Source organism: Salvelinus alpinus, chromosome 27 (assembly GCF_045679555.1).
Source record: "Salvelinus alpinus chromosome 27, SLU_Salpinus.1, whole genome shotgun sequence".
In the NCBI taxonomy this organism is placed as follows: domain Eukaryota; kingdom Metazoa; phylum Chordata; class Actinopteri; order Salmoniformes; family Salmonidae; genus Salvelinus; species Salvelinus alpinus.
In genome coordinates, this window is record NC_092112.1 from 24,835,001 (window position 1) to 25,123,358 (window position 288,358).

The 288,358-nt window shown below is 42.7% G+C and overlaps 11 protein-coding genes, 1 long non-coding RNA gene and 1 pseudogene across 33 annotated transcripts; 4 read left to right on the plus strand and 9 right to left on the minus strand.

Annotated features, from left to right (window-relative positions):
• The first annotated feature begins 9,617 nt into the window (after positions 1-9,617).
• Positions 9,618-90,078, plus strand: LOC139556218 (TGF-beta-activated kinase 1 and MAP3K7-binding protein 2-like). 6 transcript variants are annotated; one of them, XM_071369859.1, is made up of 8 exons: positions 9,618-9,928; positions 71,913-72,111; positions 72,225-73,956; positions 79,634-79,794; positions 80,698-80,791; positions 81,563-81,643; positions 82,015-82,116; positions 87,884-90,078. In XM_071369859.1, exons 2-8 carry the CDS (start codon positions 72,010-72,012, stop codon positions 88,021-88,023), a joined length of 2,412 nt encoding a protein of 803 aa, XP_071225960.1. In that variant the 5' UTR covers positions 9,618-9,928; positions 71,913-72,009; the 3' UTR covers positions 88,024-90,078. The 6 variants fall into 6 exon arrangements, with proteins under 6 accessions (XP_071225960.1, XP_071225959.1, XP_071225958.1 ...); XM_071369858.1 differs by having other exon boundaries at positions 71,916-72,111; positions 81,563-81,658; XM_071369857.1 differs by having other exon boundaries at positions 9,619-9,928; positions 81,563-81,658.
• Positions 90,079-90,267: 189 nt separating this feature from the next.
• LOC139556219 (endoribonuclease ZC3H12A-like) lies at positions 90,268-99,221 on the minus strand. 2 transcript variants are annotated; one of them, XM_071369863.1, is made up of 7 exons: positions 99,196-99,221; positions 98,323-98,381; positions 96,355-96,916; positions 93,012-93,151; positions 92,549-92,783; positions 92,145-92,251; positions 90,268-91,603 (listed from the first exon to the last, which is right to left on the minus strand). In XM_071369863.1, exons 3-7 carry the CDS (start codon positions 96,684-96,686, stop codon positions 90,591-90,593), a joined length of 1,827 nt encoding a protein of 608 aa, XP_071225964.1. In that variant the 5' UTR covers positions 96,687-96,916; positions 98,323-98,381; positions 99,196-99,221; the 3' UTR covers positions 90,268-90,590. The 2 variants fall into 2 exon arrangements, with proteins under 2 accessions (XP_071225964.1, XP_071225965.1); XM_071369864.1 differs by lacking the exons at positions 96,355-96,916; positions 98,323-98,381; positions 99,196-99,221 and adding an exon at positions 93,259-93,481.
• Positions 99,222-107,001: 7,780 nt separating this feature from the next.
• Positions 107,002-118,583, minus strand: LOC139556225 (peptidyl-prolyl cis-trans isomerase-like 4; annotated as a pseudogene).
• LOC139556226 (uncharacterized) lies at positions 111,589-116,071 on the plus strand. Its single transcript, XR_011671086.1, has 5 exons — positions 111,589-111,891; positions 115,151-115,277; positions 115,362-115,483; positions 115,581-115,654; positions 115,806-116,071. It is a non-coding gene; the product is annotated as an uncharacterized lncRNA (long non-coding RNA).
• Positions 117,361-131,269, plus strand: LOC139556224 (glycoprotein integral membrane protein 1-like). 6 transcript variants are annotated; one of them, XM_071369876.1, is made up of 8 exons: positions 117,361-117,442; positions 119,166-119,237; positions 119,312-119,433; positions 119,525-119,679; positions 119,825-119,984; positions 120,118-120,338; positions 120,540-120,703; positions 120,879-122,311. In XM_071369876.1, the coding sequence occupies exons 2-8, from the start codon at positions 119,203-119,205 to the stop codon at positions 121,015-121,017; spliced, it is 996 nt and encodes a 331-aa protein (XP_071225977.1). In that variant the 5' UTR covers positions 117,361-117,442; positions 119,166-119,202; the 3' UTR covers positions 121,018-122,311. The 6 variants fall into 6 exon arrangements, with proteins under 6 accessions (XP_071225977.1, XP_071225975.1, XP_071225980.1 ...); XM_071369874.1 differs by lacking the exon at positions 117,361-117,442 and adding an exon at positions 117,681-117,906 and having other exon boundaries at positions 119,334-119,433; XM_071369879.1 differs by lacking the exons at positions 117,361-117,442; positions 120,540-120,703; positions 120,879-122,311 and adding exons at positions 118,517-118,654; positions 129,498-129,661; positions 129,837-131,269 and having other exon boundaries at positions 119,334-119,433.
• LOC139556222 (katanin p60 ATPase-containing subunit A1-like) lies at positions 122,353-129,602 on the minus strand. 2 transcript variants are annotated; one of them, XM_071369870.1, is made up of 11 exons: positions 129,464-129,602; positions 128,846-129,008; positions 128,590-128,735; positions 127,144-127,312; positions 126,689-126,810; positions 126,462-126,567; positions 126,195-126,353; positions 125,924-126,050; positions 125,614-125,748; positions 123,474-123,600; positions 122,353-123,251 (listed from the first exon to the last, which is right to left on the minus strand). In XM_071369870.1, exons 2-11 carry the CDS (start codon positions 129,005-129,007, stop codon positions 123,053-123,055), a joined length of 1,452 nt encoding a protein of 483 aa, XP_071225971.1. In that variant the 5' UTR covers position 129,008; positions 129,464-129,602; the 3' UTR covers positions 122,353-123,052. The 2 variants fall into 2 exon arrangements, with proteins under 2 accessions (XP_071225971.1, XP_071225970.1); XM_071369869.1 differs by having other exon boundaries at positions 127,144-127,333.
• Positions 131,270-131,310: 41 nt separating the features above from the next.
• LOC139556221 (katanin p60 ATPase-containing subunit A1-like) lies at positions 131,311-138,567 on the minus strand. 3 transcript variants are annotated; one of them, XM_071369866.1, is made up of 11 exons: positions 138,309-138,567; positions 137,804-137,966; positions 137,548-137,693; positions 136,102-136,270; positions 135,647-135,768; positions 135,420-135,525; positions 135,153-135,311; positions 134,882-135,008; positions 134,572-134,706; positions 132,432-132,558; positions 131,311-132,209 (listed from the first exon to the last, which is right to left on the minus strand). In XM_071369866.1, the coding sequence occupies exons 2-11, from the start codon at positions 137,963-137,965 to the stop codon at positions 132,011-132,013; spliced, it is 1,452 nt and encodes a 483-aa protein (XP_071225967.1). In that variant the 5' UTR covers position 137,966; positions 138,309-138,567; the 3' UTR covers positions 131,311-132,010. The 3 variants fall into 3 exon arrangements, with proteins under 3 accessions (XP_071225967.1, XP_071225966.1, XP_071225968.1); XM_071369865.1 differs by having other exon boundaries at positions 136,102-136,291; XM_071369867.1 differs by having other exon boundaries at positions 136,102-136,326; positions 138,309-138,523.
• A 197-nt stretch (positions 138,568-138,764) lies between these two features.
• On the minus strand, positions 138,765-147,228 carry LOC139556227 (serine/threonine-protein kinase LATS1-like). Of its 4 annotated transcripts, none has more exons than XM_071369882.1 (8): positions 147,030-147,228; positions 145,924-146,271; positions 144,427-144,577; positions 142,644-144,118; positions 141,249-141,831; positions 140,946-141,131; positions 140,677-140,783; positions 138,765-140,580 (listed from the first exon to the last, which is right to left on the minus strand). In XM_071369882.1, the coding sequence occupies exons 2-8, from the start codon at positions 146,239-146,241 to the stop codon at positions 140,047-140,049; spliced, it is 3,354 nt and encodes a 1,117-aa protein (XP_071225983.1). In that variant the 5' UTR covers positions 146,242-146,271; positions 147,030-147,228; the 3' UTR covers positions 138,765-140,046. The 4 variants fall into 4 exon arrangements, 3 of the variants coding, with proteins under 3 accessions (XP_071225983.1, XP_071225981.1, XP_071225982.1); XM_071369880.1 differs by having other exon boundaries at positions 145,924-146,350; XM_071369881.1 differs by having other exon boundaries at positions 145,924-146,407.
• A 190-nt stretch (positions 147,229-147,418) lies between these two features.
• On the minus strand, positions 147,419-150,033 carry LOC139556231 (nucleoporin Nup43-like). Its single transcript, XM_071369888.1, has 8 exons — positions 149,781-150,033; positions 149,382-149,504; positions 149,200-149,277; positions 148,906-149,068; positions 148,566-148,701; positions 148,313-148,464; positions 148,111-148,227; positions 147,419-147,951 (listed from the first exon to the last, which is right to left on the minus strand). Exons 1-8 carry the CDS (start codon positions 149,901-149,903, stop codon positions 147,722-147,724), a joined length of 1,122 nt encoding a protein of 373 aa, XP_071225989.1. The 5' UTR covers positions 149,904-150,033; the 3' UTR covers positions 147,419-147,721.
• A 19-nt stretch (positions 150,034-150,052) lies between these two features.
• On the plus strand, positions 150,053-161,012 carry LOC139556232 (protein-L-isoaspartate(D-aspartate) O-methyltransferase). 2 transcript variants are annotated; one of them, XM_071369890.1, is made up of 8 exons: positions 150,053-150,411; positions 153,501-153,605; positions 153,712-153,743; positions 153,900-154,004; positions 154,160-154,280; positions 155,234-155,319; positions 158,026-158,195; positions 159,530-161,012. In XM_071369890.1, the coding sequence occupies exons 1-8, from the start codon at positions 150,357-150,359 to the stop codon at positions 159,540-159,542; spliced, it is 687 nt and encodes a 228-aa protein (XP_071225991.1). In that variant the 5' UTR covers positions 150,053-150,356; the 3' UTR covers positions 159,543-161,012. The 2 variants fall into 2 exon arrangements, with proteins under 2 accessions (XP_071225991.1, XP_071225992.1); XM_071369891.1 differs by having other exon boundaries at positions 150,258-150,411; positions 158,026-158,251.
• Positions 161,013-161,299: 287 nt separating this feature from the next.
• Positions 161,300-172,367, minus strand: LOC139556229 (low-density lipoprotein receptor-related protein 11-like). Of its 4 annotated transcripts, none has more exons than XM_071369885.1 (8): positions 171,488-172,367; positions 171,059-171,216; positions 168,431-168,572; positions 163,972-164,217; positions 163,168-163,338; positions 162,971-163,030; positions 162,755-162,892; positions 161,300-162,365 (listed from the first exon to the last, which is right to left on the minus strand). In XM_071369885.1, exons 1-8 carry the CDS (start codon positions 172,101-172,103, stop codon positions 162,211-162,213), a joined length of 1,686 nt encoding a protein of 561 aa, XP_071225986.1. In that variant the 5' UTR covers positions 172,104-172,367; the 3' UTR covers positions 161,300-162,210. The 4 variants fall into 4 exon arrangements, with proteins under 4 accessions (XP_071225986.1, XP_071225985.1, XP_071225988.1 ...); XM_071369884.1 differs by having other exon boundaries at positions 163,168-163,341; XM_071369887.1 differs by lacking the exon at positions 162,971-163,030 and having other exon boundaries at positions 171,488-172,366.
• A 153-nt stretch (positions 172,368-172,520) lies between these two features.
• Positions 172,521-231,345, minus strand: LOC139556228 (mitogen-activated protein kinase kinase kinase 5-like). The gene is made up of 30 exons (XM_071369883.1): positions 230,307-231,345; positions 217,057-217,196; positions 212,260-212,283; positions 204,440-204,633; positions 203,234-203,402; positions 202,566-202,672; positions 200,555-200,725; positions 199,799-199,911; positions 198,583-198,742; positions 198,179-198,332; positions 196,339-196,446; positions 196,083-196,135; positions 195,301-195,396; positions 194,873-194,954; positions 194,120-194,253; positions 191,455-191,582; positions 191,044-191,180; positions 190,428-190,533; positions 186,751-186,908; positions 179,030-179,207; positions 178,851-178,871; positions 178,446-178,623; positions 177,902-178,070; positions 177,477-177,668; positions 176,512-176,617; positions 175,973-176,216; positions 175,531-175,643; positions 175,210-175,322; positions 174,828-174,904; positions 172,521-174,709 (listed from the first exon to the last, which is right to left on the minus strand). Exons 1-30 carry the CDS (start codon positions 230,719-230,721, stop codon positions 174,649-174,651), a joined length of 4,101 nt encoding a protein of 1,366 aa, XP_071225984.1. The 5' UTR covers positions 230,722-231,345; the 3' UTR covers positions 172,521-174,648.
• A 7,528-nt stretch (positions 231,346-238,873) lies between these two features.
• LOC139556233 (CCN family member 2-like) lies at positions 238,874-241,758 on the minus strand. The gene is made up of 5 exons (XM_071369892.1): positions 241,441-241,758; positions 240,967-241,183; positions 240,587-240,841; positions 240,256-240,467; positions 238,874-240,129 (listed from the first exon to the last, which is right to left on the minus strand). Exons 1-5 carry the CDS (start codon positions 241,498-241,500, stop codon positions 239,833-239,835), a joined length of 1,041 nt encoding a protein of 346 aa, XP_071225993.1. The 5' UTR covers positions 241,501-241,758; the 3' UTR covers positions 238,874-239,832.
• Positions 241,759-288,358: the final 46,600 nt, after the last annotated feature.

A 288,358-nucleotide genomic window follows, 5' to 3' on the forward strand; every position in this document is an offset into this window, starting at 1 on the left:
GTGGATATAGATACTTTTGCACCTGTTTCCTCCAGCATCTTCACAAGGTCCTTTGCTGTTGTTCTGGGATTGATTTGCACTTTTCGCACCAAAGTACGTTCCTTTCTAGGAGACAGAATGTGTCTCTTTCCTGAGCGGTATGACGGCTGCGTGGTCCCATGGTGTTTATACTTGCATACTATTGTTTGTACAGATGAATGTGGTACCTTCAGGCATTTGGAAATTGCTCCCAAGGATGAACCAGACTTGTGGAGGTCTACAATTGTTTTTCTGAGGTCTTGGCTGATTTCTTTTGATTTTCCCATGATGTCAAGCAAAGAGGAGTTTGAAAGTAGGCCTTGAAATACATCCACAGGTACACCTCCAATTGACTCAAATTATGTCAATATGCCTATCAGAAGCTTCTAAAGCCATGACATAATTTTCTGGAATTCTCCAAGCTGTTTAAAGGCACAGTCAACTTAGTGTATGTAAACTTCTGACCCACTGGAATTGTGATACAGTGAATTATATGTGAAATAATCTGTCTGTAAACAATTCTTGGAAAAATGACTTGTGTCATGCACTAAGTTTCCCTTTGCTGTGTTTTTGCTCAGTGTGATCAGATCTGCCTCCGCTGCTGTTTGGCTTGTTTGTGTTTTCTACATTCAGTCTATAAAGTCCAGTGCACTTTCTCTCACATTTGTACCACCTCATAAGTTTTACAGGACTGAAACAATGCATGTTTTATGTGTGGACAGTGCCTTTTTTAGTCGGAGTGTTTATGTTTAAAGTTGCCATCACATGATGATAGGATTTTCAGGACTATGTTTATTTCTCTTTGTCCTACGCCTTCTTTTATAGTACATTTGAGTTTGTTTCTATATATATTTTTTGTTTTCATATTCATGTAGTGTGTTATTTACTAAATGTGTTATTTCCAAAATTTGGCAGCAAGCAGTTAAATATCAGCTTTGAGTTCAATGTATCCGATCTCGAATTTAATGAATGCAAAAAGTACAGCGTAGAATGATTTAGCATTTTCTCTTCTAATCAATATTGTCCAAACACATTGTTGAAACTGAAACACTGTACATATGAACATATTAATAATTTGTCATTGAATCATATTGATAAGATAATTGTCTTTTAATGCACTGTTATTGCGGAAATATTTTGTGGTAAATGAAAAGTATATATATCTCTTCTTTTTTAGACACTAAAGATATGGCAGGTAATGAAAGTTATAAGCCAGATAAAGCTCTTTTTAGGAGTTCTTACACACAGTATAACTAATACCCATTGTTGCATGTCTTTCTGTCTTTTCCAATCCAGAACTTAAGCACTTATTGTCACCTTCTCAACAGTATGTACAGAAAGACAGACACTCCATTTGCAAAGTGCTCCTGTGATGCATCAAAATGCCTTCCGAGATGTTTGTTTAGGACTCTTGCGCATGTAGAGGCACTCTCTTAGCCTGGTACCAGATCTGTTTGTGCTCTTCCAACTTCATTGTTTAGCATGACAATGAGTGACAATGAGTGACAAAGATAGTACAAACAGACTGGCATTCAGGCTAGTGCTCACTGACCTCCAAGATGAAGCCAATTTACCCATTTAACCAGAGCATTTATGGTATGCGTTTCCTGTTTTGAAAGAAAATATCTGTTTGGCTATACTCTCACCATGCCATTTAAGTCTCACAGAAAGACAAAAGGCAACACAATTGTTTGTACATATTTATGTCACGGAGCGCTCCTCATCTCTCAGTTTTAGTAAGACATGAAGTGTTCCACTCTGTTGTTGTGCTCTCTACACTACATCCCCCGGGCTCCGTGGCATGAAACAACAGTGCTTTGCAGGTGTGGGTGTCTGTCAACTCTAAAGAATTTTCTGTGTATTTTGTGTGTGTATAAATGTGTGTGTGCACACAGAAGACGTTCAAAATAGACACATGGCCTAAATGTATTGTGGTTCCATAGCTTTCATAAGTAAGGTAATGGCACAGAGCAAGAAATAAAAAGAATACATTCCTTAAGCGGCTTTTAGCTACTTTGTCCTAATTTAACTGTACAAATGACTGTTAAATTAGATATAAGTTGTGTATATTTATTTTACATCCTCTATTGTAATAAAATCTCTTTTGCTTCAGATAGCAAGTCTCTGGTTCATTCCAATGTCCTGAGTTTGAGTTTGTGCAACTAGAGTATGAGAGATGTGTCAGTGTCACACTGTCTGATAACTTTGTGTCATTGGATCCTATCCACAGGGTCTGTGGCATAGCAATTTAAATCTAGCGTAGCCTATTGTTTTGAGCCAAATAATGTTAATTTGGATGCTTGTGTCAATTGGAATGCATGGCTCAAATGTGAAGACCCATGGTTTAGATTTCACTGGATTTGTAGTATCTTGATTTCTTGATATTGAAATACTCAACTATGGTCATGCTCACATACAGATACAGTACACCTCGGATGAAGAGAAAACATACGTAAGTTGTGTTCTCTTGTTTGCCCACATGGTGTCATCAGTGGGTATATTTGTATGGCGTGATTTTCCAGCTGCAATCCAGTCCGGTGACATTGAAAACTGTCATTATGGGGTCATTTTTAATAGTCTGACTGGACGGTGTTTTGAGACATCTTATCTTAAGCCGTGCATAAACTAACTATGATCAAAGCAAGTGCAAATGCAATAATATGTTTTTTCTCAAAATTTCACCAGCTTTAATTCCACTTTCTGGAGTCTGCCCACAGTACCTTTTCAAGCAACTGGAAAGATAAAGGGGAAGATATGGTAATTGTGAATGGTTTTAAATACATTTTCTTCATGAAACTTCCTGAGACTTTTTATATAGTTCTGTGTTTAAAAATCAAGCCCTGTCACATTCACTATCAACACTGTGTTATTTATCTGCATGGGATTCCATGAGATGTGTCAAATGGGTGCCACATTTAAGATCATTTTATAGGCTGGAGGCCGCTGGAGACTCGACAGTGGGACCAGTGCAGGCAGGGCAAGTTGAGAACTGACATCAATCATGCAGTGATGGTGAACAGACAGAGGCTGAGTCCCAGATAGCACCCTATTGCATTTATAGTACACCCGAGTGAACTCCCAGGCCCCTTACTTATTACTTGTCCTACCACTTAGAGAAATGTATGAGCTGGAGGGTTCTACGCAGAATGTATTAACACAGATGTGATCCCATTTCCACTCTGTCTTAAGGTGCCCCTCCCACACAAATGGGTTCTTCGGCTGTCTCCATAGTTCGCCTATAATGTGACCCTTTTTGGTTCCCGGTAGAACCAGTGGTGTAAAGTAATTAAGTAAAAATACTTTAGAGTACTACTCAAATAGTTTTTTTGGGGTATCTGTACTTTACTATTTATATTTTTCACAATTTTTACTTCACTACATTCCTAAAGAAAATAATGTACTTTTTACTGCATAAATTTTCCCTGACACCCAAAAGTATTTGCTACATTTTGATTACATAAAAATGGACCAATTCAGGCATGTATCAAAAGAACATCCCTGGTCATCCCTATTACCTCTGATCTGGCGGACTCACTAAACACACACATGCTTAGTTTGTAAATAATGTCTGAGTTTTGGATTGTGCCAGGTATCTTTACTTTTACTCATCTTTACTAATCTTTAATCTTTACTATAACCCTTTTTGGTTTCAGCTAGAACCCTTTTGGGTTCCACGTAGAACCCTCTGTGGAAAGGATTCTACATGGAACCCATAAGGGTTTTACCTGGAACCAAAAAGGGTTCTTCAAAGGGTTCTCCTATGGGGACAGCCAAAGAACCCTTATGGGGACAGCCCCGCCTGCCAAGCGTATTTCCCCCAGATTCTCAATCCAGTGAGACTGAAAATGTCTGAGTAGCACAGCAGTGGTCAACTCGCCATACAGCAGCCTAACACTGATTCCCTGGACACATGAGTCACATTCCTCCCATCCACTGTCTGATGCTTCTTTTATAGAGGCTCAGTGGCCCATATGAGGCAGAGACCAAAAGACAGACAGGCAGTAAAACACCTGTGGTGTCAGCACCAGTGGAGAGGCTACTGCATTTGTGAAGGCCACACTCTTAGAAAAAAGGGTTCCAAAACGGTTTTTCAGCTGTACCCATAAGAGAACCCTTTTTGGTTCCAGGTAGAACCATTTTTGTGTTCCATGTAAAACCTTTTTTGGTTTCAGGTAGAACCTTTATGGATTCCATGTAGAACCCTCTGTGATAGCACCTTTTTTCTAAGAATGTATTATAAGGGAGCCACATGGGCATCAGTTATGGATGTGGAGTCCACTGCTTGAAGTGCCACTGAGGAATAATCTGATGGGCGAGGTCACCTAGAGAGAATAAGTTTCCATCCTCCTTGTTTGGGGGAAGATCATACTAGCCTAATGGGGATTGGCTAGGGGCCTTACCTCGGGGAACATCCCAGGGGAGAGATGATGGTTCCTGGTTGTGTGTGCCCTCTCAAGAAACAGTCTGTGGTAGTTGTGAGTGTGTTTCCTCAGTCCCCTCAGGTTGGGAGGGAGGAATGCTGGGCTGATTTACAGAGGGTCAGGCTGACTTCGTTGGGGGGCGCAGCAGATCTACGTCTGGATCTCAGCCACTCCACTGTTTGCAGAGGCACTGCACTGCTTGGTGGGTATGTTTGACAACAGAAATGTTCTCACACCCATTTAAACTCATGCAAAGTCATGCAATTTATTGGTTTTATTGGTTAAAGCTGGCATATGAACAAAGATTTTAGAAACCAGTTCAAAGCTGTTGAATTAAAACCCAAATTCATTATCATTAATAAACTCTAATATATATTTGGTGATATCTTATTACATTGTTATAACAACATCAGGCACTTACTAAGCATACTGTATTATTGCTTGGTTAGATACTGAAAACTGATATGGAGTGCAAATTCTCCCTATACCTATAAGTACTGTTCGTGCTCTGTAAAACTCTTAAGGGAGAATTCTGAGCAAGCTACAAGGGTGTCAGTTTCTCTGTGCTTAGAATGTTCTGTCCTACACCCCCTCGTGTTGATGATCACTGAAGAGGACCGGGTAACATTCCTGTCCACCTCCCCCTTCGCCTCCCCTTAAGACACACACACACACACACAACCCACAAGCCCTCCGCCCCCTAAGCACCCTCTTCCTCAAGCCTTGTTTCACACTTGTTAGTAGGAGAGCAACTATACCTGCTGCAAGGTCAGTGGACACTGGATTGGCACATTGGATGCCTAAAGTTTGCTTGGAGCGGAACAATGAGTGGAGACCCGCTGCCGCTGCAAGATAAATCTCCACTGTTGACCCGTGACAGGCTGTCCTCAGACCGTGAGAAAAGGACCTCTTTCCATGCCAGGAATGTGGGTGGCCAGCTTTGTTTCCCAAGAAGCGCGACACAGCACATAGCACCACCACACGTAGTGGTGTGGGGGTTTTTTGGGACAGAAACAGTATTTTTTTGGGACAGAAACAGTATTTTTTTGCATGAGCTGCACTTTTCCCCTCCTGCCCCCCTATCAAGTTGTCACTGTGATAATCTGTGTGCTCCAGACCAGTACAGCATGTGCATGAGAAGGGAGTGATTTGGTAACAGTGTAAAGCTCCTTATAACATTCTGTGACACATTCTTCACTGTGACGCGAGGCAGGGCGACAGCCAGGGAGGACAGCCAGGGCCACTCCCTTCCCTCTGGGTCTTTGACTGGGAGTTGCCAATGCAGTGTACAGTGTCCACCTGCATCCCACGCATGGCACTTACAGAATGAGACAAAGTCACTGCTTAAACTGGTAAAGACATTTTAAAACGTTCCCACATTTTTGGAAGTATTTTTTATAATCTTTTGCTGACTCACGGACTTCTCCTCCCCTTTGACATACACATGGGGGGTGAGGACTTAGAGATGTGTGTATCAGCCATTGTTAACAGAAATGAATACTCTGTGAAAGGGCTGAGAGGGAGGATTTTGTCTGTGCTTCGGGGCTTTCAGCTCAGTTGGCTCCACTCGCTCAGACCCCAGAGTCAGGAGGTCATGGTCTGTGCAGATAACAGGGGCCACAGTGTGTGTGTGTGTGTGTGTGTGTGTGTGTGTGTGTGTGTGTGTGTGTGTGTGTGTGTGTGTGTGTGTGTGTGTGTGTGTGTGTGTGTGTGTGTGTGTGTGTGTGTGTGTGTGTGTGTGTGTCTGTGCCGTGTAAGACTGAGTGAGTGTGTGTGAGTCACTGCATTACGCAGACACACGAGACGCCATATGTTTCCACCCAGTCCACTGAAGAACAAATGCGCCGTCCTTTTTCACGAGAGGATTCAGCAAGCGTCTGTTTTCCCACTTACCCCATGTGTGGGTTAATGCAACAGAGCAATAGACTCGGTCCACATCAATTAAGTTGTAAAAAACTTAAATGGGACACCTGTTTATGATGTCCTCACAGACACATTCAACCATCCAATTTAACACTGAGGGCAGACTAAATGACACAGAACAGCACATAGAGCACCCAGAAAGTGGAAACAGGACCTGTCCTGTATAGATGTGTTTACAATCTCCTGGGAGGAGAGGAGGGTGACACAGTCTAGTGACACAGTCTATGATGATTTATAGATGTGACCCCCAGTCCTGTCATACAGATGTAGGATCTTAACAGGAAATGTGAACTATTATGTGGATTATAATTAATGGACATTTTTTGTAGGTGTCATGTTGGTATAAAGGGATTGGGAGGCAAGTGCAGGAATGCGTAATAGGGTTTTTAATTTACCCAAATTACAACATGCCATGTAAAGGCACGGAGACGAAGACCAAACAAACATGTATACAAAACACATAGTTGAAACCCAAACAAAAGAGACAGGAGTACCTCGAATAAATACATCGGGGCGAGACCCGTAACATACACGCACGCACACAATGAATCCACACGGGACGAAACCCGCAATCATCTGCGCAATACAAGTGGCACGAAAGCCAAAACAACACAGCACAGGTACTCACACGACCAAAGGACATTGTAACAATAATCGACAGCCCAATGGTGAACCAAAGGGCACATTTATACAATGTTTATACAATTACAATCAGGGAAATGGGGACCAGGTGTGCGTAATGACACAGTTCCCGGAGAGATCCGTGACAGGTCCCCCCCCCCTCGACCAGCAGCGGGACGACACCTGCGCTGGAGGACGAGTACAGGAACCGCGGGTCAATTAGGACCCGATGCAGCTGCCGAAGTTGTGTCGTCGTCGGACGGGCAAGTTGCAGCTGCTGAAGTTGCGGTGGTGCCGGACGGAGCAGTCACAGCGTCGTCGGACTGCCCATTCCCGCTGTCTCCCTTAATGGTCGATTATTCTGTCACGCTGGTATGAATGATTCGGGAGACAGGCGCAGGGATGTGTAATAGTTTTTTTTATTCCACCCAAATTACGGCGTGCCATGTAAAGGCACGGGGACGAAGACCAAACAAACACTATACAAAACACAGGGTTGAAACCCAAACAAAAGAACGAGGAGTACCTCGAATAAATAACACAAGCACACAATGATTAACACACGGGACGAGACAAGTAATCATCTGCGCAATTCACAATGGCACGAAAGCCAAAACACACAGCACAGGTACTCACGCACCAACGGACATTGAAACAATAATCGAAAAGACCATGGTGAACAAAGGGCACATATATACAAATACAATCAGTGGGAATAGAGGCCAGGTGTGCATAATGAAAGTTCCGGAGAGATCCGTGACAGTAGGGGTTGATGCAAATCAAGTTGGACGTTTTAAAGTGGAAATTGCAAACTTTAGAAGCCTTTTTAAACCTTGAGTACACTACAGATTTGAATTTCCTGCTGTGCAGAAAATGATCAGGAACAAAAGATTGATCAAATAAAGATCCTATATCTGTCACGATCGTCGTCTGGAGAAGGAGAAGAGGACCAAGGTGCAGCGTGGTAAGTGTTCATTATTTTAATTAAAATATGAAACACTTAACAAAACAACAAAAACGATAAACGAACAGTCCTGTAAGGTGAACACACAAAACAGAAAACAACCACCCACAAACACAGGTGGGAACAGGCTACCTAAGTATGATTCTCAATCAGAGACAACGATAGACAGCTGCCTCTGATTGAGAACCATACCAGGCCAAACACATAGAAATACAAAACAAGGACAACATAGAACACCAGACATAGAATGCCCACCCAAACTCACGCCCTGACCAACCAAAAAAGAGACATAAAAAGGATCTCTACGGTCAGGGCGTGACAATATCTGTAGCTGCCCATCCATGTTCTTCTCTGAAGGAGTGAGTGGCTGTGTTCCAGAGCATGAAATCGGTGATGAATCGTGAGTAAATTATGACTGACAGACTGATCTACAAATAATAATGAGTAGTTATTTATGATGCAAAGTGATTTGTAGATCAGTTAGTTGGCAGTCGCTGATTGCAATGCAGTCAGCCCAATGTGTGAATGATGCCCCCTAAACACTTGATTGCCCAAAGTGAACCCAAACAGCCCTATTGACCTCCTCCTCACTCCCATATGTCCTCATTAACCATGACAGGTACCAGGAATGTTAAATCCCCACTTCCACTGCCCAGTTCAATTAGTGGAGAGTTTGGCATGTCATTAAAGTTCTGTTAACATTGAATAGTTTTGTTCCATCTTTGAAGTGTGAATGCTCTCACTACATAAAATCATGTCATGAGGGTAAGTGTGATGAGGAATGGCGGCTGGTGGCTTAGTGATTGGGCCAGTAACCGAAAGGTTATTTGTTTGAATCCCTGAGTATTTGCCGATGTTCACTTGAGCAAGGCACATAACCCTAATTGCCCTTGTAAGTTGCTCTGGATAAGACCATCTGCTAAATTACTAAAATATATATTTTTTTATATAAATGGGGTGGGGATCAATAAGTATAGAAATACCTACAGACTTACAGTAAAGCAAGATGTTTATGTCCATAAGAGTTATTTAGTACTAGATCAATAACCACTGAAGTGAACCCTTCGCAGAACACAGTGCTACATTCGTTTTTTCCCTTGCTCTTTTGTAGCTCTCGCCTCCCCCGGAACTCCTCTCTTTGGGGGGCAAAAACACACAGTGACTACCCACATGACCATTATAACCTCCCACTGGCTCCCAGCTTTAGTATAGCTGTCCTCCGAGGGGAGGACCTGCTTACAGCTGACCACCAGCTGAAACAAGCTGTTTTTTTTTAGAAGGTGTTATTCTGGACATCATTTTTTGTTTACAAAATCACTTACAATCTGTTTTGTCTGTTGGATACCTTGAGATATTATGGGTGTGTATTATTATTATTATGGGTGAGATATCATTGTGGGTGTGTACTTACCAATTTACAGTATTTTTACTCTAGCAGCACATAACTATTGTGACCTAATTTTCTCTGTTGTTCCATGAGACTCAGAGTGACACAGACCTAACCCCCACCTGTATTCCTCCCACACATCTGTTGATAGTTTCCATTCCAATAATATTACCACAAACTGTTAATTCTCTGTCTCTGCTTCTACAGAGGATTTAGCAATCATACTTCCTCTCCCCTAACATAACTTTCCCCTAGGAGGAAAAAGTAAAGTCTCGCGATAGGCGCTCGTTTGTGCAGCCGCCATATTCTGTGACAAGTATTTTGATTCGTATCTGTTGGAAGTAAGAAAAGAGAAATTAAGGGGGAGTAGAGGGGGTAAAGAAGAAGAGCTGTCAAAATAATTCCCGTGTGTCTGAAACAGCGAGGGCTGTAGTAACCCCCCACTCGAGTCAAAACAGAGAGGGCCTGGGTACCGTAGAAACTCCGTCTACGAAGTCCACCTCGCCGCTTTTCTTTCAGCACCACGGCCCTGTGGGAGATTCGGTGGCTGAGTTTCGGGTGTTGAAGGTGGCCCGGGGAGCGGCGGCGGAGACGGTAAGCGAATGCTTCAGAATAGGCCCAGAACCAGAAGTGGTTGAAGTTGTAGTTGAGTTGCTGTAAATGAAAATTCGGTCTAACAACTCCCTACTAACATGTTTGAAATGTATGTGCGAGCACATCCCTCTGGTAAGTAGAAAACGAAGAACAAACTTTCTGTTGTCGGCTTTTCAGGTGTGAAAAAGTTTTTGACTGCATCTGGTGAGCTATTTCGTTTAGCTATGTGCGATTTGTTGTGTTCAGCATGCATATGTTATTACACATTTGTAATCAAATTTAGCTGTAAACCTTGAATTTATAGTCCGCTCATTTTAAAGCTGACGTGCATGTTTTGTAGCTTATACAGGCTACACTATAGTAGCTACATTTTTCCATTGAGAGTTCTTGCAAAACTTCTTCGTCAGCCATGGTGTTCCGAGTGCTACTAAATTGTAACACGGCCGTTATAATGCCAATATGATTATATTAAGTGTTGTGACTTCAAATAAGTTAGATTTATTTTTTGGAAATAGTTTTCAAAAAGTTAGTTAGCTTGGTAACGTAGCTAACATAGTAGCTCGCAAGTAGCGATAGTTCGTCTGGTAATTTACCCGGACGCTTGATGCTTCCTAAATTTAACAAGTTAGCTGCAGTTGTTGCCAGCATCTAAATGTGCAAAACATTGCTTTACAATTATATGATGGCCTGTCTATCCTATCTGCTGCATTGATGGGCCTCCCCAAATATTGCCTAGAGACATATTAGGAGTTCCGAATGGCATAGCACAGGCCCAATTTAATAAGTAGGCTAATCGAAAGTCTCCTGTAGACTACATGTTATGAATTGTATTGCTGCACGAATCGAATTACCTTGAGGTGTCAAACGCAATAACAGTAGCCTGCCCTGTACTTTCTCCTTCCCTTCTATGTAACTTATATGAAATATGTTTGCACATTCTCTCAATTAGGCTATATGTTATTCTTTATCATTTTATAATTGTTTGTTCGCTCACTTATGTGATACAGATATATTTCTTCGTTAAAGTGAATGTAATCACTTAGTTTGATCATCTGAGCAGATTTGACCCATGTATTGAAATGTCCCTTCGGGAGTATTTCAGATGAGAGGTTTGACAGCTTTCATATGGATAGGTGCAGGGGAGCATGTGTGGGTGGTGGGTTTGACACATTACAATAATAATATATTTACTATCTTACCTTAATTATAGTTTGTTATCTACAAATACATAAATGGTTCAGGCCTTGTTTGCAATGGTTTAATGTAGCCTATTTGGCTATTTGTACACACTTTGCTCATAGTGTCTTTCAAAATAATTAATACTTTATCACGTGCCCTGGCCTTTATAGGCTACATGTCAGCCAGTAACTGTTTTAACCACAGATTGTTGTTGCTCACTTGGAATTAAACAATATTCCCCTTGTAAGGCTTTTGTTTATTTAGGGCAAATCAATCATTGGAATATGAAGCTCAGCCTTCAACCACACTAACTTTATGGGTACACAACATGGATACTATCTCCATGCATAGTAGTTGTCACTGCACACAAGGACCATCTTGTTATCTTGCCCTATTTTTGTCCATATAGGCTATTAATTCAGCTCTCTTGATTTAACTCTCTTCCAAATAATTGGGTGGTATTCCTGATATTCCATGTAATTAAAGTAAATGCCTGAATGTTCCTTTGTGGTATTCCTTTTGCTACAAAGTTAAAGTATTTAACAGTGATTTGTCAATAGCCTGGCTGTAAAAGGGTCTAGTGCAGTCCATTTAAATTACTACTAGGCTTTCTAGAATCTCTTCCCTATTGGTCTCCAATGGTTGTGTTGGTGTTGCTGATAGTGGTTTGGGTAGAGTATCATTCATTAGCAGCTTGTGCCTGTCTTGACTTGCAGTCAACATTGAACTTCCTGACCAATAAGCTGCCATGGCCAACTGTTTATAGGTGCAGACCCCTAACTGAAACCATGTGTGCCTGTAGCTGGGCAAATATATGTCGCTCGCTGAGAAAGGCCTGCTGATTTGCCACTCTTTGGGGGTGATAGTTTAACGTTTTACTCTGATAAGCGCTAATCCACAGATAAATCACAAGTTCGAACAAGACGATGACTGGAGTGGATGGATGTTCTGTGTAGGTCTTCATCAGAGATAATAAAGTTGTACATTCAGTTTTTCAATTATTTTGAAAGTGCAGTGAGGGGAGCACAGTATTTCTTCAATGACTTGGTGTTTTGTAAGTGTGAATGAAGGGAGATTAGGCTAAACATTTATATACAGTGTTGAGTTAATGAATAATAATGAAGTTGTTTGATGTTGTTTGCAAGCTCACGGTCAAAATATTGTCTCCCTGCTTAGTTTCCAAATGTGCCATTTGCAAACACACATTGGACAAGGTAGGTAGATGTTAGTCAACCAAAGCTGAAAAACAAAGAAAATGCATTGGTGTGCTTTTTTATTTCATGGACTAATAGTCCGTTCCTGTTGCTGTTGTATCTTTAAGGCTAATGGCATGGTGTTTCAAAATGTTATGGTTCAGTATTGCCAAGACTGGAATCCTCTCTCCTGAAAGACTGGTTTTGAGGTTTATCATTTGCACAACAACCCCTTGCCAGTCAGAGAGGGGCTGTTTTTTTGACTAGGCAGGGGGAGGGATAATTATATGAGTATTCTGGCTTGAGTACAAGTGCTAGTTGTTTGGATCAACAGTACTGAGGAAATTTAACCTAGGAAGTCATGCTGGCTTACCTTCCTATCTGTCAGAAACTGGATTTTGTTGATTTTGCCACCAGAGCGTTTTTCTGTCCTGTTCATAGTTTTATCAGTAATAGCAACACCGTGAAGTAGTTGGAGTGTTCTGGGAAAATGTTGCATCACAGTTACCCTACCAGGTGGACACTAACGTTTTATTGATTGGTTTCATATTGCTTGTTATAGTCATGTTGCCTTATCTCTACGAGAGCAGTACGTAGTAAGTACACTATAAGGATACATCACATTATGCCAAGTGCAGCAGTCTGTCTCAGGAAGAGAGAGACAGAGCCTCTGGCTTTAACCCTCCCCCACCCTGGCCTGTGTGTGGCTGCCTGGCTGTCAGGAAGAGAGACTCAGTTGAACCCCCCTCCCCCTGGTAAAGCAGCTCTCTAACTCCTTAGCTTCAAATGGAATCCTCCCATTTCACATGGTGGACTTTCCAGTTCAGTTGTTAAATTGCATGCATCGACTGAGTATGACACTGCAAAGGTTACGTGGACTGACTCCACCACCATTAGAGCCTAGTTGGAAGAGACACTTTGCATTACTGAATCATTACACTTTGATAAGGTTATTTGACACATTGTTGGAATAGCATCGTGGTAGATTTTGCAGGGTCCGCTGCAAGTAATCGCTCAGTTCAACGGATTCCAACCACTTGAGGCGAAGTGTGGTTAGAGTTAATTTTTTACTTACAAAAAAACAGTAAACACAACATTGTAACATGACATAAACCAAAACAGTAGAACCACCACACTTTTACACATTTTACTTGATAAGAGAAGGACATTGCTAAAGAGTGAATCTTTAAGAAATGGGGTTTATAACTAAGTCGTGAAATTGGGGAGTAACACAAGGTTATGACGGAACAATCCTCACAGTGGCAGAATAAATTTAAAGCAGCTAAACTAGTTAGCTCTCTGATTTTAGCAAAATCAAAACATTCACAGAGCATCATTTTTTTGCTCTCCTTCATTTGCTTGATTTGAAAAAGAAAGGTCTCTGTCATCAGTAGTAATGGGCCAGCTCCTTTTGTGTGACTGAGCACACCCATGACGTCTCCAGGCTGTTCTACCAGAACACACTGACAGGACCACAGTGTCTCTGTCTCTGGATGTGTCCCAATTGGCTCTGGTCAAATGTAGTGCTCTGGTCAAAAGTAGTGCACTATGTAGGGAATATGGTGTTGACAGGAGCACAGGGCCTCTGGCTCTCACTCAATTAAATTTTAATTTAAGGGGCTTTATTTGCATGCGAAACATATGTTTACATTCCAAAAACAAGTGAGATAAATAATAAACAAAAGTGAAATAAACAATTAAAAAAACAGTAAACATTACACTAAAAAAGTTCCAAAACATTTCAAATGTCATCTTATGTCTATATACAGTGTTGTAACTCTCTCTCTCTCTCTCTCTCTCTCTCTCTCTCTCTCTCTCTCTCTCTCTCTCTCTCTCTCTCTCTCTCTCTCTCTCTCTCAATTCAATTCAATTAAATTCAAGGGGCTTTATTGGCATGGGAAACATGTGTTAACATTGCCAAAGCAAGTGAGGTAGATAATATACAAAAGTCAAATAAACAATAAAAATGAACAGTAAACATTACACATACAGAAGTTTCAAAACAATAAAGACATTACAAATGTCATATTATATATATGCAGTGTTGTAACAATGTACAAATGGTTAAAGCACACAAGTTAAAATAAATAAACATAAATATGGGTTGTATTTACAATGGTGTTTGTTCTTCACTGGTTGCCCTTTTCTTGTGGCAACAGGTCACAAATCTTGCTGCTGTGATGGCACACTGTGGAATTTCACCCAGTAGATATGGGAGTTTATCAAAATTGGATTTGTTTTCGAATTCTTTGTGGATCTGTGTAATCTGAGGGAAATATGTCTCTCTAATATGGTCATACATTGGGCAGGAGGTTAGGAAGTGCAGCTCAGTTTCCACCTCATTTTGTGGGCAGTGAGCACATAGCCTGTCTTCTCTTGAGAGCCATGTCTGCCTACGGCGGCCTTTCTCAATAGCAAGGCTATGCTCACTGAGTCTGTACATAGTCAAAGCTTTCCTTAAGTTTGGGTCAGTCACAGTGGTTAGGTATTCTGCCACTGTATACTCTCTGTTTAGGGCCAAATAGCATTCTAGTTTGCTCTGTTTTTTTGTTAATTTCCAATGTGTCAAGTAATTATCTTTTTGTTTTCTCATGATTTGGTTGGGTCTAATTGTGCTGTTGTCCTGGGGCTCTGTGGGGTGTGTTTGTGTTTGTGAACAGAGCCCTAGGACCAGCTTGCTTAGGGGACTCTTCTCCAGGTTCATCTCTCTGTAGGTGATGGCTTTGTTATGGAAGGTTTGGGAATCGCTTCCTTTTAGGTGGTTGTAGAATTTAACGGCTCTTTTCTGGATTTTGATAATTAGTGGGTATCGGCCTAATTCTGCTCTGCATGCATTATTTGGTGTTCTACGTTGTACACGGAGGATATTTTTGCAGAATTCTGCATGCAGAGTCTCAATTTGGTGTTTGTCCCATTTTGTGAAATCTTGGTTGGTGAGCGGACCCCAGACCTCACAACCATAAAGGGCAATGGGCTCTATGACTGATTCAAGTATTTTTAGCCAGATCCTAATTGGTATGTTGAAATTTATGTTCCTTTTGATGGCATAGAATGCCCTTCTTGCCTTGTCTCTCAGATCGTTCACAGCTCTGTGGAAGCTACCTGTGGTGCTGATGTTTAGGCCGAGGTATGTATAGTTTTTTGTGTGCTCTAGGGCAACGGTGTCTAGATGGAATTTGTGGTCCTGGCGACTGGACCTTTTTTGGAACACCATTATTTTGGTCTTACTGAGATTTACTGTCAGGGCCCAGGTCTGACAGAATCTGTGCAGAAGATCTAGGTGCTGCTGTAGGCCCTCCTTGGTTGGTGACAGAAGCACCAGATCATCAGCAAACAGTAGACATTTGACTTCGGATTCTAGTAGGGTGAGACCGGGTGCTGCAGACTGTTCTAGTGCCCGCGCCAATTCGTTGATATATATGTTGAAGAGGGTGGGGCTTAAGCTGCATCCCTGTCTCACCCCACGACCCTGTGTGAAGAAATGTGTGTGTTTTTTGCCAATTTTAACCGCACACTTGTTGTTTGTGTACATGGATTTTATGATGTCGTATGTTTTACCCCCAACACCACTTTCCATCAATTTGTATAGCAGACCCTCATGCCAAATTGAGTCGAAGGCTTTTTTGAAATCAACAAAGCATGAGAAGACTTTGCCTTTGTTTTGGTTTGTTTGGTTGTCAATTAGGGTGTGTAGGGTGAATACATGGTCTGTTGTACGGTAATTTGGTAAAAAGCCAATTTGACATTTGCTCAGTACATCTCTCTCTCTCTCTCTCTCTCTCTCTCTCTCTCTCTCTCTCTCTCTCTCTCTCTCTCTCTCTCTCTGTCTCTGTCTCTCTCTCTTTCTCTCTATCCTGCCAGTTCTAGGATCTGTTTGATGTGAACATCACATATTTATCTCTGACTCAGGCAATGCAATTGTTTATTACCTTTTGGTTTGTTGTCCTCTCTCCGCATTCACATTAATTATTGAATAGGACCAAAAAGTCCTAAGTATTAAAGTGATGATTTGACTTTTAAGGACTAGTTATAGCTTGAGTTGACACTTTAGGTATAGGCCTATGTCTCAAGAATTGTTGATGTGTTTATGTGAGTGAACTTGCTCAACCTCTCTGTGGGTGTCTTTGGTTGCATAAAGGATGGTTATTTGCCTGTTACTGCACATGCTCTAGTCAGCTGTTTTGAAAGAAGTGAGAGGTATTAACTTTTTGCTCACTGACAGGGAGGAAGTAACCTTGGTTGTGGTTTATTGCGTAGATCAGACAACCTCTCAAGCCTAGAAAATGTATAAACTATACCATGATCAGGTGAAAACACAATTAACCATTGTACTGCCACCCCCCCAACCACTTTGCTTTTGTAAATGCTGTGAGAGATTCAGTTACACTTTGTTGGTTCTGTTTTCATGCCTCTGGGTGCTCAACATGCTGTGTGTGCAGTCAAAGGTGTTATTATAGCATAGCTGCCTTTTTAGTATCTGTTGCCTCAGGAAATGGGGAAGTGTGCACCACATCCTATAGCGAGACTGTGTACTCTGCCCCCCTGCTTGACCTTGGGTACTATTTTCCACTACTTAAATCAGTCTGCATTCTCCTCCTTAAATCACGACAATGTGTTTTCCCCTAAAATCAGTCCCATTACTCAAATCAATGCATCTTCTCTTTTTCAAATTAGCCTAGTTTGGTCTCAACTGAAATCAGCACACCCTCCCTTCAGTTTGTATTCAGTCGGCTGAGCCCCTAATGTAACATGTCGTATTCAAACCAGAACTTTCCTATAGTAGGTACTGTATCCACTTGGGAACCATATGTTTTTTATAGATAGTCTAGTTCTGCTGAATGTCTTTGGATGCGTTCCAAATGGCACCCTGTCCCCTATATAGTGCACTATTTTAAAAGTAGTGCACTATATAGGGAATAGGGTGTCATTTAGGAAGCACACTTTGACAAACTTGTAAATAGTTCAGTCAGTGGAACCAATGTTCCTAAAATAGCCCTCCTCAGCAACACAAGCACTTAATCAGCATAGAAAACAGAAGAATAATTAGAGAGCATGCTTTTTCTGCTAATTAAGTGTTTTTCAATGTTCCTTTCCCTTGCTGCATTTACATCCCAAATAGCACCCTATTATCTACATAGTGTACGACTTTTGACCAGAGCCCTATGGGCCCCATATAGGGTATATGGTGTAATTTGGGACACAGCCCAGGAGGAACTCTGCTATGAAATAGGATAGTAGCACAACCATCAATTAAAGAAATATAGGAGAGTGCCTCAGCTGGGTTTCTTTGGATGTAGCATTTAAAGTAATTAAATACAGAGCAGACTCGTGTGTTAAAAAGGGATGTTTGGAAAGACAGGAGTGCAAGTCTCGAGACATGTTTATTTAGCATTGTTAGAGAAATGCTGTATTATTAAAGGGCAATTACACCACTTTTCAACTTCATTTTCATTATCTCCAGCACATACATACTAGAGGTCGACCGATTATGATTTTTCAATGCCGATACCGATACCGATTATTGGAGGACAAAAAAAGCCGATACCGATTAATCGACCGATTTATAAAAAAAATATATATATATATATATATATCATACACACACACATTTTTGTAATAATGACAATTGCAACAATACTGAATGAACAATGAACACTTTTATTTTAACTTAATATAATACATAAATACACACACATGCACACAGCTCTGAAGTGACAATGATACTGAAGAGTCTGCTTAGGAGACAAATACTCTCAACTGTTTGAATAAAAATAGAGTTTAAGTTACCTGTGATGAATGTTGAAAACAAAAACTTTAATTTCTATATGCAGGAAATCCTATTTTAATAATGGGCATGGTAAGAATTGACGACCAAAGTGCGGTCATAATTCACATGACACCTTCTAGCAAAATCTGAAAAGCGGTTCCTTCATTTATTCCATAGGATATTTTTAGATTCACTTAAAATAAGGTCTGTGTTTCGTGTAGGCTTACATCACCGTGCCAATTTTATAACTGTGTAGATATCCATATGACAAGGTAACTCTGATCAATATTGGCTAAATATAAGCGAAGATTAAAACATTTGTAGAGTGGATTTATGAAAATATGTTGACAAACGTTACCTTATCCTAGTGAGATTTACACAGGTATCAAAACGTCGAGGCGGTTTAAGCCTGCACGAAACACAGACCTTATTTGAAGTAGATCAAGACATTCTCTATGGAAGACATGAACGGTAAAATAACGAAGGAACCCCTTTCAAATTCAGCCGCAAGTTATTACAGGAATTATAATGCGTCGACTATTTCTCTCTAAACCATATACCTTTGACTAATCCGGAAACTATCACCTCGAAAACAAAACATTTATTCCGTTCCGTATTTTATCTAACGGGTGGCATCCATGAGTCTAAATATTCCTGTTACATCGCACAACCTTCAATGTTTTCATAATTACGTAAAATTCTGGCAAATTAGTTCGCAAAGAGCCAGGCGGCCCAAACTGTTGCATATACCCTGACTCTGCGTGCAATGAACGCAAGAGAAATGACACAATTTCACCTGGTTAATATCGCCTGCAAACCTGGATTTCTTTTAGCTAAATATGCAGGTTTAAAAATATATACTTGTGTATTGATTTTAAGAAAGGCATTGATGTTTATGGTTAAGTACACATTGGAGCAATGACAGTCATTGATTGATTGTTTTTTATAAGATAAGTTTAATGCTAGCTAGCAACTTATCTTAGCTTACTGCATTCGCTAATAGGCAGGCTCCTCATGGAGTGCAATGTAATCAGGTGTTAGAGCATTGGACTAGTTAACTGTAAGGTTGCAAGATTGAATCCCCCGAGTTGACAAGGTTAAAAATCTGTCGTTCTGCCCCTGAACGAGGCAGAACGTTCCTAGGCAGTCATTGAAAATAAGAATGTATTCTTAACTGACTTGCCTAGTAAAATAAAGATTAAATAAAGGTGTTTAAAAAAAACAAAAAACGGCAAATCGGCGCCCAAAAATACCGATTTCCGATTGTTATGGAAACTTGTAATCGGCCCCGATTAATCGGCCATTCTGATTAATCGGTTGACCTCTAATACAAAAGTATGTGGACACCCGTGGACATCATTCTAAAATCATGGTCATTAATATGGAGTTGGTCCCCCCTTTGCTGCATTAGCAGCCTCCACTCTTCTGGGAAGGCTTTCCTAGATGTCCGGAACATTGCTACGGGGACTTGCTTCCATTCTGCCACAAGAGCATTAGTGAGGTCGGGCACTGATGTTGGGCGATTAGGCCTGGCTCGCAGTCGGCGTTCCAATTCATCCCAAAAGTATTCGATGGGGTTGAGATCAGGGCTCTGTGCAGGCCAGTCAAGTTCTTCCACACCGTTCTCGACAAACCATTTCTGTATGGACCTCGCTTTGTGCACGGGGGCATTGACATGCTGAAACAGGAAAGGGCCTTCCCCAAACTGTTGCCACAAAGCACAGCATGTCATCCTGTAGCATGTCATTGTAGCGTTAAGATTTCCCTTCACTGGAACTAAGGGGCCTAGCCCGATTGGGCGGTATACCGACTTTTGTGATATACCGGTATTGATGCACGGACCGGTTTGGGTTTTTACTTTACACTCTATAATGGTATTTTAATGTTTGGTTTGTTAAATGTGATATGCAGAGTGTAATGTCAATTTTTATAGTTTACTTCGCTACTTGAGTCGTCTCTCTCCGCTTTTTCTATACCGCTTTCCACACAGACCTAGCCACGCCCCCCGTCACTCAAGGAGCGCATTTGATGTTCCTCAACCAAGAGACACTTGCGTTCAGTCTGCATGGTCAATGCAGCATATGCAGCACTGTTGATGACAATGATGCAGTTGTCACTTTGCTTCTTAATATAAATCTACTAGCATTATATAATTACATTATTAGCTTGTGTTTCTTACATCTGCAAACAGCTAGTTTGTCTTTTCTTAGCAAGTTGTTCCTAAATCTTGTTAGCCTCTGATTGTTACCCGCTAATGCTAATCGCTAGCTAGCCAGCTAATACATCTACTGAGTAAGAGCAAGCGTAATTAGCTATACAGCCTGATAATACCAGTGATGGTGTAGACTTAAATCAGCATGTTGTTTGTTCAACAGTGTCTTCTAAATTAAAGAGGTAAACGCAAAGCAAGAATATGTTAGCTACATGAAGTAGCTAAGAGAAAACATTCAATGTAGCCAAAGGTGTTTCCTCGGGGACCCTATAATCTATCAACACATTAGTTCCTACCCTGTCACAATAAGTCCTCCCTGGCATTTTGATTCGTTGTCATGTCAAACAACACTGTATTAAAAGTGCCCACTATTATATTATAACTATATAATTAGAACAGACATTCCTATTCCCATGATTCCAAAAGTGAAGTGTTTTGCTCTAAATCGCAAGTCAAATTGCAACATGTGATTAAAAATATCGTGCAGCCCTACGTTGCAGTGTGGAAATGATCTCAAATGCAGAAATTGATGAAAATGATGACTTATTTTGGGGTTGAAGTTGAATTGAACAGTATAAAACAATCAGAATAGAGAAAGACTCATTGAAATCACTTAGAATGTATGTGTTGCCACCCTAGGATCTCTCACTACTCAGAAATCATTTACCTCTGATAACCTGAATGACCCTAGAACGTTTTGGAAGGCTATTAAGTTTATGTCTGGAAACGGTAATGTTAATGAATTACCTTCATCTGTATTGAAGGACTTTGTTGCTGTAAATTACAAAACTGAAATGCTGAATTGTTTCAATTAGCACTTTGTATCATCTGGTAGGCTGTTTGATTCAGTTTCCTCTGTCTCTGTACAACCCTGTGTGGATGAACCAGTGAGAGCTGGTCAAACTTTTAGCTTTTTGCCATTCTCAGTGCAGGTGGTACGTAAAGCCCTGAAATCCTTAGATCAGAGAAAGCCTGCAGGTCCTGATCTTTTTGTTCCCTGATTTTTAAATCTGGCAGCTGATTTCATAGCTGAACCACTTACATATCTGTTCAATCTAACCCTGGAATGTAATGAAATTCCAAAGATCTGGAAATCAGTATTTCTTCCACCACTTTTAAAAGGGGGAGATCCAACTCTTTTAAATAATTATAGGCCTATCTCAAAGCTGTCACCCCTGGTGAAAATACTTGAAACCCTTGTGAGTGAACAGCTAAAAGAGTTTTTATATACTAACTCTATTTTATCAATGTATCAATCGACAAAAAACAGCACTGTCTCACTTTTTATTGATCTCTCTGAGGCTTTTGATACAGTTGATCATGCTATACTGAGGCAGAGATTGTCAAGTCTAGGTCTTTCGGAGCATGCAGTTGCATGGTTTGCTAACTATCTGTCTGATAGAACTCAGTGCACTCAATTTGATGGGCTCATGTCTGTTAAATTGTCTGTCTGTAATGGTGTGCCCCAGGGTTCGGTACTTGGTTCCCTCTTATTCACTATTTATATAAATAATTTAGACAAACATTTGCTAAATGCGCAACTTCACTTATATGCTGATGATACTGTTATTTATTGTTGTGCCTTGTCTCTCACAAAAGCTTTCCAGAACTTGCAAACTGCTTTTTATACTGTTCAACATACCTTGTGTCAATTGAAGCTTATCCTCAATACTGACAAAACTAAACTAATGGTGTTTTCTAAAGGAAGAATTAGACGTCTGAACTTTTGACCTATTACTATCTGTCAGGGCAATGAGATTGAGACTGTAACCTCATATAAATATTTTGGAATTTTATTGATGATGGCCTCTCTTTTAAATTGCATATTCAACAACTTACAAAAAAATTGAAGCTGAAGTTGAGATTTTATTTTAGGAGTAAGGCCTATTTTTCTTTTGAAGCCAGAAGGAGGATAGTATCAGCTACATTTATGCCTTTACTAGAGATTTATTTTAAACTGCAAAACCCTTACGCACTACTTCACTTTATATACCAGGGTTGGCTCGCCTTCTCTAGTCACTCGTAGGGTCAGTCACTGGTATACTTTTATTTACAAAGCCATTTTGGGTTTACTACCATTTTATTTGGGCATTTTTATTGTTCAGAAATGTGGTGGGTACTCTCTTCGGACTTTATCCTGCTAACTGTTCCAATTGTCCAAACTGAATTTGGTAAAAGGGCTTTTATGTACTCTGCGCCATCGGCTTGGAACGCCTTAAAACATACTGGAAGAACTTGTCCAGATTGGTGTTTTTAAATCACTGATAAAGGATTTTGAGGCTGATTCCCTGACCTGTCAATGTTTTTAATTTGCTGTTTTATGATTTTGTTATACTCTTGTGAATGCTATGGTTTTTACCAGATTACTTGTAGTTTTTCATGTTGTCTGTCTGTAATTGTGCAATGACTTGGTGCTGCCTATCTTGATCAGGAAGCTCTTGAAAAAGAGATTTCAAATCTCAATGAGCCCTACCTGGTTAAATAAAGGTTAAATAAAAAATAATAATAAATAAAATAAAGCAAATTTAGAACTTTTATTTATTCAAAAACATAAAATACCGTCTCTGGTATTACCGGTATGGCAATTAAAATAAAAAAAATACCGTGATATAATATTTGGGCCATATCGCCCAGCCCTAGCCCGAACCATGAAAAACAGTCCCAGACCAGTATTCCTCCTGCACCAAACTTTACAGATGGCACTATGCATTGGGACAGGTAGCATTTTCCTGGCCTCCGCCAAACCCAGATTCGTCCGTCGGACTGCCAGATGGTGAAGGGTGATTGATCACTCCAGAGAACGCGTTTCCACTGCTCCAGAGTCCAATGGCAGCGTGCTTTACACCACTTCAGCCGACGCTTGGCATTGCGCATGGTGATCTTAGGCTTGTGTGCGGCTGCTCGGCCATGGAAACCCATTTCATGAAGCTCCCGACGAACAGTTATTGTACTGATGTTGCTTCCAGAGGCAGTTTGGAACTTGGTAGTGAATGTTGCAATTTAGGACAGACGATTTTTACACGCTACGCGCTTCAGCACTCAGCGGTCCTGTTCTGTGAGCTTGTGTGGCCTACCACTTCGTGGCTGAGCCGTTATTGCTCCTAGATGTTTTCACTTCACAATAACAGCACATACAGTTGACCGTGGCAGCTCTAGCAGGGCAGACATTTGACGAACTGACTTATTAGAAAGGTGGCATCCTATGGCAGTGCCACGTTGAAAGTCATTGAGCTCTTCTACTGCCATTGTTTGTCTATGGAGATTGTATGGCTGTCTGCTCGATTTTATACACCTGTCAGCAACAGGTGTGGCTGAAATAGCCAAATCCACTAATTTGAAGGGGTGTCCAGATACTTTTGTATATATAGTGTATGTGACAAGGGGATATTTCTGCTTTTTGTAGAAAGATGTATAAAGTTAAAAAGTTCTACCCGATTACATCATCAAAATTTAAAAAACTGTGATTTTCAAGCACTGTAAGATTCGTGGTGACATGAGGAGTAAGAAAATACCCTCCCTCTGTCTAAAAACTCATTGCAGGTTTTGAATATCACCTTTTCTTTTTTTTTAACCACAGATCATAGAAATATGCTGTTTTCACATGTGTAGACACTGGTATGGTGCTGGAGAGAATGAATATGAGGTTGAAAGTGGCAGAATTGCCCTTTAAGCAATGACTTTCCAGTTTTAATTTATGAGCAAGCGGTAGGACTTGGAATAGTCCAGTGGGTTTTGGAGAAAAGGGGGGCTATGATATATGCTGTATCTGTAGTCATTCTCTTGTCATCTCCTTTCGGACAGTTTGAATGACAGGTTGCACACACAGGAAGACAGAGCAGCAGTGATCATAACATTGCACACCATGGGATTAAGGAGACTGCAGCCAGACACTGTAGCAGGATATGTGTGTGTGACATACAAACACTTCCTCTTGTCAGGGACAGTTGTGATAACCACCTCAACTCTCACGCTAGCCAACTGGCACCTCATCCTCCCCTTCATATTGATTTACACTGAATAAGACACTCCATTGTCAATACAGAAGGAATGCCAAAGAAATAATAGCAGCATTGACGATGCTAACTGATAGCTTGCTTGTCCTCATAAATTGAAAGATATTTGTTTTTCATGAATTGTGGTGCCAGTTTATCATACTAGCATCAGTCAGTCTGTACAGTTAATTCCATTCCTCCTCCTTGCAGCTCAAGAAGAACCCCCTTCTTTTCCGAGTCTCCTCCCAGGTGTGTAATATTGGGGCAGTCTTGAGTGGGGACTCTCATCCTGCACCAGTAAGGGGTTGTGAGGTGGTGCCTCTACTGTTGTCCCTCCCTCACTACTCTGTGACATGCTCTGCTGTGCTCTCAGGCAGCCCTGCTAAAATGAAGGCCCCACAACGCCATCCGAAGCAACATGGCGGTGGTGGATTCAGTGGAATTAGGGCATTGAGCTTGCATTTATTTAGAGGAGAGGAGGCCAGGAAAGCCTTGAGGGGAATTGAGCCAAATAGTGGTGACCAAGATAGATATGCTGGTGCTGGCGGAGTTGTCTATCTATCTGATGTGACAGTGAATGGTTTAGAGGAATGTAGCTAGCACCTGATCGTGGACACTGGTGATGGCTTCCTCTGCCGGCAGCTGACTGCACACGTTTCTGGGTGGGATCCGCCCCCCTTTGTGTGTACACACACACAATAATTTGCCAGTAACAGATGACATTCATATTCTGACAATCTCTGATTTAGGTAATACATTTGATGATACAGTGGTAGCAATACATGGTTATAACATCTACAGAAAATACAGAAACGCCAATGGTGGAGGTGTTGCTGTTTATATTCAGAACCACATTCCTGTAAAGCTTAGGACCTCATGTTAAATACTGTTGAAGTAATATGGCTACAGGTTCATCTGCCTCACCTAAAGCCAATTCTTGTGGGAAGCTGCTATAGACCACCAAGTGCTAACAGTCAGTCTCTGGAAAACATGTGTGAAATGCTTGATAATGTATGTGATATCAACAGAGAAGTATATTTTCTGGGTGATTTAAATATTGACTGGCTTCCATCAAGCTGCCCACTCAAGAAAAAGTTTCAAACTGTAACCAGTGCCTGCAATCTGGTTCAGGTTACCAGTCAACCTACCAGGGTAGTTACAAACAGCACAGGAATGAAACAGATGCCTCAATTTGCAGCTTCATTAAATAGTACCCGATAAACACCAGTCTCAACATCAACAGTGACTCCGGGATGCTGGCCTTCTAGGCAGAGTTGCCAAGAAAAGGCCATATCTCAGACTGGCCAATAAAAAGAAAAGATTAAGATGGGCAAAAGAACACAGACACTGGACAGAGGAACTCTGCCTAGAACGCCAGCATCCCGGAGTCACTGTTGACGTTGAGACTGGTGTTTATCGGGTACTATTTAATGAAGCTGCCAGTTGAGGACTTGTGAGGCATCTGTTTCTCGAACTAGACACTCTAATGTACTTGTCCTCTTGCTCAGTTGTGCACCTGGGCCTCCCACTCCTCTTTCTATTCTTGTTGGAGCCAGTTTGCGCTGTTCTGTGAAGGGAGTAGTACACAGAGTTGTACGAGATCTTCAGTTTCTTGGCAATTTCTCACATGGAATAGCCTTCATTTCTCAGAACAAGAATAGACTGACAAGTTTCAGAAGAAAGTACTTTGTTTCTGGCCATTTTGAGCTGATGCTCCAGATACTCAACTAGTCTAAAGAAGGCCAGTTTTATTTTTTCTTGAATCAGGACAACAGTTTTCAGCTGTGCTAACATAATGGCAAAATGGTTTTCTAATGATCAATTAGCCTTTTAAAAGGATAAACCTGGATTAGCTAACACAACGTGCCATTGGAACACAGGAGTGATGGTTGCTGATAATGGGCCTCTATACGCCTATGTAGATATTCCATAAAAAATCAGCAATTTGATGTTATTTTAATGGACATTTAAAAAAAAAAAAATCTTTAAAAAAGAAGGACATTTCTAAGTGACCCCAAACTTTTGAACGGTAGTGTGTATATATATATATATATATATTTAAATCCTACCCTCCGTCCCCGCTGGAGGCTTTTTGCCTTTTGGTAGGCCGTCATTGTTAATAAGAATTTGTTCTTAACTGACATGCCTAGTTAAATAAAGGTAATAAACTCCGGTAGGGCAACATCTGAAAAATATCACACTTGGTAGTGTGTACCGGTGCTCGACCAGTCGGCGAAAGCCAACATCACCCATGACAGAGAACGGTTGATTGTCAAGGGCAATGAATTCCATTATCTTGGCATTAATGGATGTTCTTACTCTTTCAAATGACTGCTCGACTTGTTGACTGCTCGATCCACACAGCAGACATTGTGGGCTAGGTTAGAAATGCTGTGTTGCACATGTAGCGCAACATTTTATGCGGCGTCATTACGCCATGTACCTACGTTATATAGGTATGCACGTCAGCTTTGACATCGGTTTTGCACATCGGCGTTAAACTAGACAGCGGGCCGATGTTGGCATTTTTAGCTAATATCGGCCGATTCTGATATCTTCACCGATATATCGTGCATCCCTAATGTGTCGGAGGAAACACCATACACCTAGCGACCGTGTCAGCGTGCACTGCGCCCTAGTGCGCGATGGGAAAAGGACATCCCTGCCGGCCAAACCCCCCCCCCTAACCCGGATGACTCTGGGCCGATTGCGCGCCACCCCATGGGCCTCCCGGTCGCGGCCAGCTGCGACAGAGCCTGGACTCAAACCCAGAATCTCTAGTGGCACAGCTAGCACTGCGATGCAGTGCCTTAGACCACTGCACCACTCGGGAGGCCTGAGGGAACACACTTGATGTGTTGTGAAAAGTGTTATGAAATGTAATGTCATGTAATGTTTTTAATTGTATATAACTGCCTTAATGTTGCTGGACCCCAGGTAGAGTAGCTGCAAATGGGGATCAGCTAATGGGGATTCTTAATAAATACAAGTACAAAATACACACACACACCTTCTCCATGTAGGCCTGCACCACTAGCATCTACTGTTTCTCAGACAGGACATCAGCTGTGATTGAATAATATTTTTCTCTGTTAAATTACTACAGGCGGCGAAACTGAATGCGAAACTGTGGAAACAAGTGAAAATGGAAAGAAAAGGCATTGTTGCAGCAGTTATTTCCCCTTGCACTGCAATTTGACATTGAAATGAGGAGCTGCAATAATACATGACTAAGTACATGTTTTTACCTTCCTGATTCACTATTGAGTTTATAAGAAACATTGTGTTAGAAACAAGTAAGGTAAGTCTACCTATTAAGCCTACCAAAATCTAAGCTTAGACATTTCTAACATATACTGTCCTAATTTATTTAAGAAAAGTCCAGATAAAATGAAATATTAATTTATGATGTGAAGTTTTATGACTTTACTTACATTTGTTTTTTATAAAACATAAAAAGATTTGATAAAAGATTTGAAAAAGTCTGGACTGGGCTTAATTTGGTACCTACTGAATGTACCCTTTAAACCCATGGTTGTTCCAAATAATCCCACCTTTTAAATCATCTATTTAAATACATTTCCAAATGTTCAAAACTTACATATGGACATTTCTTATGTCGAATTATATAATATTAACCTCCCCTAAAGTTATTAAAATAAACGGATCATTACTTTTCATTATGAAAGTAGCACTCATAACAGTGGACTTAGGCTTTTGTTATTGCCTACCAGTACACACCTGATTCAGCTAATGAACTAATCATAGACTTCAATCAAGACATGATTAGTTAAATCAGGTGTGTTATTGCTTGATAAGTAAATAAAATAAAAAAATAACCTTCACCCACGCCGGCCATGCAACAAAGAACATAACACACACAAGTGTCAAGTAATTATATGAAAGCGGATTCACATTTGCTGTACTGCTATTCTTGTTAATTAGTTTGACTTGTCTTCCTAAAGCCAATCTGAAGACTGTTTCAAATCTCCCTCTCTACTGTGTATTACAAAGGTACAGGTGGTGGACCAACAGATGGGATAACCTGGATGAATGAAGGACAACAATATGACAATGCCCTCACCCAAAAGTGCATGAGTAATCGCCCAACAGTCATCTTCATGTCCCTAGCATTTTTGTCCCACCACTTGTAGGTCCTTTATCCCTCAACCCTGGTCTTATTCTTCTGTCTCTGCATCAACGACTACCTGTCCATTCCAAACGTCTTGGAGAGAGTACAGAGGTTTATAATTGTTCCTAATTGTTTTTAATCTTGGGAAAGGCGTATGGCTAGATGTATAATATGCATAACTGTAGTTTTTGTGTGATTTAAACAACTTAAATCTGAACAAAAAAAAACGATTTATGCATGATCATTGAATATTAGGGATATCAACACACTATCCCATGGGTTTCAGTGCAACATTAGCTTAATAGGAGCATACTGAACTTAATTGGAACAACAGTGATTTATGGTGAAAAAGATAGCAAAATCAATATTTGGAAACCGATGGTTTGGGGTATACATATCCACACTGTAGACTACAATATTATGCAAAGTTAGTATTGAACAATATGTATCTATTACCATTTACATTCTGCATAGAGGGAGTTTCCTTTTTTTGCTACTGTACCCACCTGAGATACATGTACAATATACAAAAATGTAATCTATGTATAACAATGCAAGGTTAATTTATCAGTAAAATAAGACTAAATGCATTTGAAAATGTAAGCTGTAAATGCCTGAAATCTATTGTCTTGTTGTAGTTCATCAAGTTATTTTGCTCCTGTGTGACTGTGACATGCAGGCACGACTGCTATCGTGAAAAACCCATATATTCAATTGGCAAGAAGTAGTCATTAATGCCCATGAAATATGCTATTATGTGCATATATCAGTACATTAATATCTGAATTTTACATAAAGTATGATCACTTATCTGAGACAGTACTAAAAATATCAGAAAAATGTGTTTATCTGAGGGTAGCCTTAACACCAATTTTTTTTTGTTTTGCTTTGATATTGACCACTAGTGGGAACTTACACAACGGGCAATAACTTAATAATAAAACATCTGATTCTTAGAATAAAAATTGTTATGATATAACAACCAGATGAATAGGTTAAAACATTAAACAGCTGAAAATGTTTTTATTTTTTGAATTCAAAGATGGAAGTGGACTTAATAGTTATGCTTACCCTATTTTTTGCTTAGTGCTACAATACAAGAGTGACATTTCTGTGTTCACGTAATGAGTCAGCATATTGTGTTGACCTGCCTGTTGCTTGTTTTGAGAGTCTAGATATCACAAGACAGTCAGTTGCCTTATCACCACTCACTTTGCTTATCCTATGGGCAGATTACTGTCCCGTGTCCATGTAGACCTCCCCAGGCTGTAGACAGAGAGACTGTTCTGTTCCAGTTGTGTTATTCTGTGCTGTTTTTTTACTGCCGTGCAGAGACGACTGACTCTGCTCTATCCTTCATCATTGCTCTCACAGTTTGCTGATTGTCTTTCATCTATTGTCTTCTCTCTCAGGTTTTTACTCACTAATGCTGTGAAAGGGCTTTGATCTGGTGTCCTACAGCCCTATCAGCACAGTGTGGGCCTCAGGCTCTCACCCTCCATTGCCCTCTCTCTCTCTCTCTCTCTCTCTTTCTCTGAGTCTCTCTCTTTCTCTCTCTCTCCTCCCCCGGAGCGCTCTCTCTCCCACTCTCAAAACATTTTGTCAGGGTGTGGTGGACAGTGAAGTCCACACAGTTGAAACGCTTTTGTTTGTTGTGGTTTAGTATGGCTTTGCCAAGGGCAACTGGCTGTTGTGTGGGTCTATCTCTCTCTGTAATTCCTGAAATAGTAGCGGTCTATTAAATTACATTTGGCGATGTTTTGCAACTCTTGAATCTTGAATGCAACCTCCTGAGCCCCGGGGAAGAAAACAAGCCATACTTCCCATTGAGCTTGGAGACAATATGTTTTCCAACACACAGATTTCACAACAGCACTGCACACATACACAAAAGTAAAGTTTGTGGATTGTGGAACCTCTGCCCACCCCCTTGGTTTTTGATCAGAATTACTTTTTTTCAATGCTGAGGGAAAAACGTTTCCCGAAGTGCCCACAGAGTTAGTTTAGAGAGGAGCATGCTGAGTGCAGGCTTGTAAAGGTGGAAGCGGGCCACAGTGCTCTTATTACGTGAGAGTGGCCTTTTTCCAAGCTGCCCTGAGCCTCATTTTGTTTTGGTCGTTTCCTTGTTCCTTGTCGCTGATCCATGGAAACTTATCTTGACTTTGAAGCTGGTGACTAGATAGGGGGGCAGCAGACCTGGGGGAAGGGGGTACCTAACCCTACCACCCCCTCTACACCCCCTCACTACATTTTTCTTTGTCCTCTGACCTCACAGGCCTACCCCTCAATACCCTGTCCCTGCTCCAGGTTGAAGATGTCATACCAGCGTGGCTGTGGCTCTGCTTGGTTATGCCTCAGAGGAATGTACTGCCATGGACCCTGGGTCCTGGTCCTGTGTGTAGTTTGGCTGCTGTCTGCGCTGCGGATCAGGCCTGGCCGCCGCTGGCACCCTCTCAGGCACACCTGTCAGTGCCATTCTGGGCAGAGCCGGCACTGTCCCTCCCGTCATCTGTGGGCGCCAGAAGAGCCACTCAGTAGAGCCTCCAGTCCATACCCCTTCACACGCAACACAGCCAGGCCTAGTGGGTGTGGTGGGGAAAGAGGCTGACAAATTCACATTTCATGATTTTAAAAACATCCATGCGGCATCCGTGATCACTGAGGTCCCTTTGGTCAGACTTCATGTACGCAGTGTTATAGTACACCTGGGGGAGCGGAGCCACTTATGGCATAAGTTCATACTGTCAACAGAGATGACTTATTGTTATATAGTTAATCATAGATAAGCATTCCTGTCAGTCATAACTGGCCTGTTTTCAATGTATCAATAGTCATGACATTCTACAGTAGCTAGCTACCAGGTTACATCCCAACTCATTTACAGTGGTGGGGTGAATACAGTCACTCAGTGAGAGAAGTATGGCTAGAATGTTTAGAGAGGGCTGGAATAGAGTGTCTTTCTACCAATGGCATCCTGCGGCGGACGAGTCATGTGACTTGGCTGCCATTTGTCTTTTGGTTGGCCTCAAGGTGGGGAATAATACTCCTAGCAGCTGCGGAAAGCATTTCCGGCGGAGGGTTTTCTCCTTAGCGGAGCACATGGAGGTCTGTCCTGCCTGCCGCGATACACTGTAATATAAACTGGAGAGATCCACAGGCTTCACAGAGGGCTTCTCTCTCAGTGTGAGCGGGCATATTTACACCCCAGTGTGGTAGAGGAAGGTGATAGAATGGACCAAAGCCACAGGGAGAGATGGTACACTAATAAATAACCTGCTGGCTATGTGCTGCTCTAAAGAGCGTGATGACACGCCATAAGTGTATTTCCTAAGGGGCAATTCCACGGTAACGGAATTATACTTTGACTCAGTTTTTTCACTTTAAACTGTTTGCCAAAGAAAAACTATTGATTTAAAATGTTAACAAACCATACAACTCTATGTGCAAGGACTACTTTCAACAATACAAATACAACCATTTACAACAATTTAGTGGAAGAACTGTGCAAATGCATACTTTGGTAACAGAATTATGGTAGAATCTCCCTCTGGGTTTTCCAAAAGCTCTGCAGAAAGAATTGGTTGTCAACTATGACTTGTTACCTTGAGTTTGAAAAATCTATTTTCGTTATTGAACTACAGTACGTGAAGTGGATTTGTACTCGGTAACGGAATTATATCATGGGTCCCTGATCTGTAATACACAAAAATGCATAATTATGGATATGAATGTCATTCTGCTCATGTTTCACAAGTTTTAACATCACAGCAGAGCACAGTGCAGTATAATAGAGTAGAGTAGAGTAGAGTACAGCAGAGTACAGTAGTACAGTAGAGTACAGCAGTACAGTACTCTACTGTACTATACTCTACTTTTCTTTACTGTATTGTACTGTGTTCTACTCACTGTGCTGTATTGTACTGTACTGTGCTATCCAAACATCTATTATAAGTTCAGATTGGATCCAGTCCGGTCCGTCTGTGGACATCAAGGCCAGGGTGGACTGACCAAATTTCAACTACTTTTCAACGTCCATGGATGTCTGGTGTCAGTCAGTGCTCAGTGAGTGAGGATGCTGGTTACAGTAAATGGAAAGAGAGGGGGCTTTTGGATAGGTGTCAGTAAGAGCTGGGAGAGTGAGAGAGAGAGGCAGGGAAAGAGAGAGAGAGAGAGAGGGGTTGTCCAGACTCTGACTGTTTTAACACTCTTGGTTTGACCATCAGACAACAGCAAATCAAAGAAAAATGTTATGAGCTGAACATAACAGTATGCCAGTGGAACGGAGGACAGTAGCAGGTGACCCAACTGTGGTTTGTGACTATTATGATTTCCCGTTGTAGCCAATTCAGTTGCAGTAATTCCGTTAAAGATTCTTTGGGAATTCTGTTACAAATTTGGCAATGGAATTATGAGTTTTAATCACTTAATAATTACATAAACAAAAGGTATATCAGTAAAATCACTATAACTTAATTTGTAGGTCTACCATTACTTGTTACTTCTGTGAACTTTCCTTATTATTTCAGAGAAATGTGAAAATATCTTAAAGATATGTGGGTTTTTGGTAATGGAATTACAAGGCACAAGTCAATGTTTCTTAAACTTACAAAGGTAAACAATTGTTGATATTAGTTGGCAGGGTTCTTTACGTCAATATTATTGTGTTTTGATGTAGGCTATTTCTGATACCTTTTCAAACTTTTTCTGGTAGATGTTTTCTAAGACCTCTTTTCTATCTGTTTATCCATAAATCAACGCCTTTACTTATGCCACATTTTTAAGATGGAAAATGGTTGAAAATGTATCTACAGTGCATCCGAAAAGTATTCAGACGCCTTCCCCTTTTCCACATTTTGTTTGCCTTATTCTAAAATTGATAAAATAAAAAAATCATCAATCTACACACAATAGCCCACAATGACGAATTGAAAACATGTTTTTAGAAATGTTTGCAAATATATAAAAAATAAACAACAGAAATACCTTATTTACATAAGTATTTAGACCCTTTACTAGGAGACTTGAAATTGAACTCAGGTGCATCCTGTTTCCATTGATCATCCTTAAGATGTTTCTAAAACTTGATTGGAGTCCACCTGTGGTAAAGTCAATTGATTGGACATAATTTGGAAAGGCACACACCTGTCTATATAAGATCCCACAGTTGACAGTGCATGTCAGAGCTCCGAGACAGGATTGTGTCAAGGCACAGATCTGGGGAAGGGTACCAAACAATGTCTGGAGCATTGAAGGTCCTAAAAGAACACAATGGCCTCCATCATTCTTAAATGGAAGAAGTTTGGAACCACCAAGATTCTTCCTAGAGCTGGCCACCTGGCCAAACTGAGCAATCAGGGTAAAGGGCCTTGGTCAGGGAGGTGACGAAGAACCCAATGGTCACTCTGACAGAGCTCAAGAGTTTCTCTTTAGAGATGGGAGAACCTTCCAGAAGGCCAACCATCTCTGCAGCACTCCACCAAGGCCTTTATGGTAGAGTGGGCAGATGGAAGCCACTCTTCAGTAAAAGGTACATGACAGCCCGCTTGGAGTTTGCCAAAAGGCACCTAAAGGAGAAGATTCTCTGGTCTGATAAGACCAAGACTGAAATCTTTGGCCTGAATGCCAAGCGTTACGTCTGGACGAAACCTGGCACCATCCCTACTAGAGGTCGACCGATTAATCGGAATGGCCGATTAATTAGGGTCGATTTCAAGTTTTCATAACAATCGGAAATCGGTATTTTTGGGCGCCGATTTGCCCCAAATGTATGTATGATTATTATTTTTTATATACCTTTATTTAACTAGGCAAGTCAGTTAAGAACACATTCTTATTTTCAATGACGGCCTAGGAACAGTGGGTTAACTGCCTTGTTCAGGGGCAGAACGACAGATTTTCACCTTGTCAGCTCGGAGGATCCAATCTTGCAACCTTACAGTTAACTAGTCCAACGCAATAACGACCTGCCTCTCTCTCGTTGCACTCCACAAGGAGACTGCCTGTTACGAGAATGCAGTAAGCCAAGGTAAGTTGCTAGCTAGCATTAAACTTATCTTATAAAAAACAATCAATCATAACCACTAGTTAACTACACATGGTTGATGATATTACTAGATATTATCTAGCGTGTCCTGCGTTGCATATAATCTGACTGAGCATACAAGTATCTAAGTATCTGACTGAGCGGTGGTAGGCAGAAGCAGGCGCGTAAACATTCATTCAAAAAGCACTTTCGTGCATTTTGCCAGCAGCTCTTTGTTGTGCGTCAAGCATTGCGCTGTTTACGACTTCAAGCCTATCAACTCCCGAGATGAGGCTGGTGTAACCGAAGTGAAATGGCTAGCTAGTTAGCGCGCGCTAATAGCGTTTCAAACGTCACTCGCTCTGAGCCTTCTAGTAGTTGTTTCCCTTGCTCTGCATGGGTAACGCTGCTTCGATGGTGGCTGTTGTCGTTGTGTTGCTGGTTTGAGCCCAGGGAGGGCTATTTATTTATATTTTTATTCAAACAGTTGAGAGTATTTGTCTCCAAAGCAGACTCTTCAGCATCATTTTTGGTCCTCCAATAATTGGTATCGGTATTGGCGTTGAAAAATCATAATCGGTCGACCTCTAATCCCTACGGTAAAGCATGGTGGTGGCAGCATCATGCTGTGGGGATGTTTTTCAGCGGCAGGGACTGGGAGACTGGTCAGGATCAAGGGAAAGATGAACGAAGCAGAGTACAGAGATCCTTGATGAAAACCTGCTCCAGAGCGCTCAGGACCTCAGACTGGGACAAAGGTTCACCTTCCAACAGGACAACGACCCTAAGCACACAGCCAAGACAACGCAGGAGTGCCTTCGGGACAAGTCTCTGAATGTCCTTGAGTGGCCCAGCCAGAGCCCGGACGTTCAAACATATCTGGAGAGACCTGAAAATAGCTGTGCAGCGACGCTCCCCATCCAACAGAGCTTGAGAGGATCTGCAGAGAATAATGGGTGAAACTCCCCAAATACAGGTGTGCCAAGCTTGTAGCGTCATACCAAAAAAGACTCAGGTATGTAATCACTGCCAAAGGTGCTTCAACAAAGTTCTGAGTAAAGGGTCTGAATACTCATGTAAATGTGATATTTTTTTATATTTTTATACATTTGCAAAAATGTCTAAACTTGTTTATGCTTTGTCATTATGGGGTATTGTGTGTAGTGGTCCCGTGTGGCTCAGTTGGTAGAGCATGGCGCTTGCAATGCCAGGGTTGTGGGTTCATTCCCCACGGGGGGACCAGGATGAATATGTATGAACTTTCCAATTTGTAAGTCGCTCTGGATAAGAGCGTCTGCTAAATGACTTAAAATGTAAATGTAAAAAAATGTAGAAAAGTCAAGGGGTCTGAATACTTTCCGAATGCACTGTATGCTTTCATTTCCCAAAAATATAGACTCTTAGCTGTCATTTGACACTCAATTTGATATGCTCCTATGAACTTCCCATGTTAGTGCTCATGGGTCCTTTTCGATGGATATGCCCTAAGGCAGTAAAGGGTGATTTGCCTGTGCATACCTAGCATATCAGAGCTGAACGTCCTGCCAGCAGCTTCATTGTTCAGTTACAATAACACTGCAGGGGACAAGACAACCACAGTACCACAGTTTTCAATCCAGTGGGACTTTCAGGTGTTTTGCAATTATCCTAACCTAACAACAGCAAACCTAAAGGTTGGTTGTGTTTAGTAGGAAATATAGGGTGAGATCTTGTCAGAGCGATGGCATGCTTTCTGTGCGTGCCTCCATTGTTGCGCCATTCAAAGAGGTGTGGTACTTCCTCTTGAAGGTGTGGCTGTGGTATGAGATTAACATGAAAGATATGTCTGGTATTTATGGATTTTTCTGTTCGCTTTGAGATACTGCCCTGAGCCTTTCCCCAGCTCTATGGCATGTGTATAACAGTCATGAAGATGTAACTCAGTGATATTTGACTGTCAGTTTATTATATTGCTAGAGGGATGCGTTTCTCATAAGCTTCCTTCCATAGTAATAGCATGCCATTTGCTGGAGCGCCTTGATGCTAAGCTAAGGCTACACCACTGAGTTCCCAAACTTAGGGCTGGCTGCATTGTGATCCCTAATGAATTGTTCAGTGGAAGAGGAGGATCCGTCTTAAGACCAGAAAGTAGTACCAGGGGGTTGTCTCCATGGCTCTCAAGCCAACAAATAACCTGTAATTGTGAATCATCTAGCGGAGGAATATGTTGCTCGGCACAGGGCCAGTGAAGCTGAACAGCCTTTGAAACTCCTGTCGGAAAATCTATCAGAACCAACTGTTTCTGAACCTTTTTTTAGCCCCCTCCCACCCCAGTCCTCCGAACTATCACAGCTATCACAGATCAGTTTTCACATACTTGTGTGCTTTCTTCAATTCACCACTGTCTTTCTTTGTGACATGACAGGCAGCCGCATTGTGTTCACACATTCCTTTAGTTTTTTCGTGGGTATTCTCTCCAGAATCAAAGTTCAGTTATGCTAAAGCTTTTACACAATGGTTTTGAGTGTTACGCCAAAGGCTACTGTATAATATACTGCACTTGTGTAGTAACTTTCATACAACCGTTTCATCATTTGTTTTGCCTGTCAAATATACCACATAATAACCTTTTTGTTACATTACATTACAGTCCTGTGTACTGGGAGGTATACTGGGAGACAGTCTTCTAGCCTACCACATACAGTGCATTCGGAAAGTATTCAGACCCCTTGACTTTTCTACATTTTGTTACGTTACAGCATTATTCTAAAATGGATTAAATGAAAAAAATCCTCATCAATCTACACACAATACTTCATAATGACGACGCAAAAACAAGTTTAGACATTTTTGCAAATTTATAAAAATAAAATAAAAATATCACATATACATACCCCAATTGCTCAGTTTGGCCGGGCGGCCAACTCTAGGAAGAATCATGGTGGTTCCGAACTTCTTCCTTTTAAGAAAGATGGAGGCCACTGTGTTCTTGGGGACCTTCAATGCTGCAGACATTTTTTGGTACCCTTCCCCAGATCTGTGCCTTAACACAATCCTGTCTCGGAGCTCTACGGACAATTCCTCCAATTCCTCTGACATGCACTGTCAACTGTGGGACCTTGTATAGACAGGTGTGTGCCTTTCGTAATCATGTCCAATCAATTGAATTTATCACAGGTGGACTCTAATCAAGTTGTAGAAACATCTCAAGGATGATCAATGGAAACAGGATGCACCTGAGCTCAATTTCGAGTCTCATAGCAAAAGGTCTGAATACTTATGTAAATAAGGTTTTTCTGTTTATTATTTTTTATTAATTTGCAAACATTTCTATAAACCTGTTTTCACTTTGTTATTATGGGGTATTGTGTGTAGATTGATGAGGATTTTTTGTTATTTAATACATTTTGGAATTAGGCTGTAACGTAGTAAAATGTGGAAAAGGGAAGGGGTCTGATTATTTTCCGAATGCACTGTAACTCTTCTTCATTGTTTTTCAAATCGTAAGTCTACTACATAAGCAAACTGACTGTTGTGGATGCCCCGGCCCGCTGTGTAAGCTCTCCCTGAGGGTGTGGGCCAGATCACCTCTCAGTATGGATCTCTCAGGCCAGGGATGACTCCTCAGGGGTTTGAAGGATTTGGCGGAAAGACATCTGACTCCAGCTGCATCACTGGGCTCTGTGTAGAAGCCACCGGAAAACACTCCTATCGGTCTGGCCTCGTTCCTGAAGCTCTCCAAGACTCCAACTAGGCCCATCTCCTTGCTCAGAGCTCAATGTCTCAGACTGTCTGTGTTATTCAGCTCCTTTCATTCTGTCTTTGATGCACTAAAATGATTGGAGTGGGACTATGTAGGATTTTCTCATGATAAAACCGCTTTTGATCTGAGACACTGTCCAAATATAACAGGATCCGCACAGACGTGCCGTGGTGCATATAATAAATAACAATATATGAAACAGAAAGCTCTTTGCTAAAAGAAGCTATTCAGCATTTGGTTAGGATCCTCTTGTTGACTGTGTGCTATACTGTGATACAAAGCAACCAGGCATCAAACTGGTCGATATATAGGACTATACAGTGTAGTTTAGGGTTTGCATTTAATCTTTGAGGGTTTGTTTTGGCACTTCATGAGCAATTTAATTGGTTCAGTGAATTGAATTTCACACCAAGCTCTGCAGAAATACTGTATCCATACTAAAAGAATGTGTCTATTTCTCAATTTAATGCAAACTAATTATTAAGCTCTGGCTCTATCCATCATCGTAGGAATACTATCCTAATAAGGTGTGAAAGTATAAGGTCTTGTGTTCGGTAAGTAGCTGTTAGCTCTCTATGCCCAAATGTTTTATAGTTTTAACTCTTGAAACAGCCTGCCTAGGCTACATCACGTAGCCTATCTTTTTCAGGTCTCAGTATGGAAACTTAGGCTATACGTTATACCTGCTTAATGAGAGTCTGTGTTGAGGCTTGTCAGCTGGCAATTAATGTTTCCACAATGTAAGAAAAACACTGTGCAGTGAGTTTTCCGTCAAGACTGTTGTTGCTAGGATCCATTTTTACATTTCCATTTCTCAGTCTTCTCCCAACCTCTTTTCTTAATTCAAACTTCCTTAACTTCTTGGCAGAAACAAAACAAAAATATTAGTGGTTTAGGATAACGTTTTTCGTGTTGCTGAAGTTTCTATTTTAAGATTAGGCTGTGGTCTTGACATATAATTCCTTTAGGAGGAGGAGAAGGAAGAGGAGGGGGGTCTTCAGGAATAAGGAGCATTCAGGCCACACGACTGCAGAGGTGGAGGATGGTTGCACAATCTCTTACAAGAGCTCTGCATTCTGGTGCACACTACACCTCCCCATGTTTTTAATGCTTGATGAAAGGGAATCATTCAGCCGACGTGGGACTGGGACTGTAAACATTGTGGAATGCTGAAATACAATGATATGCAAATCGCCATAATGATAGCTGTACAAAATATATTTATGTTACAGTTTCTGTTTAAAGGCAATTATTGGTCTTGTCCTTGCTTGAACTTGCTTTGTGTTTCAGTCTACAGTATATTGGACACAGGATTTCCGTTACGAAAGTGTAGTGCCGGACATTTGACCGGCAGAATTTTAATTTACCTGACATTTTAGAAATTTACTGGACCCATATGCATTGGGTACGTATCCTGATTATGGTGTACACCCAAGGTGCTCAGAGTGACAGAAATCACATGTTGATTATGGTAATTCATCTTAACAGAACATGCAACTCGGGGATGCAACGGTGTGTGTCCTTCTTACCGAATCCCAATGCGCACTTTAAAGATGCTAGAATAGCTGTCCACATTTACGTTTCCTCAGCCAACAAGACAAGTAGCGAACAGTAAAATCACTAGCCTGTCAATCTACTATCCCCCATAGTAGAAAAGTTTACATATTCTATTGGTCAGCTTGTCGTTCTGTGCGACAAATACCCTATTTCAAACAGACTCTGGGACAGTTGTGGGATGATAGATCCCAAATTCATACAACCAGTACATCAAAATAACTTTAAAAAGCATTAAGGCTGATGCAACAGATCAGAACGTTTAGCTTAAAATGTTGATCAACTATTATTTCTTCACATTATAGCTGTGCAGCAATGTAATTGGTGGGAAAACACTGTTGTCAAAACCCCACTGCACATTAAAGCAGGTTCATGTGACAGAGATGGAAATATCCATTAGAAATGTTGAAATATGGGGGATCTAAAGATGCAACAACTAGCATGGGTTGCTTATATGACTAGGATTGTGCCTTTGGTTACTGGACAATGAAAGAAAGTTGATTTGAAAACCAATAGAACGTGAGAGAAATAGACTACTGGTTTCAATGGCATATGGAAGTCTTTATAAAAGAATTGCCTCCATGTTTAAAGAAACAGATTTTGGCTCGGCTACTTTGAAGACATGCCTCATAATATGAAGTAAAACGTTAAGATTTCACTCAATTAAGTATATGTTTTCAAAATGCATACTGCCTCCAGCTCACATTGCAAAGAGGTGTGTGACGCGCTGAAGCCTGCCTACCGTTGCCCAAGTACTTGAATAGCGAATGGGAAGTGTGCTTCAATTACCAGTTGAGAAATAAAAATAGTAGCTATTTTTAATCGTGACCATCAAAACTGTTTTCAACATGCGATTGCATTTAGAATTGTTGTGCAATGATTGGGCTTATAAAAGCATGCTTTACTCCAGCAGCAACAGGAGCTGTAGCAGCAGCTCTTGCCCTGGCTTTCTTTATGAGATTATGACTTCTCATTTTCTCTAATATGAAGTGATGGAAATCAACTAAGCAGTCTGAAGCACTGACTCATACATTTTTATTGCGGAAGCACAAATATAAATTGAATGTCCCCTATATAATTATGTACAGTGCATTTGGAAAGTATTCAGACCCCTTGACTTTTTACACATTTTGTTACGTTACAGCCTTATTCTAAAATTGATTAAATTGTTTTTTTCCACCTCATCAAACTACAGACATACCCCATAATCATAAAGCAAAAACAGGTTTTTAGAAATGTTAGCAAATTTATATTAAATATATAGATGCGGGCTGTCATGTGCCTTTTACTGAGAAGTGGCTTCCATCTGGCCACTCTACCATAAAGGCCTGATTTGGTGGAGTGCTGCAGAGATGGTTGTCCTTCTGGAAGGTTCTCCCATCTCCACAGAGGAACTCTGGAGCTCTGTCAGAGTGACCATTGGGTTCCTGGTCACCTCCCTGACCAAGGCCCTTCTCCCCCAATTGCTCAGTTTGGCCGGGCGGCCAGCTCTAGGAAGAGTCTTGGTGGTTCCAAACTTCATCCATTTAAGAATGATGGCGGCCACTGTGTTCTTGGGGACCTTCAATACTGCAGAATGTTGGGTACCAGATGGGTACCAGAATTTTTTGGTACCCATCACCAGATCTGTACCACAACACAATCCTGCTGCGGAGCTCTACGGACATTTTTTATTTAATCCATTTTGATTGATGAGGAACATTTTTAGAATAAGGCTTTAACTTAACGAAATGTGGAAAAAGTAAAGTGGTCTGAATACTTTCCTAATGGACTGAACAAAAATATAAACGCAACATGCAACAATTTCAACGATTTGAAAAGGAGAAATGCTCACTAACAGGGATGTAAACAAATTTGTGCACAAAATTGGAGAGAAATAAGCTTTTGGAACATTTCTGGGATCTTTTATTTCAGCTCATGAAACATGGGACCAACACTTTACATGTTGTGTTTATATTTTTGTTCAGTGTATATATTTATTCAATTTGGAAAGGCTGGTTGTTAAGTGGTACGCTGGATGCTGTAGTTTTTACTGGTGATCAGTGCATTCAAATATTAAATCTATGTCCACATTTTGACTTTATTCCTTTGATGGCACTGTGATTAATATTATAGTTTCTAGGTGTTTTATCATTTCTTGGAATCTTTAACCTGGCAGTGTATAGCTATGGTTGTTGGCTGAAAAAGTGTCCCATGAAAATTGCTCACACCAGTCAGAGCAGTAGTAATTGTGCCTTGCCTTGATTGGTGTGCGTGTAAATCCAGTATGCACTGTGTTCTCTTTAATTCAGAAGTAATGCAGAACATTCTCACCTCTTGCCACAGCCATGGTACTCATGCAGAGTCAAAACCACCCGATGATGCCGAGCAATGCCTTATTTACAACCTCTCTGGCAGAGATGCTTGGAAATTACGCTGGTGGTGTTACATTTACATTACATTTAAGTCATTTAGCAGACGCTCTTATCCAGAGCGACTTACAAATTGGTGCATTCACCTTATGATATCCAGTGGAACAACCACTTTACAATAGTGCATCTAACTCTTTTAAGGGGGGGGGGGGTTAGAAGGATTACTTTATCCTATCCTAGGTATTCCTTAAAGAGGTGGGGTTTCAGGTGTCTCCGGAAGGTGGTGATTGACTCCGCTGACCTGGCGTCGTGAGGGAGTTTGTTCCACCATTGGGGTGCCAGAGCAGCGAACAGTTTTGACTGGGCTGAGCGGGAACTGTACTTCCTCAGAGGTAGGGAGGCGAGCAGGCCAGAGGTGGATGAACGCAGTGCCCTTGTTTGGGTGTAGGGCCTGATCAGAGCCTGAAGGTACGGAGGTGCCGTTCCCCTCACAGCTCCGTAGGCAAGCACCATGGTCTTGTAGCGGATGCGAGCTTCAACTGGAAGCCAGTGGAGAGAGCGGAGGAGCGGGGTGACGTGAGAGAACTTGGGAAAGTTGAACACCAGACGGGCTGCGGCGTTCTGGATGAGTTGTAGGGGTTTAATGGCACAGGCAGGGAGCCCAGCCAACAGCGAGTTGCAGTAATCCAGACGGGAGATGACAAGTGCCTGGATTAGGACCTGCGCCGCTTCCTGCGTGAGGCAGGGTCGTACTCTGCGAATGTTGTAGAGCATGAACCTACAGGAACGGGTCACCGCCTTGATGTTAGTTGAGAACGACAGGGTGTTGTCCAGGATCACGCCAAGGTTCTTAGCACTCTGGGAGGAGGACACAATGGAGTTGTCAACCGTGATGGTGAGATCATGGAACGGGCAGTCCTTCCCCGGGAGGAAGAGCAGCTCCGTCTTGCCGAGGTTCAGCTTGAGGTGGTGATCCGTCATCCACACTGATATGTCTGCCAGACATGCAGAGATGCGATTCACCACCTGGTTATCAGAGGGGGGAAAGGAGAAGATTAATTGTGTGTCGTCTGCATAGCAATGATAGGAGAGACCATGTGAGGATATGACAGAGCCAAGTGACTTGGTGTATAGCGAGAATAGGAGAGGGCCTAGAACAGAGCCCTGGGGGACACCAGTGGTGAGAGCACGTGGTGCGGAGACAGATTCTCGCCACGCCACCTGGTAGGAGCGACCTGTCAGGTAGAACGCAATCCAAGCGTGGGCCGCGCCGGAGATGCCCAGCTCGGAGAGGGTGGAGAGGAGGATCTGATGGTTCACAGTATCAAAGGCAGCCGATAGGTCTAGAAGGATGAGAGCAGAGGAGAGAGAGTTAGCTTTAGCAGTGCGGAGCGCCTCCGTGACACAGAGAAGAGCAGTCTCAGTTGAATGACTAGTCTTGAAACCTGACTGATTTGGATCAAGAAGGTCATTCTGAGAGAGATAGCAGGAGAGCTGGCCAAGGACGGCACGTTCAAGAGTTTTGGAGAGAAAAGAAAGAAGGGATACTGGTCTGTAGTTGTTGACATCGGAGGGATCGAGTGTAGGTTTTTTCAGAAGGGGTGCAACTCTCGCTCTCTTGAAGACGGAAGGGACGTAGCCAGCGGTCAAGGATGAGTTGATGAGCGAGGTGAGGTAAGGGAGAAGGTCTCCGGAAATGGTCTGGAGAAGAGAGGAGGGGATAGGGTCAAGCGGGCAGGTTGTTGGGCGGCCGGCCGTCACAAGACGCGAGATTTCATCTGGAGAGAGAGGGGAGAAAGAGGTCAAAGCACAGGGTAGGGCAGTGTGAGCAGAACCAGCGGTGTCGTTTGACTTAGCAAACGAGGATCGGATGTCGTCGACCTTCTTTTCAAAATGGTTGACGAAGTCATCAGCAGAGAGGGAGGAGGGGGGAGGAGGGGGAGGAGGATTCAGGAGGGAGGAGAAGGTGGCAAAGAGCTTCCTAGGGTTAGAGGCAGATGCTTGGAATTTAGAGTGGTAGAAATTGGCTTTAGCAGCAGAGACAGAAGAGGAGAATGTAGAGAGGAGGGAGTGAAAGGATGCCAGGTCCGCAGGGAGGCGAGTTTTCCTCCATTTCCGCTCGGCTGCCCGGAGCCCTGTTCTGTGAGCTCGCAATGAGTCGTCGAGCCACGGAGCAGGAGGGGAGGACCGAGCCGGCCTGGAGGATAGGGGACATAGAGAGTCAAAGGATGCAGAAAGGGAGGAGAGGAGGGTTGAGGAGGCAGAATCAGGAGATAGGTTGGAGAAGGTTTGAGCAGAGGGAAGAGATGATAGGATGGAAGAGGAGAGAGTAGCGGGGGAGAGAGAGCGAAGGTTGGGACGTTAAATGTTAAATGTTAATTTCATTTTTCTGTCAGTAATTCCACTAACGTAGACCAGATGCGTCCTGTTGACTGCGCATTTGTACATTCACTGGAGTTTATTTATTTACTCGGAAACACTGTACATACCATTTACATATTTTACTGGGTAGATACAACAGCTCTCTTGGGTGCTCTTTCTGTAATTATCCATAGTTGATTTGTCATCTGTTTGCCTATGTTGACATGGAGTTTGAAAAGATTCATCACCAAGAAGTGTCTGATAAAAACTAAAAGACAGGGTTTGGCTGAAATGAGTTGAATCCTCTATTATTGTGATAGTGCCTGCTTCATTTAACGGGCCTTGTCCTGTGTTTTCGCGATACATGGCCCCATCCATCCTCCCTTCAATACGGTGCAGTCGTCCTGTCCCCTTTGCAGAAAAGCATCCCCAAAGAATGATGTTTCCACCTCCATGCTTCACGGTTGGGATGGTGTTCTTGGGGTTGTACTCATCCTTCTTCTTCCTCCAAACACGGCGAGTGGAGTTTAGACCAAACAGCTCTATTTTTGTCTCATCAGACCACATGACCTTCTCCCATTCCTCCTCTGGATCATCCAGATGGTCAATGGCAAACTTCAGACGGGCCTGGACATGCGCTGGCTTGAGCAGGGGGACCTTGCGTGCGCTGCAGGATTTTAATCCATGACGGCGTAGTGTGTTACTAATGGTTTTCTTTGAGACTGTGGTCCCAGCTCTCTTCAGGTCATTGACCAGGTCCTGCCGTGTAGTTCTGGGCTGATCCCTCACATTCCTCATGATCATTGATGCCCCACGAGGTGAGATCTTGCATGGAGCCCCAGACCGAGGGTGATTGACCGTCATCTTGAACTTCTTCCATGTTCTAATAATTGCGCCAACAGTTGTTGCCTTCTCACCAAGCTGCTTGCCTATTGTCCTGTAGCCCATCCCAGCCTTGTGCAGGTCTACAATTTTAGCCCTGATGTCCTTACACACCTCTCTGGTCTTGGCCATTGTGGAGAGGTTGGAGTGTTTGATTGAGTGTGTGGACAGGTGTCTTTTATACAGGTAACGAGTTCAAACAGGTGCAGTTAATACAGGTAATGAGTGGAGAACAGGAGGGCTTCTTAAAGAAAAACTAACAGGTCTGTGAGAGCCGGAATTCGTACTGGTTGGTAGGTGATCAAATACTTATGTCATGCAATAAAATGCAAATTAATTACTTTAAAAATCATACAATGTGATTTTCTGGATTTTTGTTTTAGATTCCGTCTCTCACAGTTGAAGTGTACCTATGATAAAAAATTACAGACCTCTACATGCTTTGTAAGTAGGAAAACCTGCAAAATCGGCAGTGTATCAAATACTTGTTCTCCCCACTGTATGTGTCCGTGACCGATACACATTTATTTGATTTTATTTATTGCATAAACTGTGCCTGTAGACCGATCTAGTCACGCCCAGCTGTAGGGTGAACCCCTGACCTTCACATCTGCAGTCACCTAATGGGCTGAGTAAAGATCTAGTCACGCCCAGCTGTAGGGTGAACCCCTGACCTTCACATCTGCAGTCACCTAATGGGCTGAGTAAAGATCTAGTCACGCCCAGCTGTAGGGTGAACCCCTGACCTTCACATCTGCAATCACCTAATGGGCTGAGTAAAGATCTAGTCACGCCCAGCTGTAGGGTGAACCCCTGACCTTCACATCTGCAGTCACCTAATGGGCTGAGTAAAGATCTAGTCACGCCCAGCTATAGGGTGAACCCCTGACCATCACATCTACAATCACCCAATGGGCTGAGTAAAGGTCTAGTCACGCCCAGCTGTAGGGTGAACCCCTGACCATCACATCTACAATCACCTAATGTTTTGAGTAAAGATCTAGTCACGCCCAGCTGTAGGGTGAACCCCTGACCATCACATCTGCAGTCACCTAATGGGCTGAGTAAAGATCTAGTCACGCCCAGCTGTAGGGTGAACCCCTGACCATCACATCTACAATCACCCAATGGGCTGAGTAAAGAGAGGACAAAAATACATGGTTCAAACCGCTTTCTATTTTTCCAACAACGTCTTGTCATAATAAGTCTTAACATAATTATGCTCTGATATAGTATTGTTTTCTTGACCAGGTTTATTTATCATAGGGATCAAGATTGTAGTTTATACAATGTTATAGATTACCCTGCCCAGAACCCAATTACCACTTGTATCAAGATAACTGCAGGTTTAACCCATTTATCATATTCATTGATGGAATGCAACAGCATTTCCACTTCCAAGTGGCTGCTAGGTGAACTCAGCATTTTGTTGCCCACAGAAATGTTGTGTTAAAGAGGTGGGGGAGGAGCAGAGTAAAGGGAGGGAGGGAGAAGGAGGGAGTGAACCAGTGAGTGAGCCTGTGTGGGTAGGAGAGCGAGAGGGACACACACACACACACACACACACACACACACACACACTGAAAAGCAAGCTGCAGCAAGCGCCTGGAAGAGAGCTTCACCCACTTACCGCTTCTAAATCCCCTCTTCCCCCTGCTAATTCCTTATACGGTAAGGAAAGACACAACCCGCCTGGCCGTTATTTACAGTGTTTACGGAGGAAAACAAAAAGTGAAAATTGACAACCCCTTTGAGTACTCACTAAGACAAGAAGTGGAGTAGAGGTTTAGGTTCCTCTGTGTTTGTGAGACCTCCCAGTTTCCCACAGTGCCCTGGGAGGGGTTGCTCGACCTGGGGAGCTGGTGCCCTTGCCTGCTTCCAATCAACCACCAGCTGCAGGCTGTGGTGCTGAAGAATTGTTGATTTCCTGTCCACCCCCTACTACACACACACACACACACACACACACACACACACACACACACACACACACACACACACACACACACACACACACACACACACACACACACACACACACACACAGAGAGGAAGCTGTCTACCCCTGTTTTCAAAAGTAGGCAACTAAAAGCTCAGCCTGTCTTCCAAATGAAGTGCCTAGCCGATCTAATCCCACAGTTCTCTGTGCAGCATGAGGCCCAGCTTCATGACACAGTTGAGCGCAATTTGGGTTCTGCACGTAAAGTTTGTTTCTGTTTCGGAGAACTTGCTTGAAACTAAAGCACTTCAGTTACTCACATGCATGTGAAATAAGAACATGTACATTTAGGTCAGGGCTATACGTTGTTAATCCATTTGTGAAGTTATACAGTTTTTTAAATATTTTTTTTATCCGTAATGACAGAGAGATTTAAAACGATATGCATGTGTGCACTGTGCATGTGTTCTAAAAAAAGCCTACATTTAAGGTGACAATATAGATAAAAATGAATAAATGCAGAATCATACTAGATATATTAATTTGGCAAGAGATTCTAGATGTAAATTCTAAATGAGACAGTCTGGTTTAAGTTTTTGTAAATGCAGTCATGTGATCGTACTTGTCTATTAAAGTCTACCTAGATGTTCATTCTGTTTAACAATATGACATTAATGTAGTGGTAAACCACTTTGATTCCTAGAGGGGAGGCTGTGCGATGTCTTTGCTGTATAAATACTTCTCTGTTAAGACCAGGCACCTCAATGAAGTTTCCGTCCAGGCTTAAACTTTCAAAATCCTCAGTGGAAGGTAAAGGCTAGCGGTTCCTCATGGTGTTGTTGAATCAAAACGATATACTGTGCGCGCACAGTGCTGGAACAGTTACTGTATAACCGACGGTTATGGGTGAAGGCCGTCATGAAAATAAAAGAACCTAAGTTAAAAATACATACACAGTGCCTTCGGAAAGTATTCAAACCCTTTGACTTTTTCCACATTTTGTCAGGTTACAGCCTTATTCTAAAATTGATTAAATAGTTTTTTCCCCTCATCAATCTACACATAATACCCCATAATGACAAAGCAAAAACAGGTTTTTAGAAATTTTTGCAAACTGAAATATGACATTTATATAAGTATTCTGACTCTTTACTCAGTACTTTGTTGAAGCACCTTTTGCAGCGATTAGAGCATCGAGTCTTCTTGGGTATGATGGCACAAGCTTGGCACACCTGTATTTGGGGAATTTCTCCCTTTCTTCTGTGCAGATCCTCTCAAGCTCTGTCAGGTTGGATGGGGCACGTTTCTGCACAGCTATTTTCAGGTCTCCAGAGATGTTCGATCGGGTTCAAGTCCGGGCCACACAAGGACATTCAGAGACTTGTCCCGAAGGCACTCCTGCTTTGTCTTGGCTGTATACTAAGGGTCGTTGTCCTGTTGGAAGGTGAACCTTCGCCCCTAGTCTGAGGACCGGAGCGCTCTTGAGCAGGTTTTTATCAAGGATCTCTCTGTACTTTTCTCCATTCATCTTTGCCTCGATCCTGACTTGTCTCCAGTCCCTGCCGCTGAAAAACATCCTCACAGCATGATGCTGCCACCACCATGCTTCACCCTAGGGATGGTGCCAGGTTTCTTCCAGACGTGAAACTTGGCATTCAGACCCAAGAGTTAAATCTTGGTTTCATCAGACCAGAGAATCTTGTTTCTCATGATCTGAGAGTCTTTCGGTGCCTTTTGGCAAACTCCAAGTGGGCAGTCATGTGTCTTTTACTGAGGAGTGGCTTCCGCCTGATTGGTGGAGTGCTGCAGAGATGGCTGTCCTTTTGGAAGGTTCTCCCATCTCCACAGAGGAACTCTAGAGCTCTGTCAGAGTGACAATCGGGTTCTTGGTCACCTCCCTGACCAAGGCCCTTCTCCCCCGATTACTCAGTTTGGCCGGGCGGCCAGAATCTTGGTGGTTCCAAACTTCATCTATTTAAGAATGATGGAGGCCACTGTTTTCTTGGGGGCCTTCAATGCTGTAGACATTTTGTGGTACCATTCCCCAGGTCTGTGCCTCGACACAATGCTGTCTCGGAGCTCTACGGACAATTCCTTCGACCTCATGGCTTGGTTTTTGCTCTGACATCCACTGTCAACTGTGGGACCTGATATGAACCGGTGTGTTCCTTTCCAAATCATGTCCAATCAATTGAATTTACTCCAGGTGGACTCCAAGCAAGTTGTAGAAACATCTCAAGGATGATCAATGGAAACAGGATGCACCTGAGCTCAATTTCGAGTCTCATAGCAAAGGGTCTGAATACTTATGTAAATAAGATATTTATTTTTTTGTTAGTTTTTTTAATGTCTAAAAACCTGTTTTCGCTTTGTCATTATGGGGTATTGTGTGTAGATTGCTGAGGATTTTTTCAAATGTAATCCATTTTAGAATAAGACTGTAATGTAACAAAACTTGGAGAAAGGCAAGGGGTCTAAATACTTTCCGAAGGCACTGTATATAACATTTGTCGAACAAACAGCTGACTGAATAACTACAATGCAGCAGCACACATAGAAATAGAATGAATAGAACAGGCTCTAACCCTGGCCATTTCACTGGTAAACTCATGAGTACATTCACAATGGCTGCATGGTACATTTGACATTTTAGTCATTTAGCAGACGCTCTTATCCAGAGTGACTTAAGGTTACTGCATTCATCTTAAGATAACTAGGTGGTACAGCCACAAATCTCAGTCATAGTAAGTACGTTTTTCCTCAATAAAGTAGTTATCAGCAAAGTCTGTGCTAGTAGGGGGGAAAGGTAAAGTTTGAGTGTTAGTTCACGGAAAGAAAGGTTGTATTTGTGGGTGGGGGTGCGAAGGTGGGTGCTGTGGGATTATTTAAAATACTCTTTGAAAAGGTTTCAGGTGTTTCAGGTGTTTTCGGAAGATGGGCAGGGACTCTGCTGTCCTAGCTTTAGTGGGAAGAGAAGAGCTTTGACTGGGCTGAGCTGGAGCCACCCTCCTGGGGTGGGAGTGCCAAGAGACCAGAGTTGGTCAAAACTGAGTACTTGGGTTGGGGTATAGGGTTTGAACACAACCTGACGGTAGGGAGGTGTAGTTCATCTTGCTGTTCCGTAGGTTGCAGGGGTTTGATGGCACAAGTGGGGAGCCCACAGCGAATTGCAGTAGTCCAGAGAGGAGATGACCAGTGCCTGGATTAGGACCTGTGCCGCTTCCTGTGTGAGGTCGGGCTGTAATCTACGGATGTTGTAGAGCATGAATTTGCAGGAGTGAGTCACTGCTTTGATGTTTGCAGAGAACGACAGGTGTTTTCCAGGGTCACACGAAGGTTTTTGGCACTCTGGGAGGGGGACACCGTGGAGTTGTCAACCGTGATGGACAGGTCTTTGAGCGGACTTCCCTGGGAGGAAGACCAGCTCCATCCTGTCAAGGTTGAGCTTTAGGCAGTAGGCCGATATCCAAGCTGAGATATCTGCCAGGCACGCAGAGATGCGTGTTACCACCTGGGTGTCAGAAGGGGGGAAGAAGAAAAGTAGTTGAGTGTCATCCGCATAGCAATGATAGGAGAGACCATGTGAGGATATGATGGAGCCTAGAACTGAGCCCTGGGGGACACCAGTAGTAACGTGGTGCAGACACAGATCCTCTCCACGTCACCTGGTAGGAGCGGCCTGCCAGGTAGGATGCAATCCAAGAGTGTGCAGAGCCTGAGACGCCCAGCCCCGTGAGCGTGAAAAGGAGGATGTGATGATTCATGGTATTGTGATGCTATGGGTATACTCGTAATGGCCGCCTTGTCCATTATGCCATAATTTACTTGAATGCGGACGAGCGTTCTATTCATTTAATTTTCATGGCAGCTATTTCTGGGAATTTACAATAAATTCCCTGGTTTTCCCGAAATCCCGGTTGGAGGATTCACTTAATCAGGAGGGAATAAACAGGCAATCCGGGATTTTGGGAAAACCAGGTAATTTATTGAAAGTTCCAGGAATTGTGCAACCGTAATGGCAGCACATGCGTCTATTGCTATTAAAATGGTTATTACGGTGACCGCGGTCATTAGGCTGGCAAATTACCATTATCCAGCATTCTATGACCGTCACAGCCCTAGTCACGTGTGTGTGTGTGTCACCCGTATGTCTGTGTCACCCATGCGTGTGTGTGTGGGTGAATATGAGAATGTGTGTGTTAGAGAGAGGGAGAATTAGTCCCCTCGATAGGCCTGGCTTCGGTTTGTTTCCATCATCGCTGTAATCTGAGGAACAGCACATTGTAGAATTAGCTGTTTCCATCATGGCTGTAATCTGAGGTACACCACTCTTTAAGACGAGCGGTTTCCATCATGGCTGTCTCGTGACGTGACTTTCATTAATGTGATGACTGTTATTTATCGAATCAACTAACTATGTTTAATTGTTACCCAATTAAATGAATAATGTAACAATTAACTCATTAGGATTTGGGGCCCCACGGAAGATGTTGTTTAACAAGTTACCATCTCCCGAATTAAACTCTAGAAGATATATAAATTATATATCAATAACAGTCACTTATTAATCATTACCTCATATAAGTCTCATTCTGAACGTCGCATACTCCTTGGATCCGCAAGAACCCCAGCTTTACTTATGATTCAGCACTACACAAGATTTGTTATATTATTTATTTACTAGCTAACTAAATAATAACACAGAATAACATAAACACTTAACACATGAGTAAAAGTCCCTAGTGGACTAACAACAGCATGACTGCTTGGTTACCACAAGAGGGAGGGGTAGATAGGGAGAGGGAGAGACAATGAGAGTCAAACTTATCGTTTATACATTTGGAAGCTACCCTCAAAGTAATAATTTACTCTGCACATGAACCACCACCCGTTTGGGTAAGAGATTATGAATGTATTTACGTGTAGATGTCTTTGTTTGTCGTCTCTGTTGAAACCAATCAATCCTTCGATGGGGAAGTTTTAGTGTTCCGCTTTGGTGTCAGGCTCTGATTGTCCACCAGAGGTCACAATGCCCTTCTTCTTATTTGTCTTGGTCTTACAGTGGAGTGTCCAAATAGAACAGACACTCTGTGATTGTCTGAGATGGGATTTCCTCCTTCCCACCTTGTGTCTTTAGTCAAAGTTCGAAGACCACTTTTACATGCCCAGCTGCAGACTGGCAATGTTAAGGTCTAGTCTTTATCTTCTTCACCTCGTGTGGAGATTCAAAGTTCTCACAATTTTCAGCCGTGTAGCCACAGCTACACGTTTTCTGGTCTAAAGGAATTATTCAGCCTTCCGACCACTTTACACGACAGTAGCAACCCGACAATGTTTTGGTCTGGTAGGTGAGGTTATCCTCTCATCTAGTGTTTGAGAGTTTCAGAGTTTCCAATCATTTCAACGTGTGGACCACGGTCTCACGTCTTCTGGTATGGTATGTTAATTCTTAGCGAGTCCTTTTAAGCACTCTGGTCAGAAAGGACAGTTCCACCACATTGACACGCTTTTCTGACCTCATTCGGGGTGTGGCTACTTAATGTGCAAAGGACATGAAAAACCATTATCTCATTAGAAAACCAAAATCACATTCCTATCTTAACAAAAATAGTTTCATTTTTCTACATATTGTATTCACAATGTATTGGATGACAGCCAAAGGGGGTTTCCTTCCTAAGTTACAGTATTTGGTTCATACAGTTTTTAATAACATCACAAAATGACAAGCAATATGGCATGATTATTCTTTAGTTCCCCACTGACCATTCCTAACATTCCCATCTTAGAAATATTTTTCCAGTATTCACTTTTTGGGTGTTATAGTTTTGGCGGCAAAAGTCTTCTGGGGGACAAAGGCATTCCTTTGGTTGATACTGAAGAGCAGGAGGGAGATTCCCCACCTCCCTAATTTATGAGTGTTAAGGTGTCAAAACCGGCCCAGATTCTTCAAAGTAGTAACCGTTTGCCTTGATGACAGCTTTGCACACTCTTGGCATTCTCTCAACCAGCTTCATGAGGTAGTCACCTGGAATGCATTTCAATTAACAGGTGTGCCTTGTAAAAAGTTAATTTGTGGAATTTCTTCCCTTCTTAACTTCTTTGGGGTAGGGGGCAGTATTTTCACGTTTGGATGAAAAGCATGCCCAGAGTAAACGGCCTGCTACAAAGCCATAAAAGCTAGAATATGCATATTATTAGTAGATTTGGATAGAAAACACTCTGAAGTGTTTTCTATCCAACAGATAACAGAACTCATCAGGCAGGCAAAAACCTGAGAAAAAAATCCAACCAGGAAGTGGGAAATCTGAGGTTGGTCGATTTTCAACTCCGCTCCTATTGAAGATACAGTGGGATATTGGTAATGTTGCACTTCATAAGGCTTCCACTAGATGTCAATAGTCGTTAGAACCTTGTCTGATGCCTCTACTGTTTAGTGGGGCCGAAGGAGAGAGGAATGAGTCAGGTCTGCCATGAGGTGACCATGCGCGTTCACATGAGAGCGAGCTCTGTTCCATCGCACTTCTGAAGACACAGGAATGCTCAGGTTGGAACATTATTGAAGAATTATGTTAAAAACATCCTAAAGATTGATTCAATACTTTGTTTGTCATGTTTTTACGGACTGTAATATAACTTTTTTTTACTTTTCGTCCGTACTTTCCGCTGGACCTACCCGCGCGTCGTGAGTTTGGAAAGTGTACTGAACGCTAGAACAACAAGGAGGAATTTGGACATAAATGATGGACATTATCGAACAAAAAAACATTTATTGTGGAACTGGGATTCCTGGGAGTGTATTCTGATGAAGATCATCAAAGGTAAGTGAATGTTTATAATGTTACTTCTGACTTCTGTTGACTGCATAATATGGCGGCTATATTTGTGTCTTGATTGGGCTCTGAGCGCCGACTCAGATTATTGCATGGTTTGCTTTTTTCGTAAAGCTTTTTTGAAATCTGACACAGCGGTTGCATTAACTTCTTATGGCTGCAGGGGCAGTATTGAATAGCTTGGATGAAAGGTGCCCAGAGTAAACGGCCTGCTCCTCAGTCCCAGTTACTAATATATGCATATTATTATTAGTATTGGATAGAAAACACTCTGAAGTTTCTAAAACTGTTTGAATTATGTCTGTGAGTATAACAGAACTCATATGGCAGGCAAACATCTGAGAAAAAATCTAAACAGGAAGTGGACGTTCTGAGGCTGGTCGATGTTAAACTCATCGCCTATTCAATTCCCTGTAATATGTGGATCTGTTTGCACTTCCTATGCCTTCCACTAGACTTCCTATGCCTTCCACTAGTCAACAGTCAGTAGAACGTTGAATGAAGTTTATACTGTGTTGTGGGGCCGGATGAGAGGGGAATGAGTCACTGGTCTGGCAGATTGCCAGGTCCTGGTCATGCGCATTCCTCATGATATTGCCTTGCGTTCCATAACTTCTACAGACAGAAGGAATGCTCCGGTTGGAACGTTATTGGATATACAGTGGGGAGAACAAGTATTTGATACACTGCCGATTTTGCAGGTTTTCCTACTTACAAAGCATGTAGAGGTCTGTAATTTTTATCATAGGTACACTTCAACTGTGAGAGACGGAATCTAAAACAAAAATCCAGAAAATCACATTGTATGATTTTTAAGTAATTAATTTGCATTTTATTGCATGACATAAGTATTTGATCACCTACCAACCAGTAAGAATTCCGGCTCTCACAGACCTGTTAGTTTTTCTTTAAGAAGCCCTCCTGTTCTCCACTCATTACCTGTATTAACTGCACCTGTTTGAACTCGTTACCTGTATAAAAGACACCTGTCCACACGCTCAATCAAACAGACTCCAACCTCTCCACAATGGCCAAGACCAGAGAGCTGTGTAAGGACATCAGGGATAAAATTGTAGACCTGCACAAGGCTGGGATGGGCTACAGGACAATAGGCAAGCAGCTTGGTGAGAAGGCAACAACTGTTGGCGCAATTATTAGAAAATGGAAGAAGTTCAGATGACGGTCAATCACCCTCGGTCTGGGGCTCCATGCAAGATATCACCTCGTGGGGCATCAATGATCATGAGGAAGGTGAGGGATCAGCCCAGAACTACACGGCAGGACCTGGTCAATGACCTGAAGAGAGCTGGGACCACAGTCTCAAAGAAAACCATTAGTAACACACTACGCCGTCATGGATTAAAATCCTGCAGCGCACGCAAGGTCCCCCTGCTCAAGCCAGCGCATGTCCAGGCCCGTCTGAAGTTTGCCAATGACCATCTGGATGATCCAGAGGAGGAATGGGAGAAGGTCATGTGGTCTGATGAGACAAAAATATAACTTTTTGGTCTAAACTCCACTCGCTGTGTTTGGAGGAAGAAGAAGGATGAGTACAACCCCAAGAACCCATCCCAAACGTGAAGCATGGAGGTGGAAACATCATTCTTTGGGGCTGCTTTTCTGCAAAGGGGACAGGACGACTGCACCGTATTGAGGGGAGGATGGATGGGGCCATGTATCGCGAGATCTTGGCCAACAACCTCCTTCCCTCAGTAAGAGCATTGAAGATGGGTCGTGGCTGGGTCTTCCAGCATGACAACGACCCGAAACACACAGCCAGGGCAACTAAGGAGTGGCTCCGTAAGAAGCATCTCAAGTTCCTGGAGTGGTCTAGCCAGTCTCCAGACCTGAATCCAATAGAAAATCTTTGGAGGGAGCTGAAATTCCGTATTGCCCAGCGACAGCCCCGAAACCTGAAGGATCTGGAGAAGGTCTGTATGGAGGAGTGGGCCAAAATCCCTGCTGCAGTGTGTGCAAACCTGGTCAAGAACTAGAGGAAACGTATGATCTCTGTAATTGCAAACAAAGGTTTCTGTACCAAATATTAAGTTCTGCTTTTCTGATGTATCAAATACTTATGTCATGCAATAAAATGCAAATTAATTACTTAAAAATCATACAATGTGATTTTCTGGATTTTTGTTTTAGATTCCGTCTCTCACAGTTGAAGTGTACCTATGATAAAAATTACAGACCTCTACATGCTTTGTAAGTAGGAAAACCTGCAAAATCGGCAGTGTATCAAATACTTGTTCTCCCCACTGTATATGATAACAACATCCTGAAGATTGATTATCTACTTAGTTTGACCAGTTTATTCGACTTGTAATATAACTTTTTGAAGTTTTCGTCCGACGTTTGCCTGCATCTGCGCGAGCGTTTGGACACGTGTACTACACATGCAAGCAAAAGTAGCTACTTGGACATAAGTAATGGACATTATCGAACAAAACAACGATTTATTGTGGAACTAGGATTCCTGGGAGTACATTCTGATGAAGATCATCAAAGGTAAGGGAATATTTATCATGTAATTTCTGGTTTCTGTTGACTCCAACATGGCGGCTAATTTGGCTATTGTTCTGAGCTCCGTCTCAGATTATTGCATGGTTTGCTTTTTCCGTAAGTTAAAAAAAAATCTGACACAGCGGTTGCATTAAAGATACACTTGTTGTAAATCCAGCCACAGTGTCCGATTTCAAAAATGCTTTACGACGAAAGCAAACCAAACGATTATGTTAGGTGAGTGCCTATTCACAGAATAACACAGCCATTTTTCCAGCCAAAGAGAGGATTCACAAAAAGCAGAAATATAGATAAAATTAATCGCTAACCTTTGATGATTTTCATCAGATGACACTCATAGGACTTCATGTTACACAATATATGTATGTTTTGTTCGGTAAAGTTCATATTTATATCCAAAAATCTGAGTTTACATTGGCGCCTTACGTTCAGAAGTCACAAAACATCCTTTGATTTTGCAGAGAGCCACATCAATTTACAGGAATACTCATAATAAACATTGCTAAAAGATACAACTGTTATGCATGGAATTTTAGATGCACTTCTCCTTAAAATGGTGTAATATACATGTATGTTTGAGGAATATTAATTATGGGATTTCTGTTGTTTTGAATTTGGCGCCCTGCAGTTTCACTGTCTGTTGAAGAGGTGGGACGCTACCGTCTCACGTACCCTAGAGAGGTTAATCCGTTTGAGCCAATCAGTTATCAGTTGTGTTGTGACAAGGTACGGGTGGTATACAGAAAATAGTCCTATTTGGTAAAAGACCAAGTCCATATTATGGCAAGAACAGTTTAAATAAGCAAAGAGAAATGACAGTCCATCATTACTTTAAGACATGGTCAGTCAATCCAGAAAATGTCTCGAACTTTGAAAGTTCTTCAAGTGCATTCGCAAAAACCATCAAGCGCTATGATGAAACTTGTCTCTCATGAGGACCACCACAGGAAAGGAAGACCCAGAGTTACCTCTGCTGTTCATTACCGTTACCAGCCTCAGAAATCGGCAATTAACTGCACCTCAGATTGCTCTTCACACAGTTCAAGTAACAGACACATCTCAACATCCACTTTTCAGAGGAGACTGCGTGAATCAGGCCTTCATGGTCGAATTGCTGCAAATAAACCACTACTAAAAGACACCAATAAGAAGAATAGACTTGCTTGGGCCAGGAAACGTGAGCAAATGTACATTAGACCTGTGGAAGTCTGTCTTTTGGTCTGATTAGTCCAAATTTGAGATTTTTGGTTCCAATCGCCGTGTCTTGGTGAGACGCAGGGTAGGTGAACAGATGATCTCCGCATGTGTTGTTCCCACTGTGAAGCATGGAGAAGGAGGTGTGATGGTGTGGGTGTGCTTTGCTGGTGACACTTGATGATTTATTTAGAATTCAAGGCACACTTAACCAGCATGGCTACCACAGCATTCTGCAGCGATACGTCAACCCATCTGGTTTGTGCTTAGTGGGACTATCATTTGTTTTTCAACAGGACAATGACCCAACACACCTCCAGGCTGTGTAAGGGCTATTTGACCAAGAAGGAGAGTGATGGAGTGCTGCATCAGACAACCTGGCCTCCAATCACCTGACCTCAACCCAATTGAGATGGTTTGGGATGAGTTGGACTGCAGAGTGAAGGAAAAGCAGCAAACAAGTGCTCAGCATATGTGGGAACTCCTTCAAGACTGTTGGAAAAGCATTTCAGTTGACTACCTCATGAAGCTAGTTGAGAGAATACAAAGCTGTAATCAAGGAAAAGGGTGGCTACTTTGAAGAATCTCAAATCTCAAATATATTTGTATTTGTTTAACACTTTTTTGGTTACTACATGATTCCATATGTGTTATTTCATAGTTTTGATGTCTTCACTATTATTCTACAATGTAGAAAATAGTGGAGAAAAAAAGAAAAAAAACTTGAATGAGTAGGTGCGTTTGACTGGTACTGTATATATTTTTAATGGAATTCCTTGTCCTCCCATGTTCAAATATTGTCCCAAATATAGTCCATAGTTAGAAATGTTGGGTTGTTGAATGCGGCCTTGAAGTTTTCACGTGTAGCACTGATGCTTTTGTTTTGTTCTACTGAGAATTTGACAACAATATTTCGTTCACAATTGTGCCTGGCCCAACATATTGAAGTGAATGTTACCTTGACCCACAGAAGATGTGTGTTTGCACAGTAGCGTGCGTGTGTCTGTGTGTACACACTCCAGCATAAGCACGGCCATGCTGGATGATTGGGGTGCCTGCCAGCAGGCCTCAGAGCGTCCACTGCCAATTAGACCCTTTATTTGTTTACATTTGCGAGGCAGTTAGACATTCCACGCAGTGTGGCTGCCTGGTGCCTGATGCTGCAAAGGACTGCTCTGATTGAAGACTGTGGGATTTTTATGGTTTTCACCGTGGTAACGGCCCTGGTGTATTGATGGCATAGCCAGAAGATGTACCAGCTGGTTTAACCCAAGGGGCTGTTGGTGTTGAAAGGTGTGTTAGGCACTGGGACTGGAGGAGGGAAATGCTGCCTGGCTGCCTGTGTAATTGGCCTCTATTTTCTATCAATCAGAGGAAAATCTGCTGGCCAATGGCCATATATAATGATATCTGATCCCCACAGATAGGGTTACCTTGGAACTGCAACCCTCCGGGCTCTCATTTATAGAAGCTGTGAACTTTACCTACTGCAGCTACACACTAAATTAGGAAAGTAACACGCTGCAGGTTGTGTAAGTGTAACGAAGTTGCATTCATCATATCCATATGAACATGCAGGCCTAGATTAAGTATTTACTTGTTTGTTTGGAAGTTAGTTAAAATCTCTCTACCGAAGGCTCCCGTGCGTTGATCGTTAATTCACATTACATTTTTTCTTTAATTGAAGTGGACATTTTTTAAGCTGCACCCACTCCTACTGAGTGAATGAGTCCATTGACAGAGTGTGGCAGGGGCTGTTACCTCCAGAAATTAGCCTGGAGCTGCAGGTAAGAGCTCTGGCACTGGGAATAACAGCTCAGCAATAGGAGCTTTGTTTTTATCTCCACTGGTTCCACAGGTCTCCTTTCAGGGCATGAGGACTGCAGATGTGGCAAGGGCAATACATTGCAATGTCCGTACTGTGAGACGCCTAAGACAGCGCTACAGGGAGACAGATGGACAGCTGATTGTCCTCGCAGTGGCAGACCACGTGTAACAACTAGAGGTTTACCGATTAATCGGAATGGCCGATCAATTAGAGCCGATTTCAAGTTTTCATAACAATCGGAAATCTGTATTTTTGGACATCGATTTGGCCAATTTATCTTATCAATCAATCATAATCACTAGTTAACTACACATGGTTGATGATATTACTAGTTTATCTAGCATGTCCTGCGTCGCATATAATCGATGCGGTGCGCATTTGCGAAAAGGACTGTCGTTGCTCCAACGTGTACCTAACCATAAACATCAATGCCTTTCTTAACATCAATACACAAGTATATATTTTTAAACCTGCATATTTAGTTAATATTGCCTGCTAACATGAATTTCTTTTAACTAGGGTAATTGTGTCACTTCTCTTGCAACAGAGTCAGGGTATATGCAGCAGTTTGGGCCGCCTGGCTTATTGCGAACTGTGTGAAGACTATTTCTTCCTAACAAAGACAGCCAACTTTGCCAAACGGGGGATGATTTAACAAAAGCGCATTTGCGAAAAAAGCACAATCGTTGCACGACTGTACCTAACCATAAACATCAATGCCTTTCTTAAAATCAATACACAGAAGTATATATTTTTAAACCTGCATATTTAGCTAAAAGAAATCCAGATTAGCAGGCGATATTAACCAGGTGAAATTGTGTCACTTCTCTTGCGTTCATTGCACGCAGAGTCAGGGTATATGCAACAGTTTGTGCCGCCTGGCTCGTTGCGAACTAATTTGCCAGAATTTTACGTAATTATGACATAACATTGAAGGTTGTGCAATGTAACAGGAATATTTAGACTTATGGATGCCACCCGTTAGATAAAATACGGAACGGTTCCATATTTCACTGAAAGAACAAACGCTTTGTTTTCGAAATGATAGTTTCGTATTTCTGTGTGTTATTATGTTATAATTAAGTCTATGATTTGATATTTGATAGAGCAGTCTGACTGAGCGATGGTAGGCAGCAGCAGGCTCGTAAGCATTCATTCAAACAGCACTTTTGTGCGTTTGGCCAGCAGCTCTTCGCAATGCTTCAAGCATTGAGCTGTTTATGACTTCAAGCCTATCAACTCCCGAGATTAGGCTGGTGTAACTGATGTGAAATGGCTAGCTAGTTAGCGGGGTGCGCGCTAATAATGTTTTAATCGGTGACGTCACTCGCTCTGAGACTTGGAGTAGTTGTTCCCCTTGCTCTGCAAGGGCTGCGGCTTTTGTGGAGCGATGGGTAACGATGCTTCGAGGGTGGCTGTTGTCGATGTGTTCCTGGTTCGAGCCCAGCTAGGGGCGAGGAGAGGGACGGAAGCTATACTGTTACACTGGCAATACTAATGTGCCTATAAGGATATCCAATAGTCAAAGGTATATGAAATACAAATGGTATAGAGAGAAATAGTCCTATAATTCCTATAATAACTACAACCTAAAACTTCTTACATGGGAATATTGAAGACTCATGTTAAAAGGAACCACCAGCTTTCATATGTTCTAAGCAAGGAACTTAAACGTTAGCTTTTTTACATGGCACATATTGCACTTTTACTTTCTTCTCCAACACTGTTTTTGCATTTTTTAAACCAAATTGAACATGTTTCATTATTTATTTGAGGCTAAATTGATTTTATTGATGTATTATATTAAGGATTAAGTGCTCATTCAGTATTGTTGTAATTGTCAGTATTACAAATACATTAAAACAAATTGGCCGATTAATCGGTATCGGCTTTTTTTGGTCATCCAATAATCGGTATCGGCGTTGAAAAATCATAATCGGTCGACCTCTAGTAACACCTGCACAGGATCGGTACATCCGAACATCACACCTGCGGGACAGGTACAGGATGGCAACAACAACTGCCCGAGTTACACCAGGAATGCACAATCCCTCCATCAGTTCTCAGACTGTCCGCAATAGGCCGAGAGAGGCTGGACTGAGGGCTTGTAGGCCTGTTGTAAGGCAGGACTTCACCACACATTACCGGCAACAGCGTCGCCTATGGGCACAAACCCACAGTCGCTGAACCGGACAGGACTGGCAAAAAGTGCTCTTCACCTACGAGTGGCGGTTTTGTCTCACCAGGGGTGATGGTCGGATTCGCCTTTATCGTCGAAGGAATGAGCGTTACGAGGCCTGTAATCTGGAGCGGGATCGATTTGGAGGTGGAGGGTCCGTCATGGTCTGGGGCGGTGTGTCACAGTATCATCAGACTGAGCTTGTTGTCATTGCAGGCAATCTCAACGCTGTGCGTTACAGGGAAGACATCCTCCTCCCTCATGTGGTACCCTTCTTGCAGGCTCATCCTGACATGACCCTCCAGCATGACAATGCCACCAGCCATACTGCTCGTTCTGTGCGTGATTTCCTGCAAGACAGGAATGTAAGTGTTCTGCCTTGGCCAGCGAAGAGCCCGGATCTCAATTCCATTGAGCACATCTGGGACCTGTTGGATCGGAGGGTGAGAGCTAAGCCATTCCCCCCAGAAATGTCCGGGAACTTGCAGGTGCCTTGGTGGAAGAGTGGGGTAACATCTCACAGCAAGAACTGGCAAATCTGGTGCAGTCCATGAGGAGGAGATGCACTACAGTACTTAATGCAGCTGGTGGCCACACCAGATACTCTTACTTTTGATTTTGACCCTCCCTTTGTTCAGGGACACATTATTCAATTTCTGTTAGTCACATGTCTGTGGAACTTGTTCAGTTTATGTCTCAGTTGTTGAATCTTGTTATGTTCATACAAATATTTACACATTTCAGTTTGCTGAAAATAAACGCAGTTGACAGTGAGAGGACATTTCTTTTTTTTGCTAAGTTTATTTCTTGATTAGATAAGTAATCAACCCCCTGAGTCAATACATGTTAGAATCACCTTTGGCAGCGATTACAGCTGTGAGTATTTCTATGTAAGTCTGTAAGAGCTTTGCACACCTGGATTGTACATTGTTTGCTCATTATTATAAGTTGGTTGTTCATCATTGCTAGACAGCCGTTTTCAAGTCTTGCCATAGCTTTAAGACAATTTAAGTCAAAACTGTAACTAGGCCACTCAGGAACATTCAATGTCGTCTTAGGAAGCAACTCCATTGTATATATGACCTTGTGTTTTAGGTTATTGTCGAGCTGAAAGGTGAATTTGTCTCCCAGTGTCTGTTGGAAAGCAGACTGAACCAGGTTTTCCTCTAGGATTTTGCCTGTGCTCAGCTCTCTTCCGTTTTTTTCTGCTGGGCAGGCCAACACTTGAGGGATACAAAGTGTATTGAAAGCAGGTGCTTCCTGCTTAAGCAATTAACATCACATCATGCTTAGGGTCATGTATAAAATGCTGGGTAGGCCATTGTTTGGCCTATCATGGCTTTTCCCCCATAGGATGACAATGCCTACATCCACAGGGCACGAGTGGTTTGATGAGCATGAAAACGATGTAAGCCATATGCCAGGGATCATCAACTCAATTAAGCCGCAGAACAAAAAACCTTGTGTACTTTTCTATATGATCACATATACAGTATTTTTCTATTACGAGTGGGAATACTTTGGAACAGATTTCCAAAATTCAAATCACTTGGAGCTGAGCTCAGAACTTGTGGGGCAAATAAAATAATTTGGCCCGCGGGCCGCCAGTTGGGGAACCCTGCATATGCCATGGCCGTCTCCGTCACCAGATCTCAACCCAATTGAACACTAATGGGAGATTGTGGAGCGGCGCCTGAGACAGCGTTTTCCACCATCATCAACAAAACACCAAGAATTGTGTCTCATCCCTCCAATAGAGTTCCAGACACTTGTAGAATCTATGCCAAGGAGCATTGAAGCTGTTCTATCTCGTGGTGGCCCAACGCCCTATTAAGACACTATATTTTGGTGTTTCCTTTATTTCGGCAGTTACCTGCAAATGTTTCCCTTAAATAATGTGCAGCTTTTTTCCAAAGTACAATCAACATAAGTTTTAAAAACCTGATTTACCATAATTTTATTGTAGTATCAGAATACACACCAATGTAGCACTCTGCGTACATATAGAGTGTAGCTGGTTTCTGTATTACAGGTCTACCAAGTATTCATACCACTAACAGACTTTTGTGATTTTGTGCATGGTCATACCTAGTTACTACCAGTTATAACCATAGGCGAGAACATAAGATGCTCCATCTCTGCAGGTGATCTGTCTATCTAGTCCAAATCACTGATACAGGTCCCCCTCCAGCCTCTGATGATATGTACAACCTGCTATTATGTCTCCAGAGAAACCTAGATTCAAATAAATCGTTTTTTTTTAGGATTACCCTAGAATAAATATTTTTCATAGAATACACACCAATACCACTCTCTATGTAGATTCAGAGTATTACAGAGTTCTGTATTGCCGTTATATTGAGTATTTATACCGTTGGCAGACTTTGTATACCATTACCAGATTTTTATTTGCACAAAAAGAAGGTAATTTTGGTTTTGTACACAGTCGTACGATAGTGGTTTAGAAAGTAAAATCTTAGGCGAGAACATGGGGAGCTATTTCTTTGCAGATGATCTGTCTATCAGGTTAAAATCACTGATACAGCTTCCCCTCCACCCTCTGGTGGTATGGATAACAGGTCCCCCTCCACCCTCTGGTGGTATGGATAACAGGTCCCCCTCCACCCTCTGGTGGTATGGATAACAGGTCCCCCTCCACCCTCTGGTGGTATGGATAACAGGTCCCCCTCCACCCTCTGGTGGTATGGATAACAGGTCCCCCTCCACCCTCTGGTGGTATGGATAACAGGTCCCCCTCCACCCTCTGGTGGTATGGATAACAGGTCCCCCTCCACCCTCTGGTGGTATGGATAACAGGTCCCCCTCCACCCTCTGGTGGTATGGATAACAGGTCCCCCTCCACCCTCTGGTGGTATGGATAACTTGTTATTAAGTCTACAGAGAAACCTAGATTCAAATAAAGATCCAATCTATCAAATGACTATAGGTGGATTTAGGTGTTTTTGGCTAGGGTCAAAAGGACCCCCATATTGATACAGATACACTAAACAGTGATTTAGATTTATTAAGAACAAGTTGATTCACAAAGTCATGAAAAATGTGAGGATTTTTATAAACCACCTTTGGGCTATAATAAAAAATATGTCTCTGAGGTCAAAATAACCCCAGTTGGTAGTATGAGGGAATGAAAAATAAAAAGATTATCAAATAAAAAGTAATTTATATATACAACAGAAATATTTTCTTAAAGTCAAGTTATGTGAATACATTATGGTTAATAAGAGATAAGCGATAATGGGCATTCACTACCTTTATGAACTGTTATTCATATTATTCTGTATTGTTACAGTATTCAACCCACTGTCATTGTCAGGAAGAAGGCATGTGATGGCTGAGAGAAGCTCTAAAATCATTTTTATGTCATTATTTCATAATGTATTTCATGTTTGAAAAGGAAAACCGGGATAAAAAATTAAAAAATCAAACAAACAACCGAACCCAAAAAGCACTAATCACTCAGCACTAGCGTGTGCTCCTTTCTTTTGACGCACTGAAATGTATTCTTCAGTCTGGTGGTATGATTGCAAAACATTCCATTTCCTTGTATTGCAAAGGACAAAATAAGTAATTGACTGACGGTTTGAGTGCCTGGGATGAAAGAACATTATGTACCAGCCTCTGTTATTATGATGTTTGATTTAAAGTGTCTCACTTTGAAACATTATTTAAATGTTTTTCTCATGTGAGTGCACATTTTCAGTAGTGTGTCACAATCAAGCTAGTTTCATTGTACCATCCAATTGAATATAACGCCAGTTTTCAGACGGTATCCCAGCCGGTCTTGTTTGAGGCAGTCTCAGGCTGTTCCTGTTAGGACTAGAGCCCTGTTGCTGCGGGCTCCCTCTTCTGACAGTAGCCCAGTAGCCCCTCCCCCTGTTATCAACAGCTCTGGTGGGATGGTTTATCATCCAGATTTACATCTCCTCAGTTATGACATTTACACATGCTCACAGCTTAGATAAGACAGCATTGCTACTTGCTATGTCATCTCCTTGGCACAAAATGCCTAGAATCTGCACTGTCTTACGCCCCTTATCAGAGAAGCATACTTTGAGTTTAATATTCTTAAAGACGCTTCTGGATTTCATTTTGCCCGACGTCTAATCTGATGGATTGGATTACCATTAAGGGACCTGTAATTGAGAGAATCCAGGATGTTCCTACTTAGCACTACCCACATTGGATTCATCTCTGCAGGCTTTTCCGGGCCTACAGCGCAGGTTTAGAAGCAGAATGGAGAACGGGTGCGCTACTGTCACAATGTTTTCACTGGCATATTCTGAGTCTCCCACTAGAGGAAGTTTTGAAAGAGTGAGGTTAGAAATAGGTCAAGAGCGTGGGGGCATGCGCGAAAGACATTCGCCATGCTACACCGTGCTAGTCTCGTGAAAATCTCACACAGTTTTCAGATGTGCTAACATAATTGCAAAAGGGTTTTCTAATTATCAATTAGCCTTTTAAAATGATAAACTTGGATTAGCTAACACAACATGCCATTGGAACACAGGAGTGATGGTTGCTGATAATGGGCCTCTGTACGCCTATGTAGACATTTCCCCCAAAATCTTCAGTTTCCAGCTACAATAGTCATTTACAACATTAACAATGTCTACACTGTATTTCTGATCAATTTGATGTTATTTTAATGGACAAAAAATTGCTTTTCTTTCAAAAAGAAAAGGTGCTTGCCTACGGAGCTGTGAGGTGCTTGCCTACGAAGCTGTGAGGGGAACGGCACCTCCGTACCTTCAGGCTCTGATCAGGCCCTACACCCAAACAAGGGCACTGCGTTCATCCACCTCTGGCCTGCTCGCCTCCCTACCTCTGAGGAAGTACAGTTCCCGCTCAGCCCAGTCAAAACTGTTCGCTGCTCTGGCACCCCAATGGTGGAACAAACTCCCTCACGACGCCAGGTCAGCGGAGTCAATCACCACCTTCCGGAGACACCTGAAACCTCTTTAAGGAATACCTAGGATAGGATAAAGTAATCCTTCTAACCCCCCCCCCACTTAAAAGAGTTAGATGCACTATTGTAAAGTGGTTGTTCCACTGGAGATCATAAGGTGAATGCACCAATTTGTAAGTCGCTCTGGATAAGAGCGTCTGCTAAATGACTTAAATGTAAATGTAAAAAACAAGGACATTTCTAGGTGACCCCAAACTTTTGAACGGTAGTGTATAATCTTTTATTGTTGGGTTTAACTTCCTCCAAATATCAATAAACCCCTGTTCTTCAAAGGGAAATTGAACTGCTCTAGACATTTTTAATATGGGACCACCTGGTTGTGACTTGTCCAAATGTGGAGATAATGTGCAATTAAAGTCACCTCCAACTACACAATGTGTATTTGAATGCTTAGCAATCACTAAGAAACATCTATTAATAAATTGTGGGGAATCATCATTTGGTGCATACAAATTAGCTAAAGTAAAATGTATGCTAAATAATAGTCATTAAATAATAACAAACCTACCCTCTGAATCAGTTACCTTATTTTTCAATGTAAAAGACAACCTCTTATTAAGCAGTATACAAACACCATTTATTTTGAGGAGGAGTGAGAGGAGTCTGACCTACCCATTCCCATTTCAGCTTTTTGTGCTCCTCGTCTGATAAGTGGGTCTCCTGGAGGAGGGCAACGTCACAATCCATTTGTTTTAGCTGTTTCAATATTTTTTCCTTTGAATAAATCAAAACGTTAAGTGGTTTCATTGTCAGTATAAAGTGTCAATATAAAACACTACAGACCTTGATTTGAATTGGCCTTTCCCTTGTACCATAACTGCAGACAGAAATGCTCCTTTGTTTTTCATGTCAATACAAAACACACACAGAAACAACAAGAACAACAACACAAAAATAAGTGTCTCCACTAGAACGAAGGGAGCCCGGACAGTGAAATTAAAAGTAGAACACATAAGACTGCCACATTCCTGGTTGGCAGATCTTGGTGGTGTGGTGTTCTTTAAACAAGGGGGGTACCTCACAAGACCAGTTGCAGGACAATTGTGGAAACTAAGTGACATTTTGGCCAATAGTATATCTGACATAATATTTATCACTTGATCATTTCACTTCAGCAACCTATCGTTTAAAGAGAAGCCTGAATGCAAAAATAAATAGGAAATAAAAAGGGGGAGGAGCCCATAAACAAACCCGCATGGATGAGGCATTCCCTGCACTCCGTTATAAACTATGAAATATAGCCCCATAGCCTTTTAGGCAAATATTTTCAATAACCTAAACTTGGGTAGTATGTATGTAATTGCCATAAAACAATGTTAAAAATGAATCATGTTTACTCTGTAGCCTACTAAAAGAGAAAGTGGGAATGAGGAAAGCAGTTTTTCTGTTTGTTCCAGATTAAATCATTACCTTATCATCCTGACAAACTAGGTCAAAGATTGATGAATTAGTCCAGCAATAAGGTCCCAATTATGAGCATAAATCCAGGTAGTTTCAAGCAAGTCCTTAAGAAGAAGGGGTCGCTTCAGTAATCGATGTGGACTGGACAATGTTCCGCAGTAGATTTAGACTATTTTTAGACTGTGTCCTGTTTCTTACTCCTTCCGGGCCCAACAATTTGCCACATAGTGGCGTTTCGTACCCAGTCCTCGGGTCTGGAAGGTGGTGTAATCCCAATGGAGCGCAGGAAGGACTCGGCATCAGGTACAGATTCAAGGATGTGGGTCTTGCTCTCATGGGTGATGCGCAGCTTCGCAGGGAACATCAGAGAGTATATGATGTTTTGGCTGCTAATTCTCTCTTGATCCCATCATAATCTTTTCTCTTCCCTAACAGCTCTGCAGAATAGTCATTGAAGATAGATATGCGCTTGTCCTTGTAGAATAGTTTTCACCTGGTTCTCGACAGCTGAATTATCTCCTGTTTCGTTGAGAAGTTGAGAAGGAGCACGATGATAGCGCTGAGCCTCTGTGTGTCCTTCACTCCGGGCCTGCTCTGGGCTGCAGGTGCCGTTTTCTGGGCCCTTTCTATGACCAAAGGTGTTGAAGCATCGATTTCCAAGACCTCCCTCGGCATCTTGTCCACAAATGTAGACATTTTCTGCCCCCTCTGCATTGGTTTCGACCCCAAAAATGTGAATATTATTACGACGTGAAAAGTCTCCCTTCTTTTGCAATTCCTCTCCTGGGCCCATCAGGTAGTTAATAGCCTGGTCTTGTTGTATTAGCTTTTCGTTATGTTCCTAATTTTTCTTTTCAACAGTTGATTATTTTGCTCTAGAGTAGCCTTCAAGCCATCGATAGAGGTTTGCATTTTGCCAGGTGATGGGGTTGTTTCTCGTCGAAATAACTTATGTTCTGCCATGAGAGATGAACCTCCGCCGTCTCTGTTTCGGCTGTGATGGCGGCCTCTACTACCTCGTGGAGTTGGGCTCAGTGAGCGACTTAAACACTGTGAACATGTCAAATCAAATACATGCGCCGAATACAACAGGTGTGTAGACCTTACAGTGAAAGGCTTACTTAAAAGCCCTTAACCAACAATGCAGTTTTAAGAAAAATACGTTTTGAGAAAGTATTTACTAAAACAAACTGAAGTAAAAAATAATAAAAAGAGTTAATAAATAAAATAGGAAAATAATGAATAATTAAAGAGCAACAATAAAATATCAGTAGCGAGGCTATATACAGGGGGTACCGGTACAGAGTTAATGTGCGGGGGCACAGGATAGTCGAGGTAATTGAGGTAATATGTACATGTAGGTACAGTTAAAGTGACTATGCATAGATAATGGTGCGGAAGGGGGGGGGGGGGTCTATGCAAATAGTCCGGGTGGCCATTTGATTAGCTGTTCAGGAGTCTTACTACTTGGTGGTAGAAGCTGTTAAGAGCCTTTTGGACCTAGACTTGACGCTCCGGTACCGCTTGCCGTGCGGTAGCAGAGAAAACAGTCTATGACTAGGGTGGCTGCAGTCTTTGGCAATTTTTAGGGCCTTCCTCTTGAGGGGGAATAGGCATTATCGTGCCCTCTTCACAACTGTCTTGGTGTGTTTGGACCATGATAGTTTGTTGGTGTTGTGGACACCAAGGAACTTGAAGCTCTCAACCTGCTCCACTACAGCCCTGTCGATGAGAATGGGGGTGTGCTCGGCCGCCCATTTCCTGTAGTCCACAATCATCTCCTTTGTCTTGATCACGTTGAGGGAGAGGTCTCTGACCTTCTCCCTATAGGCTGTGATCAGGCCTACCACTGTTGTGTCATCATCAAAGTTAATGATGGTGTTGGAGTCGTGCTTGGCCATGCAGTCATGGTTGAACAAGGAGTACAGGAGTGGACTGAGCACGCACCTCTGAGGGGCCCCCGTGTTGACGATCAGCATGGCAGATGTGTTGTTACCTACCCTTACCACCTGGGGGCGGCCCGTCAGGAAGTCCAGGATCCAGTTGCAGAGGGAGGTGTTTGTGTGATGAGTGATGAGCTTTGAAGGCCCTATGGTGTTGAACGCTGAGCTGTAGTCAATGAATAGCATTCTCACGTAGGTGTTCCTTTTGTCCAGGTGGGAAAGGGCAGTGTGGAGTGCAATAGAGATTACGTCATCTGTGGATCTGTTGGGGTGGTATGCAAATTGGAGTGGGTCTAGGGTTTCTGGGATAATGGTGTTGATGTGAGCCATGACCAGCCTTTCAAAGCACTTAATGGCTACAGACGTGAGTGCTACGGGTCGGTAGTCATTTAGACAGGTTACCTTGATGTTCTTGGGCACAGGGACTATGGTGGTCTGCTTGAAACATGTTGGTATTACAGACTTGGTCAGGGATAGGTTGAAAATGTCAGTGAAGACATTTGCCAGTTGGTCAGCGCATACTCGGAGTACACGTCCTGGTAATCCGTCTGGCCCTGTGGCTTTGTGAATGTTGACCTTAAAAGGTCTTACATCAGTGATCACACAGTCGCCCGGAACAGCTGGTGCTCTCATGCATGCTTCAATTTTGCTTGCCTCGAAGCGAGCATAGTAGTAATTTACCTCTTCTGGTAGGCTTGTGTCACTGGGCAGCACGCGGCTGTGCTTCCCTTTGTAGTCCGTAAAAGCCCTGCCACATCCGACGAGCGTCGGAGCGGGTGTAGGACGATTCAATCTTAGTCCTGTATTGACGCTTTGCCTGTTTGATGGTTCGTCATAGCGGAGTATCTTCTCTTTGATTCTCTCTTTCACTTGAATACTTATCCTCACTCATTGCAAAGTCCGATTTAGGTCAAGTATGTACTTTTAACTCGTGAAGTTCAATTTAGGCCAAAATTGTTACAGAGCTTGATCAGCAATTCCGTGCTCTTGAAGGTCAGCATCACACTTTGTGGCCTTGCTTCTCCGTGCTGGTCTATCAGAAGTAAGGCAGTGTTTCTGCTTGCCTCAAAGCTCCACTGTAGTGCTGGCATTGACTTTGAGGCTTAACTGATGATTATGTGCAGATTGCTGCAATACTAGGAACTACTGTTTGGGTCTTCTCTGTCCTTAATAAGAGAATGTTGACGTTAAGATCAGTTTGAAAAGCTTTGCTTCCTCAATAGTCCAAGATGGTTTCCTACTTTTTTATTAAGAGGCTTTTGGGGAGGAGAAGGGCTGTGAAATGAATGCCTTTCATATATTACAAGGGTTTCTGAAATATTGTTTTGAAAGCTCACCACCATAATGAAATAGGCGACTTCAAAATGTCTGACGGGTGTTTATCACTAGTATGAAGTTTGAATAGGCTGCTATGTCCCCGGGCGCCGAAGACGTGGATGTCGGTTAAGGCAGCCCCCCCGCACCTCTCTGATTCAGAGGGGTTGGGTTAAATGCGGAAGACACATTTCAATTGAAGGCATTCAGTTGTACAACTGACTAGGTATCCCCACTTCCTCTTTCCCGTATGTGCTCCCTGCTTTCCTGTCACTGCAACACGCATAGGCCTACCTTGTTATTAACATCCTTTAAAAACACAGACTGGTACACATACAGTACACACTGTCTCTTTACTGTGTTTAGAACAAGAGAGTATGAGTATGAAACAGTGTGCGTGCGTGTTCGGTTACAACTCTGGGTGCTAGTCTAAGCAACTCTGTGTTTGTTTTCCAGAAGATGCTCAAGCTGTGGCTGAGGTGCTGCCACCACTGAGGCGTCCTCAGTGTGCTGAACGGAGCGAGCAGAGCAGTCCTGACCTGGCAGTACACGAATGGCCCAGGGAAGCCACCAGATTGACATTGAGGTTTTGCACGACCTGCGCCAGAAGTTCCCTGAAGTTCCAGAGGGTGTTGTTTCCCAGTGTGTTCTGCAGGTGAGTCTGGTGTCTCCTCATTTTCAATCCATTTGTTACAAATATATATATATATATATTGTAACACCAGTTCTCATCACAAATGACTGATTTGAACCTTCTCTTTTCCTCAGAATAACAACAATTTGGACGCCTGTTGTGAGTACCTGTCTCAAGTAAGCCCAGGCTACTTGTACAGCAAAGGAGGCAAACTCAACTACACTGACGACCCCAGCTTCATCAGGTTCCGGAATCCCATGACCCAGCTGAACCTGGGCCTGCAGTCTCAGTCTCAGAATGTGCATGCGACCCCGGGAAGGGACGGCCTGAGGATGAACGGCAGCAGGACATTGTCCCACAGTCTTAGCCTGAGCGACGGGCCCCTACAGACAGGACAGCCCCCGAATAGTGACTTCTTCCAGCAGGAGCCCCAGTCAGCCCCGGTGCAGGTGCCCGCCAGCCTCAATGTGTTTGGCGTGATGGAGCCCACGCGCAAGACCCAGCCGCCCCAGCACCTGGGACTCTACCAGCTGGGGGGGAAAGGACAATCCATGGGCCAACATGGCCAGCAGATGCCCCGCTTCAACCCCATCACCGTCACCCTGGCCCCCAACATCCAGACGGGTCGCAACACCCCCACCTCTTTGCACATACACGGCGGGCCCCATACACAGTCCGGCTTGAGCAGTCCACAGGGTAACTCTATCTACATAAGGCCGTACGTGACCCAGCCCAGCGGTACAACCCGGCAAAGCCAGCAGCAGCTTCAGCAGCAGGCAGGCAGGGCCCAGTACAGCCCCACCTCCCAACCCCAGCAGCAGATCTACCAGATCTCCCATCCCACCTCACTGCCTGGCTCCTGGACAGGCCCTTCCTCCCAGCAGCACCAGCACGGCTCCTCACATACCTCACAGCACCAGTCACAGGGCCACCAGACCTCCCATGTCTACATGCCCATCAGCTCCCCCACCAACCCACAGGCCCCCTCCTCTATCCTCCAGGCCCCCTCTGGAGGTCAGGGCTCCTCTTCTGGTGCCTCCTCCTCTGGCATGCCCTCTGGCATGTCCTCCTTCAGCCAGTACAACATCCAGAACATCTCCACCGGACCGCGCAAGAACCAGATAGAGATCAAACTTGAATCTCCTCAGAGGAGCAACTCCACCACGACCACGGCCGTGCTGCGCACCAGCAGTGGCCCCCGATCCAACTCCTCCACCTCCTCCTCCTGCCCCTCATCCTCCTCCTCTGTCGCGGCAGCCCCTGGCCCAACCACCACCCCCCTGTCCATCGGAGGCCCAGGTCTGAGCCGCAGCCAGCCCACTGTTTACATCTCTGCCAGCCCGCCCACTGTTGCTGCTACCACCCCCTCTGACGAGGCCAACATGGCCTCATCCGGCTCTCGCTCCCAGCCCAAGTTTTACATTACTGCTAATAACGATGACTGTGGGGGCAGAAACCCTCCAACCGTCTACATCTCTGCTCAACCACCTCCGCACGGGTCCCAGGGGCCCCGCAATATGGGGGGCCAGGTGAGCATGGGCCCCGCCTACATCCACCACCACCCACCCAAGTCCCGCGCGTCTATGGGAGGGGCAGGCACGGCCACCTCGCCACGAGTGGTGGTCACCCAGCCCAACACCAAGTACACTTTCAAAATCACCGTGTCCCCCAACAAGCCCCCAGCGGTGTCCCCCGGCGTCGTGTCCCCCACCTTTGAGGCTACCAACCTCCTCAGCCTCCCCTCGGACCACCATTTTGTGGAGCCAGACCCACATCATCTCTCAGACCCGCTGTCTGTACACAGGGAGAGGCCCAGCGAGCCACGCAGACTCAGCATGGGCTCAGATGACGCAGCATACACACAAGGTGAGACCAGATTAGGGTTATTAAACTCTTTCATCTGTTAGTTGCTTTGCATTGTTCACATTCACAGTCTATGGAATTATATAAACACATCAGGATACAGTTCGTTGTGCAATTCTTAGGCTGAACAACAGTATCCCTCAGTCACATGAAGATCAAGTTGTGCAACAAAAGTCAAGTGGCCAAAGAGATATAACATCCACTTACAAAGTATAATGGTTGAAAGAGGCTTCAGGAGTTTTTAAGAGAGTAACTTGCCTTCATAACAATAAGGAATAGTATACACTTTTGTCCACCAGTAGTAAATGCTTTTTCCACTGCATTCTGCCAAGAAAGTAATTTGACTATTGCTTATCGTTTATGCCTTGTTTTAACTTGGATTTCCATATGATGACACTAATGCATTTTTAAAGCCAAATTGTGTAGACGCTGGTCTCATTAAATAGCTATCGGTCTTCAAACCCTGCTTGATCTAAGCCTGATTTGAGGGAGTAGATAGATACATTCTTAAAGGTGACTCGCATGGAGAGGGGTGTGATTGCAGCATGAGTCGGCTGCAATAATGCTGGATTTACGCTGACAGCCCTTTGACTGCGGCAGTGTGAGTCAAATGTGTTGGAGCGCAGTGTTTCCTTTTTTGGACTTTTGACTGGATTACGTGTGAGTCAGTGCCTGTGGCTCTTGCTAGGCGCTCACTCATGCTGCTGTGACTACTGTGTGGCTTCTCTTCTCTCTTCACGGCCCTGAGCCTGGGTCTTCTGCCCCTTATCTTTCACTGCAGGCAGCCCTCTCCATACATTCCTCTCTGGCTCACATGACATTCCCAGTTTGGCTTGGCCTGGTATTGTTTTTGTTGTTTACTTTGTTATTTCTGTGCATGGGGGGGTAGGAGTTCTTGAGGTGAAAGGTTTATGACATGTAGGCCTAGACTGTCACTGTATGTTACAATTAGAAAAGCAGGGACAGCTCATTTCCGCATAGCATATAGCATTTTATGAATGCGTAATAAGACAATATAACACTTCTTATGAAGCGTTATAAGCAATGTTTTCCCACGATCAATGTTGACTCCCCCAAAAGCCCTTTCTGAAGTAGGCCATGAAATGAAGAACAATTATGCAACTGTATGGTTCTTACTCAGCCCACTGCACATACCGGATATTTCCGAAAGGGGAAATGCATTTAGCTATAGCGGTAAGCCTGTACTGTAAATTTGGTTGTCAACCTGGCCCTTCAGCTCTCAGAGATTGTTTAAGCCAGGGCTCTCCAGCCCTGTTCCTGTAGAGCTACCGTCCTGTAGGTTTTCACTCCAACCCTAATCTAGCACACCTAATTATATTAATTAGCTGGTTAATTAGCTGAATTATGTTAGTTACAACTGGGGTTGACGTGAAAACTCAACATGTACTGCACTGACACAAATGACTGATGATTGGTTGAAAGAAATTGATAATAAGAAGATTGTGGGAGCTATATTGTTAGATTTCAGTTCAGCCTTTGATACTATTGACCGTAACCTGTTGTTGAGAAAACATATGTTTTATGGCTTTTCAACCTCTGCCATATCGTGGATTCAGAGCTATCTATCTAATAGAACTCAGAGGGTTTTCTTTAATGTAAGCTTCTCTAATGTTAAACAAATAGGGTGTGGTGTACCGCAGGGTAGTTTTCTAGGCCCTCTACTTTTTTCTAAATTTACCAATGACTGTACGTGTCAGCAACCACAGCTTATTGAATTACTGAAACTCTTAAGGAGTTGTAGTCCGTTTTGGAATGGGTGGCCAGTAATAAACTGGTCCTGAACATCTCTAAAACTAAGAGCATTGTATTTGGTACAAATCATTCCCTAAGCTGTAGACCTCAGCTGAATCTGGTAATGAATGGTGTGGCTGTTGAACAAGTTGAGGAGACTAAATTACTTGGTGTTACCTTAGATTGTAAACTGTCATGGTCAAAACATATGGATTCAATGGTTGTAACGATAGGGAGAGGTCTGTCCGTAATAAAGAGATGTTCAGCTTGTTTACACAACACTCCACGAAGCTAGTCCTTCTCTAGTTTTGTCTTATCTTGATTATTGTCCAGCCATGTGGTCAAGTGCTAAGAAAGACCTAGTTAAGCTGCAGCTTGCCCAGAACAGAGCGGCACATCTTTCTCTTCATTGTAATTAGTGGATTTGGAAAGTATTCAGACCCCTTGACTTTTTCCAAATTGTGTTATGTTACAGCCTTATTCTAAAATGTATTAAATTGTTTGTTTTTTCCTCATCAAACAACACACAATACCCCATAATGACAAAGCAAAAACAGTTTTTTAGACATTTTAGAAAATGTATAAAGAAATATATATCTGAAATATCACATTTACATAAGTATTCAGACCCTTTACTCCATATTTTTTTGAAGCAACTTTGGCAGCGATTACAGCCTTGAGTCTTCTTGGGTATGGCGCTACAAGCTTGGCACACCTGTATTTGGGGAGTTTGTTCCATTCTTCTCTGCACATCCTCTCAAGCATTGTCAGGTTGTATTGGGTGTGTTGCTGCACAGCCATTTTCATGTCTCTCCAGAGATGTTCGATCGGGTTCAAGTACGGGCTCTGGCTGGGCCACTCAAAGACATTCAAAGACTTGTACCTAAGCCACTCTTGCATTGTCTTGGCTGTGTGCTTAGGGTCATTGTCCTGTTGGAAGGTGAACCTTCACCCCAGTCTGAGGTCCTGAGCGCTCTGGAGAAGTTTTTTTTATCAAGGATCTCTTTGTACTTTGCTCCGTTCATCTTTCCCTTCTATCCTGACTAGTCTCCCAGTCCCTGCCACTGACAAACATCCCCACAGCATGGTGCAGCCACCACCATGCTTCACCGTAGGGATGGTGCCACGTTTCCTCCAGATGTGACACTTCAATCTTGGTTTCATCAGACCAGAGAACCTTGTTTCTCATGGTCTGAGAGTCTTTAGGTGCCTTTTGGAAAACTCCAAGCGGGCTGTCATGTTCCTTTTACTGAGGAGTGGCATCAATCTGGCCACTCTAACATAAAGGCCTGATTGGTGGAGTGCTGCAGAGATTGTTGTCCTTCTGGAAGGTTCTCCCATCTCCACAGAGAAAGTCTAGCGCTCTAATAGAGTGACAATCAGGTTCTTGGTCACCTCCCTGACCGAGGCCCTTCTCCCCCGATTGCTCAGTTTGGTCTCTATAAAGAATCTTCCATTTAAGAATGATGGAGGCCACTGTGTTCTTGGGGACTTTCAATGCTGCAGAAATGTTTTGGTACCCTTCCCCAGATCTGTGCCTCGACAATCCTGTCTTGGAGCTCTACAGACAATTCTTCGACCTCATGGCTTGGTTTTTGCTCTGACATGCACTGTCAACTGTGGGATCTTATATAGAAAGGTGTGTGCCTTTCCAAATCATGTCCAATCAATTGAAGTTACGACAGGTGGACTCCAATCAAGTTGTAGAAACATCTCAGCAATTAGAAATGGAAACAGGATGCACCTGAGCTAAATTTCGAGTCTCATAGCAAAGGGTCTGAATATTTTAGAATAAGGCTGTAACGTAACAAAATGTGGAAAAAGTCAAGGGGTCTGAATACTTTCCGAAGTCACTGTAAATACTATGCATGCCAGTCTTTCTTGGCTAAGAGTTAAGGAGATTCTGACTGCATCACTTCTTTTCATAAGAAACATTAATGTGTTGAAAATTCCAAGTTGTTTGCATAGTCAACTTACACACAGCTCTGACACCCACACACTTATCCCACCAGACATGCCACCCGGGTCTTTTCATAGTCTCAAAAATCCAGAATTCTAGAAAGTGTACAGTATTATAAATAGCCATTATTGCATGGAACTCCCTTCCACCTCATATTGCTCAAATAAACAGCAAACCTGGTTTTAAAAAAACAGACAAAACAACACCTCACGGCACAACGGCATCTTTTGTGTGTATATATTGATATGTAGGCTATGTGTGCCATTTTTAAATGTATGTAGTTCTGTCCTTGAGCTGTTCTTGTCTATTAATCTTGTGTATGATGTTTAATGTTCTGTGTGGAGCCCATGAAGAGTAGCTGTGGCTTTCACAACTTAATAAAATACCAAAAACCTACAGGAGGGTAGCTCTCCAGGAACAGGGTTGGAGTTAAAACCTACAGGAGGGTAGCTCTCCAGGAACAGGGTTGGAGTTAAAACCTACAGGAGGGTGGCTCTCCAGGAACAGGGTTGGAGTTAAAACCTACAGGAGGGTAGCTCTCCAGGAACAGGGTTGGAGTTAAAACCTACAGGAGGGTAGCTCTCCAGGAACAGGGTTGGAGTTAAAACCTACAGGAGGGTAGCTCTCCAGGAACAAGGCTGGAGTTAAAACCTACAGGAGGGTAGCTCTCCAGGAACAAGGTTGGAGTTAAAACCTACAGGGGGGTAGCTCTCCAGGAACAGGGTTGGAGTTAAAACCTACAGGAGGGTAGCTCTCCAGGAACAGTGTTGGAGTTAAAACCTACAGGGGGGTAGCTCTTCAAGGAACAGGGTTGGAGTTAAAACCTACAGGAGGGTGGCTCTCCAGGAACAGGGTTGGAGTTAAAACCTACAGGAGGGTGGCTCTCCAGGAACAGGGTTGGAGTTAAAACCTACAGGAGGGTAGCTCTTCAAGGAACAGGGTTGGAGTTAAAACCTACAGGAGGGTGGCTCTCCAGGAACAGGGTTGGAGTTAAAACCTACAGGAGGGTAGCTCTTCAAGGAACAGGGTTGGAGTTAAAACCTACAGGAGGGTGGCTCTCCAGGAACAGTGTTGGAGTTAAAACCTACAGGAGGGTAGCTCTCCAGGAACAGGGTTGGAGTTAAAACCTACAGGAGGGTGGCTCTCCAGGAACAGGGTTGGAGTTAAAACCTACAGGAGGGTGGCTCTCCAGGAACAGGGTTGGAGTTAAAACCTACAGGAGGGTGGCTCTCCAGGAACAGGGTTGGAGTTAAAACCTACAGGAGGGTGGCTCTCCAGGAACAGGGTTGGAGTTAAAACCTACAGGAGGGTAGCTCTCCAGGAACAGGGTTGGAGTTAAAACCTACAGGAGGGTGGCTCTCCAGGAACAGGGTTGGAGTTAAAACCTACAGGAGGGTGGCTCTCCAGGAACAGGGTTGGAGTTAAAACCTACAGGAGGGTGGCTCTCCAGGAACAGGGTTGGAGTTAAAACCTACAGGAGGGTAGCTCTTCAAGGAACAGGGTTTGGAGTTAAAACCTACAGGAGGGTGGCTCTCCAGGAACAGGGTTGGAGTTAAAACCTACAGGAGGGTGGCTCTCCAGGAACAGGGTTGGAGTTAAAACCTACAGGAGGGTAGCTCTCCAGGAACAGGGTTGGAGTTAAAACCTACAGGAGGGTAGCTCTCCAGGAACAGGGTTGGAGTTAAAACCTACAGGAGGGTGGCTCTCCAGGAACAGGGTTGGAGTTAAAACCTACAGGAGGGTAGCTCTCCAGGAACAGGGTTGGAGTTAAAACCTACAGGAGGGTGGCTCTCCAGGAACAGGGTTGGAGTTAAAACCTACAGGAGGGTAGCTCTCCAGGAACAGGGTTGGAGTTAAAACCTACAGGAGGGTAGCTCTCCAGGAACAGGGTTGGAGAGCACTGGTCTAATCCATCACTCTGTCCCCATGTCAGTTTTTTTGTGTTAATGTGTACTATGTATCTTGCAGCCCTGTTGGTTCACCAGAAGGCCCGTATGGACCGGCTGTGGCATGAGCTGGAGCTGAAGAAGAAGAAGCTGGAGAAGCTAAAAGAGGAAGTCAACGAGATGGAGAACGATCTGACCAGGAGACGGCTAGAACGATCCAACTCCCAGTCCCAAATCCCCTCGGTAAGTCACCACAGACACTACTCTCCCAGCTACTGTCCCAGGAGGTTGGTGGCACTTTAATTGGTGAGGACGGGCTTGTTGTAATGACTGGAGCGGAATCAGTGGAGTGGTATCAAACACATGGTTTCCAGGTATTTAATGCCATTCCATTTGCTCAGTTCCGTCCATTATTATGAGCCGTCCTCCCCTCAGCATCCTCCTGTGCTGTATTCATGCGTTTAGTTTGGTCACTTTTGTTTACTACAGATTTAACTGCATATTATCTTCATAGATATCCGACTTGATAAGAAATTACTTCAAATGGGTACGGCATGTTTGAGATATTGCTCAGTCTTAGTAGATCCATGGCAATTTGACTTCATAACTCACTCCTAATTCACATAGTGTATTTACTGTATGTTTCTAAGGAATCCATGATTCTTTGGGGCAAAAACGCACACACACACTTCCATGTTTTCACCCAACGTCATGTTTACATTAAGCGTGCAGCTGTGAGTTTGTTGAAATATATCAGAACGCAAAATCAAGTGGTGCTTTGAGTTTTCGGTTTTTGTCAGCTATCACTGTGTCTTAGTCAGGAGAGGAAAAAGGGGACATGGAAGGTCAAGTTAAAAGCCTGGAGTTCAGCTCAGTAGGTCTTGAGTTGTGTATTCTGTGTATTCACTAGGCCAGAGAGATCTGGAGAGAACTCTCCTTCTGCGGTGTTAGCCCACTTGGCTCCCTGCACCTCCATTGACGTAATATAGGCTAGGCTTGTGTTGTGTGTCAGTACTGTACAGCTTGTGCCTTGGCTGTCACGCTCTCTACTCCTCCACTGTGTCTCTTCAGCAGACAGTGCTGCCTGTCTGCCTGCCTGTCTGTAAATGGCGGTTTATATGAACCTGATTCATTCTCTTTTATCAGATTGAGGAAATGCAGCAGTTGCGATGCAACAACAGGATACTGCAGATCGACATTGACTGCTTAACTAAAGAAATCGATCTCCTTCAAACAAAAGGTAGGAGACTCATTTGGTTTGGTGGGTGTGCTTGTCAGTGTTGTGATGAATGGAACACCAGCTCTCTGTGTGTGGTCTGCATATACATGTGCTTGTACGTCCAGTGTGTTTATGGTGTACTGTGGTGTTTCAACATGCAGTCTTTTGTAATGCAAGGAAGGTTCAGGTTCAGCCTGGTACTCATTTCATGTTTAGTAGTGTTTGTGTATTCTGTAATGGGGAACGTAGTGCGTAGCAGAGAGGGGGAAATGACCTGTGGAGTGTACAGTACAGCTGTAGTAGTAGGTCTGCATCTGCCAGGCCTAGTCTGGTCACATCCCCTCGGCACACGCAGTCAAGGTGCTGCCATTGTAATGTTAACTACCAGTTGTTTCCTGAATTGCATCCTGTTGCTAGTTGGTAACAAGGGATTTATAGGCCCATTGGCAGCTCTCCACGGTTGACAGGATTAATACACCAGCTAGTACAGTCACACAGGTGAAACACGGAGAAACAAAAGTGGCTCAGAAATGAATATTGCCTCTTACTGAAGCCAACAGACAAATACGTTAGGAGTAAAGTGTTATGGGTTTGTTTTCTAAGTTTATTTGTTTTTGTGATATAGGCCTATAACTTAAGGTGTTTGACTGCAGTGTTTTACTTGGGTCGTATGTGTGACTGGTGTATGTATGTTCATATGCTATACTGATGCTCACTATTTCAATTTAGCTCAGTAGGGCTTTGGTGCAGTCTCTGTCCTGTATTGCAATCCCTTGTTTCGGTTTGTTGCAGGACCACACTTTAATCCCAGTGCCATTCATAACTTCTATGACAACATTGGATTCCTAGGTCCTGTCCCACCCAAACCCAAAGGTACTTTATCTGTTGGTAAGTTTAGAAAAGGTTGCATGGTCGCCTCTGGACAACCAGACCCTCTTCTGCATCCACTACCATCTGTCATTTTTTGGTGTTAAACGTTGTTATAAATTAATATCTATTAGTATTTGGGCTTTAGATCGGTACTTGTGATGGTTTCTAACAGGTATTTATTTATTTATATCCTGGTCAATTCTCATTACATCATGTATTCTTTCATCCTAACTGTTTTCATGTAATTATCTGTTAGTGTTTTCATTCATACATGCTGTATTTTTCACCTCTGCATCTGTCATCTTTGTTTCCCTGCCATTCCTCTCCTGAATCTCTTCCTTCCTTCCCTTCATCCTGTGCTTGGGACCTGTCAGAGCCAGAGGGCCTGGGGAAAGACAGGAGAACATTTAATGTCACCTCCACCCTAACCATGGAACCCTCCTCTGCCCCTCCTCCCCCTGCTGCTCTCCCTCTGGGTTGGTACCTGTAGCTGTGTCTGTCTTGCCGTCTGTCTGCCTGTCCATCTGTCTGTCACTCTGTCTGTCTGCCTGTCCCTCTGTCTGTCCCTCTGTCTGCCTGTCCCTCTGTCTGTCTGCCTGTCCCTCTGTCTGCCTGTCCCGCTGTTTGCCTGTCCCTCTGTCTGCCTGTCCTTCTGTCTGCCTGTCCGTCTGTCTGTCACTCTGTCTGTCTGCCTGTCCCTCTGCCTGTCCCTCTGTCTGCCTGTCGCTCTGTCTGTCTGCCTGTCCCTCTGTCTGTCTGCCTGTCCCTCTGCCTGTCCCTCTGTCTGCCTGTCGCTCTGTCTGTCTGCCTGTCCCTCTGTCTGTCTGCCTGTCCCTCTGTCTGCTGTCTGCCTGTCCTGCTGTCTGCCTGTCCCTCTGTCTGCCTGTCCCTCTGTCTGTCTGCCTGTCCCTCTGTCTGCTGTCTGCCCGTCCTTCTGTCTGCCTGTCTGTCTGTCTGTCTGTCTGTCTGTCTGTCTGTCTGTCTGTCTGTCATCTGTCTTTCTGCCTGTCCCTCTGTCTGTCTGTCCCTCTGGGTTGGTACCCGTAGCTCTGTCTATCCGTCTGTATATCCATGTGTCTGTCCCATTGGTCCAACCTCTCCCTTTCCTCCTTCATACTGGGAAGGCCCTGTGTTCTTCCCATCCACAAAGGTGGTGATCCCTGACATCTTAATAATTATCACCCAATCTCAAAACTTGAGATTGTTCAGCGAAAATATTAGAACTCTCGGTAAATTCTCAGCTGTGGTCCTTTTTAGACAATTGTATTCTGAATTCTCTCCAGTCAGGCTTTAGGCCAGGACACTGCACCATCTCGGCTGCTTCTCTAGTCATAAAGGACATACAATGCCTTCAGAAAGTATTCAAACCCCTTCACTTATTCCACATTTTGTTGTGTTACAGCCTGAATTCAAAATTTATTAAATTGATTATTTTTCTGACCCATCTACACACATTACTCCATGATGACAAAGTAAAACATGTTTTAAGAATATTTTTCACATTTATTTAAAATGAGATACAGAAATATCTAATTTACGTAAGTATTCACACCCCTGAGTCAATACATGTTAGAATAACCTTTGGCTGTGAGTCTTTATTGTTAAGTCTCTAAGAGCTTTACACACCTGGATTGTACAATATTTGCACAATATTATTTTTACAATTCTTCAAGCTCTGTCAAGTTGGTTGTTGATCATTGCTAGAGAGACATTTTCAAGTCTTGCCATAGATTTTCAAGCTGATTTAAGTCAAAACTTTAACTAGGCAACTCAGGAACATTCAATGTCGTCTTGGTAAGCAACTCCAGTGTATATATGACATTGTGTTTTACGTTATTGTCCTGCTAAAAGGTGAATTTGTCTCCAAGAGTCTGTTGGAAAGCAGACTGAACCAGATTTTCCGCTAGGATTTTGCCTGTGCTCAGCTCTATTTTGTTTATTTTTATCCTAAAAAAAACTCCCTAGTCCTTGCCGTTGACAAGCATACCCATAATATGACGCAACACCACACTGTTTGAAAATATGAAGAGTGATACTCAGTGATGTGTTGTGTTGGATTTGTCCCAAACAAAACGCTTTGTATTCAGGACATAAAGTTAATTTCTTTGCCACATTTTTTGCAGTTTTACTTTAGTGCCTTATTGCAAACAGGATGCATGTTTATAGAATATTTGTTATTCTATACAGGCTTCCTTCTTTTCACTCGGTCATTTCGGTTAGTATTGTGGAGTAACTACAATGTTGTTGATCCATCCTCAGTTTTCTCCCATCACAGCCATTCAACTTTGTAACTGTTTTAAAGTCACCATTGGCCTCATGATGAAGAGTGGTTGTAGTGACTGGGTGTATTGATACTGTCACGGGTTACTAGGAGTGGAAGGTAGGAGTCAGGCACAGAGAGCAGAGGGTTCAATGATTTGTATAATTTAATTCTCCGGAAAAAACGATCACGCCAAACACAGGGCGCATACACACTGACCAACCCAGAACACAGGGCGCATACACACTGACCAACCCAGAACACAGGGCGCATACACACTGACCAACCCAGAACACAGGGCGCATACACACTGACCAACCCAGAACACAGGGCGCATACACACTGACCAACCCAGAACACAGGGCGCATACACACTGACCAACCCAGAACACAGAGAACATACACACTGACCAACCCAGAACACAGGGCGCATACACACTGACCAACCCAGAACACAGGGCGCATACACACTGACCAACCCAGAACACAGAGAACATACACACTGACCAACCCAGAACACAGGGCGCATACACACTGACCAACCCAGAACACAGGGCGCATACACACTGACCAACCCAGAACACAGAGAACATACACACTGACCAACCCAGAACACAGGGCGCATACACACTGACCAACCCAGAACACAGGGCGCATACACACTGACCAACCCAGAACACAGGGCGCATACACACTGACCAACCCAGAACACAGAGAACATACACACTGACCAACCCAGAACACAGAGAACATACACACTGACCAACCCAGAACACAGGGCGCATACACACTGACCAACCCAGAACACAGGGCGCATACACACTGACCAACCCAGAACACAGGGCGCATACACACTGACCAACCCAGAACACAGAGAACATACACACTGACCAACCCAGAACACAGGGCGCATACACACTGACCAACCCAGAACACAGGGCGCATACACACTGACCAACCCAGAACACAGAGAACATACACACTGACCAACCCAGAACACAGAGAACATACACACTGACCAACCCAGAACACAGGGCGCATACACACTGACCAACCCAGAACACAGGGCGCATACACACTGACCAACCCAGAACACAGAGAACATACACACTGACCAACCCAGAACACAGGGCGCATACACACTGACCAACCCAGAACACAGGGCGCATACACACTGACCAACCCAGAACACAGAGAACATACACACTGACCAACCCAGAACACAGGGCGCATACACACTGACCAACCCAGAACACAGGGCGCATACACACTGACCAACCCAGAACACAGAGAACATACACACTGACCAACCCAGAACACAGGGCGCATACACACTGACCAACCCAGAACACAGGGCGCATACACACTGACCAACCCAGAACACAGGGCGCATACACACTGACCAACCCAGAACACAGGGCGCATACACACTGACCAACCCAGAACACAGGGCGCATACACACTGACCAACTCAGAACACAGAGAACATACACACTGACCAACCCAGAACACAGGGCGCATACACACTGACCAACCCAGAACACAGAGAACATACACACTGACCAACCCAGAACACAGAGAACATACACACTGACCAACCCAGAACACAGGGCGCATACACACTGACCAACCCAGAACACAGAGAACATACACACTGACCAACCCAGAACACAGAGAACATACACACTGACCAACCCAGAACACAGAGAACATACACAATGACCAACCCAGAACACAGAGAACATACACACTGACCAACCCAGAACACAGAGAACATACACACTGACCAACCCAGAACACAGGGCGCATACACACTGACCAACCCAGAACACAGAGAACATACACACTGACCAACCCAGAACACAGAGAACATACACACTGACCAACCCAGAACACAGAGAACATACACAATGACCAACCCAGAACACAGAGAACATACACACTGACCAACCCAGAACACAGAGAACATACACACTGACCAACCCAGAACACAGAGAACATACACACTGACCAACCCAGAACACAGAGAACATACACACTGACCAACCCAGAACACAGGGCACATACACACTGACCAACCCAGAACACAGAGAACATACACACTGACCAACCCAGAACACAGAGAACATACACACTGACCAACCCAGAACACAGAGAACATACACACTGACCAACCCAGGACACAGAGAACATACACACTGACCAACCCAGAACACAGGGTGCATACACACTGACCAACCCAGAACACAGGGCGCATACACACTGACCAACCCAGAACACAGAGAACATACACACTGACCAACCCAGAACACAGGGCGCATACACACTGACCAACCCAGAACACAGAGAACATACACACTGACCAACCCAGAACACAGAGAACATACACACTGACCAACCCAGAACACAGAGAACATACACACTGACCAACCCAGAACACAGGGCACATACACACTGACCAACCCAGAACACAGAGAACATACACACTGACCAACCCAGAACACAGAGAACATACACACTGACCAACCCAGAACACAGAGAACATACACACTGACCAACCCAGAACACAGAGAACATACACACTGACCAACCCAGAACACAGTGCGCATACACACTGACCAACCCAGAACACAGGGCGCATACACACTGACCAACCCAGAACACAGAGAACATACACACTGACCAACCCAGAACAAAGAGAACATACACACTGACCAACCCAGAACACAGGGCGCATACACATACACATGGTATTTAGGTATTTGGGTTGATGATAAGCTGTCCTTTAAAACACACATTTAAAAACTGACAAAGAAGCTGAGACTTAAGATCGGTTTCCTTCATAGAAATAAATCTTGCCTTACTTTTGAAAACGAGAGGAAGATTGTTCAAGCATCCCTCCTAGTACTGACTATGGTGATATAATCTACATGCACCCAGCAGCCTCTGTTTTAAAACCTTTCGATTCAGTCTATCACTGGAGGCAATTTCCGTACACATCATTGCCTTTTATATAGTTCTGTTGGCTGTGAGTCTCTGACTACCAAAAGGGCCCAACATTGCCTATTATTTGTATATAAAGCAGTTCTCCAGAATATCTCATACTACCTCACCTCACTTCTAAATTGGAAATCCAGCCAACATCAGACTCGCTCTCAAGACTGGCTGGTTCTAGAAGTTTCGCAGATCTCCATAGAGTCCCGGAAGATTGCTTTTAGTAATTGTGCCCCTATAGCATGGAATGACCGGCAGGCCACTTTGATGCTTGACTCGCTGGTCTCGAATGGTCAGTTCGGCACTTTGACGAGGAATGTGCTGAAGGAGAACTGCACTTGTTTTGATTGATGTGTAATTGTACATTTTTACTGTTGTATTGAGATGGATGATGTTGGTTTATTGTTCCCAGGGCCCTTGTAAATGAGACTCTGGCCTCAATGGGTTTCCCCTGGTTAATAAAGGTCAAATACTAAATGTTAATCAAAGCCACCCTGCACACCTTTTCCTAACAATCTTACAACAGATGACCTTCAGATAAAATTTTGCCATTTCACACAAAGAAAGCACCATTGACATTTGTTGATGAGAGGTTTGCATGTTGTTGCTTTTTTAACATTTGATAGGATTCTCCTAGCACTCTGATACTTCCTTAGCATTAAGCGTTTTCTTGTGCAATACACATCCTGGAGAGTGAAAGAACCAGAGTGATTCACCAACTACCAACAACTGCCAATTCAAGCCATCAGTGGTGCAAGTACAAAATTCCAGTTTTATTGCAGAAACCAAAACAGCGCTGTATATGGTGATAGCTAGATACACCCCTAATATTCAAGGGTATAATTTGAAGGAACAACCCTTGACAGTCTGACCCCATTTTGATTGATGTTCTACAGCTGACTGTGTGTCTGTGTGTTTATCTCTGGAGTCTGTTGGGTGACTAACTCCTCTCCGTCTACCGCTCTCTTTCCTTCCCTCCCTCCATCCAGAGTCGAGCAGTAAGAGCGTTAAGACTGTAGCAGACCAGGAGGAAGACGAGGGGACGCAGTGGAGCTGCACGGCCTGCACCTTCCTCAACCACCCCGCCCTCAACCGCTGTGAACAGTGCGAGTTCCCACGGCACTTCTGAGCCACAAAGACGCCAACAATACCAACAGCCCGCTTCACTTTTCAATGCGAATCAAAGAAACTACATTAGAAAATACTGTTTTTTTCTTTCTTTTTCTAGTGGTAAGAAAATGAATGGACAGGGGTTTGTAGTTTTTTCCATTTTGGGACTGTTTCTTTCCCCCCTCCTCCAAGGTTTGTAGAATGCTATCCACTGAAGGCTTGACTGGATAGTGTTTACAGGTTGTGTTACTTTACTAAGCCAGCAGAGTTGGATGATACCTCACCTTGGAGTCTCTGCATGCGTGGGTTCACCCCCCTCTCCCTCCTCCTACTCAACGCTCGGCAGGCGACTTTACCCCTGGGGATGCCTCGCTGCTTCCATATACAGTATTAACAAGTTGTCCTGCAGTGTGTTGGCACACACAAACACGTAAGCCAACATGGGTGCCAACGTGCATTTGCTGATTATTTTTTTCTTCTGTGATGGCCTAATCAGGAATGGGAACTTTGGTCAGCCGTCACCTCACACCTGAAGGGAAAACTAACAGACTACTTGTTGACAATTTGTTTGGTTGCTGTTTCTAGAGGATGACAGGGGGAAACTTACTGCCACCAAAACTTTTCTCTCGTCTTCTGTAATGTCCCTTATCAATCTGCGTCTCTTCAATCGAGAGTAAAAAGAACGGAAACTCAATTGCATGCTTTATGTGTACAGTACATGGAGGGAGGAAATACCCTTATGCTTTTTACTGTACATCATTTTTGAATGTGCCTTAAATGCCTTCTTTCTCACTATGAATCACTTGTATTTCCTGTAAGTATAGCTTTATAGACTTGATTTACTTTGTTTTGTCTTGTTTTGTTTCCATTTTCTTTCAAACCAATAAGCACGGTGTCCCTTTTAAGCTTTTTACTTGATTTCTGTGAGAATTGAAGCATTGTGGAAAAAAGAGGAGCAGTTGAATGAAAACTATGCAGTCATGAAGCTTCTTCCGCGCAGTCTGTCGTTCATCGCTTGTGTATATGCTGAATTTCCTGTGTACGATCTGCAGATGCAGCAAAGTCAAAAGAAAGATGGAGGAGTTTTTTTTAGGATGCAAGAGCTCTTGGACAGGTGAAAAAAGCTCATTAGCAGAATGACAAACTGCCATCTTATCTGACAACTGGAATGTAGGTTTAATATTTGGGGACTTTTACACCTCAGTGCCAAGAGACGCATGAATTTTACAGTTCATCCTAAAACTTGCATCAGAATAGAAGCTTTCGAGGGTGGATGAAAGAAAGACGGACTTTGGTAATTGTATTAAGGTGTTAAGGCCCATGTACAGCTTGGTGGAAGGCGACTGTTTCCTGAGGGCTTTCAGAATCAAAATATTTTGCTATGCAGTATAAATTGGGTAAGTGTTCCAAATGAATATGTTTTAAAGTATTCCTCTTTCAAATCAGCAGATATTTATGTAGGTATGTGCTTTACCGTATCTCCCCCTGGCCAGAAGTTTAGAATATCTCCTCTAATAAAAGACAATAAGGACAGTGCCATTGTTATATCTCCAATAAAGTGAGACAAAATAGTGTCTGTCCTCATTGTATAATCATGTTTTTATTTGGTTTAATTTGTCCTGTGAAGCTTTTTTTTCATGAGGATAGTTTAAAAGTTTACCATTGTAATGATTTTACCTTAATTGTGGAATAGGTTATTATTGTTTGTTTTTCACATTGTGAAATGCTGCCACACATTACTGCCTTAGAAGGGCATTTGTATTGATAATCTATGCAGTCACAAATTAAGATGTCTTTTTTTTTTTTTACCAAAGCTTAGTATTGTCAAAAACTGATTAGGTAGAAGCCAAATTCTTAGTTGTCTCTTAAGCACTTATAAAAAAAAAAATCTGTAAAAACCCCAAAGAAACAAATTGTTCAGCTTTATCTGCAGCTCGGTGTGAAGTCGGTTAAATGTTTTATTCATAAAAAAATACTAATTTGGATAACTAAAGTGTTTTTTGATTTTAGCTGGGAAAACTGTCTTTGTAACAGATAAGTTATTTGTAAAAATAAATACAAATCTATTCTGAAATTCTGGATTTCTTACTAGATATTCCACATTTTGATTCCATTCCATTGGTTGTTGGCTTGCAGTGATGTGATGACGATTGTCACATCTCCTCACTCCAGTAGATGGTAGTAGAGACCTAAAATAGTTGGTATGATAAAGTTCAGGAAGCTTGGCAGTGTAAATTGGTAAATGAGACAGATCATCAGACAATTTTCAAGGACTTATGTTTAATATGGACAACAAACAAATGACAAGGACAGTATTATTCTGCATACCGTACAGGCTAACACCCATTTTGTCGAATAGCTTCCCTCAGTTTGAGGCTACATGTTAAAACAACACATGCTGCTTTGATAATCTTTAAGTCAATGCTAGATTCAAAATGAACTAGCATCATTCAGGAGATGGTAGTGCATTGCACTTGACTTATACATACATAGGAAATTCAGAACAGACTGCTACATTTTCAAGGTTGTCTAGTCTGCTGAGGAAGAACTACTGTGTTTAATGCTTACAGAGAAAGGTCTTGCATGTTAGAAGGGAACGTGGCTGGTTCTGAACCTCTGGATCAGAGGAACCAGCTCTGACTTGTTGAGGGTGTGTGGGTACAGACTCATCACATAGTCTACCGTGCTGGGGGGGAAGAGGGTGCTGAGCTGGTTCTTCACACTCTTCCTCTGCTCACTCTCTGGAGCTTTACCTTCATTGGACCTGGTCATCTCCACTCTCTCACCAGAGAGGCCCTGTCCCAGGCTGTGTTCTGGGAGGCTATGACTCTGCCTTTGTGGGGGAGGACTCTGAAAGTACTGCTGCTCTGTGAAATGGATGGGGTTACTGTGAACAACATAGGAGCTCTTTCTTAGCTGTGGCTGGAGATGCTGGTGGCCGTACATGCACTGACTGCACTCACAGCTCTGTGAGTGGTCACAGCCACACTGTAGCAGTCTTTGGGGGGCATAGTGGACTCCCGAGGAAGGCCCACCCAGGCTGAGCCTCTGTGTGTTGCTGCAGTGACTGTGGCTGCTGTAAGTGCTGGAGGGGTAGACGTCCCCACTGCCCTGGCTGCAGCCGGCCACCCCGCTGCTGTATGTGTAAGACACCCCGGGCCCCTTGGTGTTGTTTGTCTGGTCCTGAACATATAGTCTGGACAGGGAGGCCTCCATGGAGCCAAAGGCCTCGTCAGTGTCTGGGCTGGGGCAGAAGTGGTGGCTGGACTTGTGGTGGAGAGCTGGGCTGCCTGTTTCTCTCTGGCCGGTGAACTGATCACTTGGTGAAGCCCTGTGGGAATGGGAATGTTCATTTTTTCTAAGGTGAGGCGGTGTGGAAGGATATCTGTGTAGATGATTAGTAGTGTGATCCGGCTCATAAAGGGATGTGTAGATATGGGCCTCCTGGCCGAGGCCTGAGGGGAGAAATGACCACTCCCTGTCTGTCAGAGCAGGAGGTTTGCTCTTGGCTCTAAGCTCATCTGCTACAGACAGCTGCGATTGGTTGGAGCGCTCTGGGTGGTAGAACTTGCACTTCACTCCATAAGTACACTTCTTCCCTGGAAAGAAACATATAAGGAATATTTATGGGCTTTCAAAAACATGGCTCACATATATAACCCTGTAACTCTTTAAAGAGACTGTCAACTAGGATGTGTGTCTGTCTGAGTGCACTCACTGTAAAGCCCTCTTCCCCCCTTCTTTAGTACTGTAAACACACTTAGCAAAGCAAACAAAATATGTCTAGTCTCCAGCCTGTTTTTGTTCCACTAGGTACACGGCAGAGTGCTATGAGGGTCCGTTGTACTCCTCTGACAGGAATAATCCCAGGCCTGCCGTTAGCTCTATTATCCTGGGTGTTGATAATAAGGTATTTTGTTTGTGAGTGGCGCTGTGGCCTTGGAGTGGTGCTGCTCTCTCATTGCCAACAGCCGACTGACAGGCAGCCAAATGAAATCACAACTGACCCAACTACTAGTCACAAACTACAAATCAAATCCAGCTCAGCTGGCTCACATTGGATGAGTTACAGTCAAAACCCCCAGGTGAATGAGGTAGGAAACTGAAAATAAAAGTGTGTATTGTAAAATATCTACCAACCATACGGGCAACGCTCCTTCTTGTTTTCTGGGGTCCACTGCTTTATTCTCAGAAAGTTGTCAATTGTTGGGCCATTCCTTCCCAGAGGATCATCAGGAGGCATGAACCTTGAGTATAAAGTCATATGAATATGATGTAAACATGAACCTTGAGTATAAAGTCATATGAATATGATGTAAACATGAACCTTGAATATAAAGTCATATGAATAGGATGTAAACATGATGCCCAAAACTCTTGAAGTCATGTCTTCATTACAGATGTATTACAAGTATATAAGCAGGAGGGATTTTGTAGGTGGTGGAACAGGTGGTATACCATCTCTCATTTGCTCATATATCCTCCTTATAGGCCCTGCATCAGATGCCCTCTTAGATGCTGTAAGTCTTAGTGTTGGGACTTACTTGTCATTGGCGAAGCTGTACATCAACAGCCTTTCCTCTATAAACGTCTTCCACTCTGGCTTCTCTATCTGCAGATCTCTGTAGTTGTCATTGGACACAACGATGCCATCGGACTCGTAGGCTAGTTTGATGATGTAGCGGTCGTCGTAACACACCACTCTCTTCCCGTTGACGCAGCGTGACGGGGTGTACACCAGGATCTTTCTCTTCTCCAGCTCATGGAGGATGTGCTGATCTGCAGGGTCACGTGACGAGAGGTTAGAGTTCCATAGACTTGATGGATTGTATCATATCAATCATTAAAAAGACAAGAAAGTAGTGCACAGCATACAGGGTGTAAACAACAATTCTCAGTTATAAAAGGCCATCAATACTGTATGGTGTAGGAGCTCAGTGTGTTGGTGACCTGTGGCTCCACAGTGCCATCTAGCCCTGGTCAGATAGTATAACAGGTGTGTCCTACCTGTCATGGGGGCCTCAGGACGGGGTTGCTCCTTTCTCCACAGAGGCACGAACACTGTGATGTCACGGATACCTCTCTCCAAAAACCACCTGACTGCCAGCAACAGCCCCCGGCACGAAAACACCTGCTTGTTGCCATGGCTGCAAAGACAGGAGCCACAGTAAACATTAGCTTCCCTTTTTCAGTTCTAAAACGACTGCCACGTCTCTTCTTCCTTTTCAGGAAGCCAGCTAGCTGTGTGACTCACCTACTCCAATTCATGTGAACTCTTTTGCATAGCCCCAGCAAAGAGACAGTTGTGTGTCCGGGCAGCCGAGCGGAAATGGAGGAAAACTCGCCTCCCTGCGGACCTGGCATCCTTTCACTCCCTCCTCTCTACATTTTCCTCTTCTGTCTCTGCTGCTAAAGCCACTTTCTACCACTCTAAATTCCAAGCATCTGCCTCTAACCCTAGGAAGCTCTTTGCCACCTTCTCCTCCCTCCTGAATCCTCCTCCCCCTCCTCCCCCCTCCTCCCTCTCTGCAGATGACTTCGTCAACCATTTTGAAAAGAAGGTCGACGACATCCGATCCTCGTTTGCTAAGTCAAACGACACCGCTGGTTCTGCTCACACTGCCCTACCCTGTGCTCTGACCTCTTTCTCCCCTCTCTCTCCAGATGAAATCTCGCGTCTTGTGACGGCCGGCCGCCCAACAACCTGCCCGCTTGACCCTATCCCCTCCTCTCTTCTCCAGACCATTTCCGGAGACCTTCTCCCTTACCTCACCTCGCTCATCAACTCATCCTTGACCGCTGGCTACGTCCCTTCCGTCTTCAAGAGAGCGAGAGTTGCACCCCTGCTGAAAAAACCTACACTCGATCCCTCCGATGTCAACAACTACAGACCAGTATCCCTTCTTTCTTTTCTCTCCAAAACTCTCGAACGTGCCGTCCTTGGCCAGCTCTCCCGCTATCTCTCTCAGAATGACCTTCTTGATCCAAATCAGTCAGGTTTCAAGACTAGTCATTCAACTGAGACTGCTCTTCTCTGTATCACGGAGGCGCTCCGCACTGCTAAAGCTAACTCTCTCTCCTCTGCTCTCATCCTCCTAGACCTATCGGCTGCCTTCGATACTGTGAACCATCAGATCCTCCTCTCCACCCTCTCCGAGTTGGGCATCTCCGGCGCGGCCCACGCTTGGATTGCGTCCTACCTGACAGGTCGCTCCTACCAGGTGGCGTGGCGAGAATCTGTCTCCTCACCACGTGCTCTCACCACTGGTGTCCCCCAGGGCTCTGTTCTAGGCCCTCTCCTATTCTCGCTATACACCAAGTCACTTGGCTCTGTCATAACCTCACATGGTCTCTCCTATCATTGCTATGCAGACGACACACAATTAATCTTCTCCTTTCCCCCTTCTGATGACCAGGTGGCGAATCGCATCTCTGCATGTCTGGCAGACATATCAGTGTGGATGACGGACCACCACCTCAAGCTGAACCTCGGCAAGACGGAGCTGCTCTTCCTCCCGGGGAAGGACTGCCCGTTCCATGATCTCGCCATCACGGTTGACAACTCCATTGTGTCCTCCTCCCAGAGCGCTAAGAACCTTGGCGTGATCCTGGACAACACCCTGTCGTTCTCAACTAACATCAAGGCGGTGGCCCGTTCCTGTAGGTTCATGCTCTACAACATCCGCAGAGTACGACCCTGCCTCACACAGGAAGCGGCGCAGGTCCTAATCCAGGCACTTGTCATCTCCCGTCTGGATTACTGCAACTCGCTGTTGGCTGGGCTCCCTGCCTGTGCCATTAAACCCCTACAACTCATCCAGAACGCCGCAGCCCGTCTGGTGTTCAACCTTCCCAAGTTCTCTCACGTCACCCCGCTCCTCCGCTCTCTCCACTGGCTTCCAGTTGAAGCTCGCATCCGCTACAAGACCATGGTGCTTGCCTACGGAGCTGTGAGGGGAACGGCACCTCAGTACCTTCAGGCTCTGATCAGGCCCTACACCCAAACAAGGGCACTGCGTTCATCCACCTCTGGCCTGCTCGCCTCCCTACCACTGAGGAAGTACAGTTCCCGCTCAGCCCAGTCAAAACTGTTCGCTGCTCTGGCACCCCAATGGTGGAACAAACTCCCTCACGACGCCAGGACAGCGGAGTCAATCACCACCTTCCGGAGACACCTGAAACCCCACCTCTTCAAGGAATACCTAGGATAGGATAAAGTAATCCTTCTGACCACCCCCCCCCCCTTAAAAGATTTAGATGCACTATTGTAAAGTGGTTGTTCCACTGGATGTCATAAGGTGAATGCACCAATTTGTAAGTCGCTCTGGATAAGAGCGTCTGCTAAATGACTTAAATGTAATGTAAATGTCCTTTAATCCCAGAAACAAGTCTAAAGTGAAAACTATCTCCCCAATGACCAAAAACTGGAATAACAGAAAGTCTTGGAGAAGATATCATGTTACACTTTTGTAACCTTGTATCACATGTGAGCTGCAGCATCCTAATAGTGGTGCGATGTCTCCAGCAATACTTTACACAGGCCTAAGACCTATGGTGCTATAAGGCCTCCCAGACCCTGACTGACAGCAGATCACAGGGAGTGGATCATTTGCCTATACATACAGCACTATATATAGCGTGGGGTTTCCCTGCACTCAACCATCAGGAAGTGGTAGGCAACTTTGCATAACAGGACACCAAAGATAAGACATTGTTGCCTTATAAAGCCACGGGGCAGGGCACCGAACCCAACAACAATAGCACAGGTTATAGAAAATACACAATGATTAGTAGAAATATGTACTTTGCTTAGAAAGTTTAGGTAGTGTTTGGAGTTAAAGCTTTAGGGCCAGAGACCTTTAGGAACAAGGAAACTCAGGACTTGAGTAATCAAAGGCTGCTTTGTAAGCAAACTGTCACTGAGATTTATGTCCGAGTTAATTTGAGTAAGAGGAGTGAGTTTGCCTGAGAAGTAGAATCCTTCAAAGTTCAGCCCCCCCCCCCCCCACAGCTTTAGTTTGAGACACGTGATCTGTGTTGGACAAAATAACATCTGATTTATGAGAAGTGAACTTCTCGTTTTGTTCCTCTCAGTTTCGGGCTGTAGTGTCAACACCTCCCTCTATCACCTGTTGATTATTTCAAAGTATTTGTAGCATGTGCTTTTCACTATTGTTATAACATATCTGACAATACAGGTGCTATGGGTGACCAGATAAATCGCTATGTGGTGTTATGTTTTCATTAGTACATACATTAGCTTAATTAGTGCCAGCATTTTATTTAATACTCTGTCTTTATCTATTTAATGCTAAAATTCCTATAGTCCAAAATGAAGTAGTACTCTCACCTCATGGCCACATTGCTTCCATCAATTACCACCGGTCTGAATCCCAAAGTGGGATCCCTGTCAGTAGCTGAGCTGGGCCGTAGGGACTGGCTGGGCTGGGGAGAGCTGCAGCCTCGAGGGACCAGCTGTGGGCTGGAGTGGGCTGAGCGACTGGCTGGTATGGATGGGGTGGTGGTGGTTGTTGTAGTGGTGATTTGGCAGGTCTTGATCAGCTCCTCCAGTATTTCGTTGGTCTGGGCGTCATGACGCAGGCTCTCTAGCACACGCACAATGTCACTATGGGAGTAGCCCAGCTTGAGGAAGCGCTCCACTTTTCCATGCTGCTGGTCCATGCTGCTGGTCCTCAGCTCAGTGTGGCACACTGGCTCAGGTATGTCAGTGTCTAGTAGTAGTGTCCTTCCAGGCTCTTGTCAGGACTCTGTCTGTTGGGGAATCCTCCTCGTCTTCCTTTTCTATCACTTCATCACGGTTTCCACAACAACAGCATCAGTTTTGGAAGATCTGACAGGTGCAGGAAGGCCAGGGGAGGGTGGGGGCTGGGTGAGGTGAGGCAGCCTCAACTCTGTAAACACATGAAGAAGCATGGTGGAGGTCACGGGGCTTTCAGACACTTTCAATGTGGTTAGGTGCACACTGCACAGGGATAGAATCGGCTGCTCGCGCCGCCACAGTCTCATGACTGCACGCAGACGCTCACGTCATACTGGTCCAGAAAGCCCCTATATGCTCAGGTGAACTTAAATAAAGTGTTTGATACAACTGGCGTCCGTTGTCATAACAAATATAGACCACCGGAATTAATGAGGATATTCCTCTCTTTCAACCAAAACAGAAATGTTTTAGGATATTTGTTTTGCAAATACTTTACACCAGTCCAGTCAGACACATCCTCCATTTAGTGGTCTGGAAAACCCCAATAATTATTTTACAAAGTGACTCTACTAATGACTGAGTATAAAAGGTAGAAAAGTGACATGCTGTGCATACCTTCACCACACCCTTTACCTTCTATTCTGGGTAGGCCTATGGAATCTAAGAATAGCAACATATTTAGAAAGTGTTAAAAGCTTCAGGTATGTATTTTTCACCAATCGTGGACTATCATGGTGACAGTGTTACATGCAGTGTTACATGCACACACACACACACACGTGTATGCCCCATATGTTCTTTAGGAGCACCCTTTCATCCCGACCGCATTCAAATTTGAAAGGCACTGGTGTTTTCAAGATCAAATCTAATTTTATTTGTCACATGCGCTGAATACAACAGGTGACAACCTTAGACAGAGTAGACCCAACAGACCTGACAGGAGTTTGATAAGAGACGTGTTTAATGTTTATTGATACATCATAAAAGCCTCTTGGAGAATAAGGAAGAAAATGTCAGGCTAAGATAAACATTGCTCAGTTTACAAGTAAACTCTAATGGAGAAGCATACCATGCCAGTTAATGCACAACTATATAGGGGTGATAATTCCAAGATAAATATGGGTTACGATACCCCACACCCCCACTCATTTGAACGTGACAAAAGTGAGATTAGGGTTGTTGATCTTATACCTCTGAATAGTTTGAACAATCTACTTCTAACCACATCCTCTCTCACCGCTGCATCTCAAACCAGAACACCCTTTCTGCACAACCTCTACAAGACTAGACACAGTCCTGAATGCAGAGTATGAGGCTTCCCACGCCTGTCTTACAACGGTCACACACTTCGTGTCTCACTGAACACTCGCTGCGAAATGTGTGGTAGTTGAAATGAACACTTGCCAAACTCTCAAGCACACAACATAAAGACAATCCCAGTGAACTATCAAAGAAACCAACACTACCAAAATAAATTATATCAGCTCTAAGAAGTTACAAACATTTACATACAGTAAACCCTTGCAACTGAACAAGATTTGGATATTAGGTGGACTGTGTGCTTATTCTGCTCCCTCTCTCTCTCTCTCTACTTACAGTTCCAGTGAGTGGCAGTTAGAAGGAGCATCAATCAGCCTGCTTGTCTGGTGGAGAACCTGTTGATGTGTGTGAGAGAGCGTCAATCTCATGGAAAGACAGAACCTGTGTGTACTCTTATTAGTCATATGAGGAAGTCTCCAGAGACTTTGCTCAGACCAATGCCAGCAAGGAAGCAAAAGACAAATGCAATCATTTCACTTCCTCATCTGAGCCCAATACAGAGTTTGGGTCAGAATGCAGCTTGTTATAGGTAAGCCCTTAAGAGTTCTTCCCCTCTTTCTCTGATCTTCCTGGTGTGGCATTACAACACAGTGGGACTGCCTGAGACTTGATACTGTACCTACCCAGTTACCCAGCACTGTTCTTACTTTGTACTGTTACATATTGTTCAGTAGTAGGTGAAGTTCTATTGAATATGAGGTTAGTTGTTGAAATATGAGCAGCATGTATTAGATTCATATCGTAAAAGCAGAAGTTTAATAACCCCAACATACACCACAGGTGGCACCTTAATTGGGGAGGATGGGCTCGTGGTAATGGCTGGAGCAGAATAGGTGGAATGATATCAAATTCCATTCGCTTCGTTCCAGCCATTATTATGAGCCGTCCTCCACTCAGCAGCCTCCACTGACGTACACACACTACCACACACATCATTTTGAATCTGAAACAAGATGAATAGCTTTCAGGAACGGTGAAATATAATTCAATTTGCATAACATGCCATGGTGGTATGTCTCTCAAAATAAAGTCTTTAGTTGAAAATCTAGAGCTTGTCTTTCTTGTGATACAGCACACACACAGAGGCTGATACTACTACATATTTCCCTCTGGAATGCCAGACACCATTTCCTCCTGCAATGAACTCACCTGCTCTCTGAATCGTGGCTGCAGCTCAACTGACAGATGAGATTGACAACAGACAGACCCATAATCCCTCCCCCTGAGAGTCAAGTTGCTCTTAAATTAAATGTTTTGGCCATACAGGTTTAGATTCAAGGACATTATATTTATTCAGTACACATAAATATGCAAAAACACCCAGGCTACATATTTGCATGAGATTTAAAACGTATGACAAATATTGAATACATGTATTTGGACAATATAGTATCATGTTACAAAGGAGTTGGGTGAACAACAGATGATGGTCACCCAAGCTACAGTTCAAATATTTTGCATGCATGCATACAGCACAGCATAATGCTCAATGTACAGTAAACCTTATTCGGATGATTAAAATTGCATTGTGACACAATACAATAGGTTAGTTACCTCTCAATGTGGATGCTTGAGGTACTTAATGACAAAACAAGACATTTGATGATTGATATATTTACAGAATATTTTCGTGAATATGTTTAAAAAAAAAAAAAAATGAATTTCTGGTTAGGGTGAGGCATCCTCGTAGGCCATGCATGACAGCGGTTTTCTCAGGAACAGTTTCCACATACAGCAGTTAAACTGGTAGAGATTCCTAGGAAAGTGTCTTAAACATCCTTATCTACCTGCATGTACTGAGAATAAATGGATCAGTTATTTATAATGTATTTTTCGTTATGTGTCGGACCCCAGTAAGACTAGCTGTTGCCATTGGCTTTGGCTAATGGGGATCCTAATAAATCTAATCTAAATCAAATAAGTGGAGGGTTCATTTTACAGAGCAAGTAGATTTGATTTATTTTGATGGATATGCTATTAAGTGAATGAATGAATGACTGCTTTTTAGTGCAGTTCCAAGTGTTTGGTCTTTACAAAGATAAAGATTTAGTACATTATCTAAACATAGGTTTCTGCCTCACAGGTTGATTACTGGTCTATCCTCTTGGTGTACTTTCAATCAGGTACTGTAAATACACAGTGAGTAAGATCTACACCATTGGAGAAAGAAAAAAAACACATTTGTGCTTTCAGTTCCTTTAAAGCTATGTTTTTTCTTCCACACATTGGTGAAATGGAGAAGGAACACAGCAGGTAATCATGACGTGTGACACCATCGACAACAGGCTTCAACATGATCATCACATGACTCATATGGGCGGCTTGAGCACGTTGAGCTGTAGGCGTATGAAAGAGTAATTTAACCTTTATTTAACTAGGCAAGTCAGTTAAGAACAAATTCTTATTTACAAAGACGACCTATAAAAAAGGCAAAAGGCCTCTTGCAGGGACGGGGGCTGGGATAAAAAAATCTAATAAAAAAAATATAGAACAAAACCCACATCACGACAAGAGAGAAACCACATCACTACATAAAGAGAGACCTAAGACAACAACATAGCATGGCAGCAACACATGACAACATAGCATGGTAGCAACACATGACAACACAGCATGGTAGCAACACCACATGACAACAACATGGTAGCAACACAACATGGTAGCAGCACAACATGGTAGCAGCACAAAACATGGTACAAACATTATTGGGCACAGACAACAGCACAAAGTCAAGAAGGTAGAGACAACAATACATCACGCGAAGCAGCAACTGTCAGTAAGTGTCCATGATTGAGTCTTTGAATGAAGAGATGGAAATAAAACTGTCCAGTTTGAGTGTTTTTTGCAGCTCGTTCCAGTCAATAGCTGCAGCAAACTGAAAAGAGGAGCGAACCAGGGATGTGTGTGCTTTGGGGACCTTTAACAAAATGTGACTGGCAGAACGGGTGTTGTATGTGGAGGATGAGGGCTGCAGTAGGTATCTCAGATAGGGGGGAGTGAGGCCTAAAAGGTTTTATTGCGACGGGTTTACAGAGTTGACCAGTTTACAGAGGAGTATAGAGTGCAGTGATGTGTCCTATAAGGAGAATTGGTGACAAATCTGATGGCCGAATGGTAAAGCACATCTAGCCGCTCGAGAGCATCATTACCTGCCGATCTATAAATGATGTCTCCGTAATCTAGTATGGGTAGGATGGTCACGTGAATCAGGGTTAGTTTTGCAGCTGGGGTGAAAGAGGAGCGATTACGATAGAGGAAACCAAGTCTAGATTTAACTTTAGCCTGCAGCTTTGATATGTGCTGAGAGAAGGACAGTGTACCGTCTAGCCATACTCCCAAGTACTTGTATGAGGTGACTACCTCAAGCTCTAAACCCTCAGTGGTAGTAATCACACCGGTGGGGAGAGGGGCATTGTTCTTACCAAACCACATTACCTTTGTTTTGGAGGTGTTCGGAGTAACTTCTTATGGCTGCAGGGGCAGTATTGAGTAGCTTGGATGAAAAGGTGCCCAGAGGTGCCCAGAGTAGACTGCCTGCTCCTCAGTCCCAGTTGCTAATATATGCATATTATTACTAGTATTGGATAGAAAACAATCTGAAGTTTCTAAAACTGTTTGAATGATGTCTGTGAGTATAACAGAACTCATATGCCAGGCAAAAACCTGAGAAATAAATCCAACCAGGAAGTGGGAAATCTGAGGTTTGTAGGTTTTCAACTCATCGCCTATCGAATACACAGTGGGATATGGGTCCGTTTGCACTTCCTACAGCTTCCACTAGATGTCTGTCTTTAGAACCTTGTCTGATGCTTCTACTGTGAAGTGGGGCCGAAGAAGAGGGGATTGAGTAAGGTCTATCATGAGCTGAACATGCACTGACCATGCGCGTTCATGTGAGAGCGAGCTCTGTTCTATGCATTTCTGAAGACAAAGGAATTCTTGAACATTATTGAAGATTTATGTTAAAAACATCCTAAAGATTGATTCAATACATTGTTTGACATGTTTCTACTGACTGTTACGGAACTTTTTGACATTTCGTCTGCTTTTAGTGAACGCGCTTCGTGACTTTGGATTTGTTTACCAAACGCGCTAACAAAAGTAGCTATTTGGACATAAATGATGGACATTAGCGAACAAAACTAACATTTCTTGTGGAAGTGGGAGTCCATTCCGACGAAGATCAGCAAAGATAAGTGAAGATTTATAATGCTATTTATGACTTTTGTTGACTCCACAATTTAGCGGGTAACTGTATTTGCTTTTGTTGCATTAAGAACAAGTTTATCTTTAATTCTATGTAAAACATGTATCTTTCATCAAAGTTGACAGTTTATTCTGTTATTTGATGTGGCTCTCTGCAATTTTTCCGGATATTCTGGAGGCATTTCTGAACATGGCGCCAATGTAAACTGAGGTTTTTGGATATAAATATGAACTTTATCGAACAAAACATACATATATTGTGTAACATGAAGTCCTATGAGTGTCATCTGATGAAGATCATCAAAGGTTAGTGATTCATTTTATCTCTATTTCTGCTTTTTGTGACTCCTGTCTTTGGCTGTGAAAATGGCTGTGTTTTTCTGTGATTTGGTGGTGACCTAACATAATCGTTTGTGGTGCTTTTGCTGTAAAGCCTTTTTGAAATCGGACACTGTGGTGGGATTAACAAGAAGTGTATCTTTAAAATGGTGTGAAATACTTGTATGCTTGAGGAATTTTAATTATGAGATTTCTGTTGTTTGAATTTGGCGCCCTGCACTTTCACTGGCTGTTGTCATATCGATCCCGTTAACGGGATTGCAGCCCTAAGAAGTTTTAAGGGCAGAGAAAGCTTGTTGGACACTAAGAAAGCTTTGTTGTAGAGCGTTCAACACAACATCTTGGGAGGGGCCAGCTAAGTATAAGTATCACCACTTTTGATAAACAGGGCAAAATAGAAATTGGCCTATAACAGTTAGGATCAGCTTGATCTCCCCCTTTCAATAAAGGACGCACCGTGGTTGTGACTAACCTCAAGACATGAGGCAATCAAATATCACTTGACAGTTGTGGAGGCAAGGCAAATGAGAGCTCTCTATTCCTCCTACTCACCCACTGGCTCTATGTCTCAGGAGGACCCGCCCTCGCCACTTTCACTGAGCTGTTTGATATTTATTTGATAACAGGGGAAATAAGTGAGAGGGTGGAACCTTTAAAAAGAACCTGATACGTTTCCTGGAACTGACAAACACTTTATATCACAGTAGATATCAACACTAGAAAACATCAGACGCCAAATCCATGCACAGCCATGCACATAAGAAACAATAGATATCAGGCCATTTATTCTAAATCGGATTGTCTTGTATAACAAAGCAGAAAAGAACAACTTGAAAGTGGGTGAAGTTTTTCTAACATTTGAGCAGATTTGTATTGTTGACCGAATAAGTTATTGTCTAGCCTTATCTTTAACTACTATTCAAAAGGCTTAACTGCACAAATACATTCCTAGCTCTTACAACTGACCCACTCACTGCATGTGCACACACTGGTTGAATTAACGTTCCTTCAAAGTATTGTGATGTGGAATCAACGTTGAAAATACATTGAATTAAAAAAAAATCAATCAACCAGTACTGTTTTCATTTACAGTGCATTCGGAAAGTATTCAGAGCCCTTGACTTTTTCCAGATTGTTACGTTAAAAATATGTTTTTTTTCTCATCAATCTACAAGCAATACCGCATATTGACAAAGTGAACAGGTTTTTAGATTTTTTTTCAAATGTATTATAAATAAAAACAGAAATACCATATATATATATATAAGTATTCAGACCCTTTGCTATGAGACTTGACATTTAGCTCAGGTGCATCCTGTTTCCATTGATTATCCTTGAGATGTTTCTACAACTTGATTGGAGTCCACCTGTTGTAACTTCAATTGATTGGACATTATTTGAAAAGGCACACACCTGTCTATATAAGGTCCCACAGTTGACAGTGCATGTCAAAGCAAAAACCAAGCCATGAGGTCGAAGGAATTGTCCATAGAGCTCCGAGACAGGATTGTCGAGGCACAGATCTGGGGAAGGGTACCAAAACATTTTTGCAGCATTGGAGGTCCCCAAGAACACAGTGGCTTCCATCATTCTTAAATGGAAGAAGTTTGGAACCACCAAGACTCTTCCTAGAGATAGCCACCTGGTCAAACTGAGCAATCGAGGGAGAATCTCTGGTCTGATGAAACCAAGATGAAACTCTTTGGCATGACTGCCAAGCGTCACGTCTCGAGGAAACCTGGCACCATCCCTATGGTGAAGCATGGTGGTGGCAGCATCATGCGGTGGTGATGTTTTTCACCGGCAGTGACTGGTAGACTAGTCAGGATCGAGGGAAAGATGGACGGAGAAAAGTACAAAGAGATTCTTGATAAAAAACTGTTCCAGAGCGCTCAGGACCTCAGACTGGGGCAAAGATTCACCTTCCAACAGGACAACGACCCTAAGCATACAGGCAAGACAACGCAGGAGTGGCTTCAGGACAAGTCTCTGAATGTCCTTGAGTGGCCCAGCCAGACCCTGGACTTGAACCTGATCCAACATCTCTGGAGAGACCTGAAAATAGCTGTGTTGCAATGCTCCCATCCAACCTGACAGAGCTTGAGAAGATCTGCAGAGAAGGGGAGAAACTCCCCCAATTCAGGTGTGCGTAGCTTGTAGCATCATACCCAAGAAGACTTGAGGCTGTAATCGCTGCCAAATGTGCTTCAACAAAGTACTGAGTAAAGGGTCTGAATACTTATGTAAATGGGATTTCAGCGTTTATTTTAAATATGCAAAAATTCAAAGAATCTGTTTTTGCTTTGTCATGATGGGGTATTGTGTGTAGATTGATGACGGGGGGAAAGTATTTAATCAAATTTTTAAATAAAGCTGTAATGTAACAATCTGGAAAAAGTCAAGGGGTCTGAATACTTTCAGAATGCACTGTATATTAGGAACATGTGGTAGCTAACTAGCTTGTTAACTGTTTACAAACAAATTAGTAAATGTGCTCAAAAGCTAAACAGCTACCTAGCTAGTTGATTGCTGAGGCTAGACAAAAAGGACTAGTTTTGAAAGTTGGCTCATCTTATCTTTTTGAACATTCAAAGCAACTGGGGAACATCCATGGCAGGCATTGTCACCTTAGTTTTCTACAGAACTTCTGATTGATAGGAAGCATGAGCACCACCAATCAGCCCTAACCACTGTCCACACACCCGTCATTACTATGACAACTAGCGTAGCCATGTTAGCAAATGACTACTGTCTGAACAAAAACAAATCTGAGTTGGTCACTTGTAACAAAACTGTATTGAGCATTACGGTCTGCAGTGTGAACAAGGCTTTAGTACATAGATGTAGGCATCTGGATGGTAGACTTGTTCTCACTGAGGTGCATTACCCCTCATGTACCAGTAGGAGGCAATGTTCTGGCAGGAACTGGGACTGTAGCTTCACATTTTATTTCAATATATCTCTTTATTTAGGTTGTTGGCATGACATTAAAATAATGACGTTGATTCAAAAATACCATTTTACTATTAAAATATGGCCAAATGAAATATGCCTAATCAAATATGAAATTCAACAATTTCAACCACCCAATATAGTATGAAAATGATTAACGTTTCTACGTGGAATTTAACGCAATTTCAATGTATACACAGTTCTGATGATTACGTTGGAATTAAATTGACTGACTTAAATACATTGATGTAACAACCTGTTAGTCAAGTTAAGTTTTACCCTAATTTCAGTGTTTACAAGCTGGTTGAAATGAGATTGAAAACAGTAGTTTGATAACTTTTTTTGAAATACTATTTATTTTCCACATATGCTTCCACGTCACAATACGTTGACAAATTACGTTGAAACAACGTTGAATCAACCAGTGTGTGCACAGTGGGGAGACATTTCACTTTGTACACCCGGCTGTCTAGAACAAAATGGATGACTATGACTGTCAAAGGACTGTACACTTCCCTTGGTCCTTCCTAATTCTGGTCAATGATGGGAATCAGCTTCTGACCGTGGGATCCTACAACTGTCTGCTCATGATTTACCTTTCTACAGGGCCATTATATTCACTCCTTTTGTCAAGTTTAATTTGCTCTCACTCAGGTACTGTGGGCTGTTGGGGAAGTCTGACAGTGGTTAGATATGGGGGTGGAAAACAAAACTTGCATTCCTCTGTCTCTCTGCAGTATTTTTACAACTTGAACCACGCTAAACCTCACCGGCTTCCCTCCAACAACCATCTGGTTCCACCCCACCCCCACACAAGTTAAAAACAACCCATTTTGGGAAGCTTCAAAATGGCATCTCATTCTGAGAAACAACCAAATGTGAAATGATTCCAAATGTCAACAGACCAAACATGGTGAATGTTGACTTGGGTCTCTCGTGCTTTAATTCAGGGAACTCAGAGGGGGCTAGAAGTGGTGGCCCACAGCATTGCACAAGGAGAGGCCCTGTGGAAAACTCAACGACTGTTCGCTAGCTGCACACACTAACCCTCACTGTGCTATTCTTCTATGACTGCCAAGGCTGAAAACATTATTCTGAACACTTTTGGTCAGGACTGTATCGAATTACATATAGCCTAGCTCTCTTTTGGTTTTCCCCTCACATCCCAATATACTTCAACACAGGATTCAGGTTGGGCTAACTGATACCCTTTCTGACAGTACTGCCAAGATACACAGACCCAAAACATTTAAAACTGTCGCCAAAAGAGGATCCCTCATTTATAAATGTAGCCCACACAACTTTCAGCTAGCATTGCTTCCTCCCACTTGTTTTCACTCAGCGAGGTGGAAGGTGAGATATCATGCTATTTCAGTGATATCACACTGGCCGACCTCGTGGAGAGGGTTACACAGGGAATTCCCTCTGCAGTGCACTCACTCAGACAGACAACTCATGTTTTCCATGCCCACTTAATTTATTTACTCTACAAAATCTGTAAGAAACTACAGTAAAAGGTCAAAGACAAACATGGGGAAAAAAACAATTCACCCGCCCTTTGATGAACAGAGAAAGAGAGGTGGGGTAGGTATAAGTCAAACTAAAAAACAAATATACTTATACAACCTTACTAACTGCCGAGGTTTTAGTCATGATGGGTCCCTGGTTCTGCTCTCCCAGACATGGGTGGTGGTGGTAGGGTAGTAGGGGCCACAGAGGCAGGTATTTGGGTGGACCAATTCCATTTCAATTCAGTCAATTCATGAAAAGAACTGACATTTATTTTTAAAGAGGAATTTCCAATTCCATAATTGATGGAAGTTGAAATGGAACGGACCTCAATCCCATTCCTCTCCCATCATCGGTGTCTGCTCCTCTCCTTGTCTTTAGACTTCTTGGGTGAGTGACTACGGCTACTCTCCCTGTGGCCCTTGTCAAGGCCCTCCGGGCGGTGCTTTTCATGGGACTTGCTGTGCTTATGGTGGCCGCCGCCGTCGTCTCTTTCCCTGGAGTGAGAATGCTGCCAGTCTGTCTTTTTCTCCCGCCGGGGTTCCTCCCTGTCCCACTGTAGGTATAACATGGGAGAGAAAGAGGTTTGAGGAAGGTTAGAGAAAAATCTTTGGAGTTGCAGTAACACAGCCAAGTCATACTCCGCGGAATGACTGTATAGCTGGAGTGACTGGTGTCACAACTGTTGAAATAATAGGCCATACCCAAATCACATGAGCCATGCTTACTCATATTGTCACGATCGTCATATGGTGGAAGAGAGGAGGACCAAAGCGCAGCATGGTTAGAATACATTCTTCTATTTATTGAAGACGAAAAACAAAGTACACTTTATAAACTAAACAAAACAACAAACCGATGAACGTGAAGCTATATAAACAATGTGCTGACATGCGACAGACAATCACTCACGAACTACCTAATGAATATGGCTGCCTAAATATGGTTCCCAATCAGAGACAACGATAGATAGCTGTCTCTAATTGAGAACCAATCTAGGCAACCATAGACATACATACACCTAGACTAGACACTGCCCCATAAACATACAAAACCCCTAGACAATACAAACACATACATCCCCCATGTCACACCCTGACCTAACTAAAATAATAAAGAAAACAAAGATAACTAAGGCCAGGGCGTGACACATATATTCTTACTCTAATGCTCTGACTGAACATTATTGTGAAACAAAGAACATTTCTCACAAACAATGAGTTGGGGAGACATTTTCAGTCAACCTTGGATTTCTTGGACTTCCTAGTGTCCTTGTTGTCCGAGTGATTGTGCTTCTTGTCTTTGTGTTTCTTCTCAGCATGCCAATGGCTCGTTCCTTCTTCTTCTAAAAGCAGGTCGTACTTGGAGCTTTTGGGAACATTAAGTAAAACTTGAGGAAGTAAAGCCAGTAATTCTTTAAAAGGTTTGCCAAGACAACATTTCAAAGAGAAACTCTTTCTTCCAGAGAAATGTAATTTCCTCCAACAGAAACATCTTCACAATAGTTGACCTCTCTAACCTGATTGCTATGTGAAATGGTGCACAGAGTTTAGTTATTTTACACGGTTCTAACCCCTATCGTTCACTTCATATGAATAGCAAATATAAAAACATTTAAGGATACTCTGGCTTGGGTTTGACTTTATCCTTAAGAGCTCATTTGTACCCCACGTCTTTTTCATAGGCCTTGAAGTCATCCTTCGTATACTTCCCACCTAGAAAACCAAAAAATACCTTGTTAAGTTCTCTACCTAGAAGAGAAGGTAAATGGCACATCCTTTAGCTAAAGTGCCTGATTAAGGCTTAAAGTCTCTGAAAGTATATATAATGCAATTACTGAAAAACCCAAAATATTAAAAAGAAGTTAATGAGTTATGTTTTAATAAGTGATTACCTTTGCTTTTCCATTTAATCTTTGAGACAGACTGGCTGAAGTCCACATGTACACGTCGGTCATCTATGAGCACGTTGTCCATCTTGAAGAAGGCCTTTTCACAGTCCCCCTCCTGTGGAGAGAAATTACATCAATTATATCTAAGAGGGTCAACTGAGCCCTTATGTGTATAGTGAATAAGGAAACAACCTATCAATTCAGTAAACAAAACTCTTTCAAGTGAATTAATGTGTACTCTCTCAATTTTGACTAACTGGTGCCCTCTATTTGTATTCTGCATAACTGCACTTAAACGATTCCAAAATGAATCGCTTTTTAGCTTAGTCTTGATTTGGACTTGTGAATCTGAGTGGATCATTTTTCAACGTTTAAAGAGGGCTAAAATTACTTTATGCTAACTCATGGTACATAGAAATCAAGTGAAAACCAAACAAATACACATCTTTCAAACTCAATGAAAGCATAGCACAGAGACTCTCCTGACTTCAAGCCTCTGATGATCTCACAGCTGTACAGAAATAAGAACATGTTAATATAGGATAATACACCAATATTCTACCAAGTCTCCTTTCAATTTCAATATTGAAATGGTTAGGACTAGGTCTAATTCTAATTAAATATGTATCGTAGTGTCATGGAGGCCAGTATGTTGAAATAGACAGGGTGAAGGAGTCTATCTTACCATTTAATAAGTCCGAAGCGAGAGAAGATGATTTCCAGGTCCTCATTTGTGGTCACAGGGTTCAGCTTACACGCAAACAGAACATTCTCCGGAGGTTTCACTTCCGCATCAGGAAGATCACCCACCTACACAAGCACATATGCACATAAACACGGCAACATCTCAAACCACAAAACTCTCATAAAACCACCATATAATCTTTACAACACTAATATGTTTACCAGCTAATTAACTACTGTTGGGTTCTTCAACAGCAATCAGTACACAAAGTGGTAATGTGGAGTGTTACAAAATCTCCTCTGCCATCACACCTGAAAGTATGTGCATCCTCTACAAGGTTAGGTGGACAGAACCACAAGACCCCCATCTCACCATCTCCAGAAGGATGGCCTGGGTCTTGGTCGCCTCCTCCTTCAGCAGCTCATCCAGCTCCTCAGCCTCCTTACCATCTGTGTCGTTGATCACTTCCTCTGCTCCAATACGACCACTCTGCACACCAATGAGGGTTTGACTTTGCAAATCAACAAAAGGTGTACAGTACATAACATCAAAAAATCTAAAGTAACATCACAGTTACTTTTGTTCAGGTATTGAGAAAATCCTTCACCTTTCCTTTGATGAACAGAGAAACTATAAATTAAACTTTATGGCTTTTTATGAAAGTAACATTGTTTCCAAATTGTTCAAATTTCATCCGCTTTTGCTCTGAAATGGGAGATATGCATTGCTTTGACTTCAAATGGTACCGAAAGTACCCAGTCACTCACATCCAGCTGTTCCTTGGTAGGCTCGGGGGAGCGGTCTGGCACGGGCAGGTTAGCAGGGTCATCGAAAGTGTCTTCCAGGATCACAGTGTGGTTTATCCTGCAATGACACAAAACAAGTATCACACTTCTCTTCTCCTCACTTTATACTGGGATGTCTGAGTAGGTCATTGCATCTACACCTCTGTATGGGAGCTATTCATGAGGGAATTTAAAAGTGTATTAAATTCTATTCTAATTTACCCCTAACATTGCTGCTTTTAAATATGGTTCAAGGAAATGAAATCTGCTGACCTGATATCCTGAAAAGGGATGAAGTCCTTATCAACGAAGGTGTCATTAATCTTATCCAAGACGCCAATACCCTCTGACATCTCACCTAACACAGTGTGGACCTCACCAGTGGTGATCGGGAACTGGGGGGTAAAGAGATTGTTACAGCACAAGTAAGCTGACCTGAACATTTATGAGATTTCAGACGCTTGCTATCTATCCTGCTCGAATCAGTAGGCTAACTTTGTTGTTTTCAAACTGCAGTTAAATCGAACCTTTATTTAACTAGGCAAGTCAGTTAAGAACAAATTATTATTTACAATGACGGCCAAACCCAGACGACGCTGGGCCAATTGTGCGCTGCCCTACGGGACTCCCAATCACGGCAGGTTGTGATACAGCCTGCATTCGAACCAGGGTGTCTGTAGTGATGCCTCTAGCACTGAGATGCAGTGCCTTAGACCGCTGCGCCACTTGGGAGCCCAAAATACTGAGGAGTTGGATGGCAGTTTTACCAACCTGAGAACCATGATGGTCACTGCCATTGTTTACCATGGACACCATCCCCTTCTTACTGTTTGATCCATGGGTTTTTCTTTGCATCAAATAAGCGGGCCTGGTCTCCATAAAGTTTACTGGTGGTATAGAAAAGACATTATTAAATTTACATTTTAGTCATTTAGCAGACGCTCTTATCCAGAGCGAATTACAGGAGCAATTCGGGTTAAGTGTAGCCTCTTTTAGAAACCAAGAGTGAACTATTTACACACTGGTCTCTTAACATGTAGGCTCAGCAATGCCGAACAGTCCCATTACAAGTCAGAATGTTGTTCTAACTTTTTCGGCTGATTTTTTCCCTATGTCTGAAGTACTCTGATATAAAGATCCACAGGGAAATGCTATCAACCCGACCTTCAGTACACTGGTCTGTATATCGGTTTGTATCCGGTTTTATTTTCAATACTGTTGCAATTCGCACATGACAAACCGAACCACAGACCAAACAGCAGACACTTCCAGCTGATTATGAGGAAACATGCTTCGGTCAACTACGTTCAGTTACATTCGGCTATTGTTTACATATTGTGCATCACGTGCAATGAGTCTAGAGATTGAAAACACAAGGGACATACCGGCGCTGAAAAAAAGTTGAATAAACAACACTCGCCTGTGAATACCCTATATCCTGTTCTTACCGCCAAAAGGATCAACAGCATGTACAACTGGTAAAGTAACTGTAAATATCATTGTATTCAACATTCTGGCTTGTAGAGACCATTGCGTATTTTTAAGGGCTACCTCGGTCAGACTGAAAATCAATGGAGTAACCATTGGAGTAAACGTTCAGGCAAGGTTAAGTGCTTTGCTCAGGGCACATCGACACATTTTTCACCCATCAACATTCCTGTAATAAATAAAAAACAGCTGTGATGATTTTAGACATTGATGCTGATGAAATGGACTGACCCATAGACAGATTCTCCACCACAGCCAGTCCCAGTTGGATCTCCAGTCTGCACAATAAAGTCTCTTTGGACATTGTGGACGAGGCAGTAGTTGTAGAATTTGATTTTGCATAACTTTACAAAAGGAGATTATCAGCATTATGAGAGCAACACATCACAAGACATTAGGAATTCCATAGCCGTTGATCCTGACTCTCAGTTCCATTACAATCACACATAAGAATCATTGGAGAAAAAAGGTGTCTTCTGTATGGGGGAGTTTTGCGATAAGGTTTTGGATACACAACTTTATAGGGTTAGGGTGCCCACACTGCCATATTTACATGTTACATTGCTTGTTTACAGAAGACAGACGGAAGACAGAGTGGAGTACCTGTAGTAATTAGCTATCTGCATCTCTGAACACCTGTGCGTAAACAGAAGATGGACGCCACAAACGTGTTGTCACTGAAAAAATACTGTCAGCTGCAACTGTGTTAAAACCAGTCAAAACAGTATACAGCAGTGGAGGCTCTTCAGAGGAGGATCATCCTCAGTGAATTTCATAAAAATAGTGAAACATTTAAAGTTATTGTTTTCACATTAAAACATACTGTTTTGCAATAAAGGTCTACAGTAGCCTCAACAGAACTCTGTAGGGTAGCACCATGGTGTAGCCGGAGGACAGCTAGCTTCTGTTCTCCTCTGGGTACATTGACTTCAATACAAAACCTAGGAGGCTCATGGTTCTCACCCCCTTCCATAGACTTACACAGTAATTATGACAACTTCCGGAGGACATCCTCCAACCAATCAGAGCTCTTACAGCATGAACTGACATATTGTCCACCCAATCAAAAGATCAGAGAATGAATCTAGTACTGAAATAATAAGCTACTGCTAACTAGCACTGCAATGCATAACGTGGTGAGTAATGTTAGGGTACTCAGAGAGAAAGACAAGTTGAACAGGTTTGAACTAATTAATTAATAAAAAATGGAGGGAGAGAGAGCTAACTATATATATTTTTATAACATTTTTTACTTTTACTTAAATTACTTAGCAAATGCAGCTAGCTAGTTTAACCTACTCAAACAGAGAGTGATATTACCGAAGTAAAGACAGTTTCAGGTTGGATATTCGCCGGATATTCGCCTGTAGTTTTCCTTACGTCCACCAACAGCAGTTAGGGACCGTCAACATATTGACAAATCTAATTTTTCTAATTTCAATAGCTCTTTAACCATTACTCCTAAAACATTCAAAACTGGTTGTAGCTAACCCGATGGCATAGACACACATTTTCTTTTTGTCGATTTACATCTCACACTATTTTAAAATATTTATTTACATTTTTGAATTTCAATAGCTCTTTGGTCATATGACCTACTGACTTCAAACAAGTTTCAGAATGTACACTCAGTGGGCCTACACATTGCACACCCTTTAGTTTGTCCATTTTCATCTCACATTTTTTTACATAAAATGTGTAAACTTTCAAATTGCAATAGCTCCTTGGTCATGTGACCTACTGACTTCAAACAAAGTTCAGAATGTCCACTGACTACCCTTATGTATTGCACACCCTTTAGTTTGTCCATTTTCATCTCAAGTTTTTACATTAATTTTTCAAACATTCAAATTCCAATAGCTCCTTGGTCATGTGACCTACTGACTTCAAACAAGGTTCAGAATGTCCAGTGACTACCCTTATATAGTAGTCACTATAGTTATTCCACTGTACTGGATCTAATACATATTAGAATTTTACATACATTCATAAGTGTAATAACTTTTTATAACATACTGTGAAAAACTCTCTTGGCTGCTGGCTCTGTCACTTTCAGACATGCTCAGAGCAGACTGAAAGGGAAAGGTAGCTCTTGACTTGAACCACAGGGGTTCTCTGTAAAGAGAGAGTAATCCAAAAGGCACAGACACACTCCTTGACTTTCAATTGGCACCCTTGACTTGTATGTATTCTCTCCTGATTGGTCTCTGTGGTGCTTAGTCAATGGGAACTCCGTTGCCGGCCCCATCATAAAGTTTTTACACAGTCTGGCAGTCTAACTAAAGTGCCAGAGGTATGAGGAGAGACATCCTCCTTTGTATTTATGGTAACAAATATTTCCTAACACTTTGGATCCTATTCTTGACACAATGCGTCAATGCAAAAAAAAAAAAAACGAATTACTGTCCACGAGTAACCTCAACCTTGTGGGTATGTGGGTGTTTGGGCCAATAAAGTGCCAACTCAATTTTACCACTGACTAGTCTCTCATGCCCCTATGAACGGGGACACAGGGCAATAGTTTTTCATCTAAACCAGCCATTTTTTACTGGAGTACACTAACCACTAATTGGGGCTCTTTTCTTGACACACAGTAGCAGTTTACCAAATAAGAAGTCAAGAAGATCAAAAAGTAGATTGTTGTAAGGGTGTATTACATCCTGTGCTGGTCCCATTGTCATATCCATTCTGGATTCTGAGTGGTAAAATCATAGCTGAAAAATGCCTCTATGCATGTGTATACTGTATGTGGGAATGTCTTATGTCTGTCCTACATGTAGTGTTGATACATGGAATATTCCTCAACTGCATATATCATAAATTGCTATTGCAAATAGAAGTATTATGTTCAACAACTGACATTTTCAGATATTATTTTGACAAACACACTTTGGTGCTTACAATTAATTCTCGATTGTCATAAACTTAGACTGGAAACTGTCATCTGTGATCTTTGTGATATGACTTTCTTTAAGCACGTACTGATGAAACTGTCACTTAATATTTGTTTCTTAAAGTCTACAAACACTCTACATTTATTCACTCTGTGATAGGGTTGGATCCTATATGCTACTTTAATTATTCTCCTGTAAATGGTTCAGTGCCTATAATTTAGGTTGTGTGTAGAATGGGGTATAAAGGAAATTACCTCTATTAGATTATAGTGATAAGGAAATCAGCATACCGTTTTGGCCTGCATATTTATTTGCCTATAACTAATCAGAATTCCATTATGTTTACATAAAAAAGAGAATACTTCAAAATGAGAAGATCCTGCCATGGAAAAGACAACTGGGTGGACTTAAAGTGGAAAGGATAGGAAATAACTCACACCATGCAACAGGACACCTTCAGCTGCGGGGTCTTTGTAATGCAGGTTTGATAGTTATATTTTCAATAATGAATGGTTCGCTGTTATGTGACAATTAGGTCAAAAAGTCTATTTTATTTTTTGGTGTAGATGGCCAAGGAAGTTGCACAAAACTTCCCCAACATCCCCTCCCAAATTGATATAGAACCTTCACAAAAAACACATGGAGCAACTGCGAAAAGAAATGGCTGAGGATATACTAAAAATATCTGGTATGTAATGACATTTAATTCAAAGTAAATGTAAATTCTTAATTTTTATGTAGTTGTGTGGGACAGCCATATGTTCAGTTCATGCCTATGATTTCAGAGTTCAACAAAGCCAACAACTGCTTCAGGTGTGCCACTGATAAAGAACCTGGATGTGGCCCAAAGACTGACTGGGTTAGTAACTTTATTTAACATGTTTATAATCTTTTGACAACAGTGACGGCATGCAAGACAATTTATTATATAACACAATGGATGGCTAATTCGTCATACTGCATTGATATTTGATATAATTTATAACGTGTTACGCTTTGTTTTGTTTTAGATTGAATGTTTTGCATGCCAACGGTGGTTCCATGTGCTGTGCCTAGGAATGAAGACAAAAGAGTTCAGAGTGAAGAACACAAACTGGAAGTGCTGTCTGTGTTGTTGAAAATGTATGCTATACCCTATCCACACTGAAGAGGCTCTGAAATGTACATCAACCAGGGATAAAGAGAAAGTTAACACTGTGAAATGTTTTGTACTTATTTGAAGTAAAGTGTATGTTGACATGTTGGAAAAGATTAAAGGTCTACAATTTATGTTTAATTTGTCAATATTCAATTTTCATTCATTGATTTTCAGGCCACCATTACTGTGGTTACATGTTCAGTATATGTATTGCCCAGCAAACCCACTGCAGCCTACCGCACTAGCTCACTCTCCATCCCTGCTTTGGACAATTAATAACATGACTCTCGTACTTTGCCCTTTTCCTTTATGGTTGATATTAACGATGAAAGGAGATATTATCTGTCTCTCTCCTAAAAACAGGGAAAATAAGTACTTAGAACTACCAATTATTGTAGATAAATATTAAAGAAAAGGGTTAACACAACACTGGACCCCCTAATTGTCAAACTAATATTAATGTACAACAATATAGAAGATACATGACTAGAGGTTATGCAATATGGGTGTATATCCACTGCACGCTTCTTAGGTGTGTAATTTACATGACCAAGGAGCTATTGAAATTTAAAACTATAAAAAATGTACGTTATACTGCGTGATTTTATAGTACACAAACAAGTGTGCAATATATAAGGCTGGTCTGTGGACATTCTGAAGTTTGTTTGAGTCCAGTAGGTCACATGACCAAGGAGCTATTGAAGTTTTAAATCCTGAAAAATTCATGTAAAATCAGGTGAGATGGAAATGGACAAACTATAGGGTGTGCAATGTGTAGGCCCAGTGAGTGTACATTCTGAACCTTGTTTGAAGTCAGTAGGTGACATGACCAAGGAGCTATTGAAATTGTATTTTATTTTTATTTTATTTAATGTACAAACATGTGAGATGAAAATGGACAAACTAAAGGGTGTGCAATGTTTAGACCCACTGAGTGTACATTCTGAACATTCTGAGTCCAGTAGGTCACATGACCAAGGAGCTATTGAAATCTGAAAGTTTGAAAAATTAATGTAAAAACATGTGAGATGAAAATTGACAAACTAAAGGGTGTGCAATGTGTAGGCCCACAGTGGACATTCTGAACCTTGTTGGAAGTTAGGTCACATGAGCAAGGTGCTATTGAAATTTAAAAAATGAATGTAAAAACGTGTGAGACAAATTAACAAACCAAAGGGTTTGCAATATAGAAGGGTAGTCAGTGGACATTCTGAACATTGTTTGAGTCAAGTAGGTCACATTGAAATTCGAACGTAAACAAGTTTGTACTTTGTTTACGTTCCCTAACTAATTCAACTAGGAATACAAAATGCTGCTCACATTTCCACATGTTTATTCGTTTTGGAAAGCGAATTAATGTCCAAATCGTGAAAATAAGACCTGTGCAATGTTGTGCGAAATTTTTCCAGCATCAGGACACTTATTTGGAGTCTGTGGCTCAAGTGGTTTGAAAGCGCGAATATCCAACTTGAAACTGTTTTTACCTCGGTGGAACTCTTCCAAGTCAAGGTAAGCTTTTGGTTTTACAAATGTATTGCCACCGGTCTAACTGCTAAACTGTTTACTGACTATACTGCATGATTGTAGAGGGTTTACTAACGCGTTAGTTATTAACTATGAAGCTACTTTAGCTAATATGGTGACAACGATGTAGCGGTTATGATATGGAAAAGTTTTCGCTAGGTCACAGGCAGCTGATGTGTTGTGCATTGAAGCCCACAAGCAAAGGGAAAATGTGGGAAGAGGAGAGCACGTAGATGCGAGAACGAATACAACAAGCTGTTTGTATGTGGCTATGAAAGTGAACTTTTTGTGCGCGATCAGAGCTGTATTCATTCCGCCGATTCTGTTGAAAAACGTTTCGTAAACGGAACGAAATGGGGATAAACATATGAATTTGTCCAATAGAAACTCTCGTTTACAACTGTTGGACTAATGACAACTACACCAGAGCCTAGACCTACTAGATGCAGGCAAGAGTATGCACCACTGTCTGTCACCTCAAATATTTCTCTCGACTACGTTGTGAACTTCTAGAACCGTACCGCAATTGAGAATTGATTCACGTTTAGATTGAGAATTTGGCTGTTTTGGCTTCCAAACCAATTCGCCTTTAAACAGAAAATGTACGGTCCTTGGATTTTAAGGATTAACGTGAGACTCCTTTAGACCATTAATATTGGACTAGGAATTCTCTCCCGGCCTTAGTTTCAATGATCCACCACATCAACACAGAGTAACCTGTCATATTAAGCGTATCCATGGCAATCCTATGTTTCTGAAATGTTAGCGAGTTATCTGAAATATAATACTAACAAGTTAGCTAACATTTAGCTTAACTAGCTAGCTAGCAATATGCTATAGATTGTCAATGATTAGCAATCTTGCTAGCAGTAGAATAAAAGTTTAATTTGAGCAAATGCCATTATTAAATGTAGGCTGTGTGTAACCAGACATTAACGTTGGTGCATGTTTTCTTACTTTTAGGCCGTTCTGTAAATAAATAAATGACTATATCACCAAATGTTGTTTCAAGAAGAACCGCCATGCTTGCGCACGCGCTCTTGATTGATTTCGGTGTCACTTGGGCCGGGGGTGTTGTTTCCTCCACGATCATACGACAGCTAGAAGATGGCGATGAAACGAACATCAATTTATACTCTATGTGTACTGTTTATGTCATTCATTTTCGCTGAGTCTTCACCTCGACAATTGAACACGGTAGGAGACGACTCTACCACTAGATAGCTACATGAATTTGGGGGGCAGGTAGCCTGGTGATTAGAGCGTTGTGCCAGTAAGTTAACCGAAAGGTTGCTAGATCGAATCCCGGAGCTGACAATGTAAAAATATGCCGTTCTCCCCCTGAACAAGGCAGTTAACCCACTGTTCCCCGGTAGGCCGTCATTGTAAATAATAATTTGTTCTTAACTGACTTGTCTAGTTAAATAAAGGTTAAACAAATAAAAGTAACGTTCATCTTGGTAGCTAGCTAACGTTATTTGGCTAATGGATGCTAACGTTACCTTTTGTTGCTATCTGACTCATTGCAGCTAGCTAATGTTTATGTTGTTAGCCAGGTTGCATGAGCGTAATACTAGCAAGCTAGAATGCCCTCAAGTATGTCACTCTCGAATGTTTTGGTGAATACCTTGCTGCCTACCACATTAGCTAACTTATATCATGATCATAATAATGAATGGCCGCTTTCCTATTCTTGATTCTCACACAGGAAAGTATTCTGATCAATGTGACAGCAGGGACATTGAATGATACACAGGTGCAGGAGTCCAACAACTTGCAGGTAAGCTATACTATGATGTAGTGGTCTATGATTAAGCCTGTCAGAATGGTATTGAATAACAACATAATGTATAGCTCAACACATGTTCATTTTCAGATTAACCTGAATATTTCAGTGGATGAAGAGCAGGTGCTCATCAATGACATCCCTGTGGAGTTGTCAGGGGTGACCAGGTTGAATTGCCAAGCCTTGCTGTGTGAGTAGTGAAAATGTTTCTGGTGCTTATAACTTAGCTACAGCACAGCATTCTGCACCTGATTTAAAACAGCCTTTCACTTTGTTTACAGTGGATACCACCAATGGCACAAGTGAATTTGAATCTGGTGACTATGTCTCCACTGTCACCCGGGTGATGGTGAGCCAGAATCGCTTGTGGAGTGATTCAGAAGAGGTGGTGGCTCTCCAAGTGTTCAGCGAGGTCATTGAGATGGAGGGGGAAAAGGTAAAGTTAGTTTATTGAGAAAAGGACAATAGAATAATGGTGTTAGGATATTTATGTAACAGCTAAATGAGCATATTTGCACCATGGTGGTACAATGATGGAAAATCTGTGCTCTTATGGCTTTGTATCCTTTTCTATCATTTAGGTCCAGCAGCCAGAAATGTGTGAAGTGAAGATACTGATGAGCCCCAATTTCCAGACGCTTGCTCAGTATACCAACACCTATCCCATTGGACACAGCGAGATTTTCAGGATCCCAAGGGAAAATGATGTGGTCATCACAGATCCAACAAATCCCAAAAAATGTATGCAAGAACAGCCATTTTCGTTCACTTTTCATACTCTCACATGAAAAGAACAAGATAACTGAATTCCATTGCTAAAGCAATGTTCCTAAATCAATTTGTGAATGATAATGATCCACTTCCTTCTGCTCAGCTGAATACCAAGTGATGTCCCAGACCACCAGTCATTACCCTCTGAAGCATGCGGACACCACCCAGGAGGAGACTGCTGCCCCAGGCAAGCTCCCGGAGACTCCCCTCCGCATGGAACCAGACCTACTGTATGATAACAATGATGAGCGTGATGACTTAGGAGGGCTGTTGGATCAGATGCAGACAGAGGCACCACTCAAAGAATCTATCTCTTCTTACAGTGTAAGTAAATTGGACATTGGATCCAAATCCGTGCTTCTACACCTGCATTGCTTGCTGTTTGGGGTTTTAGGCTGGGTTTCTGTACAGCACTTTGAGATATCAGCTGATGTACGAAAGGCTATATAAATACATTTGATTTGAAATCGAATATTGCAAAATTCCTTTACTAGAATGTGCTCTGGACTTAAAATCTGTTTGCAGGCCATGTGTCGATGGGTGGAGGAGGTGAGGGACCGCCTGCGACGCTTCTGGTCTGAGTCCTTGCCCCTGTTCTTCTTGGTCATGTGGGTGGTAGTGATTGGTGTGGTTGGGTCAGTGGTCATTGTCAAGATCCTGGACATGTTCTTCCCAACATGCGAACACAAGTACGTTTTCACACAGGTCCTGTTGAACCTGCTTACATGATTGTTGTAGAATTAAATTAAACATTGCCAGGTCAGTGTGCAGGATTTTACCTTAGTGCCAAGACCAGTTAATTGGGCACATCTGTTCTCATCTTTTCTTAACTGTGATGCTCATGATAATGTACTTTTCCTCTAGGGGAATTTTCCATTTAAATCCTGTGACTCTGATGCCGGAAGATGAGAAACACACCCTGCTGGAGAACATTGAAATAGAGGTAGAGGAGGTGAAAAGGCCTTCAATGAAGACTGAAGAGGAGTCTGATTGCATCTGTTGAAAACACAATGCATTATGTGGTTAGAGAAACCATAATCTCTTTGTAGCACTTATTACACATGCATTGCAAACATAACATGTTTAACTTTATTTCTCAAACATTATACCCTCCTTTCAAAGAAGGAATCTGAAATGTTACTAATGGAAGCAGGGCTGCATACTGCATTACTTTTCATATTATGATTGTGTTACCTCACAGTGCCTCTGTAACCATTCTACTTTGCATTATGAAATACTGACTTCCTATTGGTTTATTTTTGATTGCTCATTTCATAATATTTTATCATTCTGACTGGAGGATTGAACTGAGGATTTGGTGTTTGTTTGCATGCAACTTTAAATCATAAGACAAACAGCTTTTATTTACTGTATTTGAACCAGTGCATAATATTGTCAGCCTCACCAATGCAACAAAACATTTTTACGTTGGTATTACATTTTGACTGAACTTGACTGGCCTGCGCTTAGGTTCATTAAAGGACAGGTGGTCCTAGTCTTGCACCCATCATTATGAGTGCAGTGTCGGAACAGAGAATGAGTTAATATGAGATCTCATTACAACCATTTCAATTGATAGAGACGGCAGTTAGTTCTTATAGCAGAATGATCTCTGTCACAGAACATTGCAGATAGACCTGGAAAGTATAGAACAGACATTAACTGCTTTAGAGAGTCATGTCCTGTCTATACAGTCCGTTTCTGTTCACTCTGAATATACTCCTGCTTTATGCCTTGAAATGTATGAATATGGTTACTGGATGTTCTTTGCAATGTGAGTGAATGACAATGGATGTTCTCTGCAATGTGAATTACTCGCAATGGCTGTGCACAGTCAACAGACATCTGAAGCTACACTGATAGGACCTTATACACTTTAGTCTCAGAATATAGTTAAATAGTCAAACCTACTCCTCTCCCAATAGCTTATTGGCTGGTTTGCCTCAAAGCAGGCTAGGCATGACCAAAATAGAATTGTATCAATGTGATTCTCAAGATTAGGCTCCTGGTTGACATATGGGGCCCTGGCACATTGACTTAGCCATAGTATGGAATGCAGTTGGCTGTCAATGAAACAACTTCATAATAGGAAACTGCATGCTGATTTGAACTTGAGTGGGTGAATTAGAACTTAGAAGCAAAAGGTAAAATAACTATGGTGCCTGAATTCAATTTCAATCTTGTGTTTTACTAAACGCATGGGAGCATGGCATGTGTGCATCATGTATTTTCATTCAAATCAAACTGTACATTGAATTCCCAAATCCTGCTCAATAAAAATGTTCTTGTGACATTCACTCAGTCTACACAAAGCACATGGAAGCCTTGTCAATGCAAGTCATATTTTACTTTAAACTTTATTAACAAAATTGTTAGTGTTTATGATTGTATAAACATTCAAATTTGAACCAGGTAGTCCCCTAAATACACATTAAGAAAATAAAATCAAGTGCATAAAATAAACGGTTTCAGGTAGTGTAACTTTGATTAACAGATATCCCAAAAGCACATCACCAGATAAAACCCAAAGACACTGGATACTTTGGTAGGAAAAGGTGTTCAAGGCAAATAGTAAGGATTATAGGATTAGCTCTGTGGACCCATAATAAAACCTATTGAACACAAATCTGGGAATGTTTTCTACCAATTTTGTTATGCCCATGAGACTGACTAATTGTATATTGTAAACCATGTAGTTTGGGTCATGGATGCTGATTGGCTGAAACAGCATTTCAACCATGTGTATATCAGATTATACCACTGGTATGACATAAATATAAATGTTTACCATTCTATTTATGTTGATAACCTGTTTATAATCAATACAAGGTACCTATGGGTGTGGTGTATCCAGGAGGACATTTTCCAAGAGAAGCAGTTTGTTACCCTACTTTAAGGCATGTCGCATCACCTAGCCTAAAATATAAATCATTTACAAAGAGGAAGACATGAGTTAAAGTATTGTTCCCAGAACATATACTGAGCCTCCCACTAATTCCTTTGCAGATTTGAGGTGCTGCAGGCTTCCTGATTAACTTTCAGCAAGAGCCAAACTCTTCAATCCACTTCTCATACTTCTCCAGGTCGGAAGCTGATACAGACTTAGACACTTTCTTCAGAGAAGACTCAAAGTCCTCCATGGTGGTGGGCATGTGCATCTCGTCTCGGGAGATGTTACGGATCTCCTCTGGCGTCAGCCCCTCGATCCTTCGCCGCATGGCCATCAGAGAGGCGTCCCTACAGACGTCATGGAGAAAGGGTTCACTCAAGGCAATGGAATACAAATAACATGGAGTGGTTCTTTATTTCCTTATTTGAGAGGCATCTCGTTTTCAAATCAGTGATAGTCTTCGCTGAGGTATTGGAACTAGCATACTTGACCAATCTAGTGTTTATTTGTGACTGGTTCTATTTGTTAAAGAAAAAACGAACCTAAACCTGAAAAAGTAAAGGCCTTACCTGCACACGTTGGTGATGTCTGCTCCTGAGTAGCCCTCCATCTGCTCTGCTATCTTGGCCATGTCCACATCATTGGCCAGCTCCAGCTCCTTTAGGTTTATCTTCAGCAGCTCCACTCTGCCCTTGGCTGCAGAGAAAACAAGCAAACATCACGTACGCCATTGTGAATGAATATATACAGTGCATTCGGAAAGTATTCAGACCCTTTTCACACATTTTGTTGCGTTACAGCCTTATTCTAAAATGGATTAAATAAAAAATGTTCCTCAACAATGTAAAACAATACCCTATAATGAAAAAGCGAAAAACAGGTTTAGAAATGTTTACAAATTTATAGAACAAATGTACTTATTTACATAAGTTTTCAGACTCGAAATTGAGCTCAGGTGCATCCTGTTTCCATTGTTCATCCTTTACTCAGTACTTTGTTGAAGCACCTTTGGCAGTGATTACAGCCTCGAGTCTTCTTGGGTATGACGCTACAAGCTTGGCACACCTGTATTTGGGGAGTTTCTCCCATTCTTCTCTGCAGATCCTCTCAAGCTCTGTCAGGTTGGATGGGGAGCGTCGCTGCACAGCTATTTTCAGGTCTCTCCGGAGATGTTTGAGCGGGTTCAAGTCCGGGTTCTGGCTGGGCCCCAAGGACATTCAGCGACTTGTCCCGAAGCCACTCCTACGTTGTCTTGGCTGTGTGCTTACGGTTGTTGTCTTGTTGGAAGGTGAACCTTCACCCCAGTCTGAGGTCTTGAGCATGTTTTCATCAAGGATCTCTTTGTACTTTGCTTCGATCCTGACTAGTCTCCCAGTCCCTGCTGCTGAAAAACATCCCCACAGCATGATGCTGCCACCATCATGCTTCACCATATGGATGGTGCCAGGCTTCCTCCCGATGTGACGCTTGTCATTCAGGCCAAGAGTTCAATATTGGTTTCATCAGACCAGAGAATCTTGTTTCTCATGGTCTGAGTCTTTTAGGTGCCTTTTGGCAAATTCCAAGCGGGCTGTCATGTGCATTTTACTCAGCAGTGGCTTCCGTCTGGCCACTCTACCATAAAGGCCTGATTGGTGGAGTGCTGCAGACATGGTTGTCCTTCTGGAAGGTTCTCCCATCTCCACAGAGGAACTCTGAAGCTCTGTCAGAGTGACCATTGGGTTTTTGGCAACCTCCCTGACCAAGGCCCTTCTCCCCCGATTGCTTAGTTTGGCCGGGCAGCCAGCTCTAGGAAGAGTCTTGATGGTTCCAAACTTCTTCCATTTAAGAATGATGGAGGCAACTGTGTTCTTTTAGGACCTTCAATGCAAAAAAAAAATTGGTACTCTTCCCCAGATCTGTGCCTCGAAACACTCCTGTCTCTGCGCTCTACGGACAATTTGTTGGCTCTGCCATGCATGCACTGTCAACTGTGGGACCTTATATAGACAGGTGTGTGCATTTCCAAATCATGTCCAATCAATAAAATGTACCACAGGTGGACTCAAATCAAGTTGTAGAAACATCTCAAGGATGATCAATGGAAACAAGATGCACCTGAGCTCAATTTCGAGTCTCATAGCAAAGGGTCCGAATACTTATGTAAATAAAGTATTTTTGTTTTTAAAATGTGCAAAAAATTCTAAAACATGTTTTAGCTTTGTTATTTTGGGGTATTGTGTGTAGATTGCTGAGTTTTTAATTTTATATAATCAATTTTAGAATTAAGGCTGTAATGTAACAAAATGTGGATAAAGTCAAGGGGCCTGAAAACTTCCCGAAAGCACTGTGTGTGTGTGTATATGTATATACTTTTAGATTTTAGATGTTTAACTGTATGTTTCAGGAAAGCAGTGTCAAGTGTAAATTATCATAGTCCAGACTCTGACACGTGATAGTCCGGTGTCCCATTGTGACATAGCTATGTGGCTCTGAGACAACCATCCAAAGTGGAACGCACAGCCCGAACGTGCACCGCCCTACGATTCCCAACCAATGTGGTTTCGGTAAGCGTCCTCTATTCATTTGAATGTGTTGACAGTTGGATAAATTGCTTGAGAATTCAAAAAGTATGAAAGCCAACAGACAAATATTCTAGAATACTGCTGTCCATATGCCTACATGTTTTGGACTACGATAGACGATTTACAGTGAGTAGTGTTTGTGGACCTGAAGGCAGAGGGATGTAGATTCTTTTCTCCAGACGTCGCCTCAGAGCCTCATCGATGTCCCAGGGGAAGTTAGTGGCTGCCAGCACCATCACCATCTTAGAGGGATCCTCATTCTCTGATGCTCCTCCCACACCTAAACAACAGCATAATATCCTAGGAACAATAGCATCAAAAACTATAGCAAAATTCGATCCCTGCTATGTATTTAGGGTACAATAATTTATTGGGCAAGAAACATTTTTATAGACATAAATTGTGCATGTAATTAATTTGGCCTTCTATAAGCAGAGTAGCTGCTGTTTGTGTACCATCCATCTGGACCAGCAGCTCTGCCTTCACCCGTCGGCTAGCCTCATGTTCCTCTGACGTTCCTCTGCGGCTGCACATGGAGTCAACCTCATCGATGAATATGGTGGTGGGAGCATAGAACCGGGCCTGTCCAGAGGAGAAAAGAAACACTGACTAGAGCCACAACACCTCAAAAACACCACCCTTTCACATCATGTAATATGATACCACCAGTTTTTCTTCTAGGAAAAAAATATTCCGTCTGGGCAGGGAAGCTGACGAGGATCTTACCATTTCAAATAGAAGGCGGACCAGTTTTTCAGACTCCCCTCTGTACTTGGAAGTGAGAGTAGAAGATGAAACATTGAAGAATGTGGTTCTGCACTCTGTCGCAACGGCTTTGGCCAGAAGAGTCTTTCCTGTGCCTGGAGGACCCACCATCAGCACACCCTAGGAAAATATTACACATGGATACACCACATATTAGCAAAGCTTCGTATCAACTCTTCCAATCAAAATAACATATTAATCAAGTGGGCCTTGGGCTTCCATGTATACCTTCCATGGTCTTCGTATGCCTTTGAAAAACTCTGGCATCCACATGGGTAGCACAACAGCTTCTTTTAAAAGCTTTTTTGCTTCTTCCAAATCTGCAATATCATCCCTACAGGCATTAAACAAACAAGTATTTCCTGTTAGACAACCCTTACAAAGAGAAACATTTTGTATGTTTTTAGAATTATCCTGTTCAGGACAGTTAATAAATCATAGCCAGTCACACACACCATTTAACATTGGGGTTCTGTGATATGATGTCTCTCTCCAGGGCCTCAATAAGGTCTTTGTCATATCCTTGCCCATCAAACTTCTTCACATCTTTCTCTTTCTCGGAAACTTCCCATTTGTTCTGCAAAACAAACATACAGGATTATTTGTCAGCCTTGAGGGGGCTCAATGCAGAGGTTTTTTCTAAGCCAGGAACCAGGTGATGATTTTAGGTAACAAGTAGAGTGAAGAATTTTTGGTCTACAGTGCAAATAGTTTTCAAGTTAAGATAGGGTAATGCCAACAAAGCATTTTCCCTGTGCATGTTCCTGGGACAGTAATACAATAAAAAAATATATATTTTAAATTGTAAACCTAAGAAAATCTAGGAGGATTAAATCTGTATTATGTGAAAGGAGGGTGTAACAAAGGACCTTCCAGTCCATATTTTAATCCTTGATGGTACTTTGTTCACCTTGTCGTCTTTTGGTGTGGCTAGGGCCTCTTTCTTTTCCTTGCCCTTCAAAGGTTTGGCTCTGTCACCATTGGGCCCGCGTGGTGACTGGCGATGCGGAGCCCTCACACCAGCCACATACAGGCGGTTGTTGTGAGGTTTGCTCTCTTTGTAGGGAACCGGGGGCCCCCTAACCGGAAGAGGAGAGGATCTTTGAGGAAAGAAGGGAATACTACGTCGATCAGCCTAAGCAAATCAAATAACATTTTATTGGTTACGTAGATATACAATACATGACCAAAAGTATATGGACACCTGCTCGTCGAACATCTCATTTCAAAATCATTAGCATTAATATGGAGTTGGTCTCCCCTTTGCTGCTATAACCTCCACTCTTCTGGGAAGGCTTTCCACTAGATGTTAGAACATTGCTGCAGGGACTTGGTTCCATTCAGCCACAAGAGCATTAGTGAGATCGGGCACTGATGTTGGGCGATTGGTCCTGGCTCGCAGTCGGCGTTCCAATTCATCCCAAATGTGTCTGTTTCTCTGTTTTTCATGGTTCGGGCTAGGCCCCTCAGTTCCAGTGAATGGAAGTCTTAACACTACAGCATACAATGACATTCTAGACAATTCTGTCCTCTGAATTTTGTGACAACAGTTTGGGGAAGGCCTTTTCCTGTTTCAGCATGACAATCCCCCTGTGCACAAAGAGAGGACCATACTGAATTGGATTGCTGAGATCGATGTGGAAAAACTTGACTGGCCTGAACAGAGCCCTGACCTCAACCCCATCGGACACCTTTGGGATGAATTGGAACGCCGACTGCGAGCCAGGCCTAATCGCCCAACATCAGTGCCCGACCTCACTAATGCTCTTGTAGCAATGTTCCAACATCGGGTGGAAAGCCTTCCCAGAAGAGTGGAGGCTGTTTTTGCAGCAAAGGGGGGGACCAAATCCATATTAATGCCCATGATTTTGGAATGAGATGTTCGACAAGCAGGTGTCCACATACACTACATGATCAAAGGTATGTACATGATGTATAGAAAAGGTGTGCACAGCAGTAGTTATATAGGATGAGCCTCGACTAGAATTCAGTATATACATACGAAGTGGGTAAAACAGCATGTAAACAATATTGAAGTGACCAGTGTTCAATGACTATGTACATAGGGCAGTAGTCTCTATTGTGCAGATTTAAGTACCGGGTGGCACTCCAAATAATACATTTATGTTCAGCTATTTTGTAGGCCAAAACTAAAAGGTAACATTTAGCGCCGCAAGAAAGAGAGCAGGCTACTTACTATCAGGTACTCTGAGCAATAATCCCACTCATTAATTATTTTATTCAGACAAACAGCTTACTAACCAAACCAGATACGAATGTAAAGACCTGAAAACAACTTAAATATATTTTCCCAGTAAAGTGCAATATCCACTTATGAAAGGAGTCCATACAGTACCTGCATTCTACTTGTACAGGCCATATGTCACGAATAATATCTTTATTACTTGGTGGTTTAGATGGGGTGGTCTCCAGTTTAAAATGTTCTAGAGTTGTCATTATTTCTTCAACCTGTTTGTTTTCTTCCTTTATCTCTTGCCATACCTGTAAGAGATGTCAAGAGCAAGGGTCAAAGTGACATTTGCAGACATTGTCTGACCAAAACTCGGTTTAAATTAAACTTAGTTTTGAAAGTGAAACGTCTTATATTTTACCTTTTGCCATCTTTGTTGGAAGCTTTTATCCCGTAATGTAAAAAGGTGTTTCTTAATTTGTTCAAGTACTCCCTGATAGCAAACAATAGCAGAACTGTAGTTCCCAAGTAAGGCGTACTCTCGAGCAAGTTTCACGTTTTCACTGATCTCATGCAGACTCATTCTAGGGGATGAAGAACATTAGTTGTTAGTACAGTTCTCTCCAGAAGGGATGACAACAGAATCTCTGTAAAACAAAACATCAACGGACATAAGGATGTGCCAGCTCTGAATGTTAGCTTACTTAACATAACTTGGCTAGCTGGCTAACTAACTCAGCTAACTAACACGTTTCAGATGAACGAGCAAACAGCACCGCGATTTAGAAAAACTATACCAGTAATACAACTGGCAAAAGTATTTGTCACAACGTTACTGGCACATAAAAACCCCATCTATCTCTTCTTACAGTGTAAGTAAATTGGACATTGGATCCAAATCCGTGCTTCTACACCTGCATTGCTTGCTGTTTGGGGTTTTAGGCTGGGTTTCTGTACAGCACTTTGAGATATCAGCTGATGTACGAAAGGCTATATAAATACATTTGATTTGAAATCGAATATTGCAAAATTCCTTTACTAGAATGTGCTCTGGACTTAAAATCTGTTTGCAGGCCATGTGTCGATGGGTGGAGGAGGTGAGGGACCGCCTGCGACGCTTCTGGTCTGAGTCCTTGCCCCTGTTCTTCTTGGTCATGTGGGTGGTAGTGATTGGTGTGGTTGGGTCAGCGGTCATTGTCAAGATCCTGGACATGTTCTTCCCAACATGCGAACACAAGTACGTTTTCACACAGGTCCTGTTGAACCTGCTTACATGATTGTTGTAGAATTAAATTAAACATTGCCAGGTCAGTGTGCAGGATTTTACCTTAGTGCCAAGACCAGTTAATTGGGCACATCTGTTCTCATCTTTTCTTAACTGTGATGCTCATGATAATGTACTTTTCCTCTAGGGGAATTTTCCATTTAAATCCTGTGACTCTGATGCCGGAAGATGAGAAACACACCCTGCTGGAGAACATTGAAATAGAGGTAGAGGAGGTGAAAAGGCCTTCAATGAAGACTGAAGAGGAGTCTGATTGCATCTGTTGAAAACACAATGCATTATGTGGTTAGAGAAACCATAATCTCTTTGTAGCACTTATTACACATGCATTGCAAACATAACATGTTTAACTTTATTTCTCAAACATTATACCCTCCTTTCAAAGAAGGAATCTGAAATGTTACTAATGGAAGCAGGGCTGCATACTGCATTACTTTTCATATTATGATTGTGTTACCTCACAGTGCCTCTGTAACCATTCTACTTTGCATTATGAAATACTGACTTCCTATTGGTTTATTTTTGATTGCTCATTTCATAATATTTTATCATTCTGACTGGAGGATTGAACTGAGGATTTGGTGTTTGTTTGCATGCAACTTTAAATCATAAGACAAACAGCTTTTATTTACTGTATTTGAACCAGTGCATAATATTGTCAGCCTCACCAATGCAACAAAACATTTTTACGTTGGTATTACATTTTGACTGAACTTGACTGGCCTGCGCTTAGGTTCATTAAAGGACAGGTGGTCCTAGTCTTGCACCCATCATTATGAGTGCAGTGTCGGAACAGAGAATGAGTTAATATGAGATCTCATTACAACCATTTCAATTGATAGAGACGGCAGTTAGTTCTTATAGCAGAATGATCTCTGTCACAGAACATTGCAGATAGACCTGGAAAGTATAGAACAGACATTAACTGCTTTAGAGAGTCATGTCCTGTCTATACAGTCCGTTTCTGTTCACTCTGAATATACTCCTGCTTTATGCCTTGAAATGTATGAATATGGTTACTGGATGTTCTTTGCAATGTGAGTGAATGACAATGGATGTTCTCTGCAATGTGAATTACTCGCAATGGCTGTGCACAGTCAACAGACATCTGAAGCTACACTGATAGGACCTTATACACTTTAGTCTCAGAATATAGTTAAATAGTCAAACCTACTCCTCTCCCAATAGCTTATTGGCTGGTTTGCCTCAAAGCAGGCTAGGCATGACCAAAATAGAATTGTATCAATGTGATTCTCAAGATTAGGCTCCTGGTTGACATATGGGGCCCTGGCACATTGACTTAGCCATAGTATGGAATGCAGTTGGCTGTCAATGAAACAACTTCATAATAGGAAACTGCATGCTGATTTGAACTTGAGTGGGTGAATTAGAACTTAGAAGCAAAAGGTAAAATAACTATGGTGCCTGAATTCAATTTCAATCTTGTGTTTTACTAAACGCATGGGAGCATGGCATGTGTGCATCATGTATTTTCATTCAAATCAAACTGTACATTGAATTCCCAAATCCTGCTCAATAAAAATGTTCTTGTGACATTCACTCAGTCTACACAAAGCACATGGAAGCCTTGTCAATGCAAGTCATATTTTACTTTAAACTTTATTAACAAAATTGTTAGTGTTTATGATTGTATAAACATTCAAATTTGAACCAGGTAGTCCCCTAAATACACATTAAGAAAATAAAATCAAGTGCATAAAATAAACGGTTTCAGGTAGTGTAACTTTGATTAACAGATATCCCAAAAGCACATCACCAGATAAAACCCAAAGACACTGGATACTTTGGTAGGAAAAGGTGTTCAAGGCAAATAGTAAGGATTATAGGATTAGCTCTGTGGACCCATAATAAAACCTATTGAACACAAATCTGGGAATGTTTTCTACCAATTTTGTTATGCCCATGAGACTGACTAATTGTATATTGTAAACCATGTAGTTTGGGTCATGGATGCTGATTGGCTGAAACAGCATTTCAACCATGTGTATATCAGATTATACCACTGGTATGACATAAATATAAATGTTTACCATTCTATTTATGTTGATAACCTGTTTATAATCAATACAAGGTACCTATGGGTGTGGTGTATCCAGGAGGACATTTTCCAAGAGAAGCAGTTTGTTACCCTACTTTAAGGCATGTCGCATCACCTAGCCTAAAATATAAATCATTTACAAAGAGGAAGACATGAGTTAAAGTATTGTTCCCAGAACATATACTGAGCCTCCCACTAATTCCTTTGCAGATTTGAGGTGCTGCAGGCTTCCTGATTAACTTTCAGCAAGAGCCAAACTCTTCAATCCACTTCTCATACTTCTCCAGGTCGGAAGCTGATACAGACTTAGACACTTTCTTCAGAGAAGACTCAAAGTCCTCCATGGTGGTGGGCATGTGCATCTCGTCTCGGGAGATGTTACGGATCTCCTCTGGCGTCAGCCCCTCGATCCTTCGCCGCATGGCCATCAGAGAGGCGTCCCTACAGACGTCATGGAGAAAGGGTTCACTCAAGGCAATGGAATACAAATAACATGGAGTGGTTCTTTATTTCCTTATTTGAGAGGCATCTCGTTTTCAAATCAGTGATAGTCTTCGCTGAGGTATTGGAACTAGCATACTTGACCAATCTAGTGTTTATTTGTGACTGGTTCTATTTGTTAAAGAAAAAACGAACCTAAACCTGAAAAAGTAAAGGCCTTACCTGCACACGTTGGTGATGTCTGCTCCTGAGTAGCCCTCCATCTGCTCTGCTATCTTGGCCATGTCCACATCATTGGCCAGCTCCAGCTCCTTTAGGTTTATCTTCAGCAGCTCCACTCTGCCCTTGGCTGCAGAGAAAACAAGCAAACATCACGTACGCCATTGTGAATGAATATATACAGTGCATTCGGAAAGTATTCAGACCCTTTTCACACATTTTGTTGCGTTACAGCCTTATTCTAAAATGGATTAAATAAAAAATGTTCCTCAACAATGTAAAACAATACCCTATAATGAAAAAGCGAAAAACAGGTTTAGAAATGTTTACAAATTTATAGAACAAATGTACTTATTTACATAAGTTTTCAGACTCGAAATTGAGCTCAGGTGCATCCTGTTTCCATTGTTCATCCTTTACTCAGTACTTTGTTGAAGCACCTTTGGCAGTGATTACAGCCTCGAGTCTTCTTGGGTATGACGCTACAAGCTTGGCACACCTGTATTTGGGGAGTTTCTCCCATTCTTCTCTGCAGATCCTCTCAAGCTCTGTCAGGTTGGATGGGGAGCGTCGCTGCACAGCTATTTTCAGGTCTCTCCGGAGATGTTTGAGCGGGTTCAAGTCCGGGTTCTGGCTGGGCCCCAAGGACATTCAGCGACTTGTCCCGAAGCCACTCCTACGTTGTCTTGGCTGTGTGCTTACGGTTGTTGTCTTGTTGGAAGGTGAACCTTCACCCCAGTCTGAGGTCTTGAGCATGTTTTCATCAAGGATCTCTTTGTACTTTGCTTCGATCCTGACTAGTCTCCCAGTCCCTGCTGCTGAAAAACATCCCCACAGCATGATGCTGCCACCATCATGCTTCACCATATGGATGGTGCCAGGCTTCCTCCCGATGTGACGCTTGTCATTCAGGCCAAGAGTTCAATATTGGTTTCATCAGACCAGAGAATCTTGTTTCTCATGGTCTGAGTCTTTTAGGTGCCTTTTGGCAAATTCCAAGCGGGCTGTCATGTGCATTTTACTCAGCAGTGGCTTCCGTCTGGCCACTCTACCATAAAGGCCTGATTGGTGGAGTGCTGCAGACATGGTTGTCCTTCTGGAAGGTTCTCCCATCTCCACAGAGGAACTCTGAAGCTCTGTCAGAGTGACCATTGGGTTTTTGGCAACCTCCCTGACCAAGGCCCTTCTCCCCCGATTGCTTAGTTTGGCCGGGCAGCCAGCTCTAGGAAGAGTCTTGATGGTTCCAAACTTCTTCCATTTAAGAATGATGGAGGCAACTGTGTTCTTTTAGGACCTTCAATGCAAAAAAAAAATTGGTACTCTTCCCCAGATCTGTGCCTCGAAACACTCCTGTCTCGGCGCTCTACGGACAATTTGTTGGCTCTGCCATGCATGCACTGTCAACTGTGGGACCTTATATAGACAGGTGTGTGCATTTCCAAATCATGTCCAATCAATAAAATGTACCACAGGTGGACTCAAATCAAGTTGTAGAAACATCTCAAGGATGATCAATGGAAACAAGATGCACCTGAGCTCAATTTCGAGTCTCATAGCAAAGGGTCCGAATACTTATGTAAATAAAGTATTTTTGTTTTTAAAATGTGCAAAAAATTCTAAAACATGTTTTAGCTTTGTTATTTTGGGGTATTGTGTGTAGATTGCTGAGTTTTTAATTTTATATAATCAATTTTAGAATTAAGGCTGTAATGTAACAAAATGTGGATAAAGTCAAGGGGCCTGAAAACTTCCCGAAAGCACTGTGTGTGTGTGTATATGTATATACTTTTAGATTTTAGATGTTTAACTGTATGTTTCAGGAAAGCAGTGTCAAGTGTAAATTATCATAGTCCAGACTCTGACACGTGATAGTCCGGTGTCCCATTGTGACATAGCTATGTGGCTCTGAGACAACCATCCAAAGTGGAACGCACAGCCCGAACGTGCACCGCCCTACGATTCCCAACCAATGTGGTTTCGGTAAGCGTCCTCTATTCATTTGAATGTGTTGACAGTTGGATAAATTGCTTGAGAATTCAAAAAGTATGAAAGCCAACAGACAAATATTCTAGAATACTGCTGTCCATATGCCTACATGTTTTGGACTACGATAGACGATTTACAGTGAGTAGTGTTTGTGGACCTGAAGGCAGAGGGATGTAGATTCTTTTCTCCAGACGTCGCCTCAGAGCCTCATCGATGTCCCAGGGGAAGTTAGTGGCTGCCAGCACCATCACCATCTTAGAGGGATCCTCATTCTCTGATGCTCCTCCCACACCTAAACAACAGCATAATATCCTAGGAACAATAGCATCAAAAACTATAGCAAAATTCGATCCCTGCTATGTATTTAGGGTACAATAATTTATTGGGCAAGAAACATTTTTATAGACATAAATTGTGCATGTAATTAATTTGGCCTTCTATAAGCAGAGTAGCTGCTGTTTGTGTACCATCCATCTGGACCAGCAGCTCTGCCTTCACCCGTCGGCTAGCCTCATGTTCCTCTGACGTTCCTCTGCGGCTGCACATGGAGTCAACCTCATCGATGAATATGGTGGTGGGAGCATAGAACCGGGCCTGTCCAGAGGAGAAAAGAAACACTGACTAGAGCCACAACACCTCAAAAACACCACCCTTTCACATCATGTAATATGATACCACCAGTTTTTCTTCTAGGAAAAAAATATTCCGTCTGGGCAGGGAAGCTGACGAGGATCTTACCATTTCAAATAGAAGGCGGACCAGTTTTTCAGACTCCCCTCTGTACTTGGAAGTGAGAGTAGAAGATGAAACATTGAAGAATGTGGTTCTGCACTCTGTCGCAACGGCTTTGGCCAGAAGAGTCTTTCCTGTGCCTGGAGGACCCACCATCAGCACACCCTAGGAAAATATTACACATGGATACACCACATATTAGCAAAGCTTCGTATCAACTCTTCCAATCAAAATAACATATTAATCAAGTGGGCCTTGGGCTTCCATGTATACCTTCCATGGTCTTCGTATGCCTTTGAAAAACTCTGGCATCCACATGGGTAGCACAACAGCTTCTTTTAAAAGCTTTTTTGCTTCTTCCAAATCTGCAATATCATCCCTACAGGCATTAAACAAACAAGTATTTCCTGTTAGACAACCCTTACAAAGAGAAACATTTTGTATGTTTTTAGAATTATCCTGTTCAGGACAGTTAATAAATCATAGCCAGTCACACACACCATTTAACATTGGGGTTCTGTGATATGATGTCTCTCTCCAGGGCCTCAATAAGGTCTTTGTCATATCCTTGCCCATCAAACTTCTTCACATCTTTCTCTTTCTCGGAAACTTCCCATTTGTTCTGCAAAACAAACATACAGGATTATTTGTCAGCCTTGAGGGGGCTCAATGCAGAGGTTTTTTCTAAGCCAGGAACCAGGTGATGATTTTAGGTAACAAGTAGAGTGAAGAATTTTTGGTCTACAGTGCAAATAGTTTTCAAGTTAAGATAGGGTAATGCCAACAAAGCATTTTCCCTGTGCATGTTCCTGGGACAGTAATACAATAAAAAAATATATATTTTAAATTGTAAACCTAAGAAAATCTAGGAGGATTAAATCTGTATTATGTGAAAGGAGGGTGTAACAAAGGACCTTCCAGTCCATATTTTAATCCTTGATGGTACTTTGTTCACCTTGTCGTCTTTTGGTGTGGCTAGGGCCTCTTTCTTTTCCTTGCCCTTCAAAGGTTTGGCTCTGTCACCATTGGGCCCGCGTGGTGACTGGCGATGCGGAGCCCTCACACCAGCCACATACAGGCGGTTGTTGTGAGGTTTGCTCTCTTTGTAGGGAACCGGGGGCCCCCTAACCGGAAGAGGAGAGGATCTTTGAGGAAAGAAGGGAATACTACGTCGATCAGCCTAAGCAAATCAAATAACATTTTATTGGTTACGTAGATATACAATACATGACCAAAAGTATATGGACACCTGCTCGTCGAACATCTCATTTCAAAATCATTAGCATTAATATGGAGTTGGTCTCCCCTTTGCTGCTATAACCTCCACTCTTCTGGGAAGGCTTTCCACTAGATGTTAGAACATTGCTGCAGGGACTTGGTTCCATTCAGCCACAAGAGCATTAGTGAGATCGGGCACTGATGTTGGGCGATTGGTCCTGGCTCGCAGTCGGCGTTCCAATTCATCCCAAATGTGTCTGTTTCTCTGTTTTTCATGGTTCGGGCTAGGCCCCTCAGTTCCAGTGAATGGAAGTCTTAACACTACAGCATACAATGACATTCTAGACAATTCTGTCCTCTGAATTTTGTGACAACAGTTTGGGGAAGGCCTTTTCCTGTTTCAGCATGACAATCCCCCTGTGCACAAAGAGAGGACCATACTGAATTGGATTGCTGAGATCGATGTGGAAAAACTTGACTGGCCTGAACAGAGCCCTGACCTCAACCCCATCGGACACCTTTGGGATGAATTGGAACGCCGACTGCGAGCCAGGCCTAATCGCCCAACATCAGTGCCCGACCTCACTAATGCTCTTGTAGCAATGTTCCAACATCGGGTGGAAAGCCTTCCCAGAAGAGTGGAGGCTGTTTTTGCAGCAAAGGGGGGGACCAAATCCATATTAATGCCCATGATTTTGGAATGAGATGTTCGACAAGCAGGTGTCCACATACACTACATGATCAAAGGTATGTACATGATGTATAGAAAAGGTGTGCACAGCAGTAGTTATATAGGATGAGCCTCGACTAGAATTCAGTATATACATACGAAGTGGGTAAAACAGCATGTAAACAATATTGAAGTGACCAGTGTTCAATGACTATGTACATAGGGCAGTAGTCTCTATTGTGCAGATTTAAGTACCGGGTGGCACTCCAAATAATACATTTATGTTCAGCTATTTTGTAGGCCAAAACTAAAAGGTAACATTTAGCGCCGCAAGAAAGAGAGCAGGCTACTTACTATCAGGTACTCTGAGCAATAATCCCACTCATTAATTATTTTATTCAGACAAACAGCTTACTAACCAAACCAGATACGAATGTAAAGACCTGAAAACAACTTAAATATATTTTCCCAGTAAAGTGCAATATCCACTTATGAAAGGAGTCCATACAGTACCTGCATTCTACTTGTACAGGCCATATGTCACGAATAATATCTTTATTACTTGGTGGTTTAGATGGGGTGGTCTCCAGTTTAAAATGTTCTAGAGTTGTCATTATTTCTTCAACCTGTTTGTTTTCTTCCTTTATCTCTTGCCATACCTGTAAGAGATGTCAAGAGCAAGGGTCAAAGTGACATTTGCAGACATTGTCTGACCAAAACTCGGTTTAAATTAAACTTAGTTTTGAAAGTGAAACGTCTTATATTTTACCTTTTGCCATCTTTGTTGGAAGCTTTTATCCCGTAATGTAAAAAGGTGTTTCTTAATTTGTTCAAGTACTCCCTGATAGCAAACAATAGCAGAACTGTAGTTCCCAAGTAAGGCGTACTCTCGAGCAAGTTTCACGTTTTCACTGATCTCATGCAGACTCATTCTAGGGGATGAAGAACATTAGTTGTTAGTACAGTTCTCTCCAGAAGGGATGACAACAGAATCTCTGTAAAACAAAACATCAACGGACATAAGGATGTGCCAGCTCTGAATGTTAGCTTACTTAACATAACTTGGCTAGCTGGCTAACTAACTCAGCTAACTAACACGTTTCAGATGAACGAGCAAACAGCACCGCGATTTAGAAAAACTATACCAGTAATACAACTGGCAAAAGTATTTGTCACAACGTTACTGGCACATAAAAATACAACTTCAAACCAGCTACCAAACTTCTTTAGCATGCTAGTTAGCTCTAGTGCTAACGTTAACTAGCTAGACCCACCTGTTGCATTGTTGATGGGAAAGAAAAATACGACATAAAAAGTGTAGAACCGCACCCACGGACTGAAACACAAATTGATCCCCAAGGGTTTGAAAATGGCTAAAATATATAGAATACTGGTAGCTATATAAATATAGTTTATTTTCGTCTGACAAGAGAGCTACAACAACCACACCAAAGCCGCCTCTGTTTGAAGCTGTCAACGCGTCATATCCTGAACTGAATTCAGAACAATAGCGGCAGCAGTACCACTACTGTTGTCACTCTTTCATGTACCAAAAGCGTTAATAATATTGCTGTAAATTGTATTTCATGGGCTTTGACCCTCTTCACCAGACTCCACATTTGGGTGAAGATACTGGCATTGTTGATTTGTATAGCTAGTAGAGCCAGCCTGTATATTGGATAGTTCCAGGGGTGTCAGGTGTGAAAGGGACAATAAAATGGAATTCGTGGAAGTGCTTTACATTGTTTATTAATCACTCCCGTTCCCTGCACCCAACCTCCCCAAAAAACATTTACACTATAATCGAATTATGTAATCAAAACCAGTGCAGCAATGTCAGTGCTCCTATTCCATAATTACATTCATAGCTATCCAAAACACATAAAAGGCTAAATGATGGGATGGAGTGGAGACCCATCCATCCACCATGAGCTACTAAAGAGTGCCCGTTCATAATCCAGTTTCCCATTACAAGTGTCAGTCCTTCAATAACAGGTCAGCCCTGTCAGTGAGCTCATACACAGCGTAGCCTAGTGCTTTGGTTGAGAGACTGAATGAAAGAAGTGATGAAAGCAGATGAAGTGGAAGTGAATGAAAGATAATAACATTTACTGTACATAGCATAACAGAGCCTGTCGGCCCCAACTGTTTTTGTGTGTGTATTATTACAATAGGTACCTTTCAGATTTTCCTTGGTGCTGAAAGGCCACATTAAACAAAATAAACACTGTGGAATGACCGTTACCAAAAATTACTGAGGAAAGAGATTTGAGGGGAATAATGAAGAGGGCCTGCCCTAATGAATATCAACTAACCAACAGAATAGAGAAAATATTTACAACAATTTATAAATACATTTGATGTATAAATTCAAAAAATACACACAATCCTAGTTCAATCAACTCAGGCTAGTCTAGTTTGAAATGGTAGTCCCATATACAGTATTTGGTGAAAGAGCAGAAGATCAAAGGCACAGGAATTAATAATTCAAGAGTTACTTATCCCTGCAAATCCTACCAGTTATATCACTAATACAGTATATCCCCATTGCAAGACCTTACAATATAAATTAGGAACATTTCCAATAAAAACATGTTACAACAAAAAAAATCTCATACTTATATCAACTAGCATCACCAGTTTATAATATCTTGAATAAATTAAGGCTTAAAACAGGGTTTGTAATTCTTCGAAGAACCCAGATATTTTCTTTCAATTAATTTAAGTCTGTTCAGAGTCAACACATATGAACCTTACCATATACAACCCCATGAATACACTTGTAGTGTGAAAAGACTAAACCCTCCTCTTGTAGACTGTAGTGTAGTTATATGTACCGTGTATCTGCTTGTATGGTACAATTATATCTGTTCCTAATTGTTCTGCCCCACAGAATATGCCACTGAATACACACACACACATCCTGACCCGCTCTCTGACAAACCAGAAACCTGTTTCCCAGACCTATTATGTGCAAACAGTCCAGCAGAACAAACATGTTCTTAAACGATACTACACATAGACCAAATCACGGCCCTGTGCCCTGCTGCTCTCTTCCTGGTCTCCCTCCTCCTGTGTCAGGGCCTCAGAGTCTGCCTCGTCCCCATCAAAACCCTCCTCATACTCTATGCCAATGGGCTTGGGACAGCTGTAGGGGTGTCCGTTGTCATCGAAGAAGCGTCGGAAAGTGAACTCGTAGAAGGCGTGCTCGGGGTGCTTGCCGTTCCTGAACCACCCATTGAGGGTGTCGTTGTGGTTGCCCTCACCTTCGTTGTTGCTGCTCCACAGCTTGTCTGGATCCACCGGGTCAAAGTTGGAGGTGTCTGTGCAGTGAGCGATGGTGGGGATGTAGGGGGCCGGCTGCATTTGTCGCAGGTCGTTGGAGAAGTCGATGGTCTTGAAGAAGGGCTGCACCTTGATCTCGTCGGCACCGTTCTTGCCGAGGCGGTCCTCGGGGCCACGGCATAGTTTAATGATAAGGTCTGATGCCTCTGGGCTCAGCTTTGCTTGAGGGGGGATGTGCAGGGTGGTCTGCCAGTTTATCACCTGGGTAGAATAACGAACCAGAGCTTTAAACATAGAGCGGAGGACAACAGCACTTAACAAACCAGGCCAACAACAGTTTATAACTGGTTGATTTACCTTGAGCTGGGTTTCCAGGGGTGTAGTTGCTAAGAAAGGAGGTTGCCCAACCACCATTTCATACAGAATGACACCAACACTCCACCAATCACAAAGTTGGGTGTATCCTTGAACAGTGAGGTAACAGTCACATGTTAGACACAATAACATGATGCACAAGAGACAAATAATAACCTTTCAAAATTCCACTCCTGCACTGGTCATTCAAACATCACCGATAATATTTTCAACTTCAGAGCGGATTCAAATATTCCCTTTCACAGTCTTACCCGTCCTTAGCAGCACCTCTGGAGCGATGTAGTTAGGTGTCCCCACCAGGGAGTGAGCCAGGCAGCGCTGGTGTTGCCTCGCCTTCCTCCTCTCCAGGGGCTTGAGCCGGTCTGCACAGCGACAGTTAGATGGGTCCTGCTCCCATTCCTTACTGAAGTCCATGCTGTCCTGCCGAACATGGTCTCCTGCAGAAAGACACGACACAAAGATTTGCCTGGCTTTACTGACAATGAAAAGGGGGAGAACAGTGTTACCCTGGATGGAAGCCGCAACAAGCGTCATAAAACATGGATCATACTAACCACTCTGGTAGTACTTCGAGTCATGTGTCCAGCGGAAGCCGGTGCAGAGGCCAAAGTCAGTGAGCTTGATATGTCCGTCCCGGTCTATGAGGATGTTGTCTGGCTTGATGTCGCGGTGGATGAAGCCCATCCTGTGCACGCTCTCCACGGCGCAGGTGAGCTCAGCGATGTAGAACTGAGCCAACTCCTCTTTGAAGAGGCCCAGGCGGATCAGCAGACTCATCATGTCTCCCCCAGGAATGTAGTCCATCACAAAGTACAGGTTGTCCTTGTCCTGGAAGGAGTAATAGAGCCGCACCACCCACTCATTATCAGCCTCAGCCAGGATGTCTCTCTCTGCTTTGACGTGGGCCACCTGGTTCCTGAGGAGAACGTCCTTCTTGCGCAGCGTCTTCATGGCGTACAGGGCTCCAGTGTCCTCCTTCCGGGCTAGACACACCTCTCCAAAGGCACCGATGCCCAGGGTCTTGATCCTCTTAAACATGGACTTGTCCATCTTGGCCCGCTTCAGTCGGATGTAGTTGGACTCTTTCTGAGACAGCATCATGCGCATCTGCTCCTGGGCATCCCCTGACAACTTGACCTAAATTGCAAAATATGACAATTTACATTCAGGCCCTTAAGAGAACCACAGAACATGAATTAGACACAAAATAAGACAACCACAGATGTATTAGCAAAGCAATGGATTTAACCTGGCAGAATGCTGGCCCAGGTCAAGGAACACAAAATAGTAAGCATTAAAACACATTAGAAAGGTAAGAGATAAAAAACAACCAAAGAGATACAGCAGACGTTCTCAATAAGGCTGGTTGTCTTGGCAAGCATAATTTAAGCTGGACGGAGCACTAAACATGGAAAGTGGATGGGAAGGAAGGCATGCATCTCCCTAAGGAGTTGGTGTGATGCGGTCAGTCAGCAGAGGGCTTCATGCTGTTCAATTAAAGTGGCCCATCTTTCAACAGCTGCTTACTTGGTCATTGATCTGTGTGGACTATTCAGGTCACAGCATTGATAGGAGATACCTTTACCTTCTACATCAGCTGTTAGTGACAGCAGGGAGAGAAAAGGAGAGAAAGAGAGACAGCTAAGCAGAAGGGAAGAATATAACATTCAAAAGAATGAAAATATAAAACGGGAAATAAATAGTAAAGAGTCAGGAAGATTGAAAGCCAGGACTGCATGACAACATATTTGAAGAGGGTGCCAGAGTCTTAAGGTTGACTGTCATTGGACATGCCAAATCCATTACAGTGAAAATGTAGGCCTTTCAGCTAATAAATAAATACCCTGTATCCCTCCGAATTGAATAGACCAAATGTATTTAGATTATACCATTGTTTAGACCAAATTTAACTCACAGGGACATTATAAGCAGTGACTGTGTACTCTCACCCTCTGCATCTCACTCTCCAGCTGTTTCTTCCTATGGATCCTCATCTGGTGGTTCTTCAGGATGTTCTCAACGTGCTGCTCCATGAAGAACTTGAAGGCCTGGGGAGAGTAGAGAGGCACTCTGGGGTCTCCTCGCCGTTCCTCGTCTTTCTTGTTCCGGCGCACAGGCACTGGAGATGTGGTGATCTGTTTATTCTCCTTCTCTGTTCCCACAGCAGCAAAGTCTGGGCCTTCTGGCCTGTCACTAGCGGTGCTGCTACAATCCTCCTCCTCTGCAGCCTCCTCTCTCCCAGAACTGGGCTTGGGCCCTGGGTCATAGGCAGGGCAGAGTGCAACAGGCTGCTGGAGGAGGTGTTTGGGGTATGGGGGTGGAGGACCCTGGTAACTGGGCACCTCTGCTACTGGCATGGGTACCTGGGGCATGGGTGCTGGTGGTAGCGGCTCCTGGTAGGTAGTGGGAGGTGCAGGGGGCTGGTGCATCCAGGGAGGGTGTGCGGGGGCCACGGCAGTGTGTAGCTCAGGCTTCTGAACGCGCATGCTCTTCACAGGCTGCAGGATGGGGGCCTGGGTGATGGCTGTCACTGTGGTGGCAGAGGGCTGGGAGCTGGCCGGGTGGCCCTGCCTGTTGCTCATCTGGTGGTTGTTGAAGGAGCTGGATCGGACAGGGATGCTGTGCTGCTGCCATGAGGGGGACACGTCCTGGTTACTACTACCTGGGGAGGACTGAGGATGGCCAGGGGGGGCTTGGGACCAGGACTGAGGCACGCCCATGTTGTACAAGTCAAGGTTGTGACTGTTCCGGTTAGGCACCATCATGGACTGGGGGAGGTTACCACCGTTGATGTAGGATGGGGAGGAGGCAGGACCTCCGGCCTGCATCTGTTGAGCGGTTGGGCTTTGTCTGTTGCTCTGATTCACTGGGTAAGGGGGAGGGGGTTGTCTGCTGCCACCACTCTGGTGTCCCATGTAGTCTGGCTGAGGGGAGCCGTTCTGAGACCAGCTGGAGGGGAAGCTGAACTTGTTACCCCCAGAGCTCTGCATGATGATGGGCTGACGGCCCATGGGCACTGGGCTGATGCCCCTCTGGTTCTGGGGGGCTGAGTAGCCTTCAGGCCAGGCCCCTTGGGGAACAGGAGAGATGCGGGGCACGAGGTAATCCATGTTGCCAGAGAAGCGCTTAGTGGAGAGGTTACTGTCCCAGGAAGGTGGGGGCGGGGTTGCACCTCTGTTTGGGGGAGGGGTGACACTGCGCACCTGAGGGGGTAGGGGAGGGTTGACCCGTTGGTTGTTGCCAGGGTGACCCTGTGGGAAAGCTGTGGGTGGGCCTCGTCCTGCCAGGTCACCCTGGGGTCCAGGGCTGTCTGAATGGTAAATCATCCCCTCCACCATCATGGGGCCATGTCTCTGAACCAGAGACTCCTTGGAACCCTTCCAGCTCTGCCTCCTCAGCACAGGCTGCTGAATGTGAGATGAACCTGCAATGATGGGAAGAAAAACTACAGTTCATGGCAGCATATAAAAATGAATAATTATGTTTGCGATAGACATTACTGAAATATGAAAGAAAGCAAACCATTGCCTTGTACAACATTCTCATTTGAAACACACTCCCTTCCCCCAAACCAGAGTTGTTCAACAGAATCTTGTTCCCTCATTGACAATTGATTGTATCTCCAGAGATAAATAGTATAGCCAAGTCCTAGATCCTGGAACAATGGTAGCCAGGTTTCCGTGAACAACCCTGGGTAAAGGAGTGGTTTGGTCCCAGAGGACAGACACCTACCGGGGGCTTTCATGCCTGCATTGACGGGGCGGGCGGCGGCCGCCACCATCTGCTCCCTCACAGGATCCTGGTAGCTCATCTTACTAATGTACTCTATGGCTGCCTCCACACTGCGACTGTTGGTTTGCTTCAGAGCACGGATCACCATTTCCTGCACACAATACATTTACTAGCCATTAATACCTGAAATAAAAAGGTTTCTCAAGGCGCTATTAGACAAACATATCAGGTTTACAGGAACTACTTACCCACAACTCTCAAATACAATGGAATATATATATATATATTTATTTTTTTAAGAACCAGACATATCCTTAGCTTTTTGACATACTTGGTTTCATTGATCTCTGCCTCAGGGCTGAATATGAAATGTATTTGTCACATGCGCCGAATACAACAGGTACAGTGAACCGTACAGTGAATGTCTTACTTACAACAATGCTTTAAGAAAAGGAAAAAAACATGTTGAGTAAAAAATAGAAGAAAAAAATATATAATAATTAAACAGCAGCAGTAAAACAACAAATGAGGCTATATACAGGGGGTACTGGTACAGAGTCAATGTGCGGGGGCACTGGTTAGTCGAGGTAATATGTACATGTAGGTAGAGTTAAAGTGACTAAAGGTCACAGACAATCATGACACCCTGAGCATGCAGCTAAAGCTGGTCATTCCACATTGCATAGCTTTCATATTTCACATCAGTCTCCTGTCATCCACCAACAAAGGGAAAACATTCTGCAATAATTACATTATGCATTTTGTGCAATAGCTTGAATAATTCAGAGTTGTTCATGGTATAAAGTGTTTCCCCTAAGATGTTTTTTTCTGGCGGTGGCAAAGTTAGCATAGTGTGTGTGTGGGGGGGGGGGGGGGGGGTTGTGGTAATGGACAATGGCATGAACCCCTGGCAAATATTTTTGAGTCCCTCTTGCTCGCAGAGACAAAATGTTGCTGTTTTAAATCTAATTTCATGAAATTCTACATATTTTGCCATGGCTTATGCTGTGTTCTTATGCTATCTGAGTGACTCAAACATAAAATCAATGGGGGCCCCATGCCAAGACATTTTTGGAATTTTACATTCTCCCTGACTGTCTAGTTTTTATTTTGGTGAATGTTAGTTCTCAAAGATTATCTTTAATTTTTTTTATATATACATATATCTCCATTATCTTTTCTGCATACTTTATATCTAGTTTTAGTCTTTAAGTTTACACTGAAAGCGTTGCACCATCCGAATAAAACATATTTAAAAAGATTCTAAAATATAATAATTTGTTAGAATGGTGGCGACGATTTGAACGAATATAGGGGAAACACTGGTATAAATCAGATTACTCGACAACTGTCAGTATGGACGTTGCTTGACTGATTTTAAACATCTGATTTATTTGGGTTATATTCATAAAAATGAAAATAACTTAATTTACTACACAGTACTAATGTGCTACCTAGCTGAAGTACTGTTTCCACTTTTACATTCTTCCTCCTTACCTCCTCAAAACCAGCAGACAGCAGCTCCAGCAGCATCTGTTTGTTAACCTCTGCAGTCCTTCCAGAAGAGCTGGGCTCATTGGCAAAAGGCATCAGGGACTTGCGAATCTCCTGCAAGGCCTTGTGGTATGGGTTTTTGGGGTTGCTGCAGCGCCCTTGCTGCCTGGGATCTTCAGGCATCACCTTTCCAGCGCCCCCCATGTCCACCTTAGGGAGGTCAGAAGGTCGGGAAAGGTTACGGAGACTCTCCCGAATTTCCTGCAGCATCTGGTGGCTGTTGCCACTGTAGTTGCTGGCGGGGAAAGTCTTGGGTCGCATCTGTCGATATCCTTCGGGTTTCTCCCCTCTCTTCATGTAAGAACATGTAGGTTGGCAGCCAAAGGAGAGAACAGGATAGAAGCACACAGCAGTGTCACTGCGAGGTTATCTGGGGCAAAGAGATGGTTCAAGACGAATTACTTTACATCTGCATCCTGCTGAGTACCTGGGGATGACAAAACATAAACATGGTGCAGCTAGCTAATAGTAATGAATGCAACCTCTCAGCAGATACTGAAGCAGTGAAATGACCCTACAGATTTAGTCAATTAATATATTCAGACAATTCATTATGGAAGATAAGTGTAATAGTTTACTTTTGTAGTTTTAAGTTACAACCTTATTAATGGAACTAACGTTTACTTGCAAACGTGACCATGAAAACGAATGGTGTTGGTGGCTAACTTAGCTAGCTTACAATAGTTAACTAACGTTAGCAACCAAAGATGGTTAAACCTGTATCTATAAACGTTACTGACTGTAGAATGTTATGTAAGTAGATTCGTTTTACAACCAGCTAATTTACAAAGCAAAAACTTATCGAAGAATACAATTCAATGTTTTATTTAGTTAACGCTGAAAAGTAACTAGCACCTGACTCAATTTCAGTTAAATAGCTAGCTAGCCAGACAACCAGCCGGCTAACGTTAGCTAAACCAGACAGCAAAGGCCGACCACAGATATAACAAGGACCGGCTACTGCGGGTTGTCTTCGCCGTCGGCGTCGCAAAACAACCACTAGCCATCCAAGTTAGCTATAACTAGCAGGTTGTTGTCAATGAACTTACCGGCAGCAGTGTTATTCTCCTAATCAGATCTCCAGATTTCAAATCAACTAGAAAGTGCGATCAACTATGAGTACATCTACTGATTTAGACGTTTGAAAGTAATTTAAAGTAACTTTAATGCTACTCCGTGTTAGTCCCAACTGTGGCTTGAATATTCCTGTGATGTCTGACAGAGACAAGTTTCCCGGATGTGCTGGTTCACTGCCTTGTTCCCCCCCCCCCATCATCCCTTGTGATAGCGCCCCCCCTCCAAGTACAACATAAACAAAATGGATTCTATAAATAATCTCTCATAAGACTTAAAATGTGGTCCATATAATGGTTCTTTGTCATACTGTATATCTTGTCTGTTATGAAAAGTGACACATAATTGGATAAGTGAGAACACATTTTTATGCAGAGTTTTTATTTCAAAACACCGGAGTTAAATGACATGAACACAACCAATATGACTTACCCACAAATCAAGCACAATTTCCTGTACAAAAGTAATATTTCAGTGGTAATAAAAGACCTCTGTATGCTTACAATTTCTTCAACCTCCTTCAGGACTATCAAAAACAATTTCACCCGATTGAGGTTATCTAATCCTCAGAAGCGAGACCTTTTACTGAAAACAGATTTTAACAAACAGTTAAAGGTAAATAAAGTCCAGCCAGCATGTCTATTAATGTTAATAGCAAAACAGCTTTCTAAATTGGGACCCGTCTGTTAACATAAATAGCCTCTCCGTCCGTTCCACACACCAAGCATTGTCCCAGCACATCCAGACTGTTCACAGACAGGGTCTGACTGGGCAGCATGTGAGTTGTCTCAAGGCGTCCCTTACTTGAGTCTCCAGTGAGCCAGGAACTGATGAGGGACTGGTTCCCACCTGCTGGGGCTATTGCGCTGCGCGAAACTATGCTCGTGTTCCGTCCACCTGGTGAACAGAAAAAGTACAATTTGGATTATGAATGATTGGTGTTACAGTAATGTTATCCTGCCAAATAAACAGGTTGATATATCAAATACTTCCATTTGGCAATAAACACAACCATCCTGCTCTGTGAGCCTTTAAAAAATCTTTCTGATGACTTGCCTTGTAAGAAGGATGGTGTGTCTGAATTTGAGGAAGTCTCCCAATGCAACAGTGATCCATCCTCTGAGCATGAGAACAGGTGGTCTGGGTTTGATGGATGAAAATGGACCTCCCACACTGTGAGCACAAAAAAACTGTTAACCTGTGAACCAAAGATAGATTTGCTGTTTTAGTAAATAAATCACTTCCATAAATATCTTACTTTCAGCAGAGTGTGCCTCCATAAGTGAAAAGGGCATGTTGCCTTGTCTCACATCCCAGATACAGAGCATGCCATCCTGCCCCCCTGTGGCCACAATGTGTTGTTGGTTGGGGTGCCTGTCCACACAATGCAGTGGGACTCTGTCCCCAGTTCTTGCAGGCAAAACAAAAAACATAAAAGGACATTACACAACAAACTTGTAGGACCAGAAAAACTGATTTACATTAGCTCTTCAAATATTTAAACAGCTTACAGTGAAAGAATCTGCGATGGTTCATTGCCCTGCTGCCTGAAGTCCCATATTTTGAGCTGGCCAATTGAATTGACAGTAAGGATCTCCGTAGTCCTTAGGAAAGTCACATCATGGATTGTGCTACTATCAGCATTTTCTGACAATTAAGGAAAAATAGTATGTCAGTATTATCTTGGCTAAAGGGTGGGATTTTATTTGAAGTTCCAGATTACTTTTGGAAATTAGCATGTAGGCCATTGCAAGTTCAAAATGCAACCTTGATGAAAACAATGTCCACTGCCCGGGGAGAATACAATTATCTATGAGGTATTGTTACTAAAGTATTGTTTCATTCTCAGACCTATGGTGCGCAGCACTCCTTCCTGGTCCGCTCTGAACAGGATGATCCTTCCATCTTCCCCGACCGTGACAATCTCAGGGCTGTTACACACAATTCCAGTACATGGAGCGTTGTCGCAGGGATAATGATGTGCTCTTTCCCACAATTGAGAAACAGACAATGTCTGTTGAGAAGAGAATACAGGTGCTATTGAACACAAGGTCCTCCACAAGCTACCTTGACATTTGTAATTGTGTATCCATGATTGTTGGTGTATCTTCATTATGATGATGTCTTGTGAAATAACATCCATACCTGGCTGTTGTGGTGATGCCGAAAGATGATCACTGCTCCAGTCGATGATGCTGTTACTATTCTGTCTTGATCCAGAAACTAAAAGTGTAAGATTGACATTCAATTATGGCATTATATTTTGAAAAGAAGGACCAAGTACAACAATGTCAGTCTAATATCCTAGACCTAGTTGATAAACTTACTTGAAGGTCCAGAACATCCCCATTATGTTTGTGTTCACATACTAATTGGGGGTCTCCCTCAAATTCATCGTCCAAACCGGAGATCCCATTCTCTCCGATGGACCAAATGGAAATTTTGTTGTCCTTAAAAAGAGATGTATGCAATCAGACAAAAATACATGTTCAACAGCTGATTGATGATAGCTAAGTATACTAGTTAGCTAGTAGCTAACGTTAGCTATGCATAAATTGCCCTAACGCTAGTGGCAGCACACTGGTCTTCTGTAATGTAGGTAAGTAAAGTGACATGCTTGTTATTATTGACAGAGAATAATAAAGCAAACTAACGTTATGTGTTGACAGTACCGACAGTAGCTAGTTAACATTAAAGTTAGCGGTTTGGCTAGCTAGCAAACCCACCTCGTTATCCCAAGACCCAGTAGCAAAGATGTCTGGTTGCTGTAAAGACGAAGATGAGACCGGTCTCCATCTCGTTTTACTTATTTTCTGTGACACGTACTTTGCATTGATACCCTCCATCATAATAATCTTAAACGTAGCTACTTGTACTTCTGCTTAATTCTTTTATTAAAACGAATTTTCCTGAATCCCGCCAGGTCTCATATGGTGGCCCATTAGGACAAACTCAACTAAATTAAACGTTAAACGCCTTGTAAACACGTCACCAATTCATTAAAGAGTTAAGGTCTCGCGCCCCTCTAGTGGGTGAACGTGGAAGATAGCTACATGCTCGGGCAATCATATCTGAGTGGTCAAAAAAACAAATAAAATATTAAATATCGTATTATTTAACTAATATGTCAACACAATTTATTCAGGGAGTAACCGTGTTGAAAAAGCTGCAAACTGCGAATTATTTCGCGTGACGTATCCCCTCCATCTTTTTTGGAGGTTGTCAGGTTCATAGGCAAAGGAGTTGGCGCAGTCGCGGCACTGACATAGGCTCTCTACCTGCTTCGCAGAGTGTGTGTAATAATGGCCTGGAAATCAGGAGGAGCCAGCCACGCAGAGCTTGTAAACAACCTTCGCAGTAAGTTTACTCATTATATAAAGTGGATAATTAAGCATTTTGGTTTAGAGATCTAATGGGGAAAGAAGAATTGCTGCTTTCTCCAAAGCAAGGTGGCAACGGTCGGGCTAGGCTAGAAATGGGAGGCTACTAAAGTTTTTACCGCGTTAACTAGCCGTTGGGACAGCACACTGTTTCCATTAGTTACCACAGCCAATGTGTTCCTCTAGTCACGCTACAGTAATATCAGGCGGGTGTTAGTATATCTGCACATGTTAGCACAGTTTACTAGTTAGTAATTGCGTGTTAACAGTAGCTAGTGGCTTCATTTAATTCAAGGCAGTCGTATTTATAGAGCCTCCGATATTTTATGTGCGTCATATTGTGCTATGCCCACAATGCAATAATGTACATAAGGGGTTTCCCCAACCTCTTTTGTTGGCTTGGTAGTAGCTAACGCTAGTTACCTACAACAGCAGTGTTGCGGAACCAAAAAATAAACATAGCTAATTTCCTAGCTAGCCAGTTCATGGGATATGTATGGCATATGTGGAGAAATGTGAATACCGAAACCGTTTATTAGTGAGCTAGCCTACTAACTACATACATGGGAAGTTCGACTGAATAGATGTCTGTTTTTACAACAGCAGCGAAGATGGACAGCAGTGTAGTAGTTAGCGAACAAGCTAACCTGTGTGCGGGGCATCCATGCGTTACATGTTGATCCGCTGTACTAACCGTAGCTTCTGTACTGTAGGATATGCCATTTCTTGGGAGAGAGGCATGATCACACCCTGTTGTTATTATAACAGACTACTACTACTGGTCACAAACTCCGCACTCCTAGGTAGATGTGCAATATTTCATTCAATTTGTAGTCACACCTGACACCACTGTGGTAGTTAGTCTTGCTGTGAACCAGCTAAGATTTGTTTTTCGAATGTCTGTCTGTTTTCTTGTGTGTGTGCCATACAGTAAGGAAGTGGATTAGCTGATTTAGATTGAAATCTAACAGATAAGAACATATTGCTCAAATTCACCCATTTACTAGGAAGATCTTTTTGTTAAAAAACGAGAAGGATCTCCTGAAGACTTGGTGCAGAGAGCAGCTGGTTGGCTTGCCTATATCAGTGTCCAACATGATTTGGCAAGCAGATCTAGTTGGCTGTATTTACACGGTCAGTGTCCAGCAAAGCACTGCAGCAGACACTTTGGTACTAGGGCGGGTCTGAGCGTTTGGCCAAAATCCCTTTGGGTGAACATGCACCTTATTGTTCCTTGTTTACATTTGTGATATTGTATAGACATAAAAGGGGACATATTTCATGTTGAGAACATAACATGCACAACACTGCATCCAGGGATACTTAAGTGGTGGAATATTTTATTCCCAAAAGTTGAGTTCTGGGTAAATTTTTAGCAACACCCATCCTCCCCTGTTGTCATGTGCATGCTGACCCATTTAGGCCTACTCACCAGCTGCAAACCTTTAAGTTAGCCTAAGCCGGATTTAAACGGGTCAAACTCACGATGCATGCTAATTCCTGACTTTAGTGTTCATTGTATCCTCCAGGGTTTCTCTGAGCTAAACAATTATCACACACAGTGGGTTCAGAACATTAAGTTTTTGTAAGAGTTGGTCTTTCAAGTGAATAAAAAAACAACAACATTAACCTACTAGCCTATTGTGTGCATATACAGTGCATTCGGAAAGTATTCAGACCCCTTCACTTTTTCCACATTTTGTTACATTACAGACTTATTCTAAAAATGATTGTTTTTTCCTCTCAATCTACACACAATACCCCATAATGACAAAGTAAAACAACAGGTTTAGACATCTTTGTAAATTTATAAAACTGATCACATTTCATAATTATTCCAGACCCTTTTCTCAGTACTTTGTTGTAACACCTTTGGCAGTCATTACAGCCTCAAGTCTTCTTGGGTATGACTGTATATGGAACACCTGTATTTGGGGAGTTTCTCCCATTTTTCTCTGCAGATCCTCTCAGGCTCGGTCAGGCTGGATGGAGAGCGTCGCCGCACAACGCTATTTTCATGTCTCTCCAAAGATGTTTGATCGGGGTTCAAGTCTGGGCTCTGGCTGGGCCACTCAAGGACATTCGGAGACTTGTCCCGAATTCACTCCTGCGCTGTCTTGGCTATGTGCTTAGGGTCGTTGTCCTGTTGGAAGGTGAGCCTTCGCCCCAGTCTGCGGTCCTGAGCGCTCTGAAACAGGTTTTCATCAAGGATTGCTCTGTACTTTGCTCCGTTCATCTTTCCCTCGATCCTGACTAGTGTCCCAGTCCCTGCCGTTGAAAAACATCTCAACATGATTTTGACACCACCATGCTTCACCATCGGGATGGTGCCAGATTTCCTCCAGATATGACACTTGGCATTAAGATCTGTGCCTTAACACAATCCTACGGACAATTCCTTTGACCTCAAGGCTTGGTTTTTGTCTGACATGTGTCAACTGTGGGACCTTTTTATATAGACAGTTGTGTGCATTTCCAAATCATGTCCAATCAATTGAATTTACCACAGGTGGACTCCAATTAAGTTGTAGAAACATCTCAAGGATGATCAATGGAAACAGGATGCACCTGAGCTCAATTTTGAGTTTCATAGCAAAGGGTCTCAATAGTTATGTAAATAAGCTATTTCTGTTTTTATATTTTTATTTTTTACACATTTGCAAACATTTCTACAAACCAGTTTTTGCTTTGTCATTATGTGTGTAGATTGATGAGGGGGAGAATGAATGTAATCCATTTTAGAATAAGGTTGTAACATAACAAAATGTGCAAAAAGTCAAGGGGACAGAATTTTTACTTGTTCATCTAAAACTGTTGGGAATGCAGGTGTAATGTATCCTTGTGACCACTGAGCAACATAGTGGTAAGGTTGGGGCCCGGGGTCTGGGGGAGTATTAATGAGAGCAGCAGTACCGGCTGTCGTGGGCACTTCCTACTGTTGGCATCAGTTGTCAGTGGAGCCTCCTGTGGGGGGATTAGTCTACTCTGAAGACACTGCAGTGTTTGTGAGTCTGTGACTCTCCATTGGCCACTGTGGAGAATCACATTGTTTTCCTGTGTCCTCAGAAAATGGGATCATCAAGTCAGACAAGGTCTATGAAGTCATGTTGGCCACAGACCGAGGCCATTTCTCCAGAAGCAACCCCTACATGGACTCCCCACAGTCAATAGGTGTGTGCTTATTTCTTGTAGTACAATAAAGTAGTGTAGTGCAAATTCAATAACCCAGCCATTGATGACTGTTAGAAACTAACTATCCCTCACTTTGCACCCAAAGGCTATCAAGCAACCATCAGTGCGCCACACATGGTAGGCCAAGCTTTTACTTTTATTTGTTTAAATTGTTGTGTATCAAACATTGATCGCCTTGCTCTTATAATTTATACCAACTTGAGCAAAACCCAGATGTTTACATGTACAGTGTTGACAGGTGGTGATGCAGTTGTATGTTGATCTCTCCCCCAGCACGCCTATGCTTTGGAGCTACTGCACGATCAGCTGTATGATGGGGCCAAAGCTCTGGATGTTGGGTCTGGCAGTGGAATCCTATCTGCATGCTTTGCACGAATGGTGAGCTACACATGATGATGGGTAAACACATAACATATTAGGTAATGTATTCTGGTGGGAGAGTTGTTAAATTGTCCATTTCAGGTTTTGGTGATATTTTGGGTTCTGTGTAATGTTCGATGGCACAGACCTTCCTAATTTATTGTATTTAACAGGTAGGTCCCAAAGGCAAGGTGATAGGAATTGACCACATCAAGGAACTGGTAGATGATTCTATTAACAATGTAAAGAAAGATGACCCCAGCTTGATAACATCTGGTCGAGTCAAACTAATAGGTAAGTCCCAAAAGCAACAAAGCAAGATGGGAATTTTTCTCTCCATTTTGGTGACTTGTATTGCTGGGTTATTAAAATCTATTGTACAAATGTGTGTGTCAGTTAAATATAAAATAATCACTAGTGAAAGTCTACACACCCCTTTGTATAGTCTTCACATTTTGCTACCTTAGAATCCCTTTTTAGAATACATTTTATTTGATATTTGTCCTTCCGATCTACACAACCTACTCCACATTTTTTCAAAGTGAAAAAGGTTCCAAGTTAATACTAAATGAAGATGTATTGATTGCATATGTTTCCACACCCTACAGTTAACACTTGGTAGAAGCACCATTGGCAGCCATTACAGCTGTGAATAATTTTGAATAAGATTTTACCAACCTGGCACAACTCTTAGGGCAACATATATATCCATTGTTTTTGTCAAAAACATCAGTAAATTTGGTTGGGAATCATTGATGGACAGCATTATTCAAACCTCTGACTTAAATCTACTTTAAAATGTAGACTTCCACTAGACACTGTATAAGCTTAAAACAGGGTTGGCGATGCACTGACTGTCAAATAAGGATTGTTTCAAAGGAGTCTAATGAATATTGGTCACTCCTTGGGAGAGCAACACAAAGCAGCTTAGTTGACGTGGGTGCAGCACTCTGCTGAATTATTGAGTGTCTGCTTTCGACTGCCCTGCAGTCAACCAGCGTGTCCTGCAGTCAAAGAGCGTGCCCTGCAGTCAACCAGCGTGTCCTGCAGTCAAAGAGCGTGCCCTGCAGTCAACCAGCATTAGCTTCATAGGCCAGAGACGAGGTCGAGCCGTCATCTCACAGCTCTGCTGTGTGCCCTGGCACTCTGCTTCTCAGTGTGCGGCCTGCTTGGCGGGTATAATGCTGGCACTGCGGGGCGGCTGGCAGCATGTGAGTGACAGCTGCTGACTGTTTGTTGTGTTCCAGTGGGAGACGGGCGGATGGGCCATCCAGAGGAGGCGCCTTATGATGCCATCCACGTGGGCGCGGCAGCACCCAACGTGCCACAAGCAGTAAGTTCCCAAACCACAGAAAAACACAAGGCATCAAAGGGGTCCCGGCTAATAGGAGCCACATCACCTAAATCCACCATCATCCTTAGGAATGCTGTGTTCAGAGTAGAGATCAACAACAGCACTGACTAATAACTCTGTTAGATGAAACGTGTCAATTTGTGATTGTGGGCTTTGGTCGGTCTCAGGGAATGTTGGTGTGCTCTATACTGTGCTATTTTGTCAAACAGTCCCCTGGTCTATTCAGCTGTAGCTACTCAGGCTAGACATTGCATGTTAAAGAGCGACTGAATGGAAAATCAACTTCTGTTTGAAAACGGTGGTATCGATATGAGTCGGGGGGAAAATTCTACTGTCAAAATTTATTACAATATGTAAATACCGTAAAACTTCAATCAAATGCAGTCTCAAATAGCTGCCTGTCCCTTTTTAATAGCCGGGCAACGGAACACATTAAAGAAAATAAATGCCTCTCAAATCAACGCCTGGTCTAAATCAATTGTTTACAAGATTACCATGAATTGTTTGAGGTTTAATGTTTGATTTGTTGCATTATATAAAAAATTATGGCTATCATCCGTTTTTATCGCCAGTAAGAAACTGCTTTCCATTGGCTGAGAACTGCTATCTAACTGGCACGCACAAAAACAGTCAACAACTTCGGGAGTACAGAACCCTAGAAATTGGCAGATCACCCTCTAGTGGTGAAAATAAGAACTACTGAAAATTCAATTTTATGGAGGCATACTAACCCAAAAGAAACGTAAATGATAACACATTAGTGCAGGAAATGGATTCAAATGCTGGAAGGAAACAATTAACTATGCAAATGAGCAAAATCTCTGGACATTAAGGAAATAGAAGCCTTTCTGTTCAGTGATTTAAGCAATTAAACGCTCGGCCTATTAATTGCCGTTTTACGGTAGGATAATTTTTGTCAAAGTCAGTCTCGTCTAAAACTGAGATTTGCGAGATGATTAGGGTGAAAAATTGTCGCGCCAGTCGGTTAGGACATCTACTTTGTGCATGACAAGTAATTTTTCCAACAATTGTTTATAGACAAATAATTTAACTTATAATTCACTGTCACAATTCCAGTGGGTCAGAAGTTTACATACACTAAGTTGACTGTGCCTTTAAACAGCTTGGAAAATCCCAGAAAATGATGTCATGGCTTTAGAAGCTTCTGATATGCTAATTGACATCATTTGAGTCATTTGGAGGTGTACCTGTGGATGTATTTCAAGGCCTACCCTCAAACTCATTGCCTCTTTGCTTGACATCATGGGAAAATCAAAAGAAATCAGGCAAGACCTCAGGAAAAAAAAAATTGTAGACCTCCACAAGTCTGGTTCATCCTTGGGAGCAATTTCCAAACGCCTGAAGGTACCACGTTCATCTGTACAAAGAATAGTACGCAAGTTTAAACACCATGGGACCACGCAGGCGTCATACCGCTCAGGAAGGAGACGCATTCTGTCTCCTAGAGATTAATGTACTTTGGTGCGAGAATTGCAAATCAATCCCAGAACAACAGCAAAGGTCCCTGTGATGATGCTGGAGGAAATGGGTACAAAAGTATCTATATTCACAGTAAAACAAGTCCTATATTGACATAACCTGAAAGGCTGCTCAGCAAGGAAGAAGCCACTGCTCCAAAACCACAATAAAAAAGCCAGACTACGGTTTGCAACTGCACAGGGGGACAAAGATTGTACTTTTTGGAGAAATGTCCTCTGGTCTGATGAAACGAAAATAGAACTGTTTGGCAATAATAACCATGTTATGTTTGAAGGAAAAGGGGGGAGGCTTGCAAGCCGAAGAACACCATCCTAACCGTGAAGCACGGGGGTGGCAGCATCATGTTGTGGGGTTGCTTTGCTGCAGGAGGGACTGGTGCACTTCACAAAATAGATGGCATCATGAGAGAGAAAAATTATGTGGATATATTGAAGCAACATCTCAAGACATCAGTCAGGAAGTTAAAGCTTGGTCGCAAAAGGGGCTTCCAAATGGACAATGACCCCAAGCATACTTCCAAAGTTGTGGCAAAATGGCCTAAGGACAACAAAGTCAAGGTATTTGACTGGCCATCACAAAGCCCCGACCTCAATCCTATAGAACATTTGTGGGCAGAACTGAAAAAGCATCTGTGAGCAAGGAGGCCTACAAACCTGACTCAGTTACACCAGCTCTGTCAGGAGGAATGGGCCAACATTCACCCAACTTATTGTGGGAAGCTTGTGGAAGTCTACCTGAAACGTTTGACGCAAGTTAAACAATTTAAAGGCAATGCTACCAAATACTAATTGAGTATGTAAACTTCTGACCCACTGGGAATGTGACGAAAGAAATAAAAGCTGAAATAAATCACTCAACTAATATTCTGACATTTCACATTCTTAAAATACAGTGGTGATCCTAACTGACCTAAGACAGGGAATTTTTACTAGGATTAAATGTCCGGAATTGTGAAACTGCATTTCAATGTATTTGGCTAAGGTGTATGTTAATGAGATTTACAGTTGAAGTTGGAAGTTGTCAGTCAGGGTTGAAATCGGGGCTAAATCAGTAATTTCAGCTGCCCTTTAATGTGAACAGCTTGTCTGAGAAGGCTAGTCTGATGGGGTGGGAAATTTGTAAATGTATTGCCTTGGAGGGTATCTAATTCTGACCCAGTGAGTCTCCTTAAATCTCCTCTCCCAGCTCCTGGACCAGCTGAAGCCAGGCGGCAGGCTGATTCTGCCCGTGGGGCCGGCTGGAGGGAACCAGATGCTGGAGCAGTACGACAAGCTGGAGGACGGCAGCACCAAGATGAAGCCCCTGATGGGGGTGATTTACGTGCCTTTAACAGACAAAGAAAAGCAGTGGTCCAGGTGGAAGTGACTTCCTACTCTCTCTCCCCCCTCTCTCCTTCATACAGTGGGCAAAGGTGAAATGGTGTGGCCTGGAGTAGATCATGGATCCCAAGGGGCTGAGTTTCCTGCTTGTCATCATTATTTGATTCTTCCATACTATGGCAACTGGCTGCACATTTTTGTTTTGTTTTAATCCAATAAACCAGTATGCTATTAAAGCTGTTCAGCTAATCACGTGTGGTGTGAAACAAACCATGTGTGGATACTTTGGAATTATAACATTGGTTTCTCGGAGTTGAAATCTCATGTAAATACTATTTGATATGGTTGGTATTTGGCTGTGATACTTCTTGCTTGAGAGCATGTCAATTGTATCATCCTTGTTCTTGAGGGGAAGTGACATTTAGCCTCATTATAGGGAAGAGTGGGGTAAGTTGAGTCACCCTTGTTTTCTAGGAAACCATACACAAAATGTATAATTTGACCAAATATTTAGGACAGGTCATAATTTCATGGAGTCTGTGAAGGAAGAAACCACATGGAAAATGTGGTAAGCAAGTTAGGTCCAAAAAAAAGTATATGCCTTTGTGTTAGAGGTGTCATGAGGTGCTTGTAGATACTTTTAAATTGTTCTATACATCAGATGGGGTGGGGTCTATATAAGCTACAATACGAGGTCCTAAACCTAGCATGAAAGTGCATCCTTGGAGCTGTGTGGGCTAATATAGTCAAAATGTTTTCCTTGGGGGAAAGTTGAGCAAATTGAAGTGTTTTCTTCCCAGGTGTAATGCAAGGCATTATCACTAGGATATAAGCCTGTGTTAATATGCTTAAAATTATTAAAAGACAAAAAAGCAATTGTGTTGAATTGTGTTTGGGAAATAAAGACAGGTTTTTTAAAAGGTAGTAATATTTTATTCAGTACAGAATTAACCCCATACCCGTGGTAAGTTGTGCCAAAAGAACAAGCAATGTTTTCAGAACTTTTGTTTACATAAATGCTGATTATTTCCAGTGAAACCCCATCCTGAAATATGTAGATATATATCTTTGTTAGAAAGAATACTAAATTCCCCTTGACAGAGTGATGCTGAATGTAAAAAATGGTTCAACTTACCCCACTCTCCCCTACTGCATAATATACTACTTCTTCATTGGTTAAGTCTGAAGAGATGGAGAAATCAAATAACCATAGGGACATTTGGATTTTGCACATTGGTGTGGGGCATTCTATAACAGTTTGTGCATGGGAGTGTCTAACCTACAGTTGCATGACAAGAGGAGGTGGATATGATTTGACATAGTGTATTTCCTCTATGTCCATCTCTTAATGTTTTGCCTCTTTCTCACAGGGATGAACTTTGAGGCGACAGACTGTCCATATTCCACATATCAATGTGAACCTGGAGGAGACTACTTTGGGTTTCAACAACAGCCATTGGATTTCTTTGAAAACAAACCATGGTGATTTAGTTTTTTCTCCTTTAACTCTACCTAGAGTATCATGCTGAGGAATAACCCCTGAGGTCGGAATAACGACTGCTGGAGATTGAACAGAAGAATGTGTCGGGGGTTGTTTCAAAAAGTATATATATATTGGCCTGCATTCTTTTGGTTGTGAATTTTCCTTTTGATTTGCTGCAAGATTGAGTTTTTGTGGTTACATCTTGATTTGCAATCAACCATTTCTACAATAATGCATTTCAGCTCCAAACAAAGCTGAGTGTAAAGAGGTTGCCAAACTGTTCTGATGAGGAAAGCCTGAGTTGAAGAGATTATTCAGCCACTTACTTTTGAGTGCATCTGAAGATCTGACTAGATATCTGTACTGCTGCTCTGCTAACATATATCAGCGTCGTCGCCTAATAGGAAGTGAATGGGCAATGATGTATTGGGTTATTTATGAGTCACTTTTATTGTAAGAATATAAGATGTTTCTGAACAATTCTACATTCATGTGGATGTTATGGGTGATCTTGAATAGTGATGAGTGAGAAGGTTACAGGTACAAAGACCCCCCCCCCTAACTTATAACCTCTTATTGGTAATGGTGAGAGATTAGCATGTTTTGTTGCAGCCTTTGTAACCTTCTCACTCATTATTCATGATTCATTCATGATTTTTCTTAATCATGGCATTATCAGGATTAATTTAGAAGGGTTCAGAAACATCTTCATTACTCACTTCGAAAGAAAATTACATTCTTCATTCAGTTTCTATTGGGCAAAACATAACCAAAACAACCTGCAAATGCATCACAGGTTTGTTGTCACAAGCTTGATGTAGTCAAGCGTTAGGAATAATACTCAACTTTTGACTATTTTAATACACTATAAGTCCATTTGTCCAAATACTTATGACTTCTTCAAATGGGGGACAAGATACATAGTGCTTTCCTTTCTAAACTAGTAAAACAAATATGAAAACACCCTAAAATAAAGTGACATTCTATAATGTTGCCTCATATGAAACATTTGATCTCAAATCCAAAATGCTGAAGTACAGAGCCACATTTAAAATGTTAGTTTCACTGTCCAAATACATATGGGAGTGAGTGTGTATATACACGTGCACACGTTCAGGGTTGTCCTTTCCCCCATGATTTATCGTGTGCTGCCTCTGGTGTCCATGACAAGACTGTGTGCAAGCTTTACTGATTACCGACACTAAACAAAGCAGAGCCATACATACATATATATATATTATATATATGTGTGAGTGTGAAACAAGGTAGCCGGTGCTTTGCCAAAATACATTTTAATGCAAAGCGATTGAATGAGCTATGGCTTTCACAATTTCTGGAATGGCAAAAATGAAAATAAAAAGATGCTTATGTTTTTGTGCTATGGTGTGTTTATTGCTACAAGCTGTCTATGTTGTTGAAGATGGCTTCTATACTGCCATTTCCTAGCCACTCTAAAAATCTGTGGTAGAGCAGGAAGAATTTAGTCTGGGTACCAGACTTTTTAGCTAACATTCCACTTTGGCAAATGACAGGAGTGGCAAAAGGTGGAATATAATAGCTGAACAGAGATGGAAGAATCCACACTGTATATTCAGATTGCATCTCTTACCAATTTAAAATACTCCTAACACTTTGGCACAGAATCACAAAAGACATATTGATCAAGAGTTAACTTTACTATCTCACACAAACTGTATGCATACAGACTTTTGAAGTACATCTACACATCAACATTGAAACTACATAGATGATAAAGAAAAGCAACATACCATATCAGACACATCTAGAATGCTTTATGGCTTGATATGGGCTTTCCTGGAATTACTTGGTGTTATAACAATAATAATTTTCAGTAATGATTGTAATTTTGGAATTGACAATAAATGACATATCTTGCTATCCCCATATTTCAAAGTAGTCTGGTAAAAAATTTAATTCTAGGCCAAGCCTAATAGATATACAGCATCATGGCACAAATAGCACAACAGTGCCACTCAGTGGCAGAAGTATTACATAATGGATAAAGTACTATATATCTCCACGAAAATATACATCCATGACGTTGACATTTCGTTGTAATATTAAAATAACATATCTTTGAGGGTGAAAGAGAAATCATGAAAGAAAAAGGAAAGCATCTCTTTCCAAACCTAAGTGCAGACAAGCATCAGTTTGTACACCAAGTGAGTGTACAAAAGTGGCAAAAACATTTATTTCCTGTTAAAAGCTGTTTGATTTAGCTCACCTGTGACCCTGGAGTGCTGTGTGGGTAGAGTTTGCACTTTTGGGACTATTCCAATGGGACCATTCCAAAGAGGGATCTCCGCCTACCTCGCACGTCGAGTTATCTAAATCGAGTACACCTGAAGAAGTTGTACACAATCGTGATGTAGAAAGTTTGTTCGGTAATCATGAAGACTCCACCTGATCAACAGTTGACTGACAGTGTTGGGGTTTCTGCCTGAGGGGATTCTGTGCGGAGGGTGCTTCCCATATAAATAGAATGAATTGAAGGGACTTGGAACCTCTCATTCTAGTTCTGTGGAGCATTCATCCCTGTCTGTGCTGCTACAGGTACATGCCGTTGATGAGGTAATCAGACTCCTCAGTGGTGAGGGGGCGGGCCTTCTTCAGCTTGTGCCGGACCAACCGCAGGCGACAGCCAATCATGAGCAGCAGCAAAGCTGTGATGATCAGGCCTAGAGCCAATGGCAGTATAGCACCTGCATGGGAGAAGAGAGAGAGAAAGGCAAGTCACAGGCACTGTCAAATACTATCTGTATTTCTGCATGTATAATATTACAGAGTTATAATACATTGATAAGGATGAAGAACAGATCAGAAGAGAACCATGGCGCTCTCCCAGAGCTTGGCTGGTGCGTAAAACCCGCCAATTCAGACAAACAAAGGGATGTAATGGGTTCGGACTCAAGAAGATGTTGCATAAAAGTTCCTTCATTATTCAATGTTTTAATTATTTTCACTGCATCAGGGATAGCATACAGACATTTCGGTTTTACAGCCTTCTTCAGTGTGTAGGTAAAATGTTATTTGAATTCAAAACAGCCTTTGTAATAAAGATCAACAGATAAGCAGCAGGTGCTGAACAGACCTGACTCAGGCCCTGGGTGTCCTCCCATTACTGAATGTGGTTTGGATATTGGGAACATGTCACGCTCTGGTAGTGGTTTGATCTCTGGCCACTTCATGGTCACTTTAGGAGCCTCTGCAGGAAATGTACTGGGTAAGACTGAAACAGGTGAGAGATTGTATTAAGCTCATGAATGATCATGTTCAGGAGTAATTATCACAAGATAATTAAATGTACCTGTCGCTGTGTGTTTGGTGGTGGGGGGAGGTGCCAATGTCATTTGTTTGTTAGCGGGACCTGAATAATTTTGTTTCCATTATTCGTTTGCATTATCCTATTCCTACATTTTATTACACCTCATACAATATGTAATGATGATGCACATCAGAATCCAGATAATTCTTAAAAAATGTACTCTACTAGCAAAATCTCACCTGTTTTTTTTATACATTCATTGACGCAGTCTGCCACCTGCAGGAAGTTGTTATGGTTGCCCTTGCAGCCTCCGTAGATGAAGTGCTTGCACTCTTCAGCCACAGGGTCATAGAACCAGCGTGGGAAGATGCCTTTACATGGCCCCACAGCAGGGGGCGCTGCACAGGGCTCTGCTGGGACAGAGAGAACAGAGAGAGGGAGAGATTTGGTCTGGTGGAACATAGAGAGAGCAAGAGGGAGGGAGAGATTTGGTCAGGTGGTCTCTGAAAAGTCTGTGACAAAGTAACATGGGAAGTACCTTGCCTCGTCTGTCTCAGGCTAGCCTAACCCAGGGATCAGATAGCAGAGGACAGAGGAGTGCTTTGCTCCAGCGCTCAGGGGGTACATGGGAATGAAGGACCCCTGTCAGGCTCACTCCTGTCCCAGCCCTTCATGTCTCACAGTGTCCCTGTGGCCTGCATTCTGCCTTGCTCCAAAGTTTCCAGATCAGCTTTGTGTGTTTGGTGGTGGGGGGAGGCTCAATGGCTGCCTGCAGGGGAGAATCTGCATCTCTCTGCACTTACTATCACACAAAGGCCTTCCGCTCTCCGCTAGCACAGACAAAACTGGCCAACCAGAATGATGTGCAGACATGCCAAATGGATTTAATTCCTTCACAGCTGTAGTTGATGTTAACCATTACAGGTTTGTGTTTAAATCTATATATGGTGTTTTGATGTGCATGAAATTGCCTACTGGGTTATAGCTAGCTAGGTAGTAACTACACAATAGCTAGCTAGATAATAGCTACACAATGAGAGTACCTTGACGGACAGGGCTCTCCTGTTCACTGTGACTTGGCTGTGGTAGGACTCGGGGCACTGCCTTTCTCCAGTCACCAGACTGTGGAGTCTGTGGGGCTTGTGGTGGAGTTGGTCTGGCCTCCTCCATGGTCTTCCTGGGTCCACCCTGGGCCATGGAGTGGTCCTCAGTCTCCTCTGGCTGGGCCCCAGGCCTGTGTGGGCTGGGTAGACCTGCAGGGTGGGTCACTGACTTCCTGGTCCCATCAACTGTAGAGAGGACAGGGTAGGGTCATCTTGGGCTCTCAGACCCAGTATTAACACACATTCACCTGCTCATCATTAATTTACTGCAGCCCTCCTTGCTCTGATATTCCAGACTGCACAGCATCCATACAAATCCATCCTAGTACACTTAAGTCTCAAACTACACTCCATCGTAGTACGATCAAGTCTAAAACTACAATCCAACCTAGTACACGCAAGTCCACACAGGAAACCTACAGCCCTCTATTTTATTATTATTTGTATTATTATATTACAATATGATCAACGTTTCATTTATGTAGCCCTTTACACTGGTATCCATATACAGTGGGGAGAACAAGTATTTGATACACTGCCGATTTTGCAGGTTTTCCTACTTACAAAGCATGTAGAGGTCTGTCATTTTTATCATAGGTACACTTCAACTGTGAGAGACGGAATCTAAAACAAAAATCCAGAAAATCACATTGTATGATTTTTAAGTAATTAATTTGCATTTTATTGCATGACATAAGTATTTGATCACCTACCAACCAGTAAGAATTCCGGCTCTCACAGACCTGTTAGTTTTTCTTTAAGAAGCCCTCCTGTTCTCCACTCATTACCTGTATTAACTGCACCTGTTTGAACTCGTTACCTGTATAAAAGACACCTGTCCACACACTCAATCAAACAGACTCCAACCTCTCCACAATGGCCAAGACCAGAGAGCTGTGTAAGGACATCAGGGATAAATTGTAGACCTGTACAAGGCTGGGATGGGCTACAGGACAATAGCCAAGCAGCTTGGTGAGAAGGCAACAACTGTTGGCACAATTATTAGAAAATGGAAGAAGTTCAAGATGACGGTCAATCACCCTCGGTCTGGGGCTCCATGCAAGATCTCACCTCGTGGGGCATCAATGATCATGAGGAATGTGAGGGATCAGCCCAGAACTACACGGCAGGACCTGGTCAATGACCTGAAGAGAGCTGGGACCACAGTCTCAAAGAAAACCATTAGTAACACACTACGCCGTCATGGATTAAAATCCTGCAGCGCACGCAAGGTCCCCCTGCTCAAGCCAGCGCATGTCCAGGCCCGTCTGAAGTTTGCCAATGACCATCTGGATGATCCAGAGGAGGAATGGGAGAAGGTCATGTGGTCTGATGAGACAAAAATAGAGCTTTTTGCTCTAAACTCCACTCGCCGTGTTTGGAGGAATAGAAGGATGAGTACAACCCCAAGAACACCATCCCAACCGTGAAGCATGGAGGTGGAAACATCATTCTTTGGGGATGCTTTTCTGCAAAGGGGACAGGACGACTGCACCGTATTGAAGGGAGGATGGACGGGGCCATGTATCGCGAGATCTTGACCAACAACCTCCTTCCCTCAGTAAGAGCATTGAAGATGGGTCGTGGCTGGGTCTTCCAGCATGACAACGACCCGAAACACACAGCCAGGGCAACTAAGGAGTGGCTCCGTAAGAAGCATCTCAAGGTCCTGGAGTGGCCTAGCCAGTCTCCAGACCTGAACCCAATAGAAAATCTTTGGAGGGAGCCGAAAGTCCGTATTGCCCAGCGACAGCCCCGAAACCTGAAGGATCTGGAGAAGGTCTGTATGGAGGAGTGGGCCAAAATCCCTGCTGCAGTGTGTGCAAACCTGGTCAAGAACTACAGGAAACGTATGATCTCTGTAATTGCAAACTAAGGTTTCTGTACCAAATATTCAGTTCTGCTTTTCTGATGTATCAAATACTTATGTCATGCAATAAAATGCAAATTAATTAATTAAAAATCATACAATGTGATTTTCTGGATTTTTGTTTTAGATTCCTTCTCTCACAGTTGAAGTGTACCTATGATAAAAATTACAGACCTCTACATGCTTTGTAAGTAGGAAAACCTGCAAAATTGTCAGTGTATCAAATACTTGTTCTCCCCACTGTATATGGGTTGAAAATGGCAGATTTGGGCACTAATAAGCGCTTAAATTGGAACGCAGTGGCTGTACGGTAACATGGGTTTTTACTGACAATTGCTGTGTGGGTTTTGAGTAACAGATGTTCTGAACTTGAACACCGCTCGCGACAAGTTATCCCCATCCCTCCCGTTATTAGGGCAACTTTTTTTTGGTCTGAGGGAAATGCTGTAAATTAAGATGACTCTATGTATTTTGAAAGATGAGATGTTGAGGATTATAATAAATACCGCTTTGATGTCATACAAGCAAGCCAGACATCCTTGAATCCAAATATGCTCTTCACATCACCAAATCATAAAAGTCATGTCATATACAGTGTCAACGTTTATGATCACTATGTTTAATGTACAGTTACAAGATGACATGTCGTCATACTGGGTTGTTCTGAACAGAATGAGCCTGTTTGTTTATTGTGAAGACGATTTGCCACAGCGCACACACCTGAATGCACTCATGAGTCCTTTCTATGTGCACCAAAATGATGATCTGTTTCTCTGAATTGCCCTGTGAAAGCCTAACACTGTATGATCGTATTTTATAACTTAGCTAGTCATGTTGGCAACAGAACAAGCTTTAAAATCATGCCCACCTGACCCAGATGACAATTTATAATGGAACGTTTTTGGGAATTACGTAAACAATCATGTGATAGAGGATGCAGGGTTGTGTTCCAAACAAAACAACTACAAGTGTGCTTGCTCTAGTTCCTCAACTGCACAGCTAGGAGAGCTCAAAAAAAGTACCTTATAGTTGAAAACTCTTCTTTGAGTCATAAAATGCATTGAAATTGCTTAGGAACTGTGCACACTGTGGAGAGGTGTGGTCACTTGGAGACACCAGTTTGTCCTCTCACTCAAACCCTTGTCATTTTTTGTTCTTATGTTGCACCTACCCCACATTTTCCAGGAGAGGTCTTATCATCTTACTGAATGTATCCAGAAGATTTCATTATCAACAAATGTGGGAAAAAAGTACAGTAAATGTAAAATGCACACTTGTGTCATGTGAACTGTTGTGTCCTCACCTTTGGTCTAATAATTTTCACCATTATCTCCAAACTGTTCCCTTTCAATTGCTACCATGGTTATGCATATGCTTTTCATATTTATTCTGTAAGAAACATTTCAATTTAGCCCTATCCATATAGGCCAATTCCCAGGGTTAACCTTCCCGAAGTCAACCACTTCCAGTAGCTCCTGCCTCCCTGTGGCTATCAGTGTGAGGAAGACAGACTGAGTGACTCACAGCTCTGGCAGAAATCCTCGTCCGAGCGGTCTGGACAATTCTGCTTCCCGTCATGGTATGACAGTCCCCAGGTATACTTGAAAGCCTTCCTATGGTTGCTTTGTTAAAGTGCTGTTCTGTGTATTCAATAGGTCACCCATCTTATGTTTGTTGGAATTCGGGATAACACAGAAAAAAATGGATAACAATAGTACATTGTACCCATTACGTTACTGTAATATCTGTCTTTGAGGATATTCATGGCTTATAGGTTTAGACACATCTTATATAGGCCGTGTGACAGTGATCTACAGCTCCAGGCAAGTTTTAAAGCTCATTTCCTGCAATTCTACACATTTTGTCATGTCTTGTGTGTGTTCATGTGATATTTCAGTGACTCAAACATGACAAAAAAATGGGCTAAAAAACCTAGCTGAAAAACGTTAGCTGACATGGGCTAGTTGATATGGACATTTCTGACAAGTTTAAATAGGTCTCTAAGGTCTGCAATGACTGACGTGACAAGAAGAAAACTGATGATGCACTACCCAAGTTCGAAATTGCACCTTGTGCATTCTACTATTACAACTTTCATGAGTAAGTTGAACGCCAGAATGAGTTCCTTATCTCATTCATGGCCCCTCAATGCACTGAATAGATTACAATTATTCCCTGCCTGCTCATATGAATGGCCATATCAGGCAGCCAGACATTTGACTAGGGGAGCACAGCTCAATTCGTTTGAGCACTAAATAGCAGGCTCGCTTTCATTATCCAATGGATTCAATCCATGGGGGCAAGGATTTAATTGCAGTGCTAAGTTCATTGTCTGTAATGCATTTGTACTCATTACAGGCAACAGGATCACAGAAAAGCACAAATCAATTTTACCACAACAACAAAACATTGCTATTGATGTTAGCCAGAAATGAGGCGAGATCCACTAATGAATGATAGATGAACATGAGGAGGCACATCTGGCTGGTAATAACTTTCAGTGAGAGAGAAGATTGAAGTGTTTGTCACCTTCAGCTTGGTGTTCTGGAGCCAGCACTGTCACAGTGACATTGTCTGAGCTCTTCTGTCCCACGGTGTCTGTGACAGTCATCTGGAAGGTGAAGGAACCCTCCTGTAGACTACTGATTTTCAGTAACCCTGGCTGGGTCACCTACAGAGGTAAAGGGATAACATTTTAGACAGAAAGCAAAGACACAGTCTACTGGAAACAATGGGCTGGTTTCATGGACACCATGTCATAATGACACAAAGCATTTATCAGAGCCAAGTTTGTTAAGAGAGTCATGTTTATTACGAGTTTTCCACAATAACTAAAAACTCACATCACTTCTCAGCCCACAATATGGCTCTTGTCCCTGGGTCAGGTTGGGATATAATAACCTCTTATCTGCATATATGCAGCAGTGTATTATGGATCTCTGGCTGCACCATGCAAACATCTATGTTGACTAACTACACATGACTAACTAAACACATCAGGTTAGTTGCTAACTGTGTGTGCTCTAAATTAGACCTGTTTTATAGCCTAGCCTACACCGGTTTTCTATTGCACACAGCATCCATACTCTATACCTCAAGTGTATGGCCCACTTTATAACAAAGAGACAGCCGTGATTCTCAGACCTACCATGTCAGAGCTACCTACAGTGCAACATTATGACGTTCAAGATTACAACTCTGAGGAGAACGTTTTTCTTCTAAACTATGTTTTCCCGTCTTTTAAGATGAAGATCACTTTATTGGTCAATTGTACACAAGGTCCAACCGAAATGTGACTTCTGCTTTATCCCAAGCCCTCAGAAGTACACGTACTTCTTCTTTTTCTTCTTTGGTATCATGGCTTTGGCACATTTGTTTGTACATGTCGCCATCTACTGAGCGGGAGTGTGTGGTCGATCCCGTTACATTTTGTGATACAAAAATAAAAAGGAAGGGAAGAAATTGCACCAACAAACCCTACACCTATATATCACTATTTAGTAAAAAAACAAACAAACAAAAACCACCCCATTCCACTACTTTCGTTCAACACACCTTGTAACTTCTGCAGTAAAAACTTGTACACCCAAGTCTTTGCAGCTGCCACCACATCATCTATTCTCTGTGATTTACGTTCCATTTCTGCAGTACAGTTGATAACCATGGCAATGAATGCTAAGAAGCCATACCACTCTGTATTGGCCTAGGCCTACTACTCACCCTTGGCCCATCATCCTCTACTCTCTTCACTGCCTCAGTATACGACACCTTTTGTTCTATTCTGACGCTGGCAACCTCAACTTGTCTCTCTCGCATCAGGCATTTCTGATCCCCAGCAACATTGGCACACACTGTTTTTTCCAAAGTTACTACATATTCCTTTGTTCCATGCCCTCCCATTGCATACTTCTCACATCTCGGAATCTCCCTCCTACACACTACTGCAACATGACCATAAGCTTGGCATCTGAAATACTTTAGTGGGTTCGGCATAAATGCTATCAATGGATAACTGACATATACTAACACGACTTTCTCAGGTAAAGGCTCTGCTTCAAAACTCAAAAGGACAGACAGTGTCTTCTCAGTTTCACCACGCTCGCCACCGGGTCTGCGTCACACCAAACGGCGGGCATCACAGACACAGACACATTTTAGTAACTCCACCTAAACACTTAACGCCACCCCAGTAACCACTCCGTTCAAAGGCGCCCTGCTCCGGAGAGCAAAGCAAGTCACAGGTCTTGTCACGAGGCGTGTGACACGAAGCGCCCGCTCCCTCTAGGCGGAAGAAACACAGAACATCATCACAAGTCTACTTCAAGCTACCTTCACCGATTTAACAGTAGCCTATTTATTTTCGACCCAGTCTGAGACTACATATGGGTCAGCCAAAAGGCAGGGATCAACTTTCCCACAAAATCTCGCTCCTACTGGGCCAGAATCATCCTTTGCATGACCATCGAGACGAGTCCCGGACTCGGAGGTCTTCACCACACCTGCCACAGCAGATATTCATACTCATTTCGTCAGGTTCAATTACGGAGGCATCAGAGACAGCAGAGTACGGTTTGTAGTACTTGGCACCATTCTTCCTCAACACACATCTTCCCTCCACTCAGCTCTTCTCCTTCTTCCTCGCTATCCATAATCACGTCTATCTGTTCACCACGCTCATGCCGCGCCTTCATCCACTGTATTGTTTGCAGAACATGCACTGATGGCATTTCTACAAAACCTAACTTCTGTTTGTTAGCCCAATTTACTAGTCTGGCTATCTCTGGCATCTCCATGCTCACAAAATGTGCCATAATCGTCAGCCAGGTCTCCTCCTCGTCATCCATCTTCAGACAGGACACACATACATACCGGCATACCGGTTAGAGTGGAGGTTGCGACACTGGGTGCCCGTGGAGCTGCTGTTGTGGGGGGTTAAGTGCCTTGCTCAAGGGCACACCGGCAGGCAATTGCATCTAGGATTTGATACCAGCAACCCCCCAGTTGCCAGCTCACTTGCCACCAATTTTTTCGGGCAGACCCGGGCCACGCTCCGGCTGCTGGATAGCCTCTTTAAATTGCTAGGCTACCTGCCCCACATTTTTAACCAATGACACCTGCTTCATTGTTTTCAGTGCACTCTTCAGTGTTAGTGTTTACCTTCATGTTGATGGCTGGGTCACCCTTCACCAGGGCCCATTCATAGCGGGTGACCCCATGGTCGTCCACACTGTCCCGGCCGTCCAGTACCGCACAGTCAGTGGGCAGCTGGATAACTACATCCTGGCCGGCATCACTGCGGGGCGGCTCGTCCATGTCTGAAAACATGCCCAGTCAGAACTAACCTTGTCAAACACACCTGGACTCACTCAGATTAAATCTAATTTTAGAAGCAGGGGGCAATAGCTAATTATTAACCCAAGCCAAACACCAGTCTGATAATTGCTAGTGGTTGTGAGAACAGAATTACCAGCAACCAGTTATGTATTATGAATGTTTTGTCATAAGCAATACACTTGCATGTATATTGTATCTTATTGAAAACCTGTGATTTATATTCAATATAATTAACAGCAGACAGAACCTCACCTGGCATTTGAGTGTCATCATCAACTCTAGGGTTTTCCTCAGGTCTCCTAATCAAATTGACCAATTTGTTCACATCTTCATTGCCACTGGAGGAGATGAGGTGTCCTGTTGTATTGTGAGCCCGACTGTAGGTGCTAAACCCTGCCTGTGCTGCGAATGAACAAACGTTTTTATTTCTATAGGTGCAGCTGAACAAATAGCAGCTGAGGCTGTCGTCCGATTGTCTCAGGTCCTCCTGGACCACCGCCACCGTGCAGTGAGGGCCTGCACAGCAGGCATGGAGACAGTCTTTCCAACTGTACACCCGGTCAGGAGCCGAGAGGAAGATGGCTCCCTGCTCAATGGAGGCAGTCGCTCGGATTATGTGCTCCTCTACGGCGTTGAAATCAGACAGACAGACGTCAACCACCTCTTCCTCCTCCCTGGTATACGTCTGGTCCTGTTGGAGCTGCTTGCGGAATTCCTCTAAGAGCTCCTCCACCCCAGATATTTTAGATTTCAAGTCTGTTTGAGAGAACCGGGTTTGAATGCTAGTCCCTATACAGAACAGCAGCATACACGTAATGAGGCGATGATGCTGAGCCAAAGCCATTATGTTTACACAGTTAAATGGCATCCCTCTCAGCTATTTTCCCGACGGATGAGGAGAGGCCCTTATTTCAACACAAGAAACATATAACGCAACAAAAAAAAAGCATCATATTGTTTCCTATCCAATAATCTCGAGTCTTAGGTGAGCACCTTTGCTTCTTAAAAAAAAAATGCGGTGCTAAAGGCCTTTTGTCGGTATCGTGATAACACTGCGCAGGGAGCGCACAACATCTGTAGCGCAGGACATCCACAGCGATTGGAGGCCAAAAGAAAGAATTGACGTCACGGTGTTCAATCTCTGCACACCTGTCAGTTTTGGTTTTATGCAACTTCCTATGATAGAGATATGTCTGCAAGAGTAATAAAAATTATATTTACTCAATATTATTTGGCTATTAGACCTGTGAATATTTTGAAATCATAGCACATTATTTGTATTCAGTTCATTATTTCAGCTGACACTTTATTTCACATTGTGTTACACAACAATATGATATTGCACAAATAAAGTAATACATCTATCATGAATATGAAACAAACGGAAACCTTCGTACAAAACGTGTATTTCTGACAGAAATATTTTAAATAAAAAAAGAACAGGTTGGTGGTATAACAATATGAAAATGGGTTTTCAGTTATGATTTTCATTCAAACATATACATTTGATTTAAAGCATTTTTATTTTTTAAAATAATATATAGGCTACAAATGAAAGCAGGCTAAATAAAACTCCACACATTTTACAGAGTAAAATATTAATTGGGTCCTCCTACATCATCATTTTGTTCCATTGCCAGTATCAATAAAATCTATAAAATATGGCTGCGAGCAGCAATGGATAGGGTTCACAGGATGACAAAAAGGACAAGATCGGTTGGGTAACAAAGCAAGCACTCTGTGACGTAGGAACTATCTATCCTTTATGTGCAACCATGAGTCTAAATACAACATCTGGAGTTAATCTGACATATGGTTCATGAGGGGAAGATGATTTTGAGCATTAGCATTACATATGCAAAGAATGAGTTGTTAATAGTTTCCTTGTTTTTTGAAATATCAATACCAAATCCAGTGTGGTTCATGTTAGGGATGTCCATGATAGTGATGACAAGTTTCAAGTTGATAGGCCACTGTGGAGTGGATCTACAGTTGTTTAAATGGACACGTAAAATCAGATTTCCTGATTTATCAATAACTCAGCCATCTTTTTACCAATCCCTTAGCATTGATGTCACGGATGATGTTTCACATTCAGTCAGCTTTGGTTTTATGCATCTCCCTATGATAGAGATATATCTGCAGGATTAAGAAGAACTGAATATGTATTTAATATTATTTGGCTACTAGACCTGTTAACATTTTAAAACCATGACACATTATTTGTGTTCAGTTGTAGAAATGTAAGGGCCATAATAGTCCCGAAGCATTATTTCAGTTCACCCTTTATTTCACAGTTAAGTTTTCAAGACACATTTTTGTTTACACAATAATATGTTTTTGCACAAATAATGTCATCAATCTATCATGAATATGAAACAAAACGGACACATTTCAACAAAAATTAATTTTGGTGTAATTTGGTCCTATGGTTCATGTGAATAAGTTTCAAGGATGGAGGAAAATCTATCCTGACGCACCTTATGGGTCCTTGAGGCAGATTTGTTCAGCATGAGGAAAGACGCCTACTTACAAAGTTTAAAGTCTCTAGGTCAAACTGGGCGGCAGATATGAGGGTTTAAGTGAGAAGGCTTATAACAGCACCAGCTTTGCTGTGAACCCCCCAACACAAATTTGCTTTACATATTTGATAGGACATCTAGCCATTTGTAAATTGTGTCACTGAAAATAGTAATTTACTGTCAATAAAATGTGCTATATATTTACATAATTTACCCCAAAAATAACACAAAATATACCTAACATATGTAAATGACGTAAAAAAATTACTTGAACAAATGAAGTCAAGAGTTATGATGTTTCAAAGCCTTCAATGCCAGTTAAACAAACAAGTACAAAAGGGCAGGCATGCAGTGATGGCAATGAGAGCAGGGCATATCCATAAAACACATTTAAATAAAATAGTGATACGAAGCCACTAGCAATAACAATGCTGTTTATCAAGATAATGTACAGTGGCTCAAACACATCAGTTAACGTTGTATTTTGTCTCTCAGGCTTGTTTTAGAAAATGGTCAATCTCATGATAGTAAACACATGATAGTAAGGAGATAATTCTACAACCAAATAACATTTAAAGGTTAAATTCTCAGATATGTTTCACTGTTTGCCCTGTAAATCTTGACGCAGGTGTCATAACTGTTGAATATTATAAAACCAGTGGCACTTAACCCCATTTGAAAATAGTAATTTCCAAAAAACAACTCATGTGTCAATACTCAATACATGATAAACTACACTGGAACTGTCCCCCATCAGGACTGAGTCTTGGTCTGATAAATACTGAGATTAAAGTGCAGTGGTGAGTGTTGAGGAGAATACTGAGTTGTTGTTGTTGTGCTTGTGGTAAAGGTCCTGTACTGTGGAGGAAACTAACTCCACACGAGGGCTCCTCACACTGGTTTCTGTCTGTAGTCTGTAATGGCCTTCCATAGCTTACACAGCATCCCGCCTCTGAGGAGGAAAACAAGAGAAAGATGAAGACGGACTTGAGATATTACAGTATTTCAATCAGGTATTTGACATGGCTGGGTATTTGACAGTGTAGGAGAGAATACTGTATGTTGTATACCTTAATCCCAAACTCTTCAGGTCGTCTCTCATCACATACTGGAGAAAGTCATCTAAAGTGTAATCCTCGGTCAAAATCTACAAAATGGAAGATGGATCATGGGTAAAATCATTGGTACCTGAAAGAGATTAAGCTCGGCCAATAGATGGTGCTCAACTGTGTATCTGTTATAAAGGTTTTACACATACAGTATGCATAAAGCATACTAACAATCAATGAATAGCCTCCACGTACACCCAGGCCATTAGTTTTAACAGCTTTACAACAATGCACTCTGTTTACTTTAGTATAGGGGGATAGGATCACATGGACGTGAGTTTGTTCACATAATGTACCCATTTAAAACAGACGTGGCCGGGGGCGGGGCTTCCTCAGGACCTACCCTGTCCATGGAGTCATCGTCAGCCCCATGGAGTCTCAGCCACTTGATCAGCTCTGGGTCCCCATGGCTCACAGTGGACCGGCTCTTCTGGCTCACAGATGATGTAGGCATATCTGTCACACACATAAGTACAACTATTAACATCTACCATATATTCACCATATAACCAATCATAGTAAACATATCAAATCATATGCATTGTCTGTTTCCTGATGTTTGTGTTGTACAAATATTTCCATTAGGCATTTAAAAACCAGTCTTTTTAATGCTCTTGTGCTCTCAGATAAAGGTGTGTACTAGTGTATGTTGGGATGTGCTCACCGATGGGTTCTGAGCGGATCCTCAGTAGTTTGATCTCCTGTTCCCTCTCATCCAGGACATGCTGGAGGACAGCCTGGTACTCTCTCTCCCTCGCCAGCAACTGCTCCATCAGCCTGGGGCGACACAGCAGGGAGAGAGGAGGGGAGGGGGAGACACAGGGTCATTCAATGAGGAAACACAATACTACTAAACACAGCTACTGCAGGCGCCATGATGAAAATAAACATATTTGTGTTTAGGCGTTTAGGCCCCTGTGTTGGGGCCCTTCTACATAACATCATTTACATTAGTGAGGAAACAATGTAAAGCTACAGGCAATATCTACTACTGATTGGTCACAGATGTGGAGTTAGTAGCAAAGGTTGTTCATGACTTGTTGGAATAAATCTCTGGTTTTGTGTCTGACAGTCATTATCATTGTTACGACAGCACGATGACCCACTTGTTGGTTTCCAGCTTCATCCTGCCTAGTTCCATGGTGACGGAGCACTGGGCATTATGGGATCTGTGTGAGACGGTGGAACTGAGCGTGCTCACACCGGAGGTGGCGACCGTGTTGTCATGGGCAGTGTTGGGGGGGGCTCTGCACTGATGGGCGGAGTTATCCTCAGGCTCCACGTCATCGTCAACGTTATCCTGGTCGGCCAGGTCATCCTCCGACGCCAGGCTGAAGTGGGGCATTAGCTCTGGGCAAGGACACGTGATACATCTTTACAGCAATAAAGATCACTCTATAACTCCAATAATCTTTAAATGCAATTGTTATAATGACATCTGACTGGTAGACACATATTCTTGTTAAATGCCCCATATACATAGTATCTAGTGCATTTCTGTATCCAAGGTTACACATCTATGTTATGATTAGATTGGGGCTCTGTTCAAAGTCATACTCTTATGTTTAGCTGGCAATCAGTGTCCTGGGCCCTAGGGTGCATAAAATGTCATTTAAAAGTCTGCGGCTGGAGGCACAGCTATTACCTGGCACCAGGATGGTGATGGCAGTCTGCACCGCTTTACGGATGATATTGTCCAGGGCGAACATCCAGTGGGGCTTGATGTTGTGGTTTCGTAGTACTTTGTTTACCTGGCGACGCATTGGTCAGTCAGACAGACAGACACAGACACAGACACAGAGACAGAGACAGAGACAGAGACAGAGACAGACAGACACACACACACCATTAATAAACAGCTACACATGTACTACGGACATGTATGCATCCACATCTACCAGTATCCACACATTCATGGAAAGGAAAACAGGCTTGACTCCAGCGGGTGTCTCTTTACATTGCGTGTGGTGGTTGCAGATGTCTGAGATATCCCCCTATATAATGAGTCTATGGAAACAGCATTTCTCAGAAAAAAAGAGAGACAGCCATTTATAAAAAGCCATGCATTCTGGAAAATCCAAGTGTGAAAAACAAGTTTGTATTGTGGAATTGATAGTAGTCTTTCACAGACAATGTACCCTATAGACCAGAGCTGGTTTCATATGTATCCACTAGGGGGAATTAGAGCTCAGTATTGACTGAGGCAGCTACAACCTCTGCCTCCCACAGGCTACATTAGCTACAGGCTAGTGTCATTTCATTTGCATAATTGTATTTGTGAGGCAGAGGACAGAATCAACCTCTTTATGTGCTTTAAGCTGACACATTTCCCTTCTATTACCCTTTCTTAAAGGTCAAAAGTGTTTCACAGTCAATTGTCTGAACTGTTTGTTTAAACAATGGCAGCATGGTGACATAATTCAGCTGTGAACAGTTTACGAAACCTCCTTGAATCATACCTAAATGTCTCCAGAGCCTTTGGTCTATACAAGGACAATTTAAATTCCAACCCATTCACAGTGGACAAATAGACAATGGGATATTTTAATTATCATAGGCCATGTAATGCTTATAGAGAGACCTACTAATAGGTGAAGAAAGGGCACTTACTGCATCCTGGAACCCAAATAGCACCACTTGTAGTTGGCTAATGGCCGTGCTGTCAAAGTCTAGCTCCAGTTTGAGCTGGGAGAGGGTGTTGGCTATGATCTTCCTGTCCGCCATGCGCACAAAGTCCCCCAGACTGACCACCAGGGTGGAGATATGCTGATGTCTCAACTTAGTGTCCGATGTCTCAGAACCCTGCACAGACAGGGGAGAGAAGGATGGAGAGAGGGGTGATGAGAGGAGGGTGAAGATAAGGGGTTTGTTTTACCCTGAGAAAGCCCCTCATCTAGCATGGTCCCAGATCTGTTTGTGCTGTCTTGCCAACTCCTATGGTCATTGTCATGCCGCGTGACATACCAGGGAAAAAAACAGAACTGGGCCCAGGCTACCCCTCACCCTGTCCACTACTAGACTAGATGCTTACTGACCTGTTTGAGAGCCTCCATGAGGTTGGACACCACCTTGTCTCTGTCCTCAGTGAGGATGCAGTGCAGAGTGGCCCTCCTCTCGCTGTCCTTCCTCAGCATGAAGAAGCCAGAGTCCTTCTCATCAGGAGACGGAGGAGCACTGTGGTCCTCAAAGTTCTCCACTGGGATACTGGTGGGGAACACAGGTTAGATTAAAGAGACCTCAGGTTTTAAAAAATAATATTTATACAGGAGAACAACAAAGTTCCAAATATTACATGACATTCTTTGGCATCGTGGTATAAATGGGATAAATGACTCCGCTCTGTACATTATCTGGAACTAATGTACTCCGTAGATGATACCTACATTGTCCATTATTTCCAGATAATGTACAGAGTCAGTGTTTATCTCTTTCCTCCAGATTTTTGCATTGCTTTTTGTCAGATGAATTGAGATGGCAGAGGTGCAGTGTTAGTGTGTTTTTATGATCTCAAACACAAAATGCTGGAGTGAAAATGTTAGCTTCACAAATACATATGGTGCTGACTGTATGTTGTGTTACCTGAGGAACAGGGAGCGGGTTACTTTGACGTCCCGATCACTGTAACACTTGGTGCTGGGCTTGAAGCTGAAGGGGTTGGTGTTGAGGTCGTTCTCAGGGGAGACGGAGCCGTACTCGCTGCTGCTGCTGGTGTCTTCCACCACCACAGGCACTGGCAGAGAGATGCTGCGCAGGTACTCTTGAGGGCACAGAGACAGGTATAGGCAGGAGGGCACAGTTACACCACTGTTACACAAAGAAAACCAGAGCTTTCTGGTTCTTTTACATCACAGTACTACTTCTGTGAATGAATCATCTCAGAGTAGGGTAGTCAACATGACAATTGGTTTAGCCTAATGTCGTTAGGCTCAGACTCAGTGTACTCTAAAGAGGAAGCAGCACAGAAAGGCGCTCAAATTATCTCACCTGAACCTCCTGGTGTCAGAGCTGAGGAGAAAAACAGAGATTTTTTTATTCCATGATATGAATTGTGCAGAAACAACAAAAAATTATCTAAAACATAAAGTATCTAATAGCAATTGTCTTTCTACTCAGATATATCTATATTATACTAGCTACTTCACTGATTAACCGGTCCTAGCTACCTGTAAAGCCGCTCTTGCCCCTCTTCTTGCGGCTGGTGACGGTGAGAAACTCATCAGTGAGCAGGTGCAGGGCGGTGGCCCTCTGGTCGGGGTCGGGTTCAAAGCAGCGTAGGATAAAGGCCTTGGCCTCCATTGACATGGAATCTGGGATCTCAGGATGGATCTTGAACATGCCAACCTGTAGCCAAGATAAAACAGCACAGTAATGCTAGATCCAAGGGCCTAACCTGCAGCCAAGATGAAACCCAGCCATGTTAGAAACAAGGGCCTAACCTGTAGTCAAGTCAAAACAACAAGTCAAGTGACCTAGCCAAATCACCTAGCCAAGTCATGCTAAAGCTAAGAGCATACAGTACAAAGGGGACCTCAGAGAAGGCAGTCAGTCTGAGGAGAGTTGGCTTGATTGAGGTGACATTAGTTAGTGGGTAAACTGATCTCTTGTAAACCCATAGCTCTGTGGCACAGTAACACTATGCAGGTGAGCTCATGCCATCATAGTACAGGAGGTCAAGTTGACAGTGAAGGACAAAATGCAGCAACTCCAGGCAAGAAGCTCGTCTGATGATAGGCACTACAAATTCCAAACATTGCTTCCGGAATGTAGGCTTGAGATTAGGAATGTAATGCCCCTCCCAGTCGAGACCTTCCAAAGTGGTACAGAAAAGTTTATGTGAGGATTGTTGCCAAATGCGTTCTCATCTGTACAACAAGCCATTGCATAGTAAAAGCATTGACCAGTGATGAATCTGCACTTTAAATCACACAGGATGAGACAGACAGAATAGCTGCTGAAAGTCTTCTAAAAGATGGCTACATGTGTTGCATTAGAGATCTATACAACCTGCTACAAAACAGTGGTTTAAAAGCACTGCAAAATCCACAGCAATTTACTACTGTAATTCATGGACATTTCTGTCATTCTGTCCTGCATTCAACATGATCTCCATCACACTCCGCAGACCACCCAGTTGAATCACTAGCTCTAGTGTTTAATGGACTACATATGTCCAGTCTATGTAATATTGCTGATGAGGGAAACACTTAACATTTCCACTTCAGATTTATACAAGTGGAAAAAGCTTGAGGAGGGCTCATCAGCGGAACAGAGACTTAAAACAACACAAAGGATAGACTGTATTACACACTCTATATCCAGGTACTAGGTCTAATCTCACAGTTGGATGAGTATGTAATCCAATCACACTTATTTTTTTAGCTAATAACCACAAAAAGTTGAGCTTTTTTCCCTTACAAACACAGTGCTGACAGCATGCTATGTTTGGGATAGTACTGTCCTGGTGATTCAACCATGGAGGAATGTGCCTGGAGGCGTGTAAGGACAGCCATCTGTCATGATCACTGCTGTGTATATTCCCCCCTAAGCCGACATTGCGACGGCTCTCAATGAACTACACTGGACTTTGTTTCCAAACTGGAAACCGCATATCCTGAGGCCGCATTTATTGTAGCTGGGGACTTTAATAAAGGAAATCTGAGGAAAACGCTACCGAAATTTGATCAACACTTCTGTGCTACTTGCACATCAAACACTCTGGATCATTGCTACTCTCCCTTCCAGGATGGCTAAAAGGCCCTCCCTCCCTTAAACAGGAAGTACCCGTGGTAAGGACTGTTCAATGTTGGTCTGACCAATCGGAATCTATGCTTCAATATTGTTTTGATTCCACGGAATGGGAAATGTACCGGGTCCCCTCCGATAATAGTATTGACGTGTACACTGACTAGGTGACTGAGTTCATCAAGAAATGCATAAAGGATGTTGTTCCCACTGTGACGATTAGAACTTTTCCAAACCAAAAACTGTGGATAGATGGCAGCATGAAATTGGGAACCGCTGCATTTAACAACGGCAAGGTGACTGGAAACATGGACGAGTACAAACAGACCAGCTCTGACCTCCGTAAGGCAATCAATGAGGCAAAATGACAGTACATGGAGTCGCAATTCAATGGCTCAGACACAGATGTATGTGGCAGGGATTCCAGATAATCAAGGATTATAAAGGGAAAGCCAGCCAAGTTGCGAACACCTTCTTCGCCCGCTTCGAGGAAAACACTGAGCTGGAGACATGGGCCACTGCTGTTCACGAGGACTGTGAGCTCTCGTTCTCTGTGGCCAATGTGAGTAAGACATTTAAGTGTGTTAACCCTCGCAAGGCTGCCGGCCCAGATGGCATTCCAAGCCGGGTCCTCAGAGCTGGTGCAGACCAGCTGGCTGGAATGTCTAAGGACATATTCAATCTCTCCCTATCCCAGTCTGTTGTCCCCACTTGCTTCAAGATGTCCACCATTGTTCCTGTACCCAAGAAAGTGAAGGTAACTGAACTAAATGACTATCGCCCCGTAGCACTCATTTCTGTCATCATGAAGTGTTTTGAGAGGGTAGTTAAGGATCATGTCACCTCCAATTTATCCAACACCTTAGGCCCACTACACTTTGCATACCGCCCCAACAGATCCAAGGACGACGCAATCACCATCACACTGCCCTATCCCACTTGGACAAGAGGAATACCTATGTAAGAATGCTGTTAATCGACTACAGCTCAGACTTCAACACCATAGTGCTATCCAAGCTAATCATTAAGCTTGGGGCCCTGGGTCTAAACCCCGCCCTGTGCAACTGGGTCCTGGACTTCCTGACGGGCCAACCACAGGTGGTGAAGTTAGGCAACAACACCTCCGCCACTCTGATCCTCAACATGGGGGTGTGTGCTCAGCCCCCTCCTGTACTCCCTATTCACCCAGAACTGCGTGGCCATGCATTCTCAAACTCAATCATCAAGATGGCTGACGACACAACGGTGGTAGGCCTGATTACCAACAACGACAAGACAGCCTACAGGGAGGAGGTGAGAGCCCTGGCAGAGTGGTGCCAGGAAAATAACCTCTCCCTCAACATCAACAAAATGAAGGAGCTGATCGTGGACTTCAGGAGACAGCAGAGAGAGCACACCCCATCCACAGGGCCACCAAGTTCCTCGGCATGCACATCACTGACGACCTGAAATGGTCCCTTCACACAGACAGTGTGGTGAAGAAAGCGCAACAGCGCCTCTTCAATCGAAGGAGGCTGAAGAAATTTGGCTTGGTCCCTAAGACACTCACAAAGTTCTACAGATGCACCTTAGAGAACATTGTGTCGGGCTGTATCACCGCCTGGTACGGCAATTGCATCATCCACAACCGCAGGGCTCTCCAGAGGGTGATGCAGACAGCTTAACGCTCACCGGGGGCACACTGCCTGCCCTCCAGGACATCTACAGCAACTGGTGTCACAGGAAGGCCAAGAAGATCATCAATGACCTCAGTCACCCGAGCCACGGCCCGCTCACCCCGCAACCATCTAGAAGGCGGAGACAGTACAGGTGCATCAAAACTGGGACGGAGAGACTGAAAAACATTGTTCATCTCCAGGCCATCATCACCCTGCCCTGAACCTTAGTCACTGTTACTAGTCAGCTACCACCTGGTACTTTACCCTGCATCTTAGAGAATGCTGCCCTATGAACACTACCGTTCAAAAGTTTGGGGTCACTTAGAAATGTCCTTGTTTATGAAAGAAAAGCACAATGAATCATGATTCACCATCTGGCAGTCCCGACGGGTGAATCTGGATTTGGCGGATGCCAGGAGATCGCTACCTGCTCCAATACAGAGTGCCAACTGTAAAGTTTGGTGAAGGAGGAATAATGGTCTGGGGCTGTTTTTCATGGATTGGGCTAGGCCCCTTAGTTCCAGTGAAGGGAAATCTTAACCCTACAGCATACAATGACATTCTAGATGATTCTGTGCTTCCAACTTTGTAGCAACAGTCTGGGGAAGCACCGAATCATCTAGAATGTCATTCCTGTTTCAGCATGACAACGCCACCGTGCACAAACGAGGTCCATACAGAAATGGTTTGTCGAGGTCAGTGTGGAAGAAACCCCATCGAACACCTTTAGGATGAATTGGAACGCTGACTGCAAGCCAGGCCTAATTGCCTGGCTATATATATACTGTGTATATACAGTTGAAGTCAGACGTTTACATACACCTTAGCCAAATACATTTCAACTCAGTTTTTTTACAATTCCTGACATTTAATCGTAGTAAAAATTCCCTGTCTTAAGTCAGTTAGGATCCCCACTTTATTTTAAGAATCTGAAATGTCAGAATAATAGTTGAGAGAATGATTTATTTCAGCTTTTATTTCTTTCATCACATTCCCAGTGGGTCAGAAGTTTACATACACTCAATTAGTATTTGGTAGTGTTGCCTTTAAATTGTTTAACTTGCGTCAAATGTTTCGGGTAGCCTTCCACAAGCTTCCCACAATAAGTTGGGTGAATTTTGGCCCATTCCTTCTGACAAAGCTGGTGTAACTGAGTCAGGTTTGTAGGCTTCCTTGTTCGCACACGCTTTTTCAGTTCTGCCCACACATTTTCTCTAGGATTTTAGGTCAGGGCTTTGTGATGGCCACTCCAATACCTTGACTTTGTTGTCCTTAAGCCATTTTGCCACAACTTAGGCAGTATGCTTGGGGTCATTGTCCATTTGGAAGGCCCATTTGCGACCAAGCTTTAACTTCCTGACTGATGTCTTGAGATGTTGCTTCAATATATCTACATAATTTTCCTTCCTCACGATGCCATCTATTTTGTGAAGTGCACCAGTCCCTCCTGCAGCAAAGCACCCCCACAACATGATGCTGCCACCCCGTGCTTCACGGTTGGGATGGAGTTCTTCGGCTTACAGGCCTCCCCCTTTTCCCTCCAAACATAACGATGGTCATTATGGCCAAACAGTTCTATTTTTGTTTCATCAGACCAGAGGACATTTTTCCAAAAAGTACGATCTTTGTCCCCATGTGCAGTTGCAAACCGCAGTCTGGCTTTTTTATGGCGGTGTTGGAGCAGTGGCTTCTTCCTTGCTGAGAGGCCTTTCAGGTTATGTCGATATAGGACTCGTTTTACTGTGGATATAGATACTTTTGTACCTGTTTCCTCCAGCATCTTCACAAGATCCTTTGCTGTTGTTCTGGGATTGATTTGCACTTTCGCACCAAAGTACGTTCATCTCTAGGAGACAGAACGCGTCTCCTTCCTGAGCGGTATGACGGCTGCGTGGTCCCATGGTGTTTATACTTGCATACTATTGTTTGTACAGATGAACGTGGTACCTTCAGGCGTTTGGAAATTGCTCCAAAGGATGGACCAGACTTGTGGACCTGTGGACCAGACTTGAGGATTTCTTTTGATTTTCCCATGACGTCAAGCAAAGAGGCACTGCGTTTGAAGGTAGGCCTTGAAGTACATCCACAGGTACACCTCCAATTGACTCAAATTATGTCAATTAGCCTATCAGAAGCTTCTATAGCCATGACATAATTTTCTGGAATTTTCCAAGCTGTTTAAAGGCACAGTCAACTTAGTGTATGTGAACTTCTGACCCACTGGAATTGTGATACAGTGAATTATAAGTGAAATAATCTGTCTGTAAACAATTGTTGGAAAAATTACTTGTGTCATGCACAAAGTAGATGTCCTAACCGATTTGCCAAAACTATAGTTTAATTAACAAGAAATTTGTGGAGTGGTTGAAAAACATGTTTTAATGACTCCAACCTAAGTGTATGTAAACTTCAGACTTCAACTGTATATACTGTGTGTATATATATATATACACACAGTGGGGCAAAAAAGTATTCAGTCAGCCACCAATTGTGCAAGTTCTCCCACTTAAAAAGATGAGAGAGGCCTGTAATTTTCATCATAGGTACACTTCAACTATGACAGACAAAATGAGAAAAAAAATCCAGAAAATCACATTGTAGGATTTTTAATGAATTTATTTGCAAATTATGGTGGAAAATAAGTATTTGGTCACCTACAAACAAGCAAGATTTCTGGCTCTCACAGACCTGTAACTTCTTCTTTAAGAGGCTCCTCTGTCCTCCACTCGTTACCTGCATTAATGACACCTGTTTGAACTTGTTATCAGTATAAAAGACACCTGTCCACAACCTCAAACAGTCACACTCCAAACTCCACTATGGCCAAGACCAAAGAGCTGTCAAAGGACACCAGAAACAAAATTGTAGACCTGCACCAGGCTGGGAAGACTGAATCTGCAATAGGTAAGCAGCTTGGTTTGAAGAAATCAACTGTGGGAGCAATTATTAGGAAATGGAAGACATACAAGACCACTGATAATCTCCCTCGATCTGGGGCTCCACGCAAGATCTCACCCCGTGGGGTCAAAATGATCACAAGAACGGTGAGCAAAAATCCCAGAACCACACGGGGGGACCTAGTGAATGACCTGCAGAGAGCTGGGACCAAAGTAACAAAGCCTACCATCAGTAACACACTACGCCGCCAGGGACTCAAATCCTGCAGTGCCAGACGTGTCCCCCTGCTTAAGCCAGTACATGTCCAGGCCCGTCTGAAGTTTGCTAGAGAGAATTTGGATGATCCAGAAGAAGATTGGGAAAATGTCATATGGTCAGATGAAACCAAAATATAACTTTTTGGTAAAAACTCAACTCGTCGTGTTTGGAGGACAAAGAATGCTGAGCTGTATCCAAAGAACACCATACCTACTGTGAAGCATGGGGGTGGAAACACCATGCTTTGGGGCTGTTTTTCTGCAAAGGGACCAGGACGACTGATCCGTGTAAAGGAAAGAATGAATGGGGCCATGTATCGTGAGATTTTGAGTGAAAACCTCCTTCCATCAGCAAGGGCATTGAAGATGAAACGTGGCTGGGTCTTTCAGCATGACAATGATCCCAAACACACCGCCCGGGCAATGAAGGAGTGGCTTCGTAAGAAGCATTTCAAGGTCCTGGAGTGGCCTAGCCAGTCTCCAGATCTCAACCCCATAGAAAATCTTTGGAGGGAGTTGAAAGTCCATGTTGCCCAGCAACAGCCCCAAAACAGCACTGCTCTAGAACAGATCTGCATGGAGGAATGGGCCAAAATACCAGCAACAGTGTGTGAAAACCTTGTGAAGACTTACAGAAAATGTTTGACCTCTGTCATTGCCAACAAAGGGTATATAACAAAGTATTGAGATAAACTTTTGTTATTGACCAAATACTTATTTTCCACCATAATTTGCAAATAAATTCATTAAAAATCCTACAATGTGATTTTCTGGATTTCTTTTCTCATTTTGTCTGTCATAGTTGAAGTGTACCTATGATGAAAATTACAGGCCTCTCTCATCTTTTTAAGTGGGAGAACTTGCACAATTGGTGGCTGACTAAATACTTTTTTGCCCCACTGTATATACACTGTATATTTATATTCCGGACTCTGATATTGCTCGTTCTGATATTTTTTTATTTCTTTATTAATATTTTGGGGATTTGTGTGTATTGTTTTGTATTGCTAGGTATTACTGCACTGTTAGAGCTAAAAACATAAGCATTTCGCTGCACCTGCGATAACATCTGCAACATCTGTGTACGCGACCAATACAATGTGATTTTATTTGATCTATTTCTGTATCTGACATCACTACAGAGATAAATAAGTCAGCAGAACCATATATCACAATGAACAACAGAATGAGGGTGAACTCATCATTCAAAGCCATCATTTTGATAGAGATACTACTACATTTTAAGCCAGCCAGACAAAAACACCATTCACCAATGGAAAGTGAACTAAGGTCAATGAACTGAATTTTAGTTGACCTCTGAACTCTGACCTTGAACATGGCGGCCTGTGGTTCGCCCAGCTCGTAGAAGGGTGGTTTCCCAGTAGCCATCTCAATGATGGTGCAGCCAAGAGACCAGATGTCCGCAGGCTTGCCGTATCCTCGAGGGCCTTTATCTATGATCTCAGGGGCCATGTACTGTAGTGTCCCTGCAAAATAACAACACACCAAACAGGCAGGAAATTATACAAATATCATAGCTACTAGTTACAAGTTGCATTTGTAAAATGTGCATATCAGTGCTGATACAAGCAAATCAGGTTTTCAAGTTCAAATTTTAATGCAATAATCAATGACAATGCAATAATTTAAAAAACACACGAGAGATAAGAAGAAATAGGAACACAAAAAGTAAGAAAGTAAGCATACTGTCACGTTCCTGACCTGTTTTCTGTTAGTTTTTGTATGTGTTAGCTGGTCAGGACGTGAGTTTGGGTGGGCAGTCTATGTTTTCTGTTTCTATGTTGGTTTGGGTACCTAATATGGTTCTCAATTAGAGGCAGGTGGTTTTCATCTCCTCTGATTGAGAATCATATTAAGGTAGGTGTTGTCACATTGTTTGTTGTGGGTGGTTGTCTCCTGTGTTAGTGTCTGTCTATGTTGCACCATACGGGACTATTTCGGTTTGTTTGTTCATTTTGTTCGTTCGGTTTTTATGTAGTCATTTCCCTGTTCGTGCGTTCTTCGTGTTACATGTAAGTTCTTACGTCCAGGTTTGTCTACATTCGTTTTGTTATTTTGTTAGTTAATTCAAGTATAGTTCGTTTTTTGTCTTCGTTGTTTTGTCGTGTCTAAATAAATATCATGTCTAAGTATCACGCTGCGTCTTGGTTCAATCCATGCTCCTCCTCTTCGGATGAAGAGGAAGAGGAGAACCGTTACACATACTACACTGCTCAAAAAAATAAAGGGAACACTTAAACAACACAATGTAACTCCAAGTCAATCACACTTCTGTGATATCAAACTGTCCACTTAGGAAGCAACACTGATTGACAATACATTTCACATGCTGTTGTGCAAATGGAATAGACAAAAGGTGGAAATTATAGGCAATTAGCAAGACACCCCCAAAAAAGGAGTGATTCTGCAGGTGGTGACCACAGACCACTTCTCAGTTCCTATGCTTCCTGGCTGATGTTTTGGTTACTTTTGAATGCTGGCGGTGCTCTCACTCTAGTGGTAGCATGAGACGGAGTCTACAACCCACACAAGTGGCTCAGGTAGTGCAGTTCATCCAGGATGGCACATCAATGCGAGCTGTGGCAAAAAGGTTTGCTGTGTCTGTCAGCGTAGTGTCCAGAGCATGGAGGCGCTACCAGGAGACAGGCCAGTACATCAGGAGACGTGGAGGAGGCCGTAGGAGGGCAACAACCCAGCAGCAGGACCGCTACCTCCGCCTTTGTGCAAGGAGGTGCACTGCCAGAGCCCTGCAAAATGATCTCCAGCAGGCCACAAATGTGCATGTGTCTGCTCAAACGGTCAGAAACAGACTCCATGAGGGTGGTATGAGGGCCCGACGTCCACAGGTGGGGGTTGTGCTTACAGCCCAACACCGTGCAGGACGTTTGGCATTTGCCAGAGAACACCAAGATTGGCAAATTCGCCACTGGCGCCCTGTGCTCTTCACAGATGAAAGCAGGTTCACACTGAGCACATGAGCACATGTGACAGACGTGACAGAGTCTGGAGACGCCGTGGAGAATGTTCTGCTGCCTGCAACATCCTCCAGCATGACCGGTTTGGCGATGGGTCAGTCATGGTGTGGGGTGGCATTTCTTTGTGGGGCCGCACAGCCCTCCATGTGCTCGCCAGAGGTAGCCTGACTGCCATTAGGTACCGAGATGAGATCCTCAGACCCCTTGTGAGACCATATGCTGACACATGCACATTTGTGGCCTGCTGGAGGTCATTTTGCAGGGCTCTGGCAGTGCACCTCCTTGCACAAAGGCGGAGGTAGCGGTCCTGCTGCTGGGTTGTTGCCCTCCTACGGCCTCCTCCACGTCTCCTGATGTACTGGCCTGTCTCCTGGTAGCGCCTCCATGCTCTGGACACTACGCTGACAGACACAGCAAACCTTTTTGCCACAGCTCGCATTGATGTGCCATCCTGGATGAACTGCACTACCTGAGCCACTTGTGTGGGTTGTAGACTCCGTCTCATGCTACCACTAGAGTGAGAGCACCGCCAGCATTCAAAAGTGACCAAAACATCAGCCAGGAAGCATAGGAACTGAGAAGTGGTCTGTGGTCACCACCTGCAGAATCACTCCTTTTTTGGGGGTGTCTTGCTAATTGCCTATAATTTCCACCTTTTGTCTATTCCATTTGCACAACAGCATGTGAAATTTATTGTCAATCAGTGTTGCTTCCTAAGTGGACAGTTTGATTTCATAGAAGTGTGATTGACTTGGAGTTACATTGTGTTGTTTAAGTGTTCCCTTTATTTTTTTGAGCAGTGTATATATAGGGTCAGTTCCAATACCATATTTACAATGTGCAGGGATACTGGCAGGATGGAGGTAAAAATGTATAGGGTAAGGTGACTTTAGGGAGGTTGAACTCTAGGTAGGGCTGCAAAATTCCTGAAAATTCAATAAATTCCCTGGTTTTCCAGAAATCCTGGTTTAATTAAAGTTCAAGGATTTTGCAACCTTAGCTCTAGGACTAAGTTTAATTCTGTGCAAGTGAAATTCTGCTAAATGCTAGCCTGTTTCAGTAGTATAGCCTAATCAACAAAGAAGAACTACATATTGTAACCCTGGATGAAGTGAGTATTTAGGTCTAATTATAGCCTACTGTAAGTGGAGCTTCAATAGAGCTTTTAAAAAGGTAAGCTAAGTGCTATGGTGAAACTGGGAGAGACACATTGACGCACAACTTAAACAGGAGAAACTGACTGTACTGGATGGTTTCAAGATGCGAAGGTGCATCTCTATGCTCCAAAAAGATGGTCTTACCAAATGGGTCAAGCTGTGCTATCATTGGCTGCCACAATGTCAACGCTGGCATAACCCTGGCACCCCGACATGACCACTCTGAATATCAACGGCAGGCTATTCTGAGATACGTCATTTACAGGATGATGAGCTAAAACAAGATAAATCCTCAAACACACAACACAAATAGTTTCTTAGAGATTAAATCTCAGCAGAACTATAATTGTAAATAGTGAGTGGGATCACTGTTTGGGTTGAGAGTTCAGCCCATTTTCAAACAACCTGTTCCATCAAGGCATTTTGACAATGTAGGGAGAGGAAGCTCGGTGGTTATACAGACCCATACACACCAGTTGTTATAAACCCAGTCAGGTAGACCAGTACATACCAGTGGTTATAAACCCAGTCAGGCAGACCAGTACATACCAGTGGTTATAAACCCAGTCAGGCAGACCAGTACATACCAGTTGTTATTAACCCAGTCAGGCAGACCAGTACATACCAGTTGTTATTAACCCAGTCAGGCAGACCAGTACATACCAGTTGTTATTAACCCAGTCAGGCAGACCAGTACATACCAGTGGTTATAAACCCAGTCAGGCAGACCAGTACATACCAGTTGTTATTAACCCAGTCAGGCAGACCAGTACATACCAGTTGTTATTAACCCAGTCAGGCAGACCAGTACATACCAGTGGTTATAAACCCAGTCAGGCAGACCAGTACATACCAGTGAAAGTCTCAGTCCAGGGGTTGATCCCAGCCAGCCTTTTAGAGGTTCCAAAGTCAGATATCTTCAGAACTCCGCTATATGTGTTTATAAGCACATTATCACCCTGTGGATATAAAGACAACCAAGAGGATTATAAAAGAGCTCCATTCCAAGTCATCTCCATTCATTAGACTTAACCCAATGACTATGATAACAGCCTGGTAATCTAAGGTATTTCCTAGAAGGCAATCAGTAACAGTTGTTACAGTGGGCTATATTCACACTTGACGTAAATGGCTGATAAGGTAATTTGATGAGACACTATTGTTAAATGAGGCAGAATTTAGAGGCCTATCTTGTCCTGGGTATGTGAGAAAGAGTATGCTAACCTAAATTAATGTTTCTATTTTGGGATGGGAGTGTGGTCAGTGTGTTTTATTATTTATGACTGAGATTGAGTTATGTCACGTCATGTTAACCTTCCGGTAGGATGATAAGGGGAAGTCATCATACTAGAGCCAGGCGCCACTTACAAATCAAATCATTTCTGTACCACCGACATGAATGTGGCGTTCCTACTGGCTAGGCGAATACTGCACATTGGCCAAAGGCTTTGAAATAGACCAGGCTTCACCTTGATGTCTCTGTGAGCAATTTGGTTGTCATGGAGGTATTTGAGTCCCTCCAGGATCTGTCTGGTGTAGAAGCCGATGGTGGGTTCGTTGTTCTTCAGAGGGCCCCATTTAGACCTCAGCAGAGCAGACAGGCTTCCTGGAGGCAAACCACAGGACAAAGTCGAATATATATCAATACATTCTGGTTTACTATCAGCAGGACGGTAGTGTATTCAATCAGTAAGCCAGGCTACCTATTACATAAATCAGACAAGATATGTGTTTTTATTTGTTTCTAGGTGTAGTGGAGGAAATGTAGTCGCTTCTTGTTGTCTTTCACTAAGTAAAGATGCAACATAGGCTTATAAGACATGGTTGGGCATTGACTAGATCATTTTACCTTTCTAATGCTGCACGGATAGCCCTCTTACCTCCGGGAACCTGCTCCATGAAGATCTTGATAAAACCATTCTCGCTGATGGAGCCCAAGTACTGCACAATGTTCTTGTGCTTCAGATGTTTGTGAAGGGCAATCTCCTCATGGAGGGGCTGAGAGTACCTTGGACAGAACATCCGCTGTTACATCTCCCAGGAGAAAGGGCAGGATATTCTCTCTCTCTCACACACACACACACACACACACACACACACACACACACACACACACACACACACACACACACACACACACACACACACACACACACACACACACACACACACACACACACACAGGTCATTTCAAACTAAAGAGGACGAAGACACTTTACTGAGAAATAAATGTTCAAACTTCACACCATAAATAATAAGAATAGATACATTCTCCCTCTATTCTACTGAATCAGACACTTATTAGATCGTTTTCCCCCCCTGAGAGGATACTTCAGAGCTCCTTCTTAATGATTAATAATAATTCTTGACACATTTGAGTTAGCTCATGAGAGCCCTCTAATGACTTGTGATGTGATGAGTGGAACAATGCGTGACAGAGGAATCTTCTGGGCTGATTGGGCTCTGAAGGAGTCCCATAATAAGCCAGGAGTAGTTGGAACAATGAGTAGACCAGAGATCGTGGTGGAAGGCAGTGCAACGCAAGGCAAGGAAGTGGAGTGGAGTGCTTGGTACACTAGTTGCTAGGCGACCATTTCCCCCCTATTCTTTTCATTGCCAAGTCACTCGATCAGGTTTATAGTATATATACAGTGCTGCTTGAAAGTATGTGAACTCTACAGTGCTGATCATTATTTTGCTATAAAATATTAAAATAAATATATAAAATCCTTATCTAAACCCCAATTCATAATAAAGACATTCCAAGTAAATTATATATTTTCATTGTTTATTTAACAAAAGTGGTTTATTTAACTCAGATTTGATGTGTGCAAAAATATGTGAACCCCTTCAGTCAATAGCTTGTGGCACCTCCATTAGCAGTGATAACTTGGAGTAAACGTCTCCAATAGCCAGTAATCAGTCTCTGACATCTGTTTTGAGGGATTTTTGCCCACTCCTCCTTATAGAACTCAGCCAATTGAGTGAGGTTTGAGGGGTGTCTGGCATGAACTGCCCGCTTCAGGTCCTGCGACACCATCTCGATTGGATTTAGGTCAGGACTTTAACTTGGTCGATCCAAAACATAAATTTTCTTTCTCCTGAGTCATTCTTTGGTAGATTTGCTTGAATGCTTTGGATCGTCGTCTTGCTGGAAGACCCATTTCCGGCCCAGCTTTAGCTCCTTGACTGATGGCCTGACGTTCTGTTCAAGAATCTCCCGGTATGCCTCAGAATTCATGGTTCCCTTAATGATGTGGAGTCATTCAGGTCCAGATGAGGAAAAGCAGCCCCAGATCTTGACATTCCCACCACCATGCTTGACTGTTGGGATAAGGTTATTTTGGTGGTAGGCAGTGTTGGATTTTCGCCAAACATAGTGGTGTTGATTGTGACCAAAACGGTCCATTTTGGACTCACCGGTCCAGAGAATGAACTCCCAGAAACCTTCAGGTTTGTCCAGGTGGTCTCTGGCAAAGTAATTTTTTGAGAGCAAAGGCCTACAGTAGCAACCCTCCCATGAATGGCATTTATATTCAGTGTTCGTCTTATTGTTGAAGCATGCACAGTCACCTGAGATACAGCAAGCGAGGTCTGCAAATCTCAGCTTTTACCGGATTTATTATTGTTCTTGTGGCTCTTGGGGATATTTTGGAAGAGCGTCCACTTCTAGGCTGAGTTGCTGTCATGTTAAATGCTCTCCATTTGTAAATGATTTGCCTCACAATGGACTGATGGAGCTAAAATCTTTTTTAGATGATTTTATAGCCTTTCCCAGACTGATGTGCTCTCACTACCCTGATATCCTCTGAGATCTCCTTTCCTCTCCGCATGGTGTGCTTTGTGTTGACCTGGATGGGTAACACCAAACTGACCAGGTTTCTTATCTCTATTTATCAGAGTCCCGCACAAACTCTTTCCTAACAATCTCTCCTTTGATTGGTTCATTTGGTACACAATTATTTATTTACCCACCTGATTCCACTTACCTACTTGATTTAACCAATGGAACTTGGGGTTCACTTATTTTTGCACCTGCACTAATTCCTTTTTAATTTTGTTTTCCTACTACACACATGATTTCCTCTACACCAACATATGGTATTGGTAAATATAAACCTGTTATGTCAGATCAAAAAGACTGGTTCTGATTAGATGAAGATTTCATGGTAAAAACTAAAAAATCGGTAATTGCACAAGGGGTTCACATACTTTCAAGCAGCACTGTATAACACTGGTGTTCCAAGGAAAGGACACACCACAGGAGATCAGGTCTAGCACAGAGCTAACACAGTGCACGGCTCAAACGACTGCTTTGGCGCCCCTTCGATCTGCCAATCAAATGACCACTCTCAGGAAACCACTTCAGTTGTTATGCTCTGAATTAACACTCACTCACTTTACATAACGACACGGGGACCTTTTGCAGCCTTCCATTAGCAAAGTGCGTGATAAAAAGACAGTGAAAGTGTCATGGATGGGGGAATGGTAGAAGCTGATTGGTAGGGTCTTTTTGGAGAAAGTCTAGTTTACATGTTCTCTTACCTGCTGTCTCTCTCCGGTATCTCCTTGATGGCCAGCCGCACCTGGTTGCTAAGGTCCCGGCCGGCGTACACCACTCCAAACGTCCCTTTTCCCAGAACCACCCTCTCTCCGTGCTCATTATACTCATAGTCGTACTGAAGAGTCAAGCACAGGAGGACATTATGTTAAAGATGACATTTTGTTGCATGTTAACTTCAAGGATCATTACAATCTAGAGTTATAACAGGGACATATAGGTACATCTAAGAACAGGTGAGCTGTAAAGTGACAGTTGTGGCTGGGTACTAACTGATAGAAACAAAGGGAAATGTGAGCTTTGCAAGGTGTGGTCCAGATCAAACAGTGTTCAAAAAACTATTGGGGCATCTGATCTGGGCCATGCTAGTGTTTGACAGGAAGAGGCTGTGTCATTGTTTTGGGTAATTATTCACAGGTAATTGTTTTGTCGCACAACTGGGAGAACAGGTGAATAGAGGGACAGTTGCTTTTCATACAGTACACTCTGTTGGTTTCCATTGCATGAACAGCGTGACCCACTTTCACACTGTAGGAAGTTGTCTCTAAACATTTCAACACTTTACATGGCCTGTATCTGGTTTTATATAGATTTTGAAAAACAATCGGAGAGACTGTTTCTGCTGAATACATCCTAGCTCTTGTATACATATACTGTACATCAGGTAATCCTGTTGGAAATAACATAGAAATAAAAGAATGTGGCTAGAAAAGGAGTATCCCTCTCTCCTCCTTCACCTCTAGGGCGTCAATGTCACACTCCCCCTCTTCCGGGCCTTTCCATGCTTCCTCTGCAATGCTGTTGACCAGATCACAGAACCTGCAACACACAGAGCAGTCACATCAGTACCGTTCCACATTTGAGATTATATACTCAATTTACACCCACACTAACACCATATAACCTTCACCGCACTTAAAAATATGTCACAAGAGCAGTTGTGAAATAACACAGAGCCCAGACAAGCACCCTTTCACACACTCACAAACCCCCATCACACCAGCACTGACTCACTGAATCACACTGTGGAGCTATTGAGACTGGCTAGCTGTGCTTTGGTTCTTCTTCGTGAGAGTCACAAGTTTCTACAGTACAGACACTCCCTTGGAGAACAGCTCATATGCTTGTGAGATGGCGCAATCACGTCACAGAGGGACAGACAGACCTTTTGCAGTGCATCTCTGTGCAGAAGTAGATCTGAAAGTCCTCTGAGTTGTGCAGCACATACAGGAAGGCACTGCGCTCGTCAAACTTGGAAATACTGAGGAAGAGAGGTTGACAGTTATAGAAGAGACGACAGGTGAATTCACATGACATCTATAGAACACTGGCATAGACTGGATGTCTGGGTGTAGCCAGAAACTTCTGAGAAATCATTCTAGTAGTATCTAAGTGCAGAAGCTTTTTCTTTTCACCAGAGCTGCAAGTCTCTTACAATCTAACAATGTTCGTCATTCAATCACATACAACAAGTTACAGTAACTCTGAACATTCATTCCCACACACACATACACACGGTTGAGTCTCCACCAGTGTTCAGCTGAGCGAACAGGGATTTTAAGCCAGTTAACTAAGGCCAGGGCTGAGCGGAGTGGACCAGAGCAGAGAATGAGTGGTTGAATTCAGCCCACCATGGCACACTGCTGCAGCCAAGGGAACTGCCATTGTCTCCTAGTACACTGGAGGGCGAGTGGGCACAAAAAAAATATACGCTCCCTAGCAACATCTCACAGAGGCTCTCTGAAGTGGGAGATCAGTTGGAGGCGGAAAGAGGGAGAGGCATTGAGGGACCATCTCTGACTAATATTGCCTTGGGATCCAGGTGGCCACATTATAATCTGTTATGTTGTTGGCATAAGTTACAGAGGAGAGTAGAGTAGAGAGCAGTCTTTATTGCCCATACATTACAATGAGTGTGTAGAACAGGACAGCTGTGAGATCACCAACCTGACACCCCGTACTGACATGGCCCTGAAGTTCCACTCATGGACCCCCCTGTGCTGTTAGAACGATCAGAAAAACATGAACGTCAGTACCTCTGGTGACTGATTAAAATGTGTCAGGGCAGAGAGAGACAGAGACAGAGAGAGACGGACATATAGACAGACAGGCAGGGCTGTACTCCAGGGCTGTACTTCTTTTCTGAGACATAAAGCAAAGACACAAGGCAGTTGTCACACTCTTTCTGTGGTCAGTAACTTACCTTGTCATCAGGGGAAACATGCCAGATGGAGACAGTGTTCTCCTCCATATCGTTGTTTATGGACAAGTACGAAGGCAGATAGACTTTAGTGGGCTCCAATATCAACACCTGGAAAAAAGGACAACCAATAGGACATCGAGACATTTCACAATAAAGCAGAGAAAATAAAGAGTGTAGGACAACTGCCCCAGCTGGTACCACTGTTATGGTTGATGTAGAGTACCCGTCAAAAGTTTGGACACACCTACTCATTCAAGGGGTTTTCTTTATTTTTACTATTTTCTACATTGTAGAATAATAGTGAAGACATCAAAACTATGAAATAACATATATGGAATCATGCAGTAACCAAAAAAGTGTATTTTTTATTTCAGGTTCTTCAAAGTAGCCACCCTTTGCCTTGATGACAGCTTTGCACACTCTTGGCATTCTCTCAACCAGCTTCATGAGGAGTGCTTTTCCAACAGTCTTGAAGGAGTTCCCACATATGCTGAGCACTTGTTGGCTGCTTTTCCTTCACTATGTGGTCCAACTCATTCCAAACCATCTCAATTGGGTTGAGGTTGGGTGATTGTGGAGGCCAGGTCATCTGATGCAGCACTCCATCACTCTCCTTGGTCAAATAGCCCTTACACAGGCTGGAGGTGTGTTCGGGTCATTGTCATGTTGAAAAACAAATGATAGTCCCACTAAGCACAAACCAGATGGGATGGAGTATCGCTGCAGAATGCAGTGGGAGCCATGCTGGTTAAGTGTGCCTTGAATTCTAAATAAATCACTGACAATGTCACCAGCAGAGCACCCACACACCATCACACCTCCTCCTCCATGCTTCACGGTGGGAACCACACATGCAGAGATCATCCATTCACCTACTCTGCATCTCACAAAGACACGGCGTGTGGAACCAAAAATCTCAGATTTGGAGTCATCAGACCAAAGGACAGATTTCCACCGATCTAATGTCCATTGATCGTGTTTCTTGGCCCAAGCATGTCTCTTCTTCTTATTGGTGTCCTTTAGTAGTTGTTTCTTTGCAGAAATTTGACCACGAAGGCCTGATTCACACAGTCTCCTCTGAACAGTTGATGTTGAGATGTGTCTGTTACTTGAACTCTGTGAAGCATTTTTTTGGGCTACAATTGGAGGTGCAGTTGACTCTAATGAACTTATCCTCTGCAGCAGAGGTAACTCTGGGTCTTCCTTTCCTGTGGCGGTCCTCATGAGAGACAGTTTCATCATAGAGCTTCATGGTTTTTGCGACTGCACTTGACAAAACTTTCAAAGTTCTTGACATTTTCCGGACTGACGGACCTTTATGTCTTAAAGTAATGATGGACTGTTGTTTCTCTTTGCTCATTTGAGCTCTTCTTGACATAATATGGACTTTGTCTTTTACCAAATAGGGCTATCTTCTGTATATCACTCCTACCTTCTCACAACACAACTGATTGGCTCAAATGCATTAAGAAGGAAAGAAATTCCACAAATGAACTTTTAACAAGGCACACCTGTTAATTGAAATGCATTCCAGGTGACTAACTCATGAAGCTGGTTGAGAGAAATCAAAGAGTGTGAAAAGCTGTCATCAAGGCAAAGGGTGGCTACTTTGAAGAATCTCAAATATAAAATATATTTTTATTTGTTTAACAATTCTTTGGTTACTTCATGATTCCTTATGTGTTATTTCATAGTTTTGATGTCTTCACTATTATTCTACAAAATAAAGAAAAACCCTGGAGTGACTATTTACTGGGACTGTATATGTCTAATTGTCAAGGTCAAGTCTAAACAGTGAAGAATCCCAGGAAGGAAGGCAAAGAGAGCATGGGACACATACTGGGAAGCGGACAGACGAGACGTCTTTCTTTGTGGCCTCCACCAGGAAGTCCATCCAGAAGTCCACCAGTTCCTGTTTGGGGGGCGGCTGCTCCACAGAGGGCTTTTTGAAGTGCTGGTAAATCAGGATGGTCTCCACAAGAGAGCGCAGATACCTGGGTTGCAGTCAACACAGACGATAGCTTAAAAGAAATGTAAAAGGCCTTCGACTGCAGGAAAAGAAAAGGCAGTTAAACAGAGCTAAATAAGTTTGAATAGATTGTTTAAATCTTGAGCACCAAAAGAAAATAGGCCACTGACTGACTACGAAAGAAGAAAGCACAATTAAATTGTGCAAAATAGTTTGAAATAAGTTCACTGTATGTTGAGCTTTAAATGTAAAAAATAAATAACATCCTCGCTCACCAGACAGGGGCCTTCAATTTGAAGAGTTTCTCGGAGGCCTGTATGACCCTGGTGTTGTCACAGGCCAGGATGCTAGCCCCCAGGAAGAAACCCACATCCCAGTAGCTCTGCAGCTTGTCCAGGCTGCCCTTCTTCCCCAGTAGGCTGCTCAGCTTCACTCCTGGAGAGAACAACAAGGTCAGGTCAGGGACATATTATAACATTGGAGGCTGCTGAGGTGAAGACGACTTATAATAATGGCTGGAACGGAGCAAATGGATTGGCATCAAACACAAATAAATCATGTATTTGATACCATTCCAGATATTCTGCTCAAGCCCTTACCACGAGCCCGTCCTCCCCAATTAAGGTGCCACCGACCTCCTGTGTATTATTATAATATAAAAGAAAGATACTCCACACTGTTGAATCCTTCCGTTTTATTGTGCAACGTTTCGAGATACTATGTCCTATTTTGACCTATTTTGTGTTCTTTTTATACCATGTGTTATTTAAACAATATGGCCAGAAGAGGTGTGGTATATGGCCAATATACCATGGCTAAGGGCTGTTCTTGTGCACAACGCAATACAGAGTGCCTGGACACATCCCTTAGCCGTGGTATATTGGCCATATATCACAAACCCCTGATGTCATACCCGTGGTATACGGTCTGATATACCACGGCTGTCAGCCAATCAGCCAGCAGGGCTTGAACCACCCAGTTTATAATTCTTCACAGAGATCAGATTCTTAGTGAAGGAGAACACAATGGGATGTACTGCACAGCAGGGGTTTGGGAATAGGCTGGGCACTGTAGAGCTTACTCTTATGTCAAGAATTTCACCTGAAATGTAGATTGGAGAATCTTAGTACCCACTTAGGATAAATCTTAACATGCAAAGTAGTTACTTGCCATGTTGCTACTAAATTGCAGAGCGATAATGGAGCATGGTTGTTATTTTTGGCCTTGCTGAGGGAAGCTGCCACTACATGTCCTGCTCAGGCAGCCCAGAACAGGGCAGAGTAGAGAAGAGAAGGGAGGGGGCAGGGACTTGGAGGGGGCCCACGGTTGATTCCCAGGATTGTCTGTCCTGTTTCTCACATTCCTGTGCTACCTTCTGAGCCTCAGATTTCACAGCAACACAGGGGATTGGGAGCCAAACAGCACAAAACGCAGGCAGCTCAAGGCAAAACATTAGATATCAAGGAGAATAAAGTGTAAGTCAATACTCACCGACTTTGCGGAGCTCGAAGGAGGCGTCAAACTGGTGTCCCGCTGCCAGGAGTAGAACGGCGTAGTTGATGCCAGAGTGTAGTGTCGGCTCAGACTCAAACCCCTTCTTAAACCTGAGAGGAACGACAGAGAAGCTAACTTAGAATCACCAAAATTACACACTATGCTTCATTTTTAAATCAGACATGATGTTCCTACAGTAATTGCTGATGTGTCCTTAGTGAGAACTCCTTAGTGAGAACTTTTCATCTCCCTAGTTTTGTAAAAAGCATCCAAAAACAATTACAGCCTTATTTTGCAGGGTCCACAGAGGAACCACTTGCACAAAGCTTGGCACTCGCAGATTTAAAAAAAACTCATTTACTTAATGAGCAATCTGTTCCACTGAAGGAATGAGTGTGAATAACATGAGAAGGCTCTCCAAAGACATTGTCTGTGTTGGAACAGAGGACAAGATTGCCCGATGGGGAGTTATTCTAATGAGATGCCATAAATCGTCTCGATGCGAGACCATTCCAGGAAGATCGCAATTATCTTCACATTATCACTGGTGGTGGTGCCGTTTCAAATCAGCTTCTGCCAGACCTTGCAGCCTCTCTGCTCCATGTCAGATGACATAGATGTTCATTATCTGTAGTTGAGAGGTGGTCTTTGCTACTCTGGCTAGTGAGGAGTGAGAGGGGAGTGAGAGGTAATGACTCTCATCACCAGCCAGGCTCTCACCAGTGTGTGTGCGTGTGTGTGTGCAGCTCTCACCAGGCCGTGCCACTGTCCCTGCTCTCTTTGTCAGCGAAGTGGGACTCCAGGAACATGTCCTTGTAGATGCGTCCCACCAGGCAGTAGATGTCTGAGGCCACCTGGTTGTCAGCCTTCACCAGGGGCAGCATGATGTCCAGGGCCTTCTGACGGTCCCCCGGGAGGTTCCTCCTGAAAACAGCAGAGGGAAGACCCAATGGTCAGAGACAGACACGATGTGAGTTCCAAATTGTATCCTATTTCCTTGTGCACTACTTTTATAGGGAATGGGGTGCCATCAATCGGGCAAGGATAGTTCATTAAGGTAGGACGTTCAAATTGCCATGGGGCTCCCGGTGGCACGGCAGTCTAAGGCACTGCATTTCAGTGCTAGAGGCGTCACTACAGACCCTGGTTTGATTCCAGGCTGTATCACAACTGGCTGTGATTGGGAGTCCCATAGGGCGGCGCACAATTGGCCTAGCGTTGTCCGGGTTAGGGTTTGGCCGGGTTAGGCTGTCATTGTAAATAAGAATTTGTTCTTAACTGACTTCCCTAGTTAAATAAAGGTTAAATTAAAAAAATGTCCTAACTTAAAATTATGCCTTCTCCAAGGTATGCCCTACCTTCATTTGGAAGTTTTTGAATCAGCATCCAATGTAGGCCTATCACTGATTTTACAATATATGCCTATTAACTTCGCCTCTACCTCTCTGGATGATTCCTTCGCCAGGTAGGATATCCCATGACACCTTGCGAAGCAGGTAAAACTCCCAAATTCCGGCAAAAACTAATGGCGGACGGAAGTCACCTCTTCATAGAACATGTTCCAGAAGAAAGAGGAATAACTTTGTGGAATGTGAGTATTACGTTTATTTAATAACAAAATGATGTTAAAATGTTCAACAAATTACTTTGATATGCATTTTCAATTCAATTAATTTGGACATACAATGCTGAGTTTGCTCTCATCAGTCCGCTAGTCAAGCTAGCTAGCTAGCTAACGATTGACACGATCTAGTGAGCTAGCATTCATACAAATGTGTTTATCAGCTGTTTAGCTAGAGGTAAAGCTGAAGTAACCAATTTTAATTGTAATTTCAGACGTGCAAATTATGAAGACTTGAACAGTGAATTGGTGAACTAGCTAGCCAGCTAATTAATGACAGATGGATGTTAAATAAAGCATAGGAACTAGCAGCTTTTTCCATGGAGCCTATCCAGAGGGAATGGGAATAGGACACCTTTAATGGAGGCTGCAGCTCAGGCTGCTCTCCGCTCCCCAGAATTCACTTCACACTAGTGTGCCGCTGAACGGCAACTGGAGGGGGGCGAAGCTAAGCAGTGAGTCAGCCTAGCCCACTCCAGTCATCCAACAGTCAAACATGGAGGGGAAGGAGGGAGGGAGTGCAACAGGAAAGGTTTCGACATTTACATCCCTGCTACTGCTGTTTTCTCACCAATTACTCAACAGAAAACTCTGCTTGTCAGACATGTTTAAAAGAAGAGATTTAATTATAATCATCCATGCTTCATTGTTGCAGGATAATGGCATTATTTCGCTATGGTGCACTAAACTGCTGAGTCATCCACCACCTCTAGTTGGGGGAGACAAATGGGCTGCTGTCTAAACAAACACTCAGACTCATGGCAACCATCTTCATTTTCAGGCCATTCAATGTTTTCCCAATTATGCAAAGAATGTGCAACAGCTTTATTAATACGTCTCTTTGAGCGTGTGAAATGCAGTGAAATGTTCTCGTAACTGGCCAGACACCAATGTTGCGTTGTAGCATAAAGGAATTTTCCAATGGCTCTGAAATGATAGAGCAACTTGCTTGGAAACCCAGTGTGCGTTTACAAGTGAGGCAGCACGTTAAAGATCGGGCAGTAAAATACTTTCCAAGCTGAACATGTGTGATGTTCCGACTCAGAGCACAGACACACATGCTCAGCACATGCATGTTATGTGTGTGTGTGTGCGTGCGTGCGTGTATAGAAAAAAACAGGTGTGACATACTGGGGGTCTTACCGATTCAGTGCAAAGGCATGGTGGAACTTGACATGGGGATTGGCCACAGGGTCGAATGTAGGAAGCTTCTCCAAGGTCTCCACCAGCTTCACTATGGATTCATAATCCTACGTTACAAACGAGCATAGAAAAACAGATCGTTGGATTGAAAATCATGTACCCACTCAGCCACATCTTGGTTTCTATAGTTTACATGAAACCTAAAATATCTATGTCCTTGTTCCCTTACAAAGTCACTACTTTGGGAAGGACATTGTCGGCTTTTTCAAGTACTTCAATAAACAAATGTCCCTTCCACCATTTTTTGTCCAGTATATATTTATCTAAATCATGTTGAATAATTCAGCCTCTCCTTGTATCTCTTGTTGTTGACATCATTTATTAATGTGACGGGTGGCTGCCTATGGCAGGATGGGAGGGTGTAGGGTGAATGGCATGGCAATGCATAGAGAACAGACTGCAGTGCAGTTGCAGAATAGCCACAGGAAGATGACAAAAACTTAATCTGCAGCTTTCCACTGGAAGCCCAAGATAATTTTATCTCAGAAGAATGACTATGTTAGAAAATGGACTGAGGGAGGCCCTAAAACATTTATGCTGAGGCATTTCAGTCTATCTAAATGGCCCATGCCGATAGCATCTGACAAGCTGAAGAAGGCAACATGTACCTGGATGTCCCTGTAGGACAGAAGCAGGTTGATGACGATGTCAGCTGAAAGGCACTCTACGTTGTCCAATCGTTGTTGAATTCGGCTGAGTTCTGAGGCCAGCTCCATCCCTGTGAACAATTCCCGCGCTTTCCGAATCTCGTTGAGAATGGTTTCTCTGAAGTATTGGCTGTGAAGGGGTACCGGAGAGATTCACAGAGAGATGTTATTTCACACTAGAAATCAAGTTTTCTGCAAATAAACCATTATTATGTATTGATGTGATTTTCTGGGGAAATAAATATGAGGAACGGGGATAGATAAAACCGTTTATAATTGAAAATAATGTATCTATTCCTCTGAGGCAACTTTTGATATAGGCTACAGTGTCTTTGATCTTGCCTTGCCTGACACCCTTATAAATAGTCTACCCTCTTAAACATATGCAATATGTCAGTTATTTACTTCCTCGGTGGAGCTCATGAATGTGTTCCCTGGTAAGCCCCTTCAAAGTATTCTTCACTGTACTGTTGGAGCTGCACTTTTATCTCAGCTCTCTGAAATATGACTCCATATTCCTAGAAGAGAGGCTGTTGCTGAATATTGGCAGAGAGAGAAGCCTTAAACATTAGGACAGAACTAAGCAATGCTAACATTAAAACTGAGATTGCTATGCAAGCCAAAGTGTTGCAGAGGGACACACCAAATAAAGCAATGCATCATGTATTATCCAAAATGAGTGAATTGGATAATACAATGGACTCTGAGGAATACTCATGAAGTGCAACATCTGATGAAAAGAAGAACAGACTAACAAAAAACATAGCACATTTTAAATTAAGTGAAGCTTATCAGGTAACAAGACTTTCGATGACTTCATTAAACTACAGTATGGCTACAGTCATACCGTACTTCATCAGCTAGTCATCCATGTTGCTTAATCAACCACAGACAATTACACAAGACAACACAAAATCCAGCTGTTATACAGTTAACTTTAGTTCATGTTAATAAACCTCTGTTGGCAATAATAGCCCTGTAATCATCACCTTGATGTGCATGTTCACACCTTCCCTAGCGAGGTGACACCTGTTTCACTACATCAAGGTGTGAGTACAGCAAACATGTGACTTAGGGCTATAGCAGCCCCAGTGTCTAACCCCAACAACCTAATCAGCAGGAGCTTTAGGCCTAGCATCTCAGGCTACACATCCCTCTACTACTCACCAGGAGTTAGCCTGGGGCACCTTGAACAGCTGGATGAAGCGGTCCAGCAGGGGCATGCAGATTGGTCCCAGCAGCATCTCGAAGCTGGGCTGCATCAGCTCTGTCAGGCCCTTCATCAGGCTGCTCTCGCAGCAGTACACCTTGTTGTGCGGTGTCACCATGTACGGGATGAAACTGTAGTTGGCTGAGCATGTCTGGAGGGAAACAGAAAGCAGCAATTTCTTGGGTCGTAAACATACAGAGGTCGCCTGGTCCCAGATCTGTTTGTGCTGTATGATTATAAAACACAAACAGGTCTGGTACCGTGCTAATGTATAGGTTGTTTCTGTTAGATTATATTACATTGCATGTTGACTGCATGCGTTATATACAATGGGAGGACAGTGGTATGGGACTGCCTCGTGCTGGTAATTTTGTGACATAGTGTTGTGACATAAGGAGGAGAATCTGATCTGCAGGGACAAAGGTGTGGTTGTACCCATGGACATAATTGAGTCTGTCTAAAGAGCCAGTGTCCTGGGGGATAGATCCACATCAGTAATGAGAGTGGCATAAGGATCTGTTTAACTGGGCTGCTCACACTGCCCTCAGGGCAGAACTAGCTTTAAAACTCCATTCATGTTGCTCATGGAAATCAATTCAAACCACGTCTGTCTTACTACTGTATTTGTATTTTTTATTTTCTTTTTTTATTTCACCTTTATTTAACCAGGTAGGCTAGTTGAGAACAAGTTCTCATTTGCAACTGCGACCTGGCCAAGATAAAGCATAGCAGTGTGAACAGACAACACAGAGTTACACATGGAGTAAACAATAAACAAGTCAATAACATGGTAGAAAAAAAGAGAATCTATATACAATGTGTGCAAAAGGCATGAGGTAGGCAATAAATCGAATAATTACAATTTAGCAGATTAACACTAGAGTGATAAATCATCAGATGATCATGTGCAAGAAGAGATACTGGTGTGCAAAAGAGCAGAAAAGTAAATAAATAAAAGCAGTATGGGGGGTGAGGTAGGTAAATTGGGTGGGTAGTTTACAGATGGACTATGTACAGCTGCAGCGATCGGTTAGCTGCTCGGATAGCAGATTTTTAAAGTTGTTGAGGGAGATAAAAGTCTCCAACTTCAGAGATTTTTGCAATTCGTTCCAGTCGCAGGCAGCAGAGAACTGGAAGGAAAGGCGTCCAAATGAGGTTTTGGCTTTAGGGATGATCAGTGAGATACACCTGCTGGAGCGCGTGCTGCGGGTGGGTGTAGCCATCGTGATCAGTGAACTGAGATAAGGCGGCACTTTACCTAGCATAGCCTTGTAGATGACCTGGAGCCAGTGGGTCTGACGACGAACATGTAGCGAGGGCCAGCCGACTAGGGCATACAGGTCGCAGTGGTGGGTCGTATAAGGTGCTTTAGTAACAAAACGAATGGCACTGTGATAAACTGCATCCAGTTTGCTGAGTAGAGTATTGGAAGCTATTTTGTAGATGACATCGCCGAAGTCGAGGATCGGTAGGATAGTCAGTTTTACTAGGGTAAGTTTGGCGGCGTGAGTGAAGGAGGCTTTGTTGCGGAATAGAAAGCCGATTCTTGATTTGATTTTGGATTGGAGATGTTTGATATGAGTCTGGAAGGAGAGTTTGCAGTCTAGCCAGACACCTAGGTACTTATAGATGTCCACATATTCTAGGTCGGAACCGTCCAGGGTGGTGATGCTAGTCGGGCGTGCGGGTGCAGGCAGCGACCGGTTGAAAAGCATGCATTTGGTTTTACTAGCGTTTAAGAGCAGTTGGAGGCCACGGAAGGAGTGTTGTATGGCATTGAAGCTCGTTTGGAGGTTAGATAGCACAGTGTCCAAGGAAGGGCCGGAAGTATATAGAATGGTGTCGTCTGCGTAGAGGTGGATCAGGGAATCGCCCGCAGCAAGAGCAACATCATTGATGTATACAGAGAAAAGAGTCGGCCCGAGAATTGAACCCTGTGGTACCCCCATAGAGACTGCCAGAGGACCGGACAACATGCCCTCCGATTTGACACACTGAACTCTGTCTGCAAAGTAGTTGGTGAACCAGGCAAGGCAGTCATTAGAAAAACCGAGGCTACTGAGTCTGCCGATAAGAATATGGTGATTGACAGAGTCGAAAGCCTTGGCCAGGTCGATGAAGACGGCTGCACAGTAATGTCTTTTATCGATGGCGGTTATGATATCGTTTAGTACCTTGAGCGTGGCTGAGGTGCACCCGTGACCGGCTCGGAAACCGGATTGCACAGTGGAGAAGGTACGGTGGGATTCGAGATGGTCAGTGATCTGTTTGTTGACTTGGCTTTCGAAGACCTTAGATAGGCAGGTTTGATAGGCACCTTAGATTTGACACTGTATTTGCAGTAAATCTATCATTGATGTCATTTTAGTCTGTCATGTTCAGTATACTCAACACTCAGCACTTGAAAAGCTTGAATTGATGGATCCTAAATATACTTGAACATGTAGGCTACAGTAGGTTACAGAAAGGGATGAATCCTGAGTGCACAGTCAGTGGCTATTTTAACTTCTCTGTTTCAATTCCATCTTCAAGAACACATCCGGGCTGCTTGCAACTCACACTTGCAACAAAAGGAAGTGAACAGAGGCTCAACTTCTGCCTGTAGAAATTGGAATGTTCCACAGTAAAACTGCTTCCTCTCCTGCAATCTTATTTTTATGACATCAGTCATGCCATATCTTTCCAAAATAACCTGTGACGGCTTGTCACGGTTAGATGCAGACACAGATTACAACATCCTGCCCTATATTGAGCCACACACACTGCGTGATTCATGCCCTAGCGGATTACATGATGACTACACATCACAGATTTATAAATGTTTTAATCGCTAGGTGCCATTGAGACTGTCCTTCTCCCCGGCAACGTCAGCCAATGAGAAGCATCCAACTGCAGATTATGCTCGTTGATGCCGCCTGGTCTGCGAATCGCAAAGCACATGGGTCTCAAATTGTATTTTTGCGTCTCAGTTGGTTTGTGTGCGTGCAACCTGAACTCTCAACGTGTTCTAGGGCATCAGTGTGCTACGCACATACCAGACGGCACACTAGCTCTGGTCCAGGGCATTATGTTAGTGTGTTAGTATCATCATGGTCAAAGTTGGGGGAGTTAGCTAGCTAACTACAGTGCTTTCAGAAAGTATTCACACAACATTTTGTTGTGTTATAAAGTGGGATTCAAATGGATTTAATTGTCATATTTTGTTAATGATTTACACAAAATACTCTGTCATGTAAAAATGGAAGAAAAATTCTAACATTTGTAAAATAATTATGAAAAATAAAACACTAATATACAGTATCTTGATTACATAAGTATTCAACACCCTGAGTCAATACATGTTAGAATCCCTTATGGCATCGATTACAGCTGTGAGTCTTTCTGGATAAGTCTCTAAGAGCTTTGCACACCTGGATTGTACAATATTTGCACATTATTCTTAAAAAAATTATTCAAGCACTGTCAAATTGGTTGTTGATCACTGCTAGACAGCCATTTTCAAGTCTTGCCATAGATTTTCAAGCAGATTTAAGTAAAAACTTTAACTAGGCCACTCAGGAACATTCAACGCCATCTTGGTAAGCAACTCCAGTGTATATTTGGCCTTGTGTTTTAGGTTATTGTCCTGCTGAAAGGTGAATGTGTCTCCCAGTGTCTGTTGGAAAGCAGACTGAACCAGGCTTTCCTCTAGGATTTTGTTTGTGCTTATTTTTATCCTAAAAACTCCCTAGTCCTTCCCGATGACAAGCATACCTATAACATGATGCAGCCACCACCATGTTTGAAAATATGAGTATAATATGAGTAGTGATGTGTTGTGTTGGTTTTGTCACAAATACAACGCTTTCTATTCAGGTCATAAAGTTAATTTCTAAGCAATTTTTTGGGCAGTTTTACTTTAGTGCCTTATTGCAAATGGGATGCATGTTTTGGAATATTTGTATTCTGTACAGGCTTCCTTCTTTTCACTCTGTCAATTAGGTTAGTATTTTGGAGTAACTACAATGTGGTTGATCCATCCTTAGTTTTCTCCTATCACAGCCATTAAACTCTGTAACTGTGTTAAAGTCACCATTGGCCTCATTGTGAAATCTCTGAACGGTTTCCTTCCTCTCCATCAACTGAGTTAGGAAGGACGCCTGTATCTTTGTAGTGACTGGGTGTATTGATACACCATCCAAAGTGTAATTAATAACTTCACCATGCTCAAAGGGATATTAAATGCCTGCTTTTTTTACCCATCTATCAATAGGTGCCCTTCTTTGTATTGGAAAACCTCCCTGGTCTTTGTAGTTGAATCTGTGTTTGAATCTGTGCTCACTGCTCGACTAAGGGGCCTTACAGATAATTGCATGTGTGGAGTACAGAGATAAGGTAAAAAACATTCAAGAATCATGTTAAACACTATTATTACACACAGAGGGAGTCCATGCAACTTATTAAGCACATTTCTACCCCTGAACTTATTTAGGCTTGCCATAACAAGTGGTGAAAGGCTCGGCACACGCATACTCAGGCTGACTGGCTCTCATTCAGGCAAATGAGAAATAAGCGCACTCAGGCTATCCGGAAGGCCAAAGTTAGTTACTTTAAGGAGCAGTTCTGTCTCTGTGGGTCTAACCCCAAGAAGTTCTGGAAAATGGTTAAAGACCTGGAAAAGAAACCCTCCTCCTCACAGCTGTCCATGTCCCTTAATGTTGATGATGTGGTTGTTACTGACAAGAAGCACATGGCTGAGCTCTTTAATCACCACTTCATTAAGTCAGGATTCCTATTTGACTCAGCCATGCCTCCTTGCCCGTCCAACATTTCCTCATCTCCCACCCCTTCTAATGCGGCTAGCCCCGACGCTTCTCCCTCTTTTTCCCCTGCCCCGCTACAAAGTTTCTGCCTGCAGGAGGTCACTGTGTTGTCATGTGTTGCTGCCTTGCTATGTTGTTGTCTTGGGTCTCTCTTTATGTAGTGTTGTGTTGTCTCACTTGTCGTGATGTGTGTTTTGTCCTATATTTATATATATATATTTTTTAATCCCAGCCCCCGCAGGAGGCCTGTTGCCTTTTGGTAGGCCATCATTGTAAATAAGAATTTGTTCTTAACTGACTTTCTTAGTTAAATAAAGGTTAAATAAATACAAATAAATTAAAAAACAAAGGGGATGAATACCTATTGACTCAAGACATTTCAGCTTTTCATTTTTCATTAATTTGTTTAAAAAAATCTAATTCCACTTTGACATTACATTTACATTTACATTTTAGTCATTTAGCAGACGCTCTTATCCAGAGCGACTTACAGTAGAGTGCATACATTTTATTACATTTTACATACTGAGACAAGGATATCCCTACCGGCCAAACCCTCCCTAACCCGGACGACGCTATGCCAATTGTGCGTCGCCCCACGGACCTCCCGGTTGCGGCCGGCTGCGACAGAGCCTGGGCGTGAACCCAGAGACTCTGGTGGCGCAGCTAGCACTGCGATGCAGTGCCCTAGACCACTGCGCCACCCGGGAGGTCCACATTATGGGATATTGTGTGTAGGCCACAAATGCAGGCTGTAACACAACAAACTGTCAAGGGGTATGAATACTTTCTGAAGGCACTGTATGTGTTCAGGATTCCTTTAGTTTTGATAATTTTTGGATACAATCTTAATGCCAAAAATCACTACAACCAAGCAACCACTGTTGCTTGTGCTTTAGCTGTCACAACCTAGCTAGCACTACTAGCTAACTCGTGGCTATCTAGTAGAGCCAGTTAGCTACCTGCTAGCTAGTACTACTAGCAAAGATACTGATAACTACCCACTTTTGTCTGTGCTACGAGCTAGCGCTGTAAATTCACCAACTGTCCTGCTGGGGGCGGTAATGCGCCATCCTCTCTGGCACCATTCAATATCCTGTCTCATCTTCTATGTCTCACAGCATCTGTGGCATGATAAGGTATCTGCTGGATCTATTGCAGCCAATAGGGTCTGGCTCCAGCAGATACCTTTTCATGACACAGACACTGTGAGAGTCAGCATACGAACTCAGACAGGTCTAATAGTGCCAGAAAGGATGGTGCGTTACCCTTTTAAATGAAGATATGAAGACAATGAATAATAGGCTTGGTACTGTAGAAAAATGTAATGAAGCTTATTTAATGAAGCTTAGTGTGTACTAGCTAGTTAGCTAGTTTTATAGGCCTACTAGCTAGCTAGTGTTGTAGACCTACTAGCTAGCTAGTATAATCTAGCTAGTGTGTACTAGCTAGCTATAGTGTGTACTAGCTAGCTAGTGTGTATTAGCTAGCTGCAGAAGCAACAGTAGTTAATATAACACCCTAGACCAGAGCTAGTGCGTGACTGGTATATGCGTAGCACACTGACACCCTGGAACAAATCTACTGACTCACGTGACACAGGTGACCAACAAGCATCTACAGGTTGTGTGCGCACATACAATCTGAGACACACAAATACCATCTAAAATGCACACATATGCGAACTGAGGTTCGCAGACCAGGCAGCGTTAGTGCACATAATCTGTAGCTGGATGCTTCTCACCTCAGCAGCAAGTCTCTGAGGGTAGGTGACACACAGGTCCCAAAAACAACAAAAGGAGCACAGGGACAGAACACTAGCGGTATGTCCTACATCACACCATTGCCCTACATAAGTCAAAAGTAGTGCACTATAAAGGGAATACATAAGGTGCCATTTGGGACGAAGTCAGGGTGTTTGCACGTTACAGTAATTAAGGAGTTATATCTCCCAGTCAGGCAGCATGGGATTAACCCATTCATTTAAAGGGGGAGGGGTAGACGGGACTGAGTAGTGTCTGTGTGTGTGTGTGTGTGTGTGTGTGTGTGTGTGTGTGTGTGTGTGTGTGTGTGTGTGTGTGTGTGTGTGTGTGTGTGTGTGTGTGTGTGTGTGTGACGAGGTCAGAGTGCCACTAATGTGTCATATCTGTCTGTGGCAGAGTGTGTTTGTTTTCTCAGAGCAAAGGAGAGGAAAGTGGTGTGTAGATACAGATGGAGAGAGATAGTCAGTCAAAGAGTGCAGTAGTGCATTCTCACTCTAATGCAGTAATCAGTCCTCCTCCCAAAGCTCTGTCGCCACACACAGATCAGCCATCAACCTGCTTCCTAGAGTACAACCCACCTCATTCCACTCCGTGAAGCCACTTAGGCCAGCTGCTCAGGAGGCTCCCTGTCCATGCCTTTGATTCAACACCTTACAGTTTTTCCCCCCTCATGCCACAGTGCATCAATGTCACCATATCCTATTATTCTGTATAAGAAAGCCAGCCAGACTGTGTGTTGTCTATTTGTCTGCCCTAGCTATCACTGGGCAGGAGTGGCAGACACTGTGTTACAGACGGGGGAGCTTAAACCACTGTTGTGTCGGCACAGCACAGAGGCAGGAAATCGAAAATGAGAGGTGAAATTGAAAGTGGACTCATTCTCTCGCTGCTTTCCACAGCACATTCCCCAGTCACCCTGATAATAAGGCTGCCTGTCAACCAAGTAAAGCTATCCTGGAATAATCTCTGAGTAAGGGAAAATGCTTTAGTTTACTGTACACAAAGCAGAATGCACAAAGCCAAACTAGAGGGATACTGAATTGGGTAATTAAAATGGACTGATGGTGGCAGACAATGCTGTGTTGCTGAATGCTGCCGTGAAAAAAAAAACAGTTTATTGCACTTACTTTCACACAGGAAAGGTGCAGGAAATAAACGAGAGGTTTGCTTCTAACAGCTTTGAAATAGAGAGTGAGAACTTTGTGCACTTACAGTGTTCTTCTGGCAAATAATATCCTGCAAAAGAAAAAGAGAAATGTCAATACTGTATTGTGGTGAGAAAGTGAGTTTGCAAAGGTGATGTAGAAAATCATTGAAGCATTACACTGGTCACGGTTCATTGACTAGAGCCATCTTTCCATCATAAATGGACTCCTGCTATAAATGGACACCTGTAGTTGTAAACAGAACCAGTAGAAATGCTGATACAGTCTCGCTAGCACTTATTTTTGCAGTGTCATACTGTAGGCTAGTTTAAGTGTCAGCAAACAACCATGGAAATGTTATATGTGGGAAAAGGCACTTTAATTAAAAAGAGGTTGAACCTCAGGCTCTTAAGGAGCTATTCTAAACATTCTATAAAAGGTTAACAGTCATTGTTACTCTTAACCTTCAATAAAGGAGGTTGATAGCGATCTGGTAAAACCACTACAGAAAGGCGTTTTTTGTTTTTTTTTTACAGCAGGGAGTCGAAGTGTAGGCAGGTGGAGATGGAGGGCAGTTCATCAAGATTACAGACATAATATTTATTTTAAAAGGTACACTTTGCTTATTTGATTACCTATTCTTTGAAGAGGTTATTCTTTGAGGATTTTACAACAATTTCAAAATATTGCAATGCTTTTTTTTATGGCAATGGCAACGTCAGAGCAGAGCATTGCAGGTTATACGAGTGTGTGTGGTGTGTCTAGATTTCTGCACTGCCTCCAGAAAGTATTCATAATGCTTGACTTATTCCACATTTTGTTGTGTTACAGCCTGGATTCAAAATGGATTTTTTTTTAATGTTGTAAATTTAGTGAAAGTGAAATACAGAAATATCAAATTTACATAAATATTCACACCCCTGAGTCAATACATGTTAGAATCAGCAATTACAGCAGTGAGTCTTTCTGGGTAAGTCTCTGAGAGCTTTGTACACCTGGATTATGCAATATTTCCACATTATTCTTTAGAAAATTCTTCAAGATCTATCAAATTGGTTGTTGATCATTACTAGACAGCCATTTTCAAGTCTTGCCATTGATTTTCAAGCTGATTTTAGTCAAAACTGTAACTAGGCCACTCAGGAACATTCAAGGTCGTCTTGGTAAGCAACTCCAGTGTATATATGACCTTGTGTTTTAGGTCATTGTCCTGCTGAAAGGTGAATTTGTCTCCCAGTGTCTGTTGGAAAGCAGACTGAACCAGGTTTTCCTCTAGGATGTGCTTAGCTCTATTCTGCTTATTTTTTATCCTATGCTTGAACATATGAATAGTGGTACTTGTGAATAATATGAATAATGATGTGTTGTGTTTGTTTTGCAGTTTTACTTTAGTGCCTTATTGCAAACAGGATGCATGTTTTGGAATATGTTTTATTCTCTACAGGCTTCTTTCTTTTCATTCTGTCATTTAGTTTAGTATTGTGGAGTAACTACAATGTTGTTGATCCATCCAAATTTTTCTCCCATCACAGCCATTAGACTCTGTAACCGTTTTAAAGTCACCATTGGTCTCATGGTGATTAATTAGGCCCTAATCTATGGATTTAACATGACTGGGAATACAGATATGCATCTTTTGGTGTAATGTCTGCTTCCAACTCACACTCTCATAAACGTAGATCCCCTGAACGCAGCTCACTTTCCAGCCCACACTCACACACATAGATCCCCTGAACGCAGCTCACTCTCCAGATCCCAATCACCTGAATTCTAATCACCTGTTCACACACCTGTATGTCATTTACACACACTATTTAGTTCAGTTCTTTGCACTGCATCTTTGTTTTTTTTTTACACACACCACACTTCTCTTTGGATCTCTGTTTTTCCCAGCATTTACTCCTCCTGTGTATGATAGTTTTTCCCGGCCTCACTAACGACGCCTTTTGGCTATTCCCTGCAGGGCACTTTAGCCTATCGGATTTCCTGTTATTCACCTATTTCCTGATCTCCCGGACGACATTACTAGACTTTTCCCTGCCTGTACTGTCGCCCTTTGGACCCCATGTGTATGACCTTCTGCCTGCCCCTGGACCCAGCTACCAGCCTCCTCCTGTAGTCCTTTACACTAAACACCTGCTGCGCCCTGCGCTTGAAACCAGCTCTCTGTCTCCCTCGTGTTCATTTCAGTTGGTCAAAGATACCTTAAAAAATTTAGGGACGTGGATCAGAAAACCAGTCAGTATCTGGTGTGACCACCATTTGCCTCATGCTGTGCGACACATCTCTTTCGCATAGAGTTGATCAGGCTGTTGGTTGTGGCCTGTGGAATGTTGTCCTACTCCTCTTCAATTGCTGTGCGTAGTTGCTGGATATTGGCAGAATTGGAACACGCTGTCGTACACATTGATCCAGAGCATCCCAAACATGCTCAATGGGTGACCTGTCTGGTGAGTATGCAGGCCATGGAAGAACTGGGACATTTTCAGCTACCAGGAATTGTGCATAGATCCTTGCGACATGCGGCCATGCATTATTATGCTAAAACATGAGGTGATGGCGGCGGATGAATGCAACGACAATGTGCCTCAGGATCTCGTCACTGTATCTCTGTGCATTCAAATTGCCAATGATAAAATGCAATTGTGTTTGATGTCCGTAGCTTATGCGTGCCCATACCATAACACCACCGCCACTATGGGGCACTCTGTTCACAACGTTGACATCAGAAAACCTCTTTTTGTGCGCATGGAAAATGTCTGGGATCTTTTATTTCAGGTCATTAAACAGGGGACAAACACTTTAAATGTTGTGTTCAAATTGTTGTTCAGTGTACTAGTGTAGGCTCCTCAGAGGATGAAGGGGAGGACCACCCTTCTCAATGAATTTCATAAAAATAGTGAAACATTTCAAATGTTATCATCCTTTTTAGATAAAATTAAACATAATATATTCACCTCACCAAATAATTGATTAAAACACACGGTTTTGCAATAAAGGTCTACAGTTGTCTCAACAGCCCTGTAGGGTAGCACCATGGTGTAGCCGGAGGACAGCTAGCTTCTGTCCTCCTCTGGGTACATTGACTTCAATACAACATCTAGGAGGCTCATGGTTCTCACCGCCTTCCATTGACTTACACATTAATTATGACAACTTCCGGAGGACATCCTCCAACCTATCAAAGAATCAGAGCTGCTCTTGCAGCATGAACTGACATGTTGTCCACCCAATCAAAGAATCAGCGAATGAATGTTTATATGTGGCGAGTGATCAGGGGTGTATTCATTCCGCCGATTCTGTTGAAAAACATTTCTTCAAAACGGAAGCAACAGAATGCAACGGGGATAAACATATCTGAATTTCTCCTATAGAAACTCTTGTATTCAACTGTTGGACTAATGATTACACCCTAGATAAGCTAGTTGCAGGCAAGACTGTGCAAGGCGGTATTGAATGTGTCATTGTCTTTCCATCCCCTCAAATTTTCCCCTCGACCTGTGTGCACCTACGTTGTAAACTTTAATTCATAGGCTAGGTTGTAGCAACCTCATGATAGGTATAGGGAAAATTTGAGTATCATTTAGTATTCTAAACCTATCGATGTTACATTGAATGACAGTCATCCAATTTGGTGTAATAGAAATTAGGCCATTCTCCAAAATATAATGATCGTCCTTCCTCATCTTAAACTGTACCGACCGCCACTGTACCAATAGGTGCCCTTCTTTGCAAGACATTGGAAAACCTCCCTGGTCTTTGTGGTTGAATCTGTGTTTGAAATTCACTGCTTGACTGAGGGACCTTACAATTATCTGTATATGTGGGGTACAGAGATAGTCATTCAAAAATAATATTAAACACTATTATTGTACACAGGGTGAGTCCATGCAACTTTTTATGTGACATATTAAGCACATTTCTACTCCTGAACATATTTAGGCTTGCCATAACAAGTGGGTTGAATGCTTATTTACTTTTCATTTTGTATTAATTTCTAAAAACATCATTCCACTTTGACATTATGGGGTATTTTGTGTAGGCCAGAGACACAACATCTCAATCGAATCTATTTTAAATTCAGGCTGTATCACAACAAAATGTGGAAAAAGTCAAGGGGTGTGAATACTTTCTGAAGGCACTGTATGCACAGGAAACCATAGTATCCCCTCCCCCACTCTCTAATTTGCATGCCTGTGTGTTGTTGGTGGTGGGCTTTGTTAGGGGATTCCATTGCAGCTGCAAGGGCTCTCTCACTTTGCAAACCAGTTTAGGCTAATGTTTATTCAACTGTACATCACCTGAGGACTCCAGCCCAAGGGCACAGACAACACCAAAATAGATACACATGCAAACCTCTTCTGCAAATGCAAGGAAATGAGTCAGTCTATCAATGACATTTCCCTGTCTACGAAATGCTCTTTTACAAGACTAGATGGCTAAATGGATATAAAGGGGTAAAATATTAAACCAAATTGTGTGTGTCGATTGTTTTTCCTCTGTCAGATGCTACTTTACATAGGCCTAATGTCTCCTTTCCTTTTCATGAAACACACCATTTCCTGTCTAGGTGTAAATGCATCTCCCTTCAAACAAATAACTAATGTGTTGAACTGGCACTACAACAGCAATGACAGCTATTACAGGTTCCCCATACACTCAGATTCTAAATATAGACCTTTGTCATTAACCTGATGAACCGTATTACATTACATCCATTGTGGAAACATTAAGTTGATTAAAGTATGGACAAAGTGATGAGGAAAAAAGGCTGACAGGCTGCAGATACGTTTATGTAAGGCATGTGTGCATGCGTGAGTGTGTGTGAGTGTGTGCGAGAGTGCGCGTGAACCACACAGCTTACCTGCAGGGACTGAAGCGAGTCAGAGTTGGTGTCACAGTACAGGATGATGTTGTTGGCCATGCTGAAGCTCTCCCTCACACCCAGGTGGTAGAACAGGGAGGGCTGGCGGAAAGCGTCCGTCATCTCCACCACAGCTATGTCTGTGAGGGACAGAGATAGCCTGTTAGTGGGCTTAACACTGAACAACTGTACCTAGGTCTATAGTATAACATATGTTATGCCTATAACGTATTATAGCCTACTATATAGTTTCTTCACATTTACCAATTTGTTTAAGTGTCAAATGAAATAAGATGAGATTGATGCTTCCTGATGGGACAATAATACCTGTACAGTTGTTTTGGAGTAGGATCTTCAATTTGCCCAAATTGTCATTTTTGGACCAGACTGTGACATCACAAAATCTTCCAAAAGAAAAGGCCAAAATAACATTGACTGGTATTAAGTATGGGGTGTGGTTTTTACAGAAGTCCCTCTGGTACCACTGACTGATAACAGCAGAAATAAAACTGGGCTAAAACAGTGCTTCAGTGTTTTGTAATGACAGTGTTCTCCAGAAAGATAACATTTAACAGACCCACTCCACCTTTTCATGTGCTTCCAAGTTTCCCCTTCCATGTCAACATACACATTACATAGAGCTTGTGATCCCTTCCAATGGAGCGCCCTTTCACTGTAATACCTGGGTTCCAGTCCACTCCAGACCCAACGCTAGTCTCACTCACTGAGAACCAAACATCCACACAAGACAGCCAATGCCAAAAGGATCATCAAAGCAAATAGGCAATCTATTTTAATGTGGTGTGTCTGCTGCTGTGTAGTGACGCAAAGAAAGGTCCCAGCGGGGACAGCCTGGCTTGAAATGGGTGGGATAGGCTATGTACAGCGCTCTCCTTGGAAATCTTATATAAGATTAGGTTTGAGCCAAGGCAAATATTAGCTTACATTAATTATGATTTAGGAACATGTAGACATATGGAAAACGTGGTAGACACCAGTGGCGGTCGGTGACGTTTAAGATGAGGGAGGATGATTTTTTTTAATGAGCATGGCCTTATTTCTATTGCAGCATATTGAATGACTATATTCTATTCACCCAGCTCTATGTGATATCGACATGATACTCACATTTTCCCTATACCCATCATGAGGCTGCTAAAACCTAGCCTATGAATAAAAGTTTACAACGGATGTGCAGAGGTTGAGAGAAGTATTAGAGTAATCAGGGTGACAGACAGTGACACATTCAATAACGCCTTGCACAATCTTGCCTGCATCTAGGCTACCTGGGGCGGCAGTAGCCTAGCGGTTAGAGTGTTGGGCCTGTAACCAAAAGGTTGCTAGATCAAATCCCTGAGCTGACAAGGTAAAAATCTGTTGTTCTGCCCCTGAACAAAGAAAGCAGGGTCGTCATTGTATTTGTTCCTAACTGACTTGCCTAGTTAAATAAAGGTTAAAAAAAAAATATATATATAGGGTGTAATCATTAGTCCAACAGTTGCAAATGAGAGTTTCTATTGGACAAATTCAGGTATGTGTATCCCCGTTTGCTTCTGTTTAAGAAACGTTTTTCAACAAAATTGCCAGAATAAACACACCACACCCCTGATCACATGCAAACACAGTTCACTTACATAGCAGCCACATACAAACAGCATGATCGTTTTGCTCGTGGTGGAATGCTTGTAAACTTCAGTGCAAAACACCTCAGCTATCTGTGACCAGGCAAAAACATCTTTCCAAGCCAAAATCTTCATTTCATAACCGCTAACCGCTACACACAGCTTACATCGTTGTCATTATATTAGCTAACGTCATAGCTAGTCAACATAGCTACTAGAACTAACGAGTTAGTAAACCCGCTACAATCATGCAGTACACTGTACAGTCAGCAAGCAGTTTAGCAGTTACACCGACGGGCCCCGGTGGCAAAAATTCCAAGTTGTCAAGAGTTCCAGTGTTGGATAGCCATGGCCAGCTAGCTAACATAGCATCCCTATCTAGCTGCATTCGCTAGATAAGTGAAAGTGGGAGAAAAATACTACGAAATATAGCTCTCTCTCTCTCTCTCTTGCTTCTCCTTAATTTTTTAAAGAATTATTGTCTATTGTCTTTCTCTCTCTTTGAGTCAACTACTCACCACATTTTATGCACTGCAGTTCTAGCTAGTAGCTTATGCTTTCAGTACTAGATTCATTCTCGGATCCTTTGATTGGGTGGACAACATGTCAGTTCATGCTGCAAGAGCTCCGATAGGTTGGAGGATGTCCTCCGGAAGTTGTCATAATTACTGTGTAAGTCTATGGAAGTGGAGGAGGACCATGAGTAACCTAGGTTTTGTATTGAAGTCAATGTACCCAGATGAGGACGGAAACTAGCTGTCCTCCGGCTACATCATGGTGCTACCCTACAGAGTGCTGTTGAAGCTACTGTAGACCTTCATTGCAAAACAGTGTTTTTTAATCAATTATTTGGAATTATGAAAATTCACTAAGGAGGATGGTCCTCCCCTCAATGTAAATTGTCTGGGTGGCCATTTGATTAATTGTTCAGCAGTCTTATGTCTTGGGGGTAGAAGCTGTTAAGGAGCCTTTTAGACCTAGACTTGGCGCTCCGGTACAGCTTGTTGTGCGGTAGCAGAGAGAACAATCTATGACTTGGGTGACTTGAGTCTTTGACCATTTTTTGGGCCTTCCTCTAACACCGCCTAGTATATAGGTCCTGGATGGCAGGAAGCTTGGCCCCAGTGATGTACTGGGCTGTACACAGTACCCTTTGTGGTGCCTTACGGTTGGATGCCGAGCAGTTGCCATACCAGGCGGTGATGCAACTGGTCAGGATGCTCTCGATGGTGGAGCTGTATAAATTTGAGGATCTGGACACCCATGCCAAATCTTTTCAGTCTCCTGAGGGGGAAAAGGTGTTGTCGTGCCCTTTTCACGACTGTCTTGGTGTGTTTGGACCATGATAGTTTGTTGGTGATGTGGTCACCAAGGAACTTGAAACTCTCGACCCGCTCCACTACAGCCCCATCGGTGATCAGGCCTACCACTGTTGTGTCGTCAGCAAACTTAATGATGGTGTTGGAATCGTGCTTGGCCATGCAGTTGTGGGTGAACAGGGATTACAGGAGGGGACTAAGCACGCACCCATGAGGGGCCCCAGTGTTGAGGATCAGCGTGGCAGATGTGTTGTTACCTACCCTTACCAACTGGGGGTGGCCCGTCAGGAAGTCCAGTATCCAGTTGCAGAGGGAGGTGTTTAGTCCCAGGGTCCTTAGCTTAGTGATGAGCTTTGTGGGCACTATGGTGTTGAAAGCTGAGCTGTAGTCAATGAGCATTCTCACATGTGTAATATATTTCTGTATTTCCGTCTTTTCTTCACGCAAATGACAGGGATTTGGGCCTGGTCTTGGAGAAGCAGTATATCCTTCGGGCAGTGTGGAGTGCGATTGAGAATGCGTCATCTCTGGATCTGTTTGGGCGGTGTGCAAATTGGAGTGGGTCTAGGGTTTCTGGGATGATGGTGTCGATGTGAGCTATGACCATCCTTTCAAAGCACTTCATGACTTCCGACGTGAGTGCTACTGGGCAGTAGTCATTTAGGCAGGTTACCTTCACTTTCTTGTGCACTGGGACTATGATGGTCTGCTTGAAAAATGTTGGTATTACAGACTCAGACAGGGAGAGGTTGAAAATGTCAGTGAAGACACTTGCCAGTTGGTCAGCGCATGCTCGGAGTACACATCCTGGTAATCCATCTGGCCCTGCGGCCTTGTGAATGTTGACCTGTTTAAAGGTCTTACTCAAATCGTCTACAGAGAGCATGATCACACAGTCGTCCGGAACAGCTGATGCTCTCATGCATGTTTCAGTGTTACTTGTCTCGAAGCGAGCATAGAAGTAATTTAGCTCATCTGGTAGGCTCATGTCACTGGGCAGCTCGCGGCTGTGGTTTTCTTTGTAGTCTGTAATAGTTTGCAAGCCCTGCCACATCTGACGAGCGTCGGAGCCGGTGTAGTACGATTCGATCTTATTCCTGTATTGACGCTTTGCCTGTTTGATGGTTTATCGGAGGGCATAGAGGGATTTCTTATAAGCTTCCAGTTAGAGTCCCGCACCTTGAAAGTGGCAGCTCTACCCTTTAGCTGAGTGCGGATCTTGCCTGTAATCAATGGCTTCTGGTTGGGGTATGTACGTACAGTCACTGTGGGGACGACATCATCGATGCACTTATTGATGAAGCCAGTGACTGATGTGGTGTACTCCTCAATGCCATCAGAAGAATCCCGGAACATATTCCAGTCTGTGCTAGCAAAACAGTCCTGTAGCTTGGCATCGGCTTCAGCTGATTATTGACCGAGTCACTGGTGCTTCCTGCTTTAGTGTGCTCCGTTCACATGCCATTATGTTCCCCTGGCGTCAAGTAAAAACTGACTTGAAGAGGGAACTATCAGTGCACCATGATGTCATAAATCAGTCAAGAAAAAGTAAATGGGACTAATATTCAATTCACACAGCAACAAGTGTTGCTAGCTGCTTCTAGAAAGTAATTCAAGCACTCAGATGTGTAATGTTATTTTCAGATCAGGTTTATTTGCCCAAGAAACCAAACCACTTAAATAGGTTTAAGTGCCCAAATTAAGTTCAGTATTGTTCTGCTAAAACAACCCAGGGAACAAGACACTATATTGGTGTATATGTTGAGAGTGCCGTGCCTGCTTCTATAAATAAACTCTCATAGGAAAGCATGCAGGGTACTTTCACAATGGTTATTCAGCAGTTTGGAAACCCTGCCCAAAAATAAGAAATACTACTTTATTTTTTAGAAATGAGTGCAATATGGAGGAAGGAGACAAGCCCCCAGCCCCGACAGGAAATGTGAGTAATCTGGCAGAAAGAATCCTCGGCTTTTGATACTTTAGTTTCTGTTCACACTAGCATATTTCAGAGATTGAGTACCATGGCCCAGGGGGAAAGTGCAAGAACAGAATTTGAATTGATCCCATCCAGGTTGACACACAGGGAGCTGCCTGCTTCCTACAGTGCCAGTTGCCTCAACTAGCCTCACACTTCCTGTTTGGCCTCTTGTTAAAAATAAAAAATAAATAAGGAACTTGTTTTCTAACAAGATAACTTGATTTTAACAAGAGGGATTTGTTTTCTGTCAAATGAATGATCTTAATTCCATTTACCTTATATTACACAAATATCATCTGGCAACAGCACCAAGAACAGATCACCTGGCAACAGCACCAAGAAGACACATTTGAGAAGTCATGCAATAACTGTGATGGTCATGGAATTTTGGGTTTTGGTTATTTGTTAGGCAAATATCCACGGTCAAAGTAATAACTGTTCAAATAGCTCAATTAAGGTGTGCAATTTTCTCCTCTCATCTCTGCTTGCAGTGTGCAGCTGTTGCACACATACACTGAGTTGACTTAACATTAAGAACACCTTTCCATGACAGACTGACCAGGTGAATCCAGGTGAAAGCTATGATCCCTTATTGATGTCACTTATTAAATCCACTTCAATCCGTGTGGATGATGGTGAGGAGACAGGTTAAAGACGGATTTCTAAGCCTTGCGACAATTGAAACATGAATTGTGCATGTGTGCCATTCACAGAGTGAATGGGCAAAGCAAAAGATTTAAGTGCCTTTGAACAGGGTATGGTAGTAGGTGCCAGGCGCACATGTTTTTGTCAAGAATTGCAACGCTGCTGGGTTTTTCACACTCAACATTTTCCGTGTGTATCAAGAATGGTCCACCACCCAAAGGACATTGAGCCAACTTGACACAACTGTAGGAAGCATTGGAGTCATCATGGGCCAGCATCACTGTGGAACGCTTACGACACCTTGTAGAGCGCTTACGACACCTTGTAGAGCATGCCCCGATGAATTGAGGCAGTTCTGAGGGCAAAAGGGGGGGGGGCTCAATATTAGGAAGGTGTTCTTAATGATTTGTCCACTCAGTGTATTTTACGTTTGCTAGCCTAGCATGGATTTCAACTTCAGTTTTCATCACTTTGTCTCAGATTCACATTCACTTGTAAATGTCCACACTCACCAAGAATGAGATTTGGTAGTTAATTTCAACAGAAATGGTGGCCTTTAGCATCGTTCTTGCATCTTTACAAACCGGACAAAACATATAGCCAGAGCACTATGCATAAGGTAGTACAGACACAGATCATGTTACAGCATCAAAGGGAGCGCATTTAAGGAGAGAGCACATTTTTAAGGAGAGAGCGCACATTGGAGGAAGGAGACAGAGACAATTTGACGGATTAAGGTAGAAAAACAATTGGTTATAATAATCATTAATTTACCCTACTGCTATTTGGTATATTGGATATATTTACTTAAAAATACAATAAAATGTATGTATTAGAAAGGTTATGACTGTTATTTACTGACTGCCTAATCATGCTAATATTAATCTGAATCAATCTCAAACAATGCCAATGTCTACAGCCAAAAACTGCTTCCCTTGCCCTACTGCCAACTTATGCTGGCACACCTGACACCACATACCCAAACTGCTGATAAAACCTGACTGAGTACTTTGATCAACCAACACTCTACACCACTCCATTTTTCCAATAAAGACTGGATTCCCTGGACAGTAGTGCGGCTGGTGATATAATTTCTCCTGACCTGATGCTCTGTAGTCCAAATGGACCGCCACCATACACACGAGCATGGATAAACAACTTAGTTGACAACCAATGGGAGCAGAGAACGACAGCCGCCAGCCAGCCTTCAGGTCAGACCAGAGTGCATGTGGGATCTTGTGCAGGAATCCTCTGGCTGTCAAAACAATGCTGAATGTGGTATGTGTAAGGCTATACGGGAATGTAGAATGACTGATAACCTTTGAAACCAATACTCTATAGGTGCTTCTCCAAAATAGCATGAGCTCTTATTCAATGACACCAACTTGATTTTACATTCAATATTATGTTTAATTTAATACAAAAGCCACTTGGTATCATATGAGATTAAAGAATGTTGTTTGGGGACTGTTGTTCCCTCCAGAAGAGATGTACTGTATCACAACAACAGTTCACTTTCCTTTATGAAAGCCTCCCTCCAGGAATATGATGCTGCAGTTCAGTACTTCCTTTTGGGATGAACTGAAATGAGTAGGGGACGGGTGAGGGTGAAACATCAGACTTTCTTGTCTAGAGATTTACATGGTAGGATTTGGGATGTAATAGATACAGACTCTCAAAATGGCAAACAGACCAACTAAACTGAATGGAACACACACTGGGCCCCTGCTGTGAGGTACAGAAACACATTTAGTCAGTCAGTCAATGGTTCAGATCAGCTCAAAGTGGAGCGACTTTAGTTGGGTGATAAACAATGACTTATGTCAAGGTAATACTGTTCTCAGAATCATTTTTAACATGACTAATACCTCTTCCCAGCACAGTTACAGGTGGCAGTCAGTGCAAGAGTGTTGTCCTCTGGTCACCAACATAGAGTAAAAAAGCCTTAAAACCTTTACACCTTTTTAACAGTAGCCTACACCACCGGCTCACCTCATGTGGCTTGAACATGTGGTTTGACCTTTATCTATTGATGGGATTGATTTATTTAACCTTTATTTTGACAGGGAAGTCATACTGAGACCAGGGTGTATTTTACAGATGAGCCCTGCAGAAATACATTAAACACATACAGTGCATTGGGAAAGTATTCAGACCCCTTCCTTTTTTCCACATTTTGTTACGTTACAGCTTTAAACTAAAATTGATCAAAATAAGCTCAGGTGCATCTTGTTTCATTGATCATCCTTGACATGTTTCTATAACTTTTTAAAAATTTCAGCTTAATATTGCGGAAAGAATGTTGCTTCCATCAATGTAATTGTCTGCATCATTTCCAATCCCCCATATATTTTTGGGGGTAAATATATATATCCATATACATACACGCATGCATACATATACACATATATACATACCTATATAGACATACATACTTTTTAAAGAATATACCTTTATTATTCTCCGCAAACTCGACCACCCTTCCCCCAATTGGAGTAAACCAATAAACACTTAGGCTTTTACCTTCAGTTTATATATCTTATACACATTTTACAGACACAATCTATTTTACAATAGTTATATTTTGTTTGTTTTTAGTCCTTCCTCTATTTCTGATGTCCATCCAGTTTGATTTCTTTTTGTAATGGTGCTATTTCACAAAAGTTCTGAACCTATATACATTTTACAGACCCCGTATGTTTTACATTGGTTATCTTGTTATTAGTCCCACCCTTCAGCTCCATTCAACCCCTCCCATCTATCTCTCAACATCATCCATTTCGGATTTCTATTTGCCATATATTTTTCAACTGTGCAGTGATGCTTCACAAAAGTAGTGAACCTTTCTATTCTCATAGCTTCTACAGATTGTAAATTAAAAATAAACATTTTTGCTAAAATTATTATATTATTGATTGATTGATTATGGCTTTTCCAAACACCCAGTATTGCTATCTGCGTTAGTTCTAGGCAAATGTTGCAATTCTTCAGCCATTCCTGGACCTGTGACCAAAAATGGACAATACCAAAATAAATCAAATTAAGCTCAGGTGCATCTTGTTTCATTGATCATCCTTGAGATGTTTCTATAACTTGATTGGAGTCCACCAGTGGTAAATTAAACTGATATACACTATCATTCAAAAAAAATTGGGGTCACTTAGAAATGTCCTTGTTTTTGAAAGAAAAGCAAATTTTTTGTCCATTGAAATAACATAGAATTGATCTGAAATACAGTGTAGACATTGTTAATGTTGTAAATGAGTATTGTAGCTGGAAACAGCAGTTTTTTTATGGAATATCTACATAGCCGTACAGAGGCCCATTATCAGCAACCATCACTCCTGTGTTCCAATGACACGTTGTGTTAGCTAATCCAAGTTTATAATTTTAAAAGGCAAATTGATCATTAGAAAACCCTTTTGTAGTTATGTTAGCACAACTGAAAACTGTTGTTCTGATTAAAGAAGCAATAAAAGTGGCCTTCTTTAGACTAGTTGAGTATCTGGAGCATCATCATTTGTGGGTTCGATTACAGGCTCAAAATGGCCAGAAACAGAGATCTTTCTTCTGAAACTCATCAGTCTATTCTTGTTCTGAGAAATTATGGCAATTCCATGCGAGAAATTGCCAAGAAACTGAAGATCTCGTACAACGCTGTGTACTACTCCCTTCACAGAACAGCGCAAACTGGCTCTAACCAGAATTGAAAGAGGAGTGGGAGGCCCCAGTGCACAACTGAGCAAGAGGACAAGTACGTTAGATGTCTAGTTTGAGAAACAGATGCCTCACAAGTCCTCAACTGGCAGCTTCATTAAATAGTACCCACAAAACACCAGTCTCAACGTCAACAGTGAAGAGGCGACTCCGGGATGCTGGCCTTCTAGGCAGAGTTGCAAAGAACCCATAATGACATCTAATTTCTGGGTTAAGTCAATAGCCACTGCTGCGTTTACTCAGCGAGGTTACAACATGTGAATATCAAACATGGATCAGAACAGCTATTTGATATACTGTGAACATGTGTTTCCACTTGCACATTCCTGATGCACGTATTTACATGTTCTGTGAATGCTCCTTTCTTATGTCATTCATAATGTGGGAATTCATTGCAGTTCAGCTTTTCCAAAAAAGGAGTGAAGTGGTCAGGCATCTAGTTCATTGTATACAAAAGCTTTTTTTCTCTCTCTTTCCTTGTGATTCCATTCCTAAAATGTCCTGTTGTAGGAACATGATAAAGACGTTGGCAATCTTTAGGGAGCTTCTGTCATTTCAACGAAGCTTGTGTACATTTTGAACAGATACAAAAAGGGTTTCTGGGAACCACTTCCCACCTCCCATGAGAAGTATACAGAAAATTCCACAGAGGCCCTGTGGAAAATAGCCAAACCAAAAAAAGGGAACATATTGAGTTCTGTTTACACAACCAATAATGTTATGTTATGACAACCAACAACGGGTAAGCTGTGATGTCAGCTAAGTCTATACAACACAGGTGTTTTATAATTTCTTCACCTAGAAAATGTCCTATTGTATTATGGAGTATACAAAACACCTGCTCTTTCCATGACAGACTGTGAAAGCTATGATCCCTTATTGATTTCACTTGTTAAATCCACTTCAATCAGTGTAGCTGAAGGGGAGGACACAGGTTAAAGAATGATTTCTAAGCCTCGAGACATGGATTGTGCATGTGTGCCATTCAGAGGGTGAATGGGTAAGACAAAATATTTAAGTGCCTTTGAAGGGGGTATGGTAGTAGGTGCCAAGCACACTGGTTTGTGTCAAGAACTGCAATGCTGCTAGGTTTTTCACACTCAACAGTTTCCTGTGTGTATCAAGAATGGTCCATCACTAGGGCTGTTACGCTTCACCGGCGGTCACGAGTCATGACGGCAGTCAAATTCCACGTGACCGTTTAGTCATGGTAATTAGGTTTCTCCAAGCTCTGATGCTGCTGATGGTCATTAGTAGCCTACCAAACTTGCTAACTGCCTGGTACTCAGCACTCTATAGTCCCTCTAATCACTCTGACATCAATGCAAAAGTGATCAGAAATCTAATCAAACACTTCATGAGAGCCCAAGAGCTCATGTTGCGCAACATTTCTATAGGTTATGCAATTGCATGAGAAAATAGAGTGATGGCCTCTATTAAAAAGAGGAGGATCCCATCAGCTTTCTATAGGCTAGGCCTACTATATTTATACTGAACAAAAATATAAAAGCAACATGCAACAATTTCAAAGATTTTACTGAGTTACAGTTCATATAAGGAAATCAGTCAATTGAAATAAATGTAATAGGCCCTAATTTATAGATTTCACATGACTGGGCAGGGGTGCAGCAATGGGTGAGCATTGGAGGGCATAGGCCCACCCACTTGGCAGACAGGCCCACCCACTGGGGAGCCAGGCCCAGCCAATATGAATGATCATTCTGTTTAATCAGCTTCTTGATATGCCACACCTATTAGGTGGATGGATTATTTTGGCAAAGGAGAAATACTCACTAACACAGATGTAAACAAATTTGTGCACAACATTTGAGAGAAATAAGCTTTTTTGTGAGTATGGAAAATGTCAGGGATTTTAAAAATGTCAGCTCATGAAACATGGGACCAACACTACATGTTGCGTTTATATTTTTGTTCAGTGTATTTCTCAACTTTCCTAATATTAAGCACATTGCTTCTCTTTACAACAGGAGTATAGCCTACCTGGCTGCCATGAAAATGAACCACGGGAAAAGCATCCTCCATTTGCTATTGATGATGCTATTGCATAGATGACATGTATTTTTTCCCCTGCCCCTGTTTTGAGCTGGTGCATGATATTGGTCCTTTCTAAATCAAATTTCACACATATTATTTAGTATATGTAAAGACAAGATTAAATCAAAAACAGTCTGATGGGTCACAATATTAGCCTATCACTTGTGAATTATATATTATTACTTGTGAATGATGCCCAGCTTGTGTGCAGTAAGGCAAGAAACAGCTAATGACTTTTTTTTGCAACTTTTACAAATCATAGTCGCACACCTCATGTAACCTAGCTCATAGGCTTATATGTTTTCATAAGGTTTGTATCACAACTAAATGGCCAAGAAACTTATTAAAATGAAGCCCATTAATCCACTTTACAATGGGTGTAGAGCATACATTTGCAACACATGAGTTTCAAGTTTGGGGAAGATAATTTTCACCATAAAAACGCACCTTTTATAATAAAAGCATGACAATCATAATCGCATTTGCGGTCAATTTTGAGAATGGTGTTTTCCCACAAATCTTCCCGCTAATGAGAGACATGGGCAATATGGTGGCTAGGAATTGCCAGGGACCTCACGATATGATATTATCATGATACTTAGGTGCCGATACGATACGTATTACGATTCTATATGCATTGCGATTCAATACTGCGATTTTATTGCGATTTGATGTTCCAAACATATTTCTCACTAGGCTGTCTGCTGCAGAGAGACAAAAGAGAGCTTGTTTGATCAGTCAGGTTAATAAAAGTGCTGAAAACATGTTGGCTCACTATTTAAAAAGAAGATGGAGAATAAATGATAGGAGGAAAAATACCGGAGTTTTGACGCAGGCATAGACAACTAGCGCTAGCGAACGCTACCTACAGTTGTAAAAAATATATAGTACCAATCAAAGGTTTGGTCACGCCAAGAGTGTGTAAAGCTGTCATCAAGGCAAAGGGTGGCTACTTTGAAGAATCTCAAATATAAAATATATTTTGATTTGTTTAACACTTTTTTAGTTACTACATGATTCCATTTGTGTTATTTTATAGTTTTAATGTCTTCACTATTATTCTACAATGTAGAAAATAGTAAAATAAAGGAAAACCCTTGAATGAGTAGGTGTGTCCAAACTTTTGACTGGTACTGTATATATATAAATATATGTATGTATATTTTTTACAAATCGATACTTGAAGTCAAATATAGATATAATATCATCCAAAAATAATATTGCAAAATGTAATTATCGATTTCCCCTCCCCCAAACATCACTAATGGGCAAGGGAGGAAATGTACTTTCGTTTGAGTCAAAAGGTTCAGTTCACTTCTGAAGTGTAAGGGGAATTTGAACCTCCACCCAAACTAAGCAAAACGATCCATGACGCTAGGGAGCCTCACTTCTAGGGGCACATAATGGTAAAGGAAAATGTGTGTGGGAAAATGATCCCCCTTCCCCACTTTGTGGAGCAAATGAGACATTCCCCCATTGAGACTCTCTAGTGCCCAATGGATTCCAGGTTGACAAATGGCTAGGCTATAGGCATTGTGAAAAGAAGTAGGCTGGGGAAAGTAGTTCATTTAATACTTCTAAACATTGACATGTAAAACCAGTCACACAATCTATGTGCAGTTTTCTGTGTACTCATGGCAACCACAATAGAAGCCCCATTAGAGACAACTGGTGTGGCATGTGGATTAATGTGCATGGGCCCATTCCCACCCACTGCAATGGTTATAGAACAGTAGTGAACCTGTTCTACTTTGGTGATATATGGTATGTGTTGTAGGCTGGGGTTTGATGGCTGGAGTTTGATTCAGAAGAATAGACAATGACAAAGGTAGATTTGTTTTGGGTCTGATAGTTTGAGGGCAACACATTCAATAGCCCATCACATGCATGCTGCATGTCACCACCACCTCGTACCTGCATTATAGAACTGGTCAAGCACACACGTCTCTCCAAAGTCGATCTTTCCAAAGTGTATGATTTCCAGTTTACTTCCCACGGAGTCGCAAGCGTCTTTCAGGCAATGCAGGGCCATGTTCTCTGCGGTGTGCGGCTGAGTGAGCTCGCTGTTGACGACATATGCCACCGTGACAGCCCTGCTTTTACATTTCACCGTAGACAACAAGCCGCCACTGTCCTTCGGGCAGCTCAGAATATTAGGAATGATGCTTCCGCTGACCACCGAGTCGTGCCAGAATGTCCCAGCCGCGGGAATGGGGACACCGCTCACGCTCTCTTCCCGGGAGCCAGCAGAGTCCCCGCAGGCACCCTCAGGGCCCGAGCCAGGACCAAAGGAGGGAACCGACAATGATATCCCTTCATCTTGACTCATTTTTTCAATGTCTGTTTTGGTTGACAATCACTCTTATGTGTTCTTATGGATCCTCAGTTGCTCGACATCTCCATACATCCAAAGTCAACATTACGCACGTTTCCTCACATACATTCTATGCACAAGGCATGCAAGATATTTCAACACAGGTAAACAGTCTGGTGAAGTGGATCAACCTCCTGTATATTCATGTCTGGTTTCGCATGAAATTGTGCAATCTGCAATAATAAACCAAGATAGTGGGCACTACAACCATTGAAAATCAGTGTTACTGTTAAGTCACGACACATATGCTACTCATATACAGCTAACGATCCTATGGCAAGGAACAGTTACCACTGAATTGTAACATTCTTGTGCGTCTCGAAATCGACTCTTCATAGTTTCCGAAGTTAAGCACGAGCGCAGGTTGCAATGGTTACAAACCCACGGTGAGCTTGTTGGTAGATCCACCGTTCTAGAAAGCAGATCAGGGTTGTGTGCAGCACCGCAATAATTTAGAAATCATGCACGTAGAATAATTCATGCCAACAAGACAATTATATCCAGTCCCCGAACCTGCCCTATTTCCACTATTATCTTCCTTGCAAAAGCTCACGCACACTGGGTGGAGGTTGAGCGTTGTTTACGGGCGGTGTCATGACCATATTTGGAACAGTTGGAGCGTATTCCCCCTTAAAGCCACAGTCGGGCAATTTTTCCAGTAAGAATAAGATTTACAGTAATTTTAACTAATGAATCACTCTCCTTGATTTTGAGGTACATGACTTAAAAACAGGCCTACCCTGATTAGAATACTACAAGTATATTACCTTATCATCCATCAATGTTCTTGTAAACACATTGTAACTTCAAATCATATAAAAAATAATACTGCTGCTCTCATGGAATGTCATTCCTATACATCACAGTAATCAAGTGCTACAGTATTTGATTTGCAAGTGAACATTACACTTGCTCCTAGTGTTATCACTATACCAGAATTTTTACTTCGGTACCGATACCAGGTTTAGTATCACGATACTCGATACCATCACGATACTCAATACCAAAATGATACCAAAACAATACCAAGATAAAAAAATGAATAAATAAAGTGTGTTAGCCAAAGTCACAGAATGGTACTTGATCCAAACATATCTTTTGAGTTCAATATCAGTACATTTAACAATTATTGAATGAATGCATTAAATGAATCAATTATACAATCACACAATCAATTTTACTGTTTATTATTATAATTTTTTTACCAATATAACTACATACCAAAATGATAATAATTTATTTGAATGGTAAATCTCTAGTCTATTGATACATTGGATAAATCAAGATTTAGCCTAGGCCTATTTACAATACAGGTGAATGCATATTCAATAGTTATTGAGTTTGTTTGGGCTGATTTCATGTGGCTACAGATGAAAAACAATATATTTTCCTTACATTTGGGACATATTTTAATGTACTGATCAACAACATTTGCATAGAAGAAGCAATCTCTCATTTTATAAAAGAGTGCGCTGTGTCTTTAAGATCCATGACATCATTCACACACGCACTCAGTTCAGCCTTGAGCAAAGATGATCCATAGAGATAGATAGAGGACTCATCTTTATGTTTGTGCCATTATAGTGTCTGTGACAGCATGGACAGTGCCATTGAGGCTACAACCATAGGAATCCCCACACATTTGATTACTTTCAAAGATATTTATAACTAACCCAAGATAGTTTATCTGTGTCGTTTACAGTGGGAGCAAATGAAGCATGGTGAAATTGATATAATGGCACCGGAGGGGATGGCTGCCATTTTATGGGCTCCTAACCAACTGTGCTATTTTGTTTGCTTTTTCACATTGTTTGTAACAAATTTTGTACATAATGTTGCTGCTACCGTCTCTTATGACCAAAAAGAGCTTCTGGATATCAGAACAGCGATAACCTTTTGAGGATCTGAGGACCCATGCCAAATCTTTTCAGTCTCCTGAGGGGGAATAAGCGTTGTCATGCCCTCTTCATGATTGTCTTGGTGTGTTTTGACCATGACAGATCGTTGGTGATGTGGACACCAAGGAACTTGAAGCTCTCAACCTGCTCCACTACAGCCCCGTTGATGAGAATCTTATATTGTCCCATGAAATTGGCCTAAAGCTTCTTAGTTTACAATTCAGTGATGGGTCCCTTTTGTAGGTATGTGGATCAATTTCCAATTGAGTTGGGCTCTCAATTTACTGTTGAGAGTTAGAATAGTAGCAGTGGGGAACCGTAACAGCCTTCTACACCTTCAGATCAGGCCTAAGGATTTATAAAAGGATTTATTGTTTTTTCTTTAAATAGATGTATGTAGTATTTTCTATAATTAAAATTATATTCTGATTTCATTTCTTCAGTTTGTGTTGGAAAGGGAAGGGTTAACACTGAAGTGAAAAAAACATCAAATCAATATTTTTCTTTGGTGGTGTCTGGGGAGAAAAATCTAGCTAGCTAAATCAGCCATTGGCTAGGCCCTCAGAAGCTAAACGGAAAACATCTCCCATTCAACTGCATTAGGGCATAGTTGTGGAGTGACTGTGAAATCAACCAACCACATTTTTAACTTGCAATGGGTGGGATGGTGTTTAAAATAATGTTTTTTTTAAACTTCCTAACTTCTGCCGTTTCTAAGGCCTACATGCAAAACATGTCACTCCTGAGAGCACAGCTCTAATTAAATTACATTAGGTTACCCACAGAAGCAGGCCAACCTATGCAAAATGCATAAATATGCACCTATTCAATAATATCAATACCTTCTGTATTTGTGCGTTTTCCATAGGTTGTCCTGCTTTTTTATTTTACGTTTATTTAAGTAGGCAAGTCAGCTAAAAACAAATTATTATTTTCAATGACAGCCTAGGAACAGTGGGCTAACTGCCTTGTTCAGGGGAAGAACGACAAATCTTTACCTTGTCAGTTTGGGGATTCAATCTTGCAACCTTTGAGTTACTAGTCCTAGTCCAACGCTCTAATAATACTAGACCCTCATTTGGGCAGACGGGGACCCCTTGTGGTCAGAGTAGCCTACCTGTGTGGTTCCATATTATTTGCCTACCTTCAAGCAAAATATAATTCATAGGGGTCTATATGGGATTTTAAAATAGCTCCCTTGTGAAATGTTTCTACCTTATTTACATTTAGCTTCAAAGAGACCCTTGAGATGTTTTATTACAACTGTTACAACTGTTGGATCTAGGAACACAAGCATTTCACTACACCCACAATAACATCTGCTAAATATGTGTATGTGACCAATACAATTTGATATGATTTGATTTGTTTACTCTGACATCATCACAACTGAGAGACAAAAACTCAAGAACTTAGCATGTCTAAGTGAATACCCCAGGTCATTGAATAGACACTGGGGGGTAGTACAGGCACATTCTAAACCCAGCATCCAGGGACAATGAAGGAAGTGTAAAATGCATGAGCGTTTAGAGAGCTACAAGGGAGAGAATTCTGGAGGGAAAACGTTTACTACAGGTGAAGCACTTTGTTCAAATCATGAGGTACTATTAAAGGGATTTGAATATTTTCGCTTACTTTTGAGTTTACATCTGGCCTGATCCATTTTTTTATCTTCCACATGTGATATCTGATAATCTAACTAGCCTACGGCCTATGTTATCAAAGTTAAAGCCTTCTCAATACCATTGATAAAACATATCACACTATGTTGTTGATATGAATGTCTCACACTTTAGTCACCCCCCAAGAACAACACGAGCCAGTCAAGACTTTTTTTAAAGCAAATAAGTAGATGAAAAGAGCCCTTTGTGGAAAGTCTGAGGGGGATTTACAAGTTTTAGACCCAATGGCTCTTTAATTTCTTCTGGAAAACAACCAAAGACCCTGCTAATCAGTGACAGGAAAAGGATTTGTGTTAATCAGCCAATTACTGTAAATATTTTTGTGGCTTATCTTTTGGTATGAGGTAAGTCCCATTTCCCGATCACCATCATAGGTGTCTGTGTTGTCTTAGATGTTTACACAGGCCCAGTTCAGTGTGATGTGAGTTTTCCCAGTGACGGGACACTGATAGTGAGTGTTAAAGCACAACCTATTGGGCACGCCACGTCATTTCAACGTGGAAATGTGGGTCATTTTTGTTTGAGAGGTTGATCAATGAGTTTTCAACCTTTATTCACCCACTCAAAAAGACAGCCAGAAGTTTGTTGAATTCCCAATGTGTTATCACTATGTTTTCAACCATCTAAAAGCACAACCAAATTCCAATGGAAAAACAATGTCAGATTTTTTGTTTAGTTGTCATCTCAATGCATTTTCAACCATTTAAAAGCACAGCGAAGTTCAAACGGGAATACAATGTCAGATATTTTGTATTTATTAAACAGTTTAATATGTTATCACCATGCTTCATCAAATACCACAACCAAATGACCTGGATTATAGTTCTTGTAGAGATTACATTAAAAGTACATAGTTAAGTGATCAATACTGTTCGAGATTCTGCACAGATATTAATATTGTGAAGATCTCCACAGACCTGCGACCTTTGCGTGCTATTTTGAATATGCACACTTTCTAGGATTACTTAATAAGACTTTTATAGTTACAGTAACCTCAAAATGTGGCCACGGATGAGTTAATCATTTTAAGGTTTAATAAAAACAGTTACATTAGTTTGTAAGATAGCCTTACCTTTAGGCTATTTACTGTATTCCAAAAGTCATATTGAATTGTTTTAGGTTGTCAACGCAACCACATATCAACATTTGAAGGAGATGTATATTTTGGGCCACTGACTTAGTCTGACTTAAAAAAAAAATATATTTTTTATTTAACTAGGAAAGTCAGTTAAGAATAAAATCTTATTTTACAATGACGGCCTACCCCGGCCAAACCCTCCCCTAACCCGGACGCCGCTGGGCCAATTGTGCGCCGCCCTATGGGACTCCTATGAGACTCCCGATCACGGCCGGTTGTGATACAACCTGGGATTGAACCAGGGTTGAACCACGCCTCTAGCACTGAGATGCTGCGCGACTCGGGAGCTAAATTCCAATTTAATTCCAGTTTGTCTACAAATTAATAAATGATATGTTTGATTCACGTCTCCATCTCAACCAAAAATCCTAGTAAAAGAATAGGACTAAATCAAATCAAACTTTAAATGAAGTTTGATTTAATTTAGCCCAATTCTTTAACTTGTATTGTTGGTTGAAATGGAGACGTGAATCCAACATATTCATTATTAAAATGATCAAATTTGACATCAATCAAAGCTTGAAGAGCTAGTCCTATTTGTATTGTATACTTTTAGTTGACTTCGCAAATGCTATATAGGCCTAAATAGCATCATTGATCATATAGGACACAGAGTATGGTAACATTTCATCTACTCTGTTAAACCTGCCCTTTGGAATGACTTCGATAGCAACAGTGAATCTATTTAGTTATTTGGAAATCCAGTAGGAGATGCTGCCCAACCTATTGTTTTTGTTCTGATAGTGGATATAACGTTGAAGATCTGACATTGTTTCAAAGGTACAAATTTAACATATTTCATACAAGGGTTGTCCGTGTTGAAAATTGGTTACCATCATTCTGTGGTTGAAATTTCACAACTTTTTTCAAATCCTATGGATTTTCCTCATAGATTCCACATCACAATATGTTGACAAATTATGTTGAAACAGCATTGATTCAACCAGTTTGTTCCCAGTGGGAAGGATGCCAGTAAGGCTGCGTTTACACAGGCAGACCAATTCTGATCTTTTTCCACAAATTGTTCAAATCAAATCAAATCGATCTATAAAGCCCTTGTTTTCATCAGCAGATGTCACAAAGTGCTTATACAGAAACCCAGCCTAAAACCACAAACAGCAAGCAATGCAGATGTAGAAGCACGGTGGCTAGGAAAAACTCCCTAGAAAGGCAGGAAGAAACCTAGAGAGGAACCAGGCTCTGAGGGGTGGCCCGTCCTCTTCTGGCTGTGTTGGGTGATTATAAGAGTACCTGATCCTTCTTCAAGATCTTCAAACTTTCATACTGTAGATGACCAGCAGGGTCAAATAATTATCACAGTGATTGTAGAGGGTGCAACAGGTCAGCACCTCAGGAGTAAATGTCAGTTGGTTTTTCATAGGTTGAGACAGCAGGTGCAGTAGAGAGAGAGGGAGGGGGGTCGAAAACAGCAGGTCTGGGACAAGGTAGCATGTCCGGTGAACAGGTCAGGGTGCCATAGCCACATGCAAAACAGCAGAAACTGTATCAGTAGCACGGCCAGGTGGACTGGGGATAGCCAGGAGTCATCAGGCCAGGTAGTCCTGAGGCATGGTCCTAGGGTTCAGGTCCTCCCCCTCCGAGAGAGAGATTAGAGGGAGCATACTTAAGTTCCCACAGTACACCAGATAGGACAGACTGACCCTAGCGTCCCGGCACATAGAATATTGCAGCATAGACACTGGAGGCCGAGACAGGGGGGGTCAGGGGACACTGTGGCCCTGTCTGACAATAACCCCAGACAGGGCCAACCAGGCAGGATATAACCCCACCCACTTTGCCAAAGCACAGCCCCGACACCACCAGAGGGATATCAACAGACCACCAAGTTACTACCCTGAGACAAGGTTGAGTATAGCCCACAAAGATCTCCACCACACGAGCCCGAGGGGGCGCAAAACTGGACAATAAGATCATGTCAGTGACTCAGCCCACTCAAGTCGAGTACAGCGAAAAAAGCCTGGCACGACGTGATGCACCCCTCTTAGGGACGGCATGGAAGAGCACCAGTAAGCCAGTGACTCAGCCCCCGCAATAGGGTCAGAGGCAAATAATCCCAGTGGAGAGAGGGGAGCCGGCCAAGCAGAGACAGCAAGGGCAGTGGGTCACTCCAGTGCCTTGCCGTTCACCTTCGCACCGCTGGGCCAGTCTACACTCAATCATAGGACCTACTGAAGAGATGAGTCTTCAATAAAGACTTAATGTCGAGAACGAGTCTGCGTCTCTAACATGGATAGGCAGACCATTCTGTTAAAATTGAGATCTGTAGGAGAAAGCGCTGCCTCCAGCTGTTTGCTTATAAATTCTAGGGACAATAAGGAGGCTTGCGTCTTGTCACCGTAGCGTACGTGTAGTACAGGAGGCTGCTGAGGGGAGGACGGCTCATAATAATGGCTAGAACGGAGTGAATGGCATCAATTACATGGATACCAGTCCACTTCAGCTATTACCACAAGCCCATCCTCCCCAATTAAGGTGCCACCAACCTCCTGTGACGTGTATGTACGGCAGGACCAAATTGGAGAGATACTGTAGGTAGGTGCAAGTCCATGTAATGCTTTGTAGGTTGTAATACCTTGAAATCAGACCTAGCCTTAACAGGAAGCCAGCGTAGAGAGGCTAGCACTGGAGTAATATGATAAATGTTTTTGGTTCTTGTCAAGATTCTAGCAGCAGTATTAGCACTAACTGAAGTTTATTTAGTGCTTCATCCGGGTAGCAGGAGAGTAGAGCATTGCAGTAGTCTAATCTAGAAGTGTCAAAAGCACGGATGAGCTTTTCTGCCAAATGTTTTGAGAAAAATAAATCTGATTTTTGCAAAGTTACAAAGATGTAAATAATGAGTCTTTTGACCAACCAGATCAGCTCTTTTTCCAATAATTGTGCAAAAGAACAGAATTGGTCTGCTTGAGACTGCTCCTTTCCTCAGACACTGCCAGAGTCAGTTTCCTCAGTCTGCTGTCTGGTTAGTGTGTAAACACACGGACAGGGCAGGTAGCCTGCCGCACCCTCCGTGCAGAGAATAGAGAACTTTAGAAAAACGTGTCGGATGTCTGCTTGTGTTGTGGCTAAAAAGTGAGACAGACTACACTTTAGGCTTAGAGACTGGGTGGTCTGACAAAGCATGGACCTGGACCACACACAATCCAATGAGTGGAATTTCAGTGGTCTGACTGCTGTTGTTGAACTGAAAGTGTTAGCACATAACTGCTGTGTAAAAAACATATTAGTGGTTGAAGTCATATGTTCAAGTTTGGGACAACATCGGGGTATGATGAGGGGAGCAGTTCTGTAGGGTAGGCTACCGTTTCAAGCTCAGCTGGAACAACACAGTGAAAGAGTGGAGCAAAGAAAGGAAGGAAGGCATCATGTTTATATAAAAAATATAATATTTTATTCCAAACTACAAAAGTGAAAACATGTAACTTCTTTGTCACACTTCTCAATAAAATAGTACCAAAACTGTCACAGGAACAGTCAAACCCAGCAAATAAGCTATCAATAAACATATTGAAGCAAGAGAAAAAACAAAAAACAAACGTTTTTTAACTTTAAATTAACTTCAACAACTGTACAACAATATGTACAACATTTACAGCATCAATAATATCTAAAAAAGGAATGAATCTACAAATCCTCCAGTCTTTTTTGACAAAATACAGATTCCTTCCTTGCAACCTGTATCAGTCAGTCAAAGTCAAACACCTCTTTTCTCAGTGCTGTGGCAAACCCTCAAAGCATGCACACTACGCTCCTTGTCTGGGAGGACGGCTGTTTTTCAGCATGGGATAAACCATGACCTGTCATTAACACTGCAACAGTTAGGCTCTGCAAACAGTGAACTATACACAAGGGCACATTCAACTAGCACTCTGGTGCTGTAGCACTCTGGTGGGTAAAGGATTTAAGTGTCTCTACTGGGGTTAAAAGTTTTCACCCTTCGTTACTGCAAGTGCTCCGAGGTTGGAAACAACCCAGTTAGTTGGATCCACACCACAGTTTAGGGAGAGGGGAACATGGCATCAGCCAATTTGTGACAACAACATAGGTTGTCACATAGTAGAACAATAGTGCAGTATTTTTCTTGGGGCCGCAGAGCAGCCCCCTTGTCTTTAGGGAAAGTGGCCCTAAACATCCATCAATATACTCATACATATATACATTGAATATACGCATATAGGTTTCTGTCCTTGTACAAAATGCAAAATTAGAAAATTAGAAAATAACAAACGAAAAGAAAAACAAATATTGTGCTGCGAGATGAGATGGATATCTGTTGGATTCAAGTTAAGAGTCATTGGTTGTTTTTGCTCTTTGGTGATGTAATTATTTACGCCATGTCTCCAAGCATCTTCTTGTAGTACATGGACTCGAAGATGTCGTTCTCGCCGGGGCAGTTGTAGTGGCACGCACAGGTCTTGATGAACATCATCTGCTTCTTCATGACCTGGCCGTCGGGGCACTTGAACTCCATGGGCAGGGTGGTGGTTCTGTGGGGGGTGCAGCAACGACCATCGGTGCACACTCCGCAGAACTTGGGGCGGAAGGACTTGGTGGTGGTGCAGCCAGAGATCTCAAACTTCATGGGCTTGGACACTCTTGGTGTGCGGATGCATTTCTTTCCCTTCTGTAAGAGCAAAGCAAATCAAAACACAAACATTAGTGATCACTCCTGCATTCTTGATTAGAGGAAGTGTTTATATTGTAGTGAATGGGTAGGCTAGTTTGGGTAGTGGTTGAAGGATGTCTTTACCCTAATGCTTTGCTCCATGTGGGACTCGCAGGGCCTGACCATACATAGGCGGGACTGTTTCTCCAGGCGGCACTCGCGGTTGTCATTGGTGACTCTGGTAGAGATGCCCAGGCCGCAGGTCTTAGAGCAGGCGCTCCACTCAGTGGTCTGGACCAGGCAGTTCTCCCTCATCATGGAGGGGTCAGGCCCGTAGGTCTCCTCCTCTCTGTAAGCTGCAGGCAGAGAAGGGGAAGTGACATTAGACTCTTTATCTATCCCCACACTCAAAAGCTGACCAGATTACATCACTACAATGTAACTGTATGTCCAAGTGTCTAAGACTGAGACTCACCAGCGAGAACAGAGCCCACAAAGCTGTTTGTGTGTTGGGGGGCATCGCACACCCACTCCTCGCAGCACTTCCCGGGCACTTTGACGCGGTGGGGCATGGGGCAGTCAGGGCTGGGCAGGCGGATGTCCATGCTGCACAGGGGCACACAGCCCACGGCACCGTCCAGGCACGTGCACTGGTATTTACAGCTGCTCTGGAAGGACTCTCCACTCCTGTACATCATCCCTCCGATCACACAGGTGGCGCCACCCTTAGCTGTGGGAGGCGGAGGATAAGAAGAGAACGTCACATCTCCAGTCACACAAACATTAGCAGAGGAAAAAAATTATCTATGAGTCAATGTACTATAACTACAAAGAAGCCTGTTGAGAGAGACTCACCTGTACAGACTCCTATGCGGCGGTTGATGGGGGAGCCAAATTCACAGAAGAGTCCTTTGTGGGGGTCGCACACGTCCCTCTCTGTGCAGAACTCGCCCATCTGTTTGGCACACACCCTGCAGCAGCTGCAGGCATCGGGTACCAGGCTCACACCAGGAGGGCACTGGGGGGCCACATCGGGGCAACTACACTGCCCACTGCACTCCTGAGCCACAGCCTGAGGGGCAAAGAGATAGGAGCTCTGTTAGACCCAGATCAAAATGTCACAACTACTAACATTACAGTACATCAACACCAAGAGCTAGAGCATATAAAGCCTTATATAACTGTCTTAACAATATATCTATTTACATTTCAACTGCTGTAGTAATGGACTAGACATGCTGACACCTCATTGCGGTCTGTCTGGTACATGGTGCATTGACACAGCAATACAGTTCCCATATAACTTGAGTCTCAGTAAAAGTGTCTTACCAGGTAGGAGAGAGTGAGGCAGAAGAAAGAAATCAGTCTCATGTTCATTCCAGCAGACATTTTGCTTTTCTTTGTTTTTCTCTGAGTATCTTAGACACAAATAAGTCTTCAGGTTCTGCAAAAGTCTTCTTTAGTCTCTTGCGAGTAGTCAGGGAGTTTGTCGTCGGATCGAGTAGATCTTGTAAGAAATGTCTTGTTCTGGTTATTTTCTCTGTTGAGTTCTCGTAGTTCTCTTGGTCAAAGCTAGAGTTTAGCTTCAGTAGTATATCTGTTGCTGCTCTTGTTGCTCTCTCTTGGAGGAGGAGTTGTTCTGTGTCTGAAGCTAGGAGCTCTCCCTGCATTTATACACCCAGGGCTGCCGTGACGTGCCAATGGCTGAATGGAGTCCTGGACAAACATGGACATTCTTGGCATTCTTTCCTAGTTTCCTGCCCCCCTCTCTCTAGACCCCCCCCCCCCCCCCATCCCGCATTCCTCCTGTCTGAAATCAAAGTGCTGTCACATATCAAAATAAAAGTGCAGTCTTGGCACTATCCCTCAACTTTCCTTTTTATGTGTAACCGGCGGTTGTGTTCTATCCCGCAGAGACTGTAAACCTCCCCTATTATTGAGAATAGCTGCCTTGCTGTTCTCCTAGCTCATCACACATGGATTCTTCACTAGTGACTACAAATACTTTCAATACCTATTCTTACAGGTGTATTTTATTGTGAAACAATGGGCTGTAGTGTAGTTCACGGCTGGATTTAGTCACTGTTACTAAACGGTACCATTATAAAACCCCTGTACACCTTCAGGGGTGTTTTTTGTTTTAAAGAAAATAAAAGATTTATAACATTTTTTATTTAACCTTTATATATACACTGAGTATACCAAACATTATTAACACCTTCTTAATTTCTCCCCCCCCTCCCCATTGTCCCTCAGAACAGCCTCAATTCATCAGGGCATGGACTATACAAGGTGTCGAAAGCGTTCCACAGGGATGCTGGCCCATGTTGACTCCAATGCTTCCCACAGTTGTGTCAAGTTGTCTGGATGTCCTTTGGGTGTTGGGCCATTCTTGATACACACAGGAAGCTGCTGAGTGTGAAAAACCCAGCAGCGGTGCAGTTCTTGACACCAACCGGTGCGACCTGGCACGTACTATCATACCCCATTCAAAGGTACTTAAATATTTTGTCTTACCCATTCACCCTCTGAATGGCACACATACACAATCCATGTCTCAAATGTCTCAAGGCTTAAAAACCCTTCTTCAACCCGTCTCCTCCCCTTCATCTACACTGATTGAAGTGGATTTAACAAGTGACATCAATAAGGAATCATAGCTTTCACCTGGATTCACCTGGTCAGTCTATGTCATGGAAAGAACAGGTGTCCTTAAGTTTTGTATACTCAGTGTATATTATATTAGATTATGCAATATCCTTCACAAGTCTAATAAATCAGAGGTATTGAGATTTAATCAACCAAGTCCTTAAATGGGGGTTTGTATAAACCCCCATATATAAGACTCTTTCTCAGAAGTTCTAGTCTTTGGTTTCAATCATATACTTTTTTATAGCCATGTGCTTTTACCTCAATAAGAAAGTTTAGCCCATGGACTTTAAAGCAAAGGTGTTTCACATTCCAGGTGTGGGATCCTATTTTGCTCCATCAGGCTCTAGACACTGCACAGACTTGAGGATTGCAGGAAAGCGGCTAGACTCTGGGGTTTGTATATTTTTGATAAAAGGATCACACAAGCCCCAGACTCTCCACCTCAGTCTTATGAAAGGCAGCCCTGCTCCTCACCAGCCACCGAATCGGAAATGAAAAACTCCCAGAGAGAACTTGGAGCTGGAGGAATGCGCGGCTGCGCCAGCCGACATACTATTACTACATGCACACACCGACTGGGAGGAAGCGTGGCCTTATATGGGAATCTTCACGAGCAGCTTGTCTTTCCCTTTTTTCCCCGACGTGCTCTGAGCACACAGTACTGTAGGAGCTCCTCAGGGGCTGTACTGTCTGAAAAAGTTCTCTCTGGACAGTGTGTGGCATGGTAATGTTCCCTGTCTGTCAACACAGATTAATTCGTGGCCAAGCAGAGGCTGCCAGTTCCTTAACCCCGTTGTGTCAAAATAGTAGCAGTTTATCGCGTATTTGACTGTGTGCTCGATTTCCTGAACCAATAACAGTGTGGTGTGGCTTTCCTTTGCAGTATTGGGTGTCTGGATGAACTGAACTCCCCTCCACAGGGCAGTGTTCAATAAACCACTCTGTGTGAGGTAAAACTTAGCTGTATTAGCATCAGATTCCCTGTCTTTGGCTGTTGTCCTGGAGCTCTCCATTAGTGCTCTCTCTCTCCGTCCCCCCCACACCTCTCTCTCTCTCTGTCCCTTTCTCCCCCCACCTCTCTCTCTCTCTCTCTCTCTCTCTGTTCCCCCCTCTAGCTCTCCCCCTCTCCCCTCAGCCAGCGCCTGCTGGTGTACACCTTTTCCCTACGACATTCCTCACTCAATGGCACATAGGTAAATACTTTCAGGTCTGTTAACCTTTAATGTCATGCTCTCTGGTTTTCCATGGTGGCTAAAAGCGGTCTGAAACTCTAGCTTAGGCATGGCAAGTATTCCAAATTCAACATTCCACATTGGGTGCAGACAATAGCACAGCTATTTTCCCCTTTAGTGTCTGTACCCCCTTGAGGACAGGTATAGATAGGTACAGTATGTATATCCCATGGGATCATGACTTAGAGATTCCACTGACCGCGAGTCCAATTTGGAATAAGGGACAGGGTGCTAATGTTGGAGTGACAGGCAGCAGTTAGCTAGGGTCAGAGGTCAAGAGCTGGTGACGTAATGGAAAGGATTCCACATTCAGTGTAAATAAAGTAGCCAGCAGATATGTACTGTGGGATGTGGCAGACCTGACCATGTTACTAATTTTCCAATTTCCTGTACAGAGGAGGGTGTTGTGGTTAAATTGTTCCCATTAGCAAAAAATACAAACAGATATAAACTTTCTGTCAAGGAGTAATTGTCTGCGTAGTGTTCCATTCCAGTTATCTCCATGTCCACTACTAATGTGCGTCCCAAATGGCCTTACTTTTGACCAGATTGCTGCTGGTCCTGGTCAATAGTAGTGCACTATATAGGGAATAGGGCGTCATTTGGGACACAACCCTTTTCTGTTTGAAGTTTATGTAACTGTGTTCAAATTGCAAGTGTTCTATCTGAGGTATTCCATCTACAGTGCCTTCTGAAAGTATTCATACCCCTTGACTTTTTCCACATTTTGTTATGTTACAGCTTTATTCTAAAATTTATGAAAAAAATTCCCCCTCATCAATCTCCACACAATACCCAATAATGACAAAGCAAAAACTGTTTTTAAGAAATTCTTGCAAATGTAAAAAAAACAACTGAAATTTACATGAGTAATCAGACCATTTACTCAGTACTTTGTTGAATCACCTTTGTCAGCGATTACAACATTAAGTATTCTTGTGTATGATGCTACAAGCTTGGTACACCTGTATTTGAGGAGTTTCTCCCATTCTTCTCTGCAGATCCACTCCAGCTATGTCAGATTGGATGGGGAGCGTCGCTGCACAGCTATTTTCAGGTCTCTCCAGAGATGTTCGATCAGGTTCAAGTCCTTTGGCCGGGCCACTCAAGGACATTCAGAGACTTGTCCCGAAGCCACTCCTACGTTGTCTTGGCTGTGTGCTTAGGGTCATCCTTTTGGAAGGTGAAGCTTCACCCCAGTCTGAGGTCCTGAGCGCTCTGGAGCAGGTTTTCATCATGGATCTCTCTGTAGTTTGCTCCTTCCATCTTTGCCTTAATCCTGACTAGTCCCCCAGTCCCTGCCGCTGAAAAACACCCCCACAGCATGATGCTGCCTCCACCATGCTTCACCGTAGGGATGGTGCCAGGTTTCCTCTAGACGTGACGCTTGGCATTCTGGCCAAAGAGTTAAATCTCGGTTTCATCAGACCAGAGAATCTTCTTTCTCATGGTCTGAGAGTCTTTAGGTGCCTTTTGGCAAACTCCAAGCGGGCTGTCATGTGCCTTTTACTGAGGAGTGGCTTCCGTCTGGCCACTCTACCATAAAGGCCTGATTGGTGGAGTGCTGGCAGAGATGGTTGTCCTTCTGAAAGGGTCTCCCATCTCCACAGAGGAACTCTAAAGCTCTGTCAGAGTGACCATTGGGTTCTTGGTCAGCTGCCTGACTAAGGCCCTTCTCCCCCAATTGCTCAGAATGGCCAGGCGGCCAGCTCTAGGAAGAGTCTTGGTGGTTCCAAACTTATTCCATTTAAGAATGATGGAGGCCACTGTCTTCTTGGGAACCTTCAATGCTGCAGAAATATTTTGGTACCCTTCCCCAGATCTGTGCCTCGAAACAATCCTGTCTCGGAGCTCTATGGACAATGTCTTCAACCTCATAGCTTGGTTTTTGCTATTGACATGTACTGTCAACTGTGGGTATGTTACGTGCCTCCTAACGGAGGGAGGTGCAGGAATCAGGAGCAGGAGAGCAAGGAAATCCCAGTGGCAATTTATTTTATTGAGCAGTCCCAACTCAACTACAACATGGTACTGAAACGAGCCCAAACGAGGTTGCCACACACACAGAGAATAAAGCGCTACACACGGAGGAGAAACCTCTACTCCTAACTCAATACCAAATGGCACAACTCCCGTGAGAAAAGAAACCCCATGGTGCAGAGACGCACCCCTAATAACGTAACCACAGAAAACAATCCCGCACAAAGACTAGCAGGCAGAGGAGGTAAATATACCCACTGAAATCAACTAATAAGACACAGATGTAAACAATACAGACAGACACAAACGAAAAGGAAAAATGAATCGGTGGCAGCTAGTAGGCCAGTGACGACGACCGCCGAGCACCGCCCGAACAGGGAGATGAGCCACCTTCGGTGGAAGTTGTGACAGTACCCCACCTGACGCGTGGCTCGCTGACGCCGGCCTCGAGGACGACCCGGAGGACGAGGCGCAGGGCGATCCGGATGGAGGCGGTGAAACTCACTCAGTAGAGATGGGTCAAAGACGTCCTCCACCGGCACCCAGCATCTCTCCTCCGGACCGTACCCCTCCCAATCCATGAGGTACTGCAGGCCCCTCACCCGACGCCTGGAATCCAGTATGGATCGCACTGTGTATGCCGGGGCCCCCTCGATGTCCAGGGGGGGCGGAGGGACCTCCCGCACCTCAGCTCCTTGAAGCGGACCAGCTACCCCCAGACGCTCCATGAACGCCCTCCAAACCCGGGACGTGAACTGGGGACCCCGATCAGAAACTATGTCCTCAGGCACCCCGTAGTGCCGGAAGACGTGAGTAAACAGGGCCTCCGCAGTCTGTAGGGCCGTAGGGAGACCAGCCAAAGGGAGGAGACGACAGGACTTAGAGAAACGATCCACAACGACCAGGATCGTGGTGTTACCCTGGGACGGAGGAAGATCGGTCAGGAAGTCTACCGACAGGTGTGACCAAGGCCGCTGTTGAACAGGAAGGGGTTGTAACTTCCCTCTGGGCAGGTGTCTAGGAGCCTTGCACTGAGCGCACACTGAGCAAGAGGAGACATAGACCCTCACGTCCTTAGCTAAAGTGGGCCACCAGTATTTCCCCCTAAGGCTTTGCACCGTCCTATCGATACCCGGATGACCAGAGGAGAGTAATGTGTGCGCCCACCGAATTAACCTATCACGAACACCAAGCGGGACGTACCTCCGTCCAGCTGGACACTGAGGGGAAGTAGGATCTGACCGAGATGTCCGCTCGAAGTCCGCTCGATGTCCGCGTCCACCTCCCACACCACCGGCGCCACCAGACAAGAGACCGGAAGTATGGGGTTGGGATCGATGGACCGCTCCTCTGTATCGTACAGATGGGACAGTGCGTCTGCCTTAGCGTTCTGGGAACCTGGTCTATACGATATTGTAAATCTGAATCTGGTGAAAAACATGGCCCACCTTGCCTGGTGAAGGTTCAGTCTCCTCGCCGCCCGGATGTACTCCAGATTACGGTGGTCGGTCCAGATGAGGAAAGGGTGTTGGGCCCCCTCAAGCCAATGTCTCCACACCTTTAGGGCTTTTACGACAGCCAGCAACTCCCGGTCCCCCACATCATAGTTTCGCTCCGCCGGGCTGAGCTTCCTAGAAAAGAAAGCGCAGGGGCAGAGCTTCAGTGGCGCGCCCGAGCGCTGTGAGAGCACGGCTCCAATCCCAGCCTCGGATGCGTCCACCTCCACCATGAATGCCAAAGAGGGATCCGGATGAGCCAACACGGGAGCCTTGGTAAACAGAGTCCTCAAGCGACAAAACGCTCTGTCCGCCTCAGCCAACCACCGCAGACGCACCAGTCCCCCCTTCAGCAGTGAGGTAATGGGAGCAGCCACCTGCCCAAAACCCCAGATAAACCTATGGTAGTAATTGGCAAACCCTAAAAACCGCTGCACCTCCTTTACCGTGGTGGGAGTCGTGCAATTACGCACGGCTGCAATGCGGTCACACTCCATCACCAACCCTGATGTGGAAATGCGATAACCCAGGAAGGAGACGGCCTGTTGGGATTTATAGGCAAATATACCCACCGAAATCAACTAATAAGACACAGGTGTAAAGAATACAGACAGACACAAACGAAAAGGAAAAATGGATCGGTGGCAGCTAGTAGGCCGGCGACAACGACCGCCGAGCACCGCCCGAACAGGGAGAAGAGCCACCTTCGGGGGAAGTCGTGACAGGGACCTTATATAGACAGGTGTGTGCCATTCCAAATCATGTCCACTCAATTGAATTTACCACAGGTGGACTTCAATCAAGTTGTAGAAACATCTCAAGGATGATCAATGGAAACAAGATGCACCTGAGCTCAATTTCGAGTCTCATAGCAAAGGGTCTGAATACTTACGTAAATAAGGTATTTATGTTTTTAATTATTTAATACATTTGCAAAAATGTAAAAAAAACTGTTTTCGGCTTAGTTATTTTGGGGTATTGCGTGAAGATTGCTGAGTTTTTTTTTTTACATTTAATCCATGTAATCCATAAGGCTGTAACGTAACAAAATGTGGAAAAAGTCAACGAGTCAGAATAATTTCCGAAGTCCCTGTATATGATGATTGTATTTTTACCAAACCAGAGACCTGATCTAGGATGGAATTAAGACTTTCCGTGGTCTGAAGGTTTATTATAGCAATATGTGTGTCCTTCCAGAAAAGACACAACATGCAAGATTGAAATGGGATTGGATAGAAGCAATTTATATTGCCTCCATGCAATTTATGTTGGAAATTCAAAAGAAGAATGTCAACTTAACAGGACTGGACTGTCTTATCAACGATATGTGGAAAACGAATGACTATTTCCTTCTAATAATGGAATGCCTTTGATAAGCCGTGCCAGCTCTCCACAGTATTCAGAAATGATATTGATAAATTATAAACATAAACTTGTCAGAAAACCAGGTTTATGTGGTGACGTGTAGCCAGCCTACTAGTCAAAGCTTCTTACCATCTTGGAAGTATTTCCTTTGGCCTTTAATATAAATATTAGCCTAAATACCCCAGTGAATGGATGATTAGGACAACAAATAGATAGGCCCAATACAGTAGAAGAGACAGGTACAGAAATTGAATTTCTTATTCATAAATGACTAAGAATCTGTGTTTAAACTCAAAAGCAAAAATGTGATCAATACAGTAACCATACCCAGATGTTCTTTGGATTAGTTTTTCAAGACACACCTCCTAATCTGCTTTCACTTACTTTAGGGTCAAAAATATAACAACTGAGCTTCTGTTTCTGCTGACGGGAAACCAAACCTAGTTCAAGCTTAGTGTAATCATAATACGTCTTCAAGAGAAGGGGGGGACTCGTGGATTACTGTCACACGCTATAGCCCCACTGTGCTTTCCCTAGTATTATTCCAATTATTTCCTCTGCTGAAATGTTTGTGTGGAATAATACTGCAATAAAGACATATACACATTAGCAAATTGACACCCACATATTACTGTAGTAGCATGGAGAGAGAGCCTCCAGTTGGACAACGTTTCCCTAGCTCTGTCTGGAGGGCGGAGTGCACCATGATGGATTCCCTTCAGTTTTTACAGAGAGGGCGTATTTTCAGCCACAGCAGCATAGCATTCCTGTGAGATTGTTGCAGTGCATTCCTCGTGGGATTTTCCTCAAGACAACTTCGTCCTCTCTGCTCATCTCCCAGTAAGGAATAGGATGACCTCACAAGAGGCCAGAATGGGCCCTGTGACGAAGGAATTCCCCAAAGGCGCTCCACAGAATTTCCTCACTGGGAAAGTTTTCCATGGGGAGCCCTTGGCCATGTTATAGGAGAGGAGGTGAGGTGATGTCACAGTACGCCCTGTACAGTGCCTCTGTCCTCTGAACACACAGGTTAACTCAGCATTTCCTCTCATTGCGTCTTCATTCATTCATTATCCACTACAGTTACTTCTAAATTTGGAATAGTAAAGGCAATGTTGAATTTGACAGTTTCCCCATTTAGGCAAGGTAGGACCTTTCTCAGGTCATAGAGTTTCCTAGGTGGTCAGGTAGCTAGAAGCTGTTGCACTTTACCAACAGCAACATAAACACAAGATGTACAGATGGAAAGACTATAGCCTGTATGTCTAATATTCCAACACCCAGCTTACTCTGTACACAGAGCTCTGTTGGGATGATTGAATCATCAGCACTATAATACTGATTAAGGGTAATGAGTAAGTTATGAACATGAGTTAAATATTACAAGTTAAAGTGTACAGTGGGCTAACCTTAGTGAAAAATATGATTGAGTATAGAACACAAGATGATTCTGATGATTATGCCATTTATTAAGCAAAAAAGTTTACATGTTATTCTTCTTAACCTAATTTTTCAGAGGTAAGATAATAATAATAATAATAATTTCCTGGTATACGTAGCCTATGCATGTACCGACCTACAGAGCATTATTGTTCACTCTTTGAAAAATCTGATCAAAGATTTAAATAATCAGATATTAAATAATCAAGGTTTTGACATGCTATTTCAGTTGAAAGGTTGATCATCCAAAAGTGTCTGGGAACAACTATACACTAAACTTACTGAACCCTAAAGCAAATAAGAACAAATATGATTTCCCTTCATATCCATATCCACTTCACCATCTCCAACTAAAATTCCTTCGTTGGCAGTTGGCAGCGCACTCCAGGAATGTTCCCTGCTTTGAAACTTCAAACTGACCGTCCCTCCACCACTGTTTAAACTGAACATGTGGCAGATATCTAAAAATTAGCTCATTATGAAGGCTACAGTTTCTGGCTCTTTGAAATACCAAGGCTGACTGAGGTAATTCATTGCCCAGACTCTCGCCGACTGTTGGACCTTACTACATAATTCGTGTCATGGAGCAAACCCACAGACTAGGAATGGCTAAATCAAATTGTCCTTGAAAGCATGAAACAAATAAATAGAATTGGGGGATAAAGGATCCAGCTGAAAGAAATATAGAGGGGCTGGAAAGTAGAAATTAGTTTGATAGATGAGGTTGTCTATAAATAGCCTTGGCTGTGGAAACTGACTGGCTGTTTACACTAGAAAGGCCAACCCAGGGAAGCGCCACGGTGCTGAACTTCTTTCAACAAACAGCAGAAAATAATTTCATCCACAGAGATTTACTGCCTTCCAAGGGGGCTACCATGGTAATGACAGTGAATGAGGAGCCCAGGTCTGCTGCATCTCTCTCCCTCTCTCTCTCTCTCCCTCTCTCTCTGACCCATGTCTGTGAAACCCACCACTCTCCTGAACGGAATCCCATATGGGGGCCTGGAAGTCCGAGATTTATTGAACCCTCTATACTTTTTGGAATCCAAAGAGATAATGATTTGAACAGTTTCAGGTGCAAATCGCAGAGTTCCAAATATAGGCCTAGACCCCCCCCCCCGCTGTATGTTTCTTGTCTTTCAGAGGAGTTTTTGGAACATTCCACAGAAGATCACCTTTATGCTGGTTGCTGTTTGTTGTCTCCTGACCAGGACTCCGGTCATTAGGAGGTCTTTGTCCATTAATCTGTCACCATCTCCTCTCTGCCCGTCTTTACACAGCAGACTTCATAACGGAACTAAGGTCATCAAAGGCCAGGGTGTGGTGCAGAGAGACCCACTTGAAACATGATTACCTTTATGCAATGAGGTTTTGGAACTTTCAAGTGTGGAGGGGAAAGAATGTTTGCCCCAAAAATAAGCATAACAGCTAGCCAGCCGCTACCTCACGACAGGCTTAGTTAAGAGCCAAAACAACAAGAGACCTGTCTGCAATCTGCCATAATATTTTTCAAATACATTATAGTACTTAGTGTTACAGTTGATTATGATCCCACCACAGTGCATTAGTTAGTCTACAATGCAATGTGATAACATAAACAGCTGATGTTGCATAAGTTTGAGTATAGCCTTGGTAGGCCAGCTGGTGTAATACCTGTGGTGGGAATAAATACCACCTGCAGTAGGATGAAGAATCTGAAGCCAGCCAACTGAGGATTCCATTTCTACATCTCAATCAACAGCTGCTGTTATATAATAAGCCTTTATTAGTTGAGTTAGATTTTTATCACCACCACTCGCATTCCTGGAACTGTTCAAAAAACACGTAGATACCTGTGGCCGGTGGGTACAGGCTAACGGCTGAGAGCCCTGAAAAGCACTCATTCATGGGATTGCAGTTGGCCAGCGACCCAGTGCCAAGACAAGCAGTCCAGGAATGCCCTCATTACACTCGCCATGGCAACCGAGCTGAGGTGGGAGACAACACAGCTCAGTAGTGGTCTTTAATGAAATCAACAAAAACAAACAGAATTGCCGGCCGGTTACACCCTCTACTGGGATAGGGTTAGAGAGAAGGACTAGGCTCCAGACAATAACAATACCGTGAATTTGTCATCACAGAATGATTCGATAAACACGGGACAGTATTCAATTTGAGATGTGTGCCAAGATTTTGGTCTAACGACCTTCACTAGACCATGTCAGAGCAATAACTGACAGACTAACTCAATACCTAGATTCATTCTTCATATATATAGAAAATACTAAATAGGGCAACCTGCATGATGTTAATTGGGAAACCTTTGACATCATAACCATATCTAAAAGGAATGATTCTGAACAAATGAACAAGAGGTGAACAACATACAACCAACGCAGAAGAATTATGAATTTGAGGTAAACAATAGCAAACAAACAGTTAACCAGAGAGTACGGTAACCAGTGTCCTGTCTGTGGGTACTATCTGGTCTGGTGGTGCAGTGAGTCTCTACCCTCAGTGAGGAATATTACAGTAATGACTCATGTCTCTTTCTTGCAAGACAGACTGACCCAATCAGATTAAACCATTTCTTTACCTAAGAGGCAGAATGAACACAACACTACTCCAGCTGTTTCCATCTGCAGCATCACAACTGGTGCACAGTAAACTGAATGTACAATATGGAAAGATTGAGTCAATAGCTGCCTTTCATTGAGCAACCAATGTTAAACATTATGCCAAAACATACAGTAACTACAGTTTGAAAAGATACATGATAATAATCAATGCATGTGTTGTATGAATAGATTTCCAATAACCCAAGGTACAGACTAAGTAGGTATGCAGATTAACAGAAAAAGTGTTGGTTTTCCCTAGATTTTGTGTTTTGTGTCTTGTTTATACAACCAGGCTCTTTCTGATGTTGGTCTGGCTGAAATCAGCCGAGTCTGGCCTTGTCCCACCAGTTGGAGAACTGCTAGAGACATTGTGAGGAAGGGAAACCAAACCTCAAGTACTTTTAAAAATCTATTCCTCACTGGTTATTAAATTGCATTCTGCCATTTCCAGCAAGCTTCCCTTACATTCCCTTAAAAGGAAGTTTGAGTGGAAACCAGCGGTCTTTTGTAACATAAAGAAATGTGTGGAATCACTCCAGTCATCACCAGACCACTGAAGAGGACATTGTGTTCATCACAAGTATACCGCACAGCAGAGACTTCTATGTGTAAAAGCATTGATAAAACTCACCATCTTGACCCAGAATGGCAGAGCCCTTGACACACACAGTTGACCCTGTCTCAAGTAACTGAGATTGTGCTGCTGCTGTTTATATTCTGTAAATTGTGTTATGGAAGACAATGCCCTGGTTTCATTAGGACCCTTCAGTGACTTAACCTCCTGTGACAACAAGGGAGATGCTTGCCAGACGGCTGCCTGGCCCTGCGGCAAACTGACCCACTAACAACTGGTACAAATTGGCCCCTGTCCGACTCCCCAGGTCCCAGGAATAAAACAGCATTCTGTTTTGCTTGGCTTTGCTCTGCCAGATTGTACTCATACCCGTAAATCTCAGCTGCTGGATTAGCACCCAGAGCACAATCCCACAAATCCTCCCAGGCTAGTGTCAGGCAGCGAGCGGTAAACACAAGACTCTTACTTTCATGTCTGACCGGGTGTAAATTTCAGTCTGGGGTGGGGCTGCGTAAAAAAGGGTGGCTAAGGACAGAACCTTCATTTCCTTTCATTTATTCAGCAAATTCTCCCCCATTCTAAAAATGAGAGAAATCCATGAAATTAAACAGCAATTAGACACCTTTCATATCCTAACACTGACAAGCAGCATTGAGCAGGTTCAATAGGAATGACAGTTTCTCATCATACCTTTTCAAGTGGTTACCTTCACTAATTGGCTTCCTGCTAAACTCTTTGAATACGAAGATTGGTGTTAGTCAAATAGATTTTGTTTGACCTAGACTCATGCTTTACAGTTTTCCATTTTTCTAACAGGTGTTGTGTGATAGGTTGCCATCCTGTCAAATTTTACCTCACTTTCTCCTCAAACTTCTCCTCAAAGCTAGAGTGTTTTTCTTTCATTAGACTTTTAAAAGCAAAGCTTTGCATACATCTAGTAAATAGTATGTGTATTTTCCCTTCCTGTATCAGCCATCAAGTCTCAGGCTGGACCAAAGGGCATTCAGGTTCACATGTTTATTTGCTCAATGGTCAGCAACAGACCTTGACTTATGTTTTTTTTCTCATCTCATATATTTTCTGTTATTTAAACAGCAGTGCGATTTATTATTCATTAGATGTTTGATGTAATGTTTTGTGTAATTATATTTTCATATAATTTACACACATTTGACCTTTTTCCTTTCCTAATAGTACTTTGTGAGATGTAGATATTGTTTACTGTAGTAGAAAAAAAAATCTAATAATCAACAACTTTCTCATCTAGACAACATTATTCAGAAAGAAAGGGAATAGCCAGTAAATTGTGATGTAGCCAGTTTGTCTGTTGGTCAGTGACATTTCAGTGTCTCACCAACCAGCCCATATTCCCTCCATCCACATCCTCTCTCCAAAACACTAGTACACACCATTAAACCTGGAGTAGTACACGGTGTGCAGCCTCTGCCTGACAGGCCTGCCTCAGGGTGTCTAACTGTGATGTCACAGCCCCACAGTTCCTGGCATTGGAGGGATGACCTCATGCCCTGGCTGTGGGTTAGCAGGGAACAATTGCACCTCTGCTACAGAGAGGGGATTCTGTCTGGAGACTGGACGTCGAGTTCCACCTACGGGAGCTGGTCTCGGTGTGACCTAACAGACATATTAATAGTGCTGTTTCAAATTGTTTGTCAAGTTCTAACCGCCTGGAGGCTTTCTCATAAACACTTACTAAGGCCGCCAGTCTGCATAATGTTTTGTGAGGTTAGTAGGGCCAACAATGACTAAGAACTTTCACCCTTATACTTAGGATGTACTGTGCTTTGGATAAGTATTCTTGTTGGAATGTATACCCTTAGCAGAGATGAGAAATATTCATTTTTAATACATATTTAATGAAGTGAGGGCAATAAGTTATTTTCTATGCCTCCCTATAAAAGTTATTATAACTGAATGGAAGTCTGTCAGTTCAGTTATAACAACTCTCATTGGCAGCAATATGCTTTGTGTTGTTTTAGTGAGAGGGAGAATGTGAAATGTGCAGTGGTCATTGGAGTGTAATTGTTGAGTCAATACAAGGACGTTATTGATACTCTTATCAGGCTGTAAAATGCACTCTCTGAAGTTCCATCATGTTTTTAACCTCGAGAGGAAGACATGTTGGCTTGTGGATACAGACAATGGATTAGATAAGAATTCATGGTCACAGTTCATGCTTCTAATGGGAAGTGTTACAGTGTATATCATGCACTAGCTACTTGACCTCCTGTTTATCTCAAACTGTCTGTGGTCCAATTTTTTTAACTTTTTTTTATTTAACTAGGCAAGTCAGTTAAGAACAAGTTCTTATTTACTGTACAATGACAGCCTACACCAGCCAAACCCAGACGACACTGGGCCAATTGTGCACCGCCCTATGGGACTCCCAATCACAGCCGGTTGTGATACAGCCTGGATTCGAACCAGGGTGTCTGTAGTGACGTCTTTAGCACTGAGATGCAGTTCCTTAGACTGCTGCGCCACTTGAGAGCCCCCGGACATTCCCTGCCAATCAGCTGCTTGCAGTATTAAAGGATTGTACTTCAGTAAGTATGTCCAATAAACACAGGCAGATTGAGCTATACAGTATTTAGTTGTTGTAAAAGTGTATATTTGCTGGAGGACTTTAATCAATCCTTACATAGGCCTTTGATAGGTCAGGGTTGGATTTCTGTGGAAATGTTTTGGATTAGGGTAAGTCCGGTTAATAAAATAATGTAAATATTCAGATAAAATGTCCTTATAACACAAGAGGGATGAATTTAGACCATGGGCTGAACCCCATGCAGGTGTAGGCCTCTATTCAGGGCCCTACAGTATACAGTGTCCTGGCGGGGATCCAGGGAACCACACATCTGAGACTCCCCAGCCTTCTGCAATTAATCACAGCTGCCATCACGACAACACAATTACATCATGCGTCAGGTAAGACAAAGTAAACCAGCTCTGCTTATTTTACCCAAGAGCAAAAATCTCCAATGTAAGATTATCAGGAGCAGATGGAAAAACAGTCCTCCATCCAGCTTTTCAGCAGAGACTCAAGACCTAATTCTAGGGCAAACAAGTTTTGAACTACCTGCTTCAGTTACACCAACCCATCTGGCCTTCTTTGATTCACAGACCACTAATCCAGGAACCAGTTTAAGGGAGCTGAGTCAGTAGGTTTCGGTGTGAGCACAACCTGGACTGGGGTAGACGTAACATACAGTAGTAAATGTTAATCCGCGACACTCTAATTAGTATGATATGTTACATTTCGTATGGTATGTATTAATTTGTGGATGTCCATCATCCATTTCGTATGATATGTTACTATATTACAATTCGTATGATATGTTATGAATTGCAATTCATACAATATGTTACGATGTGCAATTCTTAAAATATGTTACGAATTAGCAAAAAGTATGATATGTTACAAATTCCAATATTGTTGCGGCTAACGTTAGCTAGGTGGCTAATGCAAACGTTAGCTAGGTGGCTAATGCAAACGTTAGCTAGGTGGCTAACGTTAGCTATGCTAGGAGTTAGGGTTATGGGTTAAGGTAAGGGTTAAGGTAAGGGTTAAGCTTAGGGTTAAGGTTATGGTTAGGAGTTAGGGTCAAGTGTTAAGGTTAGGGTTAGAGGAAGGGTTAGCTAACATGCTAAGTAGTTGCAAAGTAGCTAAAAAAGTAACAAGTAGTTGCAAATCAGCTAAAATTGTCTGTGATGATATTCGAACACACAACCTTTGGGTTGCTAGACGTTCACGTTATATGCCCACCTAGCCACCCCGACCAACCACCCTACTAACCTTCTGTCTTATGTAACCATACCAAACGTAACATATCATACTAATTTAAGTCTGTTACGTTTACTATGTTAGGTCTAGTCAATGGGACCAGGCTGGTGAGCGAGACATGGGAGACATGATGGTCTCATAGAGCTGAACAGGGCCTTAGACTCTGAAGAGAGACTAAAACAGACTGTCTTGAAGGTGGTACCAGGAGGGTGTTAATGAAAACCTTCAATGCGGTCACTTAGCCTTGGTTAATCAGGACAGCTTAGCAAACCTCAGCAAGACACAGCTTTCATTAATATCAAACATAAGGAGAAAAAACTGCTGACCCTTGATCAACCACATTCAGACTACTGTATCTTCTGGTTTAGGCAAATTCATGTAATTATTGGTCATTACAATATAAATCTTTGCCAGTATAGTAATCCAATTATTCATGTTGGTACAGTAGTATTCGTGTGTTTGCAGTTTTGATAGCATGCATACGTTTTTTTACATGTTTGGGATAGAAGAAAATCTGTATTCTTACTGTATAATGAATGTATACTGAACAAAAATATAAACACAACATGTAAAGTGTTGGTCCCATATTTCATGAGCTGAAATAAAAGATCATAGTTCCATACTCACCAAAATGTTTTAATCTCAAATTTTGTTCACACATTTGTTTACATCCCTGTTAGTCAGCATTTCTCCTTTGCCTAGATAATCCATTCTGCATATTAAGAAGCTGATTAAACAGCATGATCATTACACAGGTGCACCTTGTGCTGGGGACAATAAAAGGCCACTCTAAAATGTACATTTTTGTCACACAACACAATGCCACAGATGGGTCAAGTTTTGAAGGAGCATGCAATTGGCATGCTGACTGCAGGAATGTCCACCAGAGCTGTTGCCAGAGAATTAAATGTTCATTTCTCTACCATAAGCCACCTCCAACGTTGTTTTAGAGAATTTGGCAGTACGAGACCACGTGTAACCACGCCAGTCCAGGACATCCACATCAGGCTTCACCACCTGCGGGATCGTCTGAGACCAGCCACCTGGACAGCTGATGAAACTGAGGAGTATTTCTGTCTGTAATAAAGCCCTTTTGTGGGGAAAAACTCCTGGCTCTCAAGTGGGAGGGCCTATGCACTCCCAGGCCTACCCATGGCTGTGCCCCTGCCCAGTCATGTGAAATTCATAAATTAGGGCCTAATTTATTTATTTCAATTGACTGATTTCCTTCTATGAACTGTAACCCAGTAAAATCATTGAAATAGTTGCATGTTGCGTTTATATTTTTGTTCAGTATATTAAGGTAATCAACTTCATAGGCAGTATGCTGATAATGAAACATAATATGGTGGGGTTATCCCAGTTTTACTGTAATGTGTTGGGACACGAAGGCCCCTCTGACATGTAGAATAAGGAATCACGTCGGCTCTATTCATGCCATTTCTGTCTGCAATGTTCGAAAACGTTTGGAAACTGAATGTGGCCCATGCCATCCACAGAAGGTGACTGGGATTGATCATCTGTCACACCTGTGATAGTACCAAAGTGCTATTATTGCGATAATGAATATTACCTAAGAAAATACAGTTTCTGAAACTAACAGTAGTCAGTGAAAGCCAATGGAAAAAACACCCCATACAGTATAATCTCTATAATATGGGGTAGTCAACCCTGCACTTAAAAAAAGAGTGTTAAGGCTTACGATCTTGCTATTGGTATATACTAACTTACTTAAAGATCTGTCCAGAGCAGAAGCCACAAAAGTACATTTCTGTGTTGTGTGCTGTGGTCTTTTCTCATTAAAGTCATTCCTTTGGCTCCTACAGTGAAACCCAGGCTCCTTGAGGTTTTTGAACCAATGGAACTTTCCCAGTTGTTCACATTACGCTTTCATTTACTGGTATTGGTGATTTCCAACATGCCAATGAATTTCAATCAGAATAACCCCCCTTTTCAGGGGCATAAATAAATCAACCATGCTCCAGGAACTTAACTGCATATCACTGAAGTTACAAGGCCAAACTATATTTTTCATTATGCAGTTAATCAGTGCCATATAGGAAAAGGCCTGAGAGGTTTAGGTGGGTTGTTTTTATTGTTTTAATTGTTGCCAGACCCACATACCAGTGTGGACTACTCCCAATGTCCAGCTCTTCCTTTTGATGTAGCATGGAGAGGAACACACCTCATTTTATTGGTATCAGGTGCTGTTCAAAATACTGTGGGAAAAAGGGAGTGAGGGGGGGATGGAAAATAAAAGCACAATGGTGTAACGATCTTCTTTGGGAGAAAGAGAGGAGGACCAAAGCGCAGCGTGGTAAGTGTCCATTATATTTAATAATCCTGAACACGACAACAATACAAAAATAACAAAGTGAATAGAATAGAAAACCGAAACAGTCCCGTAACGTGAACAAACAGACACGGAAGACAACCACCCACAAAACACAATAGAAAACAGGCTACCTAAATATGGTCCCCAATCAGAGCCAATGACTAACACCTGCCTCTGATTGAGAACCATATCAGGCCAAACGAACAACCCAACATAGAAACACAAAACATAGATAACCCACCCAACTCACGCCCTGACCATACTAAAACAAAGAAAATACAAAAGAACTAAGGTCAGAACGTGACACAATGGTCTGAGTAACAGCTCAATTTTTGGAATGTACAAAAATAAACATCACCCCAAATACCAAATAACACGTAGATACAGTAAACAATAATCAGTAGACATTAAGCAAACACGTTATAAATAACACGTAGATACAGTAAACAATAATCAGTAGACATTAAGCAAACACGTTATAAATAACACGTAGATACAGTAAACAATAATCAGTAGACATTAAGCAAACACGTTATAAATAACACGTAGATACAGTAAACAATAATCAGTAGACATTAAGCAAACACGTTATAAATAACACGTAGATACAGTAAACAATAATCAGTAGACATTAAGCAAACACGTTATAAATAACACGTAGATACAGTAAACAATAATCAGTAGACATTAAGCAAACACGTTATAAATAACACGTAGATACAGTAAACAATAATCAGTAGACATTAAGCAAACACGTTATAAATAACACGTAGATACAGTAAACAATAATCAGTAGACATTAAGCAAACACGTTATAAATAACACGTAGATACAGTAAACAATAATCAGTAGACATTAAGCAAACACGTTATAAATAACACGTAGATACAGTAAACAATAATCAGTAGACATTAAGCAAACACGTTATAAATGTATTTAGCTGAATCCACCCCCCCCCAAAATATATTTGCTCTCCACAGTTTACTTATGATATTTACAATTATATTTTCCAAATGGAGGAGGCTTAATAGTCCAAGTGTTTTCAAGTATTTTCCTCTGTACTTTTGGAGCACCTTTCGCTTCATAATATGTGCTAAACCTAGATCTTGTAAAATGGCTGTACATGCAAACTTAAGGCAATAATCCACTACTGTTTCCCCCCAATTTTACATCAGATATGATTTTTAACAGCTGTCGGGGCCAACTGTGAAGGGACAGGCTTTGTGCTATGTTAGACATAAATACTCTGTAATAAAGTGCTTATTACATTACAATCAACATTCTGGTTAGATGTAGAATCTGCCAAAGTTCAAGATCTAGGCCTGTTTTAAGCTATTTTATGACTGCCAAACTGGTTTCCATCAACAGAATCAAAAGAAGGTCACAACAATGATAAAAATAACCTAAGCCCTATAGCTACACCATCTGCTGAATGGTAGATTATAAAAGCACTGCCACAGACAGTGATATTTTGGAAACCCTCTTTTTTTAAACTTTGCTCAAATTCCTCTGAACTATGATCAGGATCCAAACTACAGACCAAAACATTTAGTCTGAAACTTCTGGATGTTACATCAAATGCATTCCTGTTTCATTCTCTCTCAAGCAATATTATTTTTGTTAGCCATAACATAGCAATGAAAGCATTGTTAATAAAAAATGTAAATAAATGAATACAGACTTTCATACGTCTGTGTATAATGATCTATTTTAGAACATTTCTTCTGGCATGGGTATAGATTTGTATATAATTCCTTAAACCCCTAAGGCGGCAGGCAGTAGTTCCTACTACCATTATCTCCATTTATCAGACTAAATTACCCAGAAAACTGAATGAATCTGGTTTCTGTATTTCATACAAAACGAATCCCCATCTATCTTCATTTTCATACCCAAATTAATTTGACATTTAATCTACATTTATTCTGAGCTGAAAAGGATCTGAACCCTGGAGTAGGGCTATAACTACTCCCTGAATAATTATATCTATTACATTCCTCCGCTCCACTTGAAAGATGGGAATGTGAATGAGAAATACTGTTCCTTTTTCGAATGGCCTGAAATAGCATGAAATGCTCTCAGATGTTAACGAGGTGTATCACATAACTGAAGGCTCATTATATAACTGGGTCATAGATAAATTATAGTAAATCTTTTTGGTCATAAAAACTCACTGCTTGTTTCACCTTAAAATTAGTGTAAACTGTGCAAAATGTTCAGATGAACACATCCTGTATACATCTGTAATATATCTTTTGGGGGAAAAGAAGGTCATGTTTTCTGTTACGTTTGTCTGCCAGCAGCTGCAACACATTGGTAAGATGGGCACAGAACATTGCCATTAAAGAGGAGAGCAGCTATTAAAAAGATTGGTTGTCAGGCAGACTAGATTACAGTGGGATATCTGGAACATACTGTATCAGAAGAATATCCAGACACGATTTCCAGACTGGACATCCAGACAGGATATCCAGACAGGTCATCCAGACAGGATATCCAGACAGGTCATCCAGACAGGATATCCAGACAGGTCATCCAGACAGGATATCCAGACAGGTCATCCAGACAGGATATCCAGACAGGTCATCCAGACAGGATATCCAGACAGGTCATCGAGGCAGGATATCCCAGATGAGGGGATCAGATGATACAGATGATCTAAGGCCCCATAGGGCTTATGGTCAAAAGACGTCCACTATAAAGGGAATAAGGTGCCATTTGGGATGCAAGCTGGCTCTATCCCCAGGGAGCTGGGCAGTCTTCAGAGGGAGTTATAAACAGATGTAAATTCATTGTTGTGGGGCTCGTGTGGGGTTCTGGTCAACAGGGCTATGGTCAAAAGTAGTGCACTATAGGGAATAGGGTGTCATTTGGGATGCAACCTGGCTCTATCCCAGGGATACACTGAATGTATGCCTTTTAATAACACCCAATGTGTCCACAGGATCTGTCCAGTCTTCGGAGGCTGTTATAACCAGAAATAAATGAATTGGAGGAGTGATGTGATGGAGGATTCTATAAAGAACCCACGAGACCACACCGGTAGACAGGCAGTAACACAAAGACAATAAATAATACTGCTATCCTCAGCCCTGTCTGTCTCCATCCCAGAGGAACTGTAAAAATAACTCTCTCCCTCAACTCTCATTGGAGAGGAAGCTCATGCACGGGTTGAGCTCTAAAATTAGTCTGTAACTTTAGAGGCCTTTGTCATTCATAGAAATGGTTGGATAAGTAAATAGACACGCATCAGCTGAGACAGGAACAATACCTATACCCCTACTTTAATGTTCACCCAACGCGGGGGGTACAATCAAATCACCCCCACTAAACAACAGTACATGTGGTACTTCCATTGAGGATGATAACAGGAATGAATTTGAACATAAGGATCGTTTTGAATTACATAAAATACATCCAAATGAAGGATTACCGCAGCATCATCAACTGTGAAAACCATTCCAATATTTTTAGGCCAAGGCAACCTCAAAACATATGAGAAAACAGAGAACCAGACTATTTTACAAATCAGCATCCAAATACAATCCATCCTGACCTCCTGCACATTCCTCTGGTATTTAAATGAGAGGACATGATGTCTTGGTTTGCTTATACAGCATTATCTGTGATAAGAAAATAGCCGTTATATAACAGCACATAATGTCCTATTTGGAATCTGCACATCCTTGGCAGGCAGGGTAGAACCACAGAGGGAGCAGGCTGATGGGTCTAGCAGACACAAACCTGGATCTGATGTTTTATTGTCTGGCTGGGGTAATGAATGAACCACTGAAACGCATCTGTCTGGAAGTGATTCACGTGGGGGTCTGAGCTTAAAACAGCCCAACACATGGTGAGTGTCTGTCACCTGTCTGTTATATTCCTACCCCAGTCAGTCTGCCTCATGTCTCTAACAATAGCTCCTCTGTTCAGCCTGTGGGACCCAGACTATTGGAGCGGAGGGCCTCCTTTATTTCAGCATTGACTATAGAGAAAATGTGGTTTTAGTTCGGAGAAGTCATACTATAAGTGGAACAGATACTAGGCCCATCCACTGGTAGTTTTTTAACCACGTTTCAACCTCACTGTTTTTCTAACGTGACAGGCTTGAAATGGACACTTTTTGCCTCTAGTAAATTGAATCAATGGACCTCGTGTGACAGGCTTATGTAACTTGTGCGCGTTGTGTGATAGCGTGTGAAAACAGAGCCTGTCCTATGACCACAACATATATTTCACAGGTATTTTCTTTGCAAGGCCCGGGGAAACGATACAATTTATGTATTTAAATAACACCCAATGTGTCCACAGGGTTGAATGAAATGCTTTGGTTTCAGGAAGCAGTTCATCACTCAAGGTATATGACATCACCTGTTAGTCAAAGGGCACGCAGCGGGCCCCCACAAATCTAGTTCTGAAAGTTTAGGCCCTCGATAGCCCTGCTGCACCCGCAGTATAAACACAGGTTTCAGCACTCGCATATGATCTGGATCAAAGAAAAACATATCCAAAGCAGGCCCAATATCTAATTAGACCACAGCTACTATAGCTATTTATCCCGATTAAAGAATTACTTTCTAAAATAACTACAAATACGATAAAAGCGTGCATTTACTGGACTTTTGAGTCCACCTCCACCAAGTCCTTTCCTGACTCTGCGTGTCTTGTATTTGATGTGTATCTCTACAGCCATGCTGCAATGGCTCTTTAATCACAGGGGTTGGAACTGTGGTGGAGAACATTCAATCATCACGCTGGCAGGAACACATCGCTATGGAGTGTTTGCAGTTATATAAAAGTTTTATTAAAAAACAATTCTAATTTTGCACAGTCAGCCACACATTAATGAGATTCATGTCAGTTTTTCCAGCACGCCCACTCAAGATAGGCTTAAAATCCTTAGAGGAATCAACACAAAGGAGTTATATCATAAGTTAGATAAGAGAATGAAGTGACCCTGCAGTAGAGGACATATTACTGAATGCCAGACTCCAGCGTCATGCAGGTGGAAGCAGCAGGCTGGATGGGCCCAGGCCCAGGTCCAGGGGTGGCCAACAGACGATAGAGGCCCTGTGCTGGCCTGCTGGCCCGTGGCACTGAGCCTACCCCTGAGACACGCTGGCACCAGGCCCAGATGTGCAGACAGCCAAGTGGAGGGGCGGGGGTGGAGGCGTGGTGCACCAGTCCAGAGATTACCAGAGAGCTGGCTCAGTCCCAGTGGAGAGACAAACAAAAAAAGAATAACAAGATATTTTTTTTTATTTATTTTTTTTTTTACCGTTATTTTACCAGGTAAGTTGACTGAGAACACGTTCTCATTTGCAGCAACGACCTGGGGAATAGTTACAGGGGAGAGGAGGGGGATGAATGAGCCAATTGTAACAATTGTAATACAGACAGATACAAAAAAAGTCAGTACAGACTAGAGTCAGAACAGATGACGTAACTGCAGATAGCATCATCAGCAATAAACTTGGTCAAGATAACATTGAAGTCAACATCCTTGAGTCCATTTGGCTGACTGTTATTAGGATGAGCATATAACTTTACACAACATATTACTTTACACAACATATAACTTTACATAACATATAACTTTACATAACATATAACTCTTTCAGACAGCAGATATTCAGAAATACCATCACAGACATAATCATTATAGTTGGGTTTTACAATGTGTGAAATTATGATATACAGGTGTAATTCCTCCCGGTCACGCTATTCTTTTGAAGTCCTTAGACCAGTCCAGGTTACTAATGGTCCAAAAACGTGATCTTTTAGACAAAATACCTCAAATAGTGTGATAAGTAAATGGTTTCAGCTGCCCCCCCACCCCCCAATAGGAAAAACTGCATGTACTGTATAAAATAAACATGCCAGGCTGATAAATATTAGGTACATAAATGTGCCGTTCCATTAAGCATTTAGTCTAATTGCTAAAGTTTCCGAGTCTGACACTGCTGCTCCTATCCAGGAACGGGGTGACTTCAGCATTCCTGTGCTGGCTCGGTATGCGGACATACAGGCCTGATTGTGGAGTGTTCTGGGATTGCACAGTGAGGGACTGTTGGTGAGGCTGATGCCATGAGAGGTGTCCTGTTTGTCATGTGAATTCAGCTATAGTGACAGGTATTCCAACACCTCTCGCACTTGAACTCTGTGGCGACAGCGACTGATCCGTTTAGGGGACCTGGGGAACTCTTAATCCAGGGAGGAATTTCCAGGAGGCACAGACTGTAGCTGTACCTCATGGACACTTCAGGTCTGAAGCCTCCAGCCTGCTCCATTCCACTCTCTCAGAGGGTCATGATGACACAGGAGAAAGGGAGACACTGGGGATGCCCAGGAAGGAATGCTCTGGAACTGGAGGAGCTGAGATTAGAAATCAGTCTTGGTACAGTGTTGTATATGACAATGTTGGACGCTTGAGTGGAGGAATGGACATAAGGGCTTTTGGATAATGAGCTTTATAGATGTTTTATAGAGGGTCTTTATATCCTGAAAATGCAACTGGAAATGTTATTATCATATCCAGTTTCAACTGATAAATTGCCCTACTTCCTATGGAGTGACAAAGTGATAATGACATGCTGTGATGATGAATTTCCATTGTCCATTTTCACATCTTTTGTAGTAATTATAGACCAAGGCCAATGTGTATGGTCACCATAGCAACTATAGCCATTTTGGACTTTGGTTTGCCCACAACCAACACCTCGTGGGCTACAGATGGATTTTAAGGTGCGACTCCTCTTAAGGGTTCAGCCTCTCTTTAACTTCTCCTCAGTGACGTGGGGTATGAAAATATTCATGCAACAAATACATTAGTCACTTTGAACTTTTTTCCCAACTCGCCACGCTATGTTGACTTATCACACCATAAACTCACCAGCTGCCACAAAGGGACGATTAGCTAGCTACGCTGCTCCGCCCTGCGAGGTGTTGCTAAGGGGGAAATGGTTTGGCAGGAAAGAGGTCCTAGATAAAGTGTCAGAGGCGAAGTCGGCCCCAGGATTGATCATTTGGACAAAGGCATTTCTGGAGGTCTGGTACTGTACAGGCACTGGTTTCCTCTGGGTGGGTGAGAACGTCCCATAGCAGTGTGGGCTGCATGGAGTTCAGAGGAGGAACGCCTTCCCCCACAATCCCACCTCAATCCATTTGCTTCTCCCTCTTGCCACCCAGCCTGGGTCAGAGTAGAGCCTCCTCCAGTCCTCCCCCTGCCAGGAGTAAAATAGAGAAGTTACTTGGCAATGTCACCATCAGTGTGGAGTTTTCCAATCACAGCTGTAAAAGAAAAAGGAGACGTTGGAAATAAAACCAGACAGATCCAAGTACCTTAATTGGTCACAGTGGGCCCTGAGGAGAAAGACATAACAAAAAGGAAAAGCAAAGCATGATCAAATCAATGAGAAAAAGTAATGTTTTAATTTTATGTTGAGGTTCTTGACTATAAAAGCAAGGGAGTGGTAATTGCAAGCTTATGTATTTTGTTTCTCTTTGTGCTCTATTTCACTTCACATTTTTAAGAACACACTTGGTTATACAATACCCCTCTCTATAAAGGAAGTATGAACAAATATCGACAGCTTATGTATATCTTTGCATCTGGTTTCACCTAATAAAACATATATTCCACGCTATAAAAATGTGAAAACATCTGAATAAAACAACACCCAACCTCCTAGTTCAGCAGTCAGGACTAACAAACTACAGATCATTATTTCCATTTCAGTGTGAAGAAGGATGAAAACCAACAACAACAGATGCTCTCAAGGACCACGTTGAGTTGTTGAGCATTAATCGGTCCACAAGGTTTTATTTCATGCCACATGTTACAGTATGTTATTCCAAATACTACTTCTTTCATTCATCCTGGTATTTTCCTGTGTATCCCTCTAAATGTATGTTTTCTTCTGTCTATGATGTGACTGTAGGCAGTGTAAATGAGACACAGCCTCTAACTAAACAGAGCCTGCCGGGCAGTCCGGAAGACCATGCAGCAGTTGGCAGACTGGGCCTGAGAAACATGTGTGGTCAGGTGCCGAGGTGCAGATGTGTTGGCATTAACAGAAAGGCAAGGCAGTCCAGAGGCCACCACAAGAGATGTTTGCCTATGCAGCTCCATTTTGCTTATTAACCTAGCCTTCTGCCTTGTCTTTAGAGCCTGGGGCAGGGGGAGAAGGGAGGGTCTTGTGTACAGTACTTTGGCCTTTTTGATTTCAGGCAAAGCAAACAATATGTGTGAATTTGTGAAAGTAGAGAAGGCTTTGCTCTCTGTGTAACTAAATGTTTTTGTCTGTGGACTGACTGTGTGTGTCTGTCCTCAAATGTTTTGATATTTTTCACAGGGTGTCTGCTGCTAGTGTTGCACTCAACAGATTGCACAGTATGTTTTTGCAGGTGCCAGGCATTTTGAGTGGGACTGCCCAAAGGTGGTATTTCCTCTTTTTACGGGAACTGTGCATTTCAAGGTCCACTCAAGAGCTTGCTAGACTGCAATTATGACAGACAGGCCAGAGCAGAACTTTGCTCAGGGAGGGTGGTTTACAGTGGGGTCAACCTTTCACTGCTACCAAACCCGGATCCGGGAGCACCCCCCACAGTAAAAAAGCTGACTAGCATAGCCTAGCATAGCGTCACAAGTAAATACAAGCATCTAAATATCATTAAATCACAAGTCCAAGACACCAGATGAAACATACAGATCTTGTGAATCCAGCCATCATTTCTGATTTTTAAAATGTTTTACAGGGAAGACACAATATGTAAATCTATTAGCTAACCACATTAGCAAAAGACACCACTTTTTTTACTCCACCAGTTTTTTCCTGCATGGGCAGCTATCACAATTTCGACTAAATAAAGATATATATAGCCACTAACCAAGAAACAACTTCATAAGATGACAGTCTGATAACATATTTATGGTATAGCATATGTTTTATTAGAAAAATGTGCATATTTCAGGTATAAATCACAGTTCTACATTGCAGCTGCAATCTGAAATAGCGTTGGAAGCAGCCTGAATAATTACAGAGACCGACGTCAATTACCAAAATACTCATCCTAAAACATTTCTGAAAAATACACAGCATACAGCAAATGAAAGCCCAACATCTTGTGAATCCAGCCATCATTTCTGATTTTTAAAATGTTTTACAGGGAAGACACAATATGTAAATCTATTAGCTAACCACGTTAGCAAAAGACACCACTTTTTTACTCCACCAGTTTTTTACTCCATCAGTAGCTATCACTAATTCGACTAAATAAAGATATATATAGCCACTAACCAAGAAACAACTTCATAAGATGACAGTCTGATAACATATTTATGGTATAGCATATGTTTTTTTAGAAAAATTTGCATTTTTCAGGTATAAATCACAGTTTACCATTGCAGCCACTATCACAAAACTCACCCAAAGCGACTAGAATAACTACAGAGAGCAACGTGTATTACCTAATTACTCATCTTAATAACTTCTTGCAACTATAGGGGGTGCTGTTCCGCATTAGCATTTTTTGGTCTCCAAATTAAACTGCCTCGTGCTCAATTCTTGATCGTACAATATGCATATTATTGTTATTATTGGATAGAAAACACTTTCTAGTTTCTATAGCCGTTGGAATTTTGTCTCTGAGTGGTACAGAACTACTTCTACAGCACTTTTCCTGACAGGGAGTCAGATTTCAGAAATTTTGACCCCTGATCTGGGGTCGGTTTTAAGGTGCCTGTAAATGCTATGGAGAAACCGACACTGCCTACGTCTTCCTCTGGGTGTCAGTACGTCATGACGTTTTGAATGGATTCGATTGCGCAATCAGAGCCACTATAAAACACGAAAACGTGGAAGTACCGTTCTCTTCCTGCATGCGTCTTGCGCAAGATGGACATCAGACCTGCCTCCTTCCAAATGGTTGTTTAGCCAGTGATATTTCTCCGGTCATGTTTTTACTCGTTATAGTTGTTAGAAACATCATAATGTAGTTAATTTTAACCGTTTTATAGCAATTTATATCCGTTTAGTGCGATTTTGAGGAATTTCTTTGTCGTGCACTCTGAAACTTTGGGCACGTTTCGGGGTCCCGTTCGATCGTTAGTGGACATTTCGAAGGACAGAGGACATCTATCGACCAAAAGAAGATTAGACCCAAGAAAGGATACATTGCCCAAGAATCTGATGGAAAATCACCTCATAGTAAGAAATATTTAATATGATAAATCGTTGTTCTGTCGAAATATTTTAAACGCATATTACGCCATTTTGTTTGTTATAGCTTCTCTTGGCGAACGCTGTATAAGAAAGTAAGGATAATTTTAGAAATGTAAATCAGCGATTGCATTAAGAACTAATTTGTCTTTCGATTCCTGTCAACCCTGTATTTTTTAGTCAAGTATATGATTAGCTTTCGATTAAACTAGATCACTCTGAAAGATGACGTCCGACATTTTGAGGCTTGATTTCCTACTATTTTCATTGTATAACCACGGTTTTGTATGGCTAAATATGCACATTTTCGAACAAACTCTATATATATGTTGTAAAATGATGTTACAGGAGTGTCATCGGAAGAATTCTGAGAAGGTTAGTGAAAAAATTAATATATTTTGGCGATGATTACGTTATAGCTCTCTTTGGCTTGAATCGATGCTCTGGTAACGTTTGCACATGTGGTATGCTAACTTATCGATTTATTGTGTTTTCGCTGTAAAACGCTTAGAAAATCTGAAATATTGTCTGAATTCACAAGAACTGTGTCTTTCCATTGCTATGCTTTGTCTATTTTTATGAAATGTTTTATGATGAGTAAATTGGTCATACACGTTGCTCTCTTTAGTAATTCTAGTCGAGTTGTGATGGTGGGTGCAATTGTAAACTGTGATTTCTACCTGAAATATGCACATTTCTCTAACAAAACCTATCCTATACCATAAATATGTTATCAGATTGTCATCTGATGAGTTTTTTTCTTGGTTAGTGGCTATCAATATCTTAGTTTAGCCGAATTGGTGATAGCTACTGGTGGAGAGAAAAAATGGTGGACAAAGAAATTGTGTATTTTGCTAACGTGTTTAGCTAATAGATTTACATATTGTGTCTTCCCTGTAAAACATTTTAAAAAACAGAAATGATGGGTTTATTCACAAGATCTGTATCTTTCATCTGGTGTCTTGGACTTGTGATTTAATGATATTTAGATGCTACTATCTACTTGTGAAGCTATGCTAGCTATGCTAATCAGTGTGTGGGGGGGTGGGGGGTGATCCCGGACCCGGGGTAGAGGCTCATGAAAGGTTAAAACATTTCTGAAAAATACACAGCGTACAGCAAATGAAAGCCCAACATCTTGTGAATCCAGACAATATTTCAGATTTTCTAAGTGTTTTACAGCGAAAACACAATATATCGTTATATTAGCATACCACATGAGCTAACATCACCCCAGCATTGATTCGAGGCAAAAAGCGCGATAACGTTATCACCACCAAAATATATAAATTTTTTCACTAACCTTCTCAGAATTCTTCAGATGACAGTCCTGTAACATCATATTACACAATGCATATAGAGTTTGTTCGAAAATGTGCATATTTAGCATCACAAATCGTGGTTATGCTATGTAATCAGTCAAAACATGGCATGCATTCTGGCCGGCGCCATCTTGGAAGGGCACCTAAGTTTACGATTATTTATCGATTAGATTGACAAAAAAAATACAGGTTGGACAGCTAATGAAAGATGCATTGGTTATTAATGCAACCGCTGATTTAGATTTTTAAAATTAGCGTTACTAGACATACAGTGTGCGTTACAGCCAGACTAGTGCCGCAATATTGGCCGAAAAATGCGTTTACATTTTTCCACATAAATACGGAATAAAATCATATATAGTTCTTACTTTTGGATGAGCTTCCATCAGAATCTTGGGCAAGGTGTCCTTTTGTCCAAAATAATCGTTGCTTTGTTGTAAAACGTCCACTTCAACTTCGGAACTAGCAGCTAACAGTAGCTACCTGGCACACACATGTCCAAATCCTCAAACGCAATACTACGAAAATTCCGATAATAGCAATATACTCGCATAAACTGATATAAATCGGTTTCAAATAACTTCGTTATGATGTTTCTAACACCTATTTCGAATTAAATCACAGACGGATATATCTTAGCCCGATAACAAGAGCTATTCAACATGCCATTCTGATGTCCCCTCTTGCGCCTTGGCGAGCGTCCAAAAGAAAGTACATGTCACTCCATTGCCTTTTATAAACTCTGAGAAATACGTAGAGATTCCATTCCACTTCTCATTGGTTACTGACATCCAGGGGAAGGCGGGTGCAGTTCATTTCGATCCATAGGGCACACACAGAGTTTTAAACTGATCCGAGATCAGAGCCTAGTTTTCAGACCTTCGCATGTCCTGTCATGATTTTCGCTGTAGAAAGAGTTCTGGTTCACCCACAGACATAATTCAAACGGTTTTAGAAACTAGAGATTGTTTTCTATCCAATAGTAATAATAATATGCATATTGTACGAGCAAGAATTGAGTACGAGGCAGTTTAATTTGGAGACGCAAAATGTCGAAGTTGAAACAGCACCCCCTGTAGTGACAAGAAGTTTTAAGATATAAGACTATAAAGCATTACCCTGGCGGAGACCCTTAAAAACATCTAGATAACCTCTCCACACCCACTAACAAATCATATACATCAAAGACTAGCTTGTGTGAGCTAATTCATCCCACACAGTGTAATGTATGCAAATCACTCTATGTGTAAAAACCAGAAGAGACCACTCCTCGAATTATAGCAGTAGATGGCAAGTAAAAAAGGAAGTTAAAAAAAGTTAGTTCTATGTGAGGGGATGAATCTAAACGGAACAATTTATTTTATATACTAACCATGGGGCTTTGGGAGCCAGCCAGGAGGCAGCTGTCCTTGCAACAGTATGTTCTAAATAAAAAGGTAATCACACGACACAACTCCTGTCTGCTGCCCAAGCTCTGGCTCCTCGCTCCTGGAGACACACACAAGGGAGGACCTTTACTGCTGCAGACCTTTGTTTCTGCCTTGGGCATTTGTTGCCTTTAGTATTGTGCACCTGTCACGACTTCCGCTGAAGTTGGTGCCTCTCCTTGTTCGGGCGGCGTTCGGCCGTCGACGTCACCGGCTTTCTAGCCGCCACCGATCTACGTTTCTTTTTCCATTTGTTTTGTCTTGATTGTACACACCTGGTTTCCATTACGTTATAATTTATTCCCTATTTAACCCTCTGGTTCCCACATGGTTTTGTGCGTGTTTGTTCTTTGTTAAGTGGTCGCTCTTTTGTGTCGGGCTGGAATATTTTTCCCTGTATGGAATTAGTCTGTGATTTATTCGAGTAAAGTACGTTTTTACTCAGTTCTGTGTCCTGCGCCTGACTCCGTCCTAACCCATACACAGACAGAACTAGAACTATATAAGCCCACATTCCAATATCAACACTAATAAGAATGTATAATTTTGATTTCTCCACATAGGTTACATGGAAAGAATGCTGCCAAAAATAGCAATGAGAGAGAGGGTAAACGTATGAAAATGTCACTTGGATATTGTGTGTGTCTGACATGTTATAGAGCAATAGAGCAAGGTGACGTTGATCAGACTAATGGTTCCCCAGTGAGGGAACACAATAATGACCTCTGACCTTTATTGCATTTGATTAAGAATACAATTCATTATGCCTCTGTCTTGATGTTCAAAGCAGGTGGCAGGTTTATTACAATCTAAATCTCTAAGTTATATTGAAATGTGTCTTAGTCTTACTCTATGTGTGAGGTGATTCAGTGGTCAGCAGCAGCTATTGGATCAGAGCCCACCTGCCTGTTATACGTGGCCTATTTCTCTTGCATAATGTACAGCCTGTTGTGTTATTGTACACCCTAATGATGCTAAGACGCTCATTTCTACTGCTGGGAAAGCAAAATAGCCAGCCAGACAATAGGGTGAGGTAGGGTGAGGTACAGTATTATCTGTCATCTCTGTTTGATCACCTTGGAGAAATAAAGGATCCCATGTATGGCACAACCAAGATGTCAATGACCACATCATAAGCACATCGTTTGGCTATCGGATTACACAATAGATCATCAAGTATTTATGCTGCAGTAGTTTATGTGTCAGGGGGCTAGGTTCAGTTTGTTATATCTGGAGTACTTCTCCTGTCTTATCCGGTGTCCTGTGTGAATTTAAGTATGCTCTCTCTAATTCTCTCTTTCTCTCTTTCTTTCTCTCTCTCGGAGGACCTGAGCCCTAGGACCATGCCTCAGGACTACCTGGCATGATGACTCCTTGCTGTCCCCAGTCCACCTGGCCGTGCTGCTGCTCCAGTTTCAACTGTTCTGCCTGCAGCTATGGAACCCTGACCTGTTCACCGGACGTGCTACCTGTCCCAGACCTGCTGTTTTCAACTCTCTAGAGACTGCAGGAGCGGTAGAGATACTTTTAATGATCGGCTATGAAAAGCCAATTGACATTTACTCCTGAGGTGCTGACTTGCTGCACCCTCGACAACTACTGTGATTATTATTATTTGACCATGCTGGTAATTTATGAACATTTGAACATCTTGGCCATGTTCTGTTATAATCTCCACCCGGCACAGCCAGAAGAGGACTGGCCACCCCTCATAACTAGAGAGGAACCAGGCTTTCTTCCTAGGTTTTGGCCTTTCTAGGGAGTTTTTCCTAGCCACCGTGCTTCTACACCTGCATTGCTTGCTGTTTGGGGTTTTAGGCTGGGTTTCTGTACAGCACTTTAAGATATCAGCTGATGTAAGAAGGGCTATATAAATTAATTTGATTCACCGGACTCTGTGTAATCTCTGATGCTTGCGACTATAAACACTGTACTTTATCTCAGAGAGTCACTCACAGGGCATTGTACTTTACCAAGCTGTCCTGTGTCGCTTTTTACATCAGCAAAACTAAACAAAATAGACTACTCCCAAAACATTTTCAAGATTTTTCAGTGGAAAAAAGCAATGTACTGTAAAGTCTTTGGGGGGAAAAGCATTCAACATGTATAGGATAGAGTCTAGTCCAAAACACAATATATTGTTTCTCTTCTCTGCTTTACACCAGAGGCTAGGGGGAGGAGCTATAGGAGGACAGGCTCATTGTAATGGCTGGAATGGAATTGATGGAACGGAGTCAAATATATGGTATTACATTCCAGCCATTACAATGAGCCCGTCCTCCTATAGCTCCTCCCACCCGCCTCCTCTGCTTTACACCACCAGTGGCTTCTCTCACTAGCAGACGGCTAGAAAAGGTCTCGGGTCTATGTCAACATATTAACCTGAGGAAAGGTCTCTAGCCTCTCTGTGACTTGCATTTATATCTCCCCAAATGTTGAGTAGCAGGATAAATGTCAGCGCTGCCTGGCCCGTGACTCATGGCCCCTATATGCAAAATGGACCCTCGGCAGGAGGATATGTTTTCAGCATGATAAATTCCTCCCCTTTGGAAAAAAACGGTAGACTTGGGAGAAAAAAATATCCCTCTGTAAAAGTGTGAGCTGTTTGTACAGAATGGGATGTTTCAACATTGGGCCGGGGCTGTGTAGCCTGATGGTGTTTGCCTGAGGTCAACAGTGTCTTCTCCTGCCCCCAGCTAGCTAGACATTCCCGACGTTGTTCACAGGATTTACTGCCATATGGCCAGGTTACCTCAGGTCACTCTCAATGGATTGAAAAGAGAAAAACAACCTCTAACGAGGGCTCTGTCCTTTATAAATTGTTTTCTATTCACACAAATGAGGGTCGAATGCAGTAGAGGCCATAAATGTAGTGGCCATAAATCCAGTTTAACTTGGGCCTTGTTTGTGACAATTCCATCCAACTTGTTTATGTGAGTAAAGTACATGTTGGATAAAAAAAGTAATGACAGGCTTGATGGAAACAGAACATTTTTCGGTAAATTTAAAATGTCGACAATAAAATACGCTAGACAAGGTGGGATCTTTTTGTGTCGGTAACATGAATTATGCGAGAAATGTCGGTGGAAACGCTTTTATGAACAAATATTGATATAATAACCATGATATCGAAGTCACACGATGACATGTTGTGTGGTCCTCCCACTACGTCGGGAAAGCATGCAGTTTTTAATTGACAGATTAAATAAATGATGATGAATTTCACAAGTCGGTGAAAGTGCAAGGTGATGAGTTTGATGAGTTTGATGCTACTTTCCAATAAATATCGGACCAATACGCAGCGTGGTGAGTATTCATATTTATTAGAATACTTTCAATAAAGAACAAAAACAATAAACTGACAAAATAAACGAAGACGCAACAGTCCCGAAATAGTGAACACTAAATACAGGAACACACAAACAGGAACAATCACCCACAACCCCCAATACAAAACAGGCTACCTAAATATGGTTCCCAATCAGAGACAACGACTAACACCTGCCTCTGATTGATAACCATATCAGGCCAAACACATAGAAACAGACAAACTAGACATACAACATAGAATGCCCACTCAGATCACACCCTGACCAAACAAAACATAGAAACATACAAAGCAAACTATGGTCAAAGCAAAACCTAAACCTATAGGGGAGGGTCTGGGTGGGCATCTGTCCGCGGTAAGCAGGCATAGCCCGGTGCGGTACATAGCAGCGCCTCGTATCGGCCGGGCTAGAGTGGGCATCGAGCCAGGTGCCATGAAGCCGGCTCAACGCATCTGGTCTCCAGTGCGTCTCCTCGGGCCGGGGTACATGGCACCAGCCCTAAGCATGGTGTCCCCGGTTCACCAGCACAGCCCAGTGCGGGCTATTCCACCTCACCGCACTGGCCTGGCTACGGGGAGCATTCAGCCAGGTAGGGTTGGGCAGGCTCGGTGCTCGAGACCTGTAGTGCGCCTTCACGGTCCGGTCTATCCGGTGCCACCTCCACGCACCAGACCACCGGTGGCAGCCCCCCGCACCAGGCTGTCTCTCCGTCTCCGCACTACAGGTGCTCCCGCCTGCTCAGCGCTGCCAGAGTCTTCCTCCTGTCCAGCGCCGCCTGAGTCTCCCTCCTGTCCAGCGCCGCCTGAGTCGCCCGTCTGTCCTGAGCCGCCAGAGTCGCCCGTCTGTCCTGAGCCGCCAGAGTCGCCCGTCTGTCCTGAGCCGCCAGAGTCGCCCGTCTGTCCTGAGCCGCCAGAGTCGCCCGTCTGTCCTGAGCCGCCAGAGTCGCCCGTCTGTCCTCAGCCGCCAGAGCCGCACGCCAGTCCGGAGCTGCCCTTCAGTCCGGAGCTGCCTCTCAGTCCGGAGCTGCCCCTCACTCCGGAGCTGCCACTCAGTCCGGAGCTGCCCCTCAGTCCGGAGCTGCCCCTCAGTCCGGAGCTGCCCCTCAGTCCAGAGGCGCCGCTCAGTCCAGAGGCGCTCTTCAGTCCAGTGGGGCCCTTTATTAGGGTCTCCAGTCCAAGGTCGGTGGTGAGGTTTCCCGCTCCAGAGACATTATGTAAGTGGGCCGAGTCAGAGGTGGAGCGGGGTCCACGTCCCTCACCAGAACCGCCACCGCGGAGTAATATCCACCCAGACCCTCCCATATAGGCTTAGGTGTGCGGCCGGGAGTACGCATCTTTGGGGAGGGTACTGTCACGCCCTGACCATAGTATTCTTTGTTTTCTTTATTATGTTGGTTAGGTCAGGGTGTGACAAGGGGTGGTTGTTTAGTATTGTCTTGTCTAGGGGTTTTTCCATGTCTATGGGTTTTTGACTAGTCTAGGTAGTTATATGTCTATGGTTGCCTAGATTGGTTCTCAATTAGAGGCAGCTGTTTATCGTTGTCTCTGATTGGGAACCATATTTAGGCAGCCATATTTTTTGAGTATTTCGTGGGTGATTGTCTATGTGTTAGTTGCTTGTGTCTGCACTTATTATATATAGCTTCACGTTCGTTTTGTAAGTTTATTCAGTGTTCTTCGTTAATTAAAGTAACGATGTATTCATATCACACTGCGCATTGGTCCTCCGATCCTTCTTACTACTCCTCCTCATCAGGACGACGAACGTGACAACAGTACTGCATGGCTACTATATAACGCAACATTTTCTTGTGAGAAAACCAGCAGTAGAGTTGAAAATGCAATGGAAACCCATTTAAGGTGTATTTTTTATTCGGTACATGGGAATTGAAAAAGGTATTTTTATGTGCACTACGTCATCACGCATAGACTTTTATATGCAACAAGTCAAATTGATGGAAACACATCTCTGGTGGGAAAATGCACATATTGTTTTCATGCAGATCGGTGACCAATTGTATGGAAACCTAGCGTTTGACTGGTATTTCAGGTGATACAGGGTTTCACAAGCACAACACAGACACACGATTGGTCCCGGGGGTAAGATAAAGAGGAAACGTGCTGCCAGCAAGCCATTCTCTAACAGCAACACTGCATCAAAGCTCAGAGGATGAGCTCACCAAGACGTTGCCTCACCACACGAGACAAGCTTTAAATTCCTCTGGATGCATCATGGATTATTTGAGCCAAGCATTACTAGCCCCATGTAATCATCAGTATTGTAAACCGAGCCGTCTCACAGCACCTTGGGGACAACTTGTTAACCTCATCTAATTTATCTACTGCTCCCTCATCATGAACCCAAATCTAATGGGTGTGATGTCATTGTTAGTGTCCATGGAACGGCCTGCTGTGGAGGAGGAAAATACATGGATAATTCACTGGCATTGTGAACTCTTGGATCTCTTCAACATATTAACTCTTTTGAAAACTGAAGAAGTTGACAGTTATCCTTTTGTACTTTTGAGTGGCCAAAATACCATTCTGTATACTTCTGGCCCCTCTTTGGACACTGTGTTAACTAACCTCCAGACGAGCTTCAATGCCATACAACTCTCCTTCCGTGGCCTCCAACTGCTCTTAAACGCAAGTAAAACTAAATGCATGCTATTCAACCGATCACTGCCCGCACCTGCTCGCCCGTCCAGTATCACTACTCTGGACGGCTCTGACTTAGAATACGTGGACAACTACAAATACCTAGGTGTCTGGTTAGACTGTAAACTCTCCTTCCAGACTCACATTAAGCATCTCCAATCCAAAATTAAATCGGCTTCCTATATCGCAACAAAGCATCCTTCACTCATGCTGCCAAACATACCCTCGTAAAACTGACCATCCTACCGATCCTCGACTTCGGTGATGTCATCTATAAAATAGCCTCCAACACTCTACTCAACAAACCGGATGCAGTCTATCACAGTGCCATCCGTTTTGTCACCAAAGCCCCATACACTACCCACCATTGCGACCTGTACGCTCTCGTTGGTTGGCCCTCGCTTCATACTCGTCGCCAAACCCACTGGCTACAGGTCATCTACAAGTCTCTGCTAGGTAAAGCCCCGCCTTATCTCAGCTCACTGGTCACCATAGCAGCACCCACTCGTAGCACGAGCTCCAGCAGGTATATCTCACTGGTCACCCCCAAAGCCAATTCCTCTTTTGGTCGTCTTTCCTTTCAGTTCTCTGCTGCCAATGACTGGAACGAACTGCAAAAATCTCTGAAGATGGAGACTCATATCTCCCTTACTAGCTTTAAGCACCAGCTGTCAGAGCAGCTCACAGATCACTGCACCTGAACATAGCCCATCTGTAAACAGCCCATCTATCTACCTACCTCATCCCCATACTGTATTCATTTATTTATCTTGCTCCTTTGCACCCCAGTATCTCTACTTGCACATTCATCTTCTGCACATCTACCATTCCAGTGTTTAATTGCTATATTGTAATCACTTCGCCACCATGGCCTATTTATTGCCTTAACTCCCTTATCTTACCTCATTTGCACTCACTGTATATAGACTTTTTGTTTTCTTTTGTTCTTCTGTATTATTGACTGTATGTTTTGTTTATTCCAAGAGTAACTCTGTGTTGTTGTATGTGTCGAATTGCTATGCTTTATCTTGGCCAGGTCGCAGTTGCAAATGAGAACTTGCTCTCAACTAGCCTACCTGGTTAAATAAAGGTGAAATAAATAAATAAAAACTTTTGAGTGCATGCATATTCCAGCTCCAAAGGTCAGTTGATCATCAGCAGGGCTGACTGAGACCAGAAATCCTCCCTGGCGTTTCTAACACACCAGCCCATTTTCCCCCATGAGGCCCCACACCAGCCAATTTTTTCCACAACGCCCACACAACAGTCAATTTCTTTTTCTTGAGGCCCCCCTTATTGGCCAGATAATGATGATTTTGTGCAGCAAAGAAAACAACAAGTTAGACAGGCACACTGGACAAAAAATGGACCAGCCTATTCCTGATCATCAGACTAGTCTAGCTGGCTGATCATTTCAGAGTGTCATTTGATGTGCCATATGTTCTTCTCTAGAAACAGGCAATTTGAGGCAACTTGATAGGGAGATTAACCTCTTTGTGAGCGACCAAGCTACCATATACACTATGCTGACATTCAATTGCTTCCCAACAGAGCCACAAAACGCATACGGCCACAAAACTATATGAGCAGATACAGTACATGTGACCAATGTGTATATGACTGCATTGTATATACTGTACATTCTCAATCGAGCAGAGCCAGTATTTTCCAATTTAGCTCATTTATGTATATGCACCATAAGTAGCTACCTCATGGTGCTTCTTCATTTGGGTCACTGTTTGCTAATGGTGATGCTAATGAGCATCTACAGAGAATTGGGCTCTGAAAGGGCCTCTATTGCCCAGGCCTGTAACTGCCCTGGTTGGAAGTGAGTGATCTGCATTAAGACTGTCAGGAGACGCTAATCATTTTCTCGTGTCCAAGATTTACAGGCTAGGCTGTTTTTCAAATAGTGCCCTATTCCCTATGTAGTGCACTACTTTTTGCCAGGACCCATAAAGGCTGTGGTCAAAAGCAGTGCAATAGAAGCGAATAGGCTGCCATTTGGGACAGACCCACAGCGTTCCGGTTGTGCAGTGCTAGATCAGGGAAACAGAGCATTAAAATCCCTGGCTGGGATAAGTCTGAATAACTTCCGTTAAGCCCCTGTAAATTAACAGGCATCACTATTACTTTAGTGGAAAGCTCGAACATTCCATGTGTTATTTCGGCAGTATCTATATGATGAACAGAGGGGCAGATTATGGTGGAACTTTAAGGCGATTTAATAGAAAAAAAATAGGATTCTAAGAAACTGGGTTTATATGCTGTTTTGAGTAGAACATTAGTTTAATCTTACTTCCCTCACACAAACCTGCAACCCAACATGTGCCCACTCTACAGTATGAATTCAGCCATTACTGTATCATTGCATAGCAAGAGCACATCAACAGTTTTTGGCTACATATGGTAAGTGCATTGCATAGCAGGAGCACATAAACAATATTTGGGTACACATAAGCACCTTACCAAAAGTAGGCCCTATTTCACATGACTGATGAGAAGTATAATGTTCCTGCACCCCTTGAAAATAACCTGTGCTATTTTAAACTCAGTCATGATTTATATTTGATATAATTTCCTTTAATCTGTATGCCAGCCAGTTGGAGGGGAAGTTAATTCATTCCAATATACATATAGCTTCATTTGGAATCTTAAATAAAACAAACACCTCTCACTGATTTAAAAAAGTTAAGTCTCTCGTTTCTATTTATACTAGATCACAGTTCAAACACGTGAACTTAGGGTTTTCTTAAAACGTACACATGTACAAGGAAGCATATATATTCATGCAAACATACATGCACTTCACACATATATACCTAAAGTATATTAAAAAATTCGAAGGAAAACAAACAAATTCCTGCAAGGTCCACCATACCATGTGGTTGCCTGGCGGTTACAAAGAGATCCTGTGTTATGGTGAATGTGGAAAGAAGCCCTAGTATGCATTCCAGCCGACAGAAGAAGCCCTAGTATGCATTCCAGCCGACAGAAGAAGCCCTAGTATGCATTCCAGCCCACAGAAGAAGCCCTAGTATGCATTCCAGCCCACAGAAGAAGCCCTAGTATGCATTCCAGCCCACAGAAGAAGCCCTAGTATGCATTCCAGCCCACAGAAGAAGCCCTAGTATGCATTCCAGCCGACAGAAGAAGGCCTCTCTCTTCCCTGGGTCTGGGAGGGTGTTTTCGAAAGCTACTTTAGAATGTTTGTGCAATCGCTTTCGACCACTTGATTAAAAATATATTTTGATGCTAAGGAGCTATGTCCTGCAGAGAGTCAGCTCAAACTGGTTTGAGAAGAGCAACAACCTATTGGGGAATAAACATACCTGTTGTAAATAGTTTTGGGATATAGTAGGTTGAAGTCCTAGTGTCGGATTCTGAAGCAATTGAAGTTTTTTTCTACCTCCACAGCTAGGTTGTAAAATGACCAAATCCAGTGGAAATCTAACATTGATCACCACACTACTAGTACAGTAATTCCCCTCAAACCACACCGGTGGAAAAACTCAGAGGGAAAAAAATACAGAAGCGGAAACGAGTACGTCTGTGTATCTCAGTGAGTGTGGCATGACGAAAGTAACGATGGCCTGTGAACAAACAGAGGGCGTACAACCAGGGGGATGTCATTTAGACAGCTGCAGCCGTGGTGATTACATTAGGCTTCGTGCTACGGATGTGCACTAGATGGGAGATGTACTAGAACTCCCTCTCCCTGTCTCTTCCCTCTCTCATCCACCCAGACCAGACACACTGTGGCCTGACCTCTGACTTCTGGCCTACCGCCCCTGCCTCTGGGAGCTGATACAAAGACATAAATCAACTCTCTCTGGAAGTATTTTCCCTCCTTTAGATGATTCTGAGAAAAACAGTGGGTTTGCATTCATGGTGCAGTCAGGAATGGCCTGGGATCTGTTTAATGTACAAGCAATTGACCCACAATTCTGTATGTAGCAAGCTTTGTAAAGGGGCCCATGTAATCTTACATTTTATTGTCACAAAAAGTTTTATCACTCCTGTATTTCAGGGTCTCTGGTTGAAGTGGAAATGATTTGCGAGACTACTTTTGTGTGGTTGCTTCACCCCTGACCACAGTGCAGGGTCAGGGGTGAATATTCAAATTATACAACAATCAATGTTTTCCCTCCCTTACTGTACTGTGTAATTGCAGAAACAAACATAGTCTGTTGTCCTGGTAACATGTAGATAACTCATAATAGTGTACCCCGTTTTGTTTGGCAACGTCAGGAGGGCTGAACTACAGCAGTCTGTTTATGAGACCGTCACCTCACCGCGTTTTCACCAACCTGTATACCACTGGCATCCTGTGGCATTTCTGTGGTTTCAACCACATCCAACCTTTACAGGAGGATGTAGGAACATGAGACTTTATTCAAGAAAACACCTTGACCTGCATAGATGAATTTCAAATAGGAAGTGTGTTAGTTTGGAAATAATTTTGTTATGACACATCTAACCCTAACCCTAACTAAAGCGGTTAGCAAGTAACTAATGAAAAGGGGAAACACATCTGCCAGCGGTATACAGAGTGCTCACCCAGGCTGGTCCTGGAGAGTGAGTAGAGTAGACAGGAAAGGTACATGGAAGGGCTCATGTTGCAGATTGTGGCAGGACACAACGTAACCAGTGGTTTGCACCGGCGCTGCGCGTCACTAACGTTGGCAGGTCAAATGTTTCAGATTTTTCACAGACTACAGTGGAATGTGGTCAACCTTGCTGTTCATGGTGGACATGGAAAATGCTCTTGACAGTGAGTGGCTGGCTGTCATTAGGAGGCAGTGCATTAGGAGCAGTGTCGGCTGCTGAGGGGAGGAAGGCTCCTAATAATGGCTGGAATGGAGCAAATAGAATGGCATCAAATTATGTATTTGATCAAATCAAATGATGTATTTGATAGCATTCGATTAATTCCGGTCCAGCCATTACCACGAGCCCCTCCTCTCCAATTAATGTGTCACCAACCTGCTGTGATTAGGAGGCAGTATGGGGTATGTTGGGGGATGTTGTCTGTCCCAATGCTCTCCTACTGAGGGTTTCATTACCTCAAATAGCACAGTGATGGCTGTCAGGCCAGGCGTGCTATTGGTGTGAAACATATTAGCCCCAAATCGTACCCGCCAAATGAAATATCCTGCCAGATTTTTAGAGCAGATCAACAACTTCAAAGACTGCCTGGGAGAGTGACTTCAGTTCAAAAACACCAGAGGCATGTTGGCCAAGGGCCACAAATCTCTGGGAAGTTTTGAAAAACATAAATATTTACCAGCATACTGAAGCCTTTCTATAAAAGTGATTTTATGTTCAAACTTGCCAGTTGCACAGAGAGGACGAGAGGGATCTCATCTTTATTTATTACTTTTTTTCCAAATATGCCCTTTCAGAGCAGCCACCGCAGTGCACACTTTCATAGCAAATACAACATTCCATGGTACATAGATCTAGTACAGCATGAACAACAGACCAGCTCCAAAGTAAAGTTTACATTCCTTTGGGGGTTCGATGAATCTGTTGGAATGTGTTCTTGCGAGGCTGTCTTTTCATGAGGCCATGGGTATTACCAGTGGGGGCCACTTTATTGGGCAGAGCAGGAATGTACGATGCCAACACAGTTGTAACTGCTGGTCTGTAGCCATTTCCTCCTGCTCACGAAAAGGTAAATAAAGAGATGTATTTCCCGTGGGCTTTAGCAAGGCCTAAAAATACTGTCAGCATAACATACTCTGAGGATATCTGGCTTAGGAATGGAGTTTGTTTTCTATTGGAATCTACGATAAATCACCAGGCTGTTTTCCTATATTCATCAATTGAGAGTGAGAAATGATTGAAGTGAAAATAACTCTGGAAGTATTTTTGTTACACATGTGTGGTACTCAACCAGAACCCTCTATTTACATGGAGACCCCTCTCCGGGCCCTGGGCCTGGATCCTTAGCCCTGCCCACCACAACCAGGACACTGGTGGTTGGTTTAACCAGATCCTTCTATCTTCCCATTGGACAGTTATTGGTGTGGCTCGTGTCTTGTCAGCCAACCCAACAATAAAAGCTATAGAGAAGACAATGCCAATTCGGTTTTAATCCTTTAAAATATATTGTCTTGAGTTATGGGCAGCTGTGTATCAAAAATAGGTTTTCTATGTTTATTTTATAGAAAAGTAATGGAAAGATTAACCTGAGCCTGTGTGCCTGTTCCATGATATACTGTACCAACTGCATGAACATACTGAACCAAATGCATGAACATACTGTACCACCTGCATAACATACTGTACCACCTGCATAACATACTGTACCTACTGCATGAACATACTGAACCACCTGCATAACATAATGTACCAACTGCATGAATATACTGTACAACCTGTATAACATACTGTACCACCTGCATAACATACTGTACCACCTGCATAACATACTGAACCACCTGCATAACATACTGTACCACCTGCATAACATACTGTACCACCTGCATAATGTACTGTAACACCTGCATAACACACTGTACCACCTGCATAACATACTGTACCACCTGCATAACATAATGAACCACCTGCAGAACATACTGTACCACCTGCATAACATACTGTACAACCTGCATGAACATACTGTACCACCTGTAATACATACTGTACCACCTGCATAACATACTGTACCACCTGTATAACATACTGTACCACCTGCATAACATACTGTACCACCTGCATGAACATACTGTACCACCTGCATAACATACTGTACCCCCTGCATAACATACTGTACCACCTACATGAACATACTGTACCACCTGCATAACATATTGTACCACCTGCATAACATACTGTACCACCTGCATAACATACTGTACCACCTGTTTAACATACTGTACCACCTGCATAACATACTGTACCACCTGCATAACATACTGTACCACCTGCATAACATACTGTACCCCCTGCATAACATACTGTACCACCTGCATGAACATACTGTACCACCTGCATAACATATTGTACCACCTGCATAACATACTGTACCACCTGCATGAACATACTGTACCACCTGCATAACATACTGTACCACCTATACAACATACTGAAGCACCTGCATAACATACTGTACCGCCTGTATAATATACTGTACCACCTGCATAACATATTGAACGACCTGCATAACATACTGTACCACCTGTATAATATACTGAACGACCTGCATAACATACTGTACCACCTGTATAATATACTGAACGACCTGCATAACATACTGTACCACCTGTATAACATACTGTACCAACTGCATAAACATACTGTACCACCTGCGTAACATGCTATACCACCTGCATAACATACTGTACCACCTGCATTACATACTGTACCACCTGCATAACCTATTGAACCACCTGCATTACATACTGTACCACCTGCATAACATACTGTACCACCTGCATGAACATACTGTACCACCTGCATAACCTATTGAACCACCTGCATTACATACTGTACCACCTGCATAACATACTGAACCACCAGTAAAACATACTGTACCACCTGCATAACATACTGTACCACTTGCATAACATACTGTACAACCTGCATGAACATACTGTACCACCTGCATAACATACTGCACCACCTGCATAACATACTGTACCATCTGCATAACATACTGAAGCACCTGTATAATGTACTGTACCACCTGCATAACATACTAAACCACCTGCATAACCTATTTAACCACCTGTATTACATACTGTACCACCTGCATAACATACTGAACCACCTGTAAAACATACTGTACCACCTGCATAACATACTGTACCACTTGCATAACATACTGTACCACCTGCATGAACATACTATACCACCTGCATAACATACTGTACCACCTGCATAACATACTGTACCATCTGCATAACATACTGAAGCACCTGTATAACATACTGTACCACCTGCACAACATACTGTACCATCTGCATAACATACTGTACCACCTGCATAACATACTGTACCACCTGTATAACATACTGTACCACCTGCATAACATACTGTACCACCTGCATAACATACTGTACCACCTGCATAACATACTGTACACCCTGTATAACATACTGAACCACCTGCATAACATACTGTACCACTTGCTTAACATACTGAACCACCTGCATGAACATATTGTAGCACCTGCAAAACAAACTGTACCACCTGCATAACATACTGTACCACCTGCATAACATACTGTACCACCTGTATAATATACTGAAAGACCTGCATAACCCATTGAACCACCTGCATTACATACTGAACCACCTGCATAACATACTGTACCGCCTGTATAATATACTGAATGACCTGCATAACATACTGTACCACTGTATAACATACTGTACCAACTGCATGAACATACTGTACCACCTGCATAACATGCTATACCACCTGCATAACATACTGTACCACCTGCATTACATAATGTACCACCTGCGTAACCTATTGAACCACCTGCATTACATACTGTACCACCTGCATAACATACTGTACCACCTGCATGAACATACTGTACCACCTGCATAACCTATTGAACCACCTGCATTACATACTGTACCACCTGCATAACATACTGAACCACCTGTAAAACATACTGTACCACCTGCATAACATACTGTACCACCTGCATAACATACTGTACCACTTGCATAACATACTGTACCACCTGCATGAACATACTGTACCACCTGCATAACATACTGTACCACCTGCATAACATACTGTACCATCTGCATAACATACTGAAGCACCTGTATAATGTACTGTACCACCTGCATAACATACTAAACCACCTGCATAACCTATTGAACCACCTGCATTACATACTGTACCACCTGCATAACATACTGAATCACCTGCATAACATACTGTACCACCTGCATAACATACTGAACCACCTGCATAACATACTATACCACCTGCATAACATACTGTACCACCTGCATAACATACTGTACCACCTGCATAATATACTGTACCACCTGATTAACATACTGTACCACCTGCATAACATACTGTACCACCTGTAAAACATACTGTACCACCTGCATAACATACTGTACCACCTGCATGAACATACTGTACCACCTGCAAAACATATTGTACCACCTGCGTAACATACTGTACCACCTGCATAACATACTGTACCACCTGCATAACATACTGTACCACCTGCAAAACATACTGTACCACCTGCATAACATTATGTACCACCTGCATAGCATACTGTACCACCTGTATAACAAACTGTACCACCTGTATAGCATATTGTACCACCTGAAAAACATACTATACCACCTGCATGAACATACTGTACCACCTGCAAAACCTACTGTACCACCTGCATAACGTACTCTACCACCTGCATGAACATACTGTACCACCTGCATAACATAATGCAGCACCTGCATAACATACTGTACCACCTGCATTACATACTGAACCACCTGCATAACATACTGTACCACCTGCATAACATACTGTACCACCTGATTAACATACTGTACCACCTGCATAACATACTGTACCACCTGTAAAACATACTGTACCACCTGCATAACATACTGTACCACCTGCATGAACATACTGTACCACCTGCAAAACATACTGTACCACCTGCGTAACATACTGTACCACCTGCATAACATACTGTACCACCTGCAAAACATACTGTACCACCTGCATAACATACTGTACCACCTGCATAACATACTGTACCACCTGCAAAACATACTGTACCACCTGCTTAACATACTGTACCACCTGCATAACAAACTGTACCAC

Excerpts from the sequence above, each read along its gene's own strand:
- LOC139556218 (XM_071369858.1), top strand. The coding sequence starts at position 72,010 with ATGGCCCAGGGAAGCCACCAGATTGACATTGAGGTTTTGCACGACCTG. Across the intron at positions 79,795-80,697 it reads CCCAGTCCCAAATCCCCTCG|ATTGAGGAAATGCAGCAGTT; the intron begins GTAAGTCACCAC and ends CTCTTTTATCAG. Across the intron at positions 81,659-82,014 it reads CAAAGGTACTTTATCTGTTG|AGCCAGAGGGCCTGGGGAAA; the intron begins GTAAGTTTAGAA and ends GGGACCTGTCAG.
- LOC139556219 (XM_071369863.1), bottom strand. The coding sequence starts at position 96,686 with ATGGACCAGCAGCATGGAAAAGTGGAGCGCTTCCTCAAGCTGGGCTAC. Across the intron at positions 93,152-96,354 it reads GGAAGCAATGTGGCCATGAG|CCATGGCAACAAGCAGGTGT; the intron begins GTGAGAGTACTA and ends CTGTCTTTGCAG. Across the intron at positions 92,252-92,548 it reads TACAGCTTCGCCAATGACAA|GTTCATGCCTCCTGATGATC; the intron begins GTAAGTCCCAAC and ends TTTATACTCAAG.
- LOC139556224 (XM_071369879.1), top strand. The coding sequence starts at position 118,565 with ATGGCGATGAAACGAACATCAATTTATACTCTATGTGTACTGTTTATG. Across the intron at positions 119,434-119,524 it reads GAATTGCCAAGCCTTGCTGT|TGGATACCACCAATGGCACA; the intron begins GTGAGTAGTGAA and ends CTTTGTTTACAG. Across the intron at positions 119,680-119,824 it reads TTGAGATGGAGGGGGAAAAG|GTCCAGCAGCCAGAAATGTG; the intron begins GTAAAGTTAGTT and ends TCTATCATTTAG.
- LOC139556222 (XM_071369869.1), bottom strand. The coding sequence starts at position 129,007 with ATGAGTCTGCATGAGATCAGTGAAAACGTGAAACTTGCTCGAGAGTAC. Across the intron at positions 128,736-128,845 it reads TCCAACAAAGATGGCAAAAG|GTATGGCAAGAGATAAAGGA; the intron begins GTAAAATATAAG and ends CATCTCTTACAG. Across the intron at positions 126,568-126,688 it reads CAGAACCCCAATGTTAAATG|GGATGATATTGCAGATTTGG; the intron begins GTGTGTGTGACT and ends TAATGCCTGTAG.
- LOC139556221 (XM_071369865.1), bottom strand. The coding sequence starts at position 137,965 with ATGAGTCTGCATGAGATCAGTGAAAACGTGAAACTTGCTCGAGAGTAC. Across the intron at positions 136,292-137,547 it reads CCTGTACAAGTAGAATGCAG|ATCCTCTCCTCTTCCGGTTA; the intron begins GTACTGTATGGA and ends CTTTCCTCAAAG. Across the intron at positions 132,559-134,571 it reads CTACATCCCTCTGCCTTCAG|CCAAGGGCAGAGTGGAGCTG; the intron begins GTCCACAAACAC and ends TTTTCTCTGCAG.
- LOC139556227 (XM_071369880.1), bottom strand. The coding sequence starts at position 146,277 with ATGAAGAGAGGGGAGAAACCCGAAGGATATCGACAGATGCGACCCAAG. Across the intron at positions 140,784-140,945 it reads AGAGGTGCTGCTAAGGACGG|GATACACCCAACTTTGTGAT; the intron begins GTAAGACTGTGA and ends TCACTGTTCAAG. Across the intron at positions 140,581-140,676 it reads CCCTGGAAACCCAGCTCAAG|GTGATAAACTGGCAGACCAC; the intron begins GTAAATCAACCA and ends TATTCTACCCAG.
- LOC139556231 (XM_071369888.1), bottom strand. The coding sequence starts at position 149,903 with ATGATGGAGGGTATCAATGCAAAGTACGTGTCACAGAAAATAAGTAAA. Across the intron at positions 149,505-149,780 it reads CTGGGTCTTGGGATAACGAG|GACAACAAAATTTCCATTTG; the intron begins GTGGGTTTGCTA and ends TCTCTTTTTAAG. Across the intron at positions 148,465-148,565 it reads CCATCGCAGATTCTTTCACT|AACTGGGGACAGAGTCCCAC; the intron begins GTAAGCTGTTTA and ends TTTGCCTGCAAG.
- LOC139556232 (XM_071369890.1), top strand. The coding sequence starts at position 150,357 with ATGGCCTGGAAATCAGGAGGAGCCAGCCACGCAGAGCTTGTAAACAAC. Across the intron at positions 150,412-153,500 it reads GCTTGTAAACAACCTTCGCA|AAAATGGGATCATCAAGTCA; the intron begins GTAAGTTTACTC and ends CTGTGTCCTCAG. Across the intron at positions 153,744-153,899 it reads CCATCAGTGCGCCACACATG|CACGCCTATGCTTTGGAGCT; the intron begins GTAGGCCAAGCT and ends TCTCTCCCCCAG.
- LOC139556229 (XM_071369884.1), bottom strand. The coding sequence starts at position 172,103 with ATGCCATTTAACTGTGTAAACATAATGGCTTTGGCTCAGCATCATCGC. Across the intron at positions 168,573-171,058 it reads ACCCAGCCATCAACATGAAG|GTGACCCAGCCAGGGTTACT; the intron begins GTAAACACTAAC and ends TTACCTCTGTAG. Across the intron at positions 162,893-162,970 it reads CACCAAACACACAGCGACAG|TCTTACCCAGTACATTTCCT; the intron begins GTACATTTAATT and ends CACCTGTTTCAG.
- LOC139556228 (XM_071369883.1), bottom strand. The coding sequence starts at position 230,721 with ATGAGTCAAGATGAAGGGATATCATTGTCGGTTCCCTCCTTTGGTCCT. Across the intron at positions 191,583-194,119 it reads ATACCGGAGAGAGACAGCAG|GTACTCTCAGCCCCTCCATG; the intron begins GTAAGAGAACAT and ends GTTCTGTCCAAG. Across the intron at positions 178,071-178,445 it reads ACCCGCTCCCTGTTCCTCAG|TATCCCAGTGGAGAACTTTG; the intron begins GTAACACAACAT and ends GTTCCCCACCAG.
- LOC139556233 (XM_071369892.1), bottom strand. The coding sequence starts at position 241,500 with ATGTCTGCTGGAATGAACATGAGACTGATTTCTTTCTTCTGCCTCACT. Across the intron at positions 240,468-240,586 it reads TGTGGGCTCTGTTCTCGCTG|CTTACAGAGAGGAGGAGACC; the intron begins GTGAGTCTCAGT and ends CTCTGCCTGCAG. Across the intron at positions 240,130-240,255 it reads ACATGGAGCAAAGCATTAGG|AAGGGAAAGAAATGCATCCG; the intron begins GTAAAGACATCC and ends TTGCTCTTACAG.